The sequence below is a fragment of the Anolis sagrei genome, chromosome 5, assembly GCF_037176765.1.
Source record: "Anolis sagrei isolate rAnoSag1 chromosome 5, rAnoSag1.mat, whole genome shotgun sequence".
Lineage (NCBI taxonomy): Eukaryota > Metazoa > Chordata > Lepidosauria > Squamata > Dactyloidae > Anolis > Anolis sagrei.
Window position 1 is genome coordinate 18,201,493 of NC_090025.1, and position 288,358 is coordinate 18,489,850.

Consider the following 288,358-nt stretch of genomic DNA (forward strand, 5'->3'; position numbering starts at 1 on the left):
ATTTAAAAAGTCCAAATATCGGGATCAATCCACAAAAATCAAAGTACATGACTAGCATCAAAAACCAGGAAAACAAACACAGAATAAATCCGAAACATGAGATTAATGAACAGTCCTCAAAAACTTGGAAGTAAGAAACACAAACACAAAGGGAACATGGAACATGGAACTAGAAATCCCTTGACTTGACAGAAGTTCTATTCTCAAACACCAATGTTGAATCGACTGGCAAAAAAGCCTTCTGGTCTAGCTAATATAGACAGAAAATCATGCCCTGGGAAACTGATAAGGACTTCTTGGCTAATAGGCATCTTGACCTTTGTAAACTCTCCTGAGAAGCTCTGTGTTGAAGGAACGTAAATCTCCTATCTACCTGCTCATTAGTCTGTCCATCTGGTCTTTCATTTTCACTCTCTGAGCTCAGTTTTGTTTCTGACCTTGCTTCCCTAGCGAAGAATGTGGCCTTCAGACAGAGACCACTCATTTTCAGGGATTAAAATCTCTTGCTGGCTATCCTGTTGACTTGCAGATTGAGAATCCCTAGTGTTATTATTTATTATTATTATTATTTTATTTACTTCACTTGTATACCGCACTTCTCAGCCCTAGGGCGACTCAGTGCGATTAACAACAAATACAATGTACACAATAGCAATCACTAGACATTTAAAAACAGTAACATAGCAGTTAATTAAACAGCAAACATCAATACATCAACAATAAACCATCACGTCTCATCAATGAAATCAGAGTCCAGTACATTATCCAGTATTTCGTTCCAGTAATCTATTGCACTCAATGACGCTGATTGGTTGAATGCCTGTTCGAAGGCACTCTTCCGGAATGCCAGTAAGGAGGGGGCCGATCTGATATCTGTGGGAAGGACGTTCCACAGCCGAGGGGCCACCACTGAGAAGGCCTTGTCTCTCGTTTCCGCTAACACAAAAACACGTTAGTCAGTTAGGCTGACTAACAGGCCCAGAATCCCCAGAAAGATCAGGGGTAGACACAATTAAAGGTTGGACTACAACAGAAAGGGAGAATTGACAGAAAGTGAGAGAGGCTGAAAGAGTGAAGCAGAACAATTAAGAATCCAGATTTTCCCCCTTTATAATTTCCGGTAAAATAAATGGAAACTTTTCAAGTTCTGCCATCCTTGCTTCTAGGCACCTGGTAAGACTGCTCAAACTGGAATCTGGTAATAGCCAACTCCTGTTATGCAAGAGCTAGAGAATTTATACACAGCGAGTGTGAATCCCCAACTTAGGAAGTGGCTGAAAGAAATGTCATAACGTTCAAAAAGTTTCAACTGACTTTCCATACTTTATCAGATTTTCACAGGAAGCAGCAAAAGATAAATGCAACAGAGACTCAGAATAACGCTGATTTACTGAATGGAGATAAATAATTGAGTCTGTTCTTGGCAGTGGCAGAAAGGTGAGGACAGAAATTCCCGTAGCACCGAACCAAAATAGTGTGTTTGTCTTGGGAAGCTGTTTTTATATCTTGCAAAATCCATTGGTTCAAAGGTCATTTGTGAGCTAGATCAAGTGCCTGTGAAAAATGGGACAATTATAATAACGTCACAAAACACTGACTTCATTCCTAGTTGGCATGGTTGTCTTTCCATAGACTCAAATCTCATCGCCTGGGTGATGCCATCACAACATCATGTCACTTAGATGACCATTGATTTGCTCAACTATTTATAAACACAAAGGACTTTTTCTTAAGCAAGCAAGCAAGCAAAGAAGCTGCTCAAAATGTTCTCGAACCTGAATAAAATAGAGGCAAATGATATGAAGGGAACCCAATTTTAGGTGAGCATCTTGGAGCTTTCCAAAGTTTCCTTTTTAAATCTGAAAATGATTGCCTGTTAAAATTTGGGTCACTGTTGTTGTAGTGTATGTCAATCATTTACAAGTTATTTACTTTATTTATATTCTGCCTGTCTCTCAAATACACAGTTTGACGTGACTAACAATAGAGGTCAAAACAGAATACATTTTAAACAAGGCATAATAAAAACTTTATAAACAATTGTATAGACCAGCGTTTCTCAACCTGGAGGTTGGGATCCTGGGTGGCGTGGGGGGTCATGAGAGGGTGTCAGAGGGGTTGGGAAAGACCATAAGAAACAATATTTTCTGTTGATCATGGGGGTTCTGTGTGAAAAGTTTGGCCCAATTCTATTGGTGGGATTCAAATGCTATTTGATTGGAGGTGAACTATAAATCCCAGTAACTACAACTCCCAAATGTCAAGGTCTATTTTGCCCAAACTCCACCAGTGTTCACATTTGGGCATATTGAGTATTCGTGGCAAGTTTGGTCCAGATCCATCATTGTGTGAGTCCACCGTGACCTCTGGATATAGGTGAACTACAACTCCAAAACTCAAGGTCAATGCCCACCACACACTTCCAGTATTTTCTGTTGGTCATGAGAGTTCTGTGTGCCAAATTTGGTTCAATTCCATTATTGGTGGGGTTCAGAATGCTCTTTGATTGTAGGTGAACTATAAATCCCAGCAACTGCTACTCCCAAATGACAAAGTCAATCTCCCCTACCCCACCAGTATTCAAATTTATGCATTGTAATTAATGATGAGAGATGGTAGCATTGGTTTCCAAGGCACATTTGTTCTAATGTGTTGCTTTCAAGTGCATGGGGTTTTATAATGGAAGTGGAGCATGGCTCTACTGGCGATGATTCATGGTAAATATAAATAATCAATGATGGAGGATCTTGGCCACAGCCTTCAAACAATACAAATGAAGGAATGCTTTGGAGCTGGACTATGCGAATGGCACTGAGGCTAGGGATTTATAATTTCACTTTAGGAAATTAAAAGAGATCTTAAGATGGTACCTGGCTACTCATCTGAGTTAAATCTAGCTATAACTGAAGTCTGCAGGAGTCATGCAAAAACCACAGGAAATAAAAAGGAAGAGGTATACAGAATAAAGCATATCACCAATTATGTAGATTTTCTAAGATCCACAGAGACACTTGCTGGAACACCTCAGCAAGCGAGAGTCCAAAAGTGGCAGACTCAAACCCAGAACCTCAATCAATGGCTGATACCAAATGAGAGACTCCCTCCTGGGCCCACAGAAAACTGGGCGACTTGGAAGGCGCTGAACAGACTGCGCTCTGGCACCACGAGATGCAGAGCCAACCTTAAGAAATGGGGCTACAAAGTGGAATCCACGACATGTGAGTGTGGAGAAGAGCAAACCACAGACTACCTATTGCAATGCAACCTGAGCCCTGCCACATGCACAATGGAGGACCTTCTTGCAGCAACAACAGAGGCACTCCAAGTGGCCAGATACTGGTCAAAGGACATTTAATAGAATACCAAGTATGCAAACTTCGTGTTTTGTTTGTTTGTTTTTAATGTAATACAACAGGTTTGCTCCTGACACGATAAATAAATTATGTAGGCGGCATTTTAATTGGCAACACCGTCTTCTTTCTATGACTATATTTGCACTAAGACTTTAGATTTACCAGTTTGAAGGCACCCTTATTTGTTGACAAGGTAGTCACCTGTATGTATCTGAAGATCACCACAATGAACGTCTTTTAATTCAAGCAGGAGAACATACACATAGAAAACTAATGTCTCATTCTTGCCACATTAGAAACCAAGGTCAAAACACTTTAAAGCAGTGGTTCTCAAGCTGTGAGTCCCCAGATGTTTTGGCCTTTGACTTCCAGAAATCCTAACAGTTGGTAAACTAGCTGGGATTTCTGGGAGTTTGTAGGCCAAAACACTTGGGGACCCACAAGTTGAGAACCACTGCTTTAAAGGCATCCATAAACTAGCAGAGCAGAACAAGAGTAAAGGTAAAGTTTTTCCCTGATATTAAGTCTAGTCGTGCCCAACTTTGGGGTGGTGGTGCTCATCTCCATTTCTAAGCCAAAGAGTCGGTGTTGTCTGTAGACACCTCCAAGGTCATGTGGTCAGCATGACTACATGGAGTGCTGTTACATGGAGCGCCGAGAACCAGATTAGTATTAGGGTAATTTCCACAGCAATTGAAACACCATCCAATGTCATATGTGACACAATACAGTCCGCCCTCCATATCCATGGATTCTGCAATCACAATTCAACCATTCATGGCTTGAAAATGTTCTTTAAAAAGAAATTCCCAAAAGCAAACTTTACTTTTGTCATTTTAGATAAGTGATAGCATTTTACTGTGCCACTGCATATAATATCACTTGAGTATATATGAATTTTGGTATCCATAGTAGGTCCTGGTGCTAAACTCTAGCATATACTGAGGATCCACTGCACTCACAAAAGGAGTAAAAAGTGATGCTTCGTCTGAAAAGTTTACAAATTTATATAATTCTCAGCACCGAATCTGACTAATACTGAAGCTTGTTTGCTGCTCGTACTGAGGGCTCATCTACACAATACCTAAAACACAGGATTTCCCGTGTTAAAAAGTGACACTAGCGCTAAATTAATGCTGATTTGCTGCAATGGCCAAAAAGCACAGAATTAAAAAGCTCCCCTTTTATCCTGATTCCAGCCAAAAAATTGTGAATATTTGCATCACTGTGTAACCCTGCACTCACCAAAAACACATGATTTCCTTCCCTCCCCCTTGCGGAGACTGTTTCAGCACATGAATGCTTTTTTAATCAAAATAGCTGATCAGCTGATTGCGCTGTCAAACGGACACACAGCTGATTAAAGCAAACAGGAATGGAGAGCAATTAGAACTCTCTGAAACTCTTTATTTTAAACTGTATAATATTAAATAGAGCTTGGATAAAGAATTAGGAGAAGGGAGAAATACGACAAAAGTTTTTTATTCATTTATTTAGTTACTATATTTATATTGTGCCTTTCTTGACCCCGAGGAGGACTCAAGGCAGCTTATAGCATAAGCAATAATTCAATGCCTTAAAAAACAATATACATCTAATATACAATTAAATAAACACTTCCATTAAAAATTTAAATGAGATTAAGAGCATTAAAACATATAAAACATTGCAATTACAACTCTAAAACCACTTTATCTGCAGTCATAGTCAGGCCATTCCGGTATTAATTATACATAAATCCAAGTCCATCTATTGCACTGTGTTATTTACCATAGGGTGATCCCAAAGCCACATTTTCACCCTCTTTCTGAAGGTCAGGAGGGAAGGGGCTGATCTAATATTGCTGGGGAGGGAGTTCCATAGCTGAGGGACTACCACTGAAAAGGCCATGACTCTCGTTCCCACCAATTGCACCTGCAAAGGAGCAGGGCCTCTCAGGACAATCTTAATTCTGAGATGGTTCATAGGCGGAGATACGTTCAGACAGGAACTATAGGGCTTTATAGGCTAAAGCCAGCACATTGAATTGTGCTCGGTAGCAGACTGGCAGTCAATGGAGCTGACGTAACAGAGGGGTTGTATGCTCTCTGTACGCCACTCCACTGAGCAATCTAGCTGCTGCCCTTTGGACCATTTGGAGCTTCTGAACAGTCTTCAAAGGCAACCCCATGTAGAGTAAGTTGAAGTAATCTATTTGGGATGCAACCAGAATTGTTTTTTTTTAATCACTCCATTATGCAGTGAACCTCATAAACGCACATACGAATCTGCTTATATTTATATTGAGATATTTGCATCATTGCATATACAGTTCAGCGTATACCCTCTATCTTGCTCCAATACAGAGCAGGTCTGCAAGGACTGCAAGGAGAAGAAATCCCGGGGCCAACAGATCTATGTGGGAACCTGCAGGTCCTGGGTCTCTTTCTCGTCTCTCTTAAACCAGCATTTTCATGCCATCTGGAAGTGCCCTGAGACTCTGTTCAAAGCCCATGTTTAAGTCATAAGTCTCCCTATGATGAAACTTCCTCAATGAGCCTTCTTGCTCCCAAAGTGATAACTGCTCTTGAGATTTTCCTTAAAGCTAGGTACATATTCTACTTGTCTCAAATCTAGTGTTTGCCTTCACCTGTCTTTGCTTTAATGGCATGGAGAGGGATTCAATATCCTCATCCTAGGCGGAGATAAGACCTTCTCACTCAGGGAGTGTGGCTTTCTATACCCACAAGAATCTAAGGTCTGTAAGTCTTGCTTAATCTTCATTATTCCCTAATCACAAAAGGTCATCATCATCCTCACTAGAACACACTACTGGGGGGAAGATATGACATCAGAGAACCACATATCCAAGAGGGAAGCAATGGTCCCATTTTTCTGCTTTGGTCAGATCTCACTTGGAATAACGTGTCCACTTCTGGGCACCACAATTTAAGAAGGGTATTAAACATGTCTATAGAAGAATGACCAAAATGGTAAAATGTGGAGAGGCCTGGGGAGCTGGGTATGTTTAACTTGGAGAAGAGAGGGCTGGGAGGGAGCAATGTGAAAGGATGTCATCTTGATGAGGCAGGTTTGTTTTCTGCTGTTCGAGAGGCTATGACACGAAGCAGTGGATTCACAATGCAGGAAAAGAAATTCCACTTCATTCGTTTAGGAGGAATTCCCTGATAGCAACAGTAGAATATGCTGCCTGGGAGTTTAGTGGAGTCTCATTCACGGGAGGTTTTAAACAGAGACTGGATAGCCATTTGTCAGGAGTGCTTTGATTATGTGTTCCTGTATATCACAAGGTTGGACTGGATGACCCTTGTAGGGTCTTCCAGCTCTATGATTCTTTCCATCCCTGCTCGGTAGCTTTGGAGATATTGGGTTTTTGTGAGTTTTCAGGACTGTATGGCTATGTTCCAGAAGCATTATCTCCTGATGTTTCGCCCATATCTATGGCAGGCATCCTCAGAGGTTGTGAGGTCTGCTGGAAACTAGGAAAATGGGTTTATATATATGTGGGATATTCAGGGTGGGAGAAAGAACTCTTGTCTGTTTGTGTATGTTTCAATTGGCCACCTTGATTAGCATTTAATGGCCTAGCAGTTCCAAGGTCTGGCTTCTTATCTCCAGAGGGGATCCTTTGTTCGGAGGTGATTAGCTGGGCATGATTGTTTCTTGTCTGGAATTCCCCTGCTTTTGAGTGTTGTTCTTTATTTACTGTTATGATCTTTGAGTTTTTTTTAATACTGGTAGCCAGATTTTGTTCATTTTCATGGTTTCTTCCTTTCTGTTGAAATTGTCCATTCTTGTGGATTCGGAGATATTGTCTTTAATGTCTAATAATAATAATAATAATAATAATAATAATAATAATAATAATAATAATCTTTATTTATACCCCACCACCATCTCCCCAATGGGGACTCAGAGTGGCTTACATGAGGCCAAGCCCAAACAACAAATTAAAATAAAACCAAAAACACAAACAATAAACAACAATATAATTACATAAAACAAGTAAAAACATAGCAATATAAAATTATAATAGGCACTATCACATGACAATGGGCTTTTGGGCAGATCTAGGGTTGTTCTTTCTCAGCCATATTGTTGATGTTGTTTACAATTGTGATTGTTTTTATATTTTATCTGATGTTTTTAATTGATTGTGTGCAGGTACAACTGCACCAGGAGCTCCAATTTTGTTTGCTTTGCATTGAATGTTTGTTGTAGTCCTAAGTTTCAGGGACTCTGCAGATAGGTGGCTTCTTTTGGCTGCAATCATAGGGCAAGCCACCTGTCAATTATAGTTAGGTTCCCTGGTCCCACCCCTTTTGGGTTTTGGAGGGAATAGGAGCCAGTTTGGGTTCAGTCCACACAGAGAATCTTTTCATGCAGGACATAATACCAAGAGCTCCTGTAGAAAGCTTCGTCTTCTACAGCTTGGCAGGGGTTTTACAGCCCATAGTATGGCCGAGGATCATACAGTCTTACAGCTCCTTTGCTGAGGGACTTCAGTCAGCCATCACTGAAACCTGAACTCCTTTTCCACTGGAAGTCTACAAAGCTCTGCTTGGTAAGGGTAACTCATGGAAGCCAGAAGCAGTTGGTACCGGGTGCAGGGGCTCCACACCAACAGAGACAAAGACAGACTGCCCAGATTAGAAGTTAAGGATTTCCCCATTAGTTACAGTTATGAAGATAGTGCCTGTTCCCTGTGGACAAGATTGAGAGAGAGCCAATAGACTGTTAAGAAAGCCTTAAAGTACCTGTTTGTTTTCATTAATAAAGAACTTTGTTGAACCTTTGAGCAATCTAAAGACTCTGTTTAAGGAAATCCAAAGGCCTTTAATCTGAGGCAGCCCCAGCGTCCTGTTGGGCACACAGAATTTATGTCCTGTCTACAGTCTTATGCACAGACCCAGCATGCGACAGCACAGATTGTGTTCTATTTGTAATTTTTGAGCTTGTCCCTTGTAAGCCGCCCTGAGTCCCCTTGGGGAGATGGTTGGTGGGGTATAAAAGTTATTATTATTATTATATTATTGTTACACATTGCAGTGGGGATTTAAATATCTGAAGTACAGGGATCAAAAGAGGGGCTGCTTGCTGAACCGTTACAAGCTTCCAGAAATCATAGTTTACAAAGTCAAACAGAACATCATTCAAACATTCTATTCATTTCCAACTTCTTGTTTAATACATCACCTGTTACATGCACAGGTGCGCCTGTGTGTAATACAGCCGTTATCTGCATTCACCTGCCCTCTGCTGCTTCACCCAGTTCTTCTATTTGTTGTGTCCCTCTCACCTCACCATCTTCTGTTTGCTCCTCTGTGTTGCCCTAAACCTCTTTCTCCTCCTCCCTTCCATATATTTATGCCATGTAATCACTTCCTTGTTTCTTGGAGCCGGTTCTTATTTTCTTGCCATGCTTAACTCTTCTTCTATGTCGATGCATGTGCTTTGACATGAACCTCGTCTCTATTCCCCTATTACTAAATGGGAATAATGACATCATTTTAAGGTGGACAGGGTTTATTTTTAAGGTGTCCAATATAACAAAACAGTAAACACAGGGAGTCATATTTCTTAATTATAACAAATCAAAAACATAATATAGGTTATATGGAGTTCCGAAATGCTCCAAAATTGTCCATGTGAGGGCCTGAGACAGTGACGCCTTTGCTTTCTGATGATTTCAAGGTACACAAACTTTGCTCCCCACACAAAAGTATTTGGAACTATTGTATAAAATGACTTCCAGGCTATACGCATAAGATGTGCATGAAACATACATTAATTTTTTGTTTAGACTTAGGTCCCATTACCAAGATATCTCGTGATGTACCGGCTGTTTGGAATCGTGGGAGTTGAAGTCCAAAATACCTGGAGGACCAAAGTTGGCCTGCTATACAGTGACAATAGAGTCATCATTAGTCAAAGTTTCCTTGAAATCAAACATAGGATGATTATCCTTTATCTGAAATTTTTGGGACCAAAACAATTTAGTTTGATCTGGTACAGCGGGCGGCAGCCAGGCTCCTTACTGGAGCAAACTATAGGGACCATACAACACCCCTATTAAAACAGCTTCATTGGCTGCCGATAAGTTGCCGAGCCAAATTCAAGGTGCAGGTCATGACCTATAAAGCCCTAAACGGTTTGGGCCCCGCCTATCTCCGCGATCGCATCTCATTCTATGAACTGGCATGAGCTAAGATCTTCTGGGGAGGCCCTCCTCTCGGTCCCACTACCGTCCCACTACCGTCTCAAGCGCGGTTGGTGGGGATGAGAGAGAGGGCCTTCTCAGTAGTGGCCCCCGTCTCTGGAATGCCCTTCCAAAGGAAATAAGGCAGGGCCCCATCCCTCCCCTCCTTTCGTAAGAGCTTGAAGACCTGGTGGTTTCAACAAGCCTTTGAAAATGACCAGTTCTAACTCAGCCCCACACATTGTCTAATACGGCCTTATTCTTCCTACCAGTTACCCAGATTCTTTCCTCTAATCGGCCCTGGAATGGACAGCCACAGACCTAATATTACTGTTGCCTGCTATAGCATTGCAATTAATTCCCGGGTCCCCTAGAATTTTTGGGCTTGCACAAATCTTGGTCCGGCCTTTAAAATTTTTAATTGCCTTGAACAGGCAGGATTATTTTTAATATATGTGTTTTATGGTGACAATTTTTATGTTTATATTTTGTTTGTTAATCATATGGTTATGTTGTTTTTACTCTGTATGTTTTGTGATATTACTTGGGAACCGCTCTGAGTCCCTTCGGGGACATGGAGCGGTATATAAATAAAGTTTTATTATTATTATTAGGATTTTTTCCTCCGGAGTATTTCACAATTTTTGATCAGGGATGCTTAACCTGTAAGAAACAACACATATTGCATTATAATCATAAAGAAAATAGAAAGAACATTGCAACATAAACTTTTTGTAAAGTAAAACCCACTTCATCATGTGGAGCATGACTCACTTCATCAGCATAAAGTATTAACTATTTACATGTATTCATATATATACACGCATATATATGCATTGCGATTTTGGAAGGAAATGAAACACAGGAAGTGAATGCCTTAATATACCTCTTAAATCTTTAATATGCCAACTTTGCTCCGGCACAACACCTCTTTGGAAGTAAACTGAGTCATAATTAACTTGTTTTGTTCCATTTCCAGGAAGTTCACACCAATCAAGTCTAAAGCACCATTTGAGACCCACCAGACAAAAACAATCAAGAGATAGAATATAATGTGAATTTGTTGGTCTGTGTTCAGTTGTCTGATTGTCTTTGTTGCTTGTGTAAATGGGGTTTTATCTCTTAGTTTATGTTATTTTGTATTTTTACACGGCACTGAATGTTTTGCCTCTCTATATGCTCTGGGTCTCCACTGAGGAGATAGATAGGATGGGGTATAAATAAAGTCTCATTCATTCATTCAATAGTAATAATGGAAAAAATAGTAATTCCCAAACACTGGGTTGCTGTGAGTTTTCTGGGCTGTATGGCCATGTTCTAGAAGCATTCTCTTCTGATGTTTCGCCCACATCTATGGCAGGCATCTTCAGAGGTTGTGAGGTCTGTTGGAAACTAGGCAAGTAGGGTTTATATATCTGTGGAATAATTTCCAGGGTGGGAGAAAGAACTCCTGTCTGCCTGGGGCAAGTGTGAATGTTGCAATTGGCCACCGTGATTTGTATTGAATGGCCTTGCAGTTTCAAGTCTTGGCTGCTTCCTGGCAGGCAACCTCAGAGGTTGTGAGGTCTGTTGGAAACTAGGCAAGTGGGGTTTATATATCTGTAGAATAATGTCCAGGGTGGGAGAAAGAACTCTTGTCTGTTGGAGGCAAGTGTGAATGTTGCAATTGGCCACCTTGATTAACATTGATTAGCCTTGCAGCTTCAAGGCTTGGCTGCTTCCTGGCAGGCATCCTCAGAGGTTGTGAGGTCTGTTGGAAACTAGGCAAGTGGGCCCAGTTCTTGTGGGTTTTTTCGGGCTATATGGCCATGTTCTAGAGGCATTTCTCCTGACGTTTCGCCTGCATCTATGGCAAGCATCCTCAGAGGTCTGCTGGAGCTGGGAAAAGGGGGTTTATATATCTGTGGAATGACCAGGGTGAGACAAAAGGCTTTTGTGAGTTGGGCTAGGTGTGAATCTTTTCAACTGACCACCTTGATTAGCATACAATGGGCTGACAGTGCCTGGAGCAAACTCTTCTTGAAAGGTGATTAGATGTCCCTGCCTGTTTTTCTCTCTGCTGTTTTAATTTTAGAATTCTTTAATACTGGTAGCCAGATTTTGTTCATTTTCATGGTTTCTTCCTTTCTGTTGAAATTGTCCACATGTTTGTGGATTTCAATGGCTTCTCTGTGTAGTCTGACATGGTGGTTGTGAGAGTGGTCCAGCATTTTTGTGTTCTCAAATAAAATGCTGTGTCCAGGTTGGTTCATCAGGTGCTCTGCTATGGCTGACTTCTCTGGTTGAAGTAGTCTGCAGTGCCTTTCATGTTCCTGGATTCTTGTTTGGGCGCTGCGTTTGGTGGTCCCTATGTAGACTTGTCCACAGCTGCATGGTATACGGTAGACTCCTGCAGAGGTGAGAGGATCCCTCTTGTCCTTTGCTGAATGTAGCATTTGTTGGATTTTCCTGGTGGGTTTGTAGATTGTTTGTATGTAGGCAAGTGGGGTTTATATATCTGTAGAATAATGTCCAGGGTGGGAGAAAGAACTCTTGTCTGTTGGAGGCAAGTGTGAATGTTGCAATTGGCCACCTTGATTAGCATTGATTAGCCTTGCAGCTTCAAGGCTTGGCTGCTTCCTGGCAGGCATCCTCAGAGGTTATGAGGTCTGTTGGAAACTAGGCAAGTGGGGTTTATATATCTGTAGAATAATGTCCAGGGTGGGAGAAAGAACTCTTGTCTGTTGGAGGCAAGTGTGAATGTTGCAATTGGCCACCTTGATTAGCATTGATTAGCCTTGCAGCTTCAAGGCTTGGCTGCTTCCTGGCAGGCATCCTCAGAGGTTATGAGGTCTGTTGGAAACTAGGCAAGTGGGGTTTATATATCTGTAGAATAATGTCCAGGGTGGGAGAAAGAACTCTTGTCTGTTGGAGGCAAGTGTGAATGTTGCAATTGGCCACCTTGATTAGCATTGATTAGCCTTGCAGCTTCAAGGCTTGGCTGCTTCCTGGCAGGCATCCTCAGAGGTTATGAGGTCTGTTGGAAACTAGGCAAGTCGGGTTTATATATCTGTAGAATAATGTCCAGGGTGGGAGAAAGAACTCTTGTCTGTTGGAGGCAAGTGTGAATGTTGCAATTGGCCACCTTGATTAGCAGTGAATGGCCTTGCAGCTTCAAAGACTGGCTGCTTCCTGCTTGGGGGAATCCTTTGTTGAGAGGTGATTGTTTCTTGTCTGGAATTCCCCTGCTTTTTGAGTGTTGTTCTTTACACACAACAACAATTTCTCATAACATGTTTAAATATATATATATATATATATATATTCTGTGGGATCTGCCTAATTAATACAAAAATGTATCCTACTTAATACAATAGTGTTGTTCTTTACAACTTAAAGGCACACAACAACAATTTCTCATAACAACAGTAGCATTTTCACAACATGTTATATATATATATATATATATATATATATATACTAGCTGTTCCCTGCCACGCGTTGCTGCGGCCCACATGGGGGTTCTGTGTGGGAGGTTTGGTCCAATTCTATCATTGGTTGGGTTCAGAATGCTCTGTGATTGTAGATGAACTATAAATCCCAGCAACTACAACTCCCAAATGTCAAGATTCTATTTCCCCCAAACTCCACCAGTGTTCACATTTGGGCATATTGAGTATTCATGTAGAGTTTTGTCCAGACACATCATTGTTTGAGTCCACAGTGATCTGTGGATGTAGGTGAACTACAAGTCCCAAATTCAAGTTCAATGCCCACCAAACCCTTCCAGTATTTTCTGTTGGTCATGGGAATCCTGTGTACCGAGTTTGGTTCAATTCCATCGTTGGTGGGGTTCAGATTGCTCTTTGATTGTAGGTGAACTATAAATCCCAGCAACTACAACTCCCAAATGACAAAATCATATTTTTTTGAGTGAAGGACATACATTGGGTTGTTAGGTGTCTTGTGTCCAAATTTGGTGTCAATTCGCCCAGTGGTTTTTGAGTTCTGTTAATCCCACAAACGAACATTACATTTTTATTTATATAGATATAAGATATATATATATATACCCTGTGTGTGTATATATATACAGGATATATATTTATATCTATATATACAGGATATATAATATAGTATTATATATAATACTATATAATATAGTATATTGTATATACGTATAATATTTATAATATTATAATATAATACAATATAATACTAGTAATAATAATTCAATATTATAATTATAATTATATATTTAATTACATGTAATATTACTAATAATATTACAATATAATGGTATAGTGCAATATAGTAATATATACTGATATTGTACTTTGCTAATAATATATTGTATGAAAATATATATTGTAAGCCGCTCTGAGTCCCCTTCGGGGTGAGAAGGGCGGCATATAAGCGCCGTAAATAAATAAATAAATAAATAAATAAATAAATAATATATATCCTGTATACCTATATCTATATCCTGTGGGGTCTGTCTACTTAATACAAAAATGTATTCTACTTAATACAAAAAAGCCAAACCAACCTCATATTTATTTATTGTGTCAGGTCAACCAGTCGATTATATTACATTTCTAACAGAACAGAGCAAAAAAACAAACAAACAAACAAACAACAACAAACAGACAAAATACGAAAATTATGAGTTTGGTAGTTGATTAAATGTCCTTTGACCAGTATCTGGCCACTTAGAGTGCTTCTGGTGTTGCTGCAAGAAAGTCCTCCATGGTCCATGTGGCAGGGCTCAGGTTGCATTGCTGCAGGTGGTCAGTGGTTTGCTCCTCTCCACATTCGCATATCGTGGATTCCACCCTGTAGCCCCATTTCTTAAGATTGGCTCTGCATCTCGTGGCACCAGAGTGCAGTCTGTTCAGCGCCTTCCAAGTCTCCCAGTCTTCTGAGTGCCCAGGGGGGAGTCTCTCATCTGGTATCACCCATGGATTGAGGTGCTGGGTTTGAGCCTGCCACTTTTGAACTCTCGCTTGCTGAGGTGTTCCAGCGAGTGTCTCTGTAGATCTAAGAAAACTATGTCTTGATTTAAGTCATTGACGTGCTGGCTGATACCCAAACAAGGGATGAGCTGGAGATGTCTCTGCCTTGGCCCTTTCACTATTGGCTGCTACTTCCTGGCGGATGTCAGGTGGTGCAATACCGGCTAAGCAGTGTAATTTCTCCAGTGGTGTGGGGCGCAGACACCCCGTGATAATGCAGCATGTCTCATTAAGAGCCACATCCACTGTTTTAGTGTGGTGAGATGTGTTCCACACTGGGCATGCATACTCAGCAGCAGAGTAGCACAGCGCAAGGGCAGATGTCTTCACTGTATCTGGTTGTGATCCCCAAGTTGTGCCAGTCAGTTTTCGTATGATATTGTTTCTAGCACCCACTTTTTGCTTGATGTTCAGGCAGTGCTTCTTGTAGGTCAGAGCACGGTTCAAAGTGACTCCCAGGTATTTGGGTGCGCTGCAATGCTCCAGTGGGATTCCTTCCCAGGTAATCCTCAGAGCTCGGGATGCTTGTCTGTTCTTAAGGTGAAAGGCGCATGTCTGTGTTTTAGATGGATTAGGGATCAGCTGGTTTCCCCTGTAATAGGCAGTAAGAGCACCTAGAGCTTCTGTCCTACCAACTCAAAGCTCCCTGCTTGAGCAGTAATGGCACGATCATAAGCATAGATGAAACTCTCTGTCCCTTCTGGCAGTGGCTGGTCATTTGTGTAAATGTTGAACATGGATGGAGCAAGCACGCTCCCCTGAGGCAGGCCGTTCTTCTGTTTCCGCCATCTGCTTCTCTGGCCCTATATATATATCTCCTATATATATAGGTTAAAGGTAAAGGTTGTCCCCTGACATTAAGTCCAGTCATGTCTGACTCTGGGGTGTGGTGCTCATCTCCATTTCTAAGCCGAAGAGCTGGCGTTGTCCGTAGACACCTCCAAGGTCATGTGGCCGGCATGACTGCATGGAGCGCCGTTACCTTCCCGTCGGAACGGTACCTATTGATCTACTCACATTTGCATGTTTTCGAACAGCTAGGTTGGCAGAAGCTAGGGCTGACAGCAGAAGCTCACGCCACTCCCCGGAATTGAACCTGCGACCTTTATATATAGATAGATAAATAAATAGATGTAGATATATATCCTGTGAGGTCTGTATACTTAATACAAAATGTATCCTACTTAATACAATAGTGTTGTTCTTTACAACTTAAAGGCACACAACAACAACAGTAGTATTTTCACAACATGTTTAAATATAATATAATATAACACACACACATATATATATATATATATATATATATATATATATATATATATATCTATCCTGTGGGGTTTGTCTACTTAATACAAAAATGTATTCTACTTAATACAGCCAAACCAACCTCATGCGGGATTCGAACTCGCAACCTTCACCTTCAATGACTCAGCGTCGAAATTCCCGCCTCCTGCCGGACTCAACTGCGCAAGCGCACCAGCTCCAAAATTCTCTCTTATTCCCTCCCTCCTTCCTTCCTTCCCCGGCTTCTCCTCCAACGAGGAGGCGTGGCCAAACGCATCACACGAGGGGGCGTGGCCAAACTCCAAGCGCGAGGAAGGTTGCCGAGAAGAGAGGGAGAGCGAGAGAGAGGCGAGCGCGCGCGATAGAAGGAAGGAAGCAAGGCACGAACGAACTGCTGCTGTCTCGCGCTCCTCTCGCCGCTGGAAGGGAGAGGGGAGGGGGCGGGTCTAAGGGGGAGGAGGGGGCTCCTGATTGGGTGGTGGAGGGAGGGTGAGTGGCAGGCTCTCACCTGAGGGCGTTGCTGAGGCCCCGCCCACTTCCTTGAAGGAGAGTGGGAAGGAAAGAGAAGAAGAGGGAGAGAGGGAGCCTGGTTTTAGGGTTTGGCCCCCTCATTTTGAGGGGTGTCATTTCTCTTGAGGGGGGTGGGTGACAGGGACTATTAGCTACCATAGCTGCCTGTGTGAAGCTTCTCTATTGGGGAGGCTTGAGGGGCCCCAAACCCTATGTATTTGGGCATCTTTTGGGGTGTGTTAGCTTCTGAAGGAATATTTTAGGCTTTTCAAGGCCTATCTTAGGAAGAAGCAGGAGAGGCTCACTTGTTTGTGAGGCTAATGCAGTTTTGGGTCTATGCCCTTCATTTTGGGAAGGGATTTTTATTGAAACAGAGCTTCCATTGTAGGAATGGGCCCGGGACTACATCCTGTTTGTGGGGAGAGTTCTGCAATTTTTTGGGGTGTCTCTGGCCTACTTTAAAGGGTTGTTTCCCTTCTGCGGGAGAAGCCTTTTGAGGCGTGTTTGAATTTTTTCATTCCCTATCTGATCCTGCTGTGGATTATCTCTCATTTTCTTACTTTCCGTCATTTGATCTCGAAACACACCTATTTTCTCCTGTTTGTTGTGTTTCCAGAGCAAAAAATTGCTACTCTCTATTGGAGACCCTGGAGGTTAAAATAAATTAAAATAAAAAAAAAACTTTTCTAAGATGCTTCTCTATTTGAGAAGTTTCTGGTTTGGGATCTCTGTTAGTGGCTCCCAGAGGGATCTAGTGGATCACTTCTGAAAGGGCTGGCCCTCAAATCTTAAACTTGCAGAGACCTTAAAGATCAGGGTCTGTTCCTTTTGCAGGAAGCAGTTTTTCAAAAAAGAAGGAAGGGTTGTATAAAGGGGCAGGGCTTACATAGGTGTCAGGTGTCTTTCCAAGGTAGGAACTGGGATGTAAATTAGTACCAAAGGCCTAATTTTGGGAGTTGAAGTCTCTCATTACTCCCATTATACCCTCTCCCGCATGCACGTTACTTCCTTCCTGCTCTTGCTGCTGTTTAATTGACCTTACACCAGGGAAATGTCGGAGCTGAGGAGGCGAGGAGCTGCAGGAGATCATGAAACAGACAGCATCCTTGACAAGGTAAGTCCAACTTGAGTGTTTTGCTTCCTTATACCTGCCTCTAGGTGCGACAACAGGGATGCTGTGAATTTGTCGATTTCTAAGGTGCCTTTCCTAGCTGCCTGATCCGTCACCTTTTTTGCTTCCTCCTAAACAGTTCTTCCTGAAGGCTTGGAGGAGACGCTGATTCACACTTCTTCACCCTCTCGTGTTTCACTCAGTTATAATTTCACCTCTCGAGATATGCTTGAGTAATGAATTTGGGGCAGGTATTTGTTTTCTCCCCCTCCCTCTTTGGGAGCTGTTCTTCCTCGTCAGGCATGGTAATACTAGACATTTGAATGCAGAAGAGAATATTGGGTGAAAAGGAAAGGCCTTTCTCTCCCATGTTCATTTCCCTTTTTTACACAGTTGAGCATGAGCTGGGGGAATCAGCTTGAGCATGTAGCAGCGATGTCTCACTCTGCAGTAGGAAGCCATTCCCTCTGTACCTGCAGTCTGCACCCTGTCTATAAAGCTGCTCCTCCCCTTGTTTGCGAGCTCACATTCAGTAGTTATAGGTTGTAAAGTCCTCATTCAGTAATACATTGACCTTTGTATCCAAAGGAAGTTAAATATACATTGGTGGATTTGATATCGTTAGCTTGTATCTGTGTTTCCATCTATATAGCGTGTGTGTGTTTGTGGATGTGCTTAGCTCTGGGATCTATCACGAGCAGATATAAATGTCTATATTGTGCCTGTATATCTAAGGGAGAGCTGTGTTATTTTGGCTAGTGACTTACATAATGAGTTAATGCCTTTTAAAAAGAAGAATCTTAGGCTTTCAAAAATAATATCATTTTCCTAGGCCTCAATTTAAGACCTGATATTATGCAATTCTCAATATGTGTAACATAGTGAGGTTATAGAATACCAAGATTTCAAACAGTTCTGACTAATCACAGACTTCTAAAATTGCAGCATTATTTTAGTGCAGGGAAACAAGTAATAGAAAACAATAATGTTTCTTTTTGATATTTTGGTTTCAGGTATTTTGATATTTGATTTTTGCTTCCTTTTAATATGAGTTTAAGTCCAAGGAATGGGTTATTGAGGTACTCACTGATTTATCTGATTTGTGAGGGGCAGACTGTTAAGTGTATTAACTTGTTCACTAAATGCACCTTGGGAATTGTACCAGTTCTTCAACTTTCTAACATAAGGAAATGTGCAGATATAGACTGAGCATCCCTTGCTAGAATTCTAAAATCCAAAATCTTTAGAATCCACAATTGTCTACATGGGTGACTGAGATAGATAGTGACACCTGTGTTTGTGATGGTTTGGTGTACACAAATCTTGTTTCATAGAAAATATTAAAGTATAAAATAACCTACAGATTATGTGTATAAAGTGCATGAAACAAATGAATTTCGTGTTTAGACTTGGGTTCCATCTCCAAGATATCTTATTTTGAACAACATACAAAATACCAATATTCCAAAATTTGAAATATTTCTAGTCTCAAGCATTTTGGGTAAAAGATATTCAGCTTGTCTATGTATTGAAAACTATGCATTTCAACTGCAAACATTTTTGTGGAAAGTTATAGCAGCGTTTCTCAACTTGGAGATTGGGACCCCGGGGGGGGGGGGGGTCGTGAGGAGGGTGTCAGAGGGGTCACCAAAGATCATCAGAAAATACAGTATTTTCCATTGGTTATGGGGTTCTGTGTGGGAAGTTAGGCCCAATTCTATCATTGGTGGGGTTCAGAATGCTCTTTCATTGTAGGTGGACTCTAAATTTCAGCAACGACAACTCCCAAATGTCAAGGTCTATTTTCCCCAAACTCTACCGGTGTTCACATTTGGGCATATTGAGTATTCATGCCAAGTATTCATGCCATGATGGTCCAGATTCATCATTGCTTGGGTCCACTGTGCTCTCTGGATGTAGATGAATTACAACTCCAAACTCAAGCTCAATGCCCACCAAACCCTTCCAGTATTTTCTGTTGGTCATGGGAATTCTGTGTGCCAAGTTCAGTTCAGTTCCATTGTTTATGTTCAGAATGCTCTTTGATTGTAAGTTAACTATAAATCCCAGCAACTACAACTCCTAAATGACAAAATCAGTACCCTGCCCAAACCCCACCAGTATTCAAATTTGACTGTATCGGGTATTTGTGCCAAATTTGGTCCAGTGAATGAAAATGCATATTGCATATCAGATATGTACAGTACAATTCATAACAATAGCAAAATTACAGTTATGAAGTAGCAATGAAAATAAAACTGTACTAAGGGGTCATGGCATTAGGAAGGTTTAGAAACACTGAGTTATAGGATCTGCACTCGGGGTTACTCTTGGTAGTGTGTAAATTAAAATAAATGCAGTTTTTAACAAATAAAAGTTTAACATTAAACAATGGGGGCTAATTCTTATAAATTTCCTATGGGGAAAACTGGACAAGTGTGATCACATGCTCACAACAGCTGTTTTTCCTCTATGGCAACTCCACAGCAGCAACATCTAAGTCATGTGCATTGGAAAAGGTCATCACCATTCTTCTTCTTTAAAGAAATCATCCATTTGTTGTATAAATCCCTGCACATATTAAATACTTGGGAGAAGGGCTCTAGTGATGTCTACCCTGTGATATACTATGATTCTATGCACAGGGATTTATTTATTTATGAAGGCATATTCAGTTATGTGCAACCTGACCTGCAGTTTGAAGTTGTGCACTCCAGACTCAGGTTTATCTTCCCATTTGGTCTTTATAAGAACTAGATCCCAGTTTGTGCAGGTTTCTTGTTATATCTATGAAACCTCAATGTTGTCCCAAGAAAGATATAGCCCAGGATATATTGCAATGGAAGACAGGAGGGCACAGCAGTGTAAACGTTTTGGAAATTTGAAAGACATTTTCCCAAGGAGACAGAAATGTACAGAAAATATTTTAAAAAGTAATCTTGGCACCATTTTGAGATTTAAAGTCACTGTTTCTTTATGAACACAAAATGCATTGTGATCAGCTTGGCTTGGCATAAAACTATGCTATTATAACATTAATTTTAATTTTCTTTCTTTTTCTTTTCTTTTCTTTTTTCTTTTTTGCTTCAAATAGAATACAGGATCTTGAACTGGAAGGGACTCCTAAACTCTAAGTAACCTCTTTGGTTCTGCCAGTTTGAGGAGTAGGCGAAAACAAAACTCACATATGCAGAACAGAACAAATAAACAGCATTAATAACACAGAGAAAATGTCTCCACTAGTGTCAAGGAGATATAATACACTCAGTTATATAAAATGAATTGCGAAAAGAAACCAAGACCAGTAATTAATGATTTAATATGTGCATGGTTTTACATAAAGGTCTTCCTCTTATACAGCCTTTAGAATGATTTCAGTGCTATAAATATGTGAACATTTTTGTCTTCAATATTTTATTTATCATTCCAAAACAAAAGTTCCACAAACATCAGATAATGTAGGCACTTCCTGTAGCACAGATTAAAAATGTTGAACTAGGTGTTTCAGCATGAAAGCATGAAGTATTGACTTCTTGAAGCATGGTTATGAATAGTTTGATTTTTGAAGTCAACTCTTCTAGATTCATCTAGGTTTCTTAGATTTACCTTCCTTGGTATTCCAGATGTATTTGGACTAGAACTTCCATCATATTGAATATGCCAAGTTGGGGAAAGCTTGTATTAGATTGCGTTCTTGACCGCAGGTAATACAAACTTGTGTTCAGTGCTTTCCTTAGATGGCTGTTATCTATGAATCCAATGCCACAAAGAATTGGCTAGTTTCTTAGATTGTGTGACCCTTTGTCATCTTCTGTGTACCAGGACACAAATAATTAAAGTGGGAAAAAATGGCATGCTGACATTGTTCATCCCCCCCCCCCCCACGTTAGAGTGATTTGATTATTGTTCTGCGAAATTTGGTAACATAAAGAATGACTTTTTGTTCACTACCCAACATAGTCCAGATGGGTTCAATGGCAATTCCTGTGTGCGCTGGCTACTATATTATCGAAGCTGTAGTTCATAATACAATGAAGGCACCAGATTAGTGAAAGAGTGGTTTGACGTGGTGCCTCAGGAAAGGGTGGGGAAAGGCTTTGGTATGGTTGTGGTTCTAGATCCCAGTGCATAAAAGATTGTGTATTTATGGAGGTTTAGTCTTAGGCTTCTTGTGAACATTAGGGCTTATCTTTATATTGCAAGGGGAATTTTCAGTAGTACTAATTTAACTATACTATATTTAATAAGTAGGTTGTGATTTAGCTTGAGGCTAAGTGGAAAGGAAGCAGAGCCTATGTTTTAAGGTTTCACACACACACAAAATCACATGTTTAATAACTTGATATTTTTATCGTACTGCTTTTTTTGTGATTTTTTTGTCATGTCAGGAGCGACTTGAGAAACTGCAAGTCGCTTCTGATGTGAGCGAATTGGCTGTCTGCAAGGACATTGCCCAGGGGATGCCCAGATGATTTGATGTTTTTATCATCCTTGTGGGAGGCTTCTCTCATGTCCCCGCATGAGGAGCTGGAACTGATAGAGGGAGCTCATCCGCCTCTCCCCTGATTCGAACCTGCGACCTGTAGGTCTTCAGTCCTGCCAGCACAAGGATTTAACCCATTGTGCCACCAGGGGCTCCTTTTTGTGTGTGATCATCTTCATCTTTTCCTACTGCCTTCTACCTTTCTAAGCATTATTGTCTTTCCTAGTGAGGCATGTCTTCTCATGATATGTCCAAATATGACAATTTCTTAAGTCCATCTTAAGAGAGAGAGGTTCAGGCTTTATTTGCTCTAGGACACATTTGTTCTTCTTTCTGGCAGTCCACAATATTTGTAGAACTCATCTGTAGCACCTCATGTCAAAGGAGTTTCTTTTCTTTTTGTTTCCTTTCTTCACTGTCCAACTTTCAAAACCGGCTTCCTCCTAAACGAATCCTGTATAGTGTGTGTATGTGTGTGTGCATGTGCATTAAACAGATAAGATTATAAAACATAGCCTTTCCTGAGCCCCTTGTCAATTAGAAACCATATCAACTGTCTTCACCAACAAGATAGAACCAAATGTGATCCTAAATGTGATCTTTTAGAGATGTGTACAGTTATAGTAGTTAGTCATGTGAGGTTTGCCCCAGATTGCTACAGCCTTCTCTGAAGCCCTTGGTAACAAAGGACAAAATAGAACCAACAAAAAATAGAAATACAGTTTGTCCTTTGAAAGTTATTCCAGTAGGAAACATTTTATTAACCTAGTTGGTTGCCTTTTTTTACCCGCATGAAGCTCATTTTTAAATGATAATGGAAATTAAACTTATACTCTCACAAATAGAAAGCATTTTCCCATAAACACTGATTCCTATTACATTTTTGAAGAAAACGTGTATCTGTTTGTAATTAGAGGATCTGTTTTCCCCTCTCTGGATCCTTGCCAGCTATAGCCTTGACTTGCTGTAGTGCCTAAGGTTGTTTGGGAGAATCATTAACTAGAATAGTGATCATGAAGTTTGAATTGCTCCGGATGATGAGTACCTATCTCTTTGATCAAATGTTGGAATCACTTTGAATGGTCCTTGAGAGAGTATGTGTTTACTGATTGGCCACTGAACATGAACTATATATGGATTAAAAAGTAATTGGTGAGCAAATCAAGCTAATCAGTCAATCATGTATGTCATTTAGCTTTGCATATTCACTTGGATGGTCCCATATTTGGTAGAAATTCGTCCAGTTTTTTACAATATGCAGTAAGAGAGAAAAACCTAAATTTTATTTGTATGTTTGTTGTTCATTCGTTCAGTTGCTTCCAACTCTTTGTGACCTCATGGACCAGCCCACGTCAGAGCTCCCTGTCGGCCACCCCCACCCCCAGCTCCTTCAAGGTCAATCCAGTCACTTCAAGGATACTATCCATCCATCTTGCCCTTGGGTGGCCCCTCTTCCTTTTTCCTTCCATTTTTCCCAGCATAATTGTCTTCTCTAGGCTTTCCTGTCTTCTTCTTATGTGGTCAAAATACTTCAACTTGGCCTCTAATATCCTTCCCTCCAATGAGCAACTGGGCTTTATTTCCTGAAGTATGGACTGGTTGGATCTTCCAGCAGTCCAAGGCACTCTCAGAACTTTCCTCCAACACCACAGTTCAAAAGCATTTATCTTTTGCTCAGCCTTCCCTATGGTTCAGCTCTCACATCCGTAGGTGACTATGGGGAATACCATTGCTTTTACTATACGAATCTTCATTGCCAGTGTGATGTCTCTACTCTTCACTATTTTATCAAGATTAGTCATAGCTCTCCTCCCAAGCAGTAAGCATCTTCTGATTTTCTGGCTGCAGTCTGTGTCTGCAGTAATCTTTGCACCTAGAAATACAAAGTCTGTCACTGCCTCCACATTTTCTCCCTCTGTTTGCCAGTTATCAATCAGTCTGGCTGTCATAATCTTGGTTTTTTTGATGTTTAACTGCAACCCAGATTTTGCACTTTCTTCTTTCACCTTGGTTAAAAGGCTCCTCAGCTCCTCCTCGCTTTCGGCCATCAAAGTGGTATCATCTACATATCTAAGGTTAATATTTCTGCCAGCAATTTTTACTCCAGCCTTGCATTAATCAAGCCCCGCACATCGCATGATGTGTTCTGCATACAAGTTGAATAGGCTGGGTGAGAGTATACACTATGGTCAGTTCTTACTGTTGCTACTTGGTCCTTATACAGATTCCTCAGGAGAAAGACAAGGTGATTTGGTATGCCCATACCACCAAGAACTTGCCACAATTTATTATGATCCACACAGTCAAAGGCTTTAGAATTGTCAATAAAACTGAAACTCCCTGCCTTTCTCTATTATCCAGCAGATATTGGCAATTTGGTCTCTCTTTCCTCTGCCTTTTCAAAAGCCAGCTTGTACATCTGTTAACACTCTCTCCATGTATTGCTGGAGTCTTCCTTGCAGGATCTTGAACATTACCTTACTAGCATGAGAAATAAGTGCCACTGTACGAAAGTTTGAGCAGTCTTTAGCATTTCCCTTTTTTGGTATGGGGCTATAAGTTGATTTTTTTCCAGTCTGATGGCCATTCTTGTGTTTTCCGTATTTGTTGGCATATGGCATGCATCACCTTGACAGCATCATCTTTCAAGATTTTAAACAGTTCATCTGGGATCCCATTGTCTCCTGCTGCCTTGTTGTTAGCAATGCTTCTTAAGGCCCATTCAACCTCACTTCTCAGGATGTCTGGTTCTAATTCATTCACCACACCGTCAAAACTCCTCGATATTTATTTGTATAAAGATAGGGTAAAGTGAAGCAATGTACCTACTAAGCAAATTCTCAATTCTGAAACACAAGCTTTCAATAAACAAACATAATTGAAATAGAGGATTGCATTGTGTGCGGGTATGTGCCTTCCCTTGTCTGTTTGTGATAGTTCTACAAATGTAATCAGGTTTTCTTGTGCAAGGAATATGCAGAGGTAGTTTTTGATGCAGAATCTGATACTCATTGGCAGTCTCCATCCAAATACTGGACTGACCGTGCTTACCTTCCAAGATTAGATGAGATTTGGTGCCTTTAAGGTATTTCAACCCTGATTCTACTATAAGACACATTTTCCCCACATTGTGGAAAAGATTGGCTTTTAAATAAATAAGAGTTTGTCTTTCTAATCTTTAAAACAAAATTATACTAGCCTCATTGTATCTGGTTGAGTTTGGTTCCCCCATGGATATCAAAATCTATGGTCGTTTCTTTATATACAATAGTGTAGTAAAGTGGCTTCTCTTATGTAAAATGGCAAAATTAAGGTTTACTTTTTGGAATTTTAACAAAAAATATTTTCAAGCCATGGATGCAGAATTCAGCGATACAGAGGGCCAAGTATAAGTCCTAATCATAAAAATAGAATCAAAATTTTGAAGTTGCAGTTTTTTATTTCCATAAAGTTTTATGTATATATTTATGTACATGCAATTAAATGTAATACATTTTTATGATGTTGATATACTTAGAATCAGGTAAATGATTGTGAAATTGCCAGTTCTTTTTCAAAATTTGTGTTAAGTATTACTTGAAGGAGTGCTGCAAGTGAAGTGGATTGAAGTGGTTTAAATGTAGCCAAATTGTTTTGGCAAGTGACTGAAACTTTTCATGTTGAGTTTTCAAATAGTCTAGAAAGTATCAATTTCTACTCTTATTTGTTTTGTAAGGTTTGAATAGCTTTTGCATATCCTTCACCTGTTTCTGGAGTTACACCTTAACTATTTCACTGACTGTTGAAAGAACATATAGTCTGTTTAAATGCCCAACTTTCTGGATCTGTGTGTCAAAGTAGTTCATATGCAAATCTAGTATGTACTTTCCTGAATATAACCGCAGTTTGAACTCAAAAGAAACTGTCCAAAATCCAATGCTGTGCTATTTTATACAGATTGCTTCATCTTTCCTTCTCATTGCAGCCACTGTGGCACCAAAAATCATCGTTAGAATGTGCGAACCTTTCAGATAAGATTTTTAGGTTGCACCACAGACGAAATAAATAAATAAATAAAGCAACAGAATGGATAGCTCATAGTGTGGCTAGTGAATAATTTTATTTAGTCACAAAGACCAGTTGATACCTTTTAAAAATGCTATGATAAAAAAATGCTCTGTTGACCCCCCCTTCCCTGATCTGTTGTTACACAGCTTCCTCTCCTCCCCCAAGTCACCACCCTTAGAATTACCAATTGTCAACATCAGCAGATTTGGAGAAGCTTGTTAGACAGTAAAATAACATTACTCAAGTACTTAATACATTTCTTACTTATCTAGTTATCTAGGTAGGGCCTTTCATTTGTTGGTTTTTGTATCCAAGTCACTATTCTGTGAAACAATAAGAGATCTGTTGGCTTTAATTCATGTGATAGCAGAACTACTACAATTTATAGAGAAAGACCACCAGATCTTTATACTTAAACTTTTGGGGAACAGAAAGCTTCTTTTTAAAATAGCAAATCTGCTGTACTTTAAAAAAGACTGCAAAAACAAAGGGGATTGTTTTTTAGGTCCAGAGTGGATTGCTTTTGTTTTATTTTGTTTTGTTTTGTTTTTGTTTTTGTTTTTTTGAGGCAAAGCATGTAAGTCTGATTCTTTTAAATCCAGTGTCAGGTGCCCTTTCTGATAAAAGTAGAATCTGAGGATCTAGCAAATTCCAAAAATGTATAGTATTAAAATTTTAACATATAGGTAAAGGTAAAGGTTTCCCCTGACATTAAATCTAGTTGTGTCCGACTCTGAGGTGTGATGCTCATCTCAATTTCTAAGCCGGAGAGGCGGCATTGTCCGTAGATGTCTCCTAGGTCATGTGGCTGCATGACTGCATGGAGTGCTGTTACCTTCCTGCAGAAGCGGTACCTATTGATCTACTCACATTTGCATGTTTTCAAACTGCTAGGTCAGCAGAAGCTGGGCATAAAAGTGGGAGCTCACCCCGCTCCCTGAATTCAAACCACCAACCGTTCAGTCAGCAAGTTCAGCAGCTCAGCGGTTTAACATAGAAATACACTTTATTACAGACATTTGCATTATTACTGATGCATCAACAAACCCCTTTGGACATTTAAGTACCAGATATAACTAGGGGTTTTGCCTCTGAAGAAAAGAAGAAAGAGAAACCAACAAGGATAATTTTGTTCTTTATTTGAGCTTAGAGCAGTCAATTATTGCTGCTATTGTGGTTTTATACTGTTTTAATGTTCAATTTGTATTTTGTTGTTATGTGTACTGACTTATTGTAAACCGCCTTGAGTCGCTGATAAGGTTGAGAAAGGCGGTATACAAGTATAGTAAATAAATAAAATAAATAAATACAAAAAACCTATAACTCTAATGAGATGATTGCAGACATGGCAATATATATACCTCTCTTAGAAAAAAATATGTGGTAAGTTGTAACTTGCTTGTTTTTGTGTTAAACATAGTTTCAAGGCATTCTACTAATGACTTTCACAAAAAAGTCACAATTTCTATGAAACTTTTAATTGCATCTCTCCCTTTGAAGGTTTTAAAAACCAATGACTCTTCCATACCTTGAAGAATAGTTCGCATGCTGCTCTGATTATTATTCCTTAGAAGCAATATTTGTGCAAAATGAAATTAATTCCCCTTTATAATTGTGGTACAGATGTACAATCTCTATATTCTTAAGCTTTCCCTTTAGAAACTGTTCTTTCAGGCCTTGTATTTCACAGATTTTTCCCTGTGGCCAAATTATGTTTTCTCCACTTTGTTTGTTTATAATATTTATACCCTGCCTTCCAGGCAAAAATGTTCTCGAAGCAGCAGAATGACCTTCATTTTGAGATATGAATGATACTGAATACATGTACAGTAAAATGTTTTGATGTGCCTTCTGTTAATAAGTTGGCAGTTTCCATTTAGAAAAGTGTTTACCTAGCAATATTTGTGTATAGAATTAGGAATGCAATGTTGGAATGCAGTAATAATTTCAATAACAAAGATTTATTTAAGGGAAAAAAAACCATAATAAATTGAACTTGAGCAGGTATATCAGGCCTTAAGAAAATGCTATGAAATAATTATACAGCTTTGATACAGCAAAGCTGCTCTCTCAAGATGTGAAATTTAATGTGGTTGTTTCTGATGATTTGCCAACAACTACTTATAGGAGCACTTAAATTGTAAGTGTTATGCGCATATGCATGTATTGAGATTATGAAAGCCAATTTCTAAAACTCTCTTAAATAGTATTCTGAAACCAGTGAGCAGATTAATTTTCAAATCAAGTGAGAAACTGCTTTATAGCTTGTATATAGAGTTCTGCAGTTTGGAATGTTGAGACTTAGGAATCAATTTGGCCTAGGTTTCGTTTTCTGGGTTTTTTTGAGAACCTATTTCTCAAACCTCATAAGTTGTTTGAAGTGCTACATTTCATATTGGATAAATGTCTATATAATGCTATTTCCTGGGGTGAATCAATGTGTTGATGTATTTCTGCCTACTTACCCAAGTATTGTGCTTGAATTTTGTATTTTTTTAAAGGATGCAGATGGAGATGAAAGGTTTGCGGAACTAGATCTCAGAACAGATTTAGATGTTCCTGAAGTTGTTCCAGCAAGAGACAGCACTCCAGTAATTTTTAAGAAAGCCCTTTCTGGCTTATCTTCCAGGTACTGATGAAGCATTACTAGAGTTTTGGAATATGTTGCTTAGAGGTGCCCTTTTCTAAGAGAAAAAAATGACCTTTTTTTTCTTTAAGAAAGACCAGCCGTGATGTATTGTTATATTGATGTAGTTGCCTTAGTTACTGTTTTAATTGCTAATGTTGTGCACTTTGTATATTGATTTGGTTGTAAACCGCAGTGAGTCGCCTACGGGCTGAGAGAGTGCGGTATACAAATAAAGTAAATAAATAAATAATAAATAAATTACTGGATTTTTGTTTTTAAACAAACCACGGCAGTATTATTTACTTATATATTTGCCATAATTTATGCTGCATGTCAGTTCAAACTTTTCTGAGTTGTTCCTTTATTGTACAGTCCAAATGAATATGAAATCGCTGGGTTGTTGTAGGTTTTTTCGGGCTATATGGCCATGTTCTCAGATGTTTTGACCTACAATGTCCAGAAATCCCAGCCAGTTTACCAGCTGTTGGGATTTCTGGGAGTTGAAGGCCAAAACATCTGGAGACCCACAGGTTCAGAACCACTGCACTAGGTGATGTTCAGAAAACTTTCACTGTTGCCAAATTTTGAGCTAAGGGGATCCCATTTTGGGTCAGGACCCACAGTTTAAGAAGCAATATCTTATACATCTCATTTTGTTCATATATGCAAATACAAATATTTCAAAATCTAAAATCTCAAACTCTTCTGGAATATTTTTATGAGGAATACATATCCTGTATTCTCATTTGGAATTGAATTATTTTTATGCTAATGATAGATAATTCTATTTCATCATAAGCATGCCCTTCCTCATTACTAATTGGTGATAGTGCAGATTAATTATTAAATGGGACATTCTTTCCCTTTGTGTAACAAGTTCTAACTTTATTTTTATGTTTTTTCCCCATTTCAGATGGAAGAATTGGTGGATTCGAGGGATTTTAACATTGCTTATGATTTCAGTTTTTTTCCTGATCATATACATGGGGTCATTTATGCTGATGCTTCTTGTAAGTGTGCCAAACTATTTGCTTGATGTACTTTGTTTCACTAGCATAAGAGAATGAGATAAATTTGGATCTCATAATAGGTCACCATATGAAGTAAACTGGCAAGGGTTATTGATTCTCTATTGTTCACAGCAGTAGCAGAGTTGTAGTGCCTGTATTGTACTGCTGACATGAAAGAAATCTTGAGATAGCCAGGAGTAGAAAGGAAATGTTGTGATTGCAATTTCTTCATCTTCAGGGATGCAACAAAGATTACTGATGGGAGATTCTAGCCATGTGAAAGGAAGTACTTTTTAATGCACTACTTTGTCAGACTGTGGAACTCACTACCAAAAAGATTTTGTGATAGGTTCCAACTTGCATCATTTTCAAAGATGATTGGATAAATTAATGGAGTATGGACTTCAGTGGTTACAAATATATAAACCAACCATCACTAGCTATACTAAGAGGCAGCATGGTGTAATGATTTGTTGGACCAAAACTCTGGAAAATAGAACTTTAAATTCCTTCTTGGACAAGGAAGCCGGGTGATCTTGGAGCTAGTTCAATCTCTCAGCCACAGAGGAAGGAAGGGCAAAAATCCCTCTGAAATCTTGCCAAAAACCCTTGCTATAAGCTAGGAATAACTTGAATCATAGAACTATAGAGCTCTAAGAGACCATCCAATCCAACTCCCTGCTGTTTAGGAACACACAAAGCATTCCCAACAAATGTTCACCCAGTTTCTTTGAAAAGCTTCTAAAGAAGGAGGTGCCACCACACTCCAAGGAGCATATTCCACTGTCAAACAGCTCTTAGCATCAGGAAGATATATAATGACAGCAACCAGATACAGTGTGCTGGGGAAGACTAGTGGGAAGAGTAAATGTGATACATTTTAAAATAAGAGTATTACATTTGGTGGTTTGGGGAAACTGCATGTATGCATATGAACTTTACTGACCCTGTATCTCTATTTCAGGTCTTGGGCATACAAGTGAAGTGTTTCCATGAAATCATCACTATAGGTTATAGAGTTTACCGTTCATATGACTTGCCATGGTTTAGAACCCTAAGCTGGTAAGAAACAAGTGCAATTTTTCTATCTCTATTCATAGATCATAAGTACAGCTTTGTAGTGGATGATAAATCAATGATTTGATTATACTGCCTTGGTGGCGCAGTGGGTTAAACTGCTGAACTGCTGAACTTGCTGACTGAAATGTCAGCAGTTCGAATCCAGGGAGTGGGGTGAGCTCCTGCTGTAAGACTCAGTTTCAGCCAACCTAGCAGTTCAAATGTGAGTACATCAATAGGTACTGCTCTGAAGGGAAGGTAACAACACTCCATGTAGTCATGCCTATCACTTGTCCTTGGAGGCATCTATGGACGACGTCGGCTCTTCAGTTTAGAAATGGAGATGAACACCACCCTCCAGAGACAGACATGACTTGACTTAATGTCAAGGGGAAACCTTTACCTTAAATCAGACAATTTAAAATATTTACATGTTCCTATACGCTTCCTCTCTATCATAAAGCTCTATGGTATCTTTTCACCATAGGTTTGTACAATATTTTAAGTACAGTATACAAAATGTTGGGGTCTGAATGTACAGTTTTAATTGGATTCTTCAATTTCAGAGACATAAAAGTATAAAAAGAAAATACAAACACATGGTTCCCTAATTTGAAATTAACTCTGCGCCTATATATGTTGCAGGTATTTCCTGCTTTGTGTGAACTACTTCTTTTATGGCGAGACTGTAGCAGATTACTTTGCCACATTTGTTCAAAGGCGAGAACAACTTCAGTTCCTAATTCGCTATCACCGGTTTATATCCTTTACACTTTATCTAGCAGGTAATTTACTTCATCTTGTTAGTGCCTTTTTGTTTTTTGTTTTTGTTTTACTGTTGAGTTTTGTTCTCCTTTTATTGTATTATTCCTTTTCTGTATGTGTGAGAGGCTTGTTTTAAAAATATGTGATAGAAAATAGATATAAATATTTCTAACATGTTGAGGAAAATACTAAATATTATTTATACATTTTTTGTTAAAGCAGAAATTCTAGAATTAATATGTATGCTGCCTCTTGAAATAATGCTCAACACCAGGGATGCAGAAACTTAAAACAGTGGGCCAGTTCATGTTCCCTGTGACTGTTGAGGGGCCAGAGTATAGTTTGAAAAAAACATGAGCGAACTCCTATGCACACTGCACATATCTTATTTCCGGTGCAAAAGATATGAAAGAATAATACAATATTTAAAATAAAGAACAATTTTTAACTAACATAAACTTACCGGTATTTCAGTGGGAAATGTGGGCCTGCTTTTGGCTAATTAAATAATCAAGTTAATTGTTGTTGTTGTTGTTGTATGCTTGTAAGTTGTTTCAGACCTAGGGAAACCCTAAGTCTAAAGTTTAGGGCGGAGGCCAGGTAAATGACCTTGGAGAGCTGCATCTGGCCCACAGGCCTTAGTTTGCTGCTTTCTGCTCAACACGTTGCAATGAATATTGAGAACTTGGTAATGGTAGTCCTACTCCATTATTTTTAAATTTTATGATATTATTTTCATGTTGGAATATAGTACAGAAAGATCTGTTGGAAGCATGCAGAAGTTTCCATCAGCTATTTTGTATTTTTTTAATTATTGGCTCTGCTCTTTTCATTAGAGCTCAGAGGGAATTAGAGTAGATTAACACATAATAAGATAAAGGCAAATTTATGTCTCTTAAAACTGAAGTAATGTAATAGTCTGAGGGACCAGGTGCAGTGGGTTAAGCCCCTGTGCTGGCAGGATTGAAGACCGACAGGTCGCAGGTTCGAATCCGGGGAGAGGCGGATGAGCTCATGGGGGACATGAGAGAAGCCTCCCACAAGGATGATAAAAACATCAAATCATCCGGGCGTCCCCTGGGCAACGTCCTTGCAGACGGCCAATTCTCTCACACCAGAAGCGACTTGCAGTTTCTCAAGTCGCTCCTGACATGACCAAAAAAAAAAGTGCACAGCGAGTCCTTGGTATCTTCTGGGGTTTGGTAACAGCTCCCCTCTCAATAGGTACCAGTGTCTATGCGTGGTCAGCTCCTGCTGTATACAATGGCATGATAAAATGAAGTTCTTTATAAAATGGCAAAATAAAGAAGGTTGAATCCATGGAAACAGAATCTGTGATTGTGGAAGGCTGATTGTTGGCTGGTACAGTGATTGTTGGCTGGTGGAACTCCTGCTTGTGGCTGCTATTCCTGCAACAAATACATGGGTATTTTGGCTTAGATCAGCCAAGCAAAGAACACGGGTAGGGTCTCTTGAAATAAGTATGCATAATGTTTAGAAAGCCAGCATGTAAAGTTAGGGTTTATTGGCGGCATATATGTCAATCAAGATTGAAGTTGGTGAAAATTTGCAACACTTTGAGGAAACACTTTGGATTTGTGTATTAGGGATAGACATATTTTCCCAACTATGAAACAGTTGTGAGGGATCTTTATTCCAGTGACTTTGCTTTCCAGCATGTTGGTAAATCAAGTGAAAGAGATAGTATTGTTCAGTATAAGAAACTATTCATCTGGGAGAAACTAAATTGGCTTTCTATATCTTGTAAAGGCTGGAACCAGTTTTCATACATGCAGCTTGTGCTACCTCTGGCTTTCACTTAGCTCTTGAAATTCATATCTAGAGGTTGCTACCCGTTTATTCTTACAACTGTGTTGTGTAAATCATTGAGTGATAAACTAGATGTAGAAGAATACTTTGCTGGAATCAGACCTTACTGTACTCTGAGGCCTCCAATCCTACAGCAACACATTTTCAGCTATTCTTGCAGTTGTTGGAATGTGGTCCTTGGTTTCCTCTATATACTGTTTCAGGAAAGCAGTGGTGGCATTTATATTCCATTAAGTATTTGGCTGCTGGAGGATTCAGCTGTTGAGCTGTTACAGTGCTGATTATGTAGGCTTGCATGTTAGTGTGAAGTTGTATATTGATAATCATCTGTCTCAGTGCTTGTGTTTAAAGGTAATCTATAAATATTAGCATAAAAAACATACTAATGGACTTTGCAGAGAAGTTGTCAGATAGGAATAGATGTGTTTCAAAACAGCAATCCATATTATTCATCTTCTTGATGGGCAACTTTAACTCTTAAGGTTTCTACCTCAGAGGACAAAACTATGGTTGCAATTTAGATTACAGGGAATTGACTTATCTGTTAAATTTGTGTTTAACTTACCAGGATTCAAGATTTTGCTGTTGGTTTCCTTGAAACATGTCTTGTTTGCTTGTGTGCAGTCGTTCTTGTCTGAGCCTAGTGTCTAATCTGGCCCCTTATGCATTGAATTAGGAGTGTAATGGAAACTTACTAACCACTAAAGAAAAAAAGGATTCTGAGTTATATTGGGTGGGTAAGACAGTTATAGTTGAAAACCAAAGAGGGAGTGACCAGATAATACAACCATCTTTTGTTTTCAGTAGCATTTCTGTTTGTTCAGTCTTTCAATAGTATTAGAATAATGCTGCAACACATTTACTTGTTTTATATTCCATGTACAGGTTTCTGCCTGTTTGTGTTGAGTTTGGTGAAAAGGCATTATCGTCTACAGTTTTACATGGTGCGTATCAAGCCCTTAGATTCTAAACTTGTTCTTAATATTGTCAGCATTAATCACTCCCTCTTTATCAGTGTTGAATAGAATGTTGAAATATGTTTTGAAGGCATATGAACTTTAGACAATGGCTACCCACTCACATTATTGACACAAATCCACATTTGACTTGCAATAGAGAGGGCGTTGGCAATATGTTATAGAAGATTTTTATATATAATGCTTTCTGCCAATCTAGACTGAATAATATTGGGAGAAGGCGAGGCTTTTTTTTCTGTCAAAAGCCAGGAAATTTGACATTGTATTCAGGGTCTTCACAGAGTGTAACTAGAAAAAGATTACAGTAATTGGAATCTAAATGTTGTCAATGCTTTATAGCTTTGGGTGGATGCAGCAAGTATTTTAGGATATCTTCAGACAGCACTGCTTCCTGGATTTATCGCAAATATACTTGTAACTGTGCGAAATAATAAACACATAAGGGGAAACTTAAACTGTTGGGTGCATGTCAACATGATAAATTGGACTGTGAAAGAACAGCATATTTAGAACTAAACATATGTAAAACAAAATCAGTTCTTAGCAAAAACAAAATCACTAGAAGTATAACTGAAAATATGAGCATGTGTACTCTGCTGATATGATTGTGGAAACTCAAGTTGAGTGTATACCTGCTCTTTGTGTCACTATATTTATTCACCTGATTGTGTACAAATTTGGGAATAATACAGGAGAAACAGTGGTGTGGAGGATGCATATTTAAACCAGATTCTGGATGTATTTAGAAAAGCTTATTACTTTGCACAAGCTTTGCTGGAAGTAACAGTTGTTGAAGATGTAGTATAGATCCCAGATATTAGGCAGTGACTTGCAGCATCCAACTTCTGTCCTTGTAATTGTCATAATTATACAGCATGATTTCCTCATAATCTTTCTACTAACATCTCTGTGTCTAAACTCTAGACTGTGTCTCATACGTACACAAAGAATATGTTACTACTTCCTGATTGATGTTAAGATAAAATGTTGAATACCTTGATTATCAGATTTAGAAAATGTAGGTAATCTGATACAGTTCTCTTTTCATAACTGTCCTGTCTTGTCTTAAGGAATTAACAAAGTTTGTGATACACTGTTTGTGATACACTTCTCATTTCTTTAGAATGTCTGTGTCACTCTTTTGGCTAAACTACCATTTTTATTTAAGCATATTGATCTGTGCTGTTGTGCTGTGCTGTCACTAACTGTTGTGTTATTGCACCGTTAACAGTTCGCATGGACTCATGTCACTTTGCTGATCACTGTAACTCAATCCCATCTTGTCATCCAAAATCTGTTTGAAGGCATGATCTGGTAAGGGGACAGTAATTCTTGCAACTCTCTGCATATATGTCAGTTGTATAAACATTACCTTTCTGATTATTATTTCAGCTCTCTTTTTCACAGGTTTTGCAGACATTTAGTAAAGTCTTGTCTAGGCCTTAAAATAAAATATCTGGAAATGACAGGAAAATAAATTCATTAATCGCAAAAGATGAAAATGGTTTTTTAATATTGTTTATCACTCTTTGTAGATCAGTTTAATTTTAAACTAATATTACAAATTGCTGGACCCATCTTAAAGAACAAAGTGCTGTTTGAGTCCCAAATGCATGATTTTTGGAAATCTAGTTGATATTTATACCACTTATTCTAAAACTTGTAGAATTTGGGTGCCTGACCAGAGTACTCGAAGAGGCCTGAATGGATGTTCCTCAGCAACGAATGCTTCCATTTCTTTAACGAATGCTTCCATTCCCCTTTGTGTGGCATGTCACAGTAACATCATTAGTAGATTTGTGATTAAAATTCTGACTGAAATGCAGTGCTTGTTAGAAGAGTAGGATCGCCATGTGCATTAACTATGGCTATGATCTAAAAAGTTATGAAAATCATTATATGAGCTATAAGCAAGCATGTCTTGCTTCCAGTGAACTCCCTTGCTCACTTCTCTGTGGCACACTACTTTTGAAACGGAAGGAAGTTTGAAAGACAATTGTGATACAGCATGTTGTCTTGGCTGCCGTTCAAAGAATGGACGGTGAACATTTCTGCTGAGTTAGTAGCCACTGCATGACCTCAAGAGCTCTCCTGATTTCCACCCCTTATTTTCCCTACTGTTCATACCTGCCAGTAATTTAAAATGGACATCGGTTTTTCTCTGGCAAGAAAAATAATGTTTTACACGTTGGAAAGAATATGAGGAGAATGGAGAATAATGGCTAATGCCTAATGTAGCTTTGTTCATGTGAACTTTAGATCGATAGAGTCCTATAAAAGATTATGATTATTTATTATTTGTCAAGTGCAAATTTTTCTAAGTGCTATGCATGCATTAAGAAGATGTTATCAGTCACAGAGCTCCATGCAGCCATGCTGGCCACATGACCTTGGAGGTGTCTCCGGATAACTCCATCTCTTCTGCTTAGAAATTGAGATAAGCACCAACCCTCGGAGTCGGACACGACTGGACTTAATGTCAAGGGGAAACCTTTACCTTTACCTTATCAGTCACAACTCCATGGATTCATAGGGTTGGAGGAAACCCCAAGGACCATCAAATCCAACCCCAATTTGCTATGCAGGAATCATAGAATCATTGAGTTGGAAGAGACCTTGTGGGCCATCCAGTCCAACTCCCTGCCAAGAAGCAGGAAAATCACATTCAAAGCACCCCTGATAGATCGCCATCCAGCCTCTGTTTAAAAGCCTCCAAAGAAGGAGCCTCCAGCACACTGCAGAGCAGAGAGTTCCAGTGCTGAACGGCTCTCACTGTTAGGAAGTTCTTTCTAATGTTGAGGTGGAATCTCTTTTCCTGTAGTTTGAAGTCATCATTCTGCATCCTAGTCTTCTGGGCTGCAGAAGATAAGCCTGCTCCCTCCTCCCTATGACTTACCCTCATATTTTTATACATGGCCCTCATCATGTCTCCTCTCAGCCTTTTATTCTGCAGGCGAAACATGCCCAGCTCTTTAAGCTGCTCCTCATAGCGCTTGTTCTCCATTCAAATCATTCTAGTCTCCCTCTTCTGGACACATTTATTTATTTATTTACTTACAGTATTTATATACCGCCTTTCTCACCTCTGGAGGGACATTTGAGCTTGTCAACATCTCCCTTCAGTTGTGGTGCCCAGAATTGGACACAGTATTCCAGGTGTGGTCTGACCAAGGCAGAATAGAGCATGGGTAGCATGACCTTCCTGGGTCTAGTCACTAGGCTCCTATTGATGCAGGCCGAAATCCTGTTGGCTTTTTTAGCTGTCACATTACATTGTTGGCTCATGTTTAACTTTTTGTCCATGAGGACTCCAAGATCTTTTTCACATGCACTGCTTTTGAGCCAGGCGTCCCCATTCTGTATCTTTGTGTTTTGTTTTTTTTCTGTGTAAGTGGAATATCTTGCATTTGTTTCTGTTGAACTTCATTTTGTTAGTTCTGGCCCATCTGTCTAATTTGTTAAGAATACATAATCAATGCACTCTCGACAGATGACCATCCAACCTTTGTTTAAATGCCTCCATGAAGGAGACCGCACATTCCATTGTCAGACAGCTCTTAGCACCAGGAGGTTCTTCCTAATGTTTAAGTGGAACCTCTTTTCTTGCGGTTGGAATCCATTGGTATGGTCTTCTCATGTTTGAATAGATTTCATACACAAGGGGAACAAGCAAGGAATATATTTTTAAATAATTCTATTGGTATAAAGAAGTACGAAGTGATAGGACTAATAATATACCTTGCATTTTAATTTACACTTTTATCTCTGCTGTTCTCCCCCCCCCCCCCCCCAAGACACTTTTTAGATCTTTCAATTTGATGGTTATATCTTTGTAGTGTACATAATTCCTTTGCTTTACAGAGCTATCATGAGTGATCACTGCAAACATTTGATTGAAAAGGTGGTGGCCAAGATTATTTTAAAGTTATACTAAAAATGATATTGTTCCATGAGCAAATTCTTCTGACTGGGTTGGTCAGAAATTTTCTAGAATCCATTCATGCTTAATATTTTTTGCTGTTGAGTTTAAATTAACTTTTTGTTCTCCTTCCTCAGGTTTCTGGTTCCAATCTCAAGTGTCATTTGCAACGATATTGCAGCTTATATTTTTGGATTCTTTTTTGGCAGAACTCCATTAATTAAGGTATGAAATTCAATTATTAATCAAAGAATGTATGATTTGCACCAAAATATGCAGTTACTACAATTTCTTCTGTAAAACTGTTGCTTTTCTGGGGATATGCTTGGACACCTATGTTTTACCTCATGGCCATTGTGGAGGGTTTCCTCTGTTTAAGGAGGGATACATCGCTCCTTAGATAGTTGACCATGATTGTGAATACCATATCAGATGTAGACATAGATTACTACATTATAGTAATGTATTGAATGTTTGCCGTATATGTGTTTTGTGATCTGCCCTGAGTCACCTTCAGGGCAAGAACGGTGGAATATAAATACTGTAAGTAAATAAATAAATGGTAGTATTCTGTAGCTGACTGTTTCCTAAAATATATATTGTATATAGTCGAGTATAAGCCTAGTTTTCAGTCCTTTTTTATGGCTGAAAAAGCCCCCTTCGGCTTATACTTGAGTGAGAGTCCTGGCAGGAATGCGTGGGCTGAAAGAAGCCCTTCTTTCAGTCCCACACCTTCTCGCCAGGACCCTTATCTTTCTTCATAGCAACCCAGCTCTCTTCTCTCTCATGTGCTTCCCTTCCTCTCCCTCTCTTTCTCACGCTTGCCTTCCTTCTCCCCCCCCCCCCTTGCCTTCCTTCCTCTCCTCTCTCTCTCTGACCTAGACCCTCAAAGCGAGAGAGAAGGAGGCACATTACCGCCATCTTTCTCCTTTGCAAAGGTGACAGCTCCTTAGAAGCGGTATCTCCCTATTGATTCCGGAGCACGATGTATGGAGTGTTGCCATTGAGTGTTGGCAGTAGAAGAGGAGAAAGTGGAAGGAATGGGAGAAGGAAGGAAGGAAAAGAGAGAGAGAGAAGGAGCAAGAAAAAGGAGGAAGGGAGGAAAGGAGGTGGGTGGGACGTTAGGGGAAAAGGAAAAATGGGAAAGAAGAAATGGAAGAGAAGGAAAGGAAAAAAGGAGGGAAAGAAATCTCGCCCCCCCCCCTTCCTTAACACTCTAGACTGGGGTCTTTCCCTCTTTTCCAGTCCCCCTTTCCATTCCAACCTTTTCTAGTTTCCACCCCCCTTTTCACACCCCAGTCATTCCTTCTTCCCCAGTTGCCCTCTTCCCACCTCAATCTGTCCTACTTTTCCCACCCCCTTCTCACGCCAGTCTTCCCCACTTTTCTTTATTCATATACACATAGTATTTTCCCCAAAATGTATAGTTAAAATAAACTATGGATATGTAGCACATTGACATTGAAGAGGGTTAGAATAATGATTTAATCAGAGTTGGACAGTTTTATCTTAAATTACAGTTTTATGTAAATATTCAAAAACATTTACCCCACTGATGCCTCAATTAATGTAATTTTATTGGTATCTATTTTTATTGTGAAACTTACCAGTAGCTGCTGCATTTCCCACCCTAGGCTTATACTCGAGTCAATAAGTTTTCCCAGTTTTTTGTACTAAAATTAGGTGCCTCAGCTTATATTCAGGTTGGCTTATACCCGATTATATACGGTATTTCGTTATAATGTTATTTCTGATATGACCAGATATGTAAGAGGTTTTCTCCTTAATTAGGGAATGTAATTCTGTAGAGAGTAGGTGGGCTTGCCTGTTGTAACAAGCAACTGCATGGAAAATTATAGAAATGGTGTTTATTCTCTGTTATCTAGCACATCAACTGAATTTTAGGTATAAAAGCACAGATTTTCATTGTTTTTCATTTGTACCTTACCTGATGTTTGGGAACCACCCCCAACCCACCCCAATCCAAAAAATAGCATCCAAGTTTCCAAAGGTATAGCTGTTTCTCTTTACTTCAGTACATACAACAAAGTCTCTCGCTGAAACTTAAATTCAGAGTTATAACTTGTTCAATTCTCTCTATGTCCAGCTGTCTCCCAAAAAGACCTGGGAAGGCTTCATTGGCGGCTTCTTTACCACAGTTGTGTTTGGATTCATTGTAAGTGGATGTGCCCCTTCTCATACTAATGATGTGTTGTTTGAAACTGGATTTAAAACTGGCATAAAGAACTTGGAAATGTCTCTAGCCTTCTCTAGCTTTCAAACACTGAGCTTTTAACAAGTTATGGCCTGGAATATATTTGTGTTACTAGATTATGGGGATGGCAGAGTGCCATGGGAGTATAATTGCAGTGACGGGCAACTTTGTTTATTGCAGTGTATATGAGCTAACTGAATTTTTGACTCTGACATCTGCTTTAACCACAATAAGCATCAATCAAAAGCTGAATTTATAAAGAGCAGTAACTCATAAATAAATGAAATTTGAATGCAATTTTCCTGCTTTGGGCAGGGGGTTGGACTAGATGGCCCATGAAGTCTCTTCCAACCCAGTGATTCTATAATTCTATGAAATCCAGCAGTGTAGCACAATAGTACACAATTCTCTACAGCAGTGCTACTCAAAGCAGTGATTGAGCACAGTGGAGGCTCCCTTTGGCAGCCTTCAAGCCGGTATATGCAGGGAGGGGGTCCCCCTTCAGATATTGAAGTCGCAACCTGTCTTTTAAAAATGATGTTATATGGTTTCTCTACAACGTGTTTTGCAGAACAGTCTCATGTAAAGTGTATTGGAGTAAGCTACCAGTGCGCGGAGTTGCCTTGCTAGGTTAGATCTGCTCAAGAAAGGAACCCCAGTTGAAGTGGACCCCAAGCACTCTGTGTACCTGTCTAGTTACAGAGATTGATCTAATGATGCCCCCAACCTATACAATTGCTTCCTCAGGGAGAGTGTAACCTCATCCAGGGCAGGTAGATTGCTCAGATTTGGGAACCACCTGCCCTGACAGTATTAAGCTTCAAGTGAATGTAGCTTCAAGTGATATGACCACCCTGTCACTGTAGTGTTGGGAATTGGACTGACTACACACTTCCCCACTAAAGCAGTGGTTCTCAATCAGTGATCTACAGGAACAAAAATATGATCCGTGGCCTCACTATTACTAAACTGTTGCCTCAAAACCACACAGCAACGAGAGCAACAGGTCTTGCAAAATCCTTTTATAGTGCCGAGGCAATGAGGTTGTCATAAGGGTAGAGGCTGACTACCCATGAAAAATTACTACTACCACATCAGCTCTAGATGATGAAATATAGTTTTCTGTGAGGAAGCAGATGGCAACTACTGGATGGCATATGTTCTGTATCAGAAACTAGAGCTGATATGGTCTATCCAATGTAATTTTCTGAATCAGCATCCCAAACAACCAAGCCTAACAGATTCGTAACCCTTTCGGTACTAATGTTGGAAAGTGGTCCCTGGTCAAAGTAATGTTGGGAACCACTGCTTTAAAGGAAGAAGTCCTTGACTCACAACCTGACACTTCATTGCCTATCCATGAAGTTGTGCTGGGCACATTGTTGCTTGTGACCATACAATTTATGGAACTTGGCTTGAGGTGAGCCTATGCTTCTATGTTACAACATTTGAGTAGCCTTTGGTTTGTTATAAAAAATTCTATATCCTTATTGTGCTTTTCAGGCTGCCTACCTTTTGGCTCAATATCAGTATTTTGTATGCCCTGTGGAATACAACAGTGAGACTAACAGATTTGTCACAGAGTGTGAACCTTCAGAATTGTTCCAGTTACAGAAATATTCCTTACCACCATTACTTCAAGTTCTTCTAGGAAGAGTAAGTAAGCTTAAATCATGAAATAAAAAATGTATTCATGAAATCAGTATAATGTAGTCTTTCTTAGGAGCCTGATTCTCGCACTTAGACCAGTGGTTCTCAACTTGTGGGTCCTCAGGTGTTTTGGCCCACAACTCCCAGAAATCCCAGCCAGCTTACCAGGTGTTAGGATTTCTGGGAGTTTAAGGCCAAAACATCTGGGGACCCACAGGTTGAGAACCAATGACTCAGACCAATAAAAATATGAGTATGTATAAAAGTTTTTCATCCCTTTGCCACCAATATATCAAATGAAATAGGAAATAGAAGTGTGACACTTCAAGAGCACGAGATCCCATCTGGCCTTGGAAGTAAACAGGATCAGGCCTGGTTAGGATTTGGATGTAGTCCACAAGTTAAGACCAAGTGCTGTAGGCTGTTCAGAAGAAGGAAGTGGAAAAACCACTTCTCAGGGGGTCACCTGATGGCAAATAATATAATGCAGAATTATTCCCAAGTTTCTCCTGTTAGGAGATTCCATTACTTTCCATTCCCAAAAGCTTTTGTACAATCAGATTAGGTGAAGGAGCAAATGTAGAGGCAGACTAGGCAGAAATGTATACAGGAAACTTTTGGTTAGTAGGCTAAGAGCACATCCTTTATTCTGGAAGAAAATAGTTGGCAATGAAGGTAGAGAGACTGCTGCAGTTCCATGGGCCTGTATGATGTGCTGCATTGCCTATCACTTTCTAGTGGCCCAGGCTGTTTGATTGCCTGGTTATAGATTATTAACTAGGCAGAGATCAATCTTAATTTTGACATATTTCTGGTTTTCCTATGAACAGATGTTGAAAGTTCCTCCCAGACTGCATACATTATTAACTTCACTGAGATATTGTTGTCATGGGTGAGCAAATGCGAGACTTGTGCCCAGAGTCAGAATTGCTTTTCAGTCTTGACTAAGGTCACAGAAAGAGTCAGAAGGCAACAAATATCAGCTTGATGGCTTTCAATTCCAACCTATCGGTGCTGATTTGGAGCTTCTAACCAGGTTTCTTGAAGGGGAGCTTCAAAGGAGAGTGGTCATTGTGATGATACTCTTAGGAGCAGCTACTTGGGTAGCTTTTCCTGCATGCTCTGGTTTTTGGTGGCAGTTGTTTTTCTTCCTCTTAGCAGTATCATTACTAAGATGGTTATGTGACTGCTCTGGACATTTTCTGCCACACCTTTTAAAAATTCACTCTTAGCCAGTTGCTTTATGAGATTATGCACTCTGGAATTAGTCTGCACCTTTGTCCCTTTCAGCCAGGCATAATACTTGTACATAACTGAGACCCAGTAATAATTTCCACAGCCTCTGATGCTCCCTCCACAATTTAGCTAATACAAACAGGTGGACAAGAAAAAAGAGAGATTTGACCCAATTCCTGCCCCCCCCCCCCCCAAATCCTTTTGGATTCTGTGATATATGAAATTGCATCTGTGGGTCTTTTCTGTGAGTAATTGAGTTCCTTCCAGAAAAAAGAAGGGAAAATGTAATTTAATTTCTTAATTTCTTACTTTGTCTTGCTTGGCAGAAGATGGCAGGTGTGTGAAAGCTTCCCAAAGCGAGTTTGTGGCCATTGACAAATGCTAACTAGTAAAGAGAGAAAGGGAGGGAAAGAGCTAAAGAAAGGGAAAGACACATGTCCCCAGCCTGTGCCATCACTTTTGTCTTTGCAAGGCAGTAATTGTGATTGTTTTATATACTAGGGACATAAAAACTATTCTGATTTCCCCAGCAAAATCTTCATCTATGTTTGCAGACTTTTTTTTATTAAATGTACATATTCTTGAGACTGATCTTGTGTGGCAGTTAGTGGGGACAGAAGAGCTATCTCATGTTAGTTAATGTTAAAGGAAATTAATGACTATGTAATTTCTTGCAGGAATCGGTGAATTTGTATCCATTCCAAATGCATAGCATCGCTTTGTCAACTTTTGCATCCCTAATTGGGCCATTTGGAGGGTTTTTTGCAAGCGGGTTTAAAAGAGCTTTCAAAATCAAGGTGTGTATCAATTAGCATTTCAAAAGATTTCCTTGACTGTGTCAGGCACACTCTTAAATATGTGGATTTAAAAATAAAATAAAATAAAAGCTGTTCCTTCAGTTAGCCAGGGATGAGTTTTTTCAGCTGGACAAAAATACAAAAGGTTTCAGTTGTAATTTAATGTAACCGATTAATGGCTTAAAGAACATATAAGAAATATAATTCTTTTGATTAGTGATGATGATGATGATAATAATAAATTTTATTTGTTAGCTGCCTCTCCTCAATACTTAAGGCAGGATATAACATAGTTGTATAGCTGACCAGTCAATCCCCTCAAAATGTTTTTTTTGGCTGAACCAAGAATAGTTTAAAGGGAATAGTTTAAATATCTAAAGAGGTATTTGATACTGAGGAGGTTTTCCCATTGATTAATTTGATTGGATAAAATAACTTCTGGATCTGTTCAACTCTTAATTCATTTTTTCCCCTGAAGGATTTTGCTGACACTATTCCGGGACATGGTGGAATAATGGACCGCTTTGACTGTCAGTATTTGATGGCTACCTTTGTTCATGTCTATATCACCAGTTTCATAAGGTATGCTGCTATAGGAAACAATTTTAAGAGTTTCAGAGAGTTTGACAAAGATATTGTTCTGATATTGGAGAGAGACCTGTAGGCGGCCCATTATTTTCAGTTCGTGTGTCTGAAAGGACCCAGCTTTTAGCATAGTGGTTTTGAGTGCTGGACTACAACTCCGAAAACCAGAGTTTTTAAAACTAGCTTCTTAGAAATTTGCATTAAATGCATGTCAGAAGATAGGAGCCTGGATTGAGGGAGATTGAGAAACTCCCTTGGGCAGTGAATTCTGCCATGTGTAAAACCTCCAAGTTCATATCATAGTTCTTGTTAAAGTCTCATAGAATCATAGAGTTGGAAGAGATCTCGTGGGCCATCCAGTCCAACCCCCTGCCAAGAAGCAGGAAAATTGCATTCAAAGCACCCCTGACAGATGGCCTTCCAGCCTCTGTTTAAAAGCCTCCAAAGAAGGAGCCTCCGCCACACTCTGGGGTAGAGAGTTCCATTGCTGAACAGCTGTCACGGTCGGGAAGTTCTTCCTAATGTTCACTGTTCTTGGCAGGGGATTGGACTGGATGGCCCACAAGGTCTCTTCCAATTCTATGTCAGTGTTCCACTTTTGTTGGGTATGCAGGTTAGTGCTTTCGAAGCTGATCACTTTATTAGAATGTTGGATATTCACTGGAGCATTAATGAGACGTTTGATAGCATTTTTATTTGTCCTCATGTGCAATCTGTTTTAGTAATTGGTGTATCATGTAGGGGATGTCAAATGTTCCTGCTTCTGCTGATAATTTTAGGCGTAAATATGGTTGGTTCTCCCAGCTAGAGAAGATTCACCCAGTAGTTTACTGAATTAGATCCAGTATGGTAGAGTAGCAAAGACAAACCTCTTCTGAACAAATTTTGCCCAGGAAAACCCCATGAAAAGTTTGTCTTAGGGCTGCCCTGAGTTGGAATAGACTTGAAGGCACACCATGGCAACAAAATTATTTTTTTAATGTCTGGATTTTAAGTTGTATTTTAACACTGTGTATCTTGTTGGATGTGTTTTAATAGTGTTTTATCTCTGTTATAATGATGTTGTACCCCTCCTCAAGCCAAAGAGAAAGGCGGGTAATAAATGTATTAATATTATTAAGGTCAATGCTTATGTAAATCCCAAAAGTTTATATATTATTTGGGAGTAGCAGTGAAATCCCCCTTTCAGTAGCTAGCTTTAGTGATAAGATGGGGTATATCTGCAGCAAAGTTTGTTATATATAGAAAGCATGCTACCTCATATAGCCTTTTGCTTATATTCAAATTGAAATGCTTTAGGCTTTTTTGTATGATTTCAAAAACAGGCTTATAATGTATAATTGTGAGGCTGAGGCAGTGGAAACTGTGGAGCACATTTTGTTGTACTGCTCTTTTTACCAAAACCTTCGTAAACATTTTATAAATCCAGTTTTAGAAAGTCTACCAGGGAGATCTGTAAGGTTTTATGTTGATTATGTTTTGGCTGACCAATACTTCAAAATTACTGCCAAAGTTGCCTACTTTTGTGCAGCAACAATAACTTGCTGGCGCAAGATGCTGTCACTGTCTTAGAAGATTTTAATACTTATTTCAGTGTTTACCATTATCATTTTAGCATATAAATTTTAGCATTTTAACAATCATATTCAATACTGGGTTTTAACTTGGCTTTTGACAGTGTTTCTTAATACTCAAATGTATATGTTTCTATTCTGACATTTCTACATTTTTGGTGCTGGTCATTGATTGTGTGTGTGTGTGTGTGTGTGTGTGTGTGTTTCTGCATGCATGCATTTACTAATGAAGAAAGGGAAAGTGACATGCACTTTTTTTTCTCCTTGAATCTAATTGCCAGAGGCCCTAATCCCAGCAAGTTACTGAAACAGCTGTTGGTGCTGCAGCCAGAAGAGCAATTAAGTGTTTATAAAACTCTGAAGTTGCACCTCATTGAAAAGGGGATCCTTCAGGCACCTCTGAGGGGATAGAATGGCCAAAGCGTGGATTGTAAAGAGAAGCACAACTGGAAATGCAGTTTTGCTTGTGCAGAGCAAGGTGCGTTGGACTGAAGCCAGACGGTGGGTCTGAAAAGATGAATGTCTGTTTACTGCGATTACTGTGAATACCCAGGAGGCAATGCAAGGTTTAAGTTCTTTCAAAATGATTGCATGTTTCTGTTACCTAGTTCAGTTTTTTGGGTTGATGAAAAGAGGCATCTCCCTTAGTTTTCAGCTTCAGGTTTTTATTTTAATTTTAAAAACGATTATTTTTAAATGGCAAGACACACACTCCCTCAATCTAGTGTAAAATAAACAAAGGGATACTTGGGAGTGTGCAAGTCCTTCATAAGAACTCATTTTAGTGCAATGCTATTAATGACTCCAGTTCATTTAATAACGTTCTAATATTACTGTGTTGGCACTACGATTTTAGTTGACAGTCGGACTAAATAATCAAATGGCAATAGAGGCTGTTTTATGCTGTTATATTACCTCTGAAAAATAGGAAAGGGCCCTGTGACAAATACCTTTGTTTTCTAGATTCCTCAGGTTGGTTTGTTTCTATATTTGCAAAGCCTGGGGTGGAGGAAGCAGCAGGTGGAAAGGCACAGGTCCTTGTCAAAGCGAAATACCCTTTCCGAGGTGGGAGAAGGGAGTTGCAAGGATTGTTTTGAAGCACAAAACACCTCCACGAGCTGTTGTCCTCTTCTTTACCAGCATGCTTTGTCCAGGACTTTTGGGCCCCAAGGATTGGGGGTTCAAAAATGTGTTCGGTTGTGCCTCAGGGTTGAGATGTGGTTTAATGGAAATTCTTTTTTTCTGCCTTGTGTTAAGTGCAATACGTGAGCAAGCTCTAGCCTCATTGAGACCATTTTCATGAAGATAGGGTGGCCTCGTCTGCTATGGCCTGTTGGCTAAACTGGCGCTCTAGGATGAGAGGTGGATTGGCTCTCCCATCCGTCTGCACTGTGATCCTGAGGGTATTTGTTTGGCAAAACCCCTGATCTGGATCTGTGGGAAGGGCAGGCCTTCAAGTGTTAGCCAACTCTCCTTTTGCACAAGTCTGCATGAAATGCGTCATTCCTAATAGTCGTGGCATGAGTTGCTGCTTTGTAGTTTCTTTCATCATGTAATAATCCAAAACTATATTTTTAAAGCAAATAAAGTAATAACTTTGATGCACACATAAACCAAAAACGTAGTGTGGTAGTGATTAATGTAGTAGGACTTGAGGGCATTAGGAGTACAATCCTGCCTGCAGCGGCTTCCTGTGAAAACCTTTTGGAGAGGAGCTGCAGCTTCCACTTAGATGAAATGGGCTTTGTGCAAGACAACCTTCAAAGAGGGTTGTATCGTAGGCGAAGACTTCCTTTTCAATGAACTGCTCAGGTTTGGTATTGCTGATGTGTTGGACGGCGACAGTTTCAGCTTAGTCTGGCTTCCTTAAGCTAAACCATGTAGCAAAAGTAATGGCACATTAACTTCTGACTCTTGCATGGATGACATGTGTTTACATCACTCTTGAAACTCATTTATATTGTGCTATTGCAATGTTAGAGATTAGTCTGGAGTAGGTGAGTAGCAGATTGCCAATGTCTAAATGCTAAGTAGTAATTTGTAAAAGAGTTGGGGGTAAACTTTACTGCACATGTTCTAATTTGCTTTGGTGGCAAAGGAGCAGTGCTAGTGTTTTTTCCTCATGTGCTTTTCCAATTATGACAAAATCAGATACAGAAAGCCGTGGTGGTGTGATAGCATCAGCTGATATTTTTTTGCTATTCGGGGTATAGGGCAGAGCTGTTTTGTGGATTTTTTTACCAATCAGCATAGAGCCGTGCCATTATTGCAAGGGCACATGTAGGACACAAATGACTTGGCAGCAGGAAGCAGTCATTTTGGGGCTATGAGGCTGGATATGTAGACTCTTAAAAGTCACAAAACAACTTGTCTATTTACATTTATTCATCAAATTAATATGGTAGTGGGTGTTCTGAAGAAGTTAAACCTGGTTGCTTGTGAAGCACATGGTGGGCTTCTTCGGGTGGCAGAGTTGCATTAGGGCTTCCACTCTTCCCTGCATTATTTCAGCGTCTATACAGAAGATGAACAGGAACAGACCTGCATTTGCCCTTGTGTGGACCTGTGGGGGATCCCTATTTATTTATAGCCCACTGTCATGGGTAGTGGCAGTCAGTGATCTTGTGTTTTTAATACGTCTGTCTTCTAGGATTTTTCTTTGCATGAGCAAATTCTTTAATTTCCTAAAGTGCTGGGGTTACCTTTCAGTCTTTTGGACTAAAAACAAAACATACAACCCAGTGGGTTTAAACTGGGAAGCCAGAACAGAGCACGGCCTAAAACTTAGGAGAGCCTAATTGAAAAACAATGCTACTGGGTTCAGGTTTTAAGATTTCAGTAGGAATTTTTGCACTGAAGTAAGTAATTAGGTGTAGGCTGCTGAGACTTGGGTTTGAACAGTTTTTCCTCGAAAACATCTGCCTAATAAAATTAGTCTGTCCTGAAGAAGACTCTTGGGGAAAATACAGAATTTAGTTTTATTATATAACTGTAACATTTGGGTTGTTTGGGTGTAATGTTTTTAGCATTTGTTTTGAAATAAGATTGTAATTAAGCCATTAAATTTAAGAGAGGAGCTGGACCTGCCAGCTCTGTTGCACTGTTAAAAGAACTCATTGTAAAATGCTGCTATTCATTAAAAGTGAAATGTTTTTGGATGTACTCTTACTGCTTTAGAATCATTTTGTCTCCGGAATGCTATTGAAAAAGGGCTTTCTGTGTGCTTTGTAGAGACCATGTAAGAATATTACGTGCAGTGGGTGAAAACTCACACTTCAGGTTTACAATATAAGCAGGTTGTGGCAAAGTCTATAAAGTGGTGCCCATAGGAAGCCATTTGCCAAGTCTGACAATTTCAATTAAAACAACCGAAAGTTGTTTTGTTGAGTTTTCCGGGCTGTTTGGCCTTGTTCCAGAAGCATTCTCTCCTGACATTTCGCCTGCATCTATGGCAGAGTTCCTCAGAGGTTGAGGTTTGTGGGAAACTAGGAAAAAGAGGCTTATATATCTGTGGAATGTCCAGGGTGGGAGAAAGAACTTTTGTCTGTTTGTGTCAAGTGTGAATGGTGCAAATCGCCACCTTGATTTAATGGCCTAGTAGAAACAATCAGGGCCAGTTAATCACCACCCAACAAAGGATTGCTCTGGTAATAAGAAGCCAGACCTGGAAATTGCTAGGCCATTAAATGCTAAACATTCACAACTACCCCAAACAGACAAGAGTTCTTTCTTCCACCGTGGACATTCCACAGATACATAAACCCCTTTTCCTAGTATCCTACAGACCTCACAACCTCTAAGGATGCCTGCCATAGATGCAGGTGGAATGTCAGGAGAAAAAGCTTCTGACACATGGCCATACAGCCCGGAAAGCTCACAACAAACCAGTGATTCCGGCCATGAAAGCCTTTGACAATACAACTGAAAATTGTGAAGGAGCTGTGCTCTCTGAATTGCATCAGTACATTCTTCTTCATTTGTTGGACCTTGATATAGAAAGGCAAGTGGAGATCTGCTTGTTTTAACTTGTGTTTTCTTCAATACACACCTGGGATATTTCAGATTCTCATTTTCCCTTTCCCTCTTTTAAATAAACAGTGTAATGAAAATCCCTCCAATGTTTTCCTTGAACATGCACTTCTCTTGGGTGAGACACCTCTGCCTTGTTTAGCAAAACTGTAGAAAATGATGTGTATATAATGTAAATGTTGAACATAGATATATATCTTAGTTTACTTTTGTAGAGATGGGCTTGGGGATAATAAAAGCTCTGATCAAAGTCTTAATATTCCGACTTGTTAAACACCTTATTGTGTTCGCTGGCTAAAGTTCACAGATCCTGTTTTCTCTTATCCCTTGACTCCTAGCTGCATCAACTTATGTCTTCTATCAAAAGGCGTTAAGTCGGTGTTTCTCAACTTGGGGGTCGGGATCCCTGGGGGGGGGGGGTCACGAGGGGGTGACTGAGAGGTTGCCAAAGACCATCAGAAAACACAGTATTTTCTGTTGGTCTTGGGGGTTCTGTGTGGGAAGTTTGGCCCAATTTTATTGTTGGTGGGGTTCAGAATGCTCTTTGATTGTAGGTGAACTATAAATCTCAGCAACTACAACTCTCAAATGTCAAGGTCTATTTTCCCGAAACTCCATCTGTGTTCATATTTGGGCATATTTAGTATTTGAGCCTAGTTTGGTCCTAGTTTGGTTTCAGTCCACAGTGCTCTCTGGATGTAGGTGAACTACAACTCCAAAATTCAAGGTCAATGCCCACCAAACCCTTCCAGGATTTTCTATTGATCATGGGAGTTCTGTGTACCAAATTTGGTTCAATTCCATTGTTGGTGGAGTTCAGAATGCTCTTTGATTGTAGGTTAACTATAAATCCCATCAACTACATATCCCAAATCACAAAATCAATCCCACCCCAACCCTACCAGTATTCAGATTTGAGCATATCGGGTATTTGTGCCAAATTTGGTCCAGTGAATGAAAACACAGTCTGCATATCAGATATTTACATTACGATTCATAACAGTAGCAGAATTTCAGTTATGAAGTAGCAACGAAAATAATTTTATGGTTGGGGGTCACCACAACATGAGGAACTGTATTAAGGGGTTGTGGCATTAGGAAGGTTGAGAACCACTGTTTTAAGTGATATGCAGATTGTTCTTTCTCCTTCATTTATCTGTACAGCAGTTAGGAGGATTTGACACAATGGGGTTAGAACCGGCATGCACACCAGCACTCGCAGTTGTGTAGATGGACATTTCATTTTCTTACATTCATATGGACTGAAACCATCAGGTATGGAGTAAGAATCACAGAAAAAACAATGCACTACAACAATTCTAGGATATACTAGAATAAGGAAAACAATGTTTTAAAGGATATTTGGAGCCTGCTAATTCCAGCTGACTTCCTTCATTTCCCCCTTTGCTTTTGGGATCTTTGGTGCAAGAACATTTGTGGAACCTGACACTCTCCTGACTTCAAATAGAACCTCATCCCATGACACATGGAATCTTAAGAGTTGGAGTGGGCGCACGGCCATCTAATCCAACTCCCTTTTGCCATGTACAACTACAACATCCCTGAGAATAGTCCATGCAGGTTTGAAGATGGAGAGTGCACCCCACTCATAGATCTATTCATAAAGATACAATAAGCCTTTGGGCTGAAATCCTTGCAATTGATTTTTGAGCTGGTGTACTGGGAGGTGTATAGTAGTTTCATATGCAGAATTTTTATCCTATAGAGAGCCAAGCGTGGTGTAGTCCAGTGGGTCCCCAGATGTTTTTGCCTTCAACTTCCAGAAATCCAAACATGGTAAGCTGGCTGGGATTTCTGGGAGTTGTAGGCCAAAACACCTGGGGACCCACAGGTCGAGAATCACTGATGTAGTGGTTTGAGTTTTGGGACTATGAGACTGGAGACAAAAGTTTGATTCATGGTTGCACCATGGAAACCCACTGGGTGGCCGTGGGCAAGTCACACACACTGAACCCCAGAAGAGTTCTTGATATGGTGGCCTTGGGGTCACCATAATTAGGAAATGACTTGCAGACATGTAACAACTTTCCAATTGTAGGATTTTGGTCTTGAATGCCACCTTGGAGTTTGCAAGCAACAGGACCAGATTGATGTGCTTCAGGGGGAAGGCTTGCCCAAAGTGGGAAAGAAATTAGCCTCTTTGCTAGGAAAAATGACAACATAGTTACGTTACACTGCCCTTGGCTCCTAGAAACACGGAGAGAATGCCCTTTGATCTTGTCAGCAGAAATCCAAAGTACGGGAAGATTTTTTTCCCTTCTCCAGTAATCCCGACACTTTTTTGCCTTGGGAAAAATGAGTACCTTATTCTCCTAACACCTTCTGACAGACTTTGGAACTGGAATCAAGTTTGTGTCTTGTGCTGACATACATACAGTTGCACTATTTCACAAAGGCAAAGTTTCCAGATCCAGGGAAGTCATGCTACCCCCTCTATTCTGCCTTGGTCACACCAGAATTGGAATCACACTGCGTCCAGTTCTGGGCACCGTAATTGAAGGGAGATGTTGACAAGTTGGAATGTGTCCAGAGGAGGGCAACTAAAATTATTTGAATGGAGAGCAAGCCTTATGAGGAACAGCTTAAATAGCTGGGTATGTTTAGCCTGCGGAAGAGAAGGCTGAGAGGAGACATGATGAGGGCCATTGATCAAGATGTAAGGGAAAGTATTGGGAGGGAGCAAGCTTGTTTTTTGCTGCCCTGGACACTAGCATGTGGAACAATGGCTTCAAACTACAGGAAAGGAGATTCCACCTGAACATTAGGAAGAACTTCCTAACTGTGAGAGCTGTTCAGCTGCGGAACTCTCTACCTCTGAGTGTGGTGGAGACTCCTTCTTTGGAGGCTTTTTAGCAGAGGATGGGTGGCCATCTGTCGGGTGCTTTGAATGCAATTTTCCTGCTTGGCAAGGGTTTGGACTTCATGGCCCATGAAGTCTCTTCCAACTTTATGGTTCTAAGTAATGCTAACTTGTAAGCATCCAACGTTTATTTTTGCAAAAGTAATGCATCTTTTTTGGAAACATAAGTACGTTATGTGTTTCAAGCATGCTTACATTCACACCTTATGCTTAAATCATTTGGCAAAAAGACTCACAGAATCATTGGTGGTAAATAGCAAGTATTTATTGGAAATGAAAAAGAAAACAAAACATAAAGGTACCTGAACTATTGCATTTAATCATGTATTGTAATTGTGTTACTCTACCTTTTTGCATTGGAGACGAATATACAATAAAACATTCAGATATCACAGATCGCACACTAGATAGTAATTCTTCAGGCCTTTTACATAACCACCAAAAAACAGATACTGGATTCTGCAATATAGTACAAAACGCCATCCCCCCTCCAGTTATAGCCAGTTATCTTCAATTTACTCCTGTTGCTGTACAAATAAATGGCCATTTACCCTTGGGTTTACGAAATTAATAACTGGACAAAAAATATACATTGCACTGACACAAAAAGTCAGTTGTGTTAAGTCATGCAACAAGTAACCAAACTTGCTGAAATTAAAAATATTTTCTAAAAACAGTTCTTACTGCATAAATATTTTTATACACAGCTCATATACCAAAACAAAAAGGAGAGTCTTTTAAATGATACAAAGCAAAATATAAGATTCTACTGATTTTTATACATAAGAAAGTGCAAAATAATGGTGTCTAAAGTGTTTTTTTAATTCGTTATCTTTTTGTGGTTGGACAGATGGGTGAAGGGTGGAGGCAGCTGCTCTCACCTTGCGAAGCTTGAACACTGCAGCTGAACATTACAAACAAAGGGTAAGAGAGCATGGAGAGGAGCCAGGAAGAACGACACCAAAGAACAAGGCAGGAGGAGAGCTATTTGACAGTGCAAAAGGGAGCCCAGTGTGTTGATTCTGCTCATCAAAAAAAGTTCAGATGCAAACACAAAACTGCCATTTGGGAAAATGGAGCCACTGAGCCAGGCATGGACAAACTTTTTTGTCTTGGGGCCACATTTCAGGCTCAGCCAAAAGGGCCAGGCCAGGAGGGATGATAGCCGGGCACACACTGGGCGAGGTGGGCCCAGGAGAGGGCAGGGCAAAGAGGGGCAGAGCAGGGCCTGGGTCATTCTTAGGTTGTCCTCCCAGCCAAAGGACGGGGTTGCTCACCCCATCCTTATGCCAGGAGGAAGGCAAGACCTGTGGGCAGCTGTCCTGATCCTCCTCCGATCCTCCGGCTGTCCTCTTAGCATTATGCCGGGATGGGGAGCGAGACATGTGGTGGCTGAGAGTGCTCCAGAGGGCTCTCAGCTTTTGCGTGACTTCCTCCCCCATCTTTTTGGCACAAGGATGCTGTGGGCCACCGTGTCCTTATACCAAGAGGACAGGGAAAATGAGGAGGGCCTGAGGTAAGCGCCCAGGGGGCCGCATCCGGCCCCCAGCCTTTAGTTTGCCCATGCCTGTGCTAAGCCCAGGACAGAGAAGGAAGTGGTTTAGATCACAGCAGCAGTTGCCAGCAAAATGCAAAGCTTGCTTGTACTAAGGATGTAGCCACACACAGAACGTATGTCGCTTGACATCCCTTCCAACAAAACCTGTGGGAAGGTGGCATTGATTCTAGTAAATTGAAATGATCCTTAGTACAGCCGAGCCCCCAATTCACCCCTCCCCTGTCAACAGGATGTACATTCCCTCCCAAATTCACGAATAGACTCGGGAAGAATTCCTCTCCCAAGCAGCTGAGGCATTCAGTATATACTCAACTTTCAATACACCTACACACAAGAGCTACAAAGAAGACTTGATTACCTTCTGTCCGAGAAGAGTGCCGAATGTAAAAAGTGTAGAATAACACTGGTACAACATCTTGAATGTAGTTAAACACATTTCTCTTTTTGTAAAAAAAGGAACATAGTAAACATTGCTACACATCCTGCGTTTTTTTCCTCTAATGGCCCAGCATTAGTTGTATCTGGAGTGTTAGTGCTATTCAGTGCTTAGAATCTTATATGGAGGAATTGGTTATGATTCGGAAATACCCAAATACTTCTCCAGTTAAAAAGACAGACGTCAAGTTAGGTTCTTCTGTATTAAATTACTCCCAAGTTTAACTTCCTTGGACAAATAAAAATTTGGGGAATGAAGGTGCTTGTAAGGAAATCGACAAAATTCATTGTAGAATAATTTTAGCATTTGAAAACAAGTGTTATTAGGCGGAGTTCAAGAAGCCACTTAAGCCTGCCTGCGCTTATGACTATGAAACACAGGTAAGGATAGCCAGCAGCCCTCCAGATGAAACTGGAGCTCCCATCATTCCTAACTAACCACTGGCCATAGGGCAGATGAGAGGTGCAATCCAACACCCCCCTGGAAAGGCTACACATTTTTCAAAGCTAATTTAGTCCAATTGATTCTAGTAAATGCTCTAAGCGGCTTGACATCCTGTTTGTTATAAAGTACTAAGCAGACTAAAAACAAAAAACTTAATTCTCTTTGAAAGTATCAAAGCAAATCTATGTGGACAAAGCAAAACTGCTGCTAGGCCAGTTCTGCAAGTAATTTTAAAAAGTTTATAGTGATTCGTGTGGAATCTACTACTACTCTTTGGGGGATTTGAAGTGCAAATACCAAATCACCATTTTGATACAATCCTGACAGTTTATCATCTCATAAGTAAATATTATTACTAAAACCACCAAATCACTGTAAGTTTCCTTCACCAGGGATGTTTAGGGAGAGAAATGTCACGAAAAGACAGTACAAAATAACAACTGGCAGAGTGTGCGCACATTTGTGTTTCCATTTAGTCTTTTCAAGCTACTCCATTTTTTACATTTACACTGGTTGAAGTAGAATTACAATAAAGGTATGTTGTGCCACATTTCATTTCATGATGTGCCAAGATTTAGGTATCCTTTTGTTAATTTTTGACCTTCTCCACTGTTAAAAAAGCAGTGAATCTGCATTGACAACGACCCTCTTGATGACAATTCATCCCATTTTCCATTTAGAGAAAATGCATATTTGGGGGGGGGGGGGTGTGTGAAAAAAAATAAAACTTCATCATTCTGGTTGAAATATGGGCAATGGTTTTGTCGCCTCCATTCACTTCAATGGGGCCTATGTAAAAGAAACCTCCCAATGGGTTGGAATTAGCAGTAGCCTTCTCCAGCTGTAAGACCAGGTATTTCTATTTTGTAGGAAAAACTCAAGGGAAAAATAGTGGTCTACTGTATTCTTCAGGGAATCAAAAGTAAATTTAACTTGCAAGTCATTTACCTACAAATAAAACCTGGTATCTGCATTACCTTAAAAACAAGCGAAGCAGCTGGTCCACAGTACAAAAAAAAAAAAAAAGAGACCGAATATGAAATGACAGATTTTACATAGCTGCTGTATTTTAGAAAATGCAACCAAAAATACGTTCCTTGTTATCTCATAATTTAGAATAAAATATTCCATATCATTGCCGCAAATAAATGGGTTGTGTTTTTCCCTCTTACCCATTTTTCAAGATTTGTCCCAAATAGTTCGGTTTAAGTTAAGATAATGTTTGTGTAACTGAAAGAAGAAACATGCAGCTTGGACTGTAAAGAAATACAGATAATGCCTCTTGATGGGGTTTAAAAAAACAACATTCATATTGAAGTATACAGATGAGCTAAAGATGAGATGCAAAATAGAGTGGTTGGTCTGCTGAAGTCCCATGTAACAGGCAGTTCAGTTTGTATTTCAATAAAAAGGCCATTATATCTATTTACAATATCCACAGTTTGCTTGCAAAGAAGGCAGATTTACAACTATCTTCTAAAAAGCCTCCTGCGTCCTGCAACACAAGTTAAGGGGACTACTTCTACAAAACCAAGACTGAACAAGAGATGGTTAATGATGGATTCTCTTCCCGGTGGGAGGAAGGGCCTCGAGGGGTCTTGCTGTAGTTGCTGCGACTGCCACTCCTCTCCCGCCGGAGCATCGCGGATAATGTGCCTGTTTTCAGCCCCGGCCCTGCAAATGTACACGCAAAATAATTAATGATCCCTTTTTTTGCTTGCAGTGCTTTTAACTGCACAGTACAATCAGGAAATGTTCGAGGGCTGGCGATCCAGCCCTTTCCAAATGTGCTGCAAGTTCCTATAATTCATGGAGTCCTTTGCGTCCTGCAGCGCAAAGCCGGGTTTCCCTCTGCCCTGCTAATTCCAGGATCCTTCCTCGGGGCCTCGCTCGTGCTGCAGGTTGTAGTAACAGTTCTGGCAAACCCGTACTGGAGAGGAAATTTTCAAGCGCTTGATTTCGGACTGAAAGCGACTGCACCTGAAAGAGTAGAACATGGAAAATGTATGGTGCTTTACTTAGGCAACAGGAAAAAAATGAAATGCTCAGATGTAGGATTGGTGACAAGGCTTGTGAAGGAGATCTAGGAGTCTTAGCGGACCACAAGCTGAATGTGAGTCAACAGTCTGATGCAGCAGCTAAAAAAGCCAATTCAATTCTAGGCTGCATCCATAGGAATATAGTGTCCAGAGAAGGGTGACCAAAGTGATCCATGGTCTACAAGCCAAGCCGAAGAGGAGAGGTAGAGGGAGCTGAGTATCCTTAGCTTGGAGAAAAGGCAACATGATAGACCTCACAACCTCTGAGGGTGCTTGCCATATATGCAGGCAAAACGTCAGGAGAGAATGCTTCTAGAACATGGCCATATAGCCCGAAAAACCTACAACAACCCAATGATAGCCATGCTTATATATTGGAAAGAATCCACATTGATGAGGGGGCAAGCATTTTTTTATGCTGCTCCAGAGTTTGGGACATAAGAGTAATGGATTCAAATAGCAGGCATAGAAATTCCACTTTCTTTTCGTGTCAGGAGCGATTTGAGAAACTGCAAGTCACTTCTGGTGTGAGAACATTGGCCATCTGCAAGGACGTTGCCCTGGGGTCGCCCTGATGTTTTGATGTTTTACCATCCATGTGGGAGGCTTCTGTCTTGTCCCCATATGGGGAGCTGGAGCTGACAGAGGGAGCTCATCTGCACTCTCCCCAGATTCAAACCTCCAGCAAGTTGGTCTTCAGTCCTGCCATCACAAGGGTTTAACCCATTGCAACACCGGGGGCTCCAGATTCCACTTAAACATTAGGAAGAACTCAACAGTGAAATATCCCACTGCCTCAGACTATGCTGGAGTCTCCTCTGTAGGTTTTAAACAGAGTCTGGATGGCCCTCTTTTGGGAGTGCTTTGATTGTATCATCCAACATGGCAGGGGAATGGATTTCATAGCCCTTATGGTCTCTTTGAACTATGATTCTATGAGCAATGGCATTTGCTCAGGATCATGCTATCCAACAATTTTAAGGCCATTTTTAAGGGGTACAGAAAAGGGAGGAGTCACAATTAGGCTCTACTACACATTCAGGGAACTACTGTTTACTTAAGAATGTATCTTTCATGGCAGACCTGCCATTGGGAAAGAATACAGGAACACACACCCTTTGCTTTTATTCATTAGCGGGATGGTTTGGGCTCCAGCCAAAATTATTCAGCTCTAAAATACTCCAGGCAGTTTGCAGCACTACTCAATTTAATGCCAATCAATGTACTTATCAAGGCTACCTCAAAATAAGATTCAGTGAATGTACCTTCTTTTCTAAGGAACATGGTACAGATTGAGTATTCAATATGCTTGGAGCCAGAAGTATTTTGGATTTTCTTTTTGGATTTTAGAATACCTGTATTTGCATATAAATACATAATGAGATATTTTGGAGGTGAGGCCCAAGTCTAAACATGCAATTTATTTATGCTTCATGCACACCTTATACACATAGCCTGAGGTTTTATGTAGTATTTTAAATAATTTTCTGCACTAGAATCGTAGAGTTGGAAGAGACCTCTTGGGCCATCCAGTCCAACCCCCTGCCAAGAAGCAGGAAAATCACATTCAAAGCAACTCCAACAGATGGCCACCAAGCCTCTGTTTAAAAGCCTCCAAAGAAGGAACCTCCACCACACTCTAAGGCAGAGAGTTCCACAGCTGAACAGCTCTCACAGTCAAGAAGTTTTTCCTAAAGTTCAGGTGGAAACTCCTTTCCTGTAGTTTGAAGCCATTGTTCCGCATCCTAGTCTCCAGGGCAGAAAATAAGCTTGCTCCCTCCTCTCTATAACTTCTGCTCACATCTTGATACATAGCCCTCATCATGTCTCCTCTCAGCCTTCTCTTCTGCAGGCTAAACATGCCCAGCTCTTTAAGCCGGTCCTCATAGGGCTTGTTTTCCAGACCCTTGATCATTCCAGTCACTCTCCTCTGGACACTTTCCAGCTTGTCAACATCTCCCTTCAATTGTGGTGCCCAAAATTGGACACAGTATTTCAGAAAGCAAAGGTGTCAACATCCCAGTCACCCACGTGGATGATTTTGGAATATTTTGGAATCCCAGGTGAGGGATGCTCAACCAGAACAACCATTTCATCCATTTCTTGATAGGAAGCACAAGTGTTTGATGCTGAAATAAAGGAAGTGGCTTTATGTGTTTTTTTTAAAAAAGCTTTTTCAGTTCGAATCATAGAATTATAGAGTTGGAAGAGACCACAAGGGCCATCCATCCAACACACAATCAAAGCATTCCCGACAGATGTTAACACCTCTTCAATAACCGAACCACTACTACATCAACAAGAAAGATAATGAAGATCGGTCTTACTTCTGACAGAAGAGTTGCCCACAGTTCCTGCAGTGGTGGCGCCTTTCCGTCAGAGAGAACCGGACCGAGCAGCTGGAGCAACTGTCCCCTCCTTCGTCTTTTACCCAGTGGTCAGCAGCCGAGCGGCCTGGTTGGTCACTCACTGACCAGCTAAACACTCTGCCTCTGCTGTCCCCAACTAGAATCCTGCTGTGATCCCTGGGGTGGGGGAGAGGCAAAGGAATCACTCTTCAGTCAAGCATGTTCAATGGACTCATAGCTAGAGAATCTGAGATTAAAATAATCCACTTCTTTCCCTCAGCACCTTCTTGTTTCACATAAAGGAAGCAAATGTGCAGATACAACAGACCTACTGAGGCAAAATAAGGTCCAAATACTCAATTATTCTGTATCCAATGCTAAAAGAAAATGGGTGGGAATGGAGATATTGAACACAAGCAAAAAAACCTCAAAAAGGTGTTGAAACATTCCCACTGGGTTTCAGTGAAGACCTTCAGAGGCACCAAAACAATTGACATATAAACAAATCACAATGATGTGGCATTGGGGGCTGTGTGGTAGTGGGAGTATGGAGGGATGGGTGTGTTGTTTTGTGATGTGTGTTGCGGAAAACATTTAATTTTGTTGTACAATGTATAATGTATAATGAACTGCTGAACTTGCTAACTGAAAGGTCGGCAGTTTGAAGCCGGGCAGCGGGGTGAGCTGTTAGCCCCAGCTTCTGACAACCTAGCAGTTCAAAAACATGCAAATAGGTACCACTCCAGCGGGAAGGTAACGGTGCTCTATGCAGTTATGCTGGCCACATGACCTTGGAGGCCTCTACGGACAACGCCAGCTTTTCGGCTTAGAAAGGAAGATGAGTACCACCCCCAAGAGTCAGACACGACTAGACTTAATGTCAGGGGAAAACGTTACCTTAGATTAATTACGTACACTATAAACATTATTCTCTTAGGGGTTTTATTAACTGAATCAATCAACTCTTGCCTAAGCTGTCATTTAGGGCAATGCTGTCACAGGGGGTGATTAAATAAAATAACAATAACTAAGAACAAACATTTAGCAGCAGCATACAGACTACCAAAAACACACTATAACTTCAGCTCTTTATATTCTCATGCTAACATGCTCATTGGTCAACTGCTGCCAAAAAGGTAACTTTTTTGAAATGTGATCCTTGCTAAAAGTCACATATTGCCCATTTCAGCAGGTCATAAAACAGATTAAACCTTGGAAACAACTGCTGCTTTAAATTTTCCTTGTCCTCAAGTCTGAAAATACTATTTCTGTGTCTGCATTCAGAATTGCATTCTGAGAGGACAGGAGCACTAACATCCTACACACGCCACACACACACAGCACTGCACACACAACAAGCAAGTTACTCACTTCGAGATGCCTAATGCTGTGATCTCTGCAGGATGTGTGTTGTCCTTGCGATCGAAGGCGGTGTGCATAGTTAGTTTGCTCCTGAATACCAGCTGACGCTCCCACCTATAGCCTAGGGAGGGGAAAAGATACCAGTGTAATCATCATCATCATCATCTTTATTGATACCCCGCCACCCTCTTCCCAATGGGGACTCGGGGCAGCTTACATGAAGCCAAGCCTAAAAATACATTACAACAAAATAAAACCAAAACACGAAATAAACATCACAATAAAATAAATAAAACATAAGAATACAATAAAATAATGCAAAATACAGTAATAGATAAATCACAATCACAGTGAGCGGGCCACATGTACAAGGTAAAATGATAAAAACTCAGGATGAGATAGAAATGAAACACAAATAATTGTGAAGGAGAAACTCATTAGAAAATGGGAGTAATGGAGTGTAGCCATTTATGGGTGGAAAGTGAGCATATACAACACTGGTCTGTGATACCTCCATGAAAGATGTTTAACATCTTAAAGTATGATTGGGATCCTACACCGCAAACTGTTGTGAAGCCACAGTATATTTTTGGAAACTCCCATGGGTCCCTCTACTCCAATGATTCCCAACCTTTTTTTGATCAGGGGCCGCTTTGACCAGGGACCACAATCAGCATGTTTTACTCAATTTGTAAAGTTTTTTTTTTAAAAAAAAAAAAATCCAATGCAAATACCTGGCTTGAGTTTGCTAAAATGTCGCACTTCCCCTGGGTTAGGATGAGGGTGGTTAGCTTGCGTGTGGGGATATCCCTTTGCCTGCCCTTCAGAGTAGTTTACAAAGATGAAGCCATCCTTCTCATCCAGGCTGAGCTGATCAGACCAACGCCTTGAGTCGTCAGAGCTGCTGTCTGCTGACCATGCAGCTGCTGCTCGGCTTGAGGATGACCGGGGACGGGGATTGGAAATGCTGGGCTGGACCTGGCTGTCCAGCAGCTTTGCCTCCTGGCTCAGGCCTGGATCTTCTGCTTCGGAATCACTGCTTTCCTCATCCGGTACTTCCTGCCCTATAGTATGCAATATAAACATATACACAATAATTACTCTTATTTTATTTGTTTATTTACCACACTTGTACCCCGCCCTTCTCACACCAAAGGGGACTCAGGGTGACCTTACAAAGGCAACTATTCGATGCCACATATACATATACATATTGATAAATAAACAAATGCATTAAAATCCAAACCAATAGAAAATAAACATTCACACATTAATTAAAATTACACAATCCAGGTCATATTCCAGGGCCGATATGAGTCGTCATTATGTTATTTTATAGTCCCCTGTTGCACTGTTCCAAAGCCAATTTTTTCCTAAAGGTCAGGAAGGAGGAAACCGATCTAATTTCACTGGAAAGGGAGTTCCATAGATGAGGGGCCGCTACTGATGAGGCCCTGTCTCTCAGCCCCACCTGTCGCACTTGTGGCGGGTGAGACTGAGAGCAGGGCCTCTTACCCTCTGAGGTGGATCATAGAGGGAGATATGTTCGGACAGGTAAGCTGGGCCGGAACCATTTAGGGCTTTATAGGCTAAAGCCAGCACTCTGAATTGTGCTCGGAAAATATTATTATTTCTTTTATTTATTTATTTATTTAAAACTTTTATATCCCGATCTTCTCTATCTCCGCAGAGGGACTCAGATCGGCGACAGCAAAGATTCAATGCTAACACTTAAGATCTAAAACATAACAATCAACATTAAATCACCAAATACATATAGGATAAATTACATAAAAGTTCGCTTTTATGTTTTCTCCAGCTCCATAATATTTCTGCCATCATCCTACTTGGGTCCAGATTCACACAACTCATTTTGGATGCCATTAAAAAAGCTATGGTGGCTTCTGTATATTTGTTAGCCTTGTGTTACTGTTCCACCTGCTGTGACCATAAACTCCATACTCAGGCAGTGGGGCCCAAAGGCAAAAGTGAACTTCAGCAACGAAGTGTAGAATCACATTCAAGATTTGCACACTTTTTGAAGCTGTTTGCAACTGGCAAATGTGCAAGTCGCCCAACCAGCTACTGCAGGCTGAATAAAGCCACTTGGGAAGTACTTGAAGCTGCCACTTGTGTGACTCTTGTACTCTCTCAATGTGAAAGGACTGGGAGCAACTGCTCTAAGGATCTTTGTCTGAACTCCTCTCCATGAAAACAAATAATGCTCACCCCACTCACAAATTGTTTTTGGTTTTTTAAAAAAAGAGAAGCCTGCAGCATTCCCTTCCTGTTCGCTTGCCAAACTTGGCAGACTGGAACAGCCACATCTTTCTTTAAGATGACAGTTCTACTCTAGTATCTGGGCCCCAAGATTCTTAAGCTGCAATCTGAATATTAATCACACTTCTTTAGCTGCAATCCGAATATTAATCACATTCCCCAAATAACAACAGCACCTATTTGTGCTTCCAGACACTCGTCTTGCATCTCAATGGTTTCCACGGGTTCCGGAGCTGGAGTTTCTGGGACTTGCAGGAATTCCATCCGCCAGAACTAAATGAAACAAGATAGGAAAGTGTGGATGTGAATTCTTGCCCCGCAGGGGACTCAGGGCGGATTACAATGTACATATACATGGCAAACATTCAATGCCATAGATACACAACATATATAGACAGACACTCAGAGGCTATTTAACTTTCCAGCTTTTCACGAGGGTATTCTGGCCACCAGGGGAGCTGTTGGTTTACTGTTCATTTGTGACACTGATGAAGTATTTCCTCATTCTTTGCATGCTTGCTGGAACTTTTTATGGCCTTGTAAATGAGTTAAATTAGTCTCCCCGCATAAGCAGTAGCAAAATTTCCTACTTGACAGATGCAACTGTCTGTCGGGCTGCAAAGGTCAACAGCAAGCTACACAAATTGGTCGGAAGCTCACTCCGACCCGGGCTGGCTTTGAACTCATGACCTTTCGGTCAGTAGTGCTCTTCATGCAGCTGATTCCCAGCCAGCTGCGCCACAGTCCTGGTGCACTCTTATAGGTTTTTTTTAAAACCCACCCACCCCCTATGTCCTTTGGGAGATGTAGGACCATTTTTTGCTATGACGCTATTTTAGGCCTAAGAAAACCCTTTTTTGAACAGGGAGTCACCCAGAAGTCATTTCCTATTTCTTTTTAAAAGGGCCTTTCTGTGCGGAAAATGGCCAAGGGAGCTAAAATGTGACAAAAGTCCCCCACACTCCCTTAGAAAGTGTTTAGATGTATCTTGGGGGGGGGGGGGGGGGGCTTTTAACTTTGCCCTTCAAGGCCCCAAAAATGAGCTATAGTGGGCTACACATGGCCTGCAGCCCACACTGCCTATCCTATAATGCAAGAGATTTCATGTCATATCTTAAAAGGACAGATCAATAGCAAGGCTTCTAAAGGCTGTTTTCTGGTTTATTCCCCTTTGTTAGGCAACTAAATTGGAGTTAGATCCTTACACTTCTTTTCTGAATTTATTTATTGAATTCATATCAATATGGGATCCATGGTGTCTGCTAAATATGATGGCTTATAGCAGTGGTTCTCAACCTGTTGGTTCCCAGATGTTTTGGCCTACAACTTCCAGAAATCCCAGCCAATTTACCAGTTGTTAGGATTTCTGGGAATTGAAGGCCAAAACATCTGGGGACCCACAGGTTGAGAACCACTGGCTTATAGCATAATATACAGAAACAACACAATAATGTTCAATTACAAGTATTTAAAGAGAGTTGCTGCCATCGCATAACTTGCGTCTGAAAGACAACAGGTACTTACCCGGACCACTCCGTCAGAATGCCCGGTCACAATGACATTCTGCGTATCCCACTCATTCATCTCGGACATGCAACAACACAGGATCTGCTGGCTGCGCCCAGTGAAAGTGTTCACACTCACAATGGGGTTCCCATTAATGCTCCACACATGGATGTAAGTGCCGGCACAAGATACAATATCTCCCTGAAAAAAGAGCACAACTCCATCTGCATCACTATGACTTTACATAACTCCATCTGCATCACTATGCAGAACTATCTAATCTAATCTGAAGCCCTGTTCTTATGTTACAGTTGTATCCTGGGCACTATGTCCTTGTCCAGGGGTGGGCAGAGGTGTCCACATGGGTCCCTAGTGGCATTTTACAGGACCCTATATTTATTTTGCCTGGCCCAAATCTAAGTAATTGAAACATGTAGCTAATGGAATCAATTATCTGTGTCCTCCCAACTGTCAGCCATCTTTCCCAATCTAGGCAAACATCATTTGGAAACAACTAATGCAACATGGACCACTTCTGGACAATTGCTTTCAATCATTATTGCAGCATAACAATGTGTTTATGGTGGCGATACAGCTCTTCAAGATTACCCATCCACACATTCCCTTTCTCTGGGTAGGAGAAGGGATGAAAGAAAATGAATTAGTCTACTAACGGTAGTGAGTGACTCCCATCAAGGAAAGATGGAGCAAATCTATTGGGAGTTACACACTGCATTTAGGAGATTTAAAAAGAAGGCTGTTGATTTACTACTATTAGATTCAAATAGACTATAGGTAATCTATCAAAAAGTGGATTGGAACTGCAATGTGAGAAAGGGGACAACCAGATGCAAGATTTGTTTTCTAAACCTTCTTTTCTTCATTCATACCGTCAGTTCATTAATGCAGAGCGCTGAGACGGGGGCTCTGTGGCCTCGAAGCTGAGTTAAAAAGGAGAGTTTATTCAAATCCCAGATTATGCAGGTACGGTCGCGAGACCCACTCACGATGATATGATAGGCCAGTGAGGCTGTCAAGCACGTGACCCCCTCTGTGTGGCCAAGCAGTGCCTAAAAGTAAAGCAAGAGAGCGAGAGAATAAAATTGTAAATATAAGGCTACCACTGCCAGTGCAGGTTACTCCTCAAAAATGCTCCACAAAATATGAGAACACTATCTTACAGAACAGACAAATTTTAAAATGTTGTGGACAACGAATCTGGAGATTAGCTGCTGCAATTCTAAATAAGTGGGAATCACTTAACCTGGGACAATGACCAAATTCTTTCATTTTACCACAAATAATTCACATCTGTTTTCCAGTGTGAAAATGCAGGCCTACCTGTTTAAGAGTGAGTGTTTTGGCCTTCTCCTTGGAAGTGCCCATCTCCCATACGCAGACAACTGTGCTGGTGCCTCCAGTGATGACAAGCTTGGGACTTGGACAGATGGCACAGAGGACCTGTCCCCACTCTGATAGGCACTCATAAACAACCACAGCCTAGGAAGAAGAAGACTGTATCAGTATTCCACCACTTGGGTCATATCAAGAAACAACGGAAGCACTGAAGAGGCAATTTGCTGAAAGTATGGATCCCCCAGTGACACAGCAGGTTAAGCCACTGAGCTGCTGAACTTGCTGACTGAAAAGTAGTTCGAATCCAGGGAGCAGTGTGAGCTCCCGCTGTTAGCCCCAGCTTCTGCTAGCCTAGCAGTTTGAAAACATGCAAATGTGAGTAGAACAATAGGTACCACTTTGGTGGCAAGGTAATGGCACTCCATGCAGTCATGCTGGCCACATGACCTTGGGGATGTCTATGGACAACACCAAATGGAGATGAGCATCACCCCCCAGAGTTTGACTTGACTAGACTTAATGTCAAGAAGAACCCTTTACCTTTACCTATGCTGACTAGGGCCAGTCCTGGGAGCATATAACTCCTGTTTTAAACAGCTTTTCTGGTATAATTCAAAGTGCTGGTCATGAGCTACCAAGCCCTATGCAGCTTGGGTCTGGACTCTCTGAAAAACCATATCTCCTGTTACGAATCTCCCAGAATATTGGGCTTTCCCCCCAAAGCATACCCATATGTAACTTATAGAAGAGAAGAAGCCTCTCTGTTTTGAATGATGGCAAAGTCTGGTCACCAGTTCTACTAAGTTAGGCAAACCTGACCTCTAAAGAACATGTACAAGAGGATCACCTGCCTTGTCTTTCTCAATGGGCTGAACCTAATAATAATAATAATAATAATAATAATAATAATAATAATAAACCTTTATTTATATCCCGCTACCATCTCCCGAAGGACTCGGTGTGGCTTACAAGAGGCCGAGCCCAAATACATCAGTAAAAACAGCAACAACAGCAATATAGACAATACATAAACTCATAAACAAAGCAATAAACAGTAACAATAAGACCACAACACATTAAAAACCTATGGCAGGGCCAAATATAATAATTAAAAATTTTAAAATGCTGGGCATGACAAGGTGACATATAACTAGGATAGGTATTTGGAGAGAGATTGAGTAAGCAGATAATCCTAGATCATTAATAAAGTGCAATTAGGGACATGTTGCTTAGGGTTTCCTTATTCTGGGAAGGCACACTGGAACAACCATGTTTTCAGGCTCCTCTTAAAGATTGCCAGAGTTGAGGCATGCCTAATGTCCTTGGGGACCATCTTATCTCTAAAGCAGTGATTCTCAACCTGTGGGTCTCCAGGTGTTTTGGTCAACAATTCCCAGAAACCCCAGCTGTTAGGATTTCTGGGAGTTGAAGGTCAAAACTTCTGGGGACCCACAGGTTGAGAACCACTGGCTTATAGCCTCAGACCTAGTTTCTGCACATCTTTACACCAACAGATGAAAACCTCAATTTCCTTCATCCCTTCACCACTGCCTCCTTCAGCCCAGAATGAACCATGCTGCTGTTACAATAACTTCACTGTTATCTCATGTATTGAGCTAAAAATCCAGAAATATGCAAAAGCAAAGAAACAAAACAAAGCACACGCACATCAGGAGACTTGATAAATGTCATTAAATTACACCACTGGGCTACAGTACGGGATTCTATCCTCCATTCCCCAACAAAGCAGATGAACTAGGCCATTTTGCAGGGCAGGCATATTCCATTATCCAAAGCCACAGTATCATCAATGCAATATAGAGACAATTATGGTCGATTTTAGTTGCACTGACACTGGCAGATTTTTCCCCCACTATAAGCACAAGAGGTGAATTAAAAGCCCACAATCTTCTGGAATCAAATCACACGAAAACCTTGGTTCCAGAACTGTTTACTATAGGGTGCAGCCACAGCTCTGCCAGCAAAGAATTTGCTAGAGGGAGAGAGAGAATGCTGAACACCGAATCACAGCATTCCTTTTCAAAACAATGGGTGTGCCTCACTAACCTTTCTGCCTAATCAAATAAGCTCTGTTTTCTTACATGTCAATTGTTATGAATGTATTCATAGAATAAAACCACTGACAAGTAAGAATGAAGCTAGTTTTCTACAGAAAAAAAATGGGTACAAAAAGAGCCTGCACATTTTACTGCTTAGCTTAACCTTGACAAGGGCTTTCTTTCAAAAGAAAGGAAAACAAGTTGGGAACCCAGGGATTATCAGATCTGGATGAATGAGAATTCTGTCTCTTTTCTGCAGATACCCATGCTCCAGTTCCAGCATAATATGTTGCTTTCCCCTGCATTTTCAGTACTGTTGCAGAGCTATATTAAATTATGTAAACTGATTATTAGTCATGGGCCTGAAATTTGTCCCATCTGTTTGATTCTCCTTACTCGGTGTTCAGCTGCAGGCCTGCCAGGCCCAGGTGTGTAGACCCAATAATGGACCAAAAAAAAAATGGATCTTTTGGCTCCGAAAACAAAAAACGAATTTTTGATCTTCCAATTTCGGAAGGCACAGACAAAACGGATCAGGTTCCCCACCGAAAGCCAAGGTGGGGAAACGGGTGAAGGTAAGCCCCGAATACACATAACTACTGATTATATGTATACTTGACATACTGAATTTATAAGAATTGTTAACTGGAACTGAGGAGAAAGCAAAGCCCAGAGAAGACAATTATGCTGGGGAAAGTAGAAGGTAAAAGAGGGGCCAACCAAGGGCAAGACATCTTTGAAGTGACTGGACTGACCTTGAAGGAGCTGGGGGTGGTGACGGCCGACAGGGAGCTCTGGTGTGGGCTGGTCCATGAGGTCACGAAGAATCAGAGATGACTGAACAACAATTGGAACTATCCACTAGGGGTTAGGCTGTTTTTTCCAACACTTGGATGTGAAGCATTCTTATATTTGTTCCAATTGTCTTTCTTCTACAATCAAGTTGCAAGTCAAAGAGCCACTGAAATTTGATATACCAACCTTGTCTGACTCATAAGCTCCCAGCCTGCAGCTCAGATCTGCATAGCCCCACGCAAATGTTTTATTCCAAGCCGGAGGAATTAGCACTTTATTCAGTTCCACTGCCAAAATTCCTTTGTCTGTGCATACTATTTGCCCTACACGCTCCTTGAGCTCTGCTCAAAGAAAGAACAAAGGATATAAATAAGTAGCACACAAGAAACTCACTTTTATAAATGCATTCCTTATGTGAGATTAGGTGAAACCCCTAGCTCAACAAAGCAAAATAACTCACTGCAGATCTTGCTTACCTTATTGAAAACTTTAATAGAATTTAAACAATGGTGAACTGTATTACACTGTTATCAAAATTCAAGGCACAGAAATATCTGGAATTACATAGGAGACTTTCAAGGACATTTAGTAAATGAAATTGCTACAGGAATTAGTCATTTCTCTCACAAAACTGTGATCACCCAATCAGTATTGTGTTTCACCACAGTGGTAAGCCAAGTGTCGGGTTCTGGAACATGATTGTACAAATCCAATCATTTGTTTTACTTTGGAAAGATTTATTTTCAAACCTGTAGTTGCCACTTAGTGGCCCCTGGTGGTGCAGCGGGTTAAACCGCTGAGCTGCTGAACTTGCTGACCGAAAGGCTTATAAAAACTTTATAATGGTCATCTTACAATAATGTACTCAAGAACTGTTGATCACATCCTATGTATTTTCTACTTCATTAAGCTTTATGGAGGCCTCAGTGGTGCAGCGGGTTAAACTGCTGAGCTGATGACCAAAAGGTCAGTGGTTCGAATCCGGGGAGCAGGTGAACTCCCGCTGTTAGCCTCAGCTTCTGTCAATCTAGCAGTTCTAAAATATGGAAATGTGAGTAGATCAATAGGTACTACTTCAGCAGGAAGGTAACAGTGATCCATGCAATCATGCTGGCCACATTACCTTGGAAGTGTTTACGGACAACGCTGGCTCTTCAGCTTAGAAGAGTGATTCCCACTGATGATTTTTTGTGGGTCTTGCCTACAGATGGTAATATGTGTGCAATTCCTTTATTTGAGAAGATGTCTAACATCTACCTGTTTGCAGGATAGTCGCTATCCTGCAAGCATCCTATAGATAACACTAATAAACTATATTTATAAAAGACTGTGGTGCATTTATTTTAATAGATGTTTGATCCTTTGTTTTGATCCTTCAGACAGCCCAAGCTTTTATGGCATTTGAATTCTGCCTGTTGGTAGATCTCACCTTAGTGTGCATTTAGTGCTTTTCAGTTGTCTCCATAAAATATTTTTGATGCTCTTTCCAGGGTTCCATACCAGATGGTGAAATACGGAATTGTCAGAAAACAAACCAAACACTTGGATTATGACTGTAGTTAAAGGAAACCTAAAGTAAACAAAATGATTACAGTGTTTACCTTTTACTGGTGCAAGGGAAGGCCTGAGGTTGTCTAAATGATGGAAAAAGATCTTATCACTGGAAGAGCCAGGTGGGACAGACATTCCACCCATTTCTCCATTAATTCGGCTTCTCACTCGCTTTGGTGGGTGTGGTTTCTTAAACAACTGCATTTAAGAGAAAACAAAACATGGAGCCTCAGTAACAAGATTAGAGATATTTTGTAGTGAAGTCTTTCAGTGCACAGTAATGCCACCCAGAGAATTGTTGCAAATTATGTGATGAAAGCATTGTTTCTTCCTTTGGTGTAGAGAAGCTATGGGCAAACTTTGGCCCTCCAGGTGTTTTGGACTTCCAACTCCCAGAAATCCTTAATCAGACCTCACCTCTGAGGAAGCTTGCCATAGATGCAGGCCAAACGTCAGGAGAAATGCTTCTAGAACATGGCCATATAGCCCGAAAAAACCCACAAGAACTGAGTGATTCCAGCCATGAAAGCCTTCGACAATACAGCTTACCAACTGTTAGGAATTGTGGGAGTTGAAGTCCAAAACTTCATGCCGCTGTAGAAGAACATCAGCCACTAAACGGTAGGAGCCAAGGATCACCTAGCAGAAGCTGAACTGGCCAGAAGCTGAGCAACCATTCAAGGACTGCCTCCATTTGCTCTCCCTTCTGCAACCAACTCAATCTGTACTGCCAGAAGCATAGAGAAAATCATATCCACAATGTCCAGCTTGGTACTGTTTCAGTGTAACAGTGTGACTCCCAGCGCTGTCAAGTGAGAACAAGCTGGTAAACAAAGCAGATATGGAAAACAGAAAGTATTGGCCCGTTTTGGAGTGCAGCCCACCTTGACTATATGCAAAGCGAATGGACACAGGACTATTGAAGGAGAAGGCATTTCTTTTCAGACGGTGAATCCCAGAAAGAACCAGGGGCAAAGCCTCTGAGAATTAAAAAGGCAGGAATTTTTAAAAGGACTCTTGAAATTTTCAGATATGTCTAAATAATAATAATAATAAATGTATTATCCGCCTCTCCCTAAAGCTTCTTGTGGCATACTAATCTGAAGTATGAGATTTAGGTTGCATGATTAAAAATGCCTGCAACAAAATAATAAACAAAGCCATGTTCTGTATGGATTCAATTAAGGCAGTTTTTACTGGTGAAAACTATGAACTGGAACAAATTGTATTTCCTGAAAATTGTTGCATCTGCTCTGATTTAGTCAAGGAATCTGGATGTAGGAGACTTCCTAAGAATAGCAGACCAGTCTAAGATTAGTCACAGAAAACATAGCAATTGCATCATGTGTTGACAATTAGTCATATTCTCCTAACATCACCTCACACACCCAGTGTCACTTTAAGCAATCACAGGGTGCCTTTAAATGTTTCAGAGAAAATGCAGTGTGGCTGCTTAGCACAACAGATTAGGTATACAAATACTCTCAAGAGAACTGGCTGTCATCCATAGAAAAATTGTGAAGATTTCTCATGTTTTGTCCCAGTCATTCAGCAACTTAGGCAAGAGCCCTTGGTGGTGGAATGGGTGAAACCTTTGTGCCAGCAGGACTGCTGACCAACAGGTTCAAATCCGGGGAGGGCAGATTGAGTTCCCTCTGTCAGCTCCAGCTCCCCATGTGGGGACATGAGAGAAGCCTAAAACATCAAACACCCGGTAGTCCCCTGGGCAATGTCCTTGCAGACTGCCAATTCTCTCACACCAGACACACACAAAAACCACTTAGGCTGCTCTTCACATACTTTTGCCACTGAAAAAAGACCACTGTAGCAGCGCTGAAGTCTGTACAATGATAAAGTCATTGTGGGATCAAGTTTCAAGAAAAAAAAACAATTTGGTTGACCCTTTGTGTTTTGATTTTACACAATTTGTTATAGTTTTGAGGATTCTGATTTTTAAACTGTTTATTATGATACAGAGACATCTGCTGAGACATCTTAAATTCCACAAAAAAGCAAATAATATTTATGCAAAGACTTCTTTGGAAAACTGCTCGCCAATTTATGCCATGCTTGTGTAGTCGCCTGTACTTCTTCTACTTGAATATAAGCTGACCCAAATATAAGCCGAGGCACCTAATTTTACCACAAAAACTGGGAGAACTTATTGACTCAAGTATAAGCCTAGGGTGGGAAATGCAACAGCTACTGGTAAATTTCAAAATAAAAAGATATCAATAAAATTACATCAATTGAGGTATCAGTAGGTTAAATGCTTTTGAATATTTATTATATTTCAAAGAAAAACAGTAAACTAGCTCTGTAAGTGGAAAAATAGGGTCAACAACAACAATATGGTATCAACAATAACATAATAATAATAATAATAATAATAATAATAATAATAATAATGTAATTTGTATCCTGCCCTATCTCCCCATGGGGACTCAGGCCGGCTTCCAATATAGTAACACACAAACATTCAATGCCTATATAAACAATGCAGAGCTAGATATAGATCTATAATTATATATATTAATTTCACATATGCATTTCTCCCTGAAACATTTGGAAATCCTTTCTCTCTATATGTGAATTTTCCTCCTGCAATATTTGCAAACTGTATATATCTATGTTTATAGCTATCTAGCTATCTCTCTCTCTATATATATATGTGTGTATGTGTGTGCATTTCTGCTGCAATATTTGCAAGCCCTATATTATATTCAGATCTATCTAGACATGTCTTTATATCTTTGTGTGTACATTTCCCCTCTGTAATATTGGCAAGCACTATATATCTATATTCATACATATCTATGTAGACATCTCTCTATATATAGATAATTATATTAATATAGTATTTGCAGAGACTTGCAAACATGTGAGGGGAAAATTCATATATAAAAATAAAGTATACATATAGATATACAGATACATGGAAATCTCTAGATATCTATATGTATACAGGTTTTGCAAAGACCTGCAAACATATGAGGGGAAATTCATACATAAAATTAATGTATCTCCAGAAGTACAAAAGAAAGACACAAACACATCCAAACCAAGCCACCTTTCCCAAATATTACCTGTTTGGGTATCTGTCCAAAGTTATTAATGAATCCTATCGTAGCTGTTTCTTTTAATGGATCATTGATGTTGTATATATCGACTTGACCCTCATAGAAGAGATGATGGAAAACATTAACAGCTTCTACTGCAGCAGGCCCTTGCTGTTTATAGCCAAAGATCAGGTCAATCCACTCATGTAGGTGTGCACTCACAAAATCACACTCCAAAGCCTGCAATGCAAAATGTATACATTTAATAGACATGTTGTTTACATGAGGTACAGAACAACTTATTGGTTTGATCGGTACAAAATCCACAGGTGGCTTTTTCAACCATTACAATAATCAGATAGAAATGCTTATGAGTTCTGATAAAAATAGCAAAAATATTCAGAGCATAATAGACTTGTTGGAAAATCAGTTAACCCCCCACCCTCACCCCCAAGGCCAATATAAGACTTGAACAGATTACAAAAAAATATTGTATTTCAAAAAGAGGATATATTACCTCCCTATGAACTCTGATGAATTCACGAGGATCACCTTTAGCCCATGGGGGAAGTATTACATCCCCAAGTTTGGTGCCATTTTGTTTGCAGCCTGTAAAACAAAAGCATTCTAAGTATAGCAAAATTCTTGGCAAGTAAGTGTGATTCCCTGGGACATTTAATATAGTGCTTTAATGCTAAGCTGAATAGAAATGAGTCATATAAAATATCAATTCAAACTCTCAATTTAGTAGTGACTTTAGGTTTATTAGATCAGCTTTCCCCCTGCTAACCAGAGCAAAGTAGGAAAAGCAACAACACTTAGGTTGCTGTGAGTTTTCTGGGCTGTATGGCCATGTTCCAGAAGCATTCTCTCCTGACATTTCACCCATATCTATGGCAGGCATCCTTAGAGGTTGAGAGGTCTGTTGGAAACTAGACGAATGGAGTTTATATATCTGTGTATTTGACAATATATCAAATACTGTGTTTTTTGATGGTCTTTGGTGATCTCTCTGACACCCCCTCTCAATCCCCCAGGGATCCCAACCCCCAGGTTGAGAAACACTGCCCTAAGGACACCCTATCGTGGGGTTTTCTTAGTCAGATCTGTTAAGTGAGGTTTATTCATCTGTGGAATGTCCAGGGTGAGAGAAAGAACTGTTTGTCTGTTTGAGGCAAGTCTGAATGTTGCAATTGACCAGCTTGATTAGCATTGAATGGCCTTGCAGCTTCAAAGCCTAGCTACTTCTTGCCTAGACGAATTTGGAACATGGCCATACAGCCTGGAAAACTCACTTGCTCAGAACTGAAAAACAATGAATCTCTGGCTATGCTCTCAGTCTGAATATATATTTTCAGTACGGAAACTGAACTGAACTCAGTCTGAACTGGAGTATCTCTATACCTTTTCAGTACAGCAGTATCATATGTGGGAACATTTTCTTCTACTGCTAAATATTTTTTTATTTATATTACTATTTACTGCAAATACCCCAAATGTTCTAGCTTTGGTCTAATCTACAGACCAAATGTTTGTTTCAAGCCAGCTTCGTCCACCTTACTGGAAGAAAGGCAACATAAAATTATCAAATACATACATTAAGCACACTGAAAAATCTGATCTCACAATGGTGTTTGTGGAAGAAAAAAAAGAACTTGAGAGGGTTCCCTTTTGACTTACAACTGACAAAATCACATGGCTAGCAACTTTTCAAAGCTTGAAAAAAAAGACATCAACACCACTCCTCTCACCTAGATCAAAGTTGTTGGAATTGAGCAAGAACTCTGGGAGGTAGAAAAATTCTGGGATGAGCTCCTTGACATCTGCCATGTTGTGCTTGGATGCAGAATACCAGGCTTCCCGTACACTGTGAAACATTCTGTCAGCTAAGTCGAAGTGGCCTCCCTGAGGAAGGAAAGGAGAAGGAATTTGGTCCATATTGCTCATTGCATCTTTGAAGAAGGCATTAGAGAGCCTATAAGTATCTTCATCCTCATTAAGGAAGTTTGACTTCTTGTATCAGCAGTGTGATGTAGTTTGAGATTTTGGTGATGATTCCCTGCTCAGCCATAGAATGACCCTGGGCATGTCACATTTTCTCGGACTCAGAAGAAAACAAAGACAATTTCCTTCTGAACAAATAGCACCAAGAAAAACCTGAAACATGTTCGGCTTAGGACCTCCTTAAATATATGAGTTATTCCTTTAAGAGCATTTATGTAATTGGAAAGCAAAATAGTTTGTGGATTACTAATCAGAAATTGAAAAGGGCTTTGATCTTCCACAAGAAGTTAGGCTTGATTAATGTAAGAAAGTGTTCCATTAAGATTCATAGAATTACATTTTAAGTATTGTATGGATCACCGGTCTTCCTTCTCCTAGGCTCAGCTTTAGTTAGGTGGAATTGCATCTTATGATTTAACTGACCAAAAAATCAAACAACAGAAGGAATCTCATCATGATATGACTGGCTATACTTTTCCTTTGTATTAATTACTGGTGGTCTCCTCCTGACCCTTGCAGATCATAACTTTAGGGTTTTAGGAAATGTAGTTCTCCCACCCTTCTTCTTGGACCCTGAACAAAAAGCAATGAACTCACAGTATATAAGGGGGATTTGACTGTGGAGTACTTCAAATAAGTCCAGAGTTAGCATGACAGAAGAAGATACTCAAAGGACATGAAATCCTGACATACTAATAAGGAACAGGTAACTACTAGTAGCTACATAGTACCCAACATGATCTGCAAATAGAATTATAGAGTTGAAGATACCTCATGGGCAATCCAGTCCATCCCCCTGCCAAGAAGCAGGAAAATTGCATTCAAAGCAACTACCCAGCCTCTGTTTAAAAGCCTCCAAAGAAGGAACATCTGCCACACTAAGGGGCTGAGAGTTCCACTGCTGAACAGCTCTAACAGTCAGGAAGTTCATCCTAATGTTCAAGTGGAATCTTCTTTCCTATAGTTTGAATGCATTATTCCGCATTCTAGTCTTCAGGGCAGCAGAAAACAAGCCTGCTCCCTCTTCCCTTCTCCTCACACATTTAACATGTCTCCGCTCAGCCTTTTCTTCTGCAGGCTAACCATGTCGAGCTCTTTAAGCCGCTTCTCATAGGGCTTGTTTGACAGACCCTTCATCATTTTAGTTTCACTTCTCTGGACACATTCTAGCCTGTCAACATCTCACTAAAATTGTGGGGTGACAAGAGAAGGAACAAAGTTGTTAAAAAGACATATTTTACCTGAAGCCTTAAAAATATTTGTGTGAATGGCTCCATCCGTACAAGATATGAAGCTACTATCATTGCAGAAGAGTAGTGGGTTCCATAATGATAAGCCGGAGTTTCACCTGAAAGAAAACAGTAAAATAAGACCATGAAGTAAAGGACAAACACGTGAGGAAAATCAACACACAATAAATAGGTTTTCCATTAGAGGTTTTAACTTAGAACAGCATCTGACTTTTAGAACCATTTTAATGAAATGTTAATGGCACAGTTCCCCTGATACAATGAAGTAAAGTACAATTTGCTGAGCAACTGGTTCCTGGAAAGCAATTTTAAAAGGTAAATCCTTCAGATTTAAGGATTGTCACATCAGCCCTGGCAAGCTCTGCTAGAAAGATTTTCACTTTAAATTTTATTTAATGGCTTTTGAAACATTTCCAAAAACTAGGATTTTACAAATGAGATTACAAATTATAACTCAGTATGTGTTCTTCAACTATACAATACCAAATTTACTCAAGAAGAAGCCTGTCTTCTTCTCCCCAGGTGGGAAATGAATGAGATCAACACATGAGATCGAAGTGGGTTCTCTCTCAGGACACTTCAACATCTGACAAATCATCATATTATTATTAGACCAGTGGTTCTCAACCTGGAGGTCGGGACCCCTGGGGGGGTCGTGAAGGGGATGTCAGAGGGGTCACCAAAGAGCATCAGAAAACACAGTATTTTCTGTTGGTCATGAGGGTTCTGTGTGGGAAGTTTGGTCAAATTATATCATTGGTGGGATTCAGAATGCTCTTTGATTGTAGGTGAACTATAAATCCTAGCAACCACAACTCCCAAATGTCAAGGTCTATTTTCCCAAAACTCCACCAGTGTTTGCTTTTGGGTATATTGAGTATCTGTGCCAAATTTGGCCCAGATCCATCACTGTTTGAGTCCACAGTGCTCTCTGGATGTAGGTGAACTACAACTCCAAAACTCAAAGTCAATGCCCACCAACCCTTCCTCTGGATGGGTTTTCTGTTGGACATGGGAGTTCTGTGTGCCAAGTTTGGTTCAATTCCATCATTGGTGGAGTTCAGAATGCTCTTTAATTGCAGGTGAACTATAAATCCCAGCAAGTACAACTCCCAAATGACAAAATCAACCCCCCCCCCCCCCCAAAAAAAACCCCACCAGTATCCAAATTTGTGTATTGGGTATTTGTGCCCAGTTTGGTCCAGTGAATGAAAATACCATCTCAGATATTTACATAACAGTAGCAAAAAGACATTTATGAAGTAGCAATGAAAATAATGTTATGGTTGGGGGTCACCACAACAGGAGGAACTCGATTAAGGGGTCACGGCATTAGGAAGATTGGGGTCACGGCATTAGGAAGATATTTTTGAAGTGTCGTCTAAGGCTTTCATGGCTGGAATCACTGGGTTGCTGTGAGTTTTCCGGGCTGTATGGCCATGTTCCAGAAGCATTCTCTCCTGACGTTTCACCCATATCTATGGCAGGCACCCTCAGAGGTTGTGAGGTCTGTTGGAAAGTAGGCAAGTGAGGTTTATTTATCTGTGGAATGTCCAGGGTGGGAGAAAGAACTCTTGTCTGCTTCAGGCAAGTGTGAATGTTGCAAATAGCCACCTTGATTAGTATTTAATGGCTTTGCAGCTTCAAAATCTGGCTGGTTGTTGCCTGGAATTAAATGCTAATCAAGGTGGTCATTTGCAACATTCACACTTGCCTCAAGCAGACAAGAGTTCTTTCTTCCATCCTGGACATTCCACAAATATATAAACCTCCCTTGCCTAGTTTCCAACAGGCCCCTCAACCTCTGAGGATGCCTGCTATAGATGTGGGCAAAATGTCTGGAGAGAATGCTGCTGGAACGTGGCTACACAGCCCGGAAAACTCCCAGCAACCCTGTTTTTGAAGTCTGATTATATAAGAAATGCTACACTGACCAGCGTGGTATACGATTGCCATGTTTGAAGTAGGACTCCAAATTTATCAGGTCTGAATCTATCAAAATAACTTGGGCAAGTTACATTCTCTCAACAGAATAACAAACCTGAACAAATAAATCATGACAAGTAAATATTTTGATAGTGCCAACATAATGCAGAATGTACTTGAAGGGATATTAAACAACAAAGTTTAACAACAGTAAACAAATAGCTGCCAAGAGTGTCGGAAGTTCAAAGACTAGTCACTTACCATTAGGATCTTCCCAGTCTTTGTAGCGCTTCTTATACTGAGCTAACCTCTCATCGGTCTGTGCTCCCATTGGCTTGGCCAAGTTCCTAAACGTTTTTGGATTACTAAGATCCAATTCCTTCAAATGTGAATAAGACATAAAGTTACAAAATTCTTTTCATTGACCAATGATACACTAGAACATGAAGCTATTTTGTAGTTCATCTACTCAGTGCAAGGATGAGAACTGAACAACTCTTTCATCAAGAGCACGTATTTCCTCACTCCCCCCCCCCCCCCTACATATCATTGCAGGTTTCTCCCCTGAAACACTTTCCCACAAGATATTCCCACATTTATTTATAGAAAGCAACATATAAACAAATATAATGCACATTTTAAATCATTTCTATCCAATAGAGGGAAGCACAATCAATTCAATGAGAGGTGAAAAATCTACCCTAAGACTTATAGATTGTCATCCACAAGAGGCTGTTGTCCTGGGAAAACCCCAGAAGGAGTTCATTTCAATACCAATACATTTTAATTTCAAATAAACTGTGTATTTCTAGAAATGTATTCATGCTTGCTTTAAAGATGTTACAGGCTAGAGGTGAAGCACCATTTTCAGTATCAAATATTATGACAACGAACAAACTTAATCTCATCTCCTTTTGAAATATAACATTTTAGTCCCCACCCCCTTCTATGTTTAACCTGGATTTTGTGTTTACCTCTGAATCGTAGTCTGCAAGGATCCATGGGAAAACAGGATACTGCATGAGGTCATTATAGGATCGGCCAGCCAGAGTATTCAAATGCATCAGGTACTGGAAATTACTGATTTCACCTCTCTTTGTAGAGAAAAAAAAACAACAACCAAAAACAAAATAAGAGGCACTTGGTACATTTTTCAAGAACAAACTTAAAACATAGTTTATTTCTTTATTAAATATTGTGAAAATACAACAGAACATTCAGATTCAAAATTATATAAATAAGTATTTAATTTCGACTGACAACAAAATTACAATACTTTTATGCTTACCTCCCACCTTTGTGTCACAGATTTCTCCCCTACCAAGGTGCTCAGCAATCCAGACCTAATGAAAACCAGGAAATATTATTTTTGCAATAAGAAATAAGGCTAGTTAATTTCAGAGTACCGTTAGAATCAAACTGCATCATATCACTGTTTTGTTTTTTTGTGTCAGGAGCGACTTGAGAAACTACAAGTCGCTTCTGGTGTAAGAGAATTGGCCATCTGCAAGGATGTTGCCCAGGGGACACCCGGATGATTTGATGATTTCATCATCCTTGTGGGAGGCTTCTCTCATGTCCCCGCATGAGGAGCTGGAGTTGATAGAGGGAGCTCATCCGCCTCTCCCCGGATTCGAACCTGCGACCTGTCGGTCTTCAGTCCTGCCAGCACAGGGGTTTAACCCACTGCGCCACCGGGGACTCACAGTTTCATATCACTGTGAAACACTCCCAATAAAAGGTGTATGCCAACAAGGAATGGCAAATTTATTTTTATGGTTAATGCAAATCCTCTGGTGTTTTCAAGAAGGTGCCACTGAAATCCAGAGGTGTCACCACCATCCCATGGGTATCCCATGGAACCTGAATTTCCCAACTGACTTTTAATAATAAAACTTTATTTGTATACCGTCCTATCTCTCCGAAGGGATTAAGGACAGTGAACAACAAAATCAGCAAACATTCAATGCCATACAAAAGAAAAACACATAAATGAATAACCATCCCACCCAAAACCTTTGCAGATCCGTATTTTTAAGTGGAAGTAGTATGCAGAAATTCATAGCCTCAGTAGAAAATCAGTTTCTTCCAGATTATCTATCTATCTATCTATCTATCTATCTATCTATCTATCTATCTATCTCACAGAGTGGGGAAATTGCATTTACAGCCTTCTGAGCTCAGAAGAGGAAGGGGCAGAGCTTTGAGTTCACAAGAACCATGGAAATGAAGCATTTTTGATTTTCTTGCTAGCTCACGTAAAAGTTGAGGATTAGGGCATGAGACTCATTCATACTGAAGCATATTGCTTCCTCATAATATAATATAAACGCTCACCCTTGTTCCACACTGGTGTTGGGTCGCTGTCCAGACACAGACTCCGAGCTGTCAGTTAACGATGGAACTACAGCGAGAAACCTTTTAAAAATTCAGAGGATAATACAATCAGCAAAATATATGTGCCAAATAGTTTCAGCTAGCACAGTTAAACCATTAGTTATCTCACTGTTTTGATTTTCCCAATGAAAAAAGATGGATAAAAAGTGGTCTTAAAAGTGATTCTTGTGTTAAGGGATAGAGATTAAAGGTTGCTATTCAATCTACACTGAGGCTAAATGGGAAGGGTAAACCGGTTATGGAAAGTAGTTTGTCTTATATTAAAGAATCATAGACAATCCAGTAAAGCACGTTTAACAGTGAATGGAATAGAAGGCATGCACTTTGGTGAGGTTTACTTTTAGAGGTCCACATTATACATGAGATCTTTTGAATGCAGCTCATTCAATAACATCTGTAAAATTTGACTAACCCACTGATCACCCTTGATACTAGGTCACAGCACCAATGGAGATATTTGGGTGAACTCCACTGCTTATTTCCCAATTGTGCAAACTGTTCATTTCTTACTCTGTCATCTGGTTTTTCTACTTATAAAAAGGACTTGTTCTTTTATATCATGAATACTTACAACTTGTTTTAGCAAAGGTAAAGGTTTCCCCTTGACATTAAGTTTAGTCGTGTACAACTCTGGGTGGTGGTGCTCATCTCAATTTCTAAGCCGAAGAGCCAGTGTTGTCCATAGACACTTCCAAGATCATGTGGCCAGCATGACTGCACGGAGCACTGTTACCTTCCCGCTGAAGTGGTACCTGTTATCTACTCATATTTGCATGTTTTCAAATGGCTAGGTTGGCAAAAGCTTGGCTAACAATGGAAGCTCACCCCGCTCCCCGGATTCGAACCGCCAACCCTTTGGTCAAGCAAGTTCAGCAGCTCAGCAGTTTAACCCACTGTTCAACTGGGGGCTCCTACATCCTGTTTTATAAGTCCCTAATTAGGAACTCATAAAGTTTGTGAAATTTTAATTATGGAAAATCTAATGATTTATTTATTTGCTTTACACTTCACCCTCCCTAAAGGAACCTAGACTAGCTATTGTCAGCACGCAAATAAACCCCACTTCAATCCACAAATTTATGATAAAATATAACAAATTACAGATAAATACACTGAAAACAAAAGAAATGCAAAACAAATGCAGGAAACATGTTAAAACTTGTTTGGTATACTGATAATAAATATATTACCTCTGGTAGACTTTATTTCTTACTCCTTTCTGAAAAGCAAGAAGGTAGTTGCGTCCATCTCCTGAGAAGACTTCCACAGCAATTGGCTGCAATAAAATGGTGTTTTAGAAACATCTCAAAGCAGATTTGGAAGATTACTATAGTTTTCAGAATTGGATTGTTGTTTTTTTAATCTGAGTGAAAAATCAAATGCTTATGTCTTTCCTTGAATAAATTACAAATAATTTATTTGTAATTCTTATATTATTTACAAATAATAATAAAATAAAATAAGCTCTTATAAGCTCATTTATGTTTACCATGCATTGTAGAGCCCAGACTAAACTATTTTTTAAAAATGCATACAAGTCCAATATGAAGCACCAAAGATATGCAGTCCTAAATGTAGGACTGTATTTTACCTTAAAATATAGAAGGGTGATTTTAGAGCCCCCAAATGCTATTTCTCCCCAATAAAAGCAAAATGTACATCACCTGCAACAGATATCTTCTTTTATGCACCTCTTTGATATCCTCATAAGCAAAAATACTACATGTTCGTTTGAGTTGACTTGGACCCTGCCGTGCTCCTCTAGGTATAATTGGCTCATGCATGCTGTAGAGTTAAAGGGAAGATGGAAGACATGGACAACACTGTGAGTCTAAGGCAGGTATGGGCAAACCCAGGCCCAGGGGCCAGATGAGGCCCTTTGGGCTCTTTTCTCAGGCCCTCCTCTCTCTCACCATTCCATCCATCCATCCATCCATCCATCCATCCATCCATCCTTCCTTCCTTCCTTCCTTCCTTTCCACCATTCCTTCCTTCCTTCTTTCCTTCCTTCTTCCATCCCTTACTTCCCTCCCTCCCTCTCTCCTTCCTTCCCTTCCATCCTTTCATTCTTCCCTCTTTTCTCCCTCCTTCTTTCCCTTCTTTCCTTCCTTCCTTCCTTCCTTCCTTCCTTCCTTCCTTCCTTCCTTCCTTCCTTCCTTCCTTCCCTTTCTTCTCTCTTCCCTTCTTTCCTCCCTCCCTCCATTCCCTTTCACCCTTCCTTTCTTCCATCCTTCTCTACCTCCCTCCCTCCTCTTTTTCCTGTTTAGCTGGGAAAAGAGATGGTAGAGAAGGAACATGAGAACCATGTTTCAAGATTTAAAAGGGTGCCCCATGGAGGAGGAGGAGGAGGAAAACTGACTTTCTGCTGCCTAGAGATCAGGGCACAAGGGAGCAATGGTTTCAAATGGCAGGAAAAGAGATCTGTCTAAAAAGATAAGGAAGAACTTCCTCGAGAGTGGCATAAGTGACCAGGGAGTGTGGGATAATCTCCTTCTCTGGAGGCTTTTCCACAGAGGCTTTTTGGAAGTGATTTGATTGTGCTTTCCTGCATTTTAGGGGGTTGGATTGGATGGCCCTTGGAGGTCTCTTCTGATTTTAGGATTCTATACCAGAAATAGGCAATCTAGGGTCTAACAGATAGATTTTTTCTCTCTCATTCACTATCTCATCCTGACCAAAACTAACCCTTTTGGGATCCAAACGTTTCCTGTCTTTCCTTCACTTTTTGCCTCCAAAAGAGAAGAGGAATGGGAGCAAAGGGCAGGGAGGGGACTTGGGTGGACTCCCTCCCGGTCTGCCCACCCCGCTCTGCCTCGCCCTGAGGCCCCCAAGTTAGAAAGTTTGCCCATGCCTGGTTTAAGGTATTAGGTAGTTCTTATATTTCTCCATACATTTTCCACAAACCACATTTCAGTATGCTATTATTATAGAATAGTAGAATCATAAGAGTTGGAAGAGACCACAAGGGCGATTCAGTTCAACCTGCTGTTAGGCAATAAAATAATCCAAACACTCCTGACAGATGGCCATCCAGCTTCTGTTTAAAAACCTCCAAAGAAGGAAACATCACCACATTATGAGACAGTGTATTTTACTGTTGAACAGTTACTACTGTGAATAGGGTTTTCCTTATGTTTAGATGAAATGCCAAAACAATGACAAGGCTAAGAAGAGACTTACTAATTTATTTCAATTCAGGCACAACTTGCTCAAACATCTAAGACTGGAAGCTACATTTTCTACAATCCCTAAGATTTTTCACACAGCAGCAACAACAACAACAAAACTGTTTTTTCCCCCTTGCATTCTTAAAACAACATAATGCCAACTCACTTTGGAGGGAGGGTCTCAATATCCCGTATTTCTCGGGTTGCAGTCATGGTATATCCATCAATCACATAAAAATGCTCTTTACCAAAGAGCAGCAGCCCCTCGCTGGTATCTAGGCCTTGAACCCGAGCACAGCGGTACATGTGTTGAATCTATAATAAGATTTGCATATGTAATCAAAAGCAGACAACATAACATGTGCAGAATTATGCGGTTTCTGTCATGGAAGGAAGGAAGGAAGGAAGCACATCAATACTGACAAAGTCAAGTCCAAATGGAAAAAAGTGATTATAGCACATGATGCAATAAGGAGAAAGGATTGCCCTCAAATGAACACTCGGGTCCTTAGGAATCTTTGGGTTTTTGCAAACTATATGCTTATGTTTATGTTGATGCAGTGGTGAAAATCCTGAAGAAGCCTCATTGGTTGAAATATGGGGGGTAAGGTAAAGGTTTCCCCTGACATTAAGTCTAGTTATGTCTGACTCTTGGGGGGGAGGGGTGCTCATCTCCATTTCTCAACCAAAGAGCCAGCATTGTCCATAGACTCCTCCAAGGTCACATGGCTGGCATGACTGCATGGAGCCCCATTACCTTCCCGCAGAAACTGTACCTATTGATCTACTCACATCTACATGTTTTCGCACTGCTAAGTTGGCAGAAGCTGGGGCTGACCCTTTCGGTCAGCAAGTTCAGCAGCTCAGCAGTTTAACCTGCTGCATCATCAGGGGCCCCTGCATCTTTGTTGACACAGTGGTAAAATTCCTGAAGCCTCATTGGTTCAAATTTGGTGTGTAGGAAATGAAAAATTAGCGGTTTCAGTAAATTGGAGTGGTTTATAAAAGGCTGCACTGCCAAATTGTGAAGATATATGAAGCAAATAATCTACCTTTGGATAAATGAATCTGATAAATGCTTATGGACACAACTGCCAACACATGAAATCAGTACTCAACTACAATAGCTTTACTGGATGAGACTACCTGAAAGTGAAATAGCTGAAGATAATAATTTAAGCCAGTATCAACAGGACTTCTTTGATTGATTCAGCATGACCTATATTCACATTTTTGTTATTTTTAAGAGCATGATAAAGAAAAGGGTCTATGCAAAGTACAAGAAATAAAGGATAACAATCAAAAGTTGTAAAAATCTCCACACCATCCTTTACTTTTCAGTTCTGTAGAAGTAATGCACTATGAAAGGACAATTTTATTTATAGCCTAGACAGAAAAGAGAAGGGAGGCAATTCTCTCTGTACAAGGAACTCCTTCCCAATTGTGATTTTCTTTTGAGAGTAGTGCCAGGGGGCTCTGCCTTTCATGTCACTAGAAATTGAGAAGTTGCAATGACAGAGCGAGGATGAATCCAAAGACAGAAAGTCACCATGAGAAGTCTATTTATTATATCCTTAATCTGACTTTCAAAGGGAGTCAGTCTGAAGACTCTTTCTTTTCCAGCCAGTGTTATTTTTATTCTTTGGAGTGTACAAACAAAGCCTTAAATTTTCATCTAGTTGCCACTCAAAGGAATTAGTAACACTATATTTGACAATCTAAAATGAGACTTCGCTCTTTGAATGCTTTCCTCATGCTAGAAGACCCAAAAGGCAAACTGTATAAGAGGTTTGACATGTTAATGTATAAACATTAGAATAATCCTTAGAAAGCTGATTGTGATAATGAGTAAATGAAAACTGCAGGTGTTTTTAATACCAGCATGAATCCAGTTGCATTCTTCAACAGCTGGATTGGCTTCCACTGGCACGGGGTATCAAACTCATTTTCACCAAGGGCCACACCAGTCTTAGGGCTGCCTTCAAAGAGAAGCCAGGTTGATCACTGGAGCGGCGTACGTGGAGCATACAACCACCCCCCTCCCCTGCTACGTCAGCTCCACTGGCTGCCTGTCTGTTAGTGAGCACAATTCAAAATGCTGACTTTAGCCTATAAAGCCCTAAACAGTCCTGGCTCAGCTTACCTGTCCAAACATATGTCCACCTATGAACCACCTCGGAGATTAAGATTATCTGGGGAGACCCTGCTCTCGGCGCGTCTGGTGGAGACGAGAGACAGGGCCTTCTCAGTGGTGGCCCCTCAGCTGTGGAACTCGCTTCCCAGTGATATTAGAGCAGCCCCTCCCTCCTGGCCTTCATAAGGAAAGTAAAAACCTGGCTTTGGGATCACGCCTTTGGAGATTAACTATAGTGCAATAATACGATTGTGGATGACATGATTTTAATAGTGAATGCAATGTTTTTATGTTTTAATGTGCTTTAATTTTAAATTTATCATAAATGTATTTTAACTGTATGTTGTACCCAGGCATTGAATAGTTGCCTATCTGTAAAGTTGCCTTGAATCCCTTTCAGGGTGGAGAAAGGTGGGACATAAACAGGGTAAATAAATAAAATACTTTAAAAGAACTTCATTTTAATTATTTTCCCTTTCACTGAACATTCTCAGTGGCACTTAAGAATTTTGGTGATTATTTTCCATAAAACTGTTCATTCTTATATAACTCAAAAGACAATTCACTGACAAAAATATCCTTAAAACTCTTGGAATTGTGAGCTCATATTTGATACTGTTTTTTTCAAGATAAAAGTAGAATTATGAAGAAGGCATAAAAAGAAATGCTGAACTAGATGTGAAATCAAATGCGGGGACTATTACAGTTAACAGTAAGGCCTTTAGTCTTCATTTAATTAACAGTGCTGCACTTTGGTGGTAGATGGTCCATTCTGTTTCATACACTGTCTCTAGCTCATGGACAAACCACTTCTTGAACAGAAAGCAGTGTGGAGAAACAGTAAAATCAAGAAGCTGCCATACAACAACTTCATAGATTCCTGAAGCATTCACTCTTAGGAGAAGTTTGGGTGTTTACAGTGCAGAAGAGCATTAAGTTCTCCAGGTATCATACCTTCTCGCCTTCTTCAAGCAGTCGCAGAAGGGTTGTGTTATCAGTTTTCTCCTCTTCATCTATAGAGCTGCTTTCGGCTATTTGATCCTGCAACTGTTCTTGATTTTCCTCATCACCACCATCAGGAGCAGAGCGAGATCTTTTCAGGGGTGGTTTAACAAGACCTGCATTAAATCATTAGAACTGGTCAATAGCATGTTTAGATAAGTCAAGGAGTTTCTAAAGAATTTGTAGGGGAATAAAAAAAATAAGAAGTAGGTCATCATATCTGCATTTTATCAAGAGCATTAATTAAGAGCGATCAGGTTGAAGACAGCCAATAGTGCCATGATACCAATTGAACCATGATGCTCAGCTGACAGCTTTGGATATGACAAACTGTCATTTCAGGACACCACAAAAGAGTGGTGCAGGGATCACATAGCACAGCCTAATGTATATAAGCCATATCTTCTAAGTATAAATAAGGGGAAAATTTGGATAAACCAATCTGTATGAACATTTGGTTACATATAATAATAAATAATAATAAAAAACTTTATTTGTATTCAGCCCTATCTCCCTGAGGGGACCCAGGGAGATTCCAACAAACAAAAGGCATACATTCAATGCCTTGACAAGACCATAAATTCAAATACAAGTACAATAACAACCCGACCAAGTCCCAAAATAAACCAACATCTACAGTTGAATTAAAACTCGTGACTGCAAATTAAATGGTAACATAGCCTATCAAGCAACTTAACTCAACATAAAACATAGACATAGACATTGTTTTACAAAAACACAACAACAACAAAACCCTGCAATTAAGGAAAAAACCATAGAAGCATGCATTTAATACAGTGGTTTTCAATCTGTGGGTCCCCAGGTGTTTTGGTCTACAAATCCCAGAAATCCAAGCCAGTTTACCAGCTGTTATGATTTCTGGTAGTTGAAGGCCAAAACATCTGGGGGCCCACAGGTTGAGAACCACTGCTTTAATAAAACAACCCACAAGAGGTACAAAGCCTCTTGTCTGGGAGGCTTTATACCTCCCAGACAAGAGTTCTGGGAATCTCATCTTTGGATTTTGCATTTCTTTCTGCATTGTAACAGAGTTCTTACGAATTTTAAATATATCAAAATATGTTAGAACATTTTCAGGAAAAAAAATCTTTGAAAACTCTTTCATATGGATTTTTCTTTAAAAATGCAATTAAAGCAGAAACAGGATCAGATGGATCTTTGTGTGAACTACTGAGGACAGTCAAAAAAGAAAAACTGTCACTAAAAAACCAAACAAGCTTGGCCTCCCCAGAAGGCTCACGTATCAACATTCTTAAAAATAGTACATTTGTCACAATTCACATATTGTGGAAAGTAATAATTTTTTGCTAAATATTTTCATCTTGTTAAAAATTAGAAAAAGTTAACTTGGACTACAACACCCAGAAGCTTCAGTCAGTGTAACAGGTGGCCATTGTTGGGGCATGTAAGAAATCTGTGTGTGTGTGTGTGAACTGTAAAATAAGATGCACGAAGCTGATTGGTTGGGCTATGCCCGGGGAGCTAGCTGAGCCTGGGAGTTTACGTTACTTTTACATTTTTCAGGCTTACTTTATGAGCTGTTGGAAGGAGTTTTTCCACATAGATAAAGAAAGACCATTTTAAATCTCTCTAAAAGGACATTATGTGAAATTAATGCAACTGATCACATGATTGTACATATATTGTTCTGAACTACTAAGAGTAAACTACTTGTTCTTTATTGATCATCTGCATGGCTTATTTTTTCTCTCTGGCAAGACAGTGTATGGGCTGATCAAACGTGAACTACGCATGATTTTGCATTACACCACAACCATGACATCTGGGAAATTCTGGGAGTTGCACTGAAAAAATGATTGCCTTGTTCTATCCAACTGTGAGTTCAAAAATGGTGGATTGCTACCCCTCATCACATTCTGGACTAACTTAGTATCCATTTGCCTACTTTCCATTGGGGAAAAAAGTGACATCAATAGCTTTAGCTTGCCAAGTATGAATGGATAGCAATATATGGGGAAAAGATCCAACCTTTAACTCTTGCGATTGTATCTTCACCATGTTCCGGCTCCTGGTGAGCAGTTTCTCCTTCAGAACTCTCTTCAATGGTATCTTGAAAGACAGCAGGATTTCCAGAAGCGAGGCGCATGTAGTATTCTTTGCTATCATAGCTTACAGCTCTTCGGTAGCGTGCAGGTTTCTTAAAACAAGAATTGAATTGAAATTTTCAATACAACTAACTAATTAATGTGCTTAAAGCTGTCTATTATCTAGTAGGCAATCAATTTCAAATTAAGATTTTCAGAGACAATCAGTTGGATTTGGAGACACAATCAGTTGGATTTGGAAAAACCAATCAGCACTGTTAAAAATGATTAAAACTAAATGCTATTTTATGAACAGCATAATGACCAGTATTACATATTATATATAATTACAAAAGGATCAACCAATTTACACCTAATCTGTATGATATGGCTTATTTTTAGTATTTCATTATTTCCTATAACATGCCCTGTCAATTCATTATATCTATATCTATATCTATCTTAAAGATTTATTTATTTCTAATTATTTCAGAACATAAGGATGTAGAGAAATTTGGAAATAACTACACTAGATACCACACTACAAGTTAATTGTATTTAAATAGACTTAACATTTTCTTTTACAGTATGTGTTACATCAAGGGCTCTTTCTTGCTACACAATTATAGCACTTTGTGATCACTCCAACTGTCGTGATTGTGCATCATATTGAATACTGTTATTCGAATTTTCTGGCTGATAATTCTACACAGCTCATCAGATAACAAATCCTGGCATTCTGCAGGATGGAGCCATAGGAGTTAAAGTAGTATCGAAATGCTGTAACTGTAGCGTGAAAATGTGTTGTTGAAGGTTTTCATGACTGGAATCATGGCAATTGTTGTGAATTTTTCAACCTGTATGGCCATATTCCAGAAGCATTCTCTCCTGACGTTTTGCCCACATATATGACAGGCATCCTCAGAGTTTGCGAGGTCTATTGGAAACTAGACAAGAGAGGTTCATGTATCTGTGGAATGTCCAGGGTGGGAGAAAAAACTCTTGTCTGTTGGAGGCATGTGTGAATGTTGCAATTAATCACCTAGATTAGCACCTCAAAGCCTTGCAGCTTCAAGGCCTGGCTGATTCCTGTCTAGGGGAATCCTCTGTTGGATTCATACCTCCCAACAAAGGATTCCCACAGGCAGGAATCAGCCAGGGGATGCCTGAATATTTTACCAACCTGTGGGAGGCTTCTCTCATGTCCCCACCTGGGAAGCTGGAGCTGACAGATGGGAGCTCACCCTCTCCCTGGATTCGAACTGCTGACCTTTTAGTCAGCAGTCCTATTGGCACAAGAGTTTAACTCATTGTGCCAATGGGGGCTGCTGGAATAAGGAACCATAACCGAAATACATGGATGCAGACATGTTTCAAACTTGAAGCAACAATGCATTTTGATCATGGATCTTCACAAGACATGGCAAATATTCAAATTATATTTCCAGTTAGTTTGATGTAACAGAACTGTAAGTTCAGGAAAAATGTGGAAAGAACTAAAACACTAGCTTAATCAGAAATGAAGGTGACTGCATGAGGTTCCTGAAGATAAAACTTATTCTAGTGGAAAAGATTAAACTATTAAGCAAAAGGCTCGTTATTGTTGGCTAAAATCTGCAATAATGTCTAAGATATTTAAACATATTTTAGATGTAGCTAGGGACACTATACAGTAAGTTGTTATGCTATGGACATTACATATGAACCCCTCACCAGAGAAAACAAATTAAGCAAAGTTTCTGAAAACAGAAAACGCTAGCAGATATGAAAAGGAAAATAAAAATCCTTTCTAATTTATTGATTTCTAAACATTGGTTTGACAAATAGTTCAGAATGAGTGAAGGCTTATTGTACTTAGTGATGAGCACTTTTTGAAATATAAAAATACAATTTGAAGATGATTTGTTAATTAGAACATATAATTTAGATACTTCGGCATCTCTTCCTCAACTATCCCATCCAATATATTTTAGAAGCTATATACTGTATTGGTAAATACAACATGCTCGTTTCTACATGGAAGGAATAATTCAAAATATTCTTTTAAAAAACTAAATGAATGGAAAAGAGATGAGAAGCACCAAATGGTTTCTGCCACCACTTGCAGCTGCATTTTTTTTCAGATCACTTCCCAACATTCTTCATGGGTTTAAAACAGGCATGGGCAAACTTTCTAAATTGGGGGGTCACATGCTAGCACTCCCTGTTAGGAGGACTGACTGCCCAGTGACGGAAGGAAGGGAGGGAAGTAAGAAGGAAAGAGAGAAAAAAGGAAGCACGAAAGGGAGGAAGGGAAGGAGAAAGAGGGAGAGAGGGAAGGAAGCAAAGACAAAAGGGAAGGAAGGAAAGAAGGAAAGAAGGTTGAAAGGGAGAAAGGGAAGGGAAGGGAGGGAAGGATGAAGGAAAGAGAGAAGGAAGGAAGGACAAAAGGGAAGGAAGGAAGGAAGGAAGGAAGGAAGGAAGGAAGGAAGGAGAAAGAGGGAGGGAGGGGAGGAAAGGAGTAAGGAAAGAGAGAAGGAAGGAAAGACAAAAGGAAGGGAAGGACGGAAGCGTGGAAGGGAAGGGTGGAAGAAAGGGAAGGAGGAAGCAAAAAGTGAAGGAAGGAAGCACAAAAGAGTGGAAGGGAATGGAGGGAGGGAGGAAGAAAGAGAGAAGTAAGGAAACAGAAAAAGGAAGGAAGGAAGGAGAAAGAGGGAGAGAGGGAAGGAAGGAAGAATGAAACCGTGGAAGGGAAGGAGAAAGAGGGAGGGGAGGAGGAAGGAAAGAGAGAAAGAAGGAAGGAAGGAAGGAAGGAAGGAAGGAAGGAAGGAAGGAAGGAAGGAAGGAAGGAAAGGATGGTGAGAGAGCATCCAGCCCCCGGGCCTGGGTTTGCCCATCCCTGGTTTAAAGAGAGACATTCTAGTAGGCCTTACTCCTAATTACAAACCAAATTCCAAATATGCAGACTTATAAGAATATAGTCAGCAATGATTAATGTTCCCATTGGAATACTTGATATGGAACCAAATTAACATTTGGCATGAAGTGCTTTGCTAATGCAGTGCTCTAAAAACATTACGTTTGTATCATTGATACACAAACACTGAAGGTAGACACACTGAATTACAGTATACTACAGAGGCAAATATTTGAACTGCCCATCACTAAACACATCATAGTCCATTAGTTTCAATTCCGAGCAAGTACATGTTTCCACAGTGAGAACAGTGACAGCACAGCCCATCATAGCCTGTTAGTGTGCAGCACAGACAGAAAAAGCTACAAAGACGCTGTATTAGGTGAAGACCTAAAGAGAACACAGCCACACTCTCTTAAGTGTAGTTACTGTAAATCATTACTCCTACAACAGAGTGACTGAGGAAGAAGCACGTTGAAAGCCAATCATAGAAGCCTTTGTTAAAATTGCCTAACATGCAAAAGAAGTTTTGATTAATTTTGCCACCCGTGGATAGTTTTCTTTCTTTACCTTTTGAGGAATGGTATCATCAGATGTCTCAGGAGGCTTACTTGAGAAGTCAGACTGAAAATAGGGCATCAAGTATAAAAACATGAGGGGGAAATCACACTGAGGAAAAATGTATGTTCATGTGACTAAAATGTCAAAGTATTAGTGGGCAAAATCCAGTGAAGCCTTTAATGTCCTGCAAAGCAGGGGGAATAACAAGCAACAACTGTGTTGTTGCACTTCTATACTTGTTAAAACTAGCACAAGGTCAAGCTTTATTCAACTGCAAATCTGACAGGTGTTCTGACCCAACATCCCAGGGAAAAAAGGCCTAAACAACATTTTAGCAATTCTATCAATACCATATATACTTGAGTATAAGCCGGGCCATCTAATTTTACCACAAAAAACTGGGGAAATGTATTGACTCGAGTATAAGCCAAGGGTGGAAAATGCAGTAGCTACTGGTAAATTTCAAAATAAAAATAGATACCAATAAAATTACATTAATTGAGGCATCAGTAGGTTAAATGTTTTTGAATATTTACATAAAATTGTAATTTAAGATAAGACTGTCCAACTGATTAAACCATTATTCTAACCTCCTTCAATGTAAATGTGCTTATGTATCCTTCCAATAATAATAGAGTAAAATAATGGAAATGTAATGATAACAGTAATAACTGCCCCTACAATACTAAGTGTAATAATAGAGTAAAATAATAAATTTAATAAAAATACTAATAGAGTAAAATAATAAATGTAATAATAAAAATATAGTAAAATAATAAATGTAATAAAAGTAATAATAGAGTAAAATACTAAGTGTAATAATAAATAGAATAAATAATGTAATAAAATAAAGTGAAATAATAAATATAATAAAATACTAATAAAGTAACATAATAAATGTAATAGAGTAAAACAATGTAAATGTAATAATAACAATAAATAGAGTAAAATAATAAATGTTATAAAATAAAATAATAAATGTAATAAAAATAAAGTAAAAAAATAACCTTGACTCAAGCATAAACTCACAGGGACTTTTTCAGCCTTAAAATAGGGCTGAAAAACTTGGCTTATGCTCAAGTATATACAGTATGTGTTTCTCAGTTGATCCCATAAATATTACACTGTATTTTCATTTTGCACCTGCTTACCAATTCAATCTGCAAATATAGTTGTCCCTTTTGTTCCTTTTCAACAACATCATGTTTCTATAAAACACTCCTGCCCCAAGGATGAGCTTCCATTATTCTAATATCCCAGGCATCTTTGAATTGCCTATCTACATATTATGTTATCCCGAGAGATTACAGAATTCGTAGGAAGTGGGTTTTGTATTAGACTAACTTCCCATTAGAACAGGGAAAAGCCTTTACTTTGGCTATCTAACAACTGAGCAATAAATCATCGGCAAAGTGCAGAGAGAAACTGCACAAAGGCAAAGTAGCCACCTCAAACACTTGCTGTTAACACTTGGGAGTTCACGTACAGACACATGTCTGAGTACCATCAGAGAGTTATGACAGAATCATTAAAAATATTCAGTGTACTCTACATAACACTTTCTTCAATCATATAAAAATGTACACTACTGCAAAAACTACAAATAAGCACTTAAGCAATTGCACTTACCAGCAAATTTGTCTCATGTTCAGTATCCGGTATGTAAGGATATTGAGTATAAAACATATCATTTCGCACCATCTTCTTCCTCATGCGACAGGGCCCTTCTGTCATCTCCAGCATCCATTTGTCCAGATGAGAGCCAATGGGAGGCCCCCACAGTCCTCTCTCCCGCAACAATTCATATTCAATCTGAGACCACTCTTCTGTCACATACTTCAGTGCATTTTGCTGACGCTGCAAACAATATTGTCAGTTAACTGCCATGGTGTGCCAGGTAACATGTCATAAATGGATTCAGAATTCAGTTAGCTATCTTGTACTGTGACTCTACTGACAATCTCTATAGCAAAAAATAATCTGGAAACATTTCAAAAGATCAAGGTTGCTCAGGTTTTCTTAATTCTTAAGGTTAAAATCCTCAGTTATAAGCTGTTCCTGAAATGGCCATCATTACACTTTATCTAAAAATAATAAGTCAAAGGTTTCCCCTTGACATTAAGTCTAGTTGTGTCCGATTCTGGGGTGTGGTGCTCATCTCCATTTCTGAGCCGGCGTTGCCTGTAGACACCTCCACGGTCATGTGGCCAGCATGACTACATGGGTCATTGTTACCTTCCTGCTGAAGTGGTACCTATTGATCTATTCACATTTGAATGTTTTCGAACTGCTAGGTTGGCAGAAACTGAGGCTAACAGTGGGAGTTCACCCTGCTCCCCGAATTCGAACCATCAACCTTTTGGTCAGCAAGTTCTGCAACTCAGCGGTTTAACCCGCTGTGCCACCAGGGGGGCCAAGTAAATATTTCCCATAAAAATGATATATTGTAGTGCTAGCTGACTTATCTTTCTATGAATTTGTTCTCCTTGTGCTGGCAGCCATCCTCTCTGAGACCTCTTTTCATTTGCTTTTTATTTAAATAGGTATTTGATGAGTAATTAGCATTGCAGAAGGATCTTTGGGGCAAATGAGATTTGCTGTATTTTTTTCTTTACTGTAAACTTTAAACATTATGTTCTATTTTGTAAATTAATGGCCTTTAATACAATAACTTCTTTAATTTAGGTTGTAACTTTTTAAACCATCCAATGTTTAGCTCTTATCCTGCATTATCTCTGCTATAAGATGCCTTGGGGTGCATGTCAGAAACAAAAGTGGTTGCAAACTAATATATACATAATAAAATAAGCAGCTCTGGCACTGGCCCCAGGCTTCCTGCAAGGAAAAAACGAACACTTCTATTAACTTATGAAACTGCCATATCCCAATATCTCAGATTCTAACCAGCGAAAATGCTCCACAGCATCAGATAGAAGCCTCTCTTATTATCTGTTACTAAAGTAGGAATGTCAGACATTGCAAACTACTACATGCAAAACATCATGGCTCTCAGGGATTTGACTATGAATGGAATTTAATATTATGAATAACACAATTCAGGCTGACAGAGAGATTGCTCTACCTACAATAAATCCCATTAGAAGCACTAATTTCATGGAAGATTCACAAATTACTTTTTTTTTTTTTTTGCATACCAACAACTGAAAAATGTGGCCAAAAAGTTTCCAGACCATTTTCATTTCAGCATTCAAGGAAAATCTCATGACTCTTAGTTGAAGTCACTATATGATATCTCCTATTTGAATAGAATAATCAGAAGTTTTTGTGAAGCCAGGTGAACATCATCCTAGACACGATGAAGTCGTTAATTTGGATCCTTGCTCTCACTTACCTCTTGGTATTCTTTATACTGCATGTCTACCAAGTCTCGAACTACTGCTACGTGTGTAAACATCCACTGAGAGATCTCCTAGTGATAGAAATATAAACTGATTAATATACACAGAACAGAGTTGATCTTATTTATTTAATATTATTTATATCCTGCTATTTGAAGAATTACATTAAAAAATCCTCAAAAAATGAATAACTTCTGTATTGATCATTTAGAGTTTACAGACTAAGTTGTGATTTACGTTTTGCATTACAAAACTAATAGTTTACAACTTAATGCAGCAAAGGATTATGTGGTGCTGAGATAATCTATACACAGACAAATTCAACTAAATTCAGTGCCTAGTCCAGTTAAGTAAGGAATAGCTTTACAATCTTAACTGTCGGTTGATTTGTAAGACGAAACATTTAAAGTACTTAATTCTAATGGGGAATTAAGGCTATGGTATTTAACAAATACCATAGCCTTAATTGCCGTATTTAACAAATACCATAGCCTCCAGCAAAGGATCGCCGCCTTGTCGGGGCGCTGGAGCTTGAGCACCTCAATGATGTCATGAGCGAAACCGTGAAGGGCCACCCAAGACGGGACGGTTGTGGCAGAGAGGTCAGACCAAGCGTGATCCCTGGGGAAGGCAATGGCAAACCACTCCAGTATCCTTGCCAAGAAAACTAAATGGACCAGTACAACCAGAGATATGTCGGTATGCCATTGGAAGATGGGACTCCCAGGTCGGAAGATGGCCAAAATGCTACTGGGGAGGAGCAGAGGATAAGTTCAACTAGCCCCAGATGTGATGACGCAGCTAGCTCAAAGCCGAAAGGAAGGCTAGCGGCCGACGGTACTGGAGGCGAACGACGAATCCGATGCTCTAAAGATCAACACACCATAGGAACCTGGAATGTAAGATCTATGAGCCAGGGCAAATTGGATGTTGTTATTGGTGAGATGTCAAGACTAAAGATAGACATTCTGGGGGTCAGTGAACTGAAATGGACTGGAATGGGCCACTTCACATCAGATGACCACCAGATCTACTACTGTGGACAAGAGGAACATCGAAGAAATGGAGTAGCCTTCATAATTAATAAGAAATTCGCTAAAGCGGTGCTTGGATACAACCCAAAAAATGACAGAATGATCTCAATTCGAGTGCAAGGAAAGCCTTTCAACATCACAGTGATCCAAATATACGCCCCAACCACAACTGCTGAAGAAGCAGAAGTAGATCAGTTCTATGAGGATCTGCAGGACCTACTGGATAATACACCAAAAAGAGACATTATTTTCATTACAGGAGACTGGAATGCCAAGGTGGGAAGTCAAATGACAACTGGGATCACAGGCAAGCATGGTCTGGGAGAACAAAATGAAGCGGGACGCAGGCTGATAGAATTCTGCCAGGAAAACTCACTGTGTATAACGAATACTCTCTTCCAACAACCTAAAAGACGGCTTTATACATGGACCTCACCAGATGGTCAACACCGAAATCAGATTGACTACATTCTTTGCAGCCAAAGGTGGCGGACATCCATCCAGTCGGTGAAAACAAGACCTGGGGCTGACTGTAGCTCAGATCACGAACTTCTTATTGCCCAATTTAGAATAAAACTAAAGAGATCAGGGAAAATACACAGACCAGTTAGATATGATCTCACTAACATTCCTAGCGAATATACAGTGGAAGTGAAGAACAGATTTGAAGGACTAGATTTAGTAAACAGAGTCCCAGAAGAACTATGGACAGAAGTCCGCGACATTGTTCAGGAGGCGGCAACAAAGTACGTTCCAAGGAAGAAGAAAACCAAGAAGGCAAAATGGTTGTCTGCTGAGACACTGGAAGTAGCCCAAGAAAGGAGGAAAGCAAAAGGAAACAGTGAAAAGGGGAGATATGTACAGTTAAATGCGCAATTCCAGAGGTTAGCCAGAAGAGATAAGGAACTATTTTTAAATAAGCAATGCATGGAAGTGGAAGAAGACAACAGAATAGGAAGGACAAGAGACCTCTTCCAGAAAATTAGAAACATTGGAGGTAAATTTCAGGCAAAAATTGGTATGATAAGAAACAAAGATGGCAGGGACCTAACAGAAGCTGAAGAGATCAAGAGAAGGTGGCGAGACTATACAGAAGATCTGTATAGGAAGGATAACAATATCGAGGATAGCTTTGACGGTGTGGTGAATGAATTAGAACCAGACATCCTGAGGAGTGAGGTTGAATGGGCCTTAAGAAGCATTGCTAACAACAAGGCAGCAGGAGACGACGGGATCCCAGCTGAACTGTTTAAAATCTTAAAAGATGATGCTGTCAAGGTGATGCATGCCACTTGTCAGCAAATATGGAAAACACAAGAATGGCCATCAGACTGGAAAAAATCAACTTATATCCCCATACCAAAAAAGGGAAATGCGAAAGACTGCTCAAACTTCCGTACAGTGGCCCTTATTTCTCATGCCAGTAAGGTAATGCTCAAGATCCTGCAAGGAAGACTCCAGCAATACATGGAGCGAGAGTTGCCAGATGTTCAAGCTGGGTTTAGAAAAGGCAGAGGAACGAGAGACCAAATTGCCAATATCCGCTGGATAATGGAGAAAGGCAGGGAGTTTCAGAAAAACATCTACTTCTGCTTCATTGACTATTCTAAAGCCTTTGACTGTGTGGATCATAATAAATTGTGGCAAGTTCTTGGTGGGATGGGCATACCAAGCCACCTTGTCTCTCTCCTGAGGAATCTGTACAAGGACCAAGTAGCAACAGTCAGAACTGACCACGGAACAACAGACTGGTTCAAGATTGGGAAAGGCGTACGGCAAGGCTGCATACTCTCACCCAACCTTTTTAACTTGTATGCAGAACACATCATGCGATGTGCGGGGCTGGATGAATGCAAAGCTGGGGTGAAAATTGCTGGAAGAAACATTAACAACCTCAGATATGCAGATGACACCACTCTGATGGCCGAAAGCGAGGAGGAGCTGAGGAGCCTTCTAATCAAGGTGAAAGAAGAAAGCGCAAAAGCCGGGTTGCAGCTAAACATCAAAAAAACCAAGATTATGGCAACAAGAATGATTGACAACTGGAAAATAGAGGGAGAAACCGTGGAGGCCGTGACAGACTTTGTATTTCTAGGTGCAAAGATTACTGCAGATGCAGACTGTAGCCAGGAAATCAGAAGACGCTTACTTCTTGGGAGGAGAGCAATGTCCAGTCTCAATAAAATAGTGAAGAGTAGAGACATCAGACTGGCAACAAAGATCCGCCTAGTCAAAGCCATGGTATTCCCTGTAGTAACCTACGGATGTGAGAGCTGGACCTTAGGGAAGGCTGAGCGAAGGAAGATCGATGCTTTTGAGCTGTGGTGTTGGAGGAAAGTGCTGAGAGTGCCTTGGACTGCGAGAAGATCCAACCAGTCCATCCTCCAGGAAATAAAGCCCAACTGCTCACTGGAGGGAAAGATACTAGAGACAAAGTTGAAGTACTTTGGCCACATCATGAGAAGACAGGAAAGCCTAGAGAAGACAATTATGCTGGGGAAAGTGGAAGGCAAAAGGAAGAGGGGCCGACCAAGGGCAAGATGGATGGATGGCATCCTTGAAGTGACTGGACTGACCTTGAGGGAGCTGGGGGTGGTAACGGCCGACAGGGAGCTCTGGCGTAGGCTGGTCCATGAGGTCACGAAGAGTCGGAGACGACTGAACGAATGAACAACAACAACATTTAACAAAAGGGGATTCAAAATGTGTGACCAGATGTTGTCTAATTTCCATCATATCAAGCTTGTTAATGGTTTGGGAAAGTGAGAGTTTGATCCAACAATCTTTGGAGTCTGAAAATGCTCTGCTCCTATTTTAAACAGTCTTGCAATGCCTAGAAAATATATATAGCATGGGTACAGAGATGTGTCAGACAAATTTGCTGTACCACAAACAAAGTTGATTTCCTTGGTACTGTTTTCTTGACTTTAAAGGCTATGAGATACCTGTGTGGATGGATTATGTTTGTTAAGTCCACTTTCTTTTCTGTTTCTTCTTGATCCAGTTAACTTTGAAAGACCAAAGCCACTGCTGACCCGGGAAAGCTTTGACTGGGTTGCTGGAACCAAGGCTTCTCCTCTACTGATGCATTTCTTTTCATGAGCTAGAACGCCAAGAATTGGATTTTCAAAACTTACTGGTTTCTATTAGTCCTCATACAAACACAAAATGACAGCCAAAAAAGATCTAGATCAGTGGTTCTCAACCCTTGGGGACCCCAATTGGGACAATAAGGGTTTTCTGTGGGGTTGCCGGACAGTGGAGAACTATGAATTTTTTTGAAGGGACAACAATAAAGACCACATCATCACATCCTGCTCAGAGATTTGTGTATATTATACTGAAAAATCTATTTTCATTTGCCCTGTTTAAAAGCCTATCTTTAATGTATCAAGATAGCTCAGGCATGGGCAAACTTTTTTGCCTTGGGGCCACATTGTGGGCTCAGCCAGAAGGGCTGGGCCAGGAGGGAAGGCAGGATGGGCCAGGCACACACTGGGGGGGGGGGGGGGGGAGGATGGGGCCTGGAGGGGCATGTCAGGGCTGCTTGCCCCATCCTTATGCCATGAGGAAGGCAGGACACATGGTGTCTGCACTGATTCTCCTCCCCCAATCTTCGGGCTCTGCTCTTGGCATTATACCAGGAGGAGGGCAAGACAGGTGGCAGTGGAGAGTGCTCTGGCAGGCTCTCAGCTACCGCGTGCCTTCCTCAAGTCATCCTCCCTGCATATAGATGGGGCTGCTCACACCATCCTTATGTCAGGGAGAGGGTGAGACACACAGTGGCCGAGAGTGCTCCAGAGGGCTCTTAGCTGCTGTGTGCCTTCCTCCCCCATCTTTTTGCCAAAAGAACATGGTGGGTTGCTGTGTCCTTCTACCAAGAGGACAGGGAAAGTGAGGAGGGCCTAAGGTAAGCACCCAGAGGTCCGCATCCAGCCCCTGGGCCTTAGTTTGCCCATTCCTGGGATAGCGGGTCGCTTTGCCTTGGAAAAGGTTGGGAAGTGCTGCTCCAGATTATAGAATTCTTCCAGAAGTATTTCAGAAATTCTCTTTACACACACTTTATGTCACACATGTTCTTATCGGGACGATCAAACACTTATCAGGATGGGCAGACTACATTTGTTATTAAATTTGTAAACTCAGATTAGTATTCCATATCTACGATATGTTTGTTCACATCCTGCAGCTGGGATTGTAACACTGTAATCATCTTCTCAATTTGAAGTTCTAGTAATTTGATACAGCACTAAATATACATTCATGTCATTAACATTCCTTGTAGGTTGCTTCCATTTCTGTAGAGCTTCTGGTGGGTGTTACACAGATAGATCAATAATGTATGTGAAAGAAGAATGTTGATTAATGGATATTAATACAATGATCAGTAGAATGAACTGTCAATAAACACACACAGTATACGGTCACAAGAATAACCCACAAAGTTATACTTACCCAAGTGATTCTGCCAACATTTTAAACTGGCCTCTTCAATAAGAGGCTTTGCCATGGCAATGTCCACATGGCCCCTCTCATTGACAGGGAGGGCTACTTTGAATGCTTCCTCCAAAACCTGCTTCTTGCTATAGATCAGTTCTGTCCAGACGCGATTTACTGCTTTTAGAAGAAGTTGGCGACCTTTAAATGGAAAGATGGGACCATTTTTGAAAAGCCTGGCCATGCTGACCAGGTAATGCAGGTAAAACATGCTGAGGATATGATCAAAGTATGTCACAGTAGGGATGGGCAACAACTGCTTACAACTGCAAAGAAGATAACACTTTAGGCATTTTCATGAACAAGAAAAGATCCTGACAATATATCACTGATTACAAAAGTGTTTTAGATTTTTATGTATGGTGTGAAAGCTGTGCAGTAAAGAATGCTGACAGGAAGAAAATCAACTAATTACATATGCTGTGTTGAAGAAGATACTGTGGACAACTAAAAAGACAATAAATGGGCCCTAGATCAAATAAAGTCTCTAGGAACCAAGATGACGAAACTGAGGCTGGGTTCTCTGGACATATCATAAAAAAATTGACACAATCAAAAAGACTTCTTGCCTTGGTAAGAGAGAAGAAAAGATTTGTAATAAAACTTTTTTTCCCTAAGCACTGGATTGTTGACTATTTCCAATTAATGTGCCTTGCTAAATATTAGGAATTAGTCCTAATCTTATTTATTCCTGATGTCTACATATCACGATTTGCTTTAAGTAGACATGCAACCTATAACTATAATCTAGTTGTTTTATAACATTAACCACATAATGCTATCAGTAAGTCTGACTTTGGGCTATACAGTGAAACTGCATCCAAACACAAACACCTCTCTTAATGGATAGCTTGAACTAATGATTTTGACAGTCTTTAGCTACTTTACGATGAGTTATTACCTTCACTAACATCTTGATTGTATACTCCATCTGGCTCAACGTCAGAAGGAATTGTGATGTGCCAAGTAGTCATTCTTGCTTCTGCTTCCAGGCCAAAACCATCTACGCTGCTGCAAATATAATCAAAGTAACGTTAGTAGAATGTAAAGAAAAAACATTTGCTTGAAAGAACGAGAGTGGGAGAAACAGAAGGGGTTTTTTTTTAATACTGTGATGATGTCACAAGAATGAACCAAGAATGTCTAAACCTCCCAAGACTCTCAAATTAATAATAAACAACCAGAACCACACAAGTCACATCTTGTGCAGAAAGCACCTAGGATTGTGGAAATGTTCATTAAAAAGCACAACATTACTGCTGTAGTAACAGTCAACTGAATGTTTCTGCATCAAAATGTATGTAAAGAAAGAACCTGTGATCAAAAACATTGAAAATTAAAGAGTGAGGGTCAGGTAATTTAAGCTTCCAGATAACATTGTCTTTACACAACACTAAAGTTATTGACAAGAAGCAATATTCTTCATTAATGCTTGGTATTATTTTCCAAGATTTTCCAGTCATTCTGGAAAAGGTCTACAAAAATATAGAGAACCAACTGATTACACCAGTTAGGGGGTCAACTGTTGAATCAGGTACCATACTCTGAAGGGAAATTTGCTTTACTGACTGGAATGCAGAAACTTTTACTGTGGGCAGGTGTCAAATTTGTTTAGGCCTACAACTCCCAGAACCACTAACCAGCTTGTCCAGTGGTCAAGAATTCTGGGAGCTGAAGTCCAAAACATCTGGAGGGAATATCCAGAGATGGGTTGAATGTATTCTTCCATTTAGACGACGCCCTGGTACAAACTTTGCTGAGTGACAAGTGAGTGTGTGTACACATATACACATATCTCTCTCTCTTTCTTTCTATTGCCCATCACTCAGCTCTCTCTCTTTTTAACATCAACCTTACTGAGTCAAATAAATAGTCCATTACATGGTAATGAGGCTGGATGTGAAGATCCAATGGCAAAAGGAGTAATACACCTGCACTGGGTTTAACAAGTAATGCTTTACTTTCTGGTTTGAATCATCTCAGACAGCGGACTACTGCATGTCTGAATGTTCTCACATATTTAAAAAACTAAACACAGAGAAAAACACTCCTAATATATCAAGGGAAAAGCTAGTCTACAATCTTTCCCATGACATTAGTTTTGCCAAGGAAAAAAGCTTTTATGGTTGAGATGGGAGGCAGTGCTCAATCATTCCTTGATGTATAATATAGAGCTTCTTAAACTGTGGGTCCTAATCCCAAATGGGGATGTCTGAACTCAATTTGGGAACCTGAAAAAGACTGGCAACAGTAAAAGTTTTCTGAATGTTACCTAGTGGCTGTTTTAGACATTTACACAAACCTATTGTGAAGCACTTACAGCGCAGAAGATGCTTCAGTTGTGCTTTATAAAAAGAAAAATCAGCCTGTTTAGAAAGTCTTGCAAATGCTGATTTGTTATCAATAAATGTTTGGTTTCTATACTTGTGTTATGTACCTACATATCTGGGATCATGTAAAGATTTCTCAGGCCAAAAAGTAGATCTAGAGTACAACTGCTGTGCACAAACACTAATTTGTGAATATTTTCCATAGTCAAGTCTTTCTAAAAGAAGAAAAGCATCTCTGCATTTGCTTCCCTGGACAATTAATTATAACATCCCTGCTTTTCACAGGGTAAAGATAAGGAATATTACGTGCATTTATCACACAAACATAATCATGAAATATGTACAATGGCAATGTTATATCTGCAGATGATAGCAAGCATTCAAACTGACAGAATAAACCTAGCAATGTAAGATATAAAGATGTCCTTGAGAACTTTCTGTGTCTTCTTTTTAGTCTTTCCCTGTTTATTTGCTTACATTCTATTTCTATATACATCTGGAGTTTTATTTCTACAAGGATCTAGCTCCTTTATCTCACCTCTTCATTAACAAGGGGAATGACAAAATGAATACTAGTGAATGTCTTATAAGCTGCAGCTACATAAATAGAGATAATAATTACATGGAAGAAGGATTGGGAATATTATAAGCAATTTTGAGGAAGCATGCATTACAGGACACTTACCTTCCTGCATTCAGATTAATCAAGCAATGAGCCAGACAACTGATGAACTCTTGGTCATGATTCCCAGGTCCCAGAATCAGATTTCGACTGACAGTAAGCATCCTAAGGGAATCCAGGAGAGCAACTTGCTGAGGAACTGTTTTGTGTGGCCTTGAAAACTGGTATAAGATGGTCCGGTTCAGGCAATGATAAATGGAATCCAGTGACAGTCCCTGAGATCTCCTTTTCCCCTAAAGAAACATGCAAAATAACATAGTTTACGTGTCCGAATGTGTCTCCTTCTACAAACCATCAAGGACTTTAAGATCATCCGGGGAGGCCTTGCTCTCAGTCCCACCGTTATCGCAGTCATGCTTGGTGGGTATGAGAGACAGGGCCTTCTCCGTGGTGGCCCCTCAGCTGTGGAACTCTTTTCCTAAAGAGTTTAGATGTGCCCCCTCTCTCCTGACGTTCTGGAAGAAACTTAAATCCTGGTTATGGGAGCAAGCATTTGCAGATTAGAGTGATTTTACTGATGAAAATGAGATTTTATTTGACCGCAATTTGGACTGATTTGGATGACAGTTTTAACTTGGCAAATTGTTTTAATGTATATTTATATTTATTTTTAGGTATTTGATTGTATTTTATTATGTGTTTATATTGTGTCGGCATCGAATTATTGCCTGTTGATAGCCGTCCTGAGTCCCTCCTCGGAGGTCGAGAATGGACGGGATATAAATGTTCCAAATAAATAAATAAATAAATAAATAGTTCAGCAATTAGGTTGTCATTATTAGGATGCAAGCCAATGGATGATTTGTCTTTCAATCTATGGGAAATTTAAAATACTGATTAAAAGAATTAATGTGCATACCTGTGCAATTAACTGGATTATGAATTCAATAACCAGCCTAGGTTCCTTATTGAACATGCCTTGCCAAAGTTTATCCACCACACGCTGAGTGAAGTAGAACACATTGTTTACAAGCACATGGTAACTTCCTCCACTAGTAATGGGCAGAGATGCGTCCTCACCTAAAGGCAATAATATTAAAAGTAAATATTTACTGTATATCCACGACACATTACTCCCCTACCCAGTCCACAATATAATGGCAATATTAAAACCTAAGATGAACAATGAACAATACAAAATTTCCAACAGTTCAAGAGCTGATCACAAGGTCAGAGAGATGGCTTGGTGAAAGCAACAATTCTTGGCTACCCGCTGAAAGGTCAGAGGGCTTTCCAAAGTGTATGGACCAGAACCAAGAAGCCCCTGTCTCAAAAATAACAATATAAAAATATCATGAGAGATGGACCAGTTTCTAACTCAAACACATTACCTCTGAAAGTACCAAGAGCTTTTTTTTTTATCATGTCAGAAGTGACTTGAGAAAGTGCAAGTTGCTTCTGGTATGAGAGAATTGGTTGTCTGCAGATGTTGCCCAGGGGATGCCTGGATGTGTTACCATCCTGTGGGAGGCTTCTCTCATGTCCCTGCATGGGAAGCTGGAGCTAACAGGTGGGAGCTCTCCCCCATCTTGCGGATTCGGACCATCGACCTTCAGATCAGCAGTTCAGCCGACACAAGGGTTTAACCACGGCTCCTACCAAAGGGCTGAAGTTTAAACTACTTCTCCTCGTTTCTCTGACATATGTAGAGGTCCACAAACTTCTAGTTCCATCTGTTTTTTGTGCAATTATCATCTAGAATAATAACTACTTTAGAATGGAACTTGTGAAAGCCAACTCCATGTTTTGGGGGATGTAATAGGCATTTATTACATAGATACTGAAGCAGAGGCATAAAAACAAAAATGAGCGATATTTACCCAGTAACACATCAGCAGCTAGCAAATGATCCATCACGCTGTCCAAAATGTGGGTCTGAAATTCTTTTTGTTGTGCCCTTGTTGATCTTTCTGGAGCAGCCTGTAAAATAAAATTCAAAAATATTAAGACAAAGTGTGGAAAATACCTTATGGCTAGCCAGTCACTTTTGTGGATTTTAATCTGCATTTTATCAGTAAATGTTAAGCTGCATTTTGCCTATATGTATTTCTTATATGTATTTTAATACTGCTTTGTTTTACCTCATTATCCTAACCATGCTGTACCCTGTCTCAAGGGAAGACAGGAAATAAATAAATAAATAAATTGTCAAAGACTTTCATGGCTGGAATCACTGGGTTGTTGTAGGTTTTTGGGCTACATGGCCATGTTCTAGAAGCATTCTCTCCTGACGTTTCACCTGCACCTATGGCACGCATTCTTAGAGGTTGTAAATAGTGAAAAGTAAAGGTAAAGGTTGCCCCTTGACATGAAGTGTCTGACTTTGGGGGGGGGGGGGGGGGGTTGCTCATCTCCATTTCTAAGCCAAAGTCTGTAGACACTTCCAAGGTCATGTGGCCAGCATGACTGCATGGAGTGCTGTTACCTTCCTACCTAAGAAGTACATATTGTTTTTGAACTATTAGGTTGTAAGAAGCTGGGGCTAGCAGCGGGAGCTCACCCCGCTCCCCGGATTCAAATAGCCAAACATTCTGTCAGCAAGTTCAGCAGTTGAGTGGTTTAACCTGCTGCACCACCGGGGGCTCCAAATAAATAGAACTATTATTATTATTATTCCATTATTGTAAACTCCCCATTATGCACCTCACTGCCTGTTATTCAAAACAGAATGATATACTCAATACATACTGTATATAATATCTCTGTTTAATATTATACATTTAAAATAATTAATGTTAAGATTTTCCACTAAAATCAGAATCCAAAAATTCCACACAAACACATACACGTAGAACTCCTTTTTACAAGGACAGAGAAGTTCTGGGGATTGTGGAGAGGGCCACTGTCTTCCCCTTGGACCCACCATTGGCTGTATCATCTTCTAAATATGCTAAAATATTGAAAAATCAAAGACCCAAGTGGCTAGCAGCCTACTTCTAGTTCAGATTGAAGGCCATCTGCATGTATTAAACATGGTTTTGGGGAATATGCAGCCCATTGGAAGGATACAACTGAGCTTTGTCAGCAGAGAATTAAATGGTGGTGATGGTGGCTCAAAAGGAATTGTAACACTCTCCATTTTCTGTGAAACAGATGAGGTAGAGCAGGGATCATAACCACCTTCCATTTGTTTGCTAGCACACGTTTCTGGCTTCATAAGCCGTTCCCTAGTTACCAGAGATGAATGGTCCCCAGGCTCTAAAATTATTTCTTACATCTCCCTTTCCTACTTTTCATCTCACTAAGCTCTGTTCTGCTTCAAAAAGATGAGGGAAAAGACAAACAGCGTGTGATAAGGATGGAAGTGAATCCTCTAAAACTCTTTCATAAAAGGTGTCCAGGAAATACAGCAGATAAGAAGAAAATGGAAGATAAGCATTTTCTCCAGAGGTAACCTTTATGTATTTGCCTCTGCTTTCATCTATTTCTTCTAAAACAATTTTAGAGAGCTTTCTGAGCACAAGGGATGGAGAAAAAAAGAGAGAGATGTAGCAACACACAGTATGCTCCCTGAAGGCACTGAATACAATTCAGGGATTGTCAACTCTCACAATTAATTAGCCATTCACAATGCATAACTATCAACAAACAATTTTTACTACAATCTCCATTTCTTTTATACATGATAATACCAACAGACTAACTATACCTCCAGGAGAAGGTCTATTAAAGGAGTTTGCTTGCTAGCTGGTGTGAGACACAGATTATCAATTATCAGCACACGCATGAAGTCAAACACAAACTTCTTGGCAGGATGGCTTGTCAAATAGGTTTTGGATCCAACATTGCAATATTCTGACTGGCTACGGTTCATGCCAGTGTCAGAGACAAATGCTTTGAATTCTTCTGCTGGGGATCCAGCTTCATCATCCAAGTCAGTAACCTTTGGAGAGAGAGAAGTAGAGGTAGAAACAGTCACTAATATGATGTTGTTGATTTACCACAGCCTAATCTACCCTCTTATATAGTGGAAAGAAGGAGCAGTTTGGAGTTGTTTAGTTATGTCAATATTACTTCTCTGCAAGTAGTCTTTCTCAGTACCCTGTAACTTTCAAGTATTGAATACTAGAGGTGTGTGTGGTTCTCGTTTCTCCCATTTCATTTGTTCTTTTGTTCCTTTTGATTTGGGCTGGAGCATGGAACAGGACCCCGCCTCCCCCCGGAACTAAAATTAGCTTGAAACGAAAAAAAGGGAGAGCGGGTATGTTTCCTTGCCTGCAGCAAACAAAAATACTCCCCTCTTTCAGGAGATATTCATTCTTCCTTATCTGGAAGTGAGAAGCCTCCTTAAATTGACTTGGAGAGTGTGTGATGCCACCTTCCTCCTCCTCGGCTCTTGGAGATGCCACCTTGCTGCTGCTGGAGTACTGCCTCCATCTCTCATGCAAGGAAGGCGCCTCCTCTAGCCCCCCTCCTCTTACGTCTTTGCACCTCTTACTCTAGAGTAAATCAGGCAGCGGCAGCAGCGACCCAAGGCACTGGCAGCAGCTCCGAGAGCCAAGGAGGAGTGAGGAGAGAGTAAGAGGCATGAGGAGGAAAAGGAGTGTGACTGTTGGCACCTTCCTTGCATGAGATGGAGAAGGAGGAGGACACAGAACTAACAGCAGCAAGCAAGGACCAAAGGCGGCATGCCATTGCCAAAAATGATGAGAAGGGAAGGAGAGGGGAATTCCCCCCCCCCCCAAATAAAGGACTAAAAAGATGAGGAGGGACAATTAACTCCTATCTTGTCAATCCAGACACATATTGAAATAAAATACTATGTAACTTAACTAGTGCATTTATAATAGAAACTGCAACAAAAATTAGCAGATATTATAATGCAGTCATAAAACATTAGGGTTTAACTGCAATAAAATGTATAATTAATATTAGGCACAAAAATTGGAGTTTAATAGCAGAGATTAGAAAGAAGGCAATTTCTTCTGCAACTATTAAGGATAAGTCAAATAACTAAATTCTGTTTTGAATAAGTTATTATTCCTTAGCTATTACATGGTTCAGCCCATGGATTCTACTCCTCTCATTTTCTCTGCAATAATGATCCTTACTGCTACTCAGAAACCCCACTGGAAGAAGAATGAAATAACTTTGAATTTGATGACACATAGGGAAAATGATTGTACTCATAACTGTTGTCAAGATGTTGAGAGTAATACGTATATTCTTGCGTTAGAACTGTATCTGGAGGAATCAGAAATATGGTCCATCAAACAAGAAACCATAACAGGCTTCTGAAAAATATTACATGTTTATCACTCCAATGCATATAATGGGAACTTGTCATGGAAAACTAATCTTTTCTCAATTTTTTCTCCCCCCCCCCCCCCAAACATTTTTAATTTGGAAATTGTGGAAACTCTGCCTTCTCTTGTAGTTGAGGAGACTTTAAATTTTGTTTCTATTTAGAACTAGATGAGGTTATACATATTGGGGTATCAAATCATTTTCTGATGCCCTGCAAAGTTACGTTAAACCCACATTAAAAAAACAAACAAACTTAACAATACAACAGAATTTCTCTATACCAGAAACTGATTTCTATTCCTAGTAAAGGCAGTTTTCAATAAAGCATTTCTATTAAGAAGGCGGAAGGGATTTCAGTTATTTTCTACTTAGTTGTGGCAGCTAAGCAATGTCTGAACACATGACCACATAAAATATACCCTAAAAGAGAGAACTGGTAACATAACCTGACAAATACTTTGGTTTTATTCTTCTCCTACCATTTCTGAGTATGGCCGAATGTTGAAAGGAAATACAGAGGCTGCCAGGGCGCAAAGAAACTCTGGGCTCATCCACATTGAAGCCAAATCAGGAACATTGTGATACAAGTAACGAAAGAATTGCATCAGGGTAACTGGATATTCACGAAGCCAGGAACCTTCTTCCTCTGACTGCCAAGGCTGTAAGAAACAAAATCAAATGTTATTCGTTATTTTAAATAACAACAGATGTAAAAGCAACTATTGGGAACTTTAGGGCTGCTCAGTCGTGGAATCAGCTGCTCAACTGCATCTACCTTGAGGTAGAACGACTGATTCCATATCCACTGCCAATGTGCCAGTCTGTGACTAGAAGATTCCAAATTTCACAGTCCTGTCCCCGTCGCCACTCACTGATTGGCAAGGGACCTTTGTTAGTTTTATTTTCTTTTTCATAGAAAACACCTGTGTGTGAATTTGTTTTATGTGTGGAAATCAGTGCACAACCGATCAACAAACAGTCTTCACAGAATGGGGTGCACATCCAGTGGCATGGTTAACTCAGTGACCAGTGGCTTCTCATCTGTTGCAGACTTCTTCTGCCTTCACAGTCATTGTAACATGTACCATGTTATCACCCGCCTTCTCCGCCATTGAGGAGATTGTACTTGGTCTGGTTCCTCCCCTGTGGCCCTGCTGCCTAGAGAGACCCTCCTGGGAGCACATGACTCCCAACTGCTTCGCCATCAGGTTCACAAGCCATGACAAGGTGACAATACATCTTTTATGTGTTGCATTGTAATGTAACTCTGCAGTGATAAAGAGTCTTTTCATGCAAGAAATATGGCAAGACCCCCCCCCCCCCCCAGGAATGAATGTTCTCTTGTTCATGTCCTTGCATTCACAGAATGCTTATTCACTTTCTGTAAACAAACAATAAGTGAAGCACAGTGTTTATTTATACTAACAATTAATTTGGAATAACGTAGTCTGGGGAATCTCCTATTCAGATTTTTTTATTTTATTAAATAAAAGATGCAAAATTGCTAGCATTACAATTAGCATGATAAAATAAAGGGAAGAACTTTGCATGGAATAGGTAGAAAGATAAAACTTTTAATGGAAAGGTGTTACACTTTCAGATCAGTGGTTTGAAGGGGAACTACTTGGACATTTATCTTTAATTATGCTACTGACTAAAAGAGCTTCTGTTCAATCATTTCAAAGCTTCCTGCTTGGGCGGTGATGACACAATCGTCAGCATAGATGAAACTCTCTGTCTCTTCTGGCAGTGGCTGATCATTTGTATAAATGTTAAACATTGATGGAGCAAGCACACTCTCCTATACCAACTGATGACTTAATAGAAACAATCACTAATCATAAAAATCTGAGTTCAGTAGTTATCAGCCTTCCAGTAGCTAGGACAGACACTATCTTAGATAAGGCTTTCTTGAGTTTTTAAGGAAAGCATACAAATTGTGACACCAATTTTGTGTTCCTGGGTGCCTCTCATATAAATAAATATTTTAAAAATTAACATGTTTAGACAATTTGGCAAACGGCTAAATGCATCAGAGTTGATGGGAAAGCATACTATTGTCGATAACATGCTGGATATTATAATCAGTAGCACAGACCCTAGCCAATATCAGTCAGAACTAAATTCCCTCAGCCAATATCACATTAAAGTCATATTAATTAAATAATACATTGAATGTTTCAATATGTTATATATAATCAGACTCATTTTACTTTTTAATATGAAACCATTTCATTATAAGAATTAAATCTGAGAGAGTTTAGGGAATAATGCATATTTTAATAATAGGAAATAATGAATTTAAATAAAGATGTTTCATGAAATACAAATGACTTGATTATGCATGATGAAACATTAACATTCAGAAATAGAATTCAAGTACTTAAAATGAATATTTCTGCTATTGTTAACATTTGCCTTCTCTAAAACAGAAAGATAAAAAGAAAAAATGCACCATTTCAATACCAACCCCAAAAGTGGCCCAGTCTTGCATAAGTTGCCTAATCCTGGCATAATGCATAGTAAAAGCACCAATCCTTTTCCTAATCAATAGCAAAAAAATTATAATACTTACTGAATTCAACATGGTCCTGAGCATTCCCAGCAATAAAAAGGCAGCTTCTGTGCAGACACTGTGAACTGAAGCAACCACAGTGCCACTTGATGCAGGAACACCAAATATAAATGTCCAAATTGAGTCTAAGTCAAACTATGGAGTAGAGGGAAATTTGGGAATGGGGGAAAAAGAATAAGAGAGAAGCATCAACATTTTGAAATCAACCACTTCAAAGTAGCATCATTTTGCAATATATGGGTTCATTTATAAGCATAACATATAAAATTACAGCATGACATTGAGCTACTTGGTATTTTGATCTCAGGTGCATTTGTACAGACCAGAAGATCCTTATAAATCAGTGTCACTCAATTTGTACTGTTTTCCCCCCTGCTGAACACTGAATTGTATACCACACTCAACCCTTCTATTGGGGCCCTCAGTGGCACAATGGGTTAAACCCTTGTGTTGACAGGACTGAACCAACAGGTTGGAGATTCAAATCTGGGGAGAGCATGGATCTGTCAGCTCCAGCTCCCCATGTGGGGACATGAGAGAAATCGCCCACAAAGATGGTAAAACATCAAAACATCTAGGCGTCCCCTGGACATCCTTGGAGACGTTCAATTTTCTCACACTAGAAGCAACTTGCAACTTCTCAAGTTGCTCCTGACATGGAAAAAACCCTTCTATTTTAAGTACATATTTCTGTGTATGCTCCCTCACCTGGCAACACCAAGAATTTCATGGGGTTTTCTCAGACAAGCAATACTCAGAGGTGGTTTTGCCAGTTTCTTTTTAAGAAATATAACCTACAGCATCAGGCATTCACTGGTAGTCTCCCATCTAGGCACTAACCTTGCACGATAAGATGATATCTGATGCCAAACTAAGGCCTGCAGGCTGAATGTGGCCCTCCGAGGTCATTTACCTAGCCCTGCCCTAAACTTTAGACTTAGGGTTGCCTAAGTCTGAAATGACTTGAAGACATACAACAATCCTAATTAACTTGACTATCTCAGCAGACAAAAGCAGTCTTAGACTTTCAATGAAATACAGGTAAGGTTATAGAGATTAAATTTGTTCTTCATTTTAAATATTGTATTTTTATATTTTTGTGCACTATAAATAAGATATATGCAGCATGCATAGGAATTCATTCACGTTTATTTTTCAAATTATAATCCAGGCCCCAACAGTGTGAGAAACCACGAACTGGCCTTTGCTTAAAAAGTTTGAGGACCCCTGCTTTAAGGTATTTGGACTGAGCTAGAGGATGAGCTAGCATGATGCAGAAGTTTGAACACTGGACTAAGACTCTAGAGACCAAGGTTTGAATATTCTCTCAGCTTTATAAGGCAAAAGAAAACAACAAGCTGGAATGTGTCCAGAGGAGGGCGACTAAAATGATGGAAGGTCTGGACAACAAGGAAGAGCAGCTTAAAGAGCTGGGTATATTTAGCCTGCAAAAGAGAAGGCGGAGAGGAAACATGATGGCCATGTATAAAGATGTGAGGGGAAGTCATTGGGAGGAGGGAGAAAGGCTTGTTTTCTGCTGCCCTGGAGACTAGGATGTGGAACAATGGCTTCAAACTATAGGAAAGGAGATTCCACTTGAAAATTAGGAAGAACTTCCTAACTGTGAGAGCTATTCAGCAGAGCAACTCTCTGCCACAGGGTGTTGTGGAGGTACTTTCTTTGGAGGCTTTGTAACAGAGGATGGATAGCTATCTGTCAGGGGTGCTTTAAATGCAATTTTCCTGCTTCTTTGCAGGGGGTTGGACTGGATGGCCCACAAAGTCTCTTCTGGGCTTCTATGATTCTATAAAAAAAAACCTCTGAACAAACTTCACCAAGAAACCCTAGTCATTGCATTACTTTAGGAACACCATAGGTCAGAAGTGACTTAAAGGTACACAATAACAATAGATGAGTCCCTAATAAATAGAGTCACTGTTTAAGGAACCAAACATATACGCACCCTGAAAACTGAGGATTTGTTCAGAACAGGTTTGTTCCCTGTAAGGCTGAGTGTTACTTGCCCAGGATCACCCATTGGTTCCATGGTTGAGTGGAGATTTGAATTCTGGTGTCTCCAGAGTCATAGGCCAACACTCAAACCTATACCTGAAGGGCCTATATCTGAATGTGGTCTCTTTCATTAAGTATAAATGGAAGTATAAATATAAATATGATGGCTACCACATAATTATACTTTAGCAGTGCATCTCTACCTGGCAGGGGTTGGCCTTGCTGAGCTTTCTCTTTCCTCTCAATTTTATGATTCTACAGTGTAGTAGCATTATATTTTGGGAAAGTGTGAGTGATCCTAATTGTCATAAAGGCAGCCATTGCAACTTCCTCTCAGATCAAGAGTTTTCCATCATATCCTTCAACTGAGAATGGAAATGTTTTACTGTGAGCTTAGCTTTGAATCATTCCCTCCCCTTTCACCATCCCCAACATCACACTTAACAACATTGGCATCTTGCTTGACAATCCCTACCTGGCCACCCTGATTACATCGGCTGGTGATGACAGGTGCACTGACCTGCAGGTTTTCAGGCAGTTCAGTGACTGGCTGCTGCAGGAAAAGTGCCATAAGAAGAAAATAGAGTGCAGGTACATTTGTGTGCTTAGGAAGAAATGACTGAAGAACCGGAAAGCCCAAGAAATGACAAGCATCCCGGTTAATTTCCCTGACAGTTGATCTGCCACCAGCACTCCTGCCAACATTAAAACCTAAGGCGAGAAAGGGAAAAGCAAAATCCAAAACAAAAAACAAAAAAAAACCACAACAGTTAAGTTCTATTTATATCACCATTACTAAGCAAAGAAAGAGTCTAAAATTAACGGTTCGGATTATTACCAATGCATAATTAAATGGATAGCATCTATTTAAAGTCTCTGCTCATTAAAAACAAACAAATATATATTAATTCAAGGGGGTGGAATATTAGTGAGTTTTTTTCAGCTAAGGAATTTTGTTTGTCTGTTGCCCAAATGCTTTTGGATTTTGCAGAGCACTAAGCAACATAAATTTTCCGTTTGGTCAAAGTCACAACCTGAAGATACAATTATTGGACACCGTATGTTTTAATCCCATACTCTGCTAGCACTGAGCATAATCTGCTAGGGCAGCGATGGAAATCATGGAGTTCACCAGATGTTGTTGGTCCACCCCGCCAATCTAGTGAACAAAGAGGAATGCTGGAAGTTGCTGCTCAACAGTAACTTAGAGGGCTACATGAATCCCATCCAAGCACTAAGAACTTCTCCCATTCAAACACACTGGTGGGAATTCAGGAGTTCAACAATGGAGAAATTGCATACAGTTTATTCAACTGATGCATAAACAAATGTCATATTCTTAAGACAGGAAGAAAGCAATCCAATTTTCATACACCTTGTAAGATTCTGAAAGAATCTTTTTGCAACTGAATATCAAATAGAAAGGAGATTCCACTTGAACATTGGGAAGAAGTGCCTGACTGTGAGAGCAATTCAGCAGTGCACGTCTCTGCCCTGGAGTGTGGTGGAGGCTCATTCTTTGGAGGCCTTTGAACAGAGGCTGGATGGCCATCTGTTGGGGGGTGGTTTGAATGTGATTTTCCTGTTTCTTGGCTGGGGGTTGGACTGAATGGGCCACAAGGTTTCCTCCAACTTTATGATTCTATGAAATGCCCACATAATGCAAGAATAAGTAAAATGTGAAAATAGAAAATACAGACTTTGAAGGGGGTGGAGTGATAATTAAAAATGGACAAGTTGCATACCTGCAACTGTAATTCTTCGAGTGTTAATCTGTGAGCTTTACAGTGCATCATTTGGAAACTTCTAGAGTTTTTACACAAGGTAGTAATCCAGTGATTCTCAACCTGTGGATCCCCAGGTGTTTTGGCCTACAACTCCCAGAAATCTCAGCCAGTTTACCAGCTGTTAGGATGGGAGTTGAAGGCCAAAACATCTGGGGATCCACAGGTGGAGAACCACTGCAGAAACCCCTTCCATCTTTAGTTGGATGGTGCACTTATTTTGTGAGTCATAGAGACCAAGAAGAATTCTGCTTTTCTATAACAAACCTATTGCACTGTTGATTTGAATAGCAGATACATTACATTATTATCTTAAGGTTCAAACATGTTGTTTTCCCTAGTCTCAGCATTTCCCTGAAATAGTCACTATTTAACTTTTGTCTTGTGATCTCTGTCATTTCTCATAAATATGATTACTCAAAAAAATACTTCACTGAAGGACATAAAAATGTCCTCTGTAATGGAAAGACAGTAATTATGTTATTAAATTTCTATAGCCAGAAATGGCTCAACATCTTGTCTACTAATGTATTGTCCATTAGAAATCATCCATTTTATTGAGCAGACAATATAAACATAACCCAATGTTTAAGTCTCTCACTCCAATTTTGATGTTTACCCATTTGCTGCATCCCAAATATTCAGAGGGCCTTATTAAAAAGCTAAGTGAGTACAGCAGGGGTTTAATAACAGATAAGTGAGTGTAAGTGGGTACATTAGGATATTTCCTTTTTATTCAGACTTAAGCTATATTACTATTCAGTGGGACTTATTTCTAACACAAACACAAACACACACACACATCCTTGTTATCTGTCATGCTCATGTCTTTTGAGTTTGTAAGCTAGTAGGACAGAACCATGCATGGCTCTAAATATATAAATTGCCATAAATTAATTGAACTCAACCAACTAATTTGTATTACATGATGTGACAAGTTAGTCTGAAATGCCGCAGTAGCAGATATAGAATTTCTGTAGCCTTAACAATAGACACATTATAACTATGTTGAGTCAATAAGCCATACACAAAACATTCAACAACATTTACTGTGTGACACACATTGCCGACAATTCAGTCTCATCTAATGGGACCTATAAATCAATATATTCCACAGGACTAGCCATATATTTGCAATGCTTTCTGTGCATACATTTTGAGAAAACAACTTTAAAAATCCATCTCAAGATTGTGAAAATGGTGACAGCAAAACTGGCTTTGTTTTAGTACCAGTCCAACATCCAGAATAGAAAAAAAATACAAATTTCATACCAAGCACTGTTCCAATCTTATTAGTCAATACAGAATCTGTTTGCTCAAGCCAGCCTCCGCCAGTGAGGCCTTCCTTGAACTTGATGAGAATAGATGGATTGCTCAGTAGGACCACCAGAATCCTCATGGCAGCGGTCACAGTGGATGGGTGCAAGTGCTCCTCCATGAAAAGCATAACCCAGTCAAAGCCCAGGGTCCGGACCAGTTCTTCACAGGATCTAAGTAACAACAGGGGAAAATGATACAAAAATAGTAGTGTCAATCCAAACAGAAAGAGTAGGGGTTGCGGCATAACACTTCTAGAGAAGTTTTCAAAGAATCGCTTCCCTTTTAAAGTTAAACACAAGTTTAACCCAGCTGGTCCTATTCAAGGTTGAACATATGATCAGTGCTATATCTGCTCCCTGGAACTTGATGAATCTCCAGGGGTAAAATATGAGAGAAATACAGAGTAACCCTACACATCTCTAGTTGGATGAAAGCTTCACTAATGAGGTCTACTCTAGCATATGTACAAGTGGGGTTAAAATCAACATACAATGATTCATCCCTTTGCTCTCATCACAAGAAGAGCAATAATCTGGAGAGAAAAACTGAATTCTGGCTTGGGTAGAAAATCCCCATACCCAGAAGATGCTCTTCTCTTCAGTTCCATCATTTCTCATACCATCAAACCAATAACAGAGCATGTGCATTTAACCTCCTATTGCAAATGGTGTTGGAATACTTCCTTATTCCACTCACATAGCCACAACTTCTGTTTTGGAAAATGGCATTCATAACCTTTTGGGAAAACAAGGAATCTCTGCATGCTTTTGGAAGTGTGACCCTTTTGGAGATTAATTGGCATTGATACTGTATGGAATAATCATAACCTTTTGGAAAGGCATGACCTTATTAGAGATTGTAACCTTTTGTAAAGTATGATCTTCCTGAGAAGAGTTAAAAACTCGCTTGAGTCAACCTTCTCCTTAGTGGTAAATATCCACTAGTATTCATGCAAGACTATTAGGTTTCTCAGCTGTTAGACTGATATACCTAGATATCTCTTTGAACTGTTAAGAATAAAGATATGCCAATGCACAAAAAACAGCAGAGTTTCAGAAGTGTTATTTTCAGTTCTCCAAAAACATCTACTCTCCCTTATTTTTGATTTTAGATCATGCTCTCAAGAGACCAAAATAAGTAGTCTTAGTTAAAACAACATAGTTGGTTTACTCACAAACTTCATGTATTCAGCATACAGGTACATTGCATAACAATCCAGTTACAGATTTTGAGTAGTTTCTCTGTGCAGACAACACAGAGCATCTTTCTTAGAATCTTAACAGTCCAAAGTCTGAAGCATCTCTCTGTTCTGAGAGTCTAATAGAGTCTCTGTCTGAAAGTCTGGTGGCTTATGTCTTTCTAAAATGGAGTCTGAGTTCTGAATACTCCTAGATCTGGTCATATGGTCTGCAGTCATATTTTATAATTAACCCATTGCCATTGCTAAAATATAATTTCCACCAAAATTTAAGACAACTATACTTACTGCAAGTTGACACTTGTCTTTTCTTTAGATGTGTATATGAGCTTAAGCAAGATGTCCAGCAATCGGTTTCTCAGAAGAATGAGATTTGCAGAAACAAGACCTCCAAAATCCTCCTCTGTTCCTAAACACAACATTCATGACTAATTCCATTCTGAAGTGAAGAAGTACTCTATTATCTAAGATAATGTCCATTTTCACCAAGGCTTATGGATGTGCATAATGCATATATAAACACACATAATATGGCTAGTTTTCAAATATTTTTCTGATTTTATGGTAAACATTATAAGGCTGAAACCTGCTTCAACAGGAATTCTCCACGTGAAATTTTTTCTTCCCCTAGAGTACAGAATTGAAGGGAGCCACAGACAGAACAGAGCAAAATTCACCAGTAAATTTGCAGTGAAGAGTAAATTGCATAAAAACAAATTCTGCAAAGCAAGTCTGAATTAAAACTATGTTCTTTTTTGCGGGGGGGGGGGGGGGGGGGATAATAAGACATATTCCAGACATGATGAGGGGACTATTTCTAACTTATCCACCCTTATTGTATCAAAACAACTTGTTTACTGCACACTACCTGCAATTGTATTACTTTGTATAGGTTTCCCCTGACATTAAGTCTAGTTGTGTCCGGCTCTGGGGGGTGCTACTCTTCTCCATTACTAAGCTGAAGAGCCGGCATAGAAACCTCCAAGGTCATGTGGCTCCATGACTGCATGGAGTGCCGTTACCTTCCTGCCGAAGTGGTACCTATTGATCTACTCACATTTGCATGTTTTCAAACTGCTAGGTTGGCAGAAACTGGGGCGAACAGTAGGCGCTCACCCTGCTCCCTGGTTCGAACTCCTGACCTTTTGGTCAGCAAGCTTAGCAGCTAAGCAGTTTAACCCGCTGCACCACCAGGGGCTCCATAAAGCATAATGAGGTAGAAAATACATAGGATGAGAACAACAGTTCTTGAGTACATTATTGTAAGATGACCACTCTAAAGTTAGTAACTATAAGTATATTAAAAATAAGATGATGATCATCCATGGTAATGAGTGAACATGTCTCAAGTGAGTTCTCTTTCCCCCCTGTTTCCCCTGAATCTACTTACCAGTATCAAGCTTTTCTTCACTGATCATCTCCATGACTACAAATTTCTCACAGACTGCAAATGTAGGCAAAGTAGAAGAGATGAACTGTCCAAACCTTGAAGGATAGAGGGAGGAGAAATGGCATGCACATGTGTGACAGTTGGAGTTTAATTTCTCATTACTCAGTATCAACAGCAGAGTAAAAATAAATATTACTAAGAGGCATTGGGGGGGGGGGGGGTTGCCTACTAAAGTCTAACTCAGTCTTCCCAGCCAGTTTACATCATCGATTTTAAACTCATGTCTTGTTTCTGCTATAATTTAATCATTGTTCTCTGTGTTGTAATATATGTATTGTTTTAATATGTGCATTTAATGTAATGATGTGTATTTAGATACGTTTTAACATGCCTTTAGCCACAAGGAAATGCGGGTAAGAAATAAAATTAATAATATATTAATAATAATAGTAATACATTAATCAGTGGCCAATTTCAATCACATCTAAAATTGTTTATCCTGCATAACAAATACAGTTAAGGATGCGATATATAAAAACACATGAATACTGTAAGTAGGGCAAGGGTGAGAGGAATAACACATCCAATTACTTGTTGTAGTCTGGCAAGCACCAGAGGAATTTTCTGAATGTTCAGAGGATGAGGGATTTCAAAGTGAAGAGTCTGTGAGTGATTGGAGGAAATTGCAGGCAGATGTTTTGGATTCTTCAGTTCGTTCCCAGGCAACAGGGGAAAATCAAAGTACAAATTCCCTGAAGAAACAGCTTTAGACCAGTGGGGAGGCTTCAAGGGAACTTAGATTAGACCTGAGAATGCAGCGTGTTAAAAGTTGGCAAACGCGATTTTCTCAGAAAGTCAGAAATAAGCCTGAGAGTAGATCCAGGTGTGTGAGGCATAATGTTATGGGTGGTTTGGAGTGCTGAAATTAGTGATTGTTTTCAAGCCTTTTAGAGGTGACAATGTTGCTATAGGAGATTGTTCTCCTGTGTCTGCTCTCAACTTCTTGGTTCAAGCATCCTCAACTTTCCTGTTCTTGTCTATGCCTATGTTTCCTTGGGAGAGTTTAACTTGGGAAAGTTCTTTTTTTATGTTCATGGATTTATGTTTGGAGTACTGCTGTGGATTCTGGGTTCCTTGGCTTTATGTTCCTTGTCATTTTTAGATTACTGCTATTTTGTATTTTCTATTCTACTGACCTTTTTGGAATTACAATGTTTCCCTTTTTTATCTACTTTCTCTAATAAACTTTTTTAGATTGAATTAAAATTTTAAAATTTTACACACCTTGACATAGATTACTACATTTCAAAAGCATAAATAAGCATATTAGGGATATTTAAGTTTTGTAGGCCAATAAGATGCAATCCTGCTTATTTTTTACGGCAAGGATTCCTTCTCTTGCTCAGGAATACTCATGCTCACATAAAAGAGCTATGTGTCTATGCAGGGAAATAAGGAGAAATGAAAAAGAAAGTGTGTTCTCACATAAAAGGGCATGCAAGCACACCATCTGGTATTTGCAGAAGGAAACTCAAGAGTGAATCCATGGTACCTGAGAAGATCGTTGCTGCTGGGGAATCCTTGAAGCAAATAGCTCAGTACATTGCTAATAGCAGCAATTGTTGGTTGAGACAAAGACATATCGCGTAGAGTCAGCAACAGTTTCGGGATTAGCTGGAACTCTCTCATCAATTTTGCATTCTTTGCTGCCTCACTGGAAAAAAAAGAGGACAGTTTAATAATAATAATAATAATAATAATAATAATAATAATAATAACGTATAGTTCACCCCCTCTCCAACAGGACTCGGAACGGCTTACAGAAATAATTACAAGACCAAAACAACTTTTTCCCCAATCCCGCCACCAAAAGCTGGTATTTTGAATGTTATTTTCAAAGATGGAATGTTTCTATGTATTATACAATAGTAATTTTGAATGTTATTTTCAAAGATGGAATGTTTCTATGTATTATACAATAGTAATAATAAATTTTTTAAAAGAAAAACAAGACCAAAACAACAACAACAACATACAAAATGACAAAATAAAAAAATACAACAAACCATAGTAAAATACATAATTAATTTTTTGCTGGATTTAAAAAACATATTCTGCACCAGGGAAAGTAAGGTTGCTTACCTGTAATCATGTTTCTTCTAGTGGTAACTGTGAAATTCACACCTGTGGTATTTCCCTGCGTCCACGCAGCTGACTCGGATCTTTCTTGAAAGCTTTTCCTAATTAGGGACTCCAGCCCCGCCCATCTACTCCTAATAAAGCCAGGCAGTGGGGCTTGGAGCCTTAATTCCGTACCGCGAAAGACAGTCGGAGATAAAAGGCATGACAGAATGTGGGGAGGATGGGCGGGTTGTGTGAATTTCACAGTTACCACTAGAAGAAACATGATTACAGGTAAGCAACCTTACTTTCTTCTGCGTGGTACTGTGAAATCCACACCTGTGGTAGACTAGCGAGCAGTCCCACGGATGGCGGGTGTCATGCTAGTGCAGAAAAAAGTACTGCTCTCCCAAAAGCCGCCTCCTTCTTGGCAGCTAAATCCAATTTATAATGGGAGACAAAAGTATGCGGTGGTGACCATATGGCCACTCGACAGATATCATGCAGAGGTACACTGTGCAAAAAAAACCATGGAGGGTGCCAATGCTCTAGTGGAATGAGCATGGATCTGAACAGGTAAGTCCAGTCCTGCCATTTCGCAAACTAGCCGGATAGCTGCAACTATCCAGGCCGCCACCTCTGGGTAGAAACAGGAAGGCCCACAGTATCCCTACGGTACTTAACAAAAAGTCGTAGGGACTTCCGTAATGGAGCTGTGCGGTGGACATAAAAAGCAAGAGCCCTCCGCACATCAAGAAGGTGCAAAGACTGCTCCAGGGGAGTAGAAGGATTTGGAAATAAGGTTGGAAGGACAATGTCCTGAGACATATGAAACTATGATGCTGCCTTAGGTAAGAAGGAAATGTCTGTGCCCAGCATGACATCCTTATGAAATTTCAGGTAAGGACTATCGACTCAAGAGCCATAAGCTCGCTAGCGCGACAAGCAAAAGTAATAGGCACTAAAAATGCCGTTTTCCATGATAGATGGAACATGTCAGAAGTGACCATTGGCTCAAATGGTGGTTTCGTAAGGGCGAAAAGAACAACCTCCAACCTCCAAGAGGGGGGCACAGGCCTACTTGGGGCCAGAAATTTGTAAAGCCTTGCAGAAATCTCTTTACAAGAGGATCGGATAAAGGAGAGGGAAGAGAATGCTCGCTTCTAAACGAATCTATATTTGCCAGATTGACCTTCAAGAATGATAATGAGAGTCCTGAATCTGACAGAGAGATCAAAAAATCCAGGAGGAGGGAAGTGGAAGCAGACAGAGGCTGAACCCCTTGCTTTTGTGAAAAAAATGCAAAAATGACACCACTTACAAATGTAACAATGTTTAGTGGCAGGTCTCAGGTCAAGGTCCAAAATGCCCTTTACTGGTTGAGAGAGGGCTGAGGCTGGAGCTGCCACGCCGTCAACCGGAACTGAGTGACCTGGGAGTACGGGACTGGGCTGTTGCCCATAGCCAGCAAGTCTGGCCTGAGTGGCAACTGAATGGAACAGCTGCCTGCAAGTTGGAGCAGAATGACAAACCATGGCTGGCGGGGCCACCATGGTGTGATGAGAATGCAATCTACCTGCTCTGCTTGAAGACGAGAGACCACGCTGGACAGCACTGGCAATAGTGGAAAGATGTACAGGAGGGTGGATGTCCAATCCAGGAGAAAGGCATCTCCCAACAGCCTGTCTGGTGGAGGCAAGACGTGCTCCAAAGAATTGGCACTTCATGTTGGCGGGAGAGGCAAACAAGTCCAGAAGGGGAGTGTGCCATCTGACAAAGAGTTCCCATGCCTGGGAAGGAGGAAGGGACCATTAGCGGTCAGTATAAACTGTCTGACTGAGGGAGCCAGCAAGAGAGTTCTTGATGAATGGCACTGATGGTTATGGTATACCAGTCCCAGATTCTGATGATGAGGGCAAGCAAATCACAATCGTGGTGGTGGTAGTAAGGTGGACAATACTGTCCATGAGCAAATGAGAGATAAGGTGCAGTGCCATTTCTACTGCGAGTAACTCCAAATAGTTGATGTGCTCCATGCCCTCTATGGCCGCCTAAGGACCATGGATGGTGTGACCCTTAAGGTGAGCTCACCACACTGAGAGGGAAGTGTCGGTTGCTAACATCGCCCACACAGAGATTGGAGCGATGAGTCCACTAGTTGAGAGACCTGAGGATGGCTAGAGGGACAATGACACATTCATTGGGCTCATCCTGCATGGGATGAAGTGCCCGAAGAAACCAATTCTGGAGAGGCCGAAGGTGCAAACAGGAGACAGGAGTGGCAGCTGTGGTGAATGCCATGTGTCCCAAAAAGCACTGGACATCCTTGGCATGGATGTATGGCATCTGCCAGACTCAAAGAGCTAATGAATGCAGATTCAGAAACCTGTCTGCTAGCAAGTAGGCCCTTGCATGCCAAGAGTCCAATACAGGCCCAATGAATTGGTTGTTTGGATAGGCTGAAGAAGAGATTTTACCTTGTTGATAAAAAGACCAAGCGTCTGCTATAAAGACAGAGTAAAGTGAATGTTCCTCTGTAGATACTCACAGGACTGTGCACCAGCAACCAGCCATAAATATAGGGGTAAAGTACTACCCCGTGCACCCAGGGATGAACCGGCATACAGCCATCTCCTTAGTAACACCTGTGGAGCTGTGGAGATACCAGAATGAAGAACTTGAAATGAAAAAGCCTGACCCATGTCTTGCTGGATAACAGAGGGAGGATGGTTGGTAATGACAATACCTGAAATTTGCAATATGCAATATATGCATAAAATCCTGTAAGGTCCAAACCTGGCCAAAGCCCACTGCCTTTATTGGAAACCAAAAAACAGCTGGGGAAAAGGAAAAAGAAGGAAACATAGAAAGATGTAAAGAAGCTACTGCTCCTTTTGAAACAAAGTAATTACCTCCTGCTAGAACACAGGAGGAGGAGTGGCCCGTAGAGTCCCTACTGGGGACAGTTTGAAAAATTCAATTGCATAAACATGCTCTGTAATCTCCAACACCCATGAGTGAGAAGAGATCTAATGCCATGCATCTAAAAATGATGAGGTGGAGCTCCAAAAACTGGAGCTGAAGGGTTGGAGGCTATGAAAGAAGAGAAAATGCATGCGAAAAAACTATTGGCCCTGATCTTCTTCTTCCCTTTAGTTTGTTGTCACCCCTGGATAATTAAGCTGAGGGGCTGGCCACCACAATCTAGGCTAGATTGTGGTAAAAAGCCAAACTTAGAAGCAGGCTATGTTCTGCCATGGGCAGTTATCCTGCCATTGCTCTGCCTTCTTTGGAGAGGGTAGAGGATCTACACATGCTGGTGGATGGCTGCTGCAACAGCAGCAAACACCTTTAGTACTGTATCGGTGCTGTGCTTAGCTGTAGCGTTGTGATGAGAAGCTAAGGTGAGATACTACTGACAGAAAGCCCTTGGGAGCTGTTGATGTTGTAGGGGAAGAAGATCCAAAGAAGGTGCTGAGCTATGCCACAAGAGCACCTGATAGGCTGCCATACAAGCATGGTAATGAATCATGCAAGTGAGTAGGCTAGCAGTGGGGTGGATCTTCTTATCACAGTGGATTAAACAACTCTGACCACAATAAAGTTCAGTTTAGTAGGCTTAACTAACCACTCTGCTGAAGAGGTGCGTATGCAGTAAAGTGCATTTACAAACTTAGAAATTCCAGACACAGATACAGGAGTTGCCCTTTGTTTTTCTCCAAGCTTAAGCGAACATGGAAGTGCTGGGAGAACTGGGAGAACTGTACTTGGAGCTTGTTTCTGCTGTTGCTCAACTGAGAAAAGCAGATCCTCTAAGCAATCAAGGAGGAAAAATTAGGTAACACATCCCCTAAGGAAGCTGGGATGGAAAAGTCCTCCTCAAGAGTAGGAGAAATCTGCTACTCATAGGAGTCAGAATCTACATCAGACTCATTGACTGGTTGCAGCTGAAGGAAGCACCAGAATGAGCTTAGGAAAAAGTTTTAATAAACTCCTGAAAACCAAAAGAAGGGACTACAAATCCTTGAAAAGGAGAGGAGGGTGCAGTTTGCCTATGCAAAAGAGTAGCAACCTACCTGTTGAGGCATGGGCCAAGTGGAGATGGGGCCCAAAAGACACAGTACTTACAGTCTGAGCCGTCACTGAAGCTCCCAGGCAGCATGACGCAGAGGGAGGATAGTAGCCCGAAGGCCCCTCCAAGGAGTTATATTCCATGGGCTTAGACCCAAAGCCTTGGCAGCCATCACTCACACAGGTGGCGTGGCTACCTTGAGCCTCCCCTCCCCTGAGGGGGGCAAAAGCATGGCAGGAATTGTTGCAACCCGAAGGCCCCTCCAAGGCGTTATATGCCATGGGCGTGGAGGTAAAGCCTTGGCTAGCCATCACTCACACAGGTGGCGTGGCTGCCTTGAGCCTCCCCTCCCCTGAGGGGGGCAAAAGCATGGCAGGGATCGTTGCAACACAAAGGCCCCTCCAAGGCGTTATATGCCATGGGCGTGGAGGTAAAGCCTTGGCTAGCCATCACTCACATAGGTGGCGTGGCTGCCTTGAGCCTCCCCTCCCCTGAGGGGGGCAAAAGCATGGCAGGAATTGTTGCAACACAAAGGCCCCTCCAAGGCGTTATATGCCATGGGCGTGGAGGCAAAGCCTTGGCTAGCCATCACTCACACAGGTGGCGTGGCTGCCTTGAGCCTCCCCTCCCCTGAGGGGGGCAAAAGCATGGCAGGGATCGTTGCAGCGTCCACTGCCTGCTGGGGTAAATGGGGCAGAGAAAGCACGGGCAGTGAGAGCAAGCTGTCCTTAAAAAAACAGAGACAGCTGAGAGGCGTGGCTGCAACCCAAAACAAAGTTATTGGCACAAAGCCACAGTGGCAGTTTGTTGCCACAAGCTCTACCAGTTCCTGGGTCTGGAAGGGGTGGTAGGCTGGTAAAAATCTTCTTCCCTCCTGCTTTCTGAGCGAGGGGAACAGAAGAAAAAGAAGGTAAGTTACTGCCCATTGCCAAAGGCAAAAAAGCCTGCGCCTCAGAGGACACGGCATTTTTTTGTTTTTTAGAGGGAGGGAGTGGGTTTGTCTAATAGGATAAACAAAGGTCCCAGAACAAAAGTTGGAATTGCTGTCTGTTAGAGTAGTCAAACTGGAGTCCTTGAGTCAAACCAATAGTTGTTTTAGGAGAGAACACCGAGTTGTTGCTGCTTTCGCGGACAAAAGGAATTAAGGCTCCAAGCCCCACTGCCTGGCTTTATTAGGAGTAGATGGGCGGGGCTGGAGTCCCTAATTAGGAAAAGCTTTCAAGAAAGATCCGAGTCAGCTGCGTGGACGCAGGGAAATACCACAGGTGTGGATTTCACAGTACCACGCAGAAGAAAAAACAGTTCACACCATTTGGTGTTTGTACAGCTATAAAAACCACAATCATAATAAGTTACAATTAGTCATTTCCGAATGCCTGCTTCCACATCCATGTTTTTAATTATTTCCTGAAGGTAGCTAGAGAGGGGGCCTGTCTGATTTCTTTGGGAAGGGCATTCCAGAACTGGGGGGCCACCACTGAGAAGGCCCTTTCCCACTTTCCCACCACCTGTGCTTGTAAGGGTGGTGGGACTGTGAGAAGGGCCTCCCCGGAGGTTCATAGGGGGAGACGCGGTCACGCAAATAGGCTGGACCCAAACCGTAGAATTGGGCCTGGAAACACACAGGCAACCAGCGGAACATCTTTAACGAGGGAGTGGCATGCTCCCTGTAGTTAGCTCATGTTAGAAATCTGGATGCTGCTTTTTGCACTAATTGAACCACTGTGGCCAGATCAGACTTTTCGAGGCATGAGTGCAGTTGGCACACAAGTTTTAATTGTGCGAAAGCCCTCCCGGCCGCAAATGATGCTTGAGCTTCAAGTGCCAGCACTGAGTCCAGGAGGACTCCCAAGCTGTGGACCTGAGTCTTCAGGGGGAGAGTAACACTGTTGAGCACAGGTAGCTATTCTATACCCCAATTGGCCCCGCAACTGACCAAGAGGACCTCTGTCTTCTATGGATTAAGTTTCAGTTTGTTAGCCCTCATCCAGCCCATCACAGCTGCCAGCACTGGTTAAGGAGATTCCCACTGATTTGTATATAGTCCCTTATACTATACTTATACATGGTTACAATCATATTATCTAATAATAATTTGACTTTTGAAATGAAATTATATCTTTTTATCATTAATCCCCTCCACTGCAATTTCTTTTTCTAGAAGACATCCCATGAAGGATGCTTACAAATTCACAAAATGATATAGTTTATGAAACCATCTTCCAAGTTCATTCATAACACAAACTACGCTGTCGATTTACCTGGATTCAGTAAGAAGTTCAATGAAATGTTCAAATAATGAAAGATGAAGTTCGTAAGGTGCATGAAGCCATACCTAAAATACAAAATATACAAATAATTTATGACTGTTATATGCTGTTCAGTTTAGCCAAGTGACTGCATATGATCACAATGAAAGACAGTTGTTTCTGTATGAGTATTCCCTTCCCATTTTCCACAGCCTAATTTGTGATATCACAATATTTTAACAACTGCTCTTTTCTTTCCATACTAGATCAGTTGTCAGATCATTAATCCAACCGTGACATCTCCAGAGAATTAACATTAAAGAACATGCAAAGGAATATTATACCTGGAAAGTAGTTAAAGATGATAAGACATAATGTTTTCATTATTCATTTATGTAAGAAATTGGTGTGACAATCTGTGGGCGTGAGGGAAATTACCATCTGATGTCAAAAGAATATAGACATTGAATAATCCCATCAAATGGGAGCCCCCGGTGTCGCAGTGGGTTAAATCCCTGTGCCGGCAGGACTGAAGACCAACAGGTCGCAGGTTCGAATCCGGGGAGAGCGCGGATGAGCTCCCACTATCAGCTCCAGCTCCTCATGCGGGGACATGAAAGAAGCCTCCCACAAGGATGATAAAACATCAAATCATCTGGGCCTGCCCTGGGCAACATCCTTTCAGACGGCCAATTCTCTTACACCAGAAGCAACTTGCAGTTTCTCAAGTTGCTCCTGACACGACAAAAAAAAATCCCATAAAATTGATTAGCTCTCAGAAAACCATAAACACCTATAATATGTGGCTTTTGTAGCTAGGCTGAACTATGAGAAAAATGTTCATTATTACAACAGAAAAAGGAAAGAAGTTATTTAATTTGTTTAAAAATTGCTAGCAGCAATACAGTAACAGGAGCAAGCACACCCTCTCATATTTGCAGTATTAGGGAGACACATTTGAGATTGTCTGAGTTAAATCCCAGGCTATTTTATGTGTGTGAAATCCACTTTGGCACCTCACCTTCCTGGTGGAGTACTCCAACAACTTCCTAAGATTTTGATGGTACATTTAGGATGACCTGATCTACAATGCAGGGATTTGAAAAGTGACGTTTGGGAGTCCTTAACAGGGCATCCTACTTCTTTCTAGAGGTTTTCAAACTGTTAAATGTACAAGTCTGCTTCAACATAAACATGGGAAATATGAAATGGGGGGGGGGGGGGGAGAAAACCATCTGGCAGCACTTTCTCCCATTATTTCTACATTTTTACTTCATTTTTACTGTATTCTGAAAATCCTCAAATATTCAAAACCTTTTCATTCTTTAAAGTGCTCCTTAAAAGTATTTTCCTCCTAAATCTCCAAAGTATAACCTACTTCCCTGGGATCGGCAGCATTGCTGAGCACCAGTCTCTTGTCATCCATCCTGCAAGGAGTCCCTGGTGGCACAACGGGTTAAAGCCTTGTGCCGGCATGACTGCTGACCAAAAGGTTGGTGGTTCAAATCTGGGGTGCAGGGTGAGCTCCTGTCTGTCAACTCCAGTTTCTCAGGCAGGGACATGAGAGAAGCCTCCCATAGGATGGCAAAACATCTGGGCATCCCCTGGGCAATGTCCTTGCAGACAGCCAATTCTCTCACACCAGAACTGACTTGCAGTTTCTCAAATCACTCCTGACATGAAAAAAAAAACCAAAACATCCTGCACCTTTTCTTTCCATTGAATACCAGAGGTCTTTATATGAATCCAGATATTTCTGTAGGTAAGTTTGGGACAGCTGAAATCCAATGCTAAACATAAGCTAAAACTCCTTTTTTAGTGGAGTGGGGAAAGGTAAAAGCTATTGCCTCATTCATTGAGTGGACTGGAGAAGACAACAGGAAAAGACTAGGAACAGGGAGAAGGCTGGGTCAGGAAAAAACAGCCTGTGAGAGTCACACATGACCCCTGGAGCACACTTTGCTCATGTCCATTTTAATTTATGTTTCCCTTATGCTTCACTAGAAACCAAATCCGACAACAAATCTTTTGTGCAAAGCTTTCCACACTGTACTTTCCTATTAGAATAGCTACAAAGCATTATCTGGCAGGAAAGTTGCTATTTTGTATTTATTTATTTGTTTATTTACTTACTATATTTATATACTTTCCCTCTCAGCCCGCAGGCGACTCGGGACAGTTTACAGTTGGTAAGGAGGATCAGTCCAAGCCTCACCTTCTGCATGAATCAAAGTGGTGTTGTGTGTTTTAGTAGCTTACATTACAATCAGTCAACATGATTGGTGATTTAATTTCTCTCTGCATGGCAACTGCAAAATGTATTGCCCAGCACATGAAGCGCATGAAAAGTCCTTAAAAGCAATGTGTTTTTTCAAGGAGCACAGTTGCCCTGGCTTTGTTAATGAGCCTAATAATTGCCAGCATTCATAGATGCCCCAAGTACCTCAAAGTCACAAAGCAGGTCCTGGAAGGCAGTAGAATTTGGAATAATTGATGTTTCATGCCCGCTGTCAACAGTCCCCACCAAGGAAAAGGTCAGGTGGAGAATGTGGCTGTTCAGAAGAGAGCGCTTCTTCTTCAAAAGCATTGCCAATAACTGAAACAAAAGACAGCAAGACAGAGACAATGAGTTCCAAGGGTTTTTTCTCCCTTTTATAGTTCTCATGGCATTTTACAGACAAAAGAAATATCAACCACTGGATATTCAAGGGTTTTTAAAAAAAGTTATCCCATTGGGCAGCGTTATTCACACAGACGTGTTTTCTTAAATTCAAAGATCAAGTACACTCCTTTTTAGTGAACAAAGAATGACAATGGAAGAGTGGAAAAAGATGAAATTGGCATTAGCCCTAGAATAGCTAGAACTGAAGAGAGTATTCTTGGATTTCTGCTAACTACTAGTTCCACATGTAATTTAGACTTGTTGAAAGAATTTATTCAAACTGCAGTGGTTGAGAAGAAAAGCAATAGTGAGAGGCTTTTATAATTTAAACTTTGACTGTTCGAACAGATATAATAGGGAGTCCAGGAAAGTGCAGGCAGCTGCACTTTAAAATATACATTCTCGATAATTCTGAATTCATTACTTTGAGGTTTCAAAATGTTTACTGAATGTTTCATTATTAGAAGAAAATGCTTTCTAAAACTGATGCTCATGCCCCATGAATTATTATCTATTCCAAAATGACAGCATCTAGTTGCTTATGGAAATTAAACCAGATGTAGTCAGAGCAGCTCATAGAGTGGCCTCAGAGCAATGATGCAATGATGTAGATCTCTGCACTATCCTATATTTATAAGCCAAAGTGCAAATGGGCCATGAACACAAAATGGCATTTCCCCTGTCATATGGTACACATTAAGGGTCATTGCAGTGAACAGGGTCTCAGGTTTGGTTAAAACAGAGTCTTTGTTCACATGAAGAATGCTAGGGAAAGCCCATTCAATTTGTCCAAACTAATCAGTGTGTTTTTAAGTAGCAGCCAAAGAAATCAAATACCACTGTCGAAGGCTTTCATGGCCGAAATCACTGGGTTGCTGTGAGTTTTACGGGCCATGTTCCAGAAGCATTCTCTCCTAATGCTTTGCCCACATCTATGGCAGGCATCCTCAGATGTTGTGAGGTTTGTTGGAAACTAGATAAGTGGGTTTTATATATCTGTGAAATGTCCAGGGTGGAAAAAAGAACTCTTCTCTGTTTGAGGCAAGTGTGAATGTTGCAATTGGCCACCTTGATTAGCATTTAATGGCCTAATAGTTTCAAAGCCCGGCTGCTTCCTGCCTGGGGGAATTTTTGTTGGGAGATGATTAGCTGGCCCTGAGTGTTTCTTGTCTGAAATTCTGTATTTCTGTGTTGTGTCCATATTATTTGAGAAGTTAGCCATAGCAAAACATGTAATGAACCAACCTTGACACAGCATACTATTTGAGAACACAAAAATGCTGGATCGTTCTAACAACTACCATGTCAGATTACACAGAGAAGCATTTGGACAATTTCAACAGAAAGGAAGAAACCATGAAAATGAACACAATCTGGCTACCAGTATTAAAAAATTATAAAATCAGCACAGTATAGAAAGAACAACACTCAAAAACAGGGAAATTCCAGACAAGATATAATAAGGGCCAATTAATCACCTCCCAACAAAGGATCCCCCCATGCAGAAAGAAGCCAAGCCTTGAATTGCAAGGCCATTTAATGCCAATCAAGACGATCTATTGCAGCATTCCCACTTGCCTCAAGTAGACAAGAGTTCTTTCTCCCACCCTGGACATTCCACAGATATATAAACCCCGCTTGCTTTCTTTCCAACAAATCTCATAATCTCTGAAGGTGCCTTCCATAGATGTGGGCGAAACATCAGGAGAGAATGCTTCTAGAACATGGCCATACAGCCCGAAAAACTCACTGCAACCCAAATCAAATGCCCTTCAACAAACACAGATGGCCCAATGCCCTTGATTAGCCTAACAATAGAAGCTTCTCTTCATTTACTTCTCTTCAGGCTCCTGTGTGTTCTTCCTTTGATTTGACAGCTGATAAAGAGACTCTGCTGAGCTAGCAGATGTCACAGATTTGACATGCTGACCACAGTACTTTACTTTCACCATAAAGCTGTCCTTCTTGAAGCTATTACAGGACAGGCACACTGCGGAAGCATGCAACTGATTTTAAGGTGAGATGCAAGACATTTCTTTTGTTGAATGCCTGCTCGTGCTAAATCATACACATGTTCAATCCATATGAGCAAGTGTTTAACTTCCCACGTACCTGGTAACCTTTGATTCTTTCCATTTCTTTGCTAGCCAGTGGGTTGCTCTTTACCACACACACAAGGGCCTTCACAGCAGCATAAAGCCCCTCTACATCTGATGCCATGGCTACCAGGCCAAGAATAGCAGCTGCTCCACCAATATACTGCAATGTAGTGGCAACGGGCTTAGGAACAAAAGTTCTTACTCCTGAGCGTAAGGTGACAATAAAAGAAAATTAAAAATTTAATCAATGAGAGAAAGTACAATGCACAGTTGCTTTTTTAAAAAAAGACTACTTACTACTCCATTATAAACATATGAAGAGAAATTAACAATGCCCATATATATCATCAAGTACACACTGTTCAGAAACAAGAGGACCATAGGAACATTCCAAGGACAAAAGAATTTTCCATTTCTGTATAGACTAAGTCTTAGGAACAATGACAAAACCAGGAGCTGGCAAAAGTTGTTGAGAGGTATATACTTCTTAGACTAGGAGCAACAATAAGCATGGCAGCAAGCATTCAGACCGCATAGAGTCGCCTGTCTGGGCTGAAATATGCGGTACAGAAATAAAGCAAATAAATAAAAATAAATATATGTCAAATGATGCGAGACTGCTTCCAATCCTGTGCAGTTATACTTTTTTATCTTGTAAAGGAGGATATCACCACAATGAAAACCCAAAAGGCATTAATCAAATAGGAGAGAATTTGGAATAATTTAGAAACACTTAAGGAGTCTCCATCACATGAAAGAAAGAGAATCATACACATTAACACACCAGGAGCATAGTGAAATTGTACAAACACTGAAACTAAGCATATCGAAGAGCTGTATGTTATCTCACCCAAATAGCCTATCAGCGCTGCACCAATTGTACGTGCAGGTCCATTCAGATGCCCTCCTGAATTGTGGAGCAGCTTCACTGGAGTGGCATTCTCATGAGATGAAACAACCAACTAATTAAAATAAAGAAAATTGATAATGTTTTATGCATTTCAGCAAAATGACAGAACAATGATCAATTCTAACAGGTCAGGCTTTATGAACAATTAACTCACAAATTAAGGTGTAAGGATGTTAATACACACAATTTAATTCTGCTCAGATTACTGATCTGGTGTTTGTTGATACTTCTAGGTTGTTCAATTCAAGTTTAGTTAAACCTATAGTCCCAAATTATCTTTAAAAGTAGGCTACAAATAACATTTACAAAGGAAAAACCTAGTCCCAAATTCTATTAAAATCAATTTTGTGTTAGTATTTCTAAATTTGGAAGTAAAACTGTTAATTCAACTGTTGCGCTTTCAGTTTGTGTAGCAAAGGGAAATTGAAATCTCTCTCTCTCTCGCTGTATGTATACACATATATGGGTGGACTTCAGCTAGAATCTATAGTACCTTTGAACTAAGTAGGAATGTTTACAATATTTCAGGCTATATAGTTATTTCTCACATTTGCAATGATAGGCTCGATAGAAGGGGATGGAATTCATGATTGAACAAACCCATACATATCTAGCTAGACAAGGATCTTTGTCTTGCTGTACAGGTTACAAGGACACACTTAGGAACTAAAAAGTAAAAATACGTAAATATTTAATTATTCAGCCCCAATCTAGTCCTGGCATACAGACAGACAGACAAGGGCTCTGGTTTTATAATGAATCCAACATAACCAGTGGTCACTTCTGTGTATGTAATACTGGATAAGGCGTGAATGTAAGGGTTTCTGCGATGCCCACAGCTACATGTTACACTATCTGTTAAATCACGCAACCAGTCAAGTGCAAAAAGTGACCAAACCTACCTGCTTGGCTATCGCTTTACTGTCCAATTTGTTATAAACTTTTCTAATCCTTGCCACTGTCAGTGAGGAAACAGATAGTGCATAGAGACCAAAAGACACTTTCTCCTCTGGTAGCAATGAGATTGGAGATGGGCTGATACCTTCTGGTTTGGAATCTTTACCTTTAAAATAAGAAAATGCAACTCATTGTGATAGTGAACTGGTGCAATGTGACAGATATGAAGACCCAAGAAGTGTTAAGGTAAAATACAGATAAGAAGACCCAAGAAATGTTCAGGTAAAATACTACAATAACCATGAAATTAAAGAAAGCCTTCACCTCTTCTTTTGCTGCATTGCCAACTGGAATAAAATATAAATGGGAAGCCGGCATGGTTAGTTTATATTTTGCTTCAGAAGCAACCTGAACATTAGAAGATAAGTGCATAAATATATGTCAACTGTAAGACAATATCCCAATGTCAACACTTAGAGAGCATTCTAAATCTTAAGATAAGGCAGGAAAGAAGGCATCCAAATTTAAGAAGTGGAGAGGAGCTCTCAAAAAGTATACCAACTGAAGGCAATATATTTTGCCTTAAAGTCTTCCAAAGGGATATCCCAAACGAAAATGTCTTGTCTTCCACATCACCTCGAAGCAGTTAGCATTGCAACATCTTACTTATCTGTTCAGATATACTGAAAAGTCATTTATACTCAATGAGCAAAGATTTTAAGTACAGAAGAGGAGCCTAACTTGTCTTATGCACACATGCAGGTTCCTCTCTTGTTTTTTCATTTATAGGGGACACTCCTTCTCAAAATACTGTTGAACATTTGGATAAATATCAGTATTCTTTTTAGGTTTAGAAAGTAATCTGTCACACTCTGAAACTTCCCTACACGTACACACATGCACACTACAATTAGTTTTACTTACATGGCATGTATACTGCTTGGAAGCTTCCCACATAGTTTGGTCCCAGTTCATAAACCGTGCTAACGCTTGATGGAGGCAAGACATCTTCTAAGAAATGAGTTGGCCCCAAACGCCAAATGAGCGAGGAGAGCTGGCGCTGGGCAGGTGGTGTGCCGATATAGGCATAAACTGTACTGACTACTGGTGGGTTAGCACAACTTGAACCACCAGGACTACTGTGAATATAGTGAAGCTGCAAATAAACACCAGTGCTGATCAGAAAGATACATGATTTAGTACACAAACTGTCAATTCACCTCATGCATATTTTACAGAATATTTATTTACACTACGCTGGTTAATGACATCACATGAATATCTGTCCCAAAGCATAATTCCACCTATTAAATCTGCCCTCCACATGTGCTGATGTTAAGCACAGGGCCACTGGTGACATGATAAATAACTTCATGTCACTAGTGCAAAACTGGATTTCTAAATCTAGATGGTTCACTGTCCTTAAGATTGAAAGAGACAGTTTATTCTCTCTACTAACATGACTATTCTACAAACTGCACAGAGCTAGTCAAGTGGAAGAGATCCCCTGAGGAGAACAAAAGGTAACCTAAGTTTTCAAAAAGATAGAAAGTTACTATCAGGCACCTCATGTTCACCTGGATATAAAGTTCTGTCAGTAACAATAACAAACACAGCTTGACTTCCATATGAAGTCTCCATGGAGCATATGTATCAGTTGTGAAGTGAGTTCATAAAAGTCTATGTTATTTTCTGGTTCCATTTATTCTAGGTTATAGGTATACATACAATACTTTGAGCAGCAAGTTCACAGAGAAATTCTATCCATTTGCATTTTAAATTTCCACCCTAATTTTTTTGTCCTGTGTTTCTGATTTGGTTTATATATTTTTTATAATTCTCTCTCTCTCTCTCTCTCTCTCTCTCTGCACCTAAAATATGTGTATAAAGTATTTTGAGATAGCATATAGCTGGGAGTAAAAAGGTAAAGGTTTCTCCTGACATTAAGTCTAATTGTGTCCAACTTTGGGGGGTGCTCCTCATCTCCATTTCTAAGCTGAAGAGCCAGTGTTGTCCATAGACACCTCCAAGGTCATGCGATTCCATGACTGCATAGAGCGCCATTACCTTCCCGCCAAAGCGATACCTACAGTATTGATCTACTCACATTTGTATGTTTTCGAACTGCTAGGTTGCCAGAAGTTGGGGCTAATAGCAGGAGCTCACCCTGCTCCCCGGATTCGAACCACCAACCTTTTGGTCAGCAAGTTCAGCAGCTCAGTGGTTTAACCCCGCTGTGCCACCAGGGGGTTAAAGGTTGCTTTTTTAAAACTCCAAGTTAGAGCAGGGATGAGTAAGATGTGACTTAAATATGTTGTTCACCTGCAGCTCCTATCATCTTTCCCCATTGAAACACAGGCTACAACTGATGGGAACTATAGTCTAATAATATTGGGAGTGTTACAGACCATGACTTAGGTACTTCCAAGTAATAAAAGAATCTCTGAACTTTTATAACAACAGTTCCTCTGTGGTCACACCCCAAACAACTTTTGAAATGCAATAAGAAGTTTCAAAATCAGTTGATCCTTTTCTACTGCCTATGCTGTCTAGGATGGATGGGAGTTGGAAGGCAATATATGACCCATTCCTCAATGGGAACACATGGCAATTATTTATTTATTTATTTGCTTTATTTCTATACCGCATTTTTCAGCCCAAACAGGCGACTCAATGCGGTTTTATTTTAGATATGGGCAACAAAGATGACAGCACAACCTCACTTCATAGTTAGGACCCAAAAATCTGACTATGCTATCTGACTATCTGACTACCGTTTTATCCAAAATTAGAGTTGACCTCTTTTATATTGCTCTTATCCTTAACGCTGCTACACACCCTATGTACTTTACTCATTGGTCTATCCTCCAAACTGTTGTGCACCAGACCGCCTAGCCATATCGAGGCTTGAATTATGTTATTGCTGTTGGTTTTGATGCTTGTTTTATATTTTGTATAATGTTGTTTAATATTGTTTTACATTGTTGTTATGCACTCTAATGTGCTATGTTTTAACTCTGTTACTGGGCTTGGCCCCATGTAAGCTGCCCCTAGTCCCTTCGGGGAGATGGAAGTGGGGTATAAAAATAAAGTTGTTGTTATTATTATTCAAATGATAACATGAGTTCAGAATCAATTTATGTCAATCAGTGAATCCCCACCATAGATACAGAATTACACATACAGACATACAATTCATATTCTACTGCAACTATAATAGCACTTTGGAGAGAGTTCGTAGTACTTCATATATAGTATAAGTAAGGATTAGAATGCCACAAACTCTACACAAACTCAGAACTGGAATCAGACAATGCCTCACCAGACCGCCTTTCAGCTGAAGCCCTTTGCTGATCCCTCCAGTCTCCCCATCTTCTATCCAGACCCATAACTCCCCAGGACTCAGCCAGATCCCCACTGTGCCAACCAGAGAACCCCACAAACGTGTCACTACTTGTGGTTCATAGTTCGTAGTACTTCATATATAGTATAAGTAAGGATTAGAATGCCACAAACTCTACTTACTTTTACAGTATTAATAAGTTGCCCATCAATGTAGAGTGCAGCAGTGCTGTTTTTCAGCATGCCCTTGCTCATCACCAGAACCATATGATGCCACTGGCCTTCTACTATATGATCGCCACAACGAAAACGAGCACAGCAAGGGAGGATCTCATAGCAGGAAGATTCTTCACCAAAGTCATCAACTGAAAGCAAAATAACATTTTTAACATATGTTTCTGTTGCCAAGTTAATAAATAATTCAGTGATACATTGCAGGGAAAAACTTGCATCACTTACAGTTTAAATCCAGAATAGAAAGATATGCAGCATGACAATGTAGTCTAACCTCAAAATTACAAATAAAGCTACAAGTCACAAATAGACAAATGGAGTAAAAAAATAGATCACACTACATGTATGTTTAGCACATGAAGATAGCAGAGCACTATTGACTGATTTTTAAAATCACTACCAACATCATGTTTGAGACTAATAGATCATCTCCATGCAAAAAAGAAAGAAAAGATATGTCAGATTTTATTTACTGTGCAATAATTCAGAATCATAAGAAACTTTTAAAAAGTAATATTAGATATCTCCTTGTTCCACTCCTGTGTGGAACACACTGTGATGTCTAAATTAGAAAATTGTAATTTCAGGGCTCTTTGCAGATCAGGATTGGAATTTTAGAGTGCTGGATTACAGAAAGATCCTAAATTACAGTTCAATGTGATCTATCAATCAATGAAACAAATAGTGGTTTTTTGGAACAGGGTCATTACATTTCTTTATTTATTTACTTCATTTCAATCCCGCTCTTCTCAACCTGTGAGGGACTCAGAGCGGCATACATCATACATCTAGGCAAAACTCAATGTCTCATTATACGTAAACAAATAAAACAATATAAAATCATTAAAAGCAATAGACATATAAATATACATTAAAACCCCTTTAAAATATTAAAACATAATAAACCCCCACACAACAACACATTGCACCAATTCCTTAATCATAATTTGGCTGCTTAATTTCTAATTGTGACATGATAACATGTTAAAATGTATTCCGTCACTTGCCAAAGGCCTGTTTCAACAGCCAGGTTTTAACTTGCTTCCTGAATACCAGGAAGCAGGAAACCAATCTAATCTCACTAGGGAGTTCCACAGCTGAGGGGCCACTACCGAGAAGGCCATACCAATTGCTCCTGCGACGGTGGTGGGACCGAGAGCAGGACCTCCCCAAAAGATCTTAGCACTCTAACTGGTTCTTAAAGAGAGATACTGTACATTCAAATAGGTAAGCTGGACTGGAACCATTTATGGTTTTATAGGTTAAAGCCAGCACTATGAATTGTGCTCGGTAGCAGATTGGCAGCCAGTGGAGCTGACGCAACAGGGGGGTTGTATGCTCCCTGTACGCTGCTCCAGTAAGCTACCTGGCTGCTACCATTGGACTACTTGAAGGCAACCCCACATTGAAGTAGTATATTCAAGATGTAACTAGAGCATGGATCACCGTGGCCAAGTCTGGCTTCCCAAGGTACAGGCACAGATGGCGCACAAGTTTCAATTCTGTAAAAGCTCCCCTGGACACCACCAACATCTGGGGTTCCAGGCTCTGCAATGAGTCCAGGACAACTATGCCTTCAGAGGGAGTGCAACCCCATCCAGCACAGGCTGTAACCCTATACCGTTCAGCCTCGTGACTGACCAGGAGTACCTCTGTCTTGTCTGGATTCAATTTCAATTTGTTTGCCCTCATCCAGACCATCACAGCTGTCAAGCACCAGTTCACGACCTGAACAGCCTCCTTAGCAGAAGGTGGAAAGGAATAATAGAGTAGGTTGTCATCTGCGTTACATCTCAACTAAGCCTGACAAAAGCTTAGAAAACATGTTGAACAATAAAAAGAATATAGCAGTTTTCTTACCATAGTTTTGAAGAAGCTCTTCTTTAGTTGAAACAATCAATGACCGGTCTTTTACAGAAAGAACGATAGCTAGGCATATATAATGCTGCTCAGAGCTGTTTGCTCGTCTCACAACAGTAAGGAGCCTCACTGGATGATAACTTGGGGCTGTACTAAAATGTTCAACACAAAACCAGCTTGAATAACTCAGACCAGATGGTGGTGGGAAAAGCCTTTCTCCTATGAGAAAAAAAAAGTAAATTATAGACCTAAAGAGAAACACATGAAGTAATAACAAACATTCTTTCTGAAGTTTCTTTCACAATCCTGAATTCAGCTTTTCTGGATTCAGCTGTTCACATAGAAGCATTACAAACTGCTGGGGGAGAAACAAATAAGGCTTACTGATGTGATATGTATAAAGTACTGTACATTCCTAGCATGTGGAATTTGTTCACATTTATTTATAGACATTAAAAGGAAATCTCTGCTTCCATAAGCCAGGAAAAGGCTCACAACCACCTCATACCATATCTACATGGACTTACCAGTTCCAATTCCACTGACTACAGTGCCATCAATAAGACCTGTTGTAACTACATTGTTGGTAGGTGCATTGTGCGGTGCCAAACTTGGTAAGAATAAACAGCTGTTAAAGAGATAGGAACAACAGAGTAAAGATTTTACCAACACAGAATTAATTAATCCAGTTATGTGTGATTGGATTAGACAAGATATGAAATTCATAACAGGAAAATAAATCAGAGATCCATCATGTTTTAACACAACCTATATGCTGGGTTGCTGTGAGTTTTTTTGGGTTGTATGGCCATGTTCCAGAAGCATTCCCTCCTGATGTTTCACCCACATCTATGGCAGACATCCTCAGAGGTTGCGAGGTCTGTGAGACACTTGGCAAGTGAGGTTTATGTATCTGTGGGATGCCCAGGGTGGGAGAAAGAACTCCTGTCTGCTTGAGGCAAGTATGAATGTTGCAATTGGCTACCTTGTTTAGCATTTTATGGCCTTGCAGCTTCAAAGTCCTGCTGCTTCCTGCCTAGGGAATCCTTTGTTGGGATGTATTAGCTGGCCCTGATTGATTCTTGTCTGGAATTACTCTATTTTTGAGTTGCTCTTTATTTACTGTCCTGACTTTAGAGGTTTTTAATACTGGTAGCCAGATTTTGTTTATTTTCATGGTTTCCTCCTTTCTGTTGAAATTGCCCACATGCTTGTGGATTTCAGTGGTTTCTCTGTGTAGTCTGACATGGTGGATTGTTCCCAAATAATATGCTGTGTCCAGGTTGGTTCATCAAGTGCTCTGCTATGGTTAACTTCACAGGTTGAATTAGTCTGCAGCCCGGAAAACTCACAGCAACCCAGTGATTCCAGCCATGAAAGCCTTCAACAACAACCTATATGCTGTTATATATGGTACCCAGGATGTTTAGACTACCCTGCATAGTTACAATTTCTCTTTCAAACATTCGTCAAATAACACACTCCTATGTATGAACTGGGAACCAATAAGGTCAATGCATATTGATAGTAATGAGTCTTGGGTTTGAGAAAAATTAAGGCAAGAAAAAAGAATGGAAGGGACAATGCAAATTTCACAGAATGCACTTTCCCTCTTAACAACTGAGCTAGCAATACACCTTAGGAACATGGTTCTTTTTATTATTTCTGAATTATAATACATTTTAAGGAGATAAATCCTCACGTAGGTATTTCAGTAAGAGAACTGCAGATTATCATAATGCCATATTATACCATCAACTTCTGCAAATTAAACCTCTTTACAGATCAGAACATTACAACATCTAAGTAACTTGGATAAGGCGGCTAAGAAAGCTAAGGACATATTCAATCAAACCAAATCAAAGAAGTCGAGATTATCCCATGATCACTGAACTAGCTTTCTAAAGCTATTCGGTAAAAAACATATCTCCAAGTCAGATTCAGCACTCTGTAACCAAATCTACTACACTTGCAATACTTCAAAGCTATTCAAATGGGATTTAGGGCTAGCCGAATCCTAGTGCTACTTCTTTTACTAGAAAAACTACTTTTATGCACACATTATTTGCAACCGATTCTAAAACATATTCATCCTAATGGCATGCTTTTCTATTGAATTCATTAGCTGAAGAACACACATTGTATAAATGGCACCCTTTGATAGCACAACCCATGGTTTTAGAATTCAAACAGTTGCAAAATCAGAACATCGTTTTGAAGCAAGGAGAGGACAAAAGATACAAGCCTTAACAAAATCTTACCCAAAACCTTCAAGTGATGTGTCAAATTCAATAAATGCCGGAGTAACAGATGATCCATGAAGTCTAATATCATGCGGGGTTGTCATGGAAACTAAACACTTCACCCTTGTCAGGGGTACGGTGCTTCCTTCTGCCGGTTTTAAAAGGCTCTTACTTATCCTGTAGTGGTTGTCTTCATGTAAGCTGAACACACAATCAGTACCCAGGCCTTCCATTGATGTAATCATGCTATCTATAGCAGAAGTGGAGAATCAGAAATACATATACATACATATATACATATATGTGTGTGTGTCCATATGTGTGCGTGTGTAGGTGAGACTCTAGATCTGACATGGGCAAACTTCAGCCCTCCAGGTGTTTTGGACTTCAACTCCCACAATTCCTAACAGTCTATCTGCTGGAGGGCCACAAAGTTTGCCCTTGGCTGCTCTAGATCATACTGGCAACAAATACAAAAAGACCAAGAAACAAAGGACAATGTGTTTTCTGTTACCACATTCAATTCAGTCTTCACTCTTGGTATTTTACATGGTAAATATTACCAACAAAGGACTACGCCTGGTTGAGAATAAGGCTGAATCCACATTTAAAATAATGGCTTACGAATCATTTGTTAGAACAATAAGGCTCCTTTATACTAATACTTATACTAATACTGTATTATTTACTCATGATTTTGATGCCTGGGTTAAACGAAGGAACAAATGTGTACAAATGTGTACAAATGATGGTGACTACTTTAAATTGTAGTTTTGTGCAGAAGATAGTTCAGGCTATGATCTGTAGCAACTTCTCCTGTTATATATCTATTCATAATGTTTTTATGACACAGGAGGCAAAACTTTTTGACCCACCCTGGTAGAATCATAGAATATCGGAGTTGGAAGAAATAACATGGGCCATCTAGTCCAACCCCCTGCCATACATTCTCTCCCTCTGATAAGGTTATACATCCAAATCTCCTTCCCCCTGACAATTTATCATAATTTCTCCCTATCATATGGTATTTCAGAGCACTCTATTAATTGATGACATGATCTAGGTTTCCTTTATGTTTACAATGTGGTGTGTTCTTGTTTCTTGGTTCAGTTGCTTCTGACTTTTCATGACCCCATGAACCAGCCCACGCCAGAGCTCCCTGTTGGCCGTCACCACCCCAAGCTCCTTCAAGGTCAAGCCAGTCACTTCAAGGATGCCATCTATCCATCTTGCCCTTGGGTCATCCCCTCTTTCTTTTTCCTTCCATTTTCCCCAGCATAATTTCTTCTCTAAGCTTTCCTGTCTTCTCATTATGTGGCCAAAATACTTCATCTTTGCCTCTAATATCCTTCCCTCTAGTGAGCAGAATTTATTTTGCTTTATTTCCAGAAGTATGGACTGGTTGGATCTTCTCGTGGTCCAAGGCACTCTCAAAACTTTCCTCCAACACCACAATTCAAAAGCATCTATCTTCCTTCGCTCTAAATGGACCAGTACAACCAGAATGTGATGTGCAGGGCTTTAATTTTGGTTCAGATCTGGTATCCTGAGACCCTTAGTGAGCTACAACTATCCTAAGAATTACTGCCAATGCTGAGGAAAATCCCCACCCAAGTGAGGTTTGAAAGTTTGGGAATGGGAGTCCAATTTTCTATTCCAACTGCTTAACCGTGATTAAGCAAAGCAATAACTAGCATTAGGCTTCTTTAAAAAGGCACATATACTCCAATAAAATCTCACTTGCCCTTTTTCTGAAACATCATTAAAGTAGGACTAGGCATCACTCTGTGAACTGCTTTCAAGTACTTCATATATATTTCAGATGGCTGTACACTTACTTCTCATCTCTGGCTCATAACTGAGTGAGCTTGGCTTGTGCACACGGTATCGTTTCAACAGTTTTTTATCCCAGGCTCCACAATTCAATGGATTCCCCAAACGTAAAAACTCCCTAGCACAAAATGGAAAAGTAAGAGGCAAGACATCATGTTTAATTTAGTGTTAATGATTAGTATGAGGGTGGCCACTTGAACATTATGCATATTTAAAATATAAATGATCAGTTTTCAGGATTCCCAAGCTTTGTTCTTCATTTTATTTATTTTTACTTACTAGTTTGTTTTCTTTCATAGATGAATAAGTAGTGCAAAAAGAAGTGCCACTAAATTCAATGAGCTGTGCACATGTAAGTGTGCCCAAAGTTGCAGCTCAAATCTAGAACATTTATTTATTATATTTATTTTTAAACCTTATATTTAGTCATAGACAACACTGATATTTTTAAGATTTTAAAAACAACAATAAAAATATGGGCCATATAATGTGTGGAATTCTAGAGGGGGGAAAGTCAGTTTTAAGGGACAAAAACAGTCCTTTTGGAAGGAGCCAATCACAAAATATATCTTTCTAAAGTCAACAGTGTCAAGCACAATGCCATGTTTGATCTGGTCCAAACTAATTTACAGTAACACAATTAATAGACAAAAGTTAGGGTCTGTGATGGTTAATTATTTACTCAATTCTAAATGTTTACAATGCTTTACAATGTTGAGTTAATTTTCAAACCTAATGCTCCAGGTTCTGCTTTATAATATGGAAATTATTCTCAAGGAGGAGGAAAAAGCAGTCTTGATAGCTGATACATTTATCTTCAGTGTGTTATGAACTGTCCTATTACGCAGTATTGAGATAAGCAGAGAATGTGTGAGATTCTTGCTCAAATGCATTTCTCTTTATAGGGAATCTCAAAACTTCAAGCTCCAAGTCAGTACAGTAAAATATATTGTTAGCCATGTTGCAAATGATAAGGATCTGAATTAAAGCAACATTTACCTAAGCACCATTGGTTCCAATGCCTGAGAGGCCAGTCTTTCAAACATCCTTTGGAGTGGAGGGTGTAAGGAGTGGTCCTCATCAGCAAGAGCAGCACTGCATCGCTGCAAAAGCCGTGCATGGAGTCCAGCTTCACACATGACTTGCTGATTCCTTTCTGAATGCACTAGGGATTGCAAGATGTTGGCCACTGCAAGCTGAAGATCAAGTGCATGCTACAAAATGGAACACACACACATAAATAAAGGACAAACAGAACTGTAAGATAATTGTGGCTAAAGTTTAACCTACATTGTTAAGTCAAAAATACCACCAGACAATTACAACCGCTGTTGAACACCTATTGAAAGCTTCCAGACTCTGATTCATACATTCAATTAACTCTTATCCAGAATTTAGTACAGAATATTTAGGACAATATAAATTGTGATATTATCGGTCAACTACTGCAATCCTGACAGCATATAGCTAATACTGTGTTCTGTATTGCATATGTTTAAACAAAGTAACCATCATGTGCTAAAACAAATAAATTATTACTGTTCAATTTTTAAATATTTTAAATTAATTTTACTGTTAACTGGTCAGAGAACCGACCTGACACGAGGTGGGATATAAATAGCTTAACTAAAATTAAATCTGCAAATCTTATTAATAATCAAATATTAACAATTGCAAGTTTGTATTGCCTCATAATTACCGTAAAAATCGGCATATTAGACGACTTTCTAAGCCAAGAAAGTCATCTTAAAAGTGGGGGGGTCGTCTTGTGTGCCGGCTATAAGTTCCACCACTTGAGGATGCCGAGAGAGAGGGACAGGAGCAGCCATGAGAGGCCAAAGGGAGCCTGCTGGTCTCGCAGCTCAGCTGGCCACCACTCCCGGCAGACCTGCCGATCCTCCTCCTCCCCCTCGCCATCCCCAAGCAGCGCAGCCGCTGCCGCTCCTCCTCCTCCCCGTTGTCCTCCTCCTGAAGGAAAAAGGGGCAGAAGAGCTGCCCCCAAGCCTCCCATTCCTGGCCTCTTTCTCCCTCTCCTCTCCTTCCTCAAACAGTGCTACTCAAGGAGAGTCCAAACACCGAGAAAGTCCTGCTGGAGAAACTTCTTCTTTCTCCCTCCCCTCTTTGGGGTTTCTTTCCTGTCTCTGTGCTCAGCTCCCTCTGAAAGAACAGCCGCTCTTCAGTTTTAAAAGTTTTAAATAGCCTGCAGAGGGAGGAAGAAAAGGGTCTCTTTCCCCCGTTTTGTTTTGTTTCGTTTCTGCAGCCAAGAACGAGGCAGCCTTAAAGGGGAAGTCCCAGTGCAAGGGCCATCTACTCTTAAAGGGGAATCCCCCCCCCCCCAAAAAACTGCCACAGATTCAGTGCCATGGAATCACAGGAGTTGTAGTTTTACAAGGTCCTTAGCCTTCCCTGTTTAAGAGAGCCAGTACCATACCAAACTACAAGTCCCAGTTTTCTATCAGATTGTTTTGAATTTCCACTCTCACAATTCCTAACAGCTACTGGCTGGGTTGCTGTGAGTTTTCCAGACTGTATAGCCATGTTCCAGAAGTGTTCTCTCCTGATGTTTTGCCCAGATCTATGCCAGGCATCCTTGGAGGTTGTGAGGTCTGTTGGAAACATGGCAAGTGGGGTTTATATATCTGTGGAAACTCCAGGGTGGGAGAAAGAACTCTTGTCTGCTTGAGGCAAGTGGGAATGTTGCCATTGGCTACCTTGATTAGCATTGAATGGCCTTGCAGCTTCAAAACCTGGCTGCTTCCTGCCTGGGGGAATCCTTTGTTGGGAGGTGTTAGTTGGTCCTGATTTTTATTGTCTGGATTTCCCCTGCTTTTGAGTGTTGTTTTTTATTTACTGTCCTGATTTTAGAGGAGTTTTTTAAAATACTGGTAGCCAGATTGTGTTCATTTTCATGGCTTCCTCCTTTCTGTTGAAATTGTCCACATGCTTCTTGTGGATTGCAATGGCTTCTCTGTGGAGTCTGACATGGTGGTTGTGAGAGTGGTCCAGCACTTCTGTGTTCTCAAATACTGACTGTTAGGAATTGTGGGAGTTGAAGTCCAAAACACCTGGAGGGCTACAGTTTGCCCATGCCTGATTTAGATCTATCTCAAAAAGGGTATATTCATCAAACCCTTTGGGCATGACCTTGGAAATATCTGGCGGCTGCAGTGCAAAATGTTCTCACGTGTTGGGTTTTGGAAGCTGCACAAGATGGCTTTATGACAACTTCTGTCCCCTCAGCTTACCACTAGCTGCTGCATTTCCCTCCCCTGGCTTATACTCGAGTCAATAAATTTTCCCAGTTTTTGGTCGTAAAATTAAGTGCCTCAGCTTATATTCGGGTCAGCTTATACTCGAGTATATATGGCAACTAGAACTGGATGGCCACCTGTTGGGGAGGCTTGCATTGTGTCTTCCTGCCTGGCAGGAGTAAGTGGGTTGGAATGGATGGCCATTGGAGTCCCAACTCTAGCGTTCTGTTGTTGTTATTGTTAAGCAGAGTTTTATGGCCACCTGTTAGGAAGGCTTGCATTGTGTCTTCCTGCCTGGCAGGAATGGGGTTGGACTGAATGGTCATTGAGGTCCCTTCTATTATTATTGTTATTGCTATTATTGTTGTTATTGCTATTATTAAGTAGAACAGGATGGCTATCTGTCGGGAGGGCTTGGACATGTGTTCCTGTCTGGCAGAATTAGGGTTAGACTGGATGGCCATTGGAGTCCCTTCCAATTCTAGATTTCCATTATTGTTGTTGTTGTTGGGGAAAGGACATTGGACCCGGCCTTGGTCTCACTCTAGGTAAGGTAAGGTAAAAATTTATAGAACTTTATTACGCTCCATGGATCCACAACTGTTAAATAAATAATAAACATACAGGAGTTTACAGGTGAGGTAAAGGTTTTCTCCTGACGTTAAGTCCAGTCGTGTCCGGCTCTGGGGGTTGGCGCTCATCTCCATTTCTAAGCCGAAGAGCTGGATACGGCTTTGATAGTCTTGGATTTGAAATCAAATCTGATGTTTTTATTTTTTATTTTTATTTGTTGTGCGATGGAAGAGGGGTGGTCTTATACGGCGAGTATATACCAAACTCTATATTTTAACTGGAAAAGTTGGGGGTCGTCTTATACGCCCAGTCGTCTTATATGCCGGAATATACGGTAGATGCTGACTCTTCTAATATGACTAATAATAAAATAATAATAATCAACTTTATTTGTATCCCGCCTCTATCTCCCAAAATGGGACTCGGGATGGCTAACAAGGCACTGCAACTGCAGTACTATAAACATCAACAGTACGTGAGTATAAAACAATAACACATAAAAGTTATAAACAACCACTATCAACACGTAAAATAAAATAAAATACACAATTAGAAATACTTTCCATCAATGGTTATAACTAGCTGTCACCAATGTACAACTAAAGTGCCAAAGTGTCAACCTAATATAGGCCCATTTCAGCCAACTTGAGCTAAAAGGCCTGCTTTAAAATCCATGTTTTTAGACTAGAATGGAAAGATGCAAGGACAGGGGCTAATCAAATCTCTTTTGGGAGGGTATTCCAGAGCCGCGGAGCCACTACAGAGAAGGCGCTCTCTCTCGTTCCCATCAACTGCACTTGGAAGATAGGTTGGACCCAAAGCATATAGGGCTTTGTAGAAAATAACCTGCACTTTGAATTGAGGCTCAAAAATTGTCAGAAGCCAATTTTAATAAAATATTAAATCGCAAGTTTTAAAAAACAGACTCCAATTCTGAAATACACTTACTTTCTGTATTATAATGATTAGTATTAAATTAGCTGCTTTAGCAATGTATAATATCCAGTAAGGTAACTATTTCTTTTTTTAAACAAGTAATGTTCAGAAAATACCTGTTAAAGAAAACCCAATTTCTTCTATTTGAAAAGTGATTTGAAAAATGGTGCTATGATCTAAAAAACTGACCAAAAGTCCTAGTATTTTCCTTTGAATTTAATCCCACACTTAAGGAAAGTTAGTTTAAGCGGTTCTCACTTCAGGCTGTGAATTTGAGCCAACAGAGACAACAAGGTCCAACATGCAAAGCATGGCTCCGGGATGGATGATGACAGCATCCGAATTTTGGAGAGGAACAGATCCTTTGTGCATCTTCAAATCAGCAGAATTTTTGGAAGGAAATACTGGTGGAGTTGAAGTAGAATGATATGCATGCCTAAAGAGAAGAAATGAGAATAAGGTACTCTCTCACACAAGTTTTACCAGAAAATACAGGTCCACACAAGATGAAACATTTGTTTTGAGTAACTGACAGGCCTATTTTTCTGCCACATATATATCCCCAACATAACTGTGTCCTAAAAATATTACCGCTGTTATTTCCAAATGATATCAACCTCCACCATCACCTGCTTTGTGAATCTAAAAACTTGGGAGACAGACACATCTAGAAAGAAAACAATTGTCATTATGACAGGGTTTTCGAACTGCTAGGTTGGCAGAAGCTGCGCCTAACAGCAGGAACTCACTCCGCTCTCCGATTCGAACCGCCAATCTTTCGGTCAGCAAGTTCAGCAGCACAGTGGTTTAACCCGCTGTTGTTTACAAAGGTTCCTATGCACTGCTGTAAACTCTGTGAGTGCATTTTTAAGATATGTGTATCTAATACAGATTGAGTACCCCTTATCTAAAATGCTTAGGATGAGAAGTATTTTGGAAAATTTGCAAATGTTACTTTTCTGAATTATTAGAATCATAGAGTTGGAAGAGACCTCATGGGCCATCCAGTCCAACCCCCTGCCAAGAAGCAGGAATATTGCATTCAAAGCCCTCCTGACCAATGGCCATCCAGCCTCTGTTTAAAAGCTTCCAAAGAAGGAGCCTCCACCACACTCCGGGACAGAGAGTTCCACCGCTGAACGGTTCTCACAGTCAGGAAGTTCTTCTTCATGTTCAGATGGAATCTCCTTACTTGTAGTTTGAAGCCATTGTTCCGCGTCCTAGTCTCCAGGGAAGCAGAAAACAAGCTTGCTCCCTCCTCCCTGTGACTTCCTCTCACATATTTATACATGGCTATCATATCTCCTCTCAGCCTTCTCTTTTTCAGGCTAAACATGCCCAGCTCTTTAAGTCGCTCCTCATATGGCTTGTTCTTCAGACCCTAGATCATTTTAGTCGCCCTTCTCTGGACACATTCCAGCTTGTCAATATCTCTCTTCAAATGTGGTGCCCAGAATTGGACACAATATTCCAGGTGTGGTCTAACAGAGGGGTAGCATTACTTCCCTAGATCTAGACACTATGCTCCTATTGATGCAGGCCATAATCCCATTGGCTTTTTTTTTTTTTTTTTGCCACCACATCACATTGTTGGCTCATGTTTAACTTGTTGTCCATGAGGACTCCAAGATCTTTTTCACACATACTGCTCTCGAGCCAGGCGTCTCCCATTCTGTATCTTTGCATTTCATTTTTTCTGCCTAAGTGGAGTATCTTGCATTTGTCCCTGTTGAACTTCCCTTGTGTCTCTTTGCTTACTTAATGGAGTTAAGGTATTCCAGCTGTTCTTACACAAATTATTAAAAATGTGCAGGAATTATGCAACCCTGCAAATGTTGTTGGGCCACCACTGTGTATGCTCATTAGGACTTCTAGGAGTTGTAGTCCAAGAATACCTGGGGGATCGCATGATCCCTGTAACAACACAATTCACTCAAAAATCAAAAGCAGAAATACGTCTTCCTTTATTTTGCACCAACATGCTGTATCGTATGAGAGAGGGAATTTACAATATACTTATTTGCAAATTATTTGAAAATTGATTATTGATTGATTGATTGATTGTGCTATATCTGCCTGGGATACAAGGCAAATTACAATAATTTTAAAAGGTACCAGTAACACAATTATTTTCAAAAGTTAAAAAGTAGTTAAGCATACAAACAACAGTTAGAACACTTTAAACATTTTAAGTATATTTAAAAAAATTAAAAGTCTGAAATACTAAAAAATCAATTTTAAAAAACAGCACACCACTTACAGTTGCACACCCTACAGCTCCATAATTAAAAATTCAGAAATTCAACTAAACAAAAATATTTTCATTAGTAGGCTCAAAGAAAGCAGAAAGGGGGTCAACCGGATTTACTGTGAAAAGGGAAATCCACACTCCGGGAGCAGCCAAGGCAAAGGCTCTCTCCTGAGACCTCACAAACTGTAGCTGCCAAGGTGATGGAACTGAGGAAAAATCATCTCCTCCAAATCTTAATGCTCAAACTGGGTCATATGAGAAGGATACAGTGTTTCCAACTACATATGAACTTGTTAGTGTGCCAGTAAGTTAGTATTTCTTGAAGAATGGAGAAAGAAAGTAATAGAGTTAGGACAAAATAGAGCCAAGAGGTGCAACTGCGCTTAAAGAGGATCAGTACCTTTTCCTGGGCAAAGCTGGTGTGCCCCAAGGAGAGGGGAGAGAAGATTCATTGGACAGGCAAGGAGGGATCTGTTCAGCACGACTACAGACAAAACAGACACAGAATAGAGAGGTTAGAAGCAAAAACAGGACAAGAAGCTTTGTTAGTTTAAGAAACACATTTTGCAGAATTAGTCACACAAGAGACATCACAGAGAACACATAAAAAACAAAGACATACAAAGCAGCAGTAGCATCCAGTGTTTTTACTTTTAAGGGTGAATTCTGTGTTTGTGAAAAAGCCATGTTAATTTGAGTTGTAAGAAATTTTGGAAGTACTTGTAAATAATTCTACATAGTTTGACATCTTGAAACAAATCTTGATATAACAGGTCTAGGTCTGAGTACATACAAGTAAAGTACATTTTCATAAAACAGAATGATATAATAGCTTTAGTAACTATGAGGTTTAAGAGCAAAGAAGGGAGACAGGGGACACATTAATGAAGTATTGGAAAAACAAAAAGGATTAGAGGTCCTTATGCAATGAAGCTAACCTAGATTCCTTAAATTCCAGTATCAACAAGCACCAAAGTACCACTTTATCCTACTGGATGGATTTCTGAACATAATATTGGCCTAAAAGTGGCATCACTGTGATAATTTTTAAAATAAAATACAATGAAAGAGAAATATTTAAGCCTACAGGTAAATGCAGGGAATATCTGGACCGTGATAGCACTCAAGAATAAATTTGGAAAAGCTTGAAGTCTGATAATATTTAGGAGGAATATTTACAAGGAATCACACAAATGTGACAAACACACTCACAATGTGGCACCCTTTCCATAGTAATTGTTCCAATATAGTTTGCTGCAATCAAAACAAATTTGGAGAACCCTAAATACTAACAAATTTTATTTGGAAAAGCTTTCATGGATTTCTACCACTTTACAAGTCAGTGTATCGTGCAGTGTAGTGCTGGCAATCATCAACTCCGAGAAGCCGAGTCAGCTTGTTCAATGGTCAGGAATTCTGGGGAGCTGCAGTTTGAAGATGTTGTGTTATTATGTGTATGTGAATCAGTTTATTTTACAGCTCTAATATCTGCAGCTATTAAATAAATTATCTACAGTCTGAATAGTAAAATAGTGTTCGTATATGTTTTAAACAGGTAAGATAGTGATTTGTTCTACACAACAGAATGGGGAAAACCCCCTACAGTTTATAGTAAACATACTCTCCCTTCTCAGTCGCCTGTAAATATATTCAAAACAGGAAGATGATTGAATGAATGTTTGGTTGGCAAGAGGCAGGAAGTACAAGGTTATTAGGCTTTTAAGGGTTTGAGACAAAGTAGCATCCTGACAGAAACAATTTGCTCAACTTGCATGAAATCCTCACTTCTTCTGGAGGTACAGGAGGTCTGTTTCCCTTTTCTTACTTCCAGAGGACATATATGTTGTTTATACCAGAAATCAGAACATCAAATCTAATCCCTTTCCTTCTTTGCACTGTACTATGTATATAGACAGAACTTTGAGACAATATATCAATATCAGTATCTGGGAACTAAAATATGGCTGACAACTGTAGACTTCATAACAACAACAACAACAACAACAACAACAACATTATTCTTATATCTTGCCACCATCTCCTCAAAGGGACTCAGGGCGGCTTGCAGGGGGCACAAAGTGCCTAAAAACAAACATAAAAGTGAATACAATATAAAAAACAACAAAACACATGCTTATATAAAAACATCATTTCAGACTAAATCAAGCTGCGATTATCTAGTAAATAACTGTAACCATGGCTGGGCTGCAAGGATTAGGAATAAAATAAGTGCCAGTTGCAGTAATGGAGAAAGGGCATGGGATAAAGTTCAGGATGTGCAACTACTACACAAGACAACTAGAGGCTAAATATTCTGAAAGGCTTGATTGAAGAGCCATGTCTTCAAGTCACTACGAAAGGAGGATAGTCTAATCTCCCTGGGGAGGGAGAAATTCCGAATAAACAATACACTAAAAAACATCAAACCACACAGATGACATCCAATATTATTATCAGATAATCACACATTTAGAACTCTATCGCCATCTTATAATTCATACCTGTCAAAAGAATCCGTAGCTACTTTGTAGAAGTAAATAAAGAGCTTGCTGCAATGCCTTAAAATGGGAGACACAGAATCCATGGAGATGAGGTCATCTTCCAAGAGTTTTTGAAATGGCTGGGTATTTGAGGGAAAGATGGTCAAAGGGCTTATTTTCCTGGAGTCTGAGAAGCAGCCAAGTAACCTCACAGCATCAGCCAGTTTTTCATATTGGATTTCTGTTCTGAAGAAGTGTGAGTTGGCTGGCTCATAGCGCATTGCTGCAGTCAAGGTGCATAGCACAGTGTGAACCAGCTCAAACACTTGGTTTTGGTTTACCTTCTCCCAGCCATTCTTAGGAGGAGAACATAAGGATCTTTCCATGGCAACAAGTAATGATGTGACATACACAAATCCACCAACTTTTCTGAAAACTGTTCTTGTGCGATGACTCTCTTTCAGTACAGACAGCAGGGCCTAGAAGAATATTTAGACAAGTTAAAACAAACATAATGCCACTCAGACCAACTATTTTAAAGATTCCTATGCCAATATTATTAGCCATAGACAGTGAACAGTTCCATTATATTTTGCATTGGTCAGACTTCACCTGGAATACTGTTTCCAATTCTGGTCATCACAATTCAAGAAAGTTATTAAGAAATCAGAAACTTTTAACCAAAATGGAAGGTCTGGGAACTACTAAGAGAAACATCTTTAAGGAGCAGAATAGAAGAGAAGATGGAAGGGGACGGGGGTATCACAGTCATTTTTATAAATCTGAAAGAATGTTATATAGAAAATGGAATGAGCTTGTTTTCTGTTGCTCCACAGACTATCATGCCGATAATCTGAATTCAAATTACAAGAAAAAAAACTTTCTATCCAAATATTTGGAAGAGCAGGACAACAGGAGAATAGACTGTCTCAAAGGTGGGCTCTTCTTCTTTGGAGATGCTTAAACAAATTTTGCATGTCCATCTCTCAGGAGTGCATTAACACTGGCATACTTTTAAACAGGGTAAACAAGATGGAACCTAAGAAGAGTTCTGCTAAACCAGACCTAGACTTGTATTCTCTTCCCATGGGAGCAGAAGTTATGTTGCCTCTTTTACAACAATCCTTGGGCACTTATTAAATTATATTTATTACTGATTGCCATTATTTTGTTTTACCCTTGTTCGTTGCCCTGGATCCATTAAGAGTAAGCCAAGATGTGGAAAAATAAAATAAAATGTAACACCAGGGTAAGCTATCAAGTTAACTGACTTTTAACTACTTCATTACCTAGTGTATTTTTCAGATACATTGTGAGAAATCGGTTTTATACCTTGCCTTTCAATATTCTCTATGAAATTGACAGCTGTGCACAGAGATAGTGAGGATCTTAACAGAAGTTACTTTGTTGCTGCTTCTGCTAATGGATTTGAAATTTTGTTTCCTGTCATTTACTGCCCTTTGTCCCCAGTCTATACATGGACAAGAAGTAGAATGATCACTGCCTTTGTTAATATCCCTCTAGATCAGGCATGGGCAAACCCAGGGCTGTAGGCCAGACGTGGCCCTTTGGGCTCTTTGCTCCAGCCCCCATCTGCTTCGGCCCTCCTTTCAGTATGCAGACACAGCAGCCCACTGCATCCCCAGGCTGAGAGGAAGGCTGAAGTGGAGACACGCTGCTGCTCTCTGGAGAGTGTTCGGCACCAGCATGTTTGTCTTCCTTCTTTGGGGCCTGGGAAGATGAGCTGCTGCCTTCCCAGGGCTCAGAGAAGAGCCGGGGAGACACGCCACCAATGAGTACGCTTAACAGTGCCGTTTGTCTCCCTTCTCTGGCCACGGGGAAGGTGGACCGCTGCCTTCCCAGGGCTCAGAGAAGGGCCGGAAAGACATGCCACCAATGAGTACGCTTTAACAGTGCAGTTTGTCTCCCTCCTCTGGCCACGGGGAAGGTGGACCGCTGCCTTCCCAGGGCTCAGAGAAGAACGCGGCAGGCCTCCACATCTCCAATCTGGAAGGCGAGTTGGGAGGAAGGACAGGTGTTGCTGAGAGAGACTGCTCGGCAATGGCCCGAGGAAGGTAACCACCAGCTGAAATGGCTCCGCTGCCATTTCAGTTGGTGCTCCCTGCCTTGCCTTTCTCTCAGCAGGAGGGAGCTCACCTTCTGCCGAGAGAATGGCCTGAGCCCAGACATCCGACAGTGTCTGTAAGACGCTGCCTGCCTCTTCCTCCTTCTGGAATAAGATTGGGGTGAGTAGCCCCAACCTTTTGCTGGGAGGACAGTCAGCCAGATGATGATCCACCCCTTCCACCTTCCTAACCCTAACACCAACCCATCCAGCCTCTCCTGGCTCCACTCCCCCCACCCCTGACCCCAGCCCTGAGCCTTCGGACCCCATCCGTACTCCCTGCTGCCCTGGCCCTTGCGGCCAGGACTAAAAGGCGGCCCCAGGGCAAGAAAGTTTGCCCATGTCTGCTCTAAATCATCTAAATGAAAGCGAAGTTCACATCTAAGAGAAAATTATTTGGATGGTGTGATTTTAATTGATGTTTAATGATTTATCTTTTAATTGTTTGGTTTAAATTGTAATTGTTTATTTTAATATATGTGTGTATAGCATCAAATTGCTGCCTGTTGTAAGGTCGCCTTGAGTCCTCTTTAGGCAAGATACAAATAGGGTAAACAAATAAATAAATAAGATGTAGGTCTGTGACTGACATTCTTATTTTTCTTCTCCTGCATGATTTTAACATCTTTGCCTGATAAAAAAAAGCCAGTGAATCTTTGAAAGCTTACATGATGCATTTTGTGCTTTTAAATTAATTCAGTAAAGATAGTTGTGATTTACTGGATTTTGAATATTGTTGTATTGAAAATTAATTCAGAACACAGTTACACACACCTCAGTCCAAATTATTTATTTTATACATAGAAAATTCTGAGTCTGCTTCATGTGAATGCTGTTTGAAATAATACTTTAAAGTAAGGTCTGAGGGATTTCTTTTACATTGTTTAATTGTAATGTTCGCATTCCTTCCATATGAATGTTTTACTTCTTCACATTTTTAAATAAACAATATTTTAAGAAGACTTAAACATTTTAAGTGATCAAACTTACCCTTAGTATATCGGTTTTCAGCTGCAACTCTGTAGGTGGAGCTGAATGCATCAATCCTAAGAGAGTGCCCATGTCATCATCACCACTTGAGGATAACACCAATTGCTGGATTATCATCAGTGCTTGTTGTCTGCATTGTGGATATTTTACAATGTTATGTACACATCTTGCTCCACCAAATTCCCTGAAGACACCTATAAAAGAAAACAAAGAAAGTAGTACTGTACATACATTTGGTTGAGGCCAGTTGTTCCCAATGTTTGGTCCTCCAGTTGTTTTGGACTTCAACTCCCAGAAATCCCAGCCACCTTAGCAGTTATTATAAATAGCGGGAGCTGAAGCCCAAAACACCTGGAAGATCAAAAGTTGGGAACCTCTGGTCTAGGCATAAATATATCCAACAGCTGCCAACCCCAAAATATCAATAAACATACAGAATTGGAGATCAGAATACATAAAATGCAGAATGCAGAGAGAAAGTGGTTTTGCCAAAGGGATGAAGCTCCACCACATTTTTATGAAACAACAGAAGGATTGGAGAGAAAACTCAAAGAAGCAAAACTCAAATGTTTCTCTGCCCTCCACTTGCACAAGCCTGACCCTGCAACATAATTTTCTGACACTAAATTAATGAACACAGGACATCCCTGACCGCAAACTGCATCTACCAGGTACATAATTCCAAATTGTCAGTTTTTATTTAGAGTGGTCTTTTTTATTCAAGGTGAAAGACTTGTACTGTTCCTTGGAATTACCTAATGTAGCATCCTTCTTACATTTTGAACAATGTGAATGTCTCCATTGTGCATGCAATACAACAGACAAGAAAGGAGATGGCTTTATTTTCGATAAAAGATTAGCTATAGTGATCTGAGGACTGGACTATGACTCTGTAGAGTAGTCACACCAATAGAGTACTGACTTAAGAAAGATATTGGTGAGAGAGAAATGTCTTCAATTTGGTCATTTATGAAATGTAATAACTTCTGACAAGTGAGTTCTCAAGGTAGCATCAACTAGTTATGACATTCAAGCTCAGAAAAGACTGAAATAAAAATTTCTTCCATCACTGGTATCAAAGAAAATTGCAAAAAAGAGAGATTGTTCAGCAGGAAATTTGAGTTGTAGTAGAGGAAATGCCTCAGAGTAGGAGATTTGGGGGGCCCTGGTGGCACAGTGGATTAAACTGCTGAGCTACTGAACTTGCTGACCTAAAGGTTGGCGGTTCGAATCTGGTGAAGGGTGAGCTCCTGCTCTTAGCTCTAGCTTCTGCCACCCTAGCAGTTCAAAAAATATGCAAATGTGAGTAGATCAATAGGTACAATCTTGGCAGGAAGATAATGGCACTACATGCAGTCATGACCTTGGCCTTGGAGGTGTCGATGGACAACACTGGCTCAGTCTTACAAATGGAGATGAGCACCACACCCCAGAGCCGGACACAGGGAAAACCTTTACTACTTTTACTAGGAGATTCGGGAATGCTTAGTATTTTTCAGAGTTCCCAAACCTCCTGTGGACATGGCTGCATAGACTGATACCTGAACTTGTTCCACTGGGACTTACAGGATATGCAGTCCCTTTGATAATTTAATACTCCACGCAAGGAGTATGATTCATTCCAGAATGATTTCCTGTCTACTTCCTTCTTTTGGGTGGGTGGCTGAACGTGCTTTTTATATTTTTCTCCTACCAATATCTTCTTCAATACATTCTCTCCAAAGGGTATTTTCCCTTTTAATGCTATATTCACTAGCTTGGTCCTGGACATCTGGATAGCTTCCCAGCGTTTAAGCCATCAGGACTTTCTGCCCACAGCAGTTCCTGAAATTGACCTGGCAGCAAGTGCTGCTGCATAATAGCTAACATCAGCTACATTTTGTAACACTTTATCTAACCTACGCAAAATATTTTAAAGTAAGAGCACTTATATTTTCTGCACACCTGCTCTTGTGAACAATTACTTTCTATTGCTTTATACCAGCAGTGACAGAGGAGTAAATGACATACAAGTACCCTCCTCTCTACCTGTTCTCCAACTTTTGATCCACTAAAATGAAGAGTATGCATCTAGACAGAAAAACTGTTAAAACAGTTGTAATTTTACCAATTAGTCAGTAAAATCAGGTTGTATCAGGAAGTCACAACTCTAATGAAAAGCTTGTAAAATCAATATTGCAGTTGTTCTCTTCTCTTCTCTTCTATTTATTTATTTATTTCGCACATTTCTACCCTGCCCTTCTCAACCCCCAAGGGGGGACTCAATCTATCTAGTTCTATTTCAGCTTACATAATTACAAGTGAGGAGTTAACTTCATGGTCCATTCCATTACGCCAGTGTTTTTGGCAAGATTGTTTAGGCAGACAGGTGAAACCATAGGAGGCTTACAAACCTTCTGTAAAGTATTACAGTGAGGAAGAGAGCATACGTATCAGTCATAGAAAGGAACAAGGTTGAACCAGTAGTGCCTCACTGATCCACAATCCCTGTTTATACTAAAAAATTCTAATTCTATAAACATATCAGGCCAAGTTCAAATATTCATCAAATAAGCATGCTCTCTGCTACAGGGCTGGGGAAAAATCTTTCATCTGAGAACACTGATAAAATACAAACATATATCATACTAAGCATTAACATCTGAACATTCAAAAGATAAAATAACCTACAAACTGTCTGCAGACGCACTAAAAAAATTCAACAAATGCCACGTTCTGCAAAGGGCAAGAGGGATCCTCTCACGTGTGCAGCTCTGGACAAGTCTACATAGGGACCACCAAATGCAGTGCCCCAAACACAAATCAAGGAACATGAAAGGCACTGCAGACTAATTCAATCAGAGAAGTCAGACATAGCAGAGCACCTGATGAACTAACTTGGACACAGTATATTATTTGAGAACACAAAAACGCTGGACCACTCTAACAACCACCCTGTCAGACTACACAGAGAAACCGTTCAAATCCACAAGCATGTGGACAATTTCAACAGAAATGAACCATGAAAATGAACACAATCTGGCTACCAGTATGTAAAAACTCTAAAATCAGGACAGTAAATAAAGAACAGCACTCTGAAAACAGGGGAACTCCAGACAGGAAATAATTAGGGCCAGCTAACATCTCCCAACAAAGGATTACCCCAGGCAGGAAATTGCCAAACTTTGAAGCGGCAAGGCTATTCAATGCTAATCAAGGTGGTCAACTGCAACTATCACACTTGCCTCAAACAGACAAGAGTTCTTTCACCCACCCTGGACATTCCACAGATATATAAATTCCATTTGTCTAGTTTCCAACAGACCTCTCAACCTCTGAGGATGCCTGCCATAGATGTGGGCGAAATGTCAGGAGAGAATGCTTTTGAAACATGGCCACACAGCCCGGAAAACTCACAGCAATTTGATAAAATAATGTCTGAACCATTTTTAGATTACAGTGATAAGAAGGAAGAGGGGATGGTGGGGATTTAGCTTCTTATTTGATCTAAAGTACCATGCTCAAATAATGTGATCAGTCATTTATCTCAGCTCTAAAATTCACAGATAATAGTAGGAGGAAAAAGAAGGGCTGAAAAATATTACAAAGTCAATCAAGAGTTTTCAATATATATACTTTTTAATTCATACATTTTAAAACTGCAGATTTAATAATATAATAGGGTGATGCCAGAACTAACTTCATCTTCTGTAACTGACAGCAATTGACATGCTACCAAGGAAATGGTCAAGTAGTTTTGATCAAGCAAATTAAATAAAGCATTCTGCTTTTTTATTCTTCTTCTCCATAAATATAAAAAAATGTTCTTTCCACATCTCAAGAGATCAGATACAAAACCAGAGACTAAATCCACTTAAAAAGGCAGAGCTCCAATCAATATCTCAGTCATACGGACAATACCTGCATTTGTGTTTGATCCTTGGAGTAGTGCTGTCAAGGTCTCCATGACCAGTAAAGCAAGTTGCTTTTGGTCTTCAAATATACTGTTGTTCCTTGAGTCCCCTAGAAAATATTTTTAAAAGTTACAATGAAAAAAAAATGTTTTTTGTATTTTATATCGATCTTTCCTACTTACAAACATTAAAAAATGTGTTCCTTTCTGCTTTTGCCATCCTCTTCTTTAATTCTGAAAGACACTCCTATATTAAATGTGAGCTCCAGTGTACAACTATTAGGAAAAATATATGTTCAGTAATAGAGACTTCATATATCTTTTGAAGGTGGCTAGCAGGAAAAGAAATGTAAAATTCACATATAAAATTACATATATTTTGGGAACAGCAATATTAACTTTGGAAGAAGAAATGAAATAAGCATATGCATTTCCCATAGTACAACAAAAGCGCTAGTGAAGTTCTATAAAAAAATGAATTTAAAAGAAGGAACAACAACCTACCTTGATCATTCAGAGCCTGGGCAGGATCTTTCAAAAGAGCTGCATATTTATGTAAAAGGTTCACCATCACCTCTAGAAGTCCCACCTCCCTGAAGACATCCTTGAAGATGTAGTCATGCCGCGTAAACTTAAGCAGAGTCTTCATTGCAATGATGCTACAAGGATAAGAAGTGCTGGACTTTAAGAGGATACTGACACTAATGAGTTCTTTGCAAGGTATGTAATTCAAGCTAAAGACGACAAATTCAAGTATCTCAAAGTATTTGGCCTGTACTTCTGGAAGTTTGGAAATTTTCTCTGCAAACTGAGACAAAGTGTGTTGGGATTCCAGGATGAAGTAGTTGGCATTGTCTGCAATGTATATATTTAAGATGGCATCAAGGATAATTTGTGCAAGGTAGCTGGTTTTTGCTTTCAGAAAAGCATTCTGTAGGACAGAGAAGGCTTGGATATTCCTCACATTGTGACCTGCGGCAAGAAGAAAGAAACATCAGATAGTTCTTTATGAAAAGGCGGTTGTTCAAAACACAACAGGGAGAGCACACAATGTACCCTTTTTAAAGAAAATTTAGCCTCACCTTTGCCAGCAGGCTGTGGGACAGCAAATCCAGGCAACAGGAAAGGTGCCCCTGTAGTAACACCAGCTGGTTTTAATTCATTGACACCGTATGTTGTTAATGAGGTTATCAGATTAACCAAGTCCTTCAAAGCATCCTTAGATTCTGCCTCTTTTGCTTGTTCTAACCTGAAGGACAAGAAAAAACCCCACTCATTTAAATGCAAGGCCATTAATTGTTTTAGATCCAAAACTGAAACATCTTTATAAAAAATAATTACAGCAAAATTCAGTATTTTATATAATTTGTTTCTAGGCCCATTGTTCACATGGGCATATTGTGAAAAGAGTCTTTCACTTACACTAAATTGATTTGGGGAGAAAAGTGTGCAATTTAGAGTTGGCAGCAGACATCCCCATACTTCAGATCCAACTTATCTTCGAGACCGCATCTTCTATGAACCGGTATGTTGGGGAGGCCCTTCTCTTGGCCCCACCACCATCACAGGTGCAGTTGATGAGGACAAGAGAGAGGGTCTTCTCGGTGGTGGCTCCCGGGGTCGGGATGCCCTCCCTAGAGAAATTAGATTAGCCCCAAATTGCCAAACCTTCCGTTCAAGCCTAAAAACATGGCTATTTACATGGGCCTTTATGACATTGACCATTGTTATCTGGCACTTTAGTTTGTATTTGAAGAAACCCAATGATCCACAGGTATGACTGTGTTTTAGAATTTTTTAAATTGACATTGCCCATTGTTTGTATTCAGTCAAATTGTGTATTGTTTTGATGGTATGTAATTCTATTTTATGTGTTTTGAGTGCTTTGTTAGCTACCCCTAGTCTCTTCGTGGAGATGGTGGAGGGGTACAAATAAAGTTTTTTAAAAATATATTATTATTATTATTAGTAGTAGTATTAGTATTATTATTCTGTTTTAGAATTACATTTGGACATGAAGGATCTCATCAGGTAAGAAGAAGAAAAAATCAGAAAGAAGCAGAAAAGATATTAGCAGATATTTTGAAAGTCATAGCCAGCATTTCAAATTGTACCTGGAAATGAATCAATATTGAAGTATTTTCATGAAACTACATAATGCTTATCCTGCACTATCTGTACTAATTGATATTTTCTTTGTACTGCATACAAAGGCAATTTGTGTATATTTTTAAACCTCCGGGTGGTTTGGGCTGAGGACAACTGAAAAAACATTTCTTCCCATACCAATTTGCTCCATCCCTAAAAAAAATGATCAAAAAAGCATCAGGCTACTTGTCAAAAGGCAACTGGAAAAAATATAATTTAGAGATATTACTCAAGCCTGCAAAAACATTCAGTATTAATCCTCACAATCTCATCTAAACATCAAATGTAATTCCAATGTAATGAATGTCAAGTCATTGTTTATACCAACACCAGATTATTCTCATGCGAAATGTAAGTTGGAAATGCTTCTCTATTTGATCCGGCTAGTGGATTAAGGCTAGCAATTAAAGGAGAAAAACAGAGCCTGACAGCTGAAACTACCATAACAGATTGACCCACTATCACTGTTAGACTATGTAAACATCCTTGCAGAAGAAAGGAACCAATGCTGTGATGCTACATGAAAATCCTGGGTGCTCATAAAAACCTTGTAGTTTTGCAAACCAGTCACTATTAATTTTCCTAAGACAGCTACATCAAGTATATTTAATCAAAGTAAGCTAAAGACACCTCTGGATTGATAAGCAAGGAAAAGACAGAATTACAACAATTATGCTATTTCTTTTATTCATAACCCACTTTTCTCCCAACATAGGAACCAAAGATTCTTATAATAAAGAATTAAATAAAATAGAGCTGCTTCAAAAAGCAAACTAATAATTACACAAGCTATCCTATTTAAAACATTGAAGTCATTTTAAAACCAAGAAGAAAAATATAATGCGCACATGCACACATATGCAGACTAAGACCTCTCTGCACAACCACCTAATCACCAAATGCCTGTTAAAATATGAAGATAAGCAGAGAGGGGGCTAAGTCTGGTGACTTGTGGAAGAGAAGATCCGAAAAGATCTTCTCACATGTTTCTACCAAACAGTACTGTGAAACTGAAAGCCTTCCTCCATCTCATGGGAGATAGTTTTTACCATAGGATATATAAGGCTTTGAAAGTCATAGCCAGCACTTTAAATTGTGCCTGGAAATGAACCTGGTTTTCAACCAACTGGAACCACTCCTGATCAGTAGATTTGGACTGCTATAAGGTCCAAAAAGTCATATATCTAAACTAGTCATGGTCCTAGTTAACATCTCATCCGTTTAATTCATGTTCTCATACCGTTTTGTTCATTAGGTATACACGAAACAGTACACTCCCCTCTGGCACGGATATATCAGTGAAATGAAAGGAAAAAGGGAACAGTAACCATTTGATTGGGTGATTTTCGGCACTCGGTGCTTGGCGTGTTTGGCTGATGGCCCTGGCAGGCCCTCTTACTCGGTGTTCGGTGTGCTTGGATATAGGTGCTGGCAGGGCCTACAGCACCAAGTGCCTCTTCTTCAGTGCTCGGCGTCCTCAGATGTAGACTTTGGCAGGGCCTACAGGCCCTGGCCTCACCTAGCACCAAATAACTTTTATTCAGCGCTCAGTGTGCTCGGATGTAGGCCCTGGCACGCTCTGGCAGGGCCTACAGCCAAGCGCCTCTTATTCGGTGCTCGGCAGTCAGCTGTAGCACTGGTGCTTTGCCATCAATGGGCTAAATTCAGACTCTTAAACTGAAATGCAATATAATTTTGCATATAGGCCCCCTCCCTCTGCATTTTAAGTTATAAGGTTCAAGTTTCAGCTGTGTTTTCAAATAAATAATAAAATTATATAAAAATAGACCTTGCAAAGAGAAACTATAAAGCCACTTTAAAAAAGAAAAAAGAAATAAAATATGGCTTACATACCTGAGTAAGAGATCAAAGAGGAAATTATATCCTTGCCATATCCTAAAATCATCTAAAAGTGTTTGAGAGACATCACTGGAATCTTTGAGGAAGCAAGAAAGACCAGCAAACATCTCAACTATTTCTAAGGGAGAAAGGTCATCGGATTGCTGCATGTTCTGAATACATGTTGACAGGCATTCTTTTTCTGGAAAGATTAAAAAAAACCCATATTTTTCAAATTATATTTAAAGCACAATTTATTTCTCCAAATTCATTATGAACCAATTAATACAAGCATATGACTATTCATATGCTTGTGCCCCATGCAACTGTCTTAGGTCAAAACCTAACATTTCAATGTTAATAATATATTTTAAAAGATGGTCTTCTTTATAAATATCACACTTTACAAAAATCATCTCATGTAAGTTTCTCATAATTATTTTACAATGAATACATGAAATACAGTAATTGGGTTTAATAACTATAAGAAAGAAAAGCTGATTATTTGAGACATCTACCCTATATACTCACATACAGGTCTATAAATTTAGTCAAAAAATCAACACCCCAAAAAGTGGGTCAATCTATTCATGGGTCAATGTGACTACTGGGGCTCATCATCATCATCATCATCATCTCCATCTGAGAATGCTCTAGGCAATTTACAGGTAAATTGTAAAAGATAAAATACATACATACAAAAATTAAAAATTAACAGGGATCGAATGCTCTAGTAAAAAGCCAGGTCTTAAGTGCTTGAGTAAAAGGCCCTAAGTCACGCATGCCTCTCATGTAGGGCGGCAAGGAATTCCATAAGGCAGGGGCAGAAATAGAAAAAGCCCTGCGTCTGGTCCTTATCAAAAAGGGAACTATCTCCTCTGAGTAGATTGCCAAAAAACAAACAAACAGATTTTTGTCTCTAATAGAAGCACCTACCCCTCTATTTTCTCCCCCATGGCACCACTTCTGGCCTTTTTGAATGCCTTGGTGGGAATATGATGGTGTTGTACAGGGGCAACTGGCTCCCTGAAACAGCAATGCTCCTTTCTCTTCTCCATGGAATGACACCCAACCACAGGTTATATAAAAAGCCATCGTTTCAGCCCCAAAACCTGCTCTTCAATTATACATGAGCATATATGGCAACCTTTCCAGATTTCCAAGTCCAGAAAATATACAAAATAGGAACTTGGATATCTGTTTGGGTTTTACACAAATACTTCATCTGAGACAGATGTCTCCCTTCTGCTTTTCAGAACGTACAGAGTAGCTTTCAAATGTTAATTTCTTCTATCACATTTTTAAAAGAAAGCATATTTTCCCATGTATGCTTCTCTAACATTCCCGGAAATCTGAATAAACCTGATCTCCAGACATGGGCAAGACCAACAAAGAATACATAAAATATATATATTGTGCTAAAGGATAGAAATCCTAATTTCATTACAACAGTGGTTCCCAACATTTTTTTGACCATGGACCATTTGACCAGAGACCACTTTGACCAGAAACCAATTTGACCAGGGACCACGCTCCAACATTAGTACCAAAAGAGTTATGAATCAGTTTGTGGTCGACTTTAGATTTGGTTTAGTTATTTGCTGATTCAGAAAACTGCATTGACTGGACCACATCAGCTCTAGTTTCTGATACAGAACATACACCATCCAGTCGTCACCATCTGCTCGCCCACAGAAAACCATATTTAATTATCCTCGGTACTATAAGAGGGCTTTGTGAAACCAGTCACTCTCGTTGCAACGGTGTAGTAACAGTGAGGCTGCGGACCATATTTTAATTCTTGCAGACCACTGTTGGTCCATAGACCACAGGTTGGGAACCACTACATTACAGCCATGAATTTCACTGCGTTAGGACAAGTCATCCACCTCTATACTCTGGTTGTAGTCTTGCACCAATTGAATACAAAAGTTTTAAATAATTATATCATTTTTTGAAAAATGAAATATTCAAAGCACCCTCTTGTTTCTTGCACACCAAAATACTGTATACCAACATGCTTTATGTAAACATAGTGGAGGCTGAAAGTGTTTATCTAGAAACTAACCTATCATAATCTATTCTACTTATAAATAAATCTAGTACTATTGTTTCTAGATCAATAGAAGATTGAGCTATACCAAACGAAAAGGAAAAGGAAAAGAAAGGGGCTGGGGAAGCAAGAGGGGGAAGAGCAGGAAAACAAAAGAAGAACAGTAACTTTGGATTGAATCTTAATAATCAAAACCATTTTACAAGCACCAGAATGTCCTAGAATAAATAAAATTTGACCTTTAAGATAATTGTGGCAAATTATACCATTTAAAAAAATGATTTTGTGAGTCTGTAAGGATAATTAAAGAATAGATTTGGAAAAACTGAAAAGCAGAGGCCAATGTTAACAGCGATGATTACTGAATCCATTAATGTTACTCAAGAGTGTCAGGTTTCTATGTTAACGAAAAACAATGCTCCCGCTTTAGAAGACAATTAGGATTTCAAAATTTGAGTTCACCTTTAAAACTTTCATGAAGTGAGCATATGTTACACCAGAGATTCCCAAACAAGCGTATGTCTACCACCATTGGGACATAGAGGTAGAAGTGGGGCACAATGGTCAGAAGTACTGTTGCATTTTAAATTACTAATGAGATTATTATTTTACTTTATTTTCCCATTACAGTGATAAATATTATTTCCAAAACGATTACAGCCATTTTCATGTTTGTGTGTTTAATGGTTACTGTAGCAGTTAACATTAAACTAAACAACTATGGAACCATTAATGAAATTATTTTCCCACTTACTGCTTATAATATGTGTAAATATCTTTAAAAGTTACCACAAATGCCATGTGAAATGATAATAAATATTTAAATGTCCTTCTAAAAGAGCAAGCTTTTTCACATTTCATGTTGGGTTTTCTGATAGAGTTTAAGCTGTTGTGTGATCCCTTGAAAAAGATCTAGGAGTCCTCGTGGACAAGTTAAACACAAGTCAACAATGTCATGTGGCAGCTAAAAAAGCCAATGGGATTCTGGCCTGCATATAAATAAGAGTATAGTGTCTAGATCCCGGGAAGTCATGCTATCCCTCTATTCTGCCTTGGTCAGACCATACATGGAATCAGTGTCCAAGGGAGATGTCACCAAGCTAGAATATGTTCAGAGAAGAGTGACAGAAATGATCAAAGGTCTGGAGAACAAGCCCTATGAGGAGTGGCTTAAAGAGCTCAGCATGGTTAGCCTGCAGAAGAAAAGGCTGAAAGGAGACATGATGACCATGTATGTGAGGAGAAGTCATAGGGAGGAGGGAGCAAGCTTGTTTTCTGCTGCCCTGGAGACTAGGACACAATGGAACAATAGCTTCAAACTACAAGAAAGGAGATACCACCTGAACATTAGGAAGAACTTTTTAACCGTGAGAGCTGTTCAACCGTGGAACAGTGGAACTCTCTACCCCGGAGTGTGGTGGAGGCTTTTAAGCAGAGGATGGTCATTTGTCGGGGGTGCTTTGAATGTGATTTTCCTGCTTCTTGGCAGGGGCTTGGACTGGATGGCCCATGAGGTCTCTTCCAACTCTATGATTCTAATTGTTTGTCAAGTTTCAAGTTAGCAGGCTCCCAATTATATATGGTAAAAAGCTAAACAATATTTCCTAACACAGGACTCTGAATCAGATATCATAAGATGTTGAATATCAGCGGCAAATATAGGGTATTTTGAGAATCTATATAAATAAAAATGTAATGTTCATTTGTGGGATTAACATAACTCAAAAACCCATGACCAACAGAAAACACTAAAAGAGTTTTTAGTTTGGGAGTTGTAGTTCACCTCCACCCAGAGAGTACTGTAGACTCAAACAATGATGGATCTGGACCAAACTTGGCACAAATATTCCATATGCTCAAATATGCACACAAATGGAGTGTGGGGAAAATAGACCTTGACATTTGGGATTTGTAGTTACTGGGATTTATAATTCACCTACAATCAAAGAGCATTCTGAACCCCATGAACGACAGAATTGGGGCAAACTTCCCACAGAAAAACCCCCATAACCAACAGAAAATACTTAAAACCATCGAGTCCAACTCCCTTCAACAGGGCAGGAAAATGTAATCAAAGCCCTCCTGACAAAGAGCCATCCAGCCTTAGACATAGACAGATATATATTATTCACACATACAGATATAGTATCCTAGATTTGAAAGGAACCCTTAAAGAAGGACAATTATATGTTGCCTGTTCCAGAGTAGGCAACCCAGACAATCTCTACATCAACACTGACAAAGAAATGGCAAAAAATACTGCTTACTCACAAGCAGAAAGATATTACATATATTAAAAACCAACACTTTAACATCACTTTATTTTCCAGATCACTAGACTGGGCCACAGCAACGTGTGGTAGGGGATGGCTAATATTTAATAAATACTATCTGGTTTCACAATCCTAGGAGAAATTATGGGATAAAATCTGCCATCTTGTTCCATGACAAACTAGATAAGAGTTTTGTCTCAATCTCTCTTCAATCCCTTTTTTTGATGAAAATTTATGCAGCCATATTATTCATACAATTCAAGTACATAACTAGTATTTTTTTACAGAAATACAGAATTTTTATACAAAATGTTCCATTGTTATTAAAAGTATACAAACCGTGAATGTATTTCACTACATTGACACTAAGGCCATGACGTGATATGGTCATTAGTACTTCCCCCGCACTCTTCCGCCAAGGCAGGTTATAGGGAGGGCACCATGAGGTTATTGCACTGAATAGAAGCTGAAGATCATCTTTCTGGGCAAGCTCTTCTGCCGGGGACACAAAGCTGCACAGTTTCACTAGGATCTGAAACAAAAGGCCACAGATTTCACTAAAATACCCTGAAATTCTAACAAATCATTATTGCACACAACTCTTTAGTGGGATTATCGTTTAAACTGTTGATGAAAGAACAGCGATCAGCAATTCTTTGAAATCAGTTCAGTCTATTTCTTTGGATAAAGGACAAACCAAAATGCCACCATGCAATTACAAAAGGTTTCACAATCAGTGACTAATTTCTTATAGAGTAGATATAATTTAAACAATCTAAATCAATATAACTGGGGGGAAAACTTGCTTAAATCCCTTGCTTCCCCATCCAGTCTTTTAGCAAGAGAACCTGCCTCTAAAATGTTTTACTCGATATGTCACAAGTAATTTACCTGCACAAACACTTTCTGTAAAAGAGCTCTCCGCTCCGCTAGAGGCAGCTCATTCTGTGCTCCTCCAGCCGCCTCAGGCACATGTGGAAGGTCAAAAAACAGATAGAGACACTTCACAAGTGTGGAAGGCACTGACATTGTTGTCATGCAGTCCACTGTTTTCTGCAGAGGAAAACACAGCAAATATCAACATTTAAGCAGCATTTCCAGTGCAATATAATTTGATCTGCAGGCCTACTACAGTTAACAAAGTCTCTGGCAAATAAGTTAAGGTAAAGGTAAATGTTACCCCTGACATTAAGTTTAGTCATATCCGACTCTGGGTGTGTGTGTGTGCTTATCTCAGTTTCGAAGTCGAAGAGCCGGCGTTGTCCGTAGACACCTCCAACGTCATGTGGCCAGCATGACTGCATGGAGTACAGTTACCTTCCCGCAGAAGCGGTACCTACTGATCTACTCACATTTGCAGGTTTTTGAACTGCTAGGTTGGCAAAAGCTGGGCCTAACAGCGGGAGCTCACTCTACTTCCTGGATTTTAATCGCCAACCTTTCTGTCAGCAAGTTCAACAGCTCAATCCTCTCTTTTCTTCCTTCTCCTCTGACTGGAAGTTTTAAATAGCATTAACATTGGGAGGATGGTAAAGGGGAATTGAAGAAGGACTTTTTGGTATCAGGTTGCAAAAGTATATTAAATTTGCCATTCCAAAAGTAATGCCCAGAAACATATCTCCTTCCTTAGCTGAGGCATACCTGTGCCATAATTTTACATTGTAGCACATCTCTATGGACATCACAGATAGTGTTCTTGAAGTCAGTTATTTTAAGGATGTTTAGACCGATACATATTTTAATATCATTTACAAATTGCATGCTTATTAGGAACAAGCAAAAAAAAAAGATACTCACTTCTCAAATAAACTATAGATTACATCTAAACAATTGCAGACTTTTAAGGGAATTGTCCAAAAATTCTGGAATGTTTTGGGGGTGTAATGGTCAGCATTACTGAATGATAGATTCCACATTGCAATAATTCAGTTTTAAAGACTATATGCTTCCCATGCAACTTTAAAGGTTGCACCCCCCCCCCCGATATAACACTATTAACAGGCTTCTTTGCTTTATCCTAACACAAAACCTTTTTCAAAATCTTATTGTTTCTCCCCTTCCAATTTCCTCTTTATACTTTTAACCTTGCCCATGCTCTGATCATGTCATTTAATGAAACTTCCTCATCTTTACCCTGTTATTCTTTTAGTCCTGAAGAAAAATCATAGTACATTTACTGAAGTCATGTCTCTGCCTGTTATATCCTTGATGTATGCATAACATTTGCCAATAATTTCCCACAGTGTCTTCAATTTCCTAGTCTAGTGAAGGATTTCAGCCCTCGGTTTTGTGATCATACTTCATTCTCCTTCACACACTACTGATTCAACCTTATCAACCACTATCCCCTTATTTCATTTCTCCTACTTTCTCTCTTTGTCCTAATCTCAATCACAATATATATGACCTGCTCTGGATGAAGCAATTCCATAGTAAGGTTTGCCCTTGACATTAAGACTAGTCTGACTCTGGGAGTTGGTGCTCATCTCCATTTCTAAGCCGAAGAGGCAGCGTTGTCCGTAGATGCCTCCAAAGTCATGTGGCCAGCATGACTGCATGGAGCACCATTACCTTCCCGCCGGAGCGGTATCTATTGATCTACTCACACTTGCATGTTTTTGAACTACTAGGTCGGCAGAAGCTGGGGATAACAGCAGGATCTCAACCCACTCCCCAGATTTGAACCGCTGACCTTTTGGTCAGCAGGTTCACAGCTCACGGTTTAACCCGCTACAACACTGGGGGCTCCATACGTGCAGCAATTTCATACACATCCATGTACACACACACACACATTTACTAAAATTGGTGTTAGTGCACTGCAGACATGGTGTAACTCTAGATCTGGGGATATTATTTTAATAATATGATGTTTCTTCCTTCAAAACCTTGTTCAACAAAACATTTATAAAAAGCAGGTATATGCTTCACAGTAACATATTCTGTTCATGAAAAGCTAACCTGTCCAGATGAAGCTAGCAAGTTAATTGTAGTAAGCAACATCCAACCTCTACTGGCTTCTTCACTTTGATTTATCTCCAGGAACTGGACTATGGCACGACTTGCAGCTTCTAAGTTTTTTTAAGAATATAGAACGTAAACAGAAAAAATAAACAACATTTATATTGCATATACTGTAAATAGTGTTTAGTCTAGAACAACAAAGAGCTTTGCCGTATAAATATATTTTATTTATTCAGGCATTTATGATTTATAGCACAAGCTTTATAAATATAGGAAGGCTTCATCACATGCATTAAATGTTATCTCCAGTTGGCAAATTCATGTGTGGGAACTCTAAACTTGGAGGTTATTGGGAAGTGGAATGAATAAAATATAGTAAAAAGCTGGCAAAGCCAAATAATCTCTTAGGGGATGGAATGCCTTTCCTTCCCATTGCCTTTTTATTTTTTACTCTTGGACAGAAAAGGCCCTAAAAGGGCAAAATCTTCCACTTGGTCATGTAGGTACCAAAAGTCCCAAGCCTCCCCACTTCCCAGTTGTGTAAAATGGAAATAATTTGGACAATTTTTCAGCTACCTTGAATAATTGTAACCCTAGGAAAGAAACACTAAAGGGCAGATTTTTAGATCAGGTTTAGTTTTTCCATTCTCAAAGCTAGCAACTGAGGTCATATTAAATTTCTCAAACAGCATTTTAAGAATTTGCCAGAGGCACAGAAGAACAATTTGACAACTTCTGTGGGTCTGTGCTAGAGATTTTTAGTCAGTCAGTCAATCAATCAATTTATCCTGATATGCAGTTTCTCAGAGCCCAAACACTGATGTGAGTTGCCCTGCACACACTGCACTCTTTGGTTTCAACCATCACTCGTCATTGGCTTAATTATAGAGATTTAAGTTGCAGTGTATGTTCAGCTATTGTAAGTATCCTTGAAAACATTTCAGTTAAGAAGTGGAATATAAATGATATTAAGAATAAATAAAATACAACTAACGATGTATGCCTTTACCTGTAGACTTGTTGGAGGCTCTTCGTCGAATTTCCGTCACCATTAATCGTGATACTTGTGTTGTAAACTGCAGGAGATCTGAGAATTTTTCCATCATTGTATTTGGAGGAGCATTTCCAAATACCTGCAAGCAAACATGTTCTTAATACTAGTAACAAAACAAAAGAAAACAAAACAAAAAACAGAGGCTGGCATTGCCCCCCCCCCCCATGTGTGATGGGAAGTTGCTGCCAAATGTGAGAGAAATAAGGTTGAACACTGTGAAAGCCATCCATTGCATGGCTATCAGGCTACTCCCTGTAGAGTCAAATAAGGAAAAGTTTCATGATGAGCACTATTCCTTTTAATGTCTCTCCAGCAACAGCAAGCATATCCCTCTGGGCAACTAAACCAGGAAATCCTAACTGGATGCCCCCACCCCCACCCCACCCCAAGAGGGTCTGCCTCCTGGAGCAAACCACAAATGGGCAACTTGGAAGTTCCTGAACAGACAACCTGGAAAATGGTACTACCTAGAAGAATCCTCCACTTTGTGCAACTGTGGAACAGAACAAACAACTCAGCATCTGTATGTTTGCCAACAAAGCCCTGCCTCATGCACAGAGGAAGAACTGTTTAAAGCTACAGACAATCAAGTTGCTGTTGCCCGTTTTTGGTCTAAAATTATTTATCCACTTATGTCCCCTTTATTTTATCAGTTTTATACTAATTTATTTATACAGTGTTTTTGACACCAAATAAATACTAGTAAAATAACGGCAAGATAATGCATATGTACAGATACATATTGCTAGTCACTTGTTCAGAATAGCACATCAGATGTTTGAGTACAAAAGTACTGTTTTAACAGGCATGCAAAAAAGACTGATTAAAAAATTGTTGCCATTATTAAGCAAGAAACCCAATTAGCCCAAAGAGGAATTTTTAGTAGGTTCATGTCTGATTTCAAAACTGAATTCAGCTCCAAGATGCCTTAAATCATGTTGCCATTGTTTTTTATGGGGGGGGGGGGTATATGCAAGGACACAACCTAAGATTACCACATATGGTGGGGGTATTATTTCGATATGTAACATATTGCAAAAGCCTTGCAATATGTTATATTCACTAAGTGAAAGCTGCCACATCTGCTATCAAAGCCCTAACCCTTGAGAGTTCTGAGGCTTGAGTTGCAGCAGAGCAGTGAAAGCTGAACTGTTATGTAAACACAAGTGGAAATGGGGACTGCTGAATGATTTTATTCTCCTGTTGGTTATTTTTTGTTTACTAGCTCCTCCTCAACGTAAAGTCCTAAGCAAAAGCAGAGCTTAGCTATACATGGCTATTTTTATTGAAGTGAGTGTTATCATGTGCACAGCTCTACTTCTAGGGTTCTATCTATCTGAGCAAAAGTAGTATTTCCGGATGTAACAGCAGGGTTAAAAACACTGAAATTGACAGCCTTTCTCTCCTCCTCTATTTCTTCAGGTTTGGCATCTTTGCTCCCTGAGAATGCTTTGGCTTCCCCCATCTAAAGAAAGAATGACATATTTTTAAAAAACTGCCTGAGAATATGTATTGTCGAAGGCTTTCATGGCCGGAATCACTCAGTTCTTGTGGGTTTTTTCGGGCTATATGGCCATGTTCTAGAGGCATTTCTCCTGACGTTTCGCCTGCATCTATGGCAAGCATCTTCAGAGGTCTCTGAAGATGCTTGCCATAGATGCAGGCGAAACGTCAGGAGAAATGCCTCTAGAACATGGCCATATAGCCCGAAAAAACCCACAAGAACTGAGTGCCTGAGAATATTTTGGATATTCTCAAGCATCCTGTGACATAAAAGCAAAGCCTTCTACAAAAATAAAAAATAAAGCTGTTATGTTATGGGATATGACTTTTGACAGTGAACAACATTTTTTAACAGTTATAAATAACTCCTTGTTTCCAAAACCCAATCATTTCAATTCTACATCATGGCAATTTGGGGGGAGGCAAGCACATGGATTTATGTGAAACATGACACAGAAAATATGAAGACTCAGCTTTGAAATCCTCTGTATCTTTACTCTCATGTAGCCTACAAGACACTTATTGGAAAAGAAGGCATGCTTATCTAGTGCCTTCCCCCCCCCCTGTATTATCCATCTTCAGAAGAAAATCACTGTATACCTTAGTAGTGAGAACAACACCAAACAACAAACACATGCCATATATTTGATATCATCACTTAAGAAACTTTGAGGCTATTTTAAAAAAAATATAAGATCATCTTAGCATCCTCATGCAATTTACACAACTTTCTCACTCTTCAGTAACCTTCAAATGTATTATTAAATATTCTGCCCTATGTAACTAAAGCAGAAGGAAAACGCACATTATGAACCAAGCCATTGTTTACTGGCTGGGACCTTTTTGGTACAATGCATACATTTTAATGCTTTTTTAAAAAGAAAGAAAGAAATTCTTGCTGGTTTAGCTCATTACTATTCAGTACAAAAAAGAAAAGAGTCATCCTGCCCAGAACAAGGCTCTATGGTCTAAAAAGGGAAAAAAATAAATTACACATCACTGAATTACTACTTTTTGCTCACTTCTCTAAAAGGATGAGACACAAGAGACTTGATGAGAGCATAAAATATGGCTGTGTCACAAAAAGATAGGACAATACAGTTGCTTCATAACAAGCACCTTGGGACCGTGCTACATATTCTGCAGCAGCAAGAAGAACTTGAAACAATCGGGTTGTTACACACTTGCAAAATTAATTCACTAGTATAAACACTAATAACTGAGGTCATTTATCCGCTGAGTTAAATTAATTCATTGATCACAAGTCTGTTTTTGCTCTTTAAAGCAAGATTGTTGCCTGTGAATGGAAAGCATCCAGCGTATCTGAGAATTTTCAGGTTGGGGAAGCCCACCTGAAAGCAGATCTTACTATTGTTTCAATTCAGTTGGACATTCACTTTCACCTCTCATTTCCTTCCAAATCAACCAACAAACACATTCACTAGATTCAGTTTTCGAATATCTTCTGCTGAGTCAGTGACTTGGTTGGGAGAAAAGCTAGCTAGCTATATACATGTGCTGTCTCAGTATGTGGAACTCGGTAAAAGACAAGAGAAAAATATGTATTTTTGTTGGCATTTTGTAGAGGACTTTGAGGGAGAAGCCTGTGGAACTGGGCTGATGTTTATATAGAGCAGTGTTTCTCAAACTGTGCTCCTCCAGGTGTTTTGGACTTCAGCTCGCAGAAATCCTGGCCAGCTTACTAGCTGTTAGGAATTGTGTGAGCTGAAGTCCAAAACATCTGGAAAAGCAGTTTGAGAAACTCTGATATAGAGGATGAACCTGGGAGGTGATGGATTTGCTGAAAATCTACAGAGTTGATGAAGGAATTTGCAACATCTGTTCTATGATTGTTTTCTTGTCAGAACACCTCCCAGGCTATACCTGCAAGAAGTACAAACTGGTTTCCAATTTGAACAGAAGGCTTAGCAGCTTGAAACCCATGTATCTACACTTCAATTTAGCAAGGAGGATGAAACCTTTTTTGGAAAGAGTACAGCTGTCCTTCTGGAAGAGAAAAACACTAGGATGCCTCTAGGGCAGAGTTTCTCAAACTCTGCTCCTCCAGATGTTTTGGACTCCAGATGTTTTGGAATTCCTAACAGCTGGTAAGCTGGCTAGGATTTCTAGGAGCTGAAGTCCAAAACACCTGGAGGAGCACAGTTTGAGAAACACTGCTTCAGAGAGATGAGTGATTCCCAAACATAAGAAGCAAATACCTGGGAAAATGTGGCACACAGAAGCAGAACTATCAAGAACTATATTGCTACACAATCAGTTCAAAACTCTCCCATTACTCTGTGATTATAAGGCACAAGGACAACCATCTCCTAAAGATGATACTGAAGGAGTCTATGGAAGAAGAGTAAGAAGAGACTTCTTGTGTTAGCAAGTGATTTCCTAATTAAGGGGAACAGAAGCAATGGGGTGTAGACCCCATAAGAAGTCCCAAGAAGTGTGATGTCTCAAAGGGACAAATATTCATGATGTAACAGAAAGGCTGGCAAAATTCATCAAGTCCATTAGCTATTTCACTTTCCTTCTAATTAATGTTAGAAAAAAAATAAAGTGTAAAGTATAGCCTTCAGTATACTGTAAGGGACTATGAGGTTCTGGGGAGGACTGTGGGGCACAACTTTTTATTTCACTGCTCCTTCCCATTGAAGGGCATGGTACAGAAAGAGGAGAAGAATACTAGAAGTAAACAGTCAACTTGTAAGGAAAGACTTGGCCACAGTTTGTGCTTTCATGAAAAACGTTTTCTGATGAGTTGCACCTCACAACAGTTGGTAAGAATGTATTTCTTTGGAATATCACAAACTAGATCAGGAGGATTTAAAACTGTTGGGGGGGGGGGGCAATATTCCAGAAGGAAAGGGGGCATCAATACTGGGGCAACATTAATATCCTCAAGATTACAGGGGGAATTTGGCTAATAATGCACCCAACAAAGAATGGAAAAACAACAAGGAATCAGCTTGAATTTAAGATGCGTTATTAATAGGTATCACTGAAACCCGATGGATGGGTGTCATGACTGGAATGAAGTAATTCCAAAGACAGAAACTTAACAGAGAAGTAGGGGTAGCATTGTCTTCCAAGGATCTGAGGAGATCCTTGACTTTAAGCATGGAAAACAGGCTGAGAGCATTTGAATAAGGAATGTAAGGTCAAATAAACTCCTCACTAGTCTTACAGACACCCTCACTGTACAAAAGGTAGGGGAAGCAAAAAAGGGGATTGGCTATTTCGAATCTGATCTTAACCGACAGTGATGAAGCTGTCAATGGGGTAGAAGTAGCGGGATCCTTGGGTGACAGTGATTATACCTTTCTGAAATTAGTTACAAGGGAGTAAATCCAAATGTAGCAAAACACATACTCTAGACTTCAAGAAAACTTATTTCAGTCAGTTTAAAAAATACTGGGTAAGATCCCACAATTAGAGATGTTCAAAGGGATGGGAATTCATGATGAATCGGTATATCTTAAACACTGAAGGCACAGGTTCAAACAATTATGATGAATAAGAAAAGTGAGAAGTGTTTAAAGAAACCAAGCTGATGTACAAAAAACTTATATAGCCCAAGATTTAAAGAAGACGTCTATAAGGAAAGGAAGAAAGGGAATTGCTGAAGAGGAATACAAACAAATGGCCACTTGTAGGGTGAAAATCAGAGAGGCTAAAGCTCTGAACTAGTGCAGGCTCACTAGGATGGTAAAAATAATAAAGTGGAAGATTGGCTGTATTTGGAACAAGAGGGAAAAAAGGAATGGATGCTGTGTGGTGGAAATAGTGAAATGGTAGGTAACAGGGCATAAAGACAACCCCATATTATCTTATTTGCTTAAGCATTCTTCTAAAAGGAGAACAGTGCCCTAACTAGTAAAAATAGAACACATGATGTAGTAAGGGGACTGCATCCCAGAATAGGTAATGAGTTAGTACAGAATATATAACTGCTCTAAATGAATCCAAGCACTGATCCAAGAACTGTCTTGAAGATTTTTTATAAGCATAATAAACCCACCACATAATGTTGTGCTGGCAACCGTGACATTCATTCCCCAGGTGTCTAGGGCAATCATAAAGCGAAATAGCATAAAAACAACATGATCATAAAATATCATAAAACTAAACCTAATAAAAGCAACTCAAAACAAGACCAATTCAATATAATAAAGCTAAAGAGTAACAATTAAGATTGAAAAGTAATATAAAACTGATTTGAAACAGCATTAAAAATCCTGAGAAATAGAACTGTCTGTACTATCCAAGCCTGCTTTCCCCTTTTTAAAATACTTTGTAAAATACAAAGTAAGCTAGTAACTTTTATAGAAAACCCAAGGATAAATAATTAATTTCAAAAAATATGATTGATTTAATCATTAGAAGTAATAAAGTAAGGTTTTACAGGGGCAGAGAGAGGGAGGGAGGGAGGGAAGAATAGAATAGAATAGAATAGAATAGAATAGAATAGAATAGAATAGAATAGAATAGACTGTTGGGAGTGTGTGATGATTGGTGAAATGTCTGATCCGATTTGAATAAGGCTGATGTATTACAGCTGGTGAACTGCTAATACCAAAATTAGAGTAATGTTAAAGAACACTAAAGCAACAAATTATTATTTACGTTTGTTATTCCATCTTGACTTTCAAGGAGTCCTGAAATTGGGCTTCTCTGATAGTGGACTCTTAACTTTGGGTTATCCTCCTGTTGTTTGTTGAAACCCAATCTCCTGATAATGTGGCAGGGTTCACAACCCTTTGCTTATAGATTATGAAAAACTAAGGATCGCTCTTAAAATAAATGGGTGTGCCACAATATTTGATCATCCTAATTCATAATCTGTAAACTGTCAGAACATGGAGAAATGTAATGGTTTTCAATTAGCAAGAGAATTGGGTAAGGCTGCATATAATATGTCCAGTGTACAAGTCAAACAGATATCACACTATCTGTTTGACTTGTATACTGGACATATTATATGTAAAGCAGGATGAGAGTTCAAAGAAAAATTGAAGTAAAGTAAAACATTCAAGATATGCAGATGACACCATAAGACTAGCAGAATATAGAAAAAAATGGAATGATTACTAACGAAAGTCAAGGAAGAAAGTGTAAAGACATATTTACAGTTGAACATTATGAAAACAAAACTAGTGACCACACATAATTTACATACATTGAAAGAAAATGATTAAGACAATGAAATAGTTAAAAGATTTTCCATTGCTTGGCTCAGTCATTAATCAGAATGCAGTTACAAAATCAGAAGACGACTAGGAAGGTCAACTAAAAAGGAACTAAACAAGGGCTTCAAAAGTACAGGTACATAATTGAAGACTAAAGTTAGGATTGTGCACACCATAACACATTTCTATATAAGATTGTGAAAGCTGGACAGTGAAGATAGGAATAAAAGCAGTTCATCTGAAACAGAGTGCTACAGACACTTTCTATCGATACCATGGACTGCTAAAAACACAAATAAAAGCTTGAACTTTCCCTAAACTGAGATTTTCATACTTTGGACACATCACGGGGAGGCGTGATTCACTGGAAAAGACAATCGTGCTTGGTAAGATGGAAGGCAATAGGAAATGAAGAAGCCCTCACTGCAGATGAACAGACTCAATCAAGAAAGCTATGGCCCTGAGCATGCCAGAGCTGAGCAGAGCTATTGTTGATAGGGTGACTTTAAGGTCTCTCAGTCATAGGGTTACCATAAGTCAAAGTCGACTTGAGGGCAGGGTTGCTTTGAGTTTTTCGGGCTGTATGGCCATGTTTCAGAAGCATTCTCTCCTGCTACTGGAATATGGCCATACAGCCCAAAAACTCACAGCAACCCAGTGATTCCAGCCATCAAAGCTTTCGACAACACATTGACTTGTGGGCAGTTTACAACAATAATTATGGTTGGTAAAAGGAATTGAGGGAGTGGTCAGTTGGGGTTAGATAAAGTGAGTGATATGTCAAGTTTAGTGTGCGGGATAGAAGGGCCTGACTTAGTTTAGCGATAAAAGTGAGAGAGTGTGGGTAGCTGTTTATAAACAGGGGTGGTACTTGGAGGAGATAACAGAAGAATAATCTCACATGAGAACCTTGAGAGTATCAAGGAGGTCCCTACAGTTGGTAGTCATAGGGATAAGAAAGGAGAAGGTCCTTACATTGGTGACAATGATGGGAATAAGGAAAGCCCACACATTTGGTTGCAGTACATAAGATTAGTGGAAGCATTCAAATTAGGTAGCATATGATATACAGGCAGTCCCCAAGTTACAAACATCCAACAACTCCTAGTTAAAAAGGGGGGTGAGACAAAAGAAGAGAAATCTACCCCTCGGAAGGGAAATTCACTCCTGAAAGAGTTATCATGGGGAAAATGTGTACCCACTGAAGCTTTAGACCAATCCTTGTTTCTAGAATTAATCGATTTTAATTTAAATCCATCTACCCTATTACAGTTAAGTAAAGTCAAAGTATTTGAAGAGGAAATACAAATAAAAAGAGGTGCTATAAATCATTTCCAATAACCAAATAAACATGAATGTCATGTATAATACATGTACACACACACAAAGAGAGAGAGAGCCAAAATCAATGCCAATAATGTAGAAAGCTATAGCAAAGAATTTCAGCTGCATTAACAACAGAGGAATGTTACAAAGCAGTTAACTTGTTCAGAGACAAAAAGAACTGGTGGTGAATTCAAAAGCCACTCCAGGGAAAGAGTCACAACATTCTGTTTTTTTCACAGAGCCCAAGCCATCATAGATTTCGTCATATTGGGCCTTATCTTCACTCCAGATTTTCCTTCAAACCCTCATTCATGACAAAACCCATTTTCAACAGTCAAGAACATCCATTATCCCTCTATTATTAATCTTATTTGGTATCTATAGTTCTCTCATATGTTTTCAACTCTTCATTAAAATGTCTAAAGAAGGATATTGGAGATGCCCTATGTAGCCATAATCAGTATATAATCAGGCCCAATTCCTAATTTAATATTCTACCCATGAATACTTTAGTAAGGAATTCTCACATTCTCATGGCAGAAATAAGAAAGAGAAGAAGCTATCCCTGTTACTATTTAAAAAATCACACATGTAATATGAGCATGTAGTTCTTCAATACACATACCTATATTGGATAAACATAATTATGTATCACTTCCATATTATTATTTTTGCCCTGAAAGTGACTTTTGGAGTTCTTCCATCAATAACAAACTAGGAAGTATTCACTGATGAATGTAATACAAGCAGCTCTCATAAAACGTATTATGACAGTGGAGGTAGGCAATATGCACATCATGATCTTTATAAGCAAAAACTAACATCTGAATATCTCGCCTTAGATGCACCCACTATGCATCCACTCATTTTAAAAGCAGCACTAATCAAAGCCAATAAAGAAAGCTAAACCAGAATGCTGTGCTTACCCTATTAAAAACTGGTAGCATCATGTACAGTTTCTCTTCCTGTTCTTTCTGGGTCATATGCCGAGGAGGATGACACAGTTCTGTGAAGAGTCGACGCAAGTGCATCAGTCCTAGAGCGTTATCTTGAGGACTACATTCCTCCTGCCGAGGTCGACCCATTATCCTTTTTACCATATTCATCTTTGCTGGTTTCTGAAAGACCCCTTTGATCCTGTTCAGGAAGAAACAAAACAAATTAGAAAAATGTGTACACATATACACAAACACAGCAAGGAAGAGTCAGATCATTTCCTTTTTTAGCATGAAGGCATCCATTAAATGGTGATATGGTGTTGTTGTTATGCATCTTCAAGCTGTGTTCAACTTGGGACAACCCTAAGGTGAACCCATCATTGAGTTTTCTTGGCAAGATTTAATCAGAGAAGCCTTTGCACAGCTTTCCTCTGAGGTTGAGAGAATGTGACTCACACCAGGTCTCCCAGTGGGCTTCCATGGTTGAGTAGATATTTGAACTCTGGTCTCCCAAAGTCCTAGTCTAACACTCAAATCACTGCACAGTAGCTGCTTTCACACAATACAAAGCTATTCAAACAGAAAACAGCATAACTCTTGAGGCATATGTGCAATTCTCCAGTTGGACAAATTAAGAAAAAGATTACCAGCAGATGTGTACATTTTCAAGTTTGAAATAAACGAATGTGAAAAATGCTGTACAGCATATTCCTCTTTCCTCAGCTAGCACTTCATCACATCAAGTTCAGATCATTAATTCCAGCTCTTGAAGCAGAAAGGAAGAAAAAACATAGCTGCAAAGTTTGTCAAGCTTCTGAATAAGACAAGAATCTGTCATGTATTTTGAAAGGAACTTTATTATCAGCTAGGGACAGACTCCAAAACCATACCAGGAGAAAAAAATGCAAGAAATATAAAATTCTATTTGTTCCCCCCCCCCCATGTTTTTAAAATCAACCATGCCAGAATGTAGCACAGAGGGAATCTAAATTCAAATCAAGATAATTAAATGGGAGATGAACAGAAAAGGAAAATGTAACCTTTCCCAACATCTACCCACATTGGAAGGCTTCCAATTCCCAAACCATGGACATCCATGGTTTTTCTTCACATGGAGCAAATACTAATGGAGGAGCTGTGTTTTTCTCAAATCATATATCTGCCAAAGTTGCTTTGAAAAAGACAAAAATGTCACAACAGGTTTCTTGTCTCTTCTAGTTTAACATGACTTGTTTATTTCACTGATACACAGTTAAGACATAAAGCTAAAATGTTTATCCTGTTTTCAAAAGCAAAGACATTATGGGAAGAGGGTGAGAAAACAAAATATAATTTTTTTAAAAACTGGTTCATTATGAAGAGTGCATAACAAAAAAATGAGCTCCTGACTGAAAACACAATGCTTAAATGGGTTTGAATTCACATGACTAAAGTCACATCAAAAGCTCTTAACTGATATTATATTGAAGGATACCAAACTGCATTATCTTGATTGGCAACAAAATGCTTACTCAGACATTGGAAGAATAGGGTCACACAAGGTAGAAGCTACCAACTACAAATCAAGACTGAACACTGAGATTATGCAAATAGCACCTATTTAGAGTTAACTAACCTAGCAGTTAAAAACTTACTTTTAAAAGGCAATTATTGCCAGAAACTATGGACCTTGTCTACTACTAGAAACAAAAATCTTTGAAATCTCTTGGGAATTCGGAGAGGTGTATTCTTTGCCCAAATGGTTTTATGTGATGAAATTTTTTTACTAGCCCACTTCCATTTTAACAAGACTGGATGAGTTCTGTTGCAATACCTTTTATGCACAGTATTACTCTGCTTCTGAAATTAAAGAATAAGGCAAGAAGCAATGAAGTTCTCCCAAATGGAATTGCTGTTCAGACACACTCTCATTTCTGAGAGTACCAGGGACTTGTCACAAACACATGACAAAAATAGACAGGATCCAACTCTTTGAAGAATGAGGTGGAAAAGATCTCACATTCCCATTTCAGCCTCTCATGCACCCTCAGTGCATAAATCTCTAGAAGCGTATTTTCATAGAGCAGCAAGAGAAGAAGAGTAGAGTGTTCCCTCATCCTGGCAGGTAGGTACCAATGTGACAACTAATGCAGATCAGCTTAAAAAATACATGGTGCATTTTGCAAACTAAACATCCTGTTTTCAGCTATCACAGTTTCATGTGATACACTCAGAACCCAAGTTATCATTGCTCAATTTCTCACATTGAAAAAGAAACAAAGATGATCAGAATTCTTGAAGAAGCACCATGTATCATGGCTGGATTTCCACACTGTATGTGATAAGTTGTTGCTTCTAAATGATTGGTATTAGCGCTGTTTTGGATTTCAGATATATTTATTTTATTTAGGTTTCATATACACCATGCACACATAGCCTGAGCAATTATTTTGTTCATGAAAGAGGGCTTGAGGACACTAAACTATCAGAAAGCAAAGATTCACTCTATAGTCTCCCAAGTGGAGAATTCTGGATTTTGGAAGATTTCAGGGATTTTTTTGGATAAAATATTTCTAGGCTACATTAAACACAGATGCATAATAAGGAACTAACCAACGATTTAATATACATTAATCATGAATCACTATGTTATTGTAATTTAGGGGTAAATAATTACTATCGTTTTCAAAACATTCATTAACAACAAAATGGGTGGGCAGACACTAGGCAACACACAATCTATTTAGTTAACAATAGCTATTATAGGAATGCACATTGAGGTTGTCGCTTCCAAAGGGTGTTATTTAAATAAGCAACTGGATAATTATCTAAACATTTATCAGGAAACTTTCCCCTGCTCTTTGAGCTGGAATGCTTTTAACACAGCTTAAAATTATCTTTAGTTTAATAACATCACTGATGGGTGAAACATTTATCTCAATTACTGTTCTAAGAATTTCAGAATTGCCATTAAAAATTATGACTGTAAACTATTTAGATTTAGAATATAGCATAGCTCTTTGTTAGAAACTAACTCAAATTTCAGATATACCTATTGCGATTTCCAGAGAGACAACTGCAGTTAAGTGTTCTTTGATTTCAGCCAAATATTTAAGAATCAGTCTCTAAAGATTAAACAGTTCTGTCGGTGCAAAAGATATAAAAATAGATTGCGACAATTTAATTGAATAATTTTAACGGGCAAAGTTTTTCATTAGTGGTCACCAGAAAAAGAATCAAAATCTAATTATTTTTATTGTTTTAGATCATTTTAATCTGATTATATTCCTTTTACTTGTAGGTTGCCATAAGATCTCATTATATGGGAAAGGATTTATTTATTTCACACATTTGTACCTCGTCCTTCTCACCCCTGGAAGGGGTTACAGTTACAATGTAACCCCTTGTACACAGTTACAATGTACACAGTTACAATGAAAACAACAATTAAAAATAGTTATAAACACTCAATTTAAAAAAGTTCTGCCAGTTCAGAATCAGTCCGTTGCCGGTCACATAAAATTACTCTCTTCCTAGTGATTTTATGTCATACAAAAGTTTTAATAAAGTTTTAAATAAAAATGCAAAGGACAAAACACAAAGCATATTGCTTACATATAATCTGAAATATTTCACAGTATATGATGAATACTTCACAGAAATATGCTTACAAGCTCATCAAAGTCTTTCTTATTTCAACTTATTATTTTGATAATTTAACTGCACAAACCAAAAAAAGCACCAGTGTCATATTAGGCATCTAAATTAATGTGCACACTGGATAATGTTTACAGGAAAAGAAACTGTTGGAATTCTGTTCTCCATAAGATTGATAATTAGAATACTAAAGGAAGACAAAATTTATATTAAAAAACAAAACAAAAAATTGGATTGAATCACTTCATGAGACATTTTATCTGAGATATGTTTTTTTAAGAATTCAAACAATTTTGTCCAGAATTCTGTAGCAGGATCAGAACTAGAACTCAAAATCCAATATGTTTTAACAAGTGATTTTTGTCATCAGACCTTTGATTAAACCATAATTTTCAACCTTTCTATTAACGTTTTAATCATTCCCTTTTAAATGTACAATTCTCTGTTTTTAAATAGAACATCAAAATTTACCAGTAATTAAATGAACAGACAAGGATCCCACTATACATTTGTGAACTTTGGCATCAATACTAACTACAAACAAGTCTATCCAATACACTATATGAAGAGGATTCCTACAAATCAGTATACTGGTGCAAGTTGGTTGCATATTGCAAGTTTTCTAGCCAGCTTCTGGTCAAAGAAAATGTAGAACAATGCCAAGTTTTAATTTGGGGTTTTTTAATGGATTATAACTATATTCTCAATTTGCTTCTGACATAATAAATAAATAAGTACACTGGCAGCACTGCCAAGATGGCTACTATAGTAAATATCTGAGCTGTTTCTCCCACAAAGATTATATTCACAGAGAAATTACACAATTTATATATAGTTCCATACAAAACATGCATTCACAATAGGCATATTTTATTATTGAGAACAGAGGTATATCAACGAAATTAAAAGCTGCTAGTACTATAGAAGTGCTACAGTCTTTATAGATCTGTTTGACTCTAACAATGTAGAATCACGTTCAGACCACTACATCAACATGGACAGCTGCACTGGCACATTTTATAATGACAGGACAATTAAAGAGTATGTAAACACTATAACAAATCATTTCTTCAAGTGTAAAAAGTACAAATAAAATAAATTTGGCAAATAGACATTTAACAAGTTTTGTTTTCAACCATTGATTAACATATTCTCTGTATAAATAGCATGGGAAAACAAAACAAAACAAAATCCAACATCAAGCTGTATTAAAGGGTCTCAGTGTTTTAATTTCAATCTTTCATTCAGACATGCAAAGAGAAAAACTGGACAACAAAACAGAACCATTCCCATTCTAATGAAATAAATAAGCATTTACATCCAAGTGCAGAATCATCAGAAAGAAATATTTATAATAGGAATGTTTAATGTGTCCATAACTTCTTCGCCATCATGGCAAAAAAAATATAAAATTCACAATGCCAATTTTTCTCTATATAATATGCTTGCCATCCTACTATAGTTTTGTTTTACAGTTTCACACACTAGGTATCAAAAAAAATGAACAAACATTCTGTGCCAAAGGGTGAGAAAAGGCTATCCTACCTGGCATTTTTCAAGTTCCCTGCAGGCATCTTGAAATTTAAAACCTCTCTTTAAGAAAACAGAAGCAGCTTTCAATGTCTTCTAGCTACAACTGCCAGCCCAATGTTGGTTTTTTGTTTTTTTTTTCTTGTTTTTTTTTTTAAAAAAAAAAACCTCTTCAGGCTATCAAGGCAAAATACAGAGCTTTGCACTGGAAGCTTCAGGAGACTGCTGTACCAGTGTGCAAGCTGGCTTGACAACAGAGGCGCAGGGCTGCTGAGCTATTCATCACTACTGCGAGACTCATTTATCATATGACTAGAAATAAGGGATGAACCCTTTTCAATTCAGCAAAAGAACCAACCCTTGTGTCAACTAACACATGCTGATAAATGTACAAACAGGGGAAAGCAAATATTGGGATATAAAATCCATTCAAATTCATATGAAATGAAAAGACATTTAAACAAAAGATCCAACTGATTCATATCTAATATATCATTTTAACCCATACATGCTTTCTTATCAAAGGAAGATATTGGTACAGCTTTATGTTGTACACAAAAGTTATTGCTCTCCGGGGGGGGGGGGGGGGGGGAGGAGGAAATGCTACTTGGCTATATTCTTGTAGAGAAGAGACAAAGAGTGAGACATCCATGCCAATAGACAGAATAGGTGGTTTGCCCCCACTGACAGCTTGCTTTGTTTCTATGCTGGACATGAAAGAGGGATAGAGTGAACAGATGTTATATCTCATGTCTGTTCTGCTTCAAAATTCCGCAATATCACATCGTATTTAATATTGATTGAGTGTGTGGTGATAGCATTTAAACATCAGAGGTACTATTTATTTGAGTTCATTACTTAATGATATATCATGTCACTGACCTTTATATCATTACTTGAATTGCAGTTGTCAGCTTCATGAGAATGAGGCCCATTCCCTTTCCAAGGATTTCTTCATCCAAAACTTTCCTCTGATTAGGTACTGCCAAAAGATGGATAGAGAGTTATTAATAACCACAGAACTTGTCTGGACAAATCAACAATGAGAAAACAATATCCTCCGGGGGGGGGGGGGGGGGAGGGAGGTTACACAAAGAGTAACACAAATTACATGTGACAAAGACATGTGAACAAACAAGCTCCAGCAAACTAAATTCCCTGATTCTTCCTGGTAGAAATACAGACTATTAGGAATCTATGGTGTAATGCATCTAATTAAAATGCTATCTTAGATCTGAAGAAAGATGAGAGATGCTGTAATACAGTGGTTCTCAACATGTAGATTATCTCCATGCAAAGAAGAAAGAAAATGATATGTCAGATTTTATTTATTGTGAAATAACTCAGAATCTAATCATCATCATTAAGGGACTTTTAAAAAGTAACTCCAGATTGGTGTTTCTCAAATTGTGGGTCCCCAGGTATTTTGGCCTACAACTCCCAGAAATACCAGCCAGTTTACCACCTGTTAGGATGTCTGGGAGTTGACGGCCAAAACATCTGGGGACCTACAGGTTGAAAACCACTGCTTCAATAGTAATGACAGGAATTCTCTCGATCCCGCCTGCCTCTCAGGCACGCCTGGCGGGGACGAGGGATAGGGCCTTCTCGGTGGTGGCCCCCCGGCTGTGGAACACCCTGCCTGTAGACATCAGACAGGCGCCCTCCCTTATGACATTCCGCAAAAGACTAAAGACATGGTTATTTGAGAGGGAGTTCGACTAAGTGCTACAACAATTGGCAATGATGACTGGAACGGAATATGGATAACGAGATTGGTTTATGATTCTACGATGAGACGGCGCAGATGATTTAGTGTAATTGTACTATTGATTGTTATGTTGATACTATTGTTGTGATATTCCCTTATTGTAACCCATTTTTATATGTTGTACACCGCCGTGAGTCGCCCTAGGGCTGAGAACGGCGGTCAACAAATGCAGTAAATAAATAAATAAATAAATGATCTAGCAGGTTCCTACTTTCAGAAAGGAATGAGAACCAGACAACCGACAAAAAGACAGAAAAAATTATTTACACAAGATACAGCATTACCCTCCAGTGGTCTCCTGCCATGCAACTGAGTAAAATTACTCTTGTCCATATAACTTTTTTTCTGAATGACTCTTCCTAACTCTACCCACGCAGCACTGTTTCCCAATTCACATACCCAGCATTCTGTCAAGATCTCTGCATAAACTTGCTTTTCATTCAAAAGTTAGGAGTTACATCACAAACACCCAGAAAGACATGCAATTGGCTCAAAGACTATATATATCTCAGTGGTACTTAAAACCTGCAAGATATGAGGCTACACAGTTTCAACTCAAAAGAAACACTATTCCAAATCATGGTTACAGATGTGGAAAACAGCAAAAGTACTTTGGTTGGCCTTTGATTAATTTTTAGTCATACGGCAGACCAGTGTTGAAAATGATGTTATTTTTAATCTTTTACATATACAGGTAGTCCCTGTTACAAACATCTAACTTATAAACAACTCATAGTTACAAACAGGGGTGAGACAACAGGAAGTAGGAGAAGTCTACCCCAAGGAAGGGAAATTCACTCCTGAAAGAGTTATCATGGGGAAAAGTTGTCTCCACTGAAGCTTTATCAATCCTTGTTTCTACAACAAGCTATTTTTTTTTCCAAATCCAATTATCACAGGGACAGGAAGTGAGGTGAAATCTTCTGAACAGGGAAACAGACAGCAAAACAAACACCACAGGTGTGTTAACCCTTCCCTATGCTATCCAAAGCTTGCATATATAGGTATGGCTGAAGTTAGACCTATTCTATCTTACATACAAATTCAACTTAGAAACAAACCTACAGAACTTATCTTGTTTGAAACTTGGGGACTGACTGCATTTTAAATGCTTTTAAAGCTGCTTTTAACTATTAGCTTTTAATAGTACAACTGTTTAATTGATCGTTAACATCTGTAATATAACATATTAGCCAACTTCTCTTTAAAGCTATTTTGGATCTCGTGGTGGAAGAAAGGTACATGAATTGGTTAACTAAAAATCAGCAATACAATAGTGCTTTTAGAGAGGAAAGCTGATTTAAATCTTAACCAGAAAAATAAGAAGAACACTTCTTAAATTATTTCAAAACAAACAAGAAATGGTTTCTTCTGTAAATGACTATGTCTAATGAGGGATTCCAAACATCCAATGGAGAAATTTCCCAGCACTGTCATTAAATGAAACTAATGGCCATGAATCCTATCAGTTAGATCCAAAGGATCAATTTGCAAACAGTGAATCAACATGTGGGTAAATAAAAGATCCCAAGGATGTATTCTGGCACTAACAGTAGGATTCAGGCCAATAGTTACCGCAGCTGCTAAAAACAGAATTCAAGAAATCTGTCTGCGAGGTCACTGCGTCTGGGTAACTGGAAACGTGAGCTGGGGAGGAGGCTATAAAAAAGGCATGCCATGCACCATAAGTATGGCTAAGCAAAGGAATCAGAAGCCATTGTCTCTTACTTCATTTATTGGAACTGCTCCTGTAATCTGGTTTATAAATTTCTGACCATCCTTCACAGGTTCTTGCATAGAAAAGGGGCATACCGGCAGAAAGAATTGCCAAGTGGTTATTTCCTTTTCTTTTCCTACTCCTTAGTCCCTAACCATTTGCAAAGAATTCTTAGACCTAACTTACTTCTTTACTTCTCCAGTAGTCTCTTTCATGTAAAATTGCCTTCTCTCATCCCTTTCTGTTTCATTTTTCATTTCTATTTTCTCATTCTTCCTCTTTTAATTACACTTACTCCCACTCACACTTTGTAAAGCATGATTTAATTTGAGACAGAAGTCTGTTCTAGCAATTTGTTTCAATGTTGGGGGGTTCATCCTGGAAAAAAGGAAAAAATTGTGACATGCCTCCAAACAAGCAGTCATTCTTTGGTATGGAATAAGAATTCTGAAGGACATAAAAAGTATGAGCACACTTGTTTACACGGATTTTTATGTACATCTGTAGTTTACTTCTTGAGTGTGATTTTTACATTATTTTTACATTATTCCAACACCTTGGCTAAAATATTGAATGACCAAAATCAGGAAACTTGAAGGCTGCAAGAAACAGAGTCACTAAGGCAAGCTGTCATCCAACAATTTGGGGAAAGCTACATACTCCCCATCTTAGACATCTCTGACCCTTCCCTTCCATATCTCTGAGAAAGACTTTTTCATGTCAGGAGTGACTTGAGAAACTGCAAGTCACTTCTCGCATGAGAGAATTGGCCATCTACAAGGACGTTACCCAGGGGGCGCCCGGATGTTTGATGTTTCACCATCCTTATGGGAGACTTCTCTCATGTCCCCACATGGGGTGCTGGAGCTGACAGAGGGAGCTGAACCCGCTCTCCCCGGATTTGAACCGCTGACTTGTCGGTCAGCAGTCCTGTTGGCACAAAGGTTTAACCCACTGCGCCACTGGGGAAAGATGAAAAGCATGTACGGAGACAAACTGAGAAGTGATGTTGACATAAAGAAATACTGTGGCAGAAAAGTAAAGTGGGTGTCCCTTCCCACTCTCAAGTCTGATGGCAACCACCACTTAACTATCCGCAATGGATTTCTCCCAAAACAACAAAACCCTCAACAGGAAAAAAAATCACCAATTAAAACAATCCTGGACACACACAGCATACTAAAAGCAAGATACAAAATTCTCCTTTCTGTTTTGAGATCTGACATAGGTATACTACAAAACAGAAAAACTCAAATCAATTTTTTACCTCTGCAATTAATGTACTATGTGGCCTTGGGCTTGTTCTCCAGTTCAGCTTTAGCCCCAAAACGGCAATATTGCGGTAAGACCAATGAAAGTGTACAGGATTGTTAATTAGACTTACTAAAAAATGTGAGCTGCTCTGAACACTTAGAAAGTACAAGATAAAATGTTTTGTGACATCATCATTAAAATATAGTTAAAGTGTGTACTGAGATTTAACATCACATCCAAAACTAACAGAGGATGAGAATCTTCCTCAAGCACAAGGCAAATTAACAATGCTGTATAAATTATATGGCTTTGTAGTTTTTCTCTTGCTGTGGAGCTGACAATACTGTCACCACAAAAGCTACCAAAAAAAGACAAAAAGCAGCATTAACCTTTTATTAAATTTAGCAAGTCACAGCAGAGACACGATTTTCACCTAGCAATGCCCTATCTAAATTTGGCAGTTCCTAAATGCTTCCAGTGTTTAATCAGGGATACACCTTCATGTGAAAGGATTCTGGAACAGAAGGGATTCTTTAAATGCAGCACTGCTAGGCACACAATTTGAAGTGAGACCACAACAAACCAGTCCCATGCAAATAAAGAGTAGGAAGTAAGGCTCTGATGATCAATAATGCACAATTCAGTTTCAAATGCCTGAAGCAAAAATGCTCTATCACTTTCATGTAGCAAAACAATCCATACAAAAACTACTATAACTATTTTATTTGGTTAATTAAAACAGGTTTAATCCAAATTAAGACCAAAGTGCAATCACAGACTTATGTAGATGTCAACGTAATAATTATTCAGTTAAAAGCTATAAACAGCTAGTACTCCTCAAGCCCCACTCTCCACACTTAGCAAGACTAACAAATTATAAATAAATAGAAAGAGGAAAATTACAATGCAAAGGAGGAAACTTTGGAGGGAACGCAAAAACAAAACAAAACAAAAATCCAGAAACAGAGCTCCTATTGATCTACCAGTTGCTAATACCCTTGTCCACATTTGTACATCTGTACATGTATTAGTAAATGAGAAAAAATGTGCTTTGTTTAATCTCCCATTCATATGTTAGCACCTTGCTCCTTATCCCATCTCTTTATGCCATTATCTATTTTAATTCTGTCTCATAATCAAGGAGATAAAAATAGCTAATATATTGACTTGATCATGTAATATTCCAGCCTCCATACTCTGTTTGCTCAACCACACCCACAGCCCTCATCTTGACTCAACAGAAAGCTTGCTGTAGATTCCAAACTTGAAATTCAGTGATAAATATACCTAGTATCCCACGGTGGTGCAATGAGTCAAACCTTTGTGCTGGCAGAACTGCTGACCAAAAGGATGGCAGTTCAAATCTGGGGAGCGGGGTAAGCTCCCCTCTGTCAGCTCCAGCTTTTCATGTGGGGACATGAGAGAAGCCTCCCACAGGATGGTAAAACATCTAGGCATCCCCTGGGCAACGTCCTTGCAGATGGCCAATTCTCTCACACCAGAAGCGACTTGCAGTATTCACTATAACCATAACATCAATGGTATATTGGCACAAGATTCCCAAAACACATCTGGCTAATATAATATATTGACCAAGATCATAAGTCATTTTGTACAATGTAAATAAACACTGGTGCTGTTGCACCAGATCCCACAGCTATGTAATAACAAACCCTCTTGTTCATGAGAAACTCACTCATTTTTTTCTAATTTAAAAATGTCTCTCTTCATAGGAGACCTATTCTAACCCATCTTCTTCATTGTCGTGTATGGAACTGTGCCTCTCATGGAAATTAATGGCTATATTTCAACTTTATTGTACTGACTGTATTATGACAAATCTAGAGAAACTAGCTACAAAAACACCAGCTCTTGACATTGTTGACAAGATTTATGTTGATTCTTCTTTGTTTGCCCTTAGTCACAAATTTATTAGCAACCCAACCCATTCTTCATATACCTTAGCAAGCAAACTGTAGGTGTAATAAAAATGATATCACACATTTAATTATTAATAACCGACCTCTGAGATGGTTTTTCTTCACCACCATTGTCGTTCTAGTTATTTTCAAGAGGTTTGTGACCTGTGGTAACTCAAATATGAACCTATTGATGAGTTTTCATAGCAAGACTTGTTCCAAGACTCTTTATCATACTGCTTATTTTAGAATTTAATAGTATCATAAAGTTGGAAAAGAGCTCATGGGCCATCCACAGTCCAACCCCCTCTCAAGAAGCAGGAAAATCACATTCAAAGAACCCCTGACAGAAGGTCATCGAGCCTATTCTTAAAAGCCTCCAAAGAAGGAGCCTCCATCACACTCCAGGACAGAGAAAGAGTTCCACTGTTGAACAGCTCTCACAGTCAAGAAGTTCTTCCGAATGTTCAGGTGGAATCTCCTTTCCTGTAGTATGAAGCCATTGTTCCGTGTCCTAGTCTCCAGGGCAGCAAAAAACAAGCTAGCTCCCTCCTCCCTATGACTTCCCTTCACATATTTATACACGGCCATCATGTCTACTATCAGTCTTCTTTTCTGAAAACTAAACAAAAACTAAACTAAAAAAAACCCCAGTGTAACCAAAGCTATTGTTCTCTTTAGTTATTATGATGACCTGAGGGCATGTGTAATTAATCATCCTGTCACTGAAATGCATGAGCATGAAAAGCTATCCTGAGTGTGGAGACAGTTAGGAAATGGTGTGTTACTCATTCTTCCATTCAATGAGAATGTTATTTCAGTTCTCACCTCTTCCTACAGATGTCTGATCTGGTCATAGAAGGACATGTGGTAGTAACATAATCAGTCTAGATAGGGCTGGCATCAAAAAATGTTTAGAAACTTCAACTGGTGCAAAGGGCTGCAACCAAAGTGTTTACGTGGGCATGGTAAGACTCTCCATGTATAACAGCTTATTCAGCCTGTTTTTAAGTACAATTTAAAGTGGTGAGTGGCTATAACTGATAATGCTCTGTATAGCTTAAGTCCCAGCTATCTGACAGATCATATCTCCCCATATGAGCCTGCCCAGGCCTCTAGATCTTCTCTCACTCCAACCTTAAGGGTGTTAAAGAAGGAGATTTAAGGAATTCTGTATTGTGTTCATTGAACTGTTTTTAACAGTTTTGCCCCCTTTTAGGTGCAAGTTTCAAATTGTTTTAATATTGTGCATAGCTTAATTCAATTTTGAAGCTGACTTTTTGTATGTCTTCAGCTATATCATAAGCCATCTCCTCAGTCCCAAATGGGGGAGGGGTGATAAAATGAAGGTACAACAATGTCTAAATGATTACACTCTGATGAACAGTTCCATATTTATTATTACACTATTCTGAATTATTTAACCTATATATTTTATTTAAAAAGATATGTACTTGTGTTTTTCTTTTTTAAAAAACAAGTTTTGTTGAGGAAAAACTTTTAAGTTTCTCTGTATTTCCATTTATAAATCTATTTGGCAGATCTTCACATCTAAGAAACTGGTTTTCAGCTGCCAATCTAAATTCGATTTTTTAAAAATAAGATTCATGCTAAATTACTTTTTTACTGTAATTATGGATACTATTTTGGAGGTAACCAAGCAGTAAAATGCATATATGGCATTATCAATAAATGCCACAAAGAATGACAGGAGAGAATACCTCTAGAACATGGCCCTATAGCCTGAAAAAACCTGCAACAACCCAATGACAGAAACCAATACCGCAAAGGTCAAAATGATTTAGCCACATCTGTATTCCTTTTTTGGAACAATCAAGTGTTATGTACATAAATCAATTACAGAGACAGAGAAAAACATTCATCATGTTAGCGTAATATGGACTATTGTAATGCACTCTATATGGGGCTGCCTTTGGAAATTGCAGTTAGTGCAAAGGTCAGCTGTCAGATTACTAACTGGAGCTAGCCATAGGGAAAATACTATACCCCTATTAAAGCAGCTTCACATTCTTTATTTTCCCAACAAATTTCTGGGCTCAATTCAAGGTGCAGGTCCAAGCCCTATATGCTTCAGATCCAACCTATCCTCAAGACTGCATCTATTTCTATGAACCAGCACAGGCTATGAGATCGACGGGGGAGGCCCTTCTCTCAGTCCCACCACCGTCTCAAGTGTGGTTGGTGGGAATGAGAGAGGGGGCCTTCTCTGTAGTGGCTCCCCTACTCTGGAATACCCTCCAAAAAGAGATTAGAGTAGCCGCTTCCCTTGAATCCTTCAGTTCTAGCCTAAAAACATGGATTTTTAAACAAGCTTTTGGCCTCGGTTAGGCTGTAATGGACCTATATTAGGTTGACACTTTGGCACTTCAGTTGTATATCGATGGCAGCTAGTTTTAACCAGTGATTGAAAGCGTCTTTAAATTGTGTATTTTACCTTATTTTATGTGTGGATAGTGATTGTTTATAACTTTTATGTGATATTGTTTTATACTCATGTACTGTTGATATTTATAGTAATGCATTTGCAGTGCCTTGTTAGCCGCCCCGAGTCCCATTTTGGGAGATAAAGGTGGGATACAAATAAAGTTTATTATTTTATATTAATATAGTTTCTTTCAAGAAAAGTTAAATTATCAAATGATAAATTGCTTGTAGTATATGGATGTATCCTAATAGAGTAGGATAAGAATTTTAGGTCACTACGATATGTAGCAGAGGTCCTCAAACTTTTTAAGTACAGGGCTAGTTCACGGTCCACCAGACTGTTGGGGGGCTGGGCTGTAGTTTGAAAAAAGCATGAGCAAATTCCTATGCAAACTGCACATATCTTATTTGTAGTATAAAATAACAAAACAAAAACAAACCATGAAAGACCAATACCATACCTATTTTAAAAGAACAACAATTTTAACCAACATAAATATACCAGTATTCCAATGGGAAGCATGGGCCTGATTTTGGTTGATGAGATAGTCAAGTTATTCAGGACTGTTGTTGTGTGCCTTCAAGTCATTTCAGGCTTAGGGTGACCACAGGCCTTAGTTTGGGGATGCCTGGTATTGTTTCTCCCCCCTCCCCCCAATGTGTGAGTACACACATACACGGAGAGGGAAGGAAGCTATTATATATATTATCACTACTTTGTGAAGCAGGGGAGCAGTTTCTTCAGACTATGTAAAATTTGCCCAATGCACCTACTATTTCACATGCAAATACTTTCCTCTCCTTTTAACAGCACAGATAAGATGATTTAATAATTTTGCTAATGCAGTTAGCATATCCAACAGTTAGCACAGTTTTATTTAATCCATCAGGTAACAGTTTATACCATATTTCTTTAACAAAACACAGTTTTATCCTGGTTGCTCAAGAGTTCCTTCTGGTAATCAAGACAGTGTCACCATAAAACAGCATAAAACAGTACAACCTCCACAGATAACAGTGAATGCTATGTTTTGACTTTATATGGTTCAGAAGCATATCATAGAATAGAACTGGAGGATCTAGAGGCCGACAAACGCTTCCAGGAAGAAATTCTTTTGGGAGGACGGGTAAGTAAAACCATGACTATGAAGTTCACAGATAAGGCAGACAAAGATGGGGGAGGTCCCTTTAAGATCATCGTTTGGGAACTATATGCTCATGGTGTGCTGCGCCAAAGCCAGAAGTGGCCAGTAGCCAAAAATAAGTGAGCCTATCCATTTGTCTCTTACTTGTTTCTTTTCCACATTATTTTATCTTCTATAACTTTACTGTCTTCTGGCAAGTGGCTAGAGAAGAAAGTAACCTTAACAGATTTCTTTCATCAGCCTTTTGAATAAGGCTGAAGGCCACCAACTGCCTTCTTCTATTCTAAGAGGATACAGTGATGTGAGATGATCCCAAGCAAAAAAGACAACTTCTTAGAAAGAGCTACTTTGACCATCCAATCCTTCCCAAGTCTTCTTCAAATGGAGCTCAGTAATACTTATTCCCAAATAAGTGTTTGCAGCTAAGCCACATGAAAAGTCGCAGCCACTATACCCTCACCAAAATGCCTTTTAGGCAACTACCGAAGAGCAATTCCAAGGGTTACACCAAATGTAGTTGTCCCAGATGATGTCCAGTGTTAATGCAAATCCAAAGCAGAGTATTATAAAAACATACCAAAGTTATCTCAACTGATCTATCTTTTCCAGAGTAGGAGTATGCAATATTAAGTCACAATGTATGAGTCCGAAAGTTGGTATGCTGAATGGAATACTTGAGCAAGAACCTAAAATAAAGGCTTTTCATGTGCATTATATCCTTATAATCCTATTACAAAATCAACCAGCCACAAATTGTTACAAATATAAAGAGAACATACAGCTGTACCTTTAACATCTGGCTCAAAAACAATTAGCAAATGAAGACTCTCTAAACATGACAATAAAGATGAAGCACCTGCTTTATTTATTTATCGTGTCATCAGCAACCAGACATTTGTATTACATTTTAAACAAAAACAAATAGACAAAACACAGAATTTGCAAGCTTGGTAGTTGATTAAATGTCCTTTGACCAGTAGCTGGCCACTTGAAGTGCCTCTGGTGTTGCCGCAAGGAGGTCCTCCATTGTGCATGTGGCAGGGCACTCGCATGTCGTGGATTCCAGAAGCGACTAGAAGCACCTGCTAATGGCTGCTGATCCAGCTTCTTTTAAATGCAATTTCTGGGCCTAAAGGCCTGATTGAAAAGTTGGCAACAGCAGTCCTAATCTTCCTCCATCCATCTTATTAAATTTCTCTACAAACATTTTATAAAGCCATTACTCTGTTAACCTAAGTAGATATACACAAACAAAGTATATTCATTTGTCTTAACATCTCCTTTTTTAGATGCATCAAAATAGAATTCCTGTTCAATAATCCAATGTCACCTTCCCCCAGAACTTTTCCTTTCAGTATTCTAGACAATTATACATCAGGTAGTACTCTAATTTCTAAATGTTTTAGTCAAATTCTAATCTGAAAAGGTTTTGCTTTACTACAATTCACACAAGAAAATAAAACCAAACAAACACCCCTTCTATACTGAACCACAGTTCAAATCAGTGGCCAATTTGGCTCAGGGTTTCTGGAAATGTTAGTGATACAGATACTTCTGAATAAAGATAAATGGTCCAAAATTCTTCTTTTCATACTTATTGATACAAGAAGAAGCCATTCATAAACTAAGAGTACAAAAAGCCATAGTACGTAGAAATTTGAAGACACCAGGACCCATGGGTTCAAATCTCCACTTGGCCATGGAAACCCTATTGGATAACTTTAGTCAAATCATACTCTCTCAGAAGAAAGAAATCGCAAGCCACCCATTTATTTTGCCAAGAAAACTGAATGACAGGGTTGCCATAAAGTGGAATCAGCCTGAAAGTGCATATCAAAAGATACTGTTTCTCCAAGTAGAATTATATATTTCTAGCTATTACACAGGCTTTAACTCGGGCTTTAGTACACCAGGTTAAATCGCTACCTACATAGAATCTTGCCGATCAAAAAGGTCAACAATTCAAGCCCGAGTTGAGGTGAACTCCCAACCACCAGCCCAGCTTTGGCTCATGAAGCAGTTCAAAAACAGTAATGTGAGTGGATAAATAGGTACTGCTTTGGCGAGGAGATAATACAAGGCACCCACCATGCGGACATGCCAGCAATATGATTGGGAAAGTTTTGAAAGATAACAAAGCTCCTTGACATGGAAGATGGAGCAACAGAACTGAGTCAAAACGTTTGCCCATGTCTGTAATAGATTAGATCAGGGGGTCCTCAAACTTTTTAAACAGAGGGCCAGGTCACAGTCCCTCAAACTGTTGGAGGGCCGGATTATAATTTGAAAAAAGCATAAATGAATTCCTATGCACACTACACATATTTTATTTGTAGTGCAAAAAGAAAAAAACCACTTTAAAACAATACAATAATTTAAATGAAGAACAATTTTAACAAATATAAACTTATTAGTACTTCAATGGGAAGTGTGGGCCTGCTTTTGGCTGATGAGATAGGATTGTTGTTGTTGTTGTGTGCTTTCAAGTCATTTCAGACTTAGGTTGACCCTGAGTGAGGGACGGGTAAATGACCTTGGAGGGCCATATCCGGCCCCCGGGCCTTAGTTTGAGGACCCCTGGATTAGATAGATAGACAGACAGACAGACAGACAGACAGATAGATAAGATAGATATCTCTCTTTCACACACAGACATGGGCAAACTTGTTGACTATATATATGACTTAGAAACATTTTTTGGGACTCCACGAGAAACGTTTGCTTCAAAAAGGGCTCCATGGCTGAAAGTTTGAGAACTCCTGCTCTAGAGAACCTCTCTAAAGTAAGGATGCCTGATGTTCTCTATACTAAGCAGTCGTGAAGAATATATGTTATTTTGTGGAACTCCCTCACCAATGAAATCAGAACAGTCCCCTCCATCCTGTCTTTCAGGAAAAAAAAACTTAAAACATGGTTATGGGACCAAGTATTTGAGAAGTAACTATAGCAGTGCAATACTGGAAAGTAACAGACAAATGGACTGATTCTGGACTACGATTTTGAATTTGCGTGATTTTAATTCCTGTTTTAATAACGTATGTTTTATTGCTATTTTAATTGTGATTGTTATTTGTGGAATTTGTTGTTGGGCATCGAATTGCTGCCGGTTGTGAGGCTGCCCTGAGTCCTCTTTGGTGTGAAAAGGGTGGGGTACAATTATGGGAAATAAATAAATAATTTTCATTAAGATCTGCATATTAGAAATTCAATTCCCACTGTTAAATTGGATTTCAGCTACTGATTGTAAAACACTACCAATTTATTTTCTTAAAGCAGCAACAAAAATAAGTGGTTCTTCAATATACACTCTATGTTGCATACTACTCATTTTGATGTTTTTAAAAGAGCAGCATACAAAGCTATTTAAGTGCTGACTCTCTTAAATATTAAATTGAGTCACATGTTTCTTTCAGCACATTCTTGGAATTTCCATCATTAAGTAATGATTACTTAACACAACACTAAACCACAGTGTTCCCTCCCTCCCAGTTGCTTAAGGATGAAATAAAGTTAACCTTTTAAAGTGGTAAGGAAGTGGACTTGGTGGCAGAGTTTTAGAAACTAACTTATTTTTTGCTAAAATATATTGGAATATTAAAAGAATGACACAGATAGAAAACCTGCACTGCTGATCAAGAAGAAATATAATCACTACATAGGTAATCAAGAAGGAAATAACATGAGACTAATAAGAACAGATACTCAATTCACTAAACTTGGCTTCAAGCCCCTCATCTTTTGATATTCCGACTAGATGTCAATTTTCAGAATCCCTGACCACTGGCTGTGCTGATTCAAACATCTAAGATTAGAAGCAAAACAAAAAACAAAAGAAAACAAAACAGTTTGAGGACAAAAGACTGAGAACCATTGCTATAAAGCAGATCTCTTCAACCTGCGGCTCTTCAGGTGTTTTGTACTTCATCTCCCAGAATTCCTGAGCATTTAACAAACTGGCTAGGGCTGCTAGGAGTTGGAGGCCCAAACACCTGAAGGGATGCAAGTTAGTCTTCTATAAAAGATGGCTCATTAAAATATCCAGTCCTATATAGGGGAATGGAACCCCTGGTTGTGCAGCAGGTTAAACCACTGAGCTGCTGAACCTGCTGACCGAAAGGCTGGCAGTTTGAATCCGGGAAGCAGGGTGAGCTCCCGCTGTTAGCCCCAGCTTCTGCCAACCTAGCAGTTCAGAAACATGCAAATGTGAGTAAATCAATAGGTACTGCTCTGACAGGAAGGTAACGGCGCTCCATGCAGTCATGCCGGCCACATGACCTTGGAGGTGTCTACAACAACGCCGGCTCTTCAGCTTAGAAAACTGAGATGAGCACCATCCCCGAGAGTCGGACATGACTAGACTTAATGTCAAGGGAAACCTTTACCCTTTTATATAGGAGGATAATTGAAGAGGAGTGAAATAGATGTATTTTGTACAACAGACTTCTCTTGAGATGGGAGAATTTATAATGACTGCTGGTTTTACTGATGGGTCTATGGACTGTAGTAAAATTGTTGTTGAAATACAAACAAAAAGAAGGAATATGACAAACAAGAGGAGTTTAAAATATATGCTGTCACAAGTGTCAGTCAATCATTTACATAACTTTTGCCTCAAAATGGCAGAACAAGATTGCTTCAACTTCAATCTCTCAAAGATCAAATCCCTAATAAGTTTATCTGTACATATCCTAAGTTGCTTAATTATAACCAAAATATCTAAAATTAATGGGTACAACGAAGAGCATGAGGAGTGAATATTTATTCAAACCAACCAACTGCAATTCTGTTTTCGAAGATGTTTTAGCATAGACAGTATGTTCAGAAGCTGAAAAACTAATTGTATGTAATATTTCCCTCCATTTACACCAGTGCTTCTCAACTTGTGGGTCCACAGCTGTTTTGGTCTTCAACTCCCAGAAATTGGTAAGCTGGTTGGGATTTCTAAGAGTTGTAAGCCAAAACACCTGGGGACCCACAGGTTGTGAACCACTGACATGGTAAGAGTGAAATTTGAACTATATTTCAAAAAGTGTGGTTTTTAATATGTGCATTTAAAAACCCAATTACAGCAAACATGTCATTATATTACACAATATTATCAGAATACAGTTTCCTAAGTTACTAATTTCTATTTAGAAAAAGAGTGAGAATTTGGATCACATGTTAAAAATATAATTAGAAACACTAAAAAAAGCCCAGAAATATTTTATAAACACTGCTCCTTTGAATTGCTACCCTGGCCCTACACTGTGACAATGGAATAGTTCATTGCTTATTATTGTTGTTATTGTCATTGTTGTAGCTGTAAACTACCACAAAATAAATATTAGAAAGGGTAATACAAATATCTTTAAAATGTGGTCTTCTCTTTCATGTTCTTTTTTGCATGGAAAATATATTTGAATCAGAATAAAGCAGCAAGCATTATAAAAACATCAAACTTTGTCAAGACCTTCACAAGTCCACTATTTTAAACAAAATATATTTTATTGTTGAAATAATATTGTCAAAGTCTGGACCTGTTATCAAATATGGTACCAATAAATGTGTAAGTAGCGCTGCTTATACATCTGTTATTCATATCTTTAATGCTACATTTTTCAAGTTTCATCCTACAAATCAATGCTGTTTTAAAATAATGAAGGGGGGGGGGAGAGATGACAGGTGCTAATTATCAAAATGAAGCTAATTACTTATTGTTGTTCATTCGTTCAGTCGTCTCCGACTCTTCGTGACCTCATGGACCAGCCTACGCCAGAGCTCCCTGTCGGCCGTTACCACCCCCAGCTCCCTCAAGGTCAGTCCAGTCCCTTCAAGGATGCCATCCATCCATCTTGCCCTTGGTCGGCCCCTCTTCCTTTTGCCTTCCACTTTCCCCAGCATCATTGTCTTCTCTAGGCTTTCCTGTCTCCTCATGATGTGGCCAAAGTACTTCAACTTTGTCTCTAGTATCTTTCCCTCCAGTGAGCAGTTGGGCTTTATTTCCTGGAGGATGGACTGGTTGGATCTTCTCGCAGTCCAAGGCACTCTCAGCACTTTCCTCCAACACCACAGCTCAAAAGCATCGATCTTCCTTCGCTCAGCCTTCCCTAAGGTCCAGCTCTCACATCCGTAGGTTACTACAGGGAAGACCATGGCTTTGACTAGGCGGATCTTTGTTGCCAGTCTGATGTCTCTACTCTTCACTATTTTATCGAGACTGGACATTGCTCTCCTCCCAAGAAGTAAGCGTCTTCTGATTTCCTGGCTACAGTCTGCATCTGCAGTAATCTTTGCACCTAGAAATACAAAGTCTGTCACGGCCTCCACGGTTTCTCCCTCTATTTTCCAGTTGTCAATCATTCTTGTTGCCATAATCTTGGTTTTTTTGACGTTTAGCTGCAACCCGGCTTTTGCGCTTTCTTCTTTCACCTTGATTAGAAGGCTCCTCAGCTCCTCCTCGCTTTCGGCCATCAGAGTGGTGTCATCTGCATATCTGAGGTTGTTAATGTTTCTTCCAGCAATTTTCACCCCAGCTTTGCATTCATCCAGCCCCGCACATCGCATGATGTGTTCTGCATACAAGTTAAAAAGGTTGGGTGAGAGGATGCAGCCTTGCCGGACGCCTTTCCCAATCTTGAACCAGTCTGTTGTTCCGTGGTCAGTTCTGACTGTTGCTACTTGATCCTTGTACAGATTCCTCAGGAGAGAGACAAGGTGGCTTGGGATGCCCATCCCACCAAGAACTTGCCACAATTTATTATGATCCACACAGTCAAAGGCTTTAGAATAGTCAATGAAGCAGAAGTAGATGTTTTTCTGAAACTCCCTGCCTTTCTCCATTATCCAGCGGATATTGGCAATCTGGTCTCTCGTTCCTCTGCCTTTTCTGAACCCAGCTTGAACATCTGGCAACTCTCGCTCCATGTATTGCTGGAGTCTTCCTTGCAGGATCTTGAGCATTACCTTACTGGCATGAGAAATAAGGGCCACTGTACGGAAGTTTGAGCAGTCTTTCGCATTTCCCTTTTTTGGTATGGGGATATAAGTTGATTTTTTCCAGTCTGATGGCCATTCTTGTGTTTTCCATATTTGCTGGCAAATGGCATGCATCACCTTGACAGCATCATCTTTTAAGATTTTAAACAGTTCAGCTGGGATCCCGTCGTCTCCTGCTGCCTTGTTGTTAGCAATGCTTCTTAAGGCCCATTCAACCTCACTCCTCAGGATGTCTGGTTCTAATTCATTCACCACAGCGTCAAAGCTATCCTTGATATTGTTATCCTTCCTATACAGATCTTCTGTATAGTCTCGCCACCTTCTCTTGATCTCTTCAGCTTCTGTTAGGTCCCTGCCATCTTTGTTTCTTATCATACCAATTTTTGCCTGAAATTTACCTCCAATGTTTCTAATTTTCTGGAAGAGGTCTCTTGTCCTTCCTATTCTGTTGTCTTCTTCCACTTCCATGCATTGCTTATTTAAAAATAGTTCCTTATCTCTTCTGGCTAACCTCTGGAATTGCGCATTTAACTGGGCATATCTCCCCTTTTCACTGTTTCCTTTTGCTTTCCTCCTTTCTTGGGCTACTTCCAGTGTCTCAGCAGACAACCATTTTGCCTTCTTGGTTTTCTTTTTCTTTGGAACGTACTTTGTTGCCGCCTCCTGAACAATGTCTCGGACTTCTGTCCATAGTTCTTCTGGGACTCTGTTTACTAAATCTAGTCCTTCAAATCTGTTCTTCACTTCCACTGTATATTCGCTAGGAATGTTAGTGAGATCATATCTAACTGGTCTGTGTATTTTCCCTGATCTCTTTAGTTTTATTCTAAATTGGGCAATAAGAAGTTCGTGATCTGAGCTACAGTCAGCCCCAGGTCTTGTTTTCACCGACTGGATGGATGTCCGCCACCTTTGGCTGCAAAGGATGTAGTCAATCTGATTTCGGTGTTGACCGTCTGGAGAGGTCCATGTGTAAAGCCGTCTTTTAGGTTGTTGGAAGAGAGTATTCGTTATACACAGCGAGTTTTCCTGGCAGAATTCTATCAGCCTGCGTCCTGCTTCATTTTGTTCTCCCAGACCATGCTTGCCTGTGATCCCAGTTGTCATTTGACTTCCCACCTTGGCATTCCAGTCTCCTGTAATGAAAATAATGTCTCTTTTTGGTGTATTATCCAGTAGGTCCTGCAGATCCTCATAGAACTGATCTACTTCTGCTTCTTCAGCAGCTGTGGTTGGGGCGTATATTTGGATCACTGTGATGTTGAAAGGCTTTCCTTGCACTCGAATTGAGATCATTCTGTCATTTTTTGGGTTGTATCCAAGCACTGCTTTAGCGAATTTCTTATTAATGATGAAGGCTACTCCATTTCTTCGATGTTCCACTTGTCCGCAGTAGTAGATCTGGTGGTCATCTGATGTGAAGTGGCCCATTCCAGTCCATTTCAGTTCGCTGACCCCCAGAATGTCTATCTGTAGTCTTGACATCTCACCAATAACAACATCCAATTTGCCCTGGCTCATAGATCTTACATTCCAGGTTCCTATGGTGTGTTGATCTTTAGAGCATCGGATTCGTCGTTCGCCTCCAGTACCGTCGGCCGCTAGCCTTCCTTTCGGCTTTGAGCTAGCTGCGTCATCACATCTGGGGCTAGTTGAACTTATCCTCTGCTCCTCCCCAGTAGCATTTTGGCCATCTTCCGACCTGGGAGTCCCATCTTCCAATGGCATACCGACATATCTCTGGTTGTACTGGTCCATTTAGTTTCCTTGGCAAGGATACTGGAGTGGTTTGCCATTGCCTTCCCCAGGGATCACGCTTGGTCTGACCTCTCTGCCACAACCGTCCCGTCTTGGGTGGCCCTTCACGGTTTCGCTCATGACATCATTGAGGTGCTCAAGCTCCAGCGCCCCGACAAGGCGGCGATCCTTTGCTGGAGTATAATTACTTATGTCTTGTAGAAAAACAGCATCCTCCAATTTTATTTTATTCAGTTATATTTTCAATGTTACACAAAAAATCAGACATTTTTCTGCACAACAGAAAGCACATGTAAGAATGGATACAGGGGGGGAAACTATCAGAAAGTCAAAGGTAATTCTCTCTAAGACATGTGAAGAACTAATTTGAGATACACACACACACACACCCCAAAGTAATTACCTGTGAAATCTGTGAAATGTATGTCTTTACAATGAGCTCTGTAACATGGTATTCCATGGAACAAGAGATGCCCAGTTTTAAATCTGCAAAACTACTTATGGTCATTTGGAAATATAATATCAAAGGACTGCATTTCAGTAATATCATTTTAATAAGGCAAACTTGTACAAAATAGCACCCGCAACGCCCTTTCATACACAAAGATAATGCTACAAAAGTTGCAAGTGAAATCTGTATGAATCTATTCAAAATTAACAGATACGTATAAATCAGAAGCAGCCTTAAGGGATCTTTAGAATCAGTCTTGCAGATATGATCACAAAATAGACTAGCTGATGAAGATTTTTTTTCCTGACCCACATTTTCCTACATCAGTCATTTGTGGCCAAAAAGAAAAAGGAAGGAAACATTGTACAGCTTCCCTCCTTGAAGGAAACTCAAGAGAAGCTGAACAAATGGCTATCTAAAGTCAAAGTTCATGTGATTGTTTAATACCCGTAGAATTAAACATGATATGGAATGTGGTGGGAAATATACTGAGTTGCATTAGCATGCCAATATTTGTAGACAAGCACTTCCCATTTTTTTTTACAAAATACCACACTAAGAAATGCCATTACATCATAAATATTTGCCTGATTAAAACACTGCATTCTGTAATAGAACCACCATGCAAAACAAAGGACCGAGAGCTGAAATATCAGGATTTCCTTAGCCCTGGAGCACAGCCTACAGCCAAATGCATACTTATCCAAATCTTGCAATAGTTCCCAAGCCTAAAAGAGTTCTCTGTAAACTACAAGCAAATACAGCAAGGGTTGTGGGTGTGTCTGTGCCTTCAGGTCGCCTGTCATCTCATGAATTTCATGAGGTTTTCTTAGGCAATGAATATTTAGAGGTAGTTTGCCCTGGATTGTTCATTTCTGACTCATAGCAACCCTATCACAGGGTTTTCATTGAAGGATTTGTTCAAGAGCTGTGCTCTTTCCATCCTTTGAGACTGGGAAAATATGAGTTGGCCAAGATCACCCAATAGATTTCCTTGGCCCAGTACGGATTCAAACTCTAGTCTCCTTAGTCCAGCCCTAAGATCACAATGACTCTTTTGCCAATTCCTTCCTCTGATACATAACATAGTAGAAAGAAAAGATAGCACCATACAATGTGCAACATATCAGTATTTTACAATTAGATCAGAGGGCTATAACTCAATGGCAGAACAGTGCTTTGTATTGTGAAGGCTACAGTTTTAGTTCCTGGTATCTCTAGGCCTGCAAGACGCCAAGTTTTAATGACAGCTGGAGTGCAAAGCTAGATGGATTAGATGCACCAACAGTCTGACTCAGCATAATGTCATTCAATTTCAATTTTATTGGCATTTGAATCCTAACCGACGTGTTTTCAAAGGCGATTTGAGAAATTCTAATAGTGCCTTGTGTATTGAACCATGACACTGATTACTAGGGTTCAAATATTCACTTGTTCATAAAAACCAACTGGCTGTCCTGGATAAGTCACACATTCTTAGCCCCAGAAAACCCTGTGATAGGGTTATGCTAGGGTTGCATAAATTGGAAACACAACAACAAAGAGTTTTTTGGGGACTAATATAATGCAACAATTATCTAAACCCAGAAGGCAGACATGAATGTGCTCACTCTAAACTTCTGAATTTAAATAGTACTGATACCATACAACAATTCTAAAGACTTCATTAACCTCCAGACAGCATGCTAAGCCTTTCCAAGTTAACAGATGAAATGGGGTTTGTTAGTTGATATTTACTGTAGAATTCCTGATTTTATTTAGGATGGAATTACATGTATTTTGCTTGCATGTGATCTTTAGTAAAACACCACAGTAGGCTGCTTTATATCACATGTTCATGACAAAATAAACTTCAGCATAGCAATTTCTTCCTCCTACACAGAAATATTTAACAGAATTGATGCTAACTAAGCTAATAAATGCAAGAGTTTTCATTGCAAATGTTCAGTAACAGTTATTTCAAAACTTCCCTTGGCAATTTGCTTCTTCCTTAAATTTATTTTCTGCATACTTCCTCATAATTAACAAAAACTTTCCTTCAACGTAACTAAGGCATAGTCAAGACTATTTCTATAGAAAGCATTATTTCGAATTCACTGAATTCTGCAGTATCATAAATATATCAGGCAGAAAATGACGTAAAAACAATAATTTGTTACTTGAATGTCCAAAGAAAAAAAATCTAATAACCATATCTCAATGATGACTACGCACAATTGCATTACTATCTTTATACTGCTGTTATAAATGGCACTAGATGGAATTAGTGGGGAGAGAAAATTCTGAAATCAACTCCTACTAAAGTGAGCTCTTATCTCTGAAAATAAATGCTTGTGTGGATTTTGTGTGCATTAAAGCTAGGCTTATAGTATCTATCAAACGATATATGCTTTCTTTGTGAGCAATATTTATGTATGATTTTCACTGAGTGTACCAGCTGTAAATTCCATGTTTAAAAGCAGTTGAGAAATGCAGGGGATGGCATTTTCCAGTTATGACTAGACCTGTTAAAACACATAAAGCCTTTACAACGGACTGCACTGTGCTAGTTCTAAAAGACCACCAAGGAATGCTATTTTATATCACACCTTGCCCTTTGTTTCAAATCATGATCCTACAATTCTCCAAAAACTCCATTTTTTGCTGACTTGCTTAACCCGGTCTTCAGTTCTAACAGTCTACTACAACAGATGAATTTATTACCTCTACCTGAGCTCCTAATTTCTGAAACAATTATATGTAATAGTCCACTCTGCTATATTTATGTTAGACACGTGGTCATGCCTAGGAATCCTTCACACCCCCTGCCTTTCACTCTTACAAGGGGGAGTCCATCAGCCTATATCACAAGCAAATAAATGAATACCTAAAAGTAGAACCGAAGGTGCAGTTCCACTTCAGGTACAAAATCTAACACTTGGGTCACTGCAGTCTGTTGGATAATTAAATTGAAAATGAATAGGCTGAAAAAAGATACAAGATCTCTGCTGACAACTCTTATAAAAACTGGCCGCTAATTAGGAGGAATTTAGAGCAGCCAAACTGGTGCCCTCCAGATGTTTTAGACTATGATTCCCATAATTCCTCCTCTTTATAGGAGCTGTAATGCAAAACTTCTAGAGGACACCAAGGATGACTTTTCTAAAACAGGATTGAGTATTTGGGGATAATTCAATCTAGGGTACCATAATAGGAGATAGTGACAAGCTGGAATGTGTCCAGAGGAGGCAACTAAAATGATCAAGGATCTGGAGAACAAGCCCTATCAGGAGCGGTTTAAAGTGCTGGGCATGTTTAGCCTGAAGAAGAGAAGGCTGAGAGATGATTGCCATGTATAAATATGTGAGAGGAAGTCATAGGGAGGAGGGAGCAAGCTTGTTTTCTGCTGCCCTGGAGACTAGGAACAATGGCTTTAAACTCCAAGAAAGGAGATTCCACCTGAACACACGGAATAACTTCCTGACTCTGAAAGCTGTTCAGCAATGGAACTCTCTGCCCCAGAGTGTGGCGGAGGCTCCTTCTTTGGAGGCTTTTACACAGAGGCTGGATGACCATCTGTCAGGGGAGCTTTGAATGTGATTTTCCTGCTTTTTGGCAGGGGGTTTGACTGGATGGCCCACAAGGTCTCTTTCAACTCTATGATTCTACCCTAATTCCTACTGCCTAGTCACTTTCCTTATTGCTTGGTTGCAGACATAACAGTTCTCCATCCTTCTGCACCAGTTTGACAGCCTTTCACACAAATGCATATTCCCCTATCTGCCACAGACCTACAATAAACAGCACTTTATGAAAACCAAAACAAACGACCTCAAATCTACATCCACAGAGATCGTATGCCTTTTGTTATTTTCCTTCATCATTCTGCCAAGTTTGGCAGGGAACGCTAGGAGTGAATCTTTAAAAAGCAATGCTTCTGTTTCTCTTTCCTTTCCTTTGCCTGATTGCCCCCTTCCAGTATCTCAGAAGGAACCAAGAAAAGGGAAAGGGAGGGGGGAAAACCCTTGGTCATCCTCAGTTTAACAAAAGGTAATGACAGACTGCAGCGAGTGGAGAGTTAAAAAAAAAAAGGCAATCACTGCAGGGGCAGGAAGCAGAGAGACTGTCAGTGTTTCCATGGGCCCTCCTTCCCTCCCTCCTCCAGCAACCACAGGAAGCTTCTAAAAACTAGGAAAATTGTAACCTGTCCCTTAGATCAAAACAAACACAAGCTTGTATGTATTCCATATCCTCCCTTTTTGTTGTTGAGATACATTTTTACCGAAAACCAGGCCCACAAATCTTGTGCAGAGTTCTTCTTTTTTAAATAGAAAAATCAACAGACTAAAATAAACAATGATGATGTTGCTCCTGTGCAAATTCCTTGTTCAACAGAATAAAACAGATTGCGATGATGGTGAAGCTCCTGTGCAGATTCCTTATTTTTTAAGCGATCAATAGAATAAAATAAATGATGAAGCTCTTGTGCAAATCCCTTATGTTAAAAAAAATCAGCAGAATAAAGGAAACCATGATGAAGCTCCTGTGCAGATTCTTTACTTTGAAAAAATCAACAGAATAAAACAAAACATGGTGAAGCTCCTTTATTCAGAAATCAACTGAATGAAACAAGCCACGATTATGATGAAGGCCTTGTGCAGATTCCTCATTTCAAAAATGCATAAACAGAATAAAACAAGCCACAGAATCATATAATACTAGAGTTCGAAGAGACCTTGTGGGCCATCCAGTCAAACCCCCTGCCAAGAAGCAGGAAAATCACATTCAAAGCAACCCCGATAGAAGTTCAACAAAATGAAGTTCAACAGCGACAAATGCAAGATACTCCACTTTGGCAGAAAAAACGAAATGCAAAGATACAGAATGGGTGACGCCTGGCTCGAGAGCAGTACGTGTGAAAAAGATCTTGGAGTCCTCGTGGACAACAAGTTAAACATGAGCCAACAATGTGACGTGGCGGCAAAAAAAGCCAATGGGATTTTGGCCTGCATCAATAGGAGCATAGTGTCTAGATCTAAGGAAGTAATGCTACCCCTCTATTCTGCTTTGGTTAGACCACACCTGGAATATTGTGTCCAATTCTGGGCGCCACAATTCAAGAGAGATATTGACAAGCTGGAATGTGTCCAGAGGAGGGCGACTAAAATGATCAAGGGTCTGGAGAACAAGCCCTATGAGGAGCGGCTTAGGGAACTGGGCATGTTTAGCCTGAAGAAGAGAAGGCTGAGAGGAGATATGATAGCCATGTATAAATATGTGAGAGGAAGCCACAGGGAGGAGGGAGCAAGCTTGTTTTCTGCTTCCTTGGAGACTAGGACGCGGAACAATGGCTTCAAACTACAAGAGAGGAGATTCCATCTGAACATTAGGAAGAACTTCCTGACTGTGAGAGCCGTTCAGCAGTGGAACTCTCTGCCCCGGAGTGTGGTGGAGGCTCCTTCTTTGGAAGCTTTTAAGCAGAGGCTGGATGGCCATTTGTCAGGGGTGATTTGAATGCAATATTCCTGCTTCTTGGCAGGGGGTTGGACTGGATGGCCCATGAGGTCTCTTCCAACTCTTTGATTCTATGATTCTATGTCCATCCAGCCTTTGCATAAAAGCCTCCAAAGAAAGAGCCTCCACCATACTCGGGGGTAGAGAGTTCCACTGCTGAACAGCTCTCAGTCAGGAAGTTCTTCCACGTGTTCAGGTGGAATCTCCTTTCCTGGAGTTTGAAGCCATTGTTCCTAGTCTCCAGGGCAGCAGAAAACAAGCTTGCTCCGTTCTCTCTATGACTTCCCCTCACATCTTTATCATGTCTCCACTCAGCCTTCTCTTCTGCAGACTAAACATTCCCAGCTCTTTAAGCCGCTCCTCATAGGCCTTGTTCTCCAGATCCTTTATCATTTCAGTCGCCCTCCTCTGGACACATTCCAGCTTGTCAACATCTCCCCTCAATTGCGGTGCCCAGAATTGAACACAGTATTCTACATATGGTCTGAGCAAGGTAGAACAGAGAGGTAGCATGACTTCCCTGGATCTAGACACTTTACTTTTATTTATGTAGGCCAAAATCCCATTGGCTTTTTTGCCGCCACATGACATTGTTGGGTCATGTTTAACTTGTTGTCCACGAGGACTCCAAGATCTTTTTCACACGTACTGCTGTACAGACATCATACATAGGAGCATGATGATGCTCCTGTGCAGATTCTCTATTTTAAATCTTTATTCTTTAAAATAATCTTAAAACAAACCATGATGATGGTGGTGGTGATAAGGCTCTTTGGCAAATTCCTTATTTTTTAAAGATGGTCAGGAAAAAAAACTATCAAGATGATGAGGCTTGTGTGAAGGTTTCCTTATTTTTAAAAAAATCAACAAACTATGATGTGAATATCCTTTTTTTCAAAAAGAAAAACAAATAACTATGTTGAGGAGGCTCCTGTACAAATTTTATTTTTCTTTAAAATCGATAGAATGAAAAAAACCATGAATCAGGAGAAAGAAGCTACTACGTAGATTCCTTAAAATCAACAAAACAGAACTATGATGAGGATGATGAGTCTCCTATGCAGATCTTTTTTAAAAAAATCAATAAAACTAAACCATGAAGATGGTGATGATGATGAAGATGCTATGATTCGTTATTTTTAATCAAGATAATAAAACCATAAGATGATGAAGCTCCTTTGCTTTTAAAAAATGAACAGAATAAAAACCACAATGATGCTGAAGAAGCAGCAGCTTCTGTGCAGTCACTAACAAACCATGATGATGACCATGCCTTTCCCTTTTAGACAAGAGAAAACCAAAGACCTGAAAATGGGGATTATGATGAAGCTTCTGCGCAGAGTTCCTATTTTGAACAACCAACAGAACAAAACAAACTATGATGATGTTGCTTTTCCCTTTTAAAGACAAGAGAAAACCAAAGATTTGAAGATGGAGATGATGAAGCTGCTATGATTCCTTATTTTTTTAAAAAAAAATCAAGAGAATAAAACCATCAAGATTATAAAGAGGCAGCTTCTGTGTAGAGTCCCTAACAAACCATGATGATGATGATGCCTTTCCCTTTTAAAGACAAGAGAAAACCAAAGATTTGAAGATGGAGATGATGATGATGAAACTCCTATGACTCCTTTAAAAAAATTAACAAACAAGAGAATACAACCATCAAGATGATGAAGAAAAAGAAGCAGCTTCTGTGAGGTCTCTATTTTGAACAACCAACAAAATAAAACAAACCATGATGATGATGCTTTCCCCTTTTTAAAGACAAGAGAAAATCAAAGACCTGAAGAGGGTTATGATGATGATGCTATGATTCTTTATTTTTTTAAAAAAAAAACAAATCAAGAGAATAAAACCATCAAGATGATGAAAAAAAGAAGCTTCTGTGCAGTCCCTTTTCTGAACAACCAACAGAATAAAACAAACCATGATGATGCCTTTCCCTTTTAAAGAAAAGGGAAAACCAAAGACCTGAAGATGATAATGATGATGGAGCTGCTATGATTCCTTATTTTTTAAATCAAGAATAAAACCATAATGATGGTGCTGCTGCTGATGATGATGATATTAATTCCTTTTTTTCAAAAATCAAGAGAATAAAACCATATAGATGATGATGGAGGAGAAGCTTCTGTGCAGTGTCCCTATTTTGAACAACAAACAGAATAAAACAAACCATGATGATGATGATGATGATGCCTTTCCCTTCTAAAGACAAGAGAAAACCAAAGACCTGAAGATGGTGATGATGATGATGCTATTCCCTTTTTTTCAAAAATCAAGAGAATAAAACAATACAGATGGTGGTGGTGGAGAAGAAGAAGCTTCTGTGCAAAGTCCCTATTCTGAACACCCAACAGAATAAAACAAACCATGATGATGATGATGATGATGATGATGATGATGATGCCTTTCCCTTCTAAAGACAAGAGAAAACCAAAGACCTGAAGATGGTGATGATAATGATGCTATTCCCTTTTTTTCAAAAATCAAGAGAATAAAACAATACAGATGGTGGTGGTGGAGAAGAAGAAGCTTCTGTGCAAAGTCCCTATTCTGAACACCCAACAGAATAAAACAAACCATGATGATGATGATAATGTTGGTGATGATTTTCCCTTCTAAAGATAAGAAAACCAAAGAGCTGAAGATAGTGATGATGATCATGCTATTAATTCCCTTTTTTCAAAAATCAAGAAAATAAAACCATATAGATGATGATGATTGAGAAAAAGAAGCTTCTGTGCAGAGTCTCTATTTTGAACAATCAACAGATTAAAACAAACCATGATGATAATGATGCCTTTCCCTTCTAAATACAAGAGACAACCAAAGACCTGAAGATGGTGGTGATGATGATGATGCTATTAATTCCCTTTTTTCCCCCAAAAATCAAGAGAATAAAGTCATACAGATGATGGTGGTGGTGGTGAAGAAGAAGCTTCTGTGCAAAGTCCATATTTTGAACAACCAACAGAGTAAAACAAACCATGATGATGATAATTCCTTTTTTTCAAAAATCAAGAAAATAAAACCATATAGATGATGATGATGATGATGATGGAGGAGAAGAAGCTTCTTGTGCAGAGTCCCATTTTGAACACCCAACAGAATAAAACAAACCATGATGATGATGATTCCTTTCCCTTCTAAAGACAAGAGATAACCAAAGACCTGAAGATGGTGGTGGTGATGATGATGCTATTAATTCCCTTTTTTTCAAAAATCAAGAGAATAAAGTCATACAGATGATGATGATGGAGAAGAAGCTTCTGTGCAGAGTCCCTATTTTGAACTCCCAACAGAATAAAACAAACCATGATGATGGTGATGGTGACGATGATGCCTTTCCCTTCTAAAGACAAGAGACAACCAAAGACCTGAAGATGGTGGTGGTGATGACGATGCTATTGATTCCCTTTTTTCAAAAATCAAGAGAATAAAACCATATGGATGATGATGGAGGAGAAGAAGCTTCTGTGCAGAGTCCCTATTTTGAACACCCAACAGAATAAAAACAAACCATGAATATGATGGTGGTGATGATGCCTTTCCCTTCCAAAGACCTGAAGATGATGATATTAATTCCCTTTTTTTCAAAAATCAAGAGAATAAAGACATACAGATGATGATGATGGAAAAGAAGCAGCTTCTGTACAGTGTCCCTATTTTGAACACCCAACAGAATAAAACAAACCATGATGATGATGATGATAATGATGATGATAGTAGGGATGATGCCTTTCCCTTCTAAAGACATGAGACAACCAAAGACCTGAAGATGTTGGTGGTGATGATGATGCTATTGATTCCCTTTTTTTCAAAAATCAAGAGAATAAAGTCATACAGATGATGATGATGATGAAGAAGAAGCTTCTGTACAATGTCCCTATTTTGAACACTCAACAGAATAAAACAAACCACGATGATGATGAAGTTGAATATGACAATGATGGCTTTCCCCTTTTAAAGACAAGTGCCCCTATTTTGAACACCCAACAGAATAAAACAAACCATGATGATGATGATGATGATTATGCCTTCTTCTTCTAAAGACAAGAGTCAACCAAAGACCTGAAGATATTGGTGATGATGGTGATGCTATTAATTCCCCCCTTTTTTTCAAAAATCAGGAGAATAAAACCATATAGATGATGATGATGGAGGAGGAGAAGCTTCTGTGCAGAGTCCCTATTTTGAACACCCAACAGAATAAAATAAACCATGATTGTGATGAGGATAATGCCAATGTCCCTATTTTGAACAACCCACATAATACAATAAACCATGATGATGATGATGCCTTCCTCTTCTAAAGACAAGAGAAAACCAAAGACCTGAAGATGGTGATGATGCTATTAATTCCCTTTTTTCAAAAATCAAGAAAATAAAAGCATATCGATGATGATGATGATGATGATGATGATGGAGAAGAAGCTTCTGTACAGTGTCCCTATTTTGAACACCCAACAGAATAAAATAAACCATGATGATGATGATGACTTTCCCTTCTAAAGACAAGAGAAAATCAAAGACCTGAAGGAGGTGGTGGTGGTGGTGATGATGATGCTAAATTCCCTTTTTTTTCCAAAAATCAACAGAATAAAACCATATTGATGATGATGATGATGGAGAAGAAGCTTCTGTACAGTGTCCCTATTTTGAACACCCGACAGAATAAAACAAACCATGATGATGATGATGATGCCTTCTTCTTCTAAAGACAAGAGAAAACCAAAGACTTGAAGATGGTGGTGATGATGATGATGCTATTAATTCCATTTTTTTCCAAAAATCAAGAAAATAAAACCATATAGATGATGAAGAAGCTTCTTGTGCAGAGTCCCAATTTTAAACACCCAGCAGAATAAAACAAACCATGATGATGATGATTATGATGATGCCTTCTTCTTCTAAAGACAAGAGAAAACCAACAACCTGAAGATGGTGATGATGATGACGCTATTAATTCCCTTTTTTCAAAAATCAAGAAAATAAAACCATATGGATGATGATGGAGAAGAAGCTTCTGTACAAGGTCCCTATTTTGAACAACCCACATAATACAATAAACCATGATGATGATGATGCCTTCCTCTTCTAAAGACAAGAGAAAACCAAAGACCTGTAAATGGTGATGATGATGATGATGCCAACAAACAACAGAATAAAACAAACCATGAAGATGATGGTGGTGATGATGCCTTTCCCTTCCAAAGACCTGAAGATGGTGATGATGATGATGCTATTAATTCATTTTTTTTCAAAAATCAAGAGAATAAAGTCATACAGATGATGATGATGATGATGATGGAGAAGAAGAAGCTTCTGTGCAGAGTCCCTATTTTGAACACCCAACAGAATAAAACAAACCATGAAGATGATGATGATGCTATAAATTCCCTTTTTTTCCAAAAATCAAGAAAATAAACCCATATAGATGATGGTGGTGGGGGGAAAGAAGCTTCTTTGCACCAAAGAGAATAAAACAAACCATGATAATGGTGATGGTGATTCTGGTGATGATGCCTTTCCCCTTTAAAAGACAAGAGAAAACCCAAAGACCCTTTGACGTTAAAACAAACAAACAAACAAACAACAAAACAATAAACAACGCTTGGATGAAACCCCCCAGTATTCCATTATTAATAGTTTAAAATTCTGTACAAAAGCAATAGCTTGGAAGGAAAAGGAAGGGAAATGAGGATGAGATGGGAAAAGGGGGGGAAAGCAGTCAGCGGGCCCTTGCAGTGAGTGTCCTCCCTGGGAAGGAGGCTCAGGAGAGTCCGGGGTCGCTTTGCGGCCTAGGGAAGAAATGGCAAGGAGAGTCCCAGCCGTCACTATTGGGGACTATGGGAAGAAGGCTCCCAAAGGGGGGTAAATATAAATCTGAATGCCTACTCACCGAAAAGAGAGGCCAGTATCCGCCCCGCCTCAAAGGAGGGAGGGAAGGAAGGGTGTTGTGGAGAGTAGCAATAATAATAATAATAATAATCCCAAGGTTTCAGATGTGAAGGAGGGGGAGAGGAGGGCGGGGAGGCCCTTGTCCTGAGGCCTCCTTCCTTCCTTCTTCCCTTCTTCTCCTCAGCCGCGCCGCTTCCTCGCCATCCCTCCAGTCCCTGCTGTTCCTGCTGCTGCTTCTTCCCCGTCCAAAGCGGCGCTTCCCCAGCTGCTGCCCAGGCTGGTGGCCATCTTAGCTCCTCCTCCTCCTCCTTCCCTTCCTTCCTTCCCTCCTCCTCCTTCCTCGTCCACGCTGCGGAATGAAGGCACCGCTCTGAACCTCTCCGCCTTGGAATCCTGGGGGTTCTCTCAACAGCAGAGGAGGAGGAGGAGGAGGAAGAAGAGGCAGGCCTAGGAAAAACTACCACTCCCAGGATTCCACAGGCCCCGCTTGGGAAGGAAGCCAAGCTGGATCCATTCTGCCGCAGGGAGGCATTCCAGACACCTATCTGCTCAGGCCTCTTCTACTCGGCCCTATAGATCCCAGAATATCAAGGCAGAAAATCACACATTATTCTCTGAGTGTGGACTCAGGCCTCTTCCACACAGTCCCCACATGATCTGCTTTGAACTGGAATATAGAATCAAAGAGTTGGAAGAGACCTCATGGGACATCCAGTCCAACCCCATTCTGCCAAGAAGCAGGAATATTGCATTCAAAGCACCCCTGACAGATGGCCATCCAGCCTCTGTTTAAAAGCCTCCAAAGAAGGAGCCTCCACCACACTCCTGGGCAGAGAGTTCCACTGCTGAACGGCTCTCACAGTCATAGAATCAAAGAGTTGGAAGAGACCTCATGGGCCATCCAGTCCAACCCCATTCTGCCAAGAAGCAGGAATATTGCATTCAAAGCCCCCCATCCAGCCTCTGTTTCAAAGCTTCCAAAGAAGAAGCCTCCACCACAGTCCTGGGCAGAGAGTTCCACTGCTGAACGGCTCTCACAGTCAGGAAGTTCATCCTCATGTTCAGATGGAATCTCCTCTCTTGTAGTTTGAAGCCATTGTTCCACATCCTATTCTCCAGGGAAGCAGAAAACAAGCTTGCTCCCTTCTCCCTATGACTTCCCCTCACATATTTATCATGTCTCCACTCAGCCTTCTCTTCTGCAGACTAAACATTCCCAGCTCTTTAAGCCGCTCCTCATAGGGCTTGTTCTCCAGATCCTTTATCATTTTAGTCGCCCTCCTCTGGACACATTCCAGCTTGTCAACATCTCCCCTCAATTGCGGTGCCCAGAATTGGACACACAGTCAGGAAGTTCTTCCTCATGTTCAGATGGAATCTCCTCTCTTGTACTTTGAAGCCATTGTTCCATTGCGTCCTAGTCTCCAAGGAAGCAGAAAACAAGCTTGCTCCCTCCTCCCTGTGGCTTCCTCTCACATATTTATACATGGCTATCATATCCCCTCTCAGCCTTCTCTTCTTCAGGCTAAACATGCCCAGCTCCTTAAGCCGCTCCTCATAGGGCTTGTTCTCCAGACCTTTTATCATTTTAGTCGCCCTCCTCTGGACACATTCCAGCTTGTCAATATCTCTCTTGAATTGTGGTGCCCAGAATTGGACACAATATTCCAGGTGTATATTATTATATATATATATATATATATAAAATGCTCTGTGCATAATGAATACCTTAAAAACAAAAGAACCAATGAACGAAATCACACCAAATTTGGCAACAAAACGTCTCAGATTATGGCAACAAGAATGATTGACAACTGGAAAATAGAGGGAGAAAATGTGGAGGCAGTGACAGACTTTGTATTTCTAGGTGCAAAGATTACTGCAGATGCAGACTGTGGCCAGGAAATCAGAAGACGCTTACTTCTTGGGAGGAGAGCAATGTCCAGCCTCAATAAAATAGTAAAGAGTAGAGACATCAGACTGGCAACAAAGATCCGCCTAGTCAAAGCCATGGTATTCCCTGTAGTCACCTACGGATGTGAGAGCTGGACCTTAGGGAAGGCTGAGCGAAGGAAGATCGATGCTTTTGAGCTGTGGTGCTGGAGGAAAGTTCTGAGAGTGCCTTGGACTGCGAGAAGATCCAACCAGTCCATCCTCCAGGAAATAAAGCCCGGCTGCTCACTGGAGGGAAGGATACTAGAAACAAAGTGGAAGTACTTTGGCCACATCATGAGGAGACAGCAAAGCCTAGAGAAGACAATTATGCTGGGGAAAGTGGAAGGCAAAAGGAAGAGGGGCCGACCAAGGGCAAGATGGATGAATGGCATCCTTGAAGTGACTGGACTGACCTTGAAGGAGCTGGGGGTGGTGACGGCCAACAGGGAGCTCTGGCGTGGCTGGTCCATGAGGTCACGAAGAGTCAGAGACGACTGAACGAATGAACAACAACTTCTACTCTGCCCTTCCACACAGACCTGTATATCCCAGAATATCAAGGCAGAAAATCACTCATTATTCTCTGAGTGTGGACTCAGGCCTCTTCTACACAGTCCCCACATGATCTGCTTTGAACTGGAATATAGAATCAAAGAGTTGGAAGAGACCTCATGGGCCATCCAGTCCAACCCCCTGCCAAGAAGCAGGAATATTGCATTCAAAGCACCCCTGACAGATGGCCATCTAGCCTCTGTTTAAAAACCTCCGAAGAAGGAGCTTGCTTACTTACTTACTTACTTGCTTACTTAGGCAATCCCTCATTGGACGAGTAAGATGGTCTTCCTTGATGACTATTTTTGTGGGTTTGTAGATGGCTGTGGAGCCCTATTCTTGACCAAGAATAGGAGCTTCCACCACACTCCAGGGCAGAGAGTTCCACTGCTGAACGGCTCTCACAGTCAGGAAGTTCTTCCTCATGTTCAGATGGAATCTCCTTTCTTGTAGTTTGAAGGTAAAAGGAAGAGGGGCCGACCAAGGGCAAGATGGATGGATGGCATCCTTGAAGTGACTGGACTGACCTTGAAGGAGCTGGGGGTGGTGACGGCCGACAGGGAGCTCTGGCGTGGGCTGGTCCATGAGGTCACGAAGAGTCGGAGACAACTGAACGAATAAACAACATATATATGGAGAAAACCAAAGTGCTCTTCCAGCAGTCACCGGCCAATCCCTCTCCAATGCCAGAAATACATCTTAATGGTTTAACATTCGAAAATATTGAGAATTTCCACTACCTTGGAAGCCCTCCCTCGACCAAAGTCAACATTGACACCAAAATACAACACCGCCTGAGCTCTGCGAGTGCAGCATTTTTCCGAATGAAGCATAAAGTGTTTGAGGACCAGGACATCCGTAGGGATACTAAGGTGCTTGTTTATAAAGCCATTGTATTCCCAAACTTGTTAAGCCCTATTCTTGATCTACATTTTCTTCCAAAGTGAGGTCATTGGTTTCCAGGTAGAAGGCGGTTCCGGTCGGTGTTGGCTTGACGTGCCTTCCTCTTGGCACATTTCTCTCTTTTACCCTCAATTCGTGCCTCTTCAAATTCTGCAGCACTGCTGGTCACAGCTGACCTTCGACACAGTGAAGACATCTGCCCTTGCGTTATGGACGAAGGACCAAGGCAGTGACATCTCCAGCCCATCCCTTGTTTGGGTATAAGCCAGCACGTCAACGACTTAAATCAAGAAATAGTTTTCTAAGATCTACAGAGACACTCACTGGAACACCCCAGCAAGCAAGAGTCCAAAAGTGGCAGGCTCAAACCCAGAACCTCAACCAATGGCTGATACCAAATGAGAGACTCCCCCCTGGGCACACAGAGGACTGGGCGACTTGGAAGGCGCTGAACAGACTGCACTCTGGCACCACGAGATGCAGAGCCAATCTTAAGAAATGGGGCCACAAAGTGAAATCTTCGACATGCGAGTGTGGAGAGGAGCAAACCACAGACCACCTGCTGCAATGCAACCTGAGCCCCGCCACATGCACAATGGAGGGCCTTCTTCCGGCAACACCAGAGGCACTCCCAAGTGGCCAGATACTGGTCAAAGGACATTTAATCAACTACCAAACTCACAAATTTTGTATTCTGTATTTTGTATTTTTGTATTTTGTCTGTTTTGTCTGTTTGTTTGCTTTGTTCTGTTAGAAATGTAATATAATTGACTGGTTGCTGATGACTCGATAAAATAAATAAATAAATCTTTTATATATATATATATATATATATATATATATATATATATGCCCTGTGCATAATGAGTACCTTAAAAACAAAAGAACCAATGAACGAAATCACACCAAATTTGGCAACAAAACGTCTCACGACACAAGGAGTGACTCAAAACATTATGATTTTGTCATTTGGGAGTTGTAGTTGCTGGGATTTATAGTTCACCTACAATCAAAGAGCATTCTGAACTCCACCAATGATGGAATTGAACCAAACATGGCATACAGGACTTCCATGACCAACAGAACACACTGGAAGGGTTTGGTGGGCATTGACCTTGAGTTTGGGAATTGTAGTTCACCTACATCTAGAGAGCACTGTGGACTCAAACAATGATGGATCTGGACCAAACTTGGCACAAGCACTCAATATGCCCAAATATGAACACAGATGGAGTTTGGGGGAAATAGACCTTGACATTTGGGAGTTGTAGTTGCTGGAATTTATAGTTCACCTACAATCAAAGAGCATTCTGAACTCCACCAATGATGGAATTGAACCAAACATTGCATACAGGACTTCCATGAACAACAGAACACACTGGAGGGGTTTGGTGGGCATTGGCCTTGAGTTTGGGAGTTGTAGTTCACCTACATCTAGAGAGCACTGTGGACTCAAACAATGATAGATCTGGACCAAACTTGACACGAATATTCCATATGCCCAAATATGAACACAGATGGAGTTTGGAGGAAATAGACCTTGACATTTGGGAGTTGTAGTCACTGGGATTCACAGTTCACCTACACTCAAAGGACATTCTGAACCCCACAAACGACGGAATCGGGGCAAACTTCCCACACAGAACCCCATGACCAACAGAAAATACTTAAGGCCACCCAGTCCAACTCCCTTCACCGGGGCAACAATAGGTAAAAGTCCTCCTGACAAAGAGCCATCCAGCCATAGATAGATAGATAGATAGATATAGATAGATAGATAGATAGATGATAGATATTATTCACACACAGAGAGATATAGTATCATAGATTTGAAAGGGACCCCTAAAGAAGGACAATTATATGTTGCATGTTCCAGAGTAGGCAAACCAGACACTCTCCACATCAACAGTGACAAAGAAACAGCAAGAAATACTGTTTACCATAAGCATAAAGAAATTACATATATTAGAAACCAAACTACAGCTCCCATTATTCCATGGCATCGAGGCATGGCGAAATATTTATACAATTGGAAGAGAAACCATTGCAATCAACAGTGCTGCCAGACTGCATTAATTCTGCACCCAAATATCCACATCTGCTTTGAACTGGTTTATATGAGTCTACACTACCATATAATTCAGTTTGAAGCAGATAATCTAGATTTTATATGGCAATGTAGAAGGGGCCTTGGAGAACTGTCTCTAATGATTGCAGTCCCAACGAATACATCTGCATTTTGCTTGTAATCCCCACCCCCTAGTTTGTGTTTCCCTGTGGTACATTTGACATTCTCTTCCATGCCCTACAGCCAATTTTTACAATAAATCCTCTGTGTTTAATATGTCTTGGTTTTGGTTTTTTACATTTTTTTTCCCTCTAGTCAAATATTTGTCTCATGGAGTTTCTGCAGAGGTGAAGGAAAGTTCAGGATTATTTTCTTTTTATTCCCATAAGCAAACTGTTTGCTGCGATTATTTCTGCATTACACAGTGCTATGTCGTTTAAGTCAATTACTTTTTTTTCTCTGAAAAGCTTCTTTACGGTGCAAACCTAGACATGTCTGCTCAGGATTGAGTCCCTTTGAGTGAAATGGAGTTTTGTTGCAGGCAGAAGAAAATGGCTAATGTCTCAAAAAATGGGATATAGCTTTCTTAATCTTGTCAAACAGGAGTTTAAGTCTAGTTCAAAAATAGATAAGCCCTTGCTCCTAATTATTAATATGATATAATATTCTCCCATCATTAAATAATTCGCTTGTTTAATTTCACTAATTTATTTCCCACCCTATTACTACTACTACTACTACTACTACTACTATTAGCTCAATATATATACGCCCGCAACCCTGGGTTATTGATATGATGTAATATTCTCCCATCATCAAACAATTTGCTTGCCTAATTTCATTAATTTATTTCCCACCCTATTATTATTATTATTATTATTATTACTATTTGCTCAATATATATAAGCCCCCAACCCTGGGTTATTGATATGATGTAATATTATCCCATCATCAAACAATTTGCTTATCTAATTTCATTAATTTATACCCCACCCTATTATTATTATTATTATTATTATTATTATTACTAATAGCTCAATATATATAAGCCCCCAACCCTGGGTTATTGATATGATGTAATATTCTCCCATCATTAAATAATTTGCTTGTGTAATTTCACTAATTTATTCCCCCCTATTAATTATTATTATTACCCCTACTACTATTAGCTAAATATATATAAGCCCCCAACCCTGGGTTATTGATATGATGTAATATTCTCCCATCATTAAATAATGTTCTTGTCTAATTTTATTAATTTATTTCCCACCCTATTATTATTATTATTATTCACTCAATATATATAACCCCCCACCTTGGGTTACTGATATGATGTAATATTCTCCAATCATTAAATAATTTTCTTGTCTAATTTCACTCATTTATTTCCCACCCTATTATTATTATTATTATTACTACTACTACTACTACTACTATTCCCTCAATATATATAAGCCCCCAACCCTGGGTTACTGATATGCTGTAATATTCTCCCATCATTAAATAATGTTCTTGTCTAATTTTATTAATTTATTTCCCACCCTATTATTATTATTATTATTATTATTATTATTATTATTATTATTATTTACTCAATATATATAACCCCCCACCTTGGGTTACTAATATGATGTAATATTCTCCAATCATTAAATAATTTTCTTGTCTAATTTCACTCATTTATTTCCCACCCTATTACTACTACTACTACTACTATTCCCTCAATATATATAAGCCCCCACTCTGGGTTACTGATATGCTGTAATATTCTCCCATCATTAAATAATGTTCTTGTCTAATTTTATTAATTTATTTCCCACCCTATTATTATTATTATTATTATTATTATTATTATTATTATTATTATTTACTCAATATATATAACCCCCCACCTTGGGTTACTAATATGATGTAATATTCTCCAATCATTAAATAATTTTCTTGTCTAATTTCACTCATTTATTTCCCACCCTATTACTACTACTACTACTACTATTCCCTCAATATATATAAGCCCCCACTCTGGGTTACTGATATGCTGTAATATTCTCCCATCATTAAATAATTTTCTTGTCTAATTTCATTAATTTATTTCCCACCCTATTATTATTATTATTATTATTATTATTATTATTATTATTATTATTATTCACTCAATATATATATAACCCCCCCCCCCACCTTGGGTTACTGCTATGATGTAATATTCTCCCATCATTAAATAATTTTCTTGTCTAATTTCATTAATTTATTTCCCATCCTATTATTACTACTACTACTACTACTACTATTCCCTCAATATATATAAGCCCCCCACCCTGGGTTACTGATATGATGTAATATTCTCCCATCATTAATTTTCTTGTCTAATTTCATTAATTTATTTCCCATCCTATTATTATTACTATTTTTGTTGTTGTTGTTAGATAAATAACAAGATTAGTACACTGAACAAGATCACTATGCTGGCTTTTGTATTTGACTACACGTTGGACACTTCCAAAGTATCTAGGACTGTGTGATGTATCAGCGAATAATATGTGCGGATTTGAGTAGAGTGGCCTTTTTGCAGCTGACAGATGGTAATTTTGTCAATGGCCATTGTTTTTAAGTGCAGGCCAAAGTCTTAAGGAACTGTACCCAGTGTGCTAATCACCACTGGGATCACCTTTACTGACTTGTGCCAGAGTCTTTGCAGTTCTATTTTAAATCCTCATATTGTGTGCGCTTTTCCAATTTCTTCTCTTCAATCCTGCTGTCGCCTGGGATTCCAATACCAATGATCCATACTTAGTTTTTTTCCACGATCGTGAGGTCAGGAGTGTTGTGCTCCAAAACTCTGCCAGTCTGAATTTGGAAGTCCCAAATTAGTTTGACATGTTCATTTTTTGTAACTTTTTCAGGCTTGTGATCCCACCAGTTTTTTTTTTTGTCACAGGCAGATGGTATTTGTAGCACCAAGTTCCAGTGGATCACCTGGGCAACAGCATTGTGCCTCTGCTTGTAGTCTGTCTGTGCGATCTTCTTGCAGCTGCTGAGTATGTGATCCATCATTTCATCTGCTTCCTTGCAGAGTCTACGCTTGGAATCTGTCGTGGACTTTTCAATTCTGGCTTTGATGGCATTTGTTCTAATTGCTATTACTATTATTACTATTAGCGCGATATATATAAGCCCCCCACCCTGTGTTACTGATAGCATGTAATCTATTTTTTAAGTGAGGTCCGTTTTGTTGTAGACACTAGTAGTTTGTGTGCATACCGCAACGAGCGCGTGCGTCGTGTACCGGCATGCCTCGGGAACAACTATGCTCAGTTTCTGCTCTGTAACTAACCTGTACGGTTCTGTTCTGTGCTTTAAAAATGTTTAAGACTATCAACTCACCCGCCGCATGTGAGGTTCGCTCACTGATACTGTTTTTGTCAGCAAGGAACCCACCTGCTGCAGAAATTCATCGACAGATTTGTGATTTGTACGGTGATACTGTTATGAGTGAAAGCAAAGTGTGTAAATGGGTACGACAATTCAAAGATGGCCGTGACAACGTCCATGATGAGGACCGCTCCGGTCACCCTTCTTTGATTACAGACGAGTTGGTTATCGGAGCAGGCGGCAAGTTTTTATGAAGAGGGTATTTTAAAATTGGTTCAGAGGCATGATAAGTGTTTGAACAAACTTGGCAACTATGTCGAAAAATAGAGTGAAGTATGTTGTTGTTGTTGTTCATTCGTTCAGTCGTCTCCGACTCTTCGTGACCTCATGGACCAGCCTACGCCAGAGCTCCCTGTCGGCCGTTACCACCCCCAGCTCCTTCAAGGTCAGTCCAGTCACTTCAAGGATGCCATCCATCCATCTTGCCCTTGGTCGGCCCCTCTTCCTTTTGCCTTCCACTTTCCCCAGCATAATTGTCTTCTCTAGGCTTTCCTGTCTCCTCATGATGTGGCCAAAGTACTTCAACTTTGTCTCTAGTATCTTTCCCTCCAGTGAGCAGTCGGGCTTTATTTCCTGGAGGATGGACTGGTTGGATCTTCTCGCAGTCCAAGGCACTCTCAGCACTTTCCTCCAGCACCACAGCTCAAAAGCATCGATCTTCCTTCGCTCAGCCTTCCCTAAGGTCCAGCTCTCACATCCGTAGGTTACTACAGGGAATACCATGGCTTTGACTAGGCGGATCTTTGTTGCCAGTCTGATGTCTCTACTCTTTACTATTTTATCGAGACTGGACATTGCTCTCCTCCCAAGAAGTAAGCGTCTTCTGATTTCCTGGCTACAGTCTGCATCTGCAGTAATCTTTGCTCCTAGAAATACAAAGTCTGTCACGGCCTCCACGGTTTCTCCCTCTATTTTCCAGTTGTCAATCATTCTTGTTGCCATAATCTTGGTTTTTTTGACGTTTAGCTGCAACCCGGCTTTTGCGCTTTCTTCTTTCACCTTGATTAGAAGGCTCCTCAGCTCCTCCTCGCTTTCGGCCATCAGAGTGGTGTCATCTGCATATCTGAGGTTGTTAATGTTTCTTCCAGCAATTTTCACCCCAGCTTTGCATTCATCCAGCCCCGCACATCGCATGATGTGTTCTGCATACAAGTTAAAAAGGTTGGGTGAGAGTATGCAGCCTTGCCGTACGCCTTTCCCAATCTTGAACCAGTCTGTTTTTCCGTGGTCAGTTCTGACTGTTGCTACTTGGTCCTTGTACAGATTCCTCAGGAGAGAGACAAGGTGGCTTGGTATGCCCATCCCACCAAGAACTTGCCACAATTTATTATGATCCACACAGTCAAAGGCTTTAGAATAGTCAATGAAGCAGAAGTAGATGTTTTTCTGAAACTCCCTGCCTTTCTCCATTATCCAGCGGATATTGGCAATCTGGTCTCTCGTTCCTCTGCCTTTTCTAAACCCAGCTTGAACATCTGGCAACTCTCGCTCCATGTATTGCTGGAGTCTTCCTTGCAGGATCTTGAGCATTACCTTACTGGCATGAGAAATAAGGGCCACTGTACGGAAGTTTGAGCAGTCTTTCGCATTTCCCTTTTTTGGTATGGGGATATAAGTTGATTTTTTCCAGTCTGATGGCCATTCTTGTGTTTTCCATATTTGCTGGCAAATGGCATGCATCACCTTGACACCATCATCTTTTAAGATTTTAAACAGTTCAGCTGGGATCCCATCATCTCCTGCTGCCTTGTTGTTAGCAATGCTTCTTAAGGCCCATTCAACCTCACTCCTCAGGATGTCTGGTTCTAATTCATTCACCACACCGTCAAAGCTATCCTTGATATTGTTATCCTTCCTATACAGATCTTCCGTATAGTCTCGCCACCTTCTCTTGATCTCTTCAGCTTCTGTTAGGTCCCTGCCATCTTTGTTTCTTATCATACCAATTTTTGCCTGAAATTTACCTCCAATGTTTCTAATTTTCTGGAAGAGGTCTCTTGTCCTTCCTATTCTGTTGTCTTCTTCCACTTCCATGCATTGCTTATTTAAAAATAGTTCCTTATCTCTTCTGGCTAACCTCTGGAATTGCGCATTTAACTGGGCATATCTCCCCTTTTCACTGTTTCCTTTTGCTTTCCTCCTTTCTTGGGCTACTTCCAGTGTCTCAGCAGACAACCATTTTGCCTTCTTGGTTTTCTTTTTCTTTGGAACGTACTTTGTTGCCGCCTCCTGAACAATGTCGCGGACTTCTGTCCATAGTTCTTCTGGGACTCTGTTTACTAAATCTAGTCCTTCAAATCTGTTCTTCACTTCCACTGTATATTCGCTAGGAATGTTAGTGAGATCATATCTAACTGGTCTGTGTATTTTCCCTGATCTCTTTAGTTTTATTCTAAATTGGGCAATAAGAAGTTCGTGATCTGAGCTACAGTCAGCCCCAGGTCTTGTTTTCACCGACTGGATGGATGTCCGCCACCTTTGGCTGCAAAGGATGTAGTCAATCTGATTTCGGTGCTGACCATCTGGTGAGGTCCATGTATAAAGCCGTCTTTTAGGTTGTTGGAAGAGAGTATTCGTTATACACAGCGAGTTTTCCTGGCAGAATTCTATCAGCCTGCGTCCCGCTTCATTTTGTTCTCCCAGACCATGCTTGCCTGTGATCCCAGTTGTCATTTGACTTCCCACCTTGGCATTCCAGTCTCCTGTAATGAAAATAATGTCTCTTTTTGGTGTATTATCCAGTAGGTCCTGCAGATCCTCATAGAACTGATCTACTTCTGCTTCTTCAGCAGCTGTGGTTGGGGCGTATATTTGGATCACTGTGATGTTGAAAGGCCTTCCTTGCACTCGAATTGAGATCATTCTGTCATTTTTTGGGTTGTATCCAAGCACCGCTTTAGCGAATTTCTTGTTAATTATGAAGGCTACTCCATTTCTTCGATGTTCCTCTTGTCCACAGTAGTAGATCTGGTGGTCATCTGATGTGAAGTGGCCCATTCCAGTCCATTTCAGTTCGCTGACCCTCAGAAGTTCTATCTTTAGTCTTGACATCTCACCAATAACAACATCCAATTTGCCCTGGCTCATAGATCTTACATTCCAGGTTCCTATGGTGTGTTGATCTTTAGAGCATCGGATTCGTCGTTCGCCTCCAGTACCGTCGGCCGCTAGCCTTCCTTTCGGCTTTGAGCTAGCTGCGTCATCACATCTGGGGCTAGTTGAACTTATCCTCTGCTCCTCCCCAGTAGCATTTTGGCCATCTTCCGACCTGGGAGTCCCATCTTCCAATGGCATACCGACATATCTCTGGTTGTACTGGTCCATTTAGTTTTCTTGGCAAGGATACTGGAGTGGTTTGCCATTGCCTTCCCCAGGGATCACGCTTGGTCTGACCTCTCTGCCACAACCGTCCCGTCTTGGGTGGCCCTTCACGGTTTCGCTCATGACATCATTGAGGTGCTCAAGCTCCAGCGCCCCGACAAGGCGGTGATCCTTTGCTGGAGGTGAAGTATGTACTTTCCGAAAATAAATTTACTTTTTGGAAATAAACTTTTGTTATGTACTTATGTTCAAACGGACCTTTTCTTAAAAAATACCCCTCGTATAATCATCATTATCATCATCTATATTCTACCACCGAGGCAGGTAAGACATTATTATTATTATTATTATTATTATTACTATTATTATTATTTCTTATTTATTTATTATTTATTATTTATTTGGTTTACTTTTACCCCGCCCTTCTCACCCCGAAGGGGACTCAGGGCGGCTTACACATCCAAGGCACAATTCGATGCCCATAGCATACATAATACACAATAATAAGCAATAAAACAAAATAACAAATTAGCAACAACAACAACAACAATACATTGCATCTAAACCCGTTAAAACCAATAAAACCAGTAAAATTTCATACAAACCGATACAACCACTTCTTCCTTCTTGCCAGTCAGTGTTCGCTATCTCATGGTTCAGAGTTTTCTTCCACATTTATCAGTCCAAATATATCAGTCCTGCCGGTCCTAATTGCCTGGTTGTCCTATCTAGTTAGCAGACTGCCCGAAGGCCTGGTCCCACAACCACGTCTTTGTCTTTCTCCTAAAGGACAGGAGTGATGTCGATGCCCTGATATCCACTGGGAGTGAGTTCCACAGGTGGGGGGCCACCACTGAGAAGGCCCTGCTCCTCGTCCCCACCAGCCTTGCTTGAGAAAGCGGTGGAGTCGAGAGCAGGGCCCCCTCAGATGATCTTAAATTCCGTGGTGGGACGTAGAGGGAGATACGTTCGGACAGATACGCTGGACCGGAACCGTACAGGGTTTTATAGGTCAAGACCAGCACCTTTGTCTCTTCCCAGAGCTCATCATGGGGTATATATTACCAAAACACATACATAACTATTCAAAGCACATAGATTAAAACATATGAACATAAAACTGAAACATACATTAAAACCATCCCTACCTATAAAATGTCAGTTTAAAATTCATGGGTGGATCCTTTTGATGTTGTAAGCAGAGTGTTTTGAGGGTAATAACTGTATACATTTTGCTTAAATACTGTCCTGTTTTAAAACTGTAGTAACATTGTACTTCTTGAGTTATAAGATGTGAGAAACCAGCAATTTTCCTTTCAATGTGCCAGAGATTGATACCATATTTCGGCTACAATTGTTTCTTTCATTCTTGGAATTTCTCCAGGGCCTTGCAAGTGATGGTTCATGGACCAGCATCGATTCATAGACCATCACTTTGAGTAGCATTGGAGGGACTAATTATTTTTCTGTTCAAGCCCTTTAAAATGTCAACAGGTCTTTTAGGAGTTCCGCTTTATGTGAGTTTATTTTCTTTCTTTGCCATGTCATTTGTTTCATCGTTACAAATAATTGCATCCAAACAGAACTGGAAAAGTACATATGGTTCCCATTCATCTCACCCTTCCTTCATGCATTATAATGAAGCATGTGATATAATGTCATTGCATCAGGCGTTTCCTGGCTTCCTTCCCATGATCTTGACTGCCACCAAAGATATACAAGTTGCACAATAACATCCTGGTCCATGTTTCTTTACTATATATGGACTGGAAGCAAAGGGGAACTAGACACTGGACTGTTCTGTGTGTTTACTTGGACCATGATTTGGGAATGTCTAATCATCCTTTCAGGTATTCAGGTTCATTCTTATGTATTCAGTAAAGAAAAAAATATATAAATTAATAAATATAATAAGGTGCCAAATGTCATACAGTTGGCTCTCCATGGATTCTGCACTCACGGATTAAACTATGAAAAAAAAAAACCCAAAAGCAAACCTTGGTTTTGCTATTTTCTATAAGAGATGGTGTTTTACTACAACGCTGTAAAGCATGGGCTTTAGTACTCATGATGGGTCCTGGATCCAAACCCCAGCAAATATCAAGAGCCACTGTAGTTTTTGAAAAAGAATCAAGCAGACATCATTCAAGGGACTTATCAGACAAAATGGCAGAATCATATATATATTGGCAAAGGCTTTCATGACCTGGGTTGCTGTGAGTTTTCCGGTCTGTATGGCCATGTTCCAGAAGCATTCTCTCCTGATGTTTCACCCACATCTATGGCAGGCACCCTCAGAGGTTGTGAGGTCTGTTGGAAACAAGGCAAGTGAAGTTTATATATCTGTGGTATGTCCAGGGTGGAAAAAAGAACTCTTGTCTGTTTGAGGCAAGTGTGAATGCTGCAATTGAAAACCTCGATTTGCATTGAATAGCTTTGCAGCTTCAAGGATTGACTGCTTCCTTCCTGGGGGAATCCTTGGTTGGGAGGTGTTAGCTGGCCTTGATTCTTTCTTGTCTGGAATTCCCCTGTTTTTGAGTATTGTTTTTTTTTTTCTTTACTGTACTGATTTTAGAGTTTTTTAAAATTCTGGTAGCCAGATGTTGTTCATTTTCATGGTTTTCTCCTTTCTGTTGAAATTGTCTGTATGCTTGTGGATTTCAGTGGATTCTCTGTGTAGTCTGACATGGTGGTTGTTAGAGTGGTCCAGTATTTCCGTGTTCTCAAATAATATTCTGTGTCCAGGTTGTTTCATCAGGTGCTCTGCTATGGCTGACTTCTCTGGCTGACGTAGTCTACAGTGCCTTTCAAATTCCTTGATTTGTGGGTTGTTGTAGGTTTTTTCAGGCTATATGGCCATTGTCTAGAGGCATTCTCTCCTGACATTTCGCCTGCATCTATGGCAAGCATCCTCAGAGGTAGTGAGGTCTGTTGGAACTAGGAAAAAGGGTTTATATATCTGTGGAATGACCAGGGTGGGACAAATGATGCTTGTCTGCTAGAGCTAGGTGTGAATGTTTCAACTGACCACCTTGATTAGCATATAATGGCCTGACAGTGCCTGGAACAAACTTTTGTTGAGAGGTGATTAGATGTCCTTGTTTGTTTCCTATCTGTTGTTGTGCTGTTGTAATTTTAGAGTTTTTTAATACAACCCAGTGATTCCGGCCATGAAAGCCTTTGACAATTCCTTGATTTGTGTTTGGGCAATGCTGTGTTTAGTGGTCCCTATGTAGACTTGTCCACAGCAGCATGGTATACGTTAGACTCCTGCAGGGGTAAGAGAATCATATATATCATTTCTAAAACACATCCTCTACGAAATACATCTCTCTCACTTCCATAATAGTTATACCCCTTCCTATAGATCCCCATTGTATTTATCCCTGTATTAGAAATGCTTTGAGACAAAATAGCTACTTAGGACCTCACCCATTTAGTGGGCTTTCATGATCAAATGGAAATTTAAACTCTGGTCTCTGACGTTGTCATCCAAGGCTGAAACCACTACATCACACTTTTTCTCAACAGAAGTACTCAACAGATGCACTAATTTTCTCATGCACTGATCCCTCCTCCCACACATCCTACCTCCAAATATGTGTACTATATATAAACTGGAATTCTGGATAACATTCATTCTTATCTAAAACTATGATCTGGTGAGATAGGCTGTAGGTATGAAAGTGTGTGCTACAATAAATATGTCAGTCTCGAAGCTGGCACAGTAGTTTTTGGATGTGCCCAAATTGTACAATTTGATACCATTGTAATTGCTGTGGTTCTGTCTCTGTCATGTCACCATTCTGTCATTTCCTCAACAAGCTGAGCAAGCCTAGCCCTTCAACCTTATGTCTTGTTCTCCATACCTCTTATCATGCTTGTTGCTCTTCTTTGAACCTGCTCCATCTTGTCTGTATCCTTCTTAAATGAGACAGTGAAGTGAATAAAGTACAACCTACAGCAAGATCAACCTACAGCATACTGGCTACATGTTCGAAAAGCAATGGGAAGCAGTGGAACATTTGTAACTTATAGGTTTTATGTCCTCAGATGTAACATTTAGTAGAATTTGTGCTTTTTATACGTTTGAACGAGCGGAGCCTCTTATTATGAGCTGGGATGTTAGTGATATAATTGCATAATAGGAAAGGGCTTATCCTAAAAGTAAGCAACCAGTCTAAGGGGCCAACAACTAGTAAGTACTGATACTACAAAGTCATTTATTTATTTATTGTATCAAAAGCAAATTGAGAATACAGCTATAAGGTACTTTTAAAAAACCACAAACAAAGTTAAAAACTTTAAATTAAGTGAAATACTAAATTTCCTTTGACTAGAAGCTGGCCACTTCAAGTGCCTCTGGTGTCGCTGCAAGAAGATCCTCCATTGTGCATGTGGCAGGTCTCAGACTGCATTGTAATAAGTGGTCTGTGGTTTGCTCTTCTCCACATTCACATATTGTGGACTCCACTTTGTAGCCCCATTTCTTAAGATGGGCTCTGTGTCTCGTGGTACCCGGGCGCAGTCTGTTCAGCGCCTTCCAAGTTGCCCAGTCTTCGATGTGCCCAGGAAGGAGTTTCTCATCCAAACTCTGCCACTGATGGAGGTTCTGCATTTTAGCCTGCTACTTCTGGACTCTTGCTTGCTGAGGTGTTACTGCAAGTATCTTTGTAGATCTTAGGAAGCTATTTCTTGATTTAAGATGTTGGCATGCTGGCTGATATCCGGACAGAGGATGGGCAGGAGATTTCAATTCCTTGGTCATGATTCAGGAGGATTAGAATCAGACCTTTCAGAATAATCTGGCTAGTATATGTGAATGGGCATTTCCTGGAGTTGTTAATGAATCAAATAATGTTTCCAAGCTCTGGAATGGGAAAAGAATTTAGAGGGAATATTAGAGAGAGGTGTTTATCACCCTCCAGGCTTTGTCACCCATGACAATAATCTCACTTTGCCTAATGAAAGGGCCAGCAATTAGCAGGCTGTTTTTTCACATATTTTAAAAATAGATATGGTCTTTCCTTATCTTAATATTCTCTGTGCATGTCTTAAAGGAAGCAACTTGCAAAACAGGGTCAAATGTGCCAGGGACCAGGTTTAAATCAACCTACATCATAGAACTCCATCTTAATTATTTGTTAATTGATTGAGGAGGAAATGGAAATGGACAGCTGCAAAGAGACAGCCCCCCCTCCCAAAGCACTACCCAAAATAAATTGCATATAATTTCTAAGGATACATTTATTTTAAATAGCTGGATGTGGTTTCGTATGAAGGTCTTGCAAGATTTCCCCCAAAAAAGGGCCTAGAGCAAAGAAAGCTTTAGCATACTACTGTAACACGCAATTCTTGGGAGCATATAGTGGAGTCTTGCTTTTCTGTGTAGGAATCTTCTAAGTATGCCTGCCAGCATCCCTGCTCCCATTTTATTAAGCTGGCAGGAAAAAGAAATTGGCACTAAGTCAGCAAAACAGGGAAATAGGCAAAGTAGTAGCTTAGCCTGTCATGCAGCATCTAACTCACTCACCAAGGATTTAACAATACTTGCCTCTGTCCAAAAGCAACGACACACACACACAAACCGTATGACAATTAAGTTGCTCCAGAGATAACAATGTCGTATGATAACACATGTAAAAGCATGCACATATTATCTGCCCCATTGCAATTTAGGTTTGATAAAATCAGAAGGCTTTTAAGTATCAAGGGAGTAGCAGTCTCTGATACTATCTGTAGAAAAAAGATCATTTACTTAAAGCCATTTCTCATTAGTGTCTTTAAAATTATGAAATATGTTTCACAGATGTACTGCTTCTATACTGACCTTGTAGACCGTTGCTTTCTGTGTTCACTGAAGAAAACAAGTGGAGCTTGCAAGTCCCCAGAATCTCCTAGGCTACTGTAGAAGTTGTCATCCCCCCCAAAAAAATCTTTCCAAGCTCTGTAAATAAACACTGCTGAGTATTGATGGATGTACTTGTCTAGTGCATGGTCTTTAAACCTTAATTTGCTGCCTCATTACAGATTAAAATGTAATCTTCCTGCTTTAGGACATGGATGTGTGTGCTTAGACTATATCAGAAACAAGCTTAAAATCATAATCAGGAGGAAGAGGAAAGGAAAATACCTCCATCACCGTGAATGGCATTCCATAGAGCAAAAAAAGGGCAGATCTCTGTTTCAGGGAGCTGTGAAACAACCTATTCATGGCACAGTACAACCAACAAAGGAGGAAAATGGAGCCTGTCTTAAACATGGACAGTATTGATTCAGTGTTAAGGGCTTAGGTTTAATATTTGCTGTTTACCAATGCAATCATTATATCTATTTTATTTTTCTTTGCCATTTTATTATAATATTCATATCGTACCTTATATCAAAAGATCTTTTGGGTGTTGAGTTCAGTACAATTTACTTTGAGGACCTAAAGCAATGGTTCCTAACTTGTGGCCTGTGGACCACCAGTGGTCTACAAGAACAAAAATATGGTCCACGGCCTCACCATTACTACACCATTGACTCAAAACCATGTGGCTACGAGAGCGACTGGTCTTGCGAAACCCTCTTATAGTGCCGAGGCAACAGGATTGTCAGAGGGGAGAGGCTGACTACCCACAAAAGATTACTACTATCACATCAGCTCTAGATTATTAAATATGGTTTTCTGTGGGCGAGCAGATGGTCTGATGTGGTCTATTCAATGCAGTTTTCTGAATCGGCACCCCAGTTAACTAAACCGAATCTAAAGTTGATCAAAATCTGATTCATAAACCTTTTTGTGCTAATGTTGGAAAGTGAACACCGGTCAAAGTGGTCCCTGTTCAAGTGGTCCCTGTTCAAGTGGTCCTTGGTCAAAAAAAGGTTGGGAACCACTGCCCTAAAGCCACTAGATTCTGCCTGATCTTGGAAGCTAAACAGGATCAGCTACTTAAGTGGAAACTGTCAAGGAATAATGAGAGCTGTAGCTATATAGCAGAGGAAAGAAACAGAAAAGCCACCTCTAAATATTCTTTGCCTTAAAAACTATGTGAAATCCATGGGGTCACCATAAGTCAACGACTTGAGTTGAAAGTCCACAAACACAGTTTTCCCTATATATAGGTATATGGATTTGCCTAAGCTCCATTACTGCTAATGTCCATATATAAGCATATGACAGATAATAGGTGTGACCATATACTATTTTAATCCAAGCCAGTACTAAACAGAAGATGATACAATAATGAATTTTTAATTTAGCCAGTAAGATGTAGATGAGCAAAATTTTCTCCTATCAAAATGTGCTGACAGGTTCCTGTGAACAAGGGAATCCTTTCCAATAACTCATTCCTCTTTGCCTTCAAGGGGTAGATCTGTATCTCATAAACACATCCAATGTCTGGACTTTAGACTGTTTTCCATATGGAATAGTTGTTTTTCCTGTAATGACAAAGGCATAATCCTGGCTCTCTATGGTCCATATCTTCATAGGTTTGTATTAGCATAAGCATCTCATAAATTACACATGCCCTAGGAGCACTCTACAACTCGACTCAGCTGTATATCTTCTCCACACAGCTTGTTGCATGAATGTAACCCATTGAGCAAAAATGCCCTGCATAAGTAACATCTGACCCTGGGCAGCATGAAATTTATCTGAACCCAACATAATGGATGGCTGCAGTAGTCGAAATGCCAAATTCAATCATGGAAGGTAAATATTCATAGGAAGCTCAGTTGTATTTGTAAGATTTATGACTCTTATTCATAAGACCTATTTATCAATTCAGAAGATGCTCCTGGAAGTATACACTGCTGGATTTGATGAGGCTTCCTCCTGAGTAAAGCTGTTTTGGGCCAAAGCTCAACAGCATGAGCTGAAAAACTTTGAATTACAATTTTAAATAGTAATTTTGCCAAGCTTTGTATAGGGCTGCATTTATGGATACAGTATTGCTCATTGCTTATATATTTGCAGACAGGATACCCCACACCCCCACAGACAGTTTTTCATGGTGTCCAAATGAATACTCAATAAAATTGGATTAAAAATAATTAATTCAAGAATGTTATGGAGTTCATGGAAAACAGATGTGAACATACAGTATATTCTAACATCTGCAGGAGGATCACTAGATGAATTCCTTGGACATATATACATAAAAGACTCAATATGAGAATGATCTGGTTTCAATGTAAGTTTTGAAAGAGCCACCAAATGAAGTTAATATGTTTGCTTCAAATTCCATTGCAAGAAGTGGTCTGGGCAACAAAACAATACTGCTGGTCACATCCTGGAAGCTGTATTTTTACAAGGTCTTGAGTCTTTATTTCAGAAAAAGTGTTGGTGCTTCATTAAACTTCAAATCAGACAATTCCATCACCTTGAGCCATGCCAGTTAAAGGGATGTCAAACTGCATTCATTCTTCAGTGTAGATGCATGCTGGACTACAGAATCCTGTACCCAGTCAGGCTCTATAGGCAAAGGTTTCCCTTGACATTAAGTCTAATCGTGTCCAACTCTGGGGGATCATGCTCATTTCCATTTCTAATCTGAAGAGCCACCTTGTCCATAGACGCCTCCTAGGTCATGTGGCCAGCATGACTGTATGGAGCACTGTTACCTTCCCGCAGAAGCGGTACCTATTGATCTACTCACATTTGCATGTTTTCAAACTGCTAGGTTCTGCAGAAGCTGGGGCTATCCACAGGAGCTCACTCTGCTCTCTGTATTTGAATCACCAACCTCTTTGTCAGCAAGTTCAGCAGCTCAGTGGTGTAATCCGCTGCACCACCAGGCAGCCCAGTCAGCCCATTATTTGAACAAAAGATGTTGCACAACTATTCACAGGTTTCATTTAAATTGTAGGCCATTGGGGGGGGGGGTACTTTGAATGCACTTTTCCTGCTTCCTGGCAGGGGGTTGGACTAGATGACCCACGAGGTTTCTTTCTAGGATTCTAGGATTCTATGATATGAGAAGGGGATTGCCAGAGTCAGAGGAACCACTGGAAAATGGTTCTTAGGTTTGTAAAGAAAGTGGACTTCTTTACAAATCAAAGTTTGTGGTCCAAGGTCGTCCATAGATTATGTAGCAGCATCTTAGCTTCTTCACCTGGGAAACTTGAGCCATGGAAATCAATTGTGTGATTAGAGCATTTGACACATACTCTTAGCTTCAGACTAAGGTAAAGGGATTCCAGCGGATATAGCTATAGCAATTAAAGTGGCATCAAAGTGCTATAACAGTGCATTGTGAAAGAGATGTGATTTTGAGGTTTGTTGATATCTGCCATCCATTTTCCTGCACTGAAGTACAGATGTTGCATAGTCCAAGTAGTTTGCCCATTTTCCTCAAGAGCTATGAAGGATGTCAACCCATCGCTAGTACTGAAGTAAGATTAATCAGCCAGTTATGTTGACTATTGTAGGTAGAGTTGTTATTGTTGTGTGCTTTCAAGTCATTTCCATCCTGTGGTGACCGTAAGGCAATCCCATCATGGTATTTTTTTTTTGACCAGATATGTTCCAAGGTCACACAGTGGGTTTCCATGGCCAACTAAAATTTTGGTTCCTGTTTCCAGAGTTGTAGCCCAAACTGCATCACACTGGGTCTGTAAAGAGTATACAGATGGAGAAATGTCTTTGATGAGTCCTGACTCTTTCAAACCACTGAAAGATGGGACAATGGCTTCTAAGCAAAACATTTCTGGGATATTTTCTATCATATTTTCACACATATTGATCAAAAGGAACATCTGATAGTTTTCTCTGTTTTGTGTTTGTCTGATAGTTTCCCTGATTTTGTATTCCCTTGATGTGTTCAGCTACTATTCCAGATCATTATGACTTTCTTCACTGTTGTTGTTGATTTTTATCCTCTGTTTCTCCAGATTGTGTTGCTTGAAAGCGGTTTTTTGTTATTGCATTTTTAAAATGTTCAAGAAAATAGGGTTTCTTTAGAAAATAAACAGACAGTATTAAAATGCAAAACTGAAAAGTGGAAATTAAATTTATTTAAAAACTGAACTGGTTGAATAAAACTAAGAAAATGTTTTCATTGCTGTCACCTTGATGAGAGGGAGATTTGGAGAGTTGTAGTCCAAAAATGTAGCTTTTCCAAACTGTGAGCAGAAGACTATACTGGATAGATCATTGACTTAGGGAAAAAATCCTTTGTAGTTTTAGTTAAATAAGGAGGGAAGCCCAGGGTGTTTTGTAGCTGCTTCTTTTCAGTCATAGTGGGTGGATAGTGAAAATATCTGAGCACAACTATTTATAGATGTGTATGGGATAAAGCTGAATATAAAAAGCTGAAGTGAGTGTTCGTAGGTTTGAATGAAATCCTTACAGCCCGTAAAGCAAAAGCATCTTTCTCTTTCTAACTACATTTACTTTGTGAAATGCCTTATTGATCCTGTTTCCTCCCCAAAGTATGTTCAGATGCACTCAAACAGAGATGTGGCCCCTGGACCACACAATTATGGCTTCTAAAGATACTAGTTCACTTCTGATAATGGAAGCTAAGCAAGGGCAGAATTGGGTAATACTTGGATGGGAGGAGGAAAGAGGAAAGAACAGGAGAAATATTTCTGAGTATTTCTTGCCTTAATAAAACCCTATGAAATTCATAGAGTTGTCATAAGTTGAAAAGTGACTTGAAGGCACGCAACATAAAACACAGTACCACCTGGGTGAGGTAGTTTCAAATTAACACAGAAGAACCAATCTGCTCCTGAGTGGTGATATTCACATTTCATATGTATTGGAGTTTGATCACCCCTACGTGATCTTTCATGGCACCCTAAGATTCCAGGAAACCCCAGTTGAGAAACCTTGGCTTACATATTGCTTTAAAATTAGCAATTAACCAATGATTTGGGCAGTGACTTTAGGAAAAGCATGGTATACACTGAAATTTCTTAGAAGCCATTATTGAATTGCATGGCCTAACTAAGAATATGAGGACAAAAATTATTTATTTAATTAATTTATTTATTTATATACTGCCCCTCTTAGCCTGCAGGCAACAGTCAGCACCAAAACCATAAAACACAATCAAAACATTAATATAAATATAAAACCAAGTAAAAACAATCAATATCAATAAAAACATGTATCATAACAAAAGAGTTTGTGTTGTGCAGATAAGCGGCCGGGGGGGGGGGGGGGCTTGAGAAACTCCTTTCTCTAATCATGAAAAGGTACTCCCAATGAAGGCAGGCAACACTGAATTTAATGAAATAACATTATTGCCTTCCACCCGGTAGCTTCAGGGATTGGGATGGAGTGCTCAAATCCAAATGAAATCCTAAGCATGAAAAATACTAGCCTTTAGTTGTTTCTGGGATGGAACTTCTAAGCAGCATAGCTGTTATTGAAAAATTGGACCCCAGAAGGATGAACCACTTAGTCCATGGCCCCATAGTGATGAATTAGAGAGCCCATGTTGACTTTACCCCTAGTTTCAGATTTCCTCATCTATGTTACCAAATCAACCCCCTCCTGGAGTGCCCATTGAAATCACCAACACCTTTAACACCTTTTCATTTATATGAGTGTCACACATTGTATTAACCGGAGCAGGGCCATCAAATCCTATTTTAGCTCATTATCTCTTGCCACACCATGTTCCTTTCCATTCTCACCCTTCTCCTGGGCAGATCAATAAACAGACACAAACCTTCAAAATAATTCAATGAGTTTATTAAATTTCCTGCCATGGCTGGGGCCAATCAATGATGACTATGGTCAGAACTACAGTCCAATCAGGGAGCAGCATGGGCCAATCAGGAGCTAGGGTGACATTGTGTCTTTCTTTTAAGAACTGTCACAGTGTGATAAATAAACTTGTATGTTTGCAATTGTGCTATGTGAGTCCTTTGGAGCACTGTTTCTGCTGACATCCTCTTCAGACAAACAGAATAAAGCCTCTGATCATTGCCTTCATCCCATCTGTGTCTTATTCGGTCCTTTGGGAGCTAGACATGCCAGGCTCTGAACTCACGGGTCCTTGTGGAAGCTGAGATCACATTATATGGGCTCTGATCATGAAGCTGTTGGAACTCAACCATATCCTGCACCCGTTTACAGTCCTCATCAAGAAAATAGATAGGAAGATGAGTTAGCCAACAGGGAAAGTTCTCTTTGTCTCCCTGTCTTTCAGTAAAGTCTTTTGTAATTTTTAAAGTTCAGTTCTGCTCCTGTAATTGCTTAAACACATTCACTCTACTGCTAACTCAAGAGGCTTCTAATCTGCTAAAACTGCTGCTGTTGCTATTGATTTACATTTTTAAATGCCTTTTCCTTTCTAAAATTACTCAACAGAAGCTGTAGTCCAACAACACCTGGCATTCTAGATTATTCTGCATTTCCAAATTTGATCCTACTGTGTGACGTCATAGTGTAGTAGTACATAAGACTACAGTTTCCAGAATCCCCAGCTAGCATGCCAAGTGGTCATGCTGGTTGGGGGATTCTGGGGATGGTAATCCAAGCATCTTAGCTCTATGGAGTATAGTGTGCTTTTGGTCCATCAGTACAACCGGTTTGGCTTATGAACATCTTAAGCCAAAGAATTATGTTTCTTTTAGATAGAAACCTAACTTACAGCAGAGAAACCAAATGTAATTATATTTGACAGTACCTTGCCCATGAGCAAATCTGCCAACTGCGAGCTTTTTACTGCTATTCTTAGCTTCATCGCAGGAGTAACATTTTAAAAGAGCAAAGGCTTGTGGATGCCTTTGGCCGCCCTCTTAACTACAAATTACATTGCCAATCTCCCTTTGGGGTCTATTCCTGAAAGGCCATTTTGTTTCATACTGAGTAGTAAAGACTTCTTTCCTTTATCCTTATTCTTTGCACACACACAGCTCTCTCCTCTCCTTCCTGGTAGATTTAAAACAGGATTTAACAGCTGGAAAACGGGGGGAAAATAACAGACAATATAATATCATTGTATCTACATGTGGTGAAACCTTACCTGCTGAATGACTGCCTGCTAGAGCTTTGCTAGAAAAGAAATGTAGTAATGGTGTGCTTGCTCTTGTTAAGTGCACAGCTACACTGTGCTTCAGGTAGTCTGGGAATCAGTGTAGGGATGTGATGAAAATTCATTGCTGTTTGCAAAGTTTATGTACATTTCAATGCCATTGTTGAAATATTTTTTGAGCTTCCAAATTGCCAGCTACTTGTTCCAGGTTTGAGAATTTACAAATACTTCCTCTGATGGGAAGCCCAGTGGACATTTTTGGTTGAGAGTCAACCCAGGTGATGACTCTTTCTCTCCAAGAAGCATCAAGAACAGTAATACATTTTCCTTTCCTCTTCCAGAACGGGAAGAATAAAAGGAGAAACCTACATTGCTAAGCAACAGCACTACCTTATCACAGATGTTGAGAGAAATGGCAATTACAGTATATGGAAAGTAATACTGACAAGAACAAAGTAGGATTTGAGTGGTCCACAGAAGAAACAGGGTTTTTCTTGGTCCCAACACCATAATTGACACATGGTTGGTTGAGAACAGAGGAAAGAGCCTTATTGATTATTGGGTTGCTGTAGTTTTTTTGGGTGTATGGCCATGTTCTATAAGCATTCTCTCCTGACATTTCACCTGCATCTATGGCAGGCATCCTCAGAGATTGTGAGCCCGAAAAACCTACAACAACCCATTGATTCCGGCCATGAAAACCTTCGACAGTTTTTGATTATTGTTTGTAGACTGATGAATTCCCTCTCATGAAGCTGGCTCCCTCTCTGCTCTCTTGGCAAAAGTTCCTTTTTTGACCTGGAACTCCTAGAATTCCATAGTCAATGTTCATCCAGGAATCAATATCCAGATTAAAAGGTAACAAATTAGTAATTAGAATAAAACACAGAACTGAAAAATAACCAAAGACACAGGAGCTCAGGAATCCCACTTTATTCAGGTAAGACTCAGCAGAAATGGAAGGCCCTTTATAATCTTTCCCACCCAAAGAAAGCTGAAGGGATGGCAAAGTTAGTCCAGAAGGCTTTTCAAGGAGAATCTGCTGTCTGTTATTCAATGGCTTACCATAAGGAGGAGCTGCATTCTAGCTCAGTGGCTCCTGATAATGTAAATTTGAAATGGAGCTAAAGGAGAGAAAACTGCCATCTTGCTCTTACTTGCAGACAACAAAATGTCTTGAACTAGACTTGTGCCCGTTATAACCAACATTTATAAAATCTAATGTTTCCCATTTTTCCAAATTTATGGAATATTTACTTCCAACATATGACAAAGTGAATGCTGCAAGCCATGCCCTGTGGGACAAAATACACTCTCCAATCCATTTCCTGGTTGCTTCAATGCTTACAAGAGAGAATAGTAGGGATGTGCGCTGATCTGTTTTCCTTCAATACATCAGTTACTTTTGGTACTTTTGGAAGCACGTAACAGTAAGGTTCCTCTCAGTATGAAAACTCACCTGACATGAAAGCAAGAGGGAACCAATATCGGCTCCTCCTCTGCTTTTCGGCATCACAGTTTAATCTTTTTTTATTAATCCCACAGGAAACAAAAAGAAAACCCTAATTCCCTCTCCTCTTCCAGGAGGTCATTTCTCTTCCTTACCTGGAAGTAGGTAGCCTCCTTAAAATGCCTTGGAAAGAGTGTGTGCATGACTGCTGGTATGGTGCAGTCCGGGAGAGAAAGCATGAACATTGGCCTGCAGTCGGGCACCTCTCCTCTAGAGTAAGAAACAAAGAACTAGCCTCTTTGCCTTGGAACGAGTGACGCACAGGCCCGGGAGAGAAAGCATGTGTGTGTGCCTGCAGCCAATTGCCTCTCCTCTAGAGCAGAAACAGGCAAGAAGCCTCCTTAAAGTGCATGACTGCCTGCAGTTGAGCACCTCTCCTCTAGAGTAGAAACAGCTTCATGCCTAAATGATGGGAAGGGGAACCTGGAAAGCCCCCCCCCTCCCATAATGGGCCAATCAAAAACAGATCTTTTGGTACCCCAGCGAAAACAATTTCTGCCCTGCTCATTTCGGAAGGCTCCCAAAAATCAGATCAGGGGCCCCACTGTAAGCTTTGACATGAAACGAGTCAAGGTTTACCCAGATTGCACAGGGCAAAAATTGAACTAAGTGACGAATCTACAGCTATACAAAGACATCCAAACACTTTTTTCAAATAATTTTTATTAAACATTTTCAAATAAAAAGTGAAAGTAAAATTCATACTTAAAAAGTGGGGTAGGGAAAAGAAGGAAAGGGATGGAAAATGTAATTTGAGGGTAGTAGATTTGTTATTGGTTAGTTGCATCTTTACAGATATCTGATACATCGCAAAGAAAGAACCAAGAAGATAAGGGTATGGGTATGGGGAGTTCTTTTACAAAATTATCATTACTACAACTAAGTTTTCCTCTCTAATCCTAAAAAGTTAAAGAATCTAAAAAGTTAAAGAAACCTAAAAGTTAAAGAATCTAACAATTGTAGGTTTAAGCCTTTTAAGAGTATTTTCTTGTATCTTCTCACTTGGTCTCTTAGTCTTCATATTTTCTTTTTCAATTCTTCATTGAACATTAATCTTATTTATGGCAAATTATATCACTTAGTGCATTTCTCTAATTATTTAATATTATCTATTTAATATTATCTAACTTTCAATAAGACCACACAGGATGCTGATATTCCTTATTAAGTAACGCATTCTATTCTGCTTTGGCCAGACTTTACCTGAGTATTATGTCTAGTTCTGAACACCATTGTTCAAAACGAATATTGCCAAGTTGGAACTTGTCCTGAAAAGGACAACCAAAATGTTCAAATGTCAGCCCTTTGGATCTTTGTGAGGAATAATTTAGAGAGTTGGCTGTCTTTATCTTGGCGAAGAAAAAGCATAGGGTGCGTCTTAACTGTAGAATTAATGTCATTTCATACCATTTTAACTGGCATGGCTAAATGCTAGGGAATCCTAGAAGTGCTAGTTTGTGAGGCACCAGCCCTCTGGCAGACAAGGCTAAAGACCTTGTAAAACCCATTTTTCCATAGCATTGAGCCATGGCAATTAAAGTGGAGTCTAATGTCATATGTTCCATAGTTGGTGGTGGTAGACCTGGCAGTTGGTGATAGAAGGATTAATGTAAGTCTTAGTTCTAAAGGGCTGAGTAGTTTGTAAGTAACAGTTTACAGGTAAAAGCAATTAAGGATGGAGTTGTGCAGGAGATGGGTTGCAGCTGGGTGTTACTGGATTTAAGGAGCTAACTTTGAGACTTATCTTTGGGAGAAAGGTATTTGTTGCATTTTGGTGGTGGATGCTGCTGGTTTTTCCCCTCAGGTCTGTTGGATTTTCGGTATCTTGACCTGTCTCCTGTAATCTTGGAACCCTGAAACCTTGAACCTTTGGACTGGCTTTTGACTACGGTATAGACTCTTGATCCCTGGACTCTGTTATTGAACTCTCGGCATTTGACCACTGGACTGGACCCTTTTGACTACGAAGTTATTTTTTCTATTCTTTTTTGTTTATTTTGTAGCTGAGTGCTATTTTTGTGTTTTATATTTTGGTCTGTTAAAACAGCCAGCAAGTAAGTGCTGTTTTAATTATACTGTTTGATAAAACCAATTTCTGCCCTGCTTTGATTTTTGATTCATCTCTACCTAAATAAGGTAGAACCCTGGCAACGTGACACCTAACTGCATTCATTCTACAATTCCCTGACAGAGCACATGGTAACCACCTTTCAATATCTGAAGGGATATCCAGAGAATAAACCACAAACCAATGCATTCAAATTACAAGCAGAAAATTACAGTAGGAACTTATGTACCTTCGAGTTCTTTCCAACTCATGATGATCCTGAGTTGAATCTATCATATGATTCTCTAGGCAGATTGCTTTCTGCATATATTGGAGGAATGTCACTTGCTCAGAGTTTCCATAGCTGAGCAGGGTTTCAAACATTGATCTCCCAAAATGCTAGTCAAACTACTACATCGTGGTATAGTTTAATCATCCTTTACTTAGTTCAGAAAGAAATTGATCATAAGTAACAAGTTATTTGTAACTAGTTACATTCATGCTGTGGAATTATACTGAACAGATTGACAAAAAGCTCCACCTTCTACCCTAGCAGATGGGAGCTGGCAGAGCCCTTTGCTCTCTAAAAACATTCTCCTTTTCAAAAATGACTGTGAAATGCAAATCTTCACCTGGGATCCTGTCTTAACTATTCTACAAACTTAGCTGTGACATAGCAAATACACTCTTTCCCATCTAGAATAGGTTTTGAATCAAGGCAAGTGTAATTAAATGTTAATGTCAGGCAAAGCAATTCTGTTGTAACCCTGGTAAACACCAAATTAGGAAATAATTTTGTGTTAATAGCATATGGTCCATGGGCAGGGTGGAGATGGGGAGAGGGAAAAGGCAAGGTGCTTGCTGTTTATTTGGCAGCATGTTTAATAGGCAGAGAGAGTTAATTACATTTTAAATTACACCCTGTGGTGTCCCAATATGGTAGAACATATATTCTGGCATTTTTATGTAATGGAGAAATTGTTCATATTTCTAAAATGTACATATTTAAATGGGGGAGTGTTGTTCAGTTATTAAAATATTCAGCCCATTAGCTACAATGGGAAAATTTAAAGGCTCAATCCTCGGTCATTTTAAGGCCTATCTGCATGAAACCTACCTCAGTTTTAGACCCCATTTACGGCAGGCCTGACAAGTTTCAGAACAATTCACCAATCTACTGATTTGTTAGAATTATTTTAAGTTTTTACCATAACATTTTTAAAAATAAGACAAACTGCAAGAGAGGGTTCTGGGAATTGTAGTCGCTAGTTGTGCCCATTCTCAGCTAATCAGAGCATGGAAACAACCATGCCTTTTAATGGCTGAGAAACGGAGAGAGAGAGAAAAACTTCAACTCCTATCATGCTCCAGAGGAACTCAGAGACTTCTCAATGCCTGCCCCATGCAAGTGCTGCTGGGAAAGCGAGTTCCCAGCAGGGCCCTCTCTGGAGGAGGAGCCTAGGGAACTTTTCCGCTACCAGGGAGGGAGAAAAGATGCTGCAGGATCTTCTCCTGGAGCCCCGTGGCAGACCCCTGCCTCAGGTATAATGCAGACTTGACTCCATCCTCTCTAGTAACTGATAAATTCAACTCTCTTGATCCATTTTGCCCAACTTTTTGATTCCCTCCTCTTCTTTCTATTTTTGAGGGATTACATGAAATGGACCACCAAATATTACAAATCACTTTCGGTTAAACTGATTCAGACCCAAGTCTAATATATGCATATTGCATTTCTTTGAATCTACAATAATTATTTACAAAATCAGGATTCTGTAGCCATAAAAATATGGTTATCCGGGGCATTTGGGTTATCTACCCAAGTTTTTCCTAAGGTGTTGTAGCAAGTAAAAGGTTTTTTCTCATTTCAGGAGCCACTTGAGAAACAAATCGCTTGTCATGTCAGGAGCCACTTGAGAAACAAGTCGCTTCTGGTGTGAGAGAATTGACAGTCTGCAAGGATGTTGGCCAGCAGATGCCCAGATGTTTGATGCTTTACCATCCTTGTGGTAGGCTTCTCTCATGTCCCCACATGAGGAGCTGGAGCTGACATGGGGAACTCAACCCACTCTCCCCAGATTTGAACCGCTGACCTGTCAGTCAGCAGACCTTTCAGCACAAGGGTTTAACCTATTGTGCCATGGGGGGCTCCTAGCAAGTGTGGGTAATCATGCATAATTACTAGGCTTGGCTGATCAAAAAAGTGGTTCAAAACTCGTTTCAGATATAGGGGCCGCTGGTGGTTCAATTCAGAATTGAATCCTAAATTTTTCCGATTTTTTTTGAACTTTCCAAAATAACTGAAATTTCTGAATTGCTTCGTTAATGGTGGAGAGAGACATTTTGGGGCCGTGGAAGCTGATTTCACAATTTTAGGTAGGAGAGTTTGTGTTCAAAGAGTGGCTTGAATTGATGGGAGAGCTAGTCTTTTTAGGCAATGTGCAACAGAAACCAAAAAACACTGAGGCCAAAGAGACCTGCTACAATGCTGAGGCTTTTAAAAATGTTGGCGTACTTTGGTTTCTCCGTGTTGCTCCTTCCACCCACGCCATGCACCCACACGCTACCCTCGCGATGCCCACCCGTCCCAAACCCCAACAGCAACAACACACAAGCAGCAAGGCAGGCTGCCCAGCCAGGCAGCCGGGCAGCTTCTCCCAGCCCTTCTACTCTGCTTGCTTGCTTCTTGCTTTCTTGTCTGCCGTGCTCTTCTTCCAACCTCCCTTCCCTTCTCCCTTCTCCCTTTCCCTTTTCCTTTTCCTTCTCGGCTCCAAATGAGCCTCTGAGCCATGTGCTCCCATGGCTGCCAGTGCCGAATCCCCCCCTCCCCAAAATTTCTCCTCTGATTGGCTGGGAGGCAAGGAACCTCCCAACATGCAAGCTACTTGCCTCCCAGCAGGCTAGTAGCGGGCTGAAAATACACTGAATCATTTCCGACTCACTTCCTTGTTGTTGTTGTTGTTCATTCGTTCAGTCGTCTCCGACTCTTCGTGACCTCATGGACCAGCCTACGCCAGAGCTCCCTGTCGGCCGTTACCACCCCCAGCTCCCTCAAGGTCAGTCCAGTCACTTCAAGGATGCCATCCATCCATCTTGCCCTTGGTCGGCCCCTCTTCCTTTTGCCTTCCACTTTCCCCAGCATAATTGTCTTCTCTAGGCTTTCCTGTCTCCTCATGATGTGGCCAAAGTACTTCAACTTTGTCTCTAGTATCTTTCCCTCCAGTGAGCAGTCGGGCTTTATTTCCTGGAGGATGGACTGGTTGGATCTTCTCGCAGTCCAAGGCACTCTCAGCACTTTCCTCCAACACCACAGCTCAAAAGCATCGATCTTCCTTCGCTCAGCCTTCCCTAAGGTCCAGCTCTCACATCCGTAGGTGACTACAGGGAATACCATGGCTTTGACTAGGCGGATCTTTGTTGCCAGTCTGATGTCTCTACTCTTCACTATTTTATCGAGACTGGACATTGCTCTCCTCCCAAGAAGTAAGCGTCTTCTGATTTCCTGGCTACAGTCTGCATCTGCAGTAATCTTTGCACCTAGAAATACAAAGTCTGTCACGGCCTCCACGGTTTCTCCCTCTATTTTCCAGTTGTCAATCATTCTTGTTGCCATAATCTTGGTTTTTTTGACGTTTAGCTGCAACCCGGCTTTTGCGCTTTCTTCTTTCACCTTGATTAGAAGGCTCCTCAGCTCCTCCTCGCTTTCGGCCATCAGAGTGGTGTCATCTGCATATCTGAGGTTGTTAATGTTTCTTCCAGCAATTTTCACCCCAGCTTTGCATTCATCCAGCCCCGCACATCGCATGATGTGTTCTGCATACAAGTTAAAAAGGTTGGGTGAGAGGATGCAGCCTTGCCGTACGCCTTTCCCAATCTTGAACCAGTCTGTTGTTCCGTGGTCAGTTCTGACTGTTGCTACTTGGTTCTTGTACAGATTCCTCAGGAGAGAGACAAGGTGGCTTGGGATGCCCATCCCACCAAGAACTTGCCACAATTTATTATGATCCACACAGTCAAAGGCTTTAGAATAGTCAATGAAGCAGAAGTAGATGTTTTTCTGAAACTCCCTGCCTTTCTCCATTATCCAGCGGATATTGGCAATCTGGTCTCTCGTTCCTCTGCCTTTTCTAAACCCAGCTTGAACGTCTGGCAACTCTCGCTCCATGTGTTGCTGGAGTCTTCCTTGCAGAATCTTGAGCATTACCTTACTGGCATGAGAAATAAGGGCCACTGTACGGAAGTTTGAGCAGTCTTTCGCATTTCCCTTTTTTGGTATGGGGATATAAGTTGATTTTTTCCAGTCTGATGGCCATTCTTGTGTTTTCCATATTTGCTGGCAAATGGCATGCATCACCTTGACAGCATCATCTTTTAAGATTTTAAACAGTTCAGCTGGGATCCCATCATCTCCTGCTGCCTTGTTGTTAGCAATGCTTCTTAAGGCCCATTCAACCTCACTCCTCAGGATGTCTGGTTCTAATTCATTCACCACACCGTCAAAGCTATCCTCGATATTGTTATCCTTCCTATACAGATCTTCTGTATAGTCTCGCCACCTTCTCTTGATCTCTTCAGCTTCTGTTAGGTCCCTGCCATCTTTGTTTCTTATCATACCAATTTTTGCCTGAAATTTACCTCCAATGTTTCTAATTTTCTGGAAGAGGTCTCTTGTCCTTCCTATTCTGTTGTCTTCTTCCACTTCCATGCATTGCTTGTTTAAAAATAGTTCCTTATCTCTTCTGGCTAACCTCTGGAATTGCGCATTTAACTGGGCATATCTCCCCTTTTCACTGTTTCCTTTTGCTTTCCTCCTTTCTTGGGCTACTTCCAGTGTCTCAGCAGACAACCATTTTGCCTTCTTGGTTTTCTTTTTCTTTGGGACGTACTTTGTTGCCGCCTCCTGAACAATGTCGCGGACTTCTGTCCATAGTTCTTCTGGGACTCTGTTTACTAAATCTAGTCCTTCAAATCTGTTCTTCACTTCCACTGTATATTCGCTAGGAATGTTAGTGAGATCATATCTAACTGGTCTGTGTATTTTCCCTGATCTCTTTAGTTTTATTCTAAATTGGGCAATAAGAAGTTCGTGATCTGAGCTACAGTCAGCCCCAGGTCTTGTTTTCACCGACTGGATGGATGTCCGCCACCTTTGGCTGCAAAGGATGTAGTCAATCTGATTTCGGTGTTGACCATCTGGTGAGGTCCATGTATAAAGCCGTCTTTTAGGTTGTTGGAAGAGAGTATTCGTTATACACAGCGAGTTTTCCTGGCAGAATTCTATCAGCCTGCGTCCCGCTTCATTTTGTTCTCCCAGACCATGCTTGCCTGTGATCCCAGTTGTCATTTGACTTCCCACCTTGGCATTCCAGTCTCCTGTAATGAAAATAATGTCTCTTTTTGGTGTATTATCCAGTAGATCCTGCAGATCCTCATAGAACTGATCTACTTCTGCTTCTTCAGCAGCTGTGGTTGGGGCGTAGATTTGGATCACTGTGATGTTGAAAGGCTTTCCTTGCACTCGAATTGAGATCATTCTGTCATTTTTTGGGTTGTATCCAAGCACCGCTTTAGCGAATTTCTTATTAATTATGAAGGCTACTCCATTTCTTCGATGTTCCTCTTGTCCGCAGTAGTAGATCTGGTGGTCATCTGATGTGAAGTGGCCCATTCCAGTCCATTTCAGTTCGCTGACCCTCAGAAGTTCTATCTTTAGTCTTGACATCTCACCAATAACAACATCCAATTTGCCCTGGCTCATAGATCTTACATTCCAGGTTCCTATGGTGTGTTGATCTTTAGAGCATCGGATTCGTCGTTCGCCTCCAGTACCGTCGGCCGCTAGCCTTCCTTTCGGCTTTGAGCTAGCTGCGTCATCACATCTGGGGCTAGTTGAACTTATCCTCTGCTCCTCCCCAGTAGCATTTTGGCCATCTTCCGACCTGGGAGTCCCATCTTCCAATGGCATACCGACATATCTCTGGTTGTACTGGTCCATTTAGTTTTCTTGGCAAGGATACTGGAGTGGTTTGCCATTGCCTTCCCCAGGGATCACACTTGGTCTGACCTCTCTGCCACAACCGTCCCGTCTTGGGTGGCCCTTCACGGTTTCGCTCATGACATCATTGAGGTGCTCAAGCTCCAGCGCCCCGACAAGGCGGTGATCCTTTGCTGGAGCACTTCCTTAGTCGTAACAAAAATGTTTTGATATGGTCAAAATTGACTAATCAATAAAGAATTGTTGTTGTTGTAACAAAAATGGCAGAAAAAGCTTTGGAAGGGCAAAGGGACTTCCGGTTTTAAAAAATACTTTGAAATCACTTCAAAAAGATAAATTTAACAAAATTATTACAAGTAACAAATAATCCTATGTGTCTCTATTCGTGCCTAATAGTTACAGTGCTGTTTGGATGTCCCTAGCAGAATTCTGCACCTTCTGTGCAAAAATCACATTTCTTGTGCAGAAAAGAATATAGAAATATTATTTTACCACGAAGAAAAAGTTTCCTGCACAGAAAATGCTGTTTTCTAAGTAAAACAACCACATACATATAATGTACATAATTAGTCCTCAATTCTTAATAGCCTTCAAAAGTTAGTTTTCAAATATTTTGACACTGGGAAGAAAAGTGCTAATACAGGTTGAGCATTCCTTATTTTGAATTCTGGAATCCAAAATACTCCAAAACTGTCCCCTGGGTGGCTGAGATAGTTCAGCGTGAACCAACATTTGTTTCATGCACCAGATTAAAAAAAATATTGTAAAAAATGATCTTCAAGCTATATGTTAAGGTGGAAATGAAACATGAAATAATTTCATATTTTAATTTGTGTCTGATCTCCAAGATTATATGCAAATACAGTTATTCCAAAAAAAAAAAAATGAAATCCAAAATACTGCTGATCCTAAGCATTTTGGATAATACCTGTGGTACTCGTTGCTTCTTTTGAGAAATAAAATAGTGAGAAATTACATCTCGAGCTTTCCACAACCTTTTGGCTTTGGGAGGGAGAACTAGCTTGTGAAGATATGAACTTGCTCTCTTTTTTCTCCCCACTTTTCTCCCTCCTGAGCTGGCAAAATGCCTGCTGCTGAATTATGTACAGCCGTTCTTCTTCTTTTTCTTTGCGCATGCTCTTCTTTGGGTTATAAATGCAGGCATGGTTTCTCAAGTATATTTAAGAAGTAATCGAGGATCAAAGACTCCAGATTTATAGCCTCTGATCTTACAGCTGAGCTATTCCAGCTGAGTTTTTGAAAATCCATATAGTAGCACCTGGGGCAAAGGCAGCAAAAAACAACAACAGAAAAAAAAAATCCTATTCCTCGTCTACCAAAAAACCCCTTGCATTTTAATAGCATTCTTGGCTCAAAAGCTCCTGGCGTCTGAGTACCAGAATTTCCTTGAAGAATGTGCACAGCTTGGGGCACCAAAATGAATGAAAGGAAAATTAACATAAAAATGAAAACATATGGAGATATTGTGAGGAGTGGGGTGCAGAGAAAGCCTAGAGGAAGCTGCAAAACCAAATCTAATCCTTTTCATGCCATATTCTTTATTTTGAGAAAAATAAGATATCAAATATTCTCAGTCTTCTCCCTCCCACCTTCCCCCTCTCGTCTGCGTTCAGTAAATCCCCACAAAGTTTACCTTTAGTAAGATTAAGTGCAGCTATTTATCTTTTAAAAATAACTCCCACCATGCAACTGCTTTTATAATCCATATCTAATTAATCTTCACAACCGCTCTACAACAGTGGTGTCAAACTTCGGCCCTCCAGGTGTTTAGGATTTCAACTCCCAAAATTCCTAACAGCCAGTAATCTGGTTGGGATTTCTGGGAGTTGAAGTTGAAAACGCCTGAAGGGGAGAAGGTAGGCCATTTGTGGAGTTTAGAAATGCTGTTTCTGATACTACATCTCCCCAAATCCCCCAACCTGCATGACCTTTGACATTGTTCACAAAATAATCCATTGTTAAGGCACTGAGCTTCTACATCTGAAGGCCATCTTGTCCTTCAGGCCGGCAGCAAAATGCCTTTAATCACCTCTGATTTACTAGATTTCTTGTCTCAGTAAGGTTCTCTCTAGGGCAGTGGTTCTCAACCTTCCTAAAGCCGCAACCTCTTAATACAGTTCCTCATGTTGTGGTGACCCCCAACCATAAAATTATTTTCTTTGCTCCTTCATAACTGTACATTTGCTACTGTTATGAATTGCAATGTAAATATCTGATATCAGAAAGTATTTCCATTCACTGGACCAAAATTGGCACAAATACCTGATATGCCCAAATTTTAATACTGGTGAGATTGGAGGCGGGGGGGGGGGTTGATTTTGTCTTTTGGGAGTTGTAGTTACGGGGATTTATAGTTCACCTACAATCAAAGAGCATTCTGAACTCCACCAATGATGGAACTGAACCAAACTTGGCACAGAGAACTCCCATGACCAAGAGAAAATACTGGAAGGGTTTGGTGGGCATTGACCTTGAGTTTTGGAGTTGTAGTTCACCCACATTCAGAGAGCACTGTGGACTCAAACAATGATGGATCTGAACCAAACTTGGCATGAATACTAGTATGCCCAAATTTGAATACTGGTGGACCTTGACATTTTTGAGTTGTAGTTCACCTACAATCAAAGAGCACTCTGAACCCCACCAACAACAGAATTGGGCCAAACTTCCCACACAGAACCCCCATGACCAACAGAAAATACTATGTTTTCTGATGGTCTTTGGCAACCCCTCTGACATCCTCTCACGACCCCCTCCTAGGGGTCCCAACACCTAGGTTGAGAAACGCTGATGTAGTAGATGTTAAAGACAGAAAGAGTTGAATGATGGGCCATAGAGATATATACTTGCCACCAGGCATGTAGCCGGGGGGGGGGGGGGGGGGGGGGGGGGCTCGAGGGGCTTCAGCCCCCCCCCCCCCCGAAATTCTCACGGTGGTTCGCGAAAAGGCCTTACTGGTGCATTATTTAAACTGTTATGTTTATTCATATCATGATCTGATCACCATACTCAATACATCCCATATGCATGGGGGTATTGGGGCAATGATACAAAAGGTTTGCTAGGCTAGACTTTCTTTCACTCAGACTCAGCCCCCCCCCGAACCTCCCTCCCCGAAAAAAATTCACCCCCCCCCCCCCGAAATGAAAACATGGCTACGGGCCTGCTTGCCACTCAGCAAAATATGTACCATGGTGCCACCTATATGGAAGAATAAATTCAGCTCATCTCTGGATATTCCCTGTGTCTCTCTTCAACAGTGGTATCAAACTTCGGCCCTCCAGAGATGTTGGACTTCAATTCCCACAATTCCTAACAGCCAGTAAGCTGGCTGGGATTTCTGGGAGTTGGAGTCCAAAATGCCTGGAGGGAGAGAAGCCTGCCCATGCCTGGTTTAGCTAGAAGGCACCTGAAGACAAACATTGGTAAATTGGAACTTCAGTAGGATAATAGCACTCACTGTTGGCTGTTAGTTATCTCACAATGCCACGTACATCCTACTGCTGGTTTGTGTTACCTCCATTAGCATATCACTGCTTTTCATTGATATTTCATTTAAATATTTGAAAGGGTGTATTAGAGATGGAGCAGGCTTGTTTTCCAGTGATCTAGAGACTAGGACATTGAGCAATGGATCAGCAAGAACATCCCGACAGTAAGACCTGCTTGACAGTGGAATATGCTGCCTTGGAATGTAAGTAGAGTCTCCTTCACTTGGGGGGAGGTTGGGGGGAGGGTTAAACAAAGGCTGGATGACCATCTGATGACCATCAGCCTTAGTAACATTCCATCTGGATTACTGTAATGTGCTCTACATGGGACTGCCTCTGAAGAATGCTCAGAAACTCCAGCTGGTCCAAAGAGCTGCAGCCAGGTTGGTGGGCAGGAAAAGATATTTAAAGATGGTCTCAAAGCCAACCTTAAAAACTCTGGCATAGACACTGAGAACTGGGAAGCCCTAGCCCTTGAATGCTCCAGCTGGTCAGCTGTGATCAGCAGTGCTGTAGAATTTGAAGCGGCATGAATGGAGGGTGAAAGAGAGAGACATGCCAAAAGGAACACGCATCAAGCCAACCCCGACTGAGACTGCCTTCCACCTGGAAACCAATGCCCTCACTGTGGGAGAAGATGCAGGTCAAGAATAAGGCTCCACAGTCACCTACGGACCCACCGCCAGTACACTGATCTTGGAAGACAATCCTACTCGGACAAGAGGGATCGCCTAAGGAAAAGAAGAAGTCTAGTAATGTCCGACTCTGGGGGGCGATGCCCATCTCCAATTGTAAGCTGAAGAGCTGGTGTTGTCCATAGACACCTCCAATGTCATGTGGCCAGCATGACTGCATGGAGCACTGTTATCTTACTGCAGAAGTGATACCTACCTATTGATCTACTCACATTTGCATGTTTTCAAACTGCCTCGGTTTTCCAGAAGTTGAGCCTAACAGCGGCAGCTCATCCCTGGACTTGAACCACCAACCTTTCGGTCAGCAAGTTCAGCAGCCCAGCGGTTTAACCCGCTGTGGCACCAGGGGGCCCTAAGAAAGCAAAAGAAGATGGAAAAGGACCTTGGCAATATAGCACAGACTGTGCTCCTCACCCATCCGTTTGTCATCATGATAAATGGAGCCAACAAGAGCTATCTGAAGCTCTGGGTGATTTTCTGTGCCCCTTCAATAATTCTCTTGGTTCAGTCTTTTATTTTTCCTGGTCAAATCTTTCTGTGCAAGATTACACTGCTCTGAACATTTTCTGAATTAATCAGAGAGCCATAGTGACAGGGTACCCCCCCCCCCAAGTTCTTGCTCACTTCTGAAATCCCATTTTCTTCTTCCCTCATTGCTCTTATGCCTGACCAAACCATACCGTGACACATTTTATATAAGTGCATCTAACATGACATTAAGTTAATGCCTCTGCCTATGGCCATGGACTACAATGCCAAGATAGGATTTAATTTCAAATTTTGGGAGTTAGCAGTTGGTACCGTCTTAGGAAAGAAAGCTCTGCTTCGATTCAGATAGCTTCTGGGTTCAAATATGTTTTGTGGAATAAATTAATTTGACAGAAATAGGCTATATATATTTCTATATTATCTTGATCTCTTGGCTGTATTATCTGCTTATTTCTTTTTCGAGTTGCATCATTTGCTGTTTTTCCTCCTTATTTTCCCCGTTTTATTGTTTACTCTAATCTTCTTTAGGGATGATGAAACCCGAACACAATGAGTTGCCAATAGAAAGGGATGTGCGTTGTGTTCTTGAGGTTGTTTCTGTCTTGGGAGGAGATAAAGGCCAGACCTCACAAGAGATAAAACACCTGCCCTTTCCAAATCTGCACACAATTTCATACAAATTTGCCAATGGTCTAAGGCTGAGATCAATTTAAACAAATCAGCCAATCCTTATCTTTTCAAAATGTCCAGAGTTTGTGTCTATTTGTGTCTGTGTTTGTTCATCATATGTGAGTACCCAATTACGTACACATGAACACAAAGCTATATAAAGAGCATTACCATTACTCATTAGATAATGAATGAAATACATTTTAAAGAGTTGTTCCATAAAGAATGAAATAATTTCTATTTAAAGCATGCATGTACAGGATTTCAGTTCTTTTGATCTGTTTTTTTCCCATGTCAGGTATGACTTCAGAAACTGCAAGTTGGGTTGTAGGTTTTTTCAGGCTGTATGGCCATGTTCTAGAGGCATTCTCTCCTGATGTTTTGCCTGCATCTATGGCAGGCATCTTCAGAGGTTCTCAGACCTCACAACCTCTGAGGATGCTTGCCATAGATGCAGGTGAAACATCAGGAGAGAATGCTTCTAGAACATGGCTATATAGTCTGGAAAAAGCTACAACAACCCAGTGATTCTAGCCACGAAAGCCTTCAACAATAAAGTGCAAGTTGCTTCTGGTGTGAGAGAATTGGCTGTCTGCAAGGACGTTGCCCAGGGGATGCCCGGATGTTTTGATGTTTTGCCATCCTTGTGGGAGGCTTCTCCCATGTCCTCACATGGGGAGCTGGAGATGACAGAGGGAGCTCATCCGCGCTCTCCCTGGTTTCGAACCTCTGACCTGTCAGTCTTCAGTCCTGCTGGCACAAGGGTTTAACCCATTGTGCTACCAGGGACTCCAATTTTGATCTGGTGTTTTATTTAATATATGCCTGTATCCCAGATCTGGAGTTACCTAAACTTTTAATATTGTATAGATTTTAATAATAATAATAATAATAATAATAATAATAATAATAATTTATTTACTGCATTTATATACCGCTTTCCTCACTCTGAGGGGACTCAAAGCAGTTTCTAACATAATAATGACAAAATTCAATGCCATAAATACATGTGAAAACCAAATCATAATATCTAGACAATAACATGTATAACTATAAATTATAAATAATACACTTTATTTATATTCTGCCCTTCTCCCCTAGAGGACTTAGAGCAGACTTACATACATAGGCAAACATTCAATGCCTTTACAATCATATACAATGAGACATAACAAACACAAACAAAGACAGAGGCTTCTCCTTTTCATTTCTTTCCCTGGGAGGTGTCCTCCCCCAATTTCAATTGCATTATCACTTCCTGGTTTTTGTGTGGCCAGCAAGATTGCTTGGAGCATCTCTTTGCCTTTCTCCCACAGAAGTGGTACTTATTTATCTACTCACATTTGCATGTTTCCGAATTGTTAGGTTGGCAAGAGCTGGAGCTAACAAATGGAGCTCATCTCCTCTCACAGATTTGAAATGCCAGCCTTTAGGTCAGCAGTTCAGCAGTTGAAGAGTTTAACCCATTGCACCACTGCAACTAATAGATTGCATGCTATTTTGATGCTGCATAATAGAGAGTAAGACAGAAATACTTTACTAAATAAAACTGAAAAATCATTGTGTCCTGGATACTGCATATATGGAAATTACATGGCACTGTCTGCTACAATGCTGGTAGACTGACATATGGCATCCAGTTGTATTTATCTTCTTTTTCCGCCCTTTCCAAATTGCAATCATAAATTGTCCAATTGCCAAAGCTCTTTGTGGTGGTTCGTGAAACAGAGTCCTGCAGAAATGGACCCATCTGGCTCAGTTCTCTCGAGGCCTGATTAAACTTAGTGCCTTCTTTTCTGTTTGGTATCCCATTATAATATATATTATTCATTATGTTTGCATCTTTTCCTAAGCCTCTCATTAGACCATTTATCTCCTTGGAAAGATCCATTTGGCTTAATGTGTTCTCATGAGCTTCTACTGCTGTTACTATTTAACTTAACAGATAAGCTTGGGTTTTCTCCTTTTTACCAGGTGTGTTTGCTTCAAAGTGGAATGCAATATTATCTTTATTCATTAATGTTAAGCCATTATTTTCTTTGCAATCCATTTACTGTTAAAAAGAGAGGACAGTGTGTGTGTTAGGTACGTGAGTGATTTGAGTTTGCAAAAAATGTGCCTAAAATGGTCCATAAGTTTCTAAAATATGGCAAAATGCCTCACATGCCTCACAGGGAGAATTCGAGTTGGTATAATTTTATGCCTTTTAGTGTAGAATTTATTATCTTTTACTAATATCACACCTCTTTCCTAATGTGGGGTCTAATGTGGATCACAATGTTAATTAAGTAGTAAAACTGTTGAAGAAAGGAGCAAGAAGGTAGTGCAATGGGTTAAACCAGCAGCTGCAGTAAATCTGCTGGCAGTTCAAAGCCGTAAATTGGGGTGAGCTCCCGCTGTTAGCCCTAACTTCTGCCAACCTAGCAGTTCGAAAGCATGCAATATGAGTAGATCAATAGGTGCTGCCTTGGTGGGAAAGTAAAAGAGCACCCCATGCAGACATGCCAGCAACACAATCGGAAATGTCTATGGACAACAGGCTGCTTGGCATGGAAAAATGGAACAAGAGCACCTCCCCATGGCTAGAGTTGAGCATTGCCTCCAGACATCGGAGATGAAAAGGGAAGGCCCTTACCTTTGTCTGTGTATTGTATGTCATTGTTGTTCACTGTTTAAAAGGCATTGAATGTTGCCTTATATGTGTATACTGTCATTTGCTCTGAGTCCCTCTGGGAAGATAAAGCGGAATATAAATAAGGTTATTATTATATGAAACGTAACAAGATTAGTACACACAGAGGCGGCTCAACCCATTACGCAAAGTAAGCATTTGCAGTATAGTTGATTTTGCCCAGGGACACTCTTGAGGCGCTCTTGAGGGAAAATAGACCTTGACATATGCGAGTTGTAGTTACTGGGATGTATAGTTCACCTACAATCAAAGAGCATTCTGAACTCCACCAATGATGGAATTGAACCAAATATGGCACACAGAACTCCCACGATGAACAGAAAATATATATCAGTGATTGGTTTGGGGGGGGGGGGGGCAAAATACTGTTTGCTTACCATCAAAAATTTCCTAGGGCTGCCTCTGAGTACACAGCAAACAAGATCACTATGCTGACTGTTGTATTGGACCACATGTTGGCTACTTCACAAGTGTTTAGGACTGTGTGATGTATCGGCGAATAATGCATGCAGATCCCAACAGTTCCCAGAATATAGCTGCCTTTTGCAGCTGACAGATGGTAATTTTGTCAGTGCCAATTGTGTTTAAGTGCAGGCCAAGGTCTTTAGGCACTGCACCCAGTGTGCCGATCACCATTGGGACCACCTTTACTGGCTTGTGCCAGAGTCTTTGCAGCTGATCATCGTATCATGCCAGCTTTTCCAATTATTATTATTATTATATTAGAAATAGTACTAAAATAAAATTGTGTAAAATAATTTAAAACATAACAATCAGAATGGAAGAAGATCACCTCCTCATTGAAAGTACAGCCCAGCCAACTCTACTGTATTAGAAGGCTTTATAATGTAACCAAAAGCCTGACTAGAAAAAAAAAAAACCCAAAGGCTAGTGGTGAAATGGGGATTTATAGATTAGTACTGGTCATTTTTACAGTGTATGTTTTTTAATTAGTGTTTTCACACAAATCTGGGGTCTTCCCAGCTCTATTTCAATACCTTATGTTGCTGTGTGTCTAAAAAAAACTACAAAAAAAGTACAATGGAACAAGAAACAATAAATTAAGGATTCAGACAGTTCAGAATCTGTGTTAGAGGCATTCTTTTTATTTCTGAGCTTAATGTGAATTTTTAATTGGATCACTGAACCCATGAAAACTATATGTCAGATTAATTTCCAGCCAGCTGATGTGAGTATTGTTTTAGCATTACACGTAGACTGTGGAAAAATAGTTTTCTTCTACATTTGACTTCAGGAATCCCTGTATCAAAGATGTCTATCCCTTTAACTTCCATTCCTGGTCCACTTCCTACAATTGACGGTTCTCCCTGGCTTAGCATCCATTCAGTCTCTGTACAGCTGTGATGCAGCTCACTCCTGCTTCATTACTGATGCCCTTCTTGAACTTAGCGCACTCGGAGCTAAGATATGAGGAACAGGCATTGCCACCTGAGGTAAATTCTTTTAAAATTCTGTTTATCCAGGAAGCTGAAGAAAGGGAGCTAACCAAGGTTCTGAACTACATATCTGCAGTTAACAATGCTGATAAGAAGTGCATTTCAAGTCACACAACTTCCTCCCAAAGCAGGAACTAGTGCAGCTGTGGAACGTCTTGTTCTACTATGTATATCCTGTTGCCTGATCAGCACATCTTTGTATTCCCAAAATAAACAAGGCATGATGACTTAGGAATGCTGTCTTCTGACTTATGATCAGTATGCTGATACATTCACACAATATCTCAAACTTGCCTATATAATTGTATTAGAAGCTATTACAATGTCATTTTACCTTCTAAGAAGAAGCCGGAAACCAGAAAGACTTCATTACCAAGCTAAGTTTAATTTTTACATCTTCAGATCTGGAACTCTTGGATTCCTGAGAGTTTCATATAATGAAAGACAGTGGATTAGGGCCTGCATGCTAGTAAATGATGCATCTGGAAGTGTTGGTACTTGGATGCTGGCCTTATTATAGGTCAAGTCTGGCATTGTCATATGTTCTGCAGTTGATGGTGCTTGGTGATGGAAGGGTTAATGTAAAGGGTTTAGTAATCTGTAAGTAAGAGTTCATGGGTGAAAGCAATTAAGGGTGGAGGTATGCAAGAGATGGGTTGCAACTGGTTGTTTCTGGATATAAGGAGCTAACCTTGGGATTGATTTTTGGGAGAAAAGTATCTGTTGCATTTTGGTGGTGGTTGCTGCTGCCTCCCCCCCCCCCCCCAGGTCTGTTGGATTTTCGGTATCCTGACATGTCTCCTGTAATCTTGGAATCCTGGAACCTTGAACCTTTGGACTGGCTTTTGACTACGGTATAGACTCTTGATCCCTGAACTCTGTTATTGAACTTTTGGCATTTGACCACTGGACTGGATTGACTACGAAGTTATTTTTGCTATCCATTTTTGTTCTGTAGCTTAGTGCTATCTTTGTGTTTTATATTTTGGTCTGTTAAAACAGCCAGCAAGTAAGTAAGTGCTGTTTTAATTAAACTATTTGATAAAACTGGGAGTTTTGATTCATCTCTACCTAAATAATGTAGAGCCCTGGAAATGTGACAGGCATCCTCCTAAACCCTAATCACTTATCAAGACTGATCAATCTGAACATCTTCTTCAAGATAATGATGCTGGGGAAAATGGAAAGAAAAAGTAAGAGGGGCTGACCAAGGGCAAGATGGATTTATGTTATCCTTGAAGTGTCTGACTTGACCTTGAAGAAGCTGGGGGTGGCCACGGTCAACAGGGAGCTTTGGCATGGGCTGGTCCATGAGGTTACGAAGAGTCGGAAATGACTGAATGAATAAGCAACAAACCTGAACATACAGCTTGCATGCTCACACAAACCCTTATTTTTCATTCCCAGCAGTCATAGCCCAAAACAACAAATTGTTGCTGACTTCCTAACCCATTTATCAGTAACTATGTAAGTTAGTTCAGAGAGCACAGGGAAGTCACGAGGTGGAAGGGGTGGCATCAGATAACAAAATAATCCCTGATAATCAAAATGTCCAACACCTCCACCCAGTGAGCCCTACAACATTTCAATGTACAGATCTATGGTTTACCTATTCATCCTTGGCAGCTCTTGATATGCATACCTCATCCAACCTAACTGCTGCTGTGTGCATATAAAAATCAGACATGCACATTGCATAGACTTTGCTGAGATGTTTTTCAAATAATGTTTTTTAAAAGTCATTTTTCTTGAATAGCTGGTTCCTCAGTATATAAGAACCACCTACTAATCTGTTGTTTCCCTGTTTTTCACTGAGTACATTCAGACACAGAACAACCGCTTTACAAAGAGAGAGAGTGTATGAGACACCAATTCTTTTAGATCTTACTGAACGTGTTTGTACTATATACGCTGTATTTATACTTAGATTTTTCTTTGTTACAATAATCTTGACCCCTGTCTCATTGTTTCATCTTGCCTGCAATAGTCTAGATATTAAAGAATGCTTTGTCTGATTCTATTAGCAAGAGACCAGCTTTTCCTGCATTGATGTAATGGATGGATAAGGTCCAGTAAAGTTTATTTCCATGGAAACCTGTGAAACAAAGTTGAGCAGTGAGCTACTAGGGTTTCTTTTGAAATAAAATGCAATAGTGCTTGCCAGCAATTTCAAGTTACTTCAAATGTCATTCCGTTTGGAAGGAGAATTTCAGTGTGTGTGCTAAGGGACTCCAGATTTAGTTTACATTTTAGATATTTTGTTGATGCTCATGTCACCTCTCACTAATGGCAGCTCCATGAAGGAGAGCCCTCCAGTTCATCCTATCCTCAACAGCCCTGCTCAGGTCTTGCAGACATAGGACCAAGGCTGGGCTTTAGCACAGCTAGTTAATCACCAGCAGCAATAAATCTTACCAATCAAAATGTTGACAGTTCAAAGCCTGGGTTGGGGTGAACACCCTACCTTCAGTCCAGCTTACTATCCAGCTAAGCAGTTCAAAAACAGCTGTGAGGTGTGAGTAGAGAAATTAGGCACCTCTTAAGCGGGGAGGAATTTTCCAGGACCTTAAAAGAAATACCAGAAAAATGCTGGTGATCAAAGGAAGGAGGAAGTCTGTGATCAAGAGCTCTTTGTCATAGAAGTTGGATCAACAGCACCCCCCTGTGGTCAAAATTGAGCAAAACCTCCAGGATGCTGAAGCTGACATAATACCTCTATCTGTTGTCTGGGAAGTCTGTTCAACAGCATTAAATGTTTGCTGTGTATGTGTGTGATCCTCCCCAAGTCCCCTTTGGGGTGAGAAGAATGGAATATAAATGATGTAAATAAATAAATTGCTTCCCTGATTTGGTCTATCTATCTGGAATGCAATTTTCCTCTTTTTATACCTTATAAAGCGTTATTGTTTTCCTAATGAGTCATGTCTTCTCATAATGGGGCCAAAGTACAACAACCTCAGATTGTTTTCTTGGCTTCTATGTCTGATTTGCTCAATTTTTCCCCCAGCATTCTACAACATTCTACAATATAATATTCAATGATATGTCTTTACACTTGAGAATCTTGTCTCTATGTTCCTTAATAGTTACCCTTCCAGTCTTTGTTTTCTTCTGATTTTTTGACTGCAGTCTCCATTCTGATTAATGATTACCCAAGGTATGTAAAATCTTGAATACTTTAAATATCTTCATTGTGTATGTTAAACTTATTTCAATACTCTGTGGTCATTATTTTTGTTTTCTTAATGTTCACTTATAAACCTCTCTTGGCCCTTTCTGACTTCTTTTCATAACCATTAAATGGATGAAGTAGAGCAGCATTCAAGGATCAGATCTACACTCTCACAGATGATATAGCAGTAGAGCTCCTATGACATAAGTAGGAAATTCCAAGCCCAGCCTTCAAAATAGTTTGTGGTATACCTTCATTTATCATTGTTGTTGTATAGCTTGAAGTTGTATCTGACTTTTGGTGACCTCTCCCCCCCCCCCCAAAAAAAAACCCTATTGTGGGATTTGGGGGTGGGGGTGGGCTGAGAGTATGTTAATCACCCAAGGTCACTCAGTTGGTTTCCAGGGTTGAGTAGGAAATTCATCCCATGTTTCCAGATTCATATTCCAATACTCAGACCATTTATCAATGCTTAGGTGCAGAGATGTTATGAAGGATCTCATTCTACTTTAAAATCCAATATAATGCCCTTGTTCTTGGTGTGACTGTAGTGGTATATAAAGACCATGCTGCCACAAACTGTAATTCACAATAAACAGCTTTGTCTAGATCCCATTAACAATTGTGTTAGTCTGTTGTAACAAAGCCATTGAACTGTTTCTCTAAAACTAATGAGTTTTATTCAGCATAGACTTTCTGAACTCCAGTCTATTTAATCAGATATGTGGGATGATTTATACATATGCTAAGAGTGCAGGAATGTAGTGGAATGGAAATATAAAAGGAACCAACAAGTGGTATTCTTAAAAGTGGTCATTTAATAGTAATTGGAAAGTGATATAGCTAAGCAGTATGGTAATAGTTACAATGTATTTTCCAATTAGCATGAATTTAATTTTCTTGATGAGGTCTAGTGGTTGGGAATACATAAAGGAAATCTGAGAAAAAGAAATGCAAAAACTACAAACTGCTTGAAGAGTATTCATAAATCAATGAAATATTGAGTAGTAAGGCAGATGAGCCTACACAAATAGTCTCTGATTAACAGACCTAGCAAAATGAAGGCCTAGGCTGGCATCCTGTATGTTAGTTTGTGATTTCTGTCCTAAAGTTATGAATAAAAAAATCACTCCATATTCAGTTATGCTATATATTCATGATCTTGATTGTAAATGCCCCCAAGTATAACCTTAAACTGTAAGCAGCTGCTGTAAGTTTAAGTGAATGCAATATTCCTGCTTCTTGGTAGGGGGTTGGACTGGATGGCCCATGAGGTCTCTTCCAACTCTATGATTCTATGATTCTATAAGTGATGGAAGTCTGTTCTGTTGGTGACATTTCCAGCCTCCAGCCTCCAGTAAACAGGGCTGCAACATCCAGAAGCAGGACCCTTGTTTAATCCCTCATTACACCACCCATGACTAGCAGGAAGGGCCTGGGAACATTATTTATTTATTCTATATCCTAACTTTCTCCCAGCATGGCACCAACTGGGTTAGATACTGAAGCCATTAAGATCTTCTGGGGAGGCCCTGCTCTCGTTTCCATCTTCTTCATAAGTGTGGTTGGTGGTGATGAGAGACAGGGCCTTCTCAGTGTTGGCTCCCCAACCCTGGAACTCTGTCCCCAGTGAGATTAGATCAGCACTCTCCTTCCTGGCCTTTAGAAAGAGAACAAAGACATGGTTATGGAACCAAGTTTTTGATTACTAACATAACACAGTGCAAGAAGTAAATATGGAATATGTGTAATTGACATCTGAAATGGCCCAGTCTATGAGTTTAGATCATGTGATTTTAATGTTTTTATTAGATGTTTTAATTTTTATACTTCATGTTTGAATGTCCTATTATCTTATGGTGAATTTGTCCTATTGTATTTTATGCTTAGTCATATGCAGTTTGATTTATGATATGGTTTCTGAGTGTAAGGCATTGAATTTTGCCATTATTTTTGTAAACCCCTTTGAGTTCCCTCGGGGGTGGGGAAAATGATATATAAATACTGTAAATAATAAATAAATAAATAAACAAATCAGAACTGTTTCTCACATAATCATGTAGAAGGTTGAGGATCACGTAAAACTCAGGTTTGAAAACTTCCTAAGACACCTCTGGATGTTTAGCTAGGAACAATATCTCACTGGGTTCAATGATATTTACTCAGAGCATAGAGATTTTACTTTCAAAGTTCTGGATTTATATTCACAGAGGTACTGATAACATTGCAGATCTGTGTTTAGCTTTTTACCACACTTAAATTTGGCAAGTCTTATTTTTTCCTTCCTGAATAGGAAGCTATTTTTTTGAAACTTTATCAAATGTTACCCCCATCCTGCAGTTTGCGCCAATTAAATTCCATAGTGATTCCTCATACTGTCTGCTATAAAACTGTTAAAGATGAAGACCATCTTAAGAGGATCTAAAATGTTCCACCCCAATTAATTACCAACATGGTTGAATACATAGAAGCTCGAAGACTTTAAAGAATAAAACTCTCAAAACCCCAAAGGAATAATTCTATGACTATGCCCCATACGTAACTGAAGTCCAGTTCAGCTGGACATACCCTAGTAATTAATGCACATGGGGCAAGCTGGGTAGTTACTACCCAACATGATCTGGGAGAAATTACAACTGATCACAACATTTATGGTGCCCCTTTGCAGTTTATAAATGAATTATATTATGGTAGCTTGTAAAATTCACATTTGACAAAGTTTGTCTCCAAAGAATAATAAGAATCTAAAGTGTACGTTAAACCTGCTCTGCCACTGGTCCTGTGGGTTGGATAAAACCATTTATATAACTCAGCAGAAAACTGAAATGGACAAATATTGTTCTGAGGCAGAAAATACTCAAGGAGCTATTTCAGTTCTGGAGAATGAATGTTTTCCAACTGTGCAGTTAGACATGTTGGCCAGATGAAATATAGCATTTTGCAAGTATTTCCCTACAAAATAATGCCAAGTAAATATACTTGATTTGCAGGTATCCATATATGTACATCTATATGGTCTCATTCCAATCATGGATTGTTGGTTCTCCTGCCTTCATATCTATTCCATTACCCGAGTAAACAGACCAAACTGTGAGTCTATTCAATGCAATGATAATCTGGAAACCATAGTCTCCAGAGAATGTTATTTCACCTTCTGCATAACTAGAAACTGAAAATCACTTCATCAGATAAATGGGAGGGACCCAGTGGGATAGTGCTCTATTACTAGGATAATATTGTGTAGCAGTTCTTTTGTAGTGAAGCGGGGAATCAGAAGAAGGGAATTGGCCAGGGTCCCATATTTTAGTTCTACTGTCAACTCCTATATCAGTAGTGCAATGAATCCACTCCAGGTTTTAGTCTGCATTTTAAAGTACCTGTCTATGGTACTGAATCATATCTCCAAAATAGATCCTTGAAGGTTTGGTGAAAACCCCAAATGCATCCACTACCCCATGGAAGCCAACAGCTACTGCTAACTGAAATTCTGGCAAAGATCACTGGAGGTGAAAGCTGCCATCTAGGCCAGTGGTGGATAAACTTCATACGCATCAGATGAAATTATGTTTCTGTAGAAGCCCAAATTCCACCACCACAGCAGTGAATCCCAGACTTTGGTCCTCCAGGTGTTTTGAACTTCAGCTTCCAGAAGCCCCAGACAGCTGGGCCAATGGTTAGGAGTAGTAGGAGCTGATGTTCCAAACATCTGGAGGACCAAAGTTTGGGAATCGCTGTTCTACAACTAAGTGCAAAACGAACTCATATTCTTAAAATGAAAGAACATGGTGCTCCAGAGCTCAGAAAATTTGTACCAATTATGAATAAATCAGCTGAACACATTGGCCTTGCACATAATAAAACATTACCGGGGCCCATTCATGCTACATAACTACAGTGCTGTATTCTATTTGAATGACCATAACAATAAATGAGAGCCAGCATGGTATTGGCTGGGTTTCTCAACCTGGGGGTCGGGACCCCTAGAGGGGTCGCGAGGGGGTATCGGAGGGGTTGCCAAAGACCACCAGAAAACAGTATTTTCTGTTGGTCATGGAGGTTCTGTGTGGGGAGTTTGGCCCAATTCAGTCATTGGTAGTGTTCAGAATGCTCTTTGATTGTAGGTGAACTATAAATCCCATCAACTACAATTCCCAAATGTCAAGGTCTATTTTCCCCAAACTCCACCAGTGTTCACATTTGGGCATGTTGAGAATTCATGCCATGTTTGGTCCAGATCCATAACTGTTTGAGTCCACAGTGCTCTCTGGATGTAGATGAACTACAACTCCCAAACTCAAGGTCAGTGCCCACGAGATCCTTCCAGTATTTTCTGTTGGTCATGGGAGTTCTGTGTGCCAAGTTTGACTCAATTACATTGCTGGTAGAGTTCAGAATGCTCTTTGATTGTAGGTGGACTATAAATCCCAGCAACAACAACTCCCAAATGACAAAATCAGCCCCCCCCCCCACAACCTCACCAGTATTCAAATGTGGGTGTATTGGATATTTGTGCCAAATTTGGTCCAGTGAATGAAAAAATACATCCTGCATACCAGATATTTACATTACGATTCAGAACAGCAGCAAAATGGTAGTTATGAATTAGCAACAAAAATAATGTTATGGTTGAGGGGGTCACCATAACATGAGGAAGCATATTAAGGGGTTGTGGCATTAGGAAGGTTGAGAACCACTGGTATAGGGGGTTGAGTATGAGACTATGACCCTGGAGATGATAGTTCGAATCTCTGCTCAGCTATGCAAATCCACTGGATGGTCTTGGACATGTCACACTTAGAATAATAGAACCACAAAATCATAGAATCATAGAGCTGGAAGAGACTGTGTGGGCCATCCAGTCCAACCCCGTGCCAAGAAGCAGGAAAATCACATTCAAAGCACTCCTGACAGATGGCCACTCAGCCCCTGTTTCTTCTTCAACCTCAGAGGAAGACAAAGAGAAACCCATTCTGGATAAATTTTGCCAATAAATAATTGGTTTGCATTATGGTTGCCATAAGTTGGAAACAACTTGAAGGCACACCACTACCAACACCACCACAATACAAAACTGCAAATCCCTGGATTCCATGAAATGGAACTAAGAATGTTAAAGTGGAGTCGTAGTGCTATAATTTGCTAGTGTGAAAGGATGCCTAATTTAGTTTGTATCTTGCTATGCTGAATAAGCATTTGCAAACATGTCAGGTATGCTGACTCTTTCCTTCAAGAACCCTCTTGCTTCCCTTCTCATCTTAATAGAACCATCAGTCTACAAACACATAATTGTTTCCTATTTTCCACATGCGTTGCTCTGGTAATTGAAAACATGTAAGCCATTGCAACCTTTGGAAGCGACCTTTGTGTTTTGGAAGGCAATTAGTTTTCTTGCTGCTGCATTGGTAGCAGTCATCATCAATTTTGCATCATATAACCTGCGCAAAGGATGAAGCGTTCCCTGTTACCAAGCCAAATTAATCATTTGTGCTTGTAGCAAGTGTGTGTGAGACATTAATTAATTAAAATGAAATTTAAAAGTCAGATTTGCTTTGTAGCCTCCAGTTTCACATACCAACTCTTTTAGGAAGTGTGGGAAGTAGAGATACTAATCCAGCCCTGTCAGATATTAGAAAATACATATGTTTTCCCTTCCCTTCCAGCATAGTATAAACTCATCCTGTAATTACATGTGTTATCTGCTATTCAAATCAGCAGCCCCACATGTCCTTTCCCCACTCCTAATATTTGTAATACAAAACATAGCATACCTAAAGTGCGCAAGTACATAAATATTGGACTTAGTTTTATCCATTTTTTTAACTTCTTGAATTGAATTTCATTTTGGCCTCTTTTACATTGGTCTGTAAACAAAGCAAAATCTGTGCCAACTCAACACATTTAAAAACTGTAGAATTAATGCACATTGACAGCACTTGAGGGAATTATGACTGTTGAGGGAATTATGAGAATTGTCGTTTTATATAGTTTTTTCAGTTCTCTGCCAAAGAACAGTTAAAATGGTGTCAAGCTGCATTAATTCTAAAGTATAGATGCACCCCCTGATTTATGAATACCCTCTCATTGAGCTGTATTGATTCAGAAGGGATTTGTGATTGCCTTCCTCTAAGACTGAGAATGCATGACTCACCCAAAGTCATCCAGTCACTGTCCATGGCAATGTGAACTCTTGTCTCCTGGAGTCTTGCACTGGTACATGCTGCACTCTAGCTCTGCAACACCTTTTCATCCAGCACCACACAGAGTCCAGTAGTTGCTAACTACATCGGTTTGTTTACAAAAGGGAAAATGGGTATTTTCCAAAAAACAGTAGGAAAGATGCTATGAAATAGCAGTAATCCAAATATACAAAGATCAATAGTCCAAGATTGCAAGGTACATGAAATCCATGAAGTCAAGAACATAGGCATACATCCAAGAGGAACTTTTCCAAGGCAAAACTATTTCAGGAACAAGGCAAACTTGAGAGCTGAACGTGGATTTGATTTTATGGCAACATTGTCTGCTCTGAAGAGACCAAGAAAGCATCACTTAATTTAAGCTCAAACCTGACCAAGAAACCATGAGATCATCCCTTCAGCACCTGGGTTTCAAGGACTGCTTCTCACAAAGTCTTTCTGACCTTCTAATTAACCTTTCCTTTTCTCTCTCTGAGTGGAGGCCTAATCTCATATCGTGGAGTATTTCCCCATCTTCTGAAGGCCAAGAAGGCTGAGAAGGCCAATTCTCAAGAGAAATGGGATCCCAAACATCCTGTATCTCTTCTGCAACTGTCGGCCCTACTTTCTGATCTATAATATGCAATTCTGTTTGTATTTCAGCCCGATCACACACAAACTCAGTGAAAAATCCATCATTTGCCTCATTTTCCGAGGCAGAATCCCTAGCATCCCCAGCATCTTGCTGCTGAGCCCCAGCAGTACATTCATGCAGGAATCTGGATCTGCGGGATTTCTGGAACATAATTAGTCATGTCATCATATTTGCACATTTCCCCACCTATCATCTCATTTGTTGGCCATACCTTTCCCTTTGTATTTCAACTTTTATATGGCAATTTTCTCAACAACAAACCTTCCCCTCTACCCTTGGTTGCTGCTCATTTGGAAATAAGCATATTTTGGACAGATGCAATTTCAATTTAAGTTTGGAAAGGATTCATTTTAAGGCTGAATTTCAAAGCCCAAGGTTTTTAAACATGTGAGTTTGAAACCTGCCCAAGTCAGTGATAATTTTTCCACTATCCAGTTCTGCTCAGTGGTTTTTATGGGGTGCTGAACTCCAAATAGTAGTTGGCTGATGTCTGTGTAACAAGCACTAAAACTGGATGTCTGTATTGGCAGAAAGGTCAAATCCTTAAGCCAAACAGCTACACTAAACATTGAGCTGGAAAGAAATGTATTTGTTATTATAGATTTTTATGAGGAAGGATAACATGCATTCTTCAAAAGCTACTGGACTTTAAAACTGCAAATGGGAAATGACTCTTATATAGTCACCATAAATAAAGAGTGAATGGAAATAAAGTCAAAATATTTATTTAAGAATATGTCTGTCTATTTTCATATTGTTTTTCATTTAAGAATTACCAAAAACAGTTACCATGAACACAAGAGGTAACTGATTGGACAAAGAAGTATCTCATAGTATTATATTATGTCTGTGAAAAAACTTGGAAGAGAGATTTTTGGTCAATGGGTGCTTCCAGGAAAAAAAGCTAATTTTATTATTCCTACCCTAGCATTCATTGAATTTTGCAGAAACAGGTCTGCCCAGATGTTATCATCTTCTTGTTGTTCATTGTCTATGCTTCTCATGTTTTCAATTCCTTTGTCTTTCTTCCTCCAGAAGATCTTCAAAGGAAGACTGGATCATTGCACAATTTATAGAATCATCCATCTGGATGAACATAATACCGTGTTGGTTTCATATCCGGTATTGATTCCCCACCCATAGCTTCCAGAGCAATATAATATGTATGCCTAATGCAATTAAAACAATTACCATCACTCAGTTCTACCATGGTGTCCTTCTTTGCAGTGGTGCAACTATTTCAACTTTCAAATTTGCAGTGACATCCTTTTCAGAAAATATATCCCAAGATAGTCACGTTGACTATACAGCAATATATACTTCTATATGGATTGATGCGCAATAGCTCTGAACAAACATCCTGTCCTAAAGTACCAAATCTTGTCTGATCTTGGAAGCTATGCAAGGTAAGCCATGGTTAGTACTTCAATGAGAGGTCACCAATGTCTACTAGGTGCTGAAGGCTGTATTTCAGAGGAAAAATCTGCCCAAACTACTTCTGAGTAGTTCTGGCTTAAGAAAAACCCATAAAATTCATGGAGTCACTATAGGTCAACAAACAACTTGAAGGTACACAGACACAGCCATTGCCATTTGGGGCAGTCACATCATTCTACCTCAGGACAGGAGCCCTCTGTGGTGCAGTGGGTTAAACTCTTTTGCTGGCAGGACTGAAGACTGACAGGTTGCAGGTTCAAATCCGGGAAGAGCTCAGATGAGCTCCCTCTGACAACTCCAGCTCTCCATGCCGGGACACAAGAGAAGCCTCACAAAAGGATGGTAAAACATCAAAACATCTCGGTGTCCCCTGGGCAACATCCTTGCATACTGCCAATTCTCTTACACCAGTAGCAACTTACAGTTGCCCAAGTCACTCCTGACACAAAAAAGGACAGAATTTACCCCACTCCATATTTTTCCTTTAAAATCTGATTGAAAAGACCCTCAAGTTTCTTTTTCAAGATGTGCCACTCAGCATTCAAATTCAGCACTTTTCCATAAACCAAATTGCTTACAGATTGAAGCAATATGACCATATGCAGTCTTCATTGTTCATAAAGATCTAATGTTAATTATCAGACTGGAAAAAGACCTGAATTCTACACAAAATCTTTATGAACGATGAAGACTTGCATATGGTAATATTACCTCAGCATCATTGCAATGGAGATTTCATATGGCCAGTGACACTTTTATGAGACAGTCAGCAGCAGCAGTGAAAATTTATCTAGTGTAGAAATACATATGCCAAACCTTTGCATATAAAAGGAGCAAGTCTATTAAAGACTAGCAAGGTACTGTTCCCTAGTTACGTTCACAAAGCCATTTAGTCCTGAGTAAATTGCCTATAGGACATTTGAGCACATTTTTGTTTGCAAAGTCTGTGTCTGAACTAGACGGAGGTCTGGAGAGAATAACAGTTAGGGAATAAATAATAATAGATAGTATAATAATAATAGGTAACAAATAATAATGGTCATAGATTGAGAGAAACACCAGACATGCAAGGCATGCTAGAATTGTGGTCAACTTTGTAACTTAAACATGGCTGAGCTGGAAAAGAAAGTCCATCCTGCCCAGAAATTGCAAATGGTCACCTTGACCAGCTTCTTTATGGAGGAGCTGCAGTGATGTGATTTACCGCATGGGGTCAGCATTTCCTGACAAGTCCTGAAAAACAAAAGACTGCCGCTAAATGGGAAAGATTTCTCATGCTATTGTCGAAGGCTTTCATGGCCGGAATCACTCAGTTCTTGTGGGTTTTTTCGGGCTATATGGCCATGTTCTAGAGGCATTTCTCCTGACGTTTCGCCTGCATCTATGGCAAGCATCCTCAGAGGGTCTGTTGCAAATTAGTACAATGGGTTTATATATCTGTGGAATGGTTGGGGTGGGGCAAGGAGCTCTTCCCTGCTGCAGTTAGGTGTGAATGTAGGCTAATCACCTTCATTAGCATTTGAAGGCCTGCCTGAGTCTGGGAAAATCTGTTGCTGGGAGTTGTTAATCTGTGCCTGGTTTCTTCCTCTCTGATGTTTAGCTGTTAAAATTTTAGAGTTTTTTAAAACTGGTAGCCAGATTTTGTTCATTTTCATGGTCTCTTCCTTTCTGTTGAAATTGTCCACATGCTTGTGGATTTCAATGGCTTCTCTGTGTAGTCTGACTACATAGGGAAGCTGATGAGGAAACACAACATACAAACAATCTACAAACCCACCAAGAAAATCCAACAAATGCTACGTTCAGCAAAGGACAAGAGGGATCCTCTCACCTCTGCAGGAGTCTACCGTATACCATGCAGCTGTGGACAAGTCTACATAGGGACCACCAAACGCAGCGCCCAGACACGCATCAAGGAACATGAAAGGCACTGCAGACTACTTCAACCAGAGAAGTCAGCCATAGCAGAGCACCTGATGAACCAGCCTGGACACAGCATATTATTTGAGAACACAGAAATGCTGGACTACACCAACAACCACCATGTCAGACTACACAGAGAAGCCATTGAAATCCACAAGCATGTGGACAATTTCAACAGAAAGGAAGAGACCATGAAAATGAACAAAATCTGGCTACCAGTTTTAAAAAACTCTAAAATTTTAACAGCTAAACATCAGAGAGGAAGAAACCAGGCACAGATTAACAACTCCCAGCAACAGATTTTCCCAGACTCAGGCAGGCCTTCAAATGCTAATGAAGGTGATTAGCCTACATTCACACCTAACTGCAGCAGGGAAGAGCTCCTTGCCCCACCCCAACCATTCCACAGATATATAAACCCATTGTACTAATTTGCAACAGACCCTCTGAGGATGCTTGCCATAGATGCAGGCGAAACGTCAGGAGAAATGCCTCTAGAACATGGCCATATAGCCCGAAAAAACCCACAAGAACTGATTTCTCATGCTCTTTCGAAGCATATTTAAGGAGTGGACTTAAATTCCATCATCATCTCTCTGCTATGTAAAGAACCAGTGCAAAATTAGACAAAATCTTCTCATTGGTAGAAGACAACCATCTCACCATCCTCGAAGCATACTGGAGTAACATGCCAAATCATGACTGTTACATTAAGATAGTAATCCAAGGACATATCCCTCTGAGTAAGGGGATTGATGGGCAGAATCCTGTTGGCCACTTATCTTGTAGTAATTGGCCATTAAGATGGCATAAGGTGCCTTTTCAAGCCTATTGTAGCAAAAGAGGAGGGATGGCATTGTTTCCATCAAAAGAGGACAATGCCTTACCAGCTCCTCACTTGCTCTTGAGTCGGAAGAACAGCTTTTCCTTCTGGCACTAAAAATATTATAGCTATGTTTAAATATTTGAAAGGCTTTCATACTGAAAAGAGAACAAGATATGGAGCAATGGATTCAAACTGGGAACAAGATATGGAGCAATGGATATGGAGCAATAGATTCAAACTGCAGGAATATATATTTCATCAGAATATTAGGAAGAAGCTCCTGATGGTAAGAGCCACTTGACAATGACATATGCTGCCTTATGGTTTGGGAAAGTTTTCTTCTTTGCAGTCTTTTAAACACAAGATGGATGGTCATCTGTCAGGAGTGCTTTGATTATGTATTCCTGCAAGGCAAAGGTTACACTGGATGGTCCTTGCAGTCTTTCCCAATTCTATGATTAATATTTTTTGCTGGGTTGTTGTGTGTTTTCCGGGCTGTATTGCCATGTTCTAGAAGCATTCTCTCCTGATGTTTTGCCTGCATCTATGGCAGGCATCCTCAGAGGTTGTGATGTCCTCACAACCTCTGAGGATGCCTGCCATAGATACAGGTGAAACATCAGGAGAGAATGCTTCTGGAACATGGTCATACAGCTCTGAAAACACACAACCCAGTGATTCTAGCCATGAAAGCCTTTGACTATACACACACACACACACACACACACACACTTACTTACGCGAATCCTCATAGTCCGAGGATGATGGTCCTCCAAGAGTGGTAACCTGGGGGTGGATCCATAGGTGGCTGTAGAGCCCTATACTTGATCTGCATCTTCTCCCACAGTGAGGGCATCAGTTTCCAGGTGGGAGGCGGTCCCGGTCAGGGTTGGCTTGACGCACCTTCCTCTTGGCACGTTTCTCTCTTTCACCCTCCATTCGTGCCTCTTCAAATTCTGCAGCACTGCTGGTCACAGCTGACTGCCACCTGGAGCACTCAAGGGCCAGGGCTTCCCAATTCTCAGTGTCTATGCCAGAGTTTTTAAGGTTGGCTTTGAGCCCATCTTTAAATCTCTTTTCCTGTCCACCAACATTCCGTTTTCTGCTCTTGAGTTCAGAGTAGAGCAACTGCTTTGGGAGAAGGTGGTCGGGCATCCGGACAACGTGGCTGGTCCAGTTGATGGCGGAGGACCATCCCTTCAATGCTGGTGGTCTTTGCTTCTTCCAGCACGCTGACGTTTGTACGCCTGTCTTCCCAAGAGATTTGCAGGATTTTCCAGAGGCAGCACTGATGGAATTGTTCCAGGAGCTGCATGTGACGTCTGTAGACTGTCCACGTCTTGCAGGCGTATAGCAGGGTTGGGAAGACAATAGTTTTATAAACAAGCACCTTCCAGGTGCTTTATAAATAAAGCCTTCCAGGTGCTTTGGACTTCAACTCCCATAATTCCGAACAGCCGGTAGGCTGTTTGGAATTGTGGGAGTTGAAGTCCAAAATACCTGGAGGGCTGAAGTTTGTCCTTGCCTGCTATAGAATCATGCACAAGAATGCATGTTCAGCTGTTTTCACTATCATTCCAGGACCTCAAGAACTAAAATGACATATATTCTGAGGTATTGCCCAAACCTCATTTAGGCAGAGCCATAGCTAACAGTTATGAAGGAGCTGTGCTATGAAGGTAGAGGCTAAGGAATCAAGCTGAGAATTAAGGGAAAGAAGGAACCAACATTTGCCTGTCAGGCAAGATGGGCTTTACCCATAAAGATGCTTTATTGGATCATCAGACAGAATGGTTACTTGTAGCACCCTGAATCTTCACGTGAGGCTTGGTGGTGCACAACAGAAGCATGCAACCTTATGCCATTGAGTGCTGCTCAGGAACCGTGAATTGCATATTTGGATCAATATATCTTTAATGTTATGGCAAGAGGTGAAGCTGCAAAGTCAGCTATAAGGATACTTCTTACCTTGCAATTGCTGGGGCAACACCTTATTTTGTCAGTTCCCAATTGCACCTCATGGCCTAAACAGCTCATCTCCTGCCTCGCCAAATTTGGAGTCTTGGAGTAGGGTGGGGTCCCGCTCCTATCATGTAGAGGGTGATAATATTGGACTTGCACCTAGCTCTACTGACCTTGCCACTTGAATTAGTAATTATGGAAAAGCAAGGTAAATTGGCCACTAGAGATCTACCAGTGGATGACACCCTTCTTCTCTAAGTTTGTTTGCAAAATCTTCTGGTGCTGCATATTTCTAGGAAACCCATCACACAGAGCTTAGAGTAATAGCATTTGCTAATTTTAGCTGCATTTAGGGTTTTAGTGAATTATATTTCCCAGAATTTCTTAATAAAAGTTAAGTCTTGGAAAGCTATTGCGAGCTCTAATTGAGAATGTCATGGTGATGATCATAAAGCCAATAAAAGCCACCAAGCTAAACTAGCCTTATTTATCCACAATATATTAAAGCTGTGGAGATGAATAAATATTAAATATTTCCCTCTTCAGCTGTGCTTCTGGCATCTAATTTAGATTATTGTTTGTATTACAAAGCTAATTTTACACCTTGAGAGAATCTCGGGTGGTAGGAAGGAAATATTTTTAAGAAGTCAGCATTGCTGTAGGGATCTAATTTGAAAAATCTTTTCCATGACTTGTCTAACTCAGAATGCTCCAGGACTACTGTTTTTTTTTCCAGTGTGTAATTACCTTGTAGTCCATTAGATGAAATCATTCATAATTATAGGGGATGGGTTGAATTGAAAAGTAGAAATAAACATATTTATTTATAAATTTTCATTTATAGCCATCTTTCCTCCAATGCAGGATTCACAAGGGGTGCATCTACACTATATAATTAATGCAGTTTGACACCACTTTAACTGACCTGGCTCAGTGCTATGGAATCATGGAAGTCACAGTTCTACAAGGTGTTAGCCTTCTTTGCCAAAGTGCTGGTGATTCACCAAATTACAAATCCTTGAATATCACAGCATTGAATGGTGTCAAGTTGCATTAATTCTGCAATGTAGATACACCCACTGACAATTACAAAATTTGATGATGCCTCACTGATTCCTAGCATCCCATTTGAAACATTTGAAACATCCAGTCATGATTAAGTTCAGAAGCCAAATCACAAAAGTTAAATGTCCTTCCCTAAATTTGCACCTTCCAGGGTTCCATTGGGTGACAGTTAAAGTGGAATCATAGTGTCTACTATGAATGAAGTACTTCCACCCTCACCTCCTGTTCAGCCCTTGTTAGGGTCCCAAAGCAGAAAAATGGTCTCTGTGTTCAGTAATTTCAGCAACCACAAAACCATGGGTTCAGAAACCTGGCATGCCTAGCTAATCCAGAAGGTCAAATCAAACACAGAAAGGTTCAAAGACTAAAGCATAGGTATTTATTCTCAATGGTGGGAGTGGATGTCAGTGGAGAAGCACTTCATAGTACAGTTGTAAATATAGAACATGCTTATTTCATTTGACAGCTATTCAAGCAACATGTCTCAGCTCCTGGTTGGCTGAAAAACTGACTGGTGAGGATCCATGCTCAGAGTGGCTGAGGACTCCATGCAGCACCTCCACTAGTTGGCTCTTTGTGGTTGTAGGAAGTTCAATAAACAGTCATTTGAAGTGTCAGTCCATTGAATGGTCCACCTCCAAGGGAGGCACTTCAAAAAGGAATGCAGTTGCAATATGTAAAAGAGTCTGTGATGGGCTTAATGGGTTAGCTCAGGGGAAAACAATAGGGTGAGTCCAATGTATACAGTGGATGACAACTATGTGAAGCTGGCTTGAGTAAGTGAAGCTGGCTTGAGAAATGGGTACTGGATCCTTTCACAGAGAGTTCTGATGTTATCAATGGGAGCAAGAAACACTCTGATGTACATTCATTGAGCAATTTCCACTCCGATTCCCAGTCAGTTGTGAGGAGATTGTGGAAACCAAGGCAGATATCTTGGGTGTGTTCAGACACCATTCCAAAGGTGATGTATAACAAAGGTAAATATAAAACAAAAGGCACAGCTTTCTGAGTTTTATGGAGCTGGGTTTACCATCTATATATATAAAAATGCTCTGTGTATAATGAGTACCTTAGAAACAAAAGAACCAATGAATGAAATTACACCAAATTTGGCAACAAAATGTCTCACTACACAAGAAGTGGCCATCACTCAAAAATTATGATTTTGTCATTTGGGAGTTGTAGTTGCTGGGATTTATAGTTCACCAATAATCAGAGCATTCTGAACTCCACCAACAATGGAATTGAACCAAACTTGGCACACAGGACTCCCATGACCAACAGAAAATACTGAAAGGGTTTGGTGGGCATTGACCTTGAATTTTGGAATTGTAGTTCACCTCCATCCAGAGAACACTGTGGACTCAAACAATGATGGATCTGGACCAAACTTAACAGGAATACTCAATATGCCCAAATGTTAAGACAGATGGAGTTTGGGGGAAATAAACCTTGACATTTGGGAGTTGTAGTTACTAGGATGTATAGTTCACCTACAATCAAAGAGCATTCCGAACCCCACCAATGATGGAATTGGGCCAAACATCCCACACAGAACCCCTATGACCAACAGAAAACTCTGTGCTTTCTGGTGGTCTTTGGTGACCATTCTGACACCCCCTGGTGACCCCCACCCCGGTGTCTTGACTTCCCAGGTTGACAAATGCTGCTTTAAGGCCATCCAATCCAACTCCCTTCACCAGGGAAAGAAAACATAATCAACGTCCTCTTGACAAAGGGCCATCCACCATTCACATACACACATATGTATATGACAGATGCAGTATCAAAGATTTGAAAGGGACCCCTAAAGAAGGATAATGATATGTTGCATGGCCCAGAGTAGGCAAACCAGACAATCTCCACATCAACACTGGCAAAGAAACAGCAATAAATATTATTTACCCACAAGCATAAGGACATTACATATATTAGAAACCAACACTTTCTCATTACTTTATTTTCCAGATCGCCAGACTGGGCCACAGCAATGCGTGGCAGGGGACCGCTAGTTTCATATAAGTTTATAGACTTCATACTTGGGGGGTGGGGGTGGATTTCTTGATATCATCTGGATCCACTAACATTGCCTATCTCAAGGATGGGAGAGGTTGCTAATCAGTGAGAACCCATTCATCCATGCATGCCAAGTTTTATAGTTTCATTTTGAAAGCAGATGAGGGGTTTAATGTGGGACCTTTTGCATGGAAATAACATAATTTTCTGCTGAGCTCTAGTCCTTCTCCAGGATGAATTCCACTATAAAAACAGTACCAGCAAAACAGGTAAATATAAACTAGAAGCCTGGTTAGTACTTGGATGTAGGACAATCAAGGAACAGTGGGTGATGTGAGCTATATTTCAGAGGAAGGTAATAACAGACCACCTCTTAGTATTCCTCACTCTGGAAAACCCTATAAAACGAATGAAGTCACCATAAATCAGCAGGTGACTTGCAGGAACATATACAAACGCACACACAAAAAATTTCCTAACAGATTGAGCTGAAAGTTCCCTGCAGAGAATTTCTGACTTGACTCTACTTTCTCCTTCATTCTCTCCCACTTTCCTGCTGGTTCATTGCTTTTATCTCCAGTGGGATTTAATGTTTTACTGCACAGTGACAGGGATTTGGAATATCATCTCCTGTGGCTATTGTCTCCATATGTTAATGCAAATTCTTCGTCTTCTGGCTTGGAACAGCATTTTGGAGTAGAACCACTAGAGGGTAGTGGTCTACTAGGGAAAGCAAACATCACTTTATATATTTATATATGTATTCCTGGTGAAACAGAATTTTTATTTATGGTGATCGCAATCTGGGTTTTTTTTCCTGCCAATTTATTTAACACTGGTGGATCAGCTCTCATAATGCCACTGATACTGGAAAAAAGAAGGTAGATCTCATGAAACACAGGCACTTTTTGTGAGGAGCTCAGTGTATATCTATGTACTCTGCACCAGAGCTACAATAATAAAAAACCCAACACCACCAACAATAACAAAATTATTAGGGCTGCATCTTTCAGAATTGCAGAGCCAGTCTAGGATTCTGGTAGCTGTAGTCACCAAATTACTTTTTACAAGAATAGGTTGTAAAAAGGCAGTTATTCTAGGACAAATAAAGGAAGAGAATGACATCCCAACTAGACTACTGCAATGCGCTTTACGTGGGGTTGCCTTTAAAGACTGTTTCAAATGGTCCAATGGACAGCAACCAGGTTGCTCACCAGAGTGGCATACAGGAAGCATACAACCCCCTTGTTACGTCAGCTCCACTGGCTGCCAGTCTTCTACTGAGTACAATTCAAAGTGCGGGCTTTAGCCTATATAGCCCTAAACTGTTCCGGCCTAGCTTGCTTGTCCAAGCGTATCTCCCTCTATGAATCATCTCAGAGATTACGACTATCTGGGGAGGCCCTGCTCTTGGTCCCACCTCCTTTGCAGGCTCGACTGGTGGGGATGAGAGACAGGGCCTTCTCAGTGGTGGCCCTTCGGCTGTGGAACTTGCTCCCCAGTGATATTAGAGTAGATCCCTGGCCTTCAGAAGGAAAGTTAAAACCTGGCTTTGGGATCAAGCCTTTGGAGATTTTAACTTAACGTATTTTAACTTAAATGTATTTTAATTGTATGTTGTTCAAAGGCATTGAATAGTTGCCTATAAGTAAAGCCGCCTCGAGTCCCCTTCGCGGTAGAGAAAGGTGGGATATAAATAGAGTAAATAAATAAATAAATAAATAAATAAATAAATTCCTGTTCTTGCCACAAACCTAAAGCAGAGGCATCGGGGTGTCAACCTGTACCCCCTTGGCATTACAAAAAGGTACAATCACTAACCAATGAACCTGAGTGGAGATGGTTTAACCAATTAAGAATCATACATTTTAATGAAGGTGAATGAAATGCTCTCCACAACTCATCTTGTTCATTTATCCTAAAAATAGGTTTCCCACTCTTTGCTTTTGATCAACCTGAAATGGCAGTCAGTGGTGCCTATTCGAAAATCACATCACTGCCCAATAACAGAAATATGACAGGTTTCTAAGAGAGAAAAGGGAGAAGGAAAAAAGATATTACAGTAGAATTATGGAACTAGTGGGACTTCTAGGCCAATATTTATGGCATATTCCATGAATAATCTAGAGATAGCTGGAAATCTTCCTTTTGATAGACTGCAGTTCAGATAATCCCTTGGCCAGGCTTGGGGATTGTGGGAGTTGTTGTCTAGACTGGCTGCTTGATGATAATAACTATCAAGCACAGAACAGCCATTATGTATTTCTGCCTCAGTAGCTATTGATGAAACCTGGACCATGGTTTGCACTTAGTAGATTGCAATCTAAGAGCCTTTCAACTGCACAGCTAGAGCACTATGATTCTTCTTCTTCAATTCTCATTGCTGCATCCTTTGGAATTCTGAGTGTTGTAGTTTGATGAAGGAACATAACTCTCTAAGAATTTTAAATACTGATTTCTAAATGTCAAATCCCAAGGGTGCATAGCACATTGCCACGACAGCTAAAGTGGAATACTAACACAATAAATGTGCTGCTTAAAAAGGCCCTAAGTGCTAAAGCTGATTGTTAGTTTCCCAGCTAGAGCAGACCCAATCAATGAGGCTGGTGATAAGTATCGACCTAAAACTCCAACCAGTTCAGTAGTTCTACACTAGTAACTGTTTTCCCTCTCACACCTGTGCCTTTGGCTTAGAAGTCTGACATTTTACTATACTCTTGCTTTTTACTCCTGTAGGATATTATAAATTCCTTTGCCTAAATCAAATTATTTATCTCAACACTAGTCCCATTATTATTATTAGTATTATTAGTATTATTATTATTGACACAAAAACACTATATCACAGCAAATGAGATATATATATATACTGGATTTCATATCACAAAATCACAAGTCAAACACTTCCCAAGCATCTAGGACTGTGGGATGTATTTTCGAATGATGCGTGCAGATCCAAGTAAGGTGGCCTTTTACAGTTGACAAATCATGATTTTGTCAATGTTTATTGTTTCCAAATGCCGGCTGAGATCTTTTGACACGGCACCCAGTGTGCCGATGACCACTGGGACCACCTGTACTGGTTTATGCCGGAGCCTTTTCAGTTCAATTTTGGGGTCCTGATAATGGCTGAGTTTTTCCTGTTGTTTCTCCTCAATGCAACTGATGTATGGCAACATCAATAATCCAAACATTTTTCTTTTCCACAATCGTGACGTCTGGTGTATTGTGTTCCAAAACTTTGTCAGTCTGGATTTGAAAGTCCCACAGTATTTTTTGGGTGTTCATTTTCCACTACCTTTGCAGGTTTATGATCCCATCAATTCTTTACTGCTGGTAGGTATTATTATTATTATTATTATTATTATTATTATTACTACTACTACTACTATTATTATTGAACTATGCTTTTCTCCCAGGACTTGAGATTCAAAGCAGCTCTGAGTCTTTAAAATGATTCAATTTTTAAACCCACAAAATATACATATTAACATTAAAGTAAATATCACAGATATTAAAACAAGTAAAAAAAGTTTAAACAATTCCCAATTCCACCCGAGAATGTAATAAATCAACATTTAGGTGAATTCCATTGATTTAGTAGGTTTAATCTAGTCTGGATTAACAATAGAATTTAGTTCTACATCTGCTTAATTGTTGTTATCTAGCAAGCAACAGAGGATTTTTCTGAATGTTCAGAGAATGAGATGGATGATGGGTGTCAAATTGAGGAGTCTGTAAGTGATTGGAGAGAACTACAGCAGATGAGACCGATGTTGTGGATTCTTTTGCTTGTTCCCAGGCAACAGGGGAAAGTGAAAGTTCCAGTTCCCTAGACAAAAGGCCTAGGGCAGATGGGGAGGTTTCCAGGGAGAATAGATTAGACCTGAGAATACAAGGAGTGAAAAACCAGTAATCTAGATATTCTCAAAAGATTCGAGATAAGACCCTGAAGTCCAGATGTGTCAGGCAAGATATCATGGGTATTTTAGAGAGCTTAAATTAAGTGGTTTGGTTTCAGGCCTCTCAGAGGAGCCACTTACTTAGGCAATTCCTCATTGTCTGAGTAAGATTGTCTTCCAAGTGTAGTGTCCTGGCGTTGGGTATGTGGAACCCTATTTCTGACCTGTATGTTTTCCTGCAGTGAAGGCATTTCCATCTTTATCACTATGAGAGGAGACAACATTGCTATAGGAGATCAGTCTCCTGTTCATGATTCTTGTTCATGATTCTAAGTTCATGGTTCCTCTATCCAAGATTCCTGTTTCATGTTCCTGTTTTATATCTATGTTTCTTTGGAGAATTTACCTTGGAGAAGTTCCTGTTTTCATGTTCATTATACCTTTGGATTAATTCTGTGTTTTAGGGATTCTTTGGCTTTGTGTATTATCCTAGTATTTTTGGAATATTGCTACTGACTTTGGCTTCTCTTGAGACTTGCATTTTATATCTGTACTGACTAGTGGATTTGTCCCTTTTCCCCTTTTTAATATTCTTTCTTTCATAAACATTCTTGTATTGGATCATTAGACTCTGTTGTGGTGCTGGGTGAAAGGGTGTAATATTAACATTATATTGTTTCAATAGCTTTGATGCTATTTTGACCAATTTATTCTTTCCATTTTTGCACTGTTATATTTTTGCATAACATTTAGTCCAAAGATGAATTCTGAAATACTCAAAGATTTGATCACTAGTTAATGATGATTTCATTTGACCCTAATCATGGTACTCACTGACTTTGCCCCTTGGATCCCCTTCTCCCCCAAAATCAGTGGGCCTTGGGATGTTACTTTTTCAACTAAACTCCCAGAATCCCTTCTCAAACATTCTCAAAGTCTGCTATATGCCCATGAGTTCCAGAATAGATGAATATATTATCCCATTCCCAATTTATGCGGGTTGATTCATAAAGCAGCAGTTAGTAACCGAGATTGATTTTAATTTCATTGAAATGCTTTATAGGACTTTATACATTCAGAACTATAGAAAGATGAAAAACATTTATTGAAAACTGCCGAGGCAGGGAGAGGAAACGCTGAATAGAATGCTCAATGTTCTCCACATGAAAGTCTCTCTGTTCTGATGCAGATTCATTTCTTTTAATCATGTTGCAGTTTTCCTGGAAACAATTAATTCCACCTCTGTTTTCTGAAAACAATATAAACTCATCCAACTTTCAAACGGTTTGGGGCATATGCATGTGTTGGTGCTGTTCCCAGAGTTTGTAGTGTTTATTTATTCAACGTCTCTAGCAGTTTTCAATAGGCCTACCCTCAAAGAATTCACACAAAGAAATAATGACATGGAAATATACCTAAAATTAGAGCAAATGCTTAAGATCATTCAGAATCCAGCACCTCTTCATCCTAGAAAGAAGCGACGAATGGAGTGCCGCAGGGTTTTGTCCTGGGACCGGTCCTGTTCAACATCTTTACTAATGACTTAGATGAAGGGTTAGAAGGCATGATGATAAAATTTGCAGACCACACCAAATTGGGAGGGATAGGTAATATCCCAGAAGATAGGAGCAGAATTCAAAATAATCTTAACAGATTAGAGAGGTGGGCCAAAACTAACATAATGGTGTTCAACAGGGACAAACGCAAGATACTTCACTTAGACACAAAAAATGAAATGCAAAGATGCAGAATGGGGGATGATGCCTGGCTTGATAGCAGTACATGTGGAAAAAGGTCTTGGAGTCCTCGTGGACAACAAGTTAAACATGAGCCAACTATGTCATGCAGCAGCTTAAAAAGCCAATGGGATTTTGGACT

At 39.9% G+C, this 288,358-nt stretch overlaps 2 protein-coding genes across 6 annotated transcripts; one reads left to right on the top strand and one right to left on the bottom strand.

Annotated features, from left to right (window-relative positions):
• Positions 1–16,289: 16,289 nt before the first annotated feature.
• On the top strand, positions 16,290–49,392 carry CDS1 (CDP-diacylglycerol synthase 1). The gene is made up of 13 exons (XM_060779297.2): positions 16,290–17,457; positions 28,486–28,613; positions 29,527–29,623; positions 30,588–30,685; positions 31,328–31,467; positions 34,163–34,221; positions 35,486–35,568; positions 38,311–38,398; positions 40,281–40,349; positions 41,892–42,044; positions 43,952–44,071; positions 44,550–44,653; positions 46,512–49,392. Exons 1-13 carry the CDS (start codon positions 17,395–17,397, stop codon positions 46,639–46,641), a joined length of 1,332 nt encoding a protein of 443 aa, XP_060635280.1. The 5' UTR covers positions 16,290–17,394; the 3' UTR covers positions 46,642–49,392.
• Positions 49,393–53,383: 3,991 nt separating this feature from the next.
• On the bottom strand, positions 53,384–219,515 carry WDFY3 (WD repeat and FYVE domain containing 3). 5 transcript variants are annotated; one of them, XM_060779293.2, is made up of 67 exons: positions 219,088–219,515; positions 189,131–189,230; positions 183,071–183,281; positions 174,073–174,196; positions 173,061–173,170; positions 170,991–171,152; positions 170,439–170,631; positions 165,789–165,975; positions 162,869–163,035; positions 162,291–162,758; positions 161,795–161,896; positions 157,895–158,088; positions 154,801–155,258; positions 152,700–152,783; positions 150,307–150,484; positions 146,288–146,502; positions 145,294–145,406; positions 143,474–143,705; positions 141,740–141,840; positions 141,213–141,431; positions 139,302–139,483; positions 136,701–136,932; positions 135,782–135,942; positions 134,820–134,931; positions 133,983–134,173; positions 131,652–131,804; positions 129,221–129,294; positions 122,319–122,480; positions 120,767–120,861; positions 119,665–119,779; positions 118,131–118,348; positions 115,550–115,785; positions 113,062–113,196; positions 110,966–111,145; positions 108,889–109,122; positions 107,060–107,159; positions 106,099–106,259; positions 105,243–105,472; positions 103,129–103,238; positions 102,186–102,368; positions 100,676–100,833; positions 96,690–96,767; positions 94,967–95,194; positions 93,347–93,400; positions 89,825–89,993; positions 87,767–87,930; positions 84,845–84,993; positions 83,176–83,296; positions 82,702–82,787; positions 81,452–81,532; positions 80,403–80,457; positions 80,089–80,208; positions 79,376–79,493; positions 77,180–77,286; positions 75,686–75,839; positions 74,452–74,543; positions 73,962–74,174; positions 70,926–71,073; positions 69,511–69,665; positions 66,455–66,613; positions 66,004–66,183; positions 65,132–65,314; positions 63,784–63,880; positions 62,062–62,391; positions 61,337–61,448; positions 59,945–60,142; positions 53,384–57,558 (listed from the first exon to the last, which is right to left on the bottom strand). In XM_060779293.2, the coding sequence occupies exons 3-67, from the start codon at positions 183,248–183,250 to the stop codon at positions 57,438–57,440; spliced, it is 10,581 nt and encodes a 3,526-aa protein (XP_060635276.2). In that variant the 5' UTR covers positions 183,251–183,281; positions 189,131–189,230; positions 219,088–219,515; the 3' UTR covers positions 53,384–57,437. The 5 variants fall into 5 exon arrangements, with proteins under 5 accessions (XP_060635276.2, XP_060635277.2, XP_060635275.2 ...); XM_060779294.2 differs by having other exon boundaries at positions 115,595–115,785; positions 119,665–119,785; XM_060779292.2 differs by having other exon boundaries at positions 119,665–119,785.
• Positions 219,516–288,358: the final 68,843 nt, after the last annotated feature.

Coding starts and splice junctions, on each gene's coding strand:
- CDS1 (XM_060779297.2), top strand. CDS start 17,395: ATGTCGGAGCTGAGGAGGCGAGGAGCTGCAGGAGATCATGAAACAGAC. Junction 34,222..35,485: donor ATCGTCTACAGTTTTACATG/GTGCGTATCAAG, acceptor CACCGTTAACAG/TTCGCATGGACTCATGTCAC. Junction 42,045..43,951: donor TTCAAGTTCTTCTAGGAAGA/GTAAGTAAGCTT, acceptor AATTTCTTGCAG/GAATCGGTGAATTTGTATCC.
- WDFY3 (XM_060779292.2), bottom strand. CDS start 183,250: ATGAATATGGTAAAAAGGATAATGGGTCGACCTCGGCAGGAGGAATGT. Junction 134,174..134,819: donor AGCGCTGATAGGCTATTTGG/GTGAGATAACAT, acceptor CCTTACGCTCAG/GAGTAAGAACTTTTGTTCCT. Junction 122,481..129,220: donor GAACTTCTTACTGAATCCAG/GTAAATCGACAG, acceptor TTTTTTTTCCAG/TGAGGCAGCAAAGAATGCAA.